The sequence below is a fragment of the Tripterygium wilfordii genome, chromosome 20 (assembly GCF_013401445.1).
Source record: "Tripterygium wilfordii isolate XIE 37 chromosome 20, ASM1340144v1, whole genome shotgun sequence".
In the NCBI taxonomy this organism is placed as follows: domain Eukaryota; kingdom Viridiplantae; phylum Streptophyta; class Magnoliopsida; order Celastrales; family Celastraceae; genus Tripterygium; species Tripterygium wilfordii.
The window spans coordinates 1,643,703-1,912,766 of record NC_052251.1 but is presented as its reverse complement, the minus strand read 5'-3'; the positions used below and the strand labels follow the sequence as shown (position 1 = coordinate 1,912,766).

The window sequence follows — 269,064 nt, the reverse complement described above, 5'->3', positions numbered from 1 at the left end:
TTCTTCGAGAAATTCTATAATTTGCACTGCATGCATGTTGATTCTACTGATAATATATAATTGATTTTAATGTGATGATTAATTTGTGAATAACTTTTGCAAAAGTTGATCAATAATAATTCTATTGAGAATCCAAACAATATTGGAATATATATATCTCGGACGTAAGTGTAATTAATGTGCAAGCATCCTAGACAACAGTGAGTATATTACCATTGTTGAATGTTGACAATTTGACATTGGGGAAGGTATATATTGATTTTTGAGATGACTAAGAATCTATCTATCTTCTCTTGAAAAGTAAAAAACTTTTAAAAGGGTCTTTATCATTTGGATAAGTGTGTTTTTTTTTTTAAAATACCAATTGTAAAATTTGCTTCTTATTTGTAATCCAACCTTGAATGCAAATATGCTTAACCCAATCGATTATCAATCGAATCACCTCTCATTGGTAATAAGTGTTTTTTTTAGTGTATGTAAAATGATGTGTCCTTTTTACAACCAATAAATAAAAAATACTTAATTAAATATAACAAATGTAATTTATAAAACGAGTTAGAATAATAAAATTACAATTTTTACTACTCATGATATATAAATATTTTTTTCCTACTTTCTTCTTGTATTTTTATTTTTTTAAAATTAAACATTTCAAACTTAATACATGGAAACTAAAAGGAATGCATGCATGTAATCAAAGCTTTTTGAGCCCCTAAAACAGTAAAACCTAGAAGACCCAGTCAAACATGAAGAATGGTCTGATCTCCCTCTTGATCACGTGCCTACTTTTTCCAGTTTTTCACCAAATTACTAGAAGAACTCTTCCCACACTCCGGATCACGTGACCATCCCCACACTGTCCACTTTCCACCGTTTATAACCAGTGCCAGCTCAGCTACCCGCTTCCACCGCCGCATGTGATTGTGAGCCCAGTCGGTGAACCCCAAGCTCACGCTAGTCGCATATGGAAATATCTCCGCTGTTCTCGGGCCCAAAATTCAAGAAACACATGCCACATACGATGTCGTTTTGGGGGAAGAGTTGAAAATTAAGGAGACAAAAAAGAGAACATGAATCCAAAGATACAAACAAAGGGTACCGGGAGTCTGCTGTGCTGTAATTTGATTCAAGAAGTGTTGTACACAATTTTTTTAGGAAAAAAAAAATCATAAATTTGTTTACGAGTGTAACGATATTTTTTTGATATCAAATAAAAATCAAACTTGACAAGGAAAAGATATAGAATGTTTCGATTTATATTGAAGTAAATTATTGTGTTTGGACTCGGTTCCGGTTTTACACTGGACAAAAATATTGTATATGGATTTAGATTTCGAACATATAATTTATATTCAAACTTGATTTATTTTAGGTCGAACAAATTCGGTTATCCAAACTAGATTGAGTACTATAGATATAGTTGGCTTTTGGGATGGTCTCAACGGAGTGTTGGATGTTGGGAGTCGTGTGTTCTTCCTCGAACAGATAGAAAAAGAAACATGGACAGTGCAAACTACAGACAATCAGCCGTCTCTCCTTCCCAAACTTTGACTCGTTTCAAATCCAGATCTTATGTGTTTATGTGATAATGAGAAAGCAAATTAAACTATATGATGTCAATGAGTTTTCTAATAATCATAGGTTTTGTTAGTTACAAATTTTGAATTATATAACTGGAAAAAAAAAAAAAAAAGTCATCAATTTGGCATTGATATGTTTGTTTGTTTTTTTTTTTATTTGTTTTCAAAAGCATGTCTGCATCGACATTGGATAATGTACGAAGGATTTGGATTTGGTAAAGAGCTATGTGGTGTGATAAAACCAGTGTTTTAAATACCAATATCGGAATCACATCGGTCAGGTCACAAATATGTGATATAGTCGATTCAACCGATTGAGTGATATATATAATGTAGATGATAAGAGTAACAAAAATCATGTTGCTTTAGTGATTAAGACTTATGATTTCCTATTTTAGTGTCCAAATTTAATATCGATAAAATCGGATGGTTCCATCTATTTTGACCGGTATTTAAAACATTGATAAAAACTGCTTAAATTAGGTGGCATAATAAATTTAGTAATTCAAAACAAGTGTCAATTAGATCGAAATGTTAATAAATTTTATTTCAAATGCAAATCGGCAAAGCTTGAGCTATGCTGAATTAAGAGTCACCTTGACTGCCGCTCCTTCCTAATCCTAATCCTAATCCTAATCCTAATCGCGCGGAATCATTCGTTAACATTTGACTCAATTTCCAATTAAAAAAATTAATTTTGACTTTTTGAATTTTAAGATATTAGAATTATGGAATTCAGACATTGATACCGGCTGGTCGGTGCATGGCACTGACACCAATCACGGGGATCTACCATTGCAAAACGATAACACAATAATGAAATCCAAAAAGCTCGTGTTCACACTCAAAGTTCTAGAAACTACAAAGTCAACTTAAGCTTGAAGTGTCGGATCACTTAATAGTCCATTTTACTGTTTAAAACTCTCCTAAAAGAGTTAAAACCTTAAGATTCTTATTAAGATGATTATCACACCGCTTGCCACGTCATGCAACTAGGGCGAAACAAACAAATTCTCTGCGACTTATAAAAATAGGGGTACTAGCGTTTTTGGGTATTGAATAATTTGACCTACTTCAACTCGAGAACCCATTTTTCAAACCTTTCAAGTTGATAATCGAAAATTCAAATTTGTTTCAAACCATTCACACTGATAACTTTATGCATTTTCGAGCAGACAATTTGATAAGCATTTTCACTGCCCAAAATGTCTTAAAACTGATGGAGTGACTAAGTTGTAACAATTCGAATTTTCGATTCCCAACTTGAAACGTTTGAAAAATGAATTCCCGAATTAAACTTGATCAAATTATTAAGTACCCAAAAGTACTATTACCCCTATCAAAATGAAACAAATTTCATCTTTAAGTTACTAACCTAAACCATTTATTCAATGACAAAAATGAAACACGATCAATCGTTTAAACGTTCGGTGATGAAAATAAAACACAACTAATCTTTCGATGATGACATGTTATGTTATGCTAACTCCAAATTCACACATGCTCTAATATTTATTTTCTAATTCCGTTGCTTTAATAATCCGCAATTGTAGGCCAAATGTTCCCACTAAATGCAATGAATTAAACACACACTCTACCAAAAGTGGGACCCAAGAGAGATTAAGTTATAGTGCGAGATGCAAGTGAACAAATCAAGTCAACCATTAATACTAATACTTTAAAAAATGGTCATGTACAAAGATGCTGTATAGAATACTTGTTTTTCATCTACCTAATCTTCTTCTGACCTTTCTCCACCAGCAACAAACCTTCATATGTAACAACCACCACCCTCCACCAAACAACTTTCAGTGTCACTTTGTTCCCCTCCCCCATCTCAAATCCCATCCTTCAAACAAAGCAATTTAAAAGAAAAAATAATGGTGGAGAGGCCCCAAACCCAGCTGTTTCTCTATCTATTCAACCCACCAAACCCACTACAGCCTACAGCTACTTGAAACCCCATGCCAACTTTTCCATATGTACACCAAACTCATACCTCAAGCAAAGAATATGCCCCCCCCATATCGAATTTGCCTTTTCAAACAATCCCATTTTCAAGAATAAGATCTGATCAATCCCAAATTGTATAGATTCTTTCTTACTAAGCTACCAAGTGATAGTAACACGGCCCCGCCGACCCCACCTGGCTGTTCTTCTCTCTCAGCCTTCTGTTGGTACATCAATGGCAATTCCTTCACTTTTAAATTACTCAATCCAATCTTCTGTCGAACAGATTCTATGATTTTCGGGTCAGCAGGGTTTCCCATAGCATCAGTTACGTAGAACACGTTTACAGCAATTTCCTCTGTTGTTGATATCTCGGACCTTGTCACATTAAGACCATTCTCCCTGAATGTGCGTGTCACATCCGCTAAAAGGCCTTGTCTGTCTCTAGTGCTTAACTCAAGCCTCACACCCTGTTGATCAAGACATGAAAAATTAGACATTAATATGTGAGATACTATAAAAGGATTAAGTCATTTGATCACATAAGGAGAAAATGCAAGAATACCTCAGATGCTCTTCTTTCAACAGCAGCTTGTAGGCATTGAATCACTCGTTGCCTCTCAGGCTCTGAGTTAATTGGGGTTCCATCCGTGTGCCTAATGTAGAATTCCTGAATAAAGAACCAAGAAAATTAAGTCAATTGCACAATTCAGATGACAAAATTCACCAAGTCAGTAAGGAAGTAACATGACTCAATAACAAGTACGTACCAGATATGCTCTATCCTCTGCTGTATTGATTGTCGCATGGAACACAAGATAATCCATATCAGTCAAAGTGCAAACAACATCAAAAAGAAGCTTTGTTCGATCTCTACACTGAACATTCACAACAGAATAACCCCTTTCTGCCCAGTTCTGCACTGAGACGACAGGCGAATAATCACCAGTAAGTTGCAAAATGGGCTTCCTCTCATAGTCACGATCAGCAAACATCATCTGATGAAGCCTTCTCTCAGTATGCATGGCAGACATTGAAACCGACATATTTGCACTTCGAATGTCATTGTCACCCTTGAGTACATTCCTTAAACGTGCTTCGATTCTATCAATTTTTTGCGAGTCCTCAATAGGGGACCCAGAATTGTAGTCCTTAACATAAATGAGTGAAGCTATTCGACCATTGTGAGTCCACACCTTGGCCTCTACCACATTACATTGCAGGTCAGCTAGTACTGCAAAAACCTCGGAGAGAAGACCAACCCGATCCGTTCCAGTAAGCTCTAATGCCGTTAAGCCGTTAAAGCCACTTGCCCTGTCATAATTAATTGTTCCGAGTGACTGCAAAATACCCAAAATAAAGACCTTTCAGTTTTCAGACGTTTTGAGACAAATTAATTGCAAGGATAAGAAATTAAAATTGGGAATTAAATTGTCTTAAATACATTAATTACCTGCTCTATATAGTTGATAACGCTCTCATCCGTCAACTTGTTTCCGTTTAGATCAGTCACATGAAAAACTGCAAATATGCAAAGAAACCACAAAAAAGGATTAATTCTCCTAGAAGTTTCATGAATCTGCTTATTATTTGTTAAAAAAAAGAAAAAAATCGTAAAATAGAAGTTTTACCATCCATGAACCACCGTCCATCCGAAGAAATATACGCCTTCTTAATCGAAAGGTTCAGATCCGTGAGAACCTGTACCGCCTCCAACAGTATTCCATGTCTTCTAGCACTATCGACCTGCAATAAAAACAAAACGCATAATATGTCAATCAATTGGCTGAGTTTACTTATTTGTTGGAATTTCTTTCGTCTTTTTCTGCTTTTCGTGAGGTTTCGCGGAAGGTTACCTTTACAACAGTCGCAGTAGGGCAAACCGCATTGTCAATAACTACTCTGCAGAAACGAAGAAGATCAAGTCAGATGGAAGGCTTCTCCATGGAACTTCAATTTCAAAGTAAAACAATGATGTGTGAAAAGAAAAAACCTAGAACCTTTGAAAAGTCTTGAAAATTTATGGAAACGGTCATAAAAAGTAAAATCTGATAGAAAAGTCAAATTAATTATGACGGATTTCGGAAAAATACCTAAATCACTCACTGGTTTTCATTAATTGAACGAAAGATACTGACTAGGTCTCCAGTTTCCATAATTGAAATTTTTTTCAAAAAATTGAGAATCAGTACCAATTCCGGGATTGTTTGAAGCATAAACGAAAAATTGTCTCATGTAAATTGTAGATCATGGATTCATGAAAATGAGTTTGAAATCGAGAATCCAAAAACGAAGCCAAAAAAAAACAAGAAGAAAGAATCATTATGAACAGAGGAACCCAAAAGATTTTGGGAAAACGAACTGAGACGAAAACAAAAACTTCAGCAATGTTGGCGTGTGGAAAACAGACCTGGGAGTGGTCATTCTGATGACAAGCTTTTGATATTCATCCAAATAAGCAGCCCACTCCATGTCTCTACTCTTCGTCTCTTCCTTCAAATTCTAACTCCAAATCAGAGAAAACAGAGCACTGAAATAGCTCCTCTCTCTCTGCACTCCCTTACGCTTCGCCTTGAAAACAAAAACAAACTCTCTCTCTGTTGACGAGAGAATCGAAGACCCAACGCAGCACGTTTAAAACAAAGACAATGCCAGATTAAAGCCAACTCTCGCTTCTATAGCTCCTATCCTTGGACCAAATCGCCGCTACTAAGCCAGACCAAGCTCTCTCTCTCTCTCTCTCTCTCTATAGAGGAGAAAATCACTCCTTCTCTCAATGGGTTTTCCCTTTCAGAGCGCAAAGTACGCCTTGTTCTCAACTTTGTTTCCCCTTGGACTAGTATTTATATTTAGCGCAATATTAATTGTTATTTCCTAATTTTGATTTTAGAATATTTTATTTCTTAATTTAAAAAATTGAAACGATATCACTCCGATACGCAAAAAAGAGGGAATAAAAATTATTAAAGGGTTTCCCTGGCATGACTAACGCCTCTGCCCGAATACACTGCCCGATCTAACCCACGCCGCATATCGTAGGATTAAAAAAAAGTTGCCAAGTGTCACTTGATCGAAGATCTTTGTTGTTGTTGAAATGTCCAGCTCGGATGCCACGCATCCCAGCTGAAGTGTCCTTTGCGTGCTCTCGACTCAACAGAGGGAAATTGATGATTCTGTAATCAACGGGAAGGGTGACTTCACGAGGGACGTGTGGGGGCCCAAATTATTGCTACTTTTATTTAGGGTTGTAAAAATTAATCGAAATAATTGAATTGAATATTTCAATGGATATTTTTAAAAAAAATTATATATATTTTTAATCGAAAATAAAAATGACTATCAATTAAAAAATCAATCAATAACTGAAATAACTGTTAATAATTAACAATTGATTCGATTAAATTTATGTCATTCAATTCGGAAAAAAATCTAACATAAACGACCGTATACATCCTTATTTTTGCTTGCTTGTATATTAAGTTGTGATTTTTATGGAATTGGAATAATTACATCTACACGTGACATCATCGATCGAATCGGCTTTTCCTCTGTCACTTTATCGGGCCGGTTTTCTTGTTATTTCTTGTGTATCCTTGATATTCCTTGCCACTATGTACATTTCATCAGGGCAGATCCGTCATTTGGAATATAGAATCCATTGAAAATAACGTATCAAACGTATAATTCCTTTAACGGAATTAGGAAAGAATCAAACCGCATTACTCATCAAGTTGTCGTAATATTCCCGCTATCTCTAGCATGGTCAGCCGGCAAAGTTCAGGAGCAATGGAGAACACGTGCCTGCATCTAATTGGTCAGAACAAATCACTGCGCCCATGACTTGGTAGCACGCATTGGGTGTGCACTTAAAACATTTTGGTTTTGAATTTTTTAAATAACCGACACGTGTCGAACATATAAGCAATCTCGACAGGATCAAACGCTGGCTAATTGAAAGATGCGTGGAGCCCATGGTCTGATTGTCACGTGCCGGAGTGTCAGAAAACGCGTTCTTCGGTTGGCCAGTTCTATTTTCGGGTAACACCTGTTCGGGTCTGACGTGGAATTTCAATATGCATTTACGGTGCACGACAGTCACCACGTTAAAGCCACGACCCAATAAATTCTTACCAAAGAACGCAAGACGTGCATTGCACTAACAGGAAACTAATTAACTGCTGTTATTTTAACCGACACATACACCGCCTTTTGTAATGGCGGGAAAGCGTTGATATTCCCGCTAAATGGGACGGCGGTGGTGGGCCATGCATCACGAGGAAATTTCCACATCGATTATTATGAGGAACCGAAAAAGCAACGGTCGGGCCCACGCGTCTTGACGTGGATTATACGTCTAGTGGGGCGAAGAATTCGAGAGATTTTAAATAACTCCCTTGGCCTTTGTAGTGTTGAAGAGGCATAGGAGGTGGCTGGAAGGGTGACACGTGGAAGACAGCTGGGAGGTTGGTCACTGGAACCGGTTCGTTACTTTATATCGTTGGAAGTACCAACACGCTTTTGGGGCGGGGTTCACTTTATACAGTTGAACTTTTTTGACCGTTAATAGTTAAAGTCGGCAGATTGTGGCGCCAAATTCGGAAATCGTATTCGCATATAGACACTAAAAGGCGGGAGATTAGGTGCGGTGAGCCGTAGATCTCTCCTCGGACAGTGGAGGCATGTTTTCATCTAACGTGTTTAAACATGTTTTGTAATTTAATCAATCTGTGAATCATAATTAATTTTTTTTAATCTTTCTTGTTGATTTAGTTTTTAATTTAAGCATATGAAAATAAAGCATCTCTTTAGTGTTTGCACGTCTTCTATGGGGTCATTTTGGGTAGGTTTGTGTAACACTGGTTATCGTTCTTTTTTTTACATAAGTTTAATCGATTGATGGATTGGTTATTGTAAATTTTTTAGTTTATTCCAGGATCATTTTTCTTGCAAAAATTGTGATGCATAGGGAAAATGCAATTTTCTCATGTTTTTCTTGTTTTCGTACGCATTTTATTGTACTTTGAAAATCCAAATGAATGTAAAAACGTGCTTCATGTGTTAATTCGTGCTCTTGTAGAATCAGACAACTTGATCCAATAAAATTGAGGTAACACCAAAAACTTAACTTGGTTTCTAAGACATTGTCCAAAAAACCAATTATAATTCATAACATGACGGTTAATTATTGACTGTTGGATTGATGTTAAGACACAGTATACCACATTGGTATGACATAATGCTTCCAAGTGGTTTATATGTGCAAAGCCCCTCCTTACATGTTAGCTAGCTAGGCCTTTTCATGTGCTTAAGTTTAGTGACTTGGGCTAAAACTCAATTGATGGACTCATGAGTAACAAACCCGTGAAGATAATCCGAAGTATCCATGGGAATCGGATGACATGTATGGGGTGCAGATTTCTAATATGTCTTACTAATGTGGTATATTGTGTCTTAACAATTGAGGATAAAAATCGGTATAACCATCTTTGTAATTTAGTTAATTAATATTAAATACGCAAAATTTGCTACCCTCTAGAATTTATGACCACTTACACATTGTCTGGGGACAAAGGTAATACACTTCTATTGAGAATTAAATGCAGACACTCCTAAATTCATATGATTTGATCACAGAGAGATCCTTACACGTTTAAACATATATAGCAATTCTAAGTTTTATCTCCTTCGAGTGTTTGAGATTTTTTTTGAAATACTACAGAGAATTACGCTTATGATTAGAATCGAACTTTGGGCAAGTGTTTGAGATTACTAGCTGGTATATGTCATATCAATTGGACACATTGGAGCACAATCCTAAGGTCTAATATATAAGGTACCATCTGGGTTTTAATCTCACGTAATTTTTTTTTAAAGTTAACTTTTGATCCTTGTTTTTTTGTTCTTTCTCTCTTATTGTTTGGAGGAAGGTTTTATCATTTTATGTGGGGGAATACCCATGCACGTCTTCTGGTAGTTAGTAAATCAAGTCAGCCAGCTGTATAGAAGGTAGTTGAGATGGGAAACCACACAATATATGATAGTACTGCATACAATAATAAGCAAAAAAAAATTGTTGGAATTTAAATTGATCCTACCTTGTACTATGTACAAAAGCATCACAATTTTCCAAATTTATACAACAATGGCTTAATTTGAGGAGTTGGTGTTAAGATTTAACAAAGTCTCACATCGGTTTGGTGTAACTCAACGATAAGATTTATAAACGTGGGTCTAATCTCATACGCTTAGTGTGTCCATTAAAGAGACAAAATCAAGCTAAGAGCCAAAGGTCGGACAATATCTCAATTTGTGAAAATGTGCCCATCACCCTTCAATTCTTGACATGCCTTTTGAAGGATGAAGTGATCACGCGGGTCTGTGGTCCCATTACAAGAGAAGGGAGCTATTGTGATGGTTTTACATATTTGTCGCTAGATTTAAAATAACTTAATTAAGCGACGATTTTGTCCAACAATTTTAGAATCGCCGTTAAAACTTAAAATAGGGTTAAGAATACATTTCTTTTCCCCTTTATTTCTTACCCTTAAGTAAACTCCCACTCCCCCTTTCTCCCACTCCCCCTCTCCCCTCTCTCTCTCTCTTGACCCTTCTCTCATTGTTATTTATTTTTTTCCTCCGTCTCTTTCCCATCTCTTCATATTTCCTGTTAAAAATACTTATCCTTCTCCATCTGGCATGGATAATACCTTAAGTAGACTGACAAAACCTTTCTCACATTGTTCTTTTCATCTCTCTCAATTTCTTTAGATTATAACAATTGGGGAAAGTAGGGGTCGATTATAATCCTAGTGTCGGACATAGTCTCAATGGTTGTGACCCGGTGTTGCATATTTGGTAAAACTAAAATTTCGATAATCATCAACTTGTAGTGTTTCAAAATCTCTAAATATTTTTTTTTCTTAAGTAAGCATAGAGTGACAGTCAAATTTGGATACTATCAAGTCGAGTATATGTCTTTACTATCTTGACTAAGAGGGGGTTATCTATTAACATATCTAACTTTTAGATTACAATTCTTCCCAACATTTCCCCTTAACAGTCCCCTCAAAATCTCTTGCCAAACACAATATAAAATTACCGTTCACAACAGGATTGATTTTGTACAGATTACTTGCATGTAGTAGATAAGAGTGAAATGAACCTCTGCATAATTATGTATACTCAAAAGCCATTTTTTGTTGGGGGTTGAATTGATTGCTTTCAATTATCAAATGTCACGCTACGTACCATATGTGTGTGGGTCGACACTCACAACTAATTGTGAACATTAGACACAATGTTTCCTCTTCTCTTTTATCACCGGCACATACGGGTGGCAAAAAAAAAAATCGGTTTTGGATTGGACAACATCACTTGTTAACAAAATATTTACATGTCCGGACCCTAACTCGGATTGGATTTCGAATGTACTTAATTGATCACACCCGGATTGGCTTAAATTCAGACAAGTAAATCGGATAATAACTTAATCCGGATTAGGGTCGGACAACTAAACTAGACAATATTTATATGTTTGGACCCGAACCCACTTTTAAACCAGGCATAAAATTTTATGTTTGGACTTAAATTTTGAACATAGAACTTATGTCCGAACTTTGTTTAATCCAAGTCAGACAAATTCGATATTCCAGACTGGACAGAGTTTTGCCACTCACATCCTTTTAAGTGTTCGCTAATGTCATAGCACCAATACTGTTGGGGCCATGCGCTTGGTATGACTCAATTCACCTAGTCGTAAGGTCAGATGAAAATTTTATATGCGCATGAGCTTGACGTCCTCAATTTAGATCTAGATCGAATGTCGAGAAGACAAAGTTATATTACGTTATTATTGATTAGAAAAAATAAATTCCAAACATGAGATCCGGTAGGTGCGGCACACGCCAAGATTTTACGTGCCCCACTTGGACTCACAATTAACAATTCTTCTTGTGAATCACTAAAAAAATTCTAATTATTTGACCACTCAGTCTCCACGTCTTAAGTCGTCACATCCTTCGTGAGTGAGAGAGCTCCCCCTCAATTTAATGCAACAAACCAGAAAAAAAAAAAGAGAAGAAAAATAAGGTAGATCTGAATCTTGCATTAATCGATGGGACCTTATCTAACTGGCCACCACTTATATGTATTAAATCTTTAAGGCAAAGACATACAAAGTGACTTTTCCTCGTGAAGATCTTTAAGAGCATTCACATTGGTATCTCTTAATAGATTCTCTATTTTATCTACAAAATGTCACTTTTCAATAGTTTACAGATTCTCTATACAACAACCACTGCATCGGTATCTCTATTCTAAATCTCTACAGTATTAAAATATTAGTTTCTTCTTATTTTATTATTCCTTATGTATATTATATCATTTCAAGTAAGAATTAAAATGTTTACGAAATATATTATAGGTTATATATTAATTTTAGACAAAATAATTAATATTAATTATAAATAAAAATATATTAGTACAAATAATTAATGTATCTCTTAATGCTTGAATATTTTAATATTTTAATGTTTTAATGAAATGATATCCGAATAAAAAATTGTTACGTAGAAAACCATCTGGGCAATTTTTTATCAAAACAGAGCCAATATAATAGTATTTTTTAATCTTACCGACTCAATAAGAGTGCGTCAGAGTTATTGACAAAAGTCGGATGTCTGAATTTTATGTATTTTGAACAGATACCAATGCAAGTGGGATTGGATGAAAATCTGTACTGATCTCTCGCTATTGTAGCAACAGACAATGTTTTAGAGTAACCAATGCAAGTGCTCTAAGTGGGGGGAGCATGTCAATTGAAGTCTTGTACTGCAAAGTTGACCTCCGATTGATGTGTATGTGTTAATTCTTAACCTAACATATTATGATCTAGTTAGGCTAGTGGCGAATTTATGTGAGATCAAATCATATAGATTTGAATGGTTCTGAGTTTAATTCTCACTTAACGTAATATTCTCGTGGCCATGCGTTAGACTTTGGCTCAACTTACCTTATTGTTATATGAGAAATTTCTATGCCTGTGAGCTTGATGACTAAAGTTTAAATCCATATCGAGGTTGTATGATGTTGTTATCGGGTTATATAAAAAGGTATCATATGGTTTAGAAATTTAAAAGCGGCTGCTCTAAACCTCTAACTAGTAGTACAATTATTTAGTTTGCAATGAAGCTTTAAGAGAGAACTGTTTTGAGGCCTGCCAAAGAGAACACCAAATAATTATGTTTAAATGTGACACTGTCAGCTACTCAAGTTTTTTTAAACTAGTGCAATAGTGCAATGCCGCGCTATGCACAGTAAATTTTGAATATTAACTTTTCGTTAATAATATAGTACTCAATAATTGAAATCTAAATTTGTTCTCTTGAAGATATGAATATTACCTTTCAAACTCGAGCTCTATTTCCTTCTTATCAACTAAATTATCATTCGGAAAATGGCATATTAATGCTCATTTTATGAAAGTTGGACATTTAGGTCAAAGAAAAAAAAACTTCGTTATATAAGTATATGCTTTCCTTATAAGTACCTTTTAAAAAATTAATAATTATATAATCTCATATTTGTCATTCCTTTTTAATACGCATGGATCTAAAAAATACCTAGATATCTAGGACACCTACTCTCCATTTCCACTATTGCCATGTTTGCCTCTATCTCCACCACTGTCACTATCCGCCTCCATCTCCACCACCGCCACCGTCGCTCCTCCACCACCATTGCACCTCCACAATCATCTTCTTCATTTTCTTATTATTCGTTTTCTCTTATTTTTATTAGTGTTCGTCTTAATCCTGTTAGATCTGAGATGTAATATGAGATTTGAGATCGTAATATGAGATTTGATATCGTAATCTAAATTCAGATATGAGATCGTATATTACTGTTTCAATGTTATTACAGATATGACATTGTATGTTATTATTTGAAACAGTAACATTACGCTAGTAAAATGGGTCAACTTCAGGTCTCCCTTTCAGATGGCCGTTTTGGACAGAATCTAGCTGGATAATGTGCGTCTCAATGAGGGGAGTCTAACGGCGGTGGTGATATATCAAACTGTCATCGGAATCGTCTGGATTTGAGACTTTTTCTTTCATGTTACTGTTTGAAATAGTAACATGAATTGATATATAGCAAGGATAGTGATGTAATTGATATTTTCATGGGTACTTATGTGTCCATGTGTTTTTTGAGTGGACCTAGATGTTCAAAAGTCTCCTTAATGGTACCGGTCTGGAACTTTCCCATTACCATTAACAGATATCTTCAAATTTGCAGCTGAGTCCATGGGCACATGGGTTGGCTTATTGAGTCCATGGGCCTATCAAATCTGCAGCTGCCTAGCCCATGGGACAGTCGAGCTCTTGAGAAGGCAATGGGCTTGCTGAGTGGCTGCCTAGGCCTTGGGCTTGCTGTGTTGGCTGTTGCCCAAATCGTGGGCCTGTTGGGCTCTTGAGAGGGCCGTGGCCGGTAGACCATTTTAAGGGGCACTTTTGGGCCTTAACGTGGAGTGTAGGATGGGCCAGCCCACAGATTGTATCATACACAAAAACAAGCGGATTAATTTGTTATGCAAATCTTGATTCCTAAACCATGGTTAATTAATAAATGGAGAGTAGTACGAATTTGTATATGATACAACTACATTGTTGCTTAAATAGTAAGTGCGATGTATGTATATATATTTTTAAATTACCTGGATTTGATTAATCTGAATAGTGTTTCAATGTGATGTATATTAATCAATCTTATCCAGTAAATTTACTCCACAAATGTTGGAGTACTTTGTCTGAAAAAAAAATCCACATTGTATGTGACAATTATTGGAAATTTTGTTCTTGCTTCATGGACAAACAACAAAAGAATATGCTAGTAATTAATATATAGCATTATCTATATAATCTTACATTTTATATCCTTTGTACATAGTTAAAATACAACGTCTAGGAGATCAAGATCTTTTTAGACCTAATTATATATTGGGTAAAATATGATCCAAAAGTTAAAATAAAAGCACTTTTACATTGTGACAAACCATAAACTAATTAACATATATAGATTAATCAAAGACAAATATATATATGTATGTTTTCTTTGTCTAAGAGTCATTACTTGTCTTCAATTGTTTGGTGTACATGTTGCCGTACAATTTTCATGATGGAATTGTATTATTATTATCTATAATTAAATTATTATTTTTTAATCTAGTACCAAGTAGTTAATTTTAATTACATTATTAATTGTTAATCTAGTACCATGTAGTTAATTATTTCTTTTGTTTTTGTATTAAAATCATGCATTTAGTCCTCACTTCATCAATCATCAGTACTGTTGTCGAGAGAAAACAGCTGCAACAAACACAACTTATAATTAATTAGATACTGAATCCTGGGATTACACTTTTGGAAACAATCCTGATCATGATCATAATCACTTTGTTGGAATATTTGTTTTATTCGTCAAATATATCTAAAGCTGTTTTCAATTTGATTAATGGAAAATTACCCTAAAACACGATTATAAATATTTAGGAAAAATGTAATCATGAACATAGAACACGAGCTAATTGATTATAATGCTTAAAATTAACTTATTTGTTGGTCGGTATGATAAACATTGGTTTGAATTTACTGTAAAGCATAGTAACTATGTGTTTGATGACGTGCAAATCTACTTCGGTTTGCTAACATACCAAATCGGTTAAGTTAGGCTTCTTCGGCTATGCTGATGCTGCAAATTGTTTTGCTGCTAGATGAACAAACGTAAGCTAAGAAGTCTCCCCAAGGTGTGTTTCTTGGGAAAGACATTTCGAAAATCAGAATATGAGGAGGTGAGGAACTAAGAACTTCGTGAGTCGGATATTTTAGGAAGAAAAGTATGAAATGAATCTTTTATCTAACCGGAGGTGCTTTTTTATAGTAGTTGAACTAGTCCTACTTCGTTATCCTTGCTTTGAGGAACTTTTATTTGAGTTAGGAGGGAGATACCTTCTCTTGTTCTTCGAATTGGGTTAGGATTCCTTTTAAAGAATCCTATCTTGTTTCGAATTACAGGATTCTATTTTGCTTGTGGGCTTAAACCGAGATGGAGCATCTCGGTGCCAAGGTAGGCAATCTGAGATAAACAAAATTTTGTGTTTGCTCATTCTGTGATATTAGTGTTACTATTGAATAGGGCCGAGTTAGAGTTTACCGAGGTATGCCTTGAATTTGTGTTTTGGGGTGTCATGTGTTTTTTTGACTGAAGGGTGAATTTTGGTATTATCAGTGTTCAATTCAAAAGTGAATGGTGTATGCAAATACTCACAAATGCAGATCAACATTACTCTTTTATGCACATACTTGTTACGCCCTAGACAAATTTTGTTGAAAATTTTAGTCCAAACACTATAAATTCTCAGGAAAACAAATCATCAACCTATGATCCATACACACATAGTTTTTTTTGACAACCAAGAACGACATTAAATAAGTTTGCCCTTGAGACATCCAATAATGTCCTAAACTCAGGCCGTCAGGTCCACGTACACAAAAATTTCTCACCTGATGACATGATAAATTAGATTAGAACTCAGTGCGTGGCCAAAAGGATATAGTTCTATGTGGATAACCCCACTTACATAGATGCTAAATCTTGGTGATATAAAATAATCAATGAATGTATGTGAGTACTGCATGTATGTGCAAAGCTAGGGGGAATATTTGACATGATTAATGCTGCCAAACTAATTAAGCTTAACAATAAAAAAAAATGGTGGATCCATGGGAAGCAGATGGCCAGAAAAGATTCCACCCAATCACGTGGACACCCTCAATTTGTGGTCGTCTGTGAAATAATCTCGATTAGCATAGTTTTAAGAGATCATTAATTAATTAATTAATCAACCAACATGTGAAGGGGGTTACTGTTTGTTTGTATGTTTGGTCGTCTTCAACAAATATGGACCAGAAAGAGAGGACTTATTAGAATGCAGAGACGTGCAATCAGTCTGCTAGATTCGAGGTGCCTTTCACATGGAAGACTGACTTAATTAATTAAATTAATCAAGTTTGTTAATTAGTATTTAATTAGCTTTTTAACTTTACTTAGCCATCCATGACCTAGCTTACCTTAATTCAAGGAGGGAGGATGGTGATGGGTTGATCTCTTTATTGGAATTTGATTTGATTTGTATAAATTAATAATAGAGGTTAAAGTATGATTTAAGTCAGTGGCATCATATGACAGCTTTGATAATTTCTATAAGCTTTTGTTGTCTTTTTCAACAACTTCTTCTCTCTCTCAAGGTAAGAGAGTTCCCACCTTGAAGAATTCAAAACCTTTCTTGTAACCAAGAGAGTCAATTGGGATGGAAAGTCTTATCTTGATGACTTGATTGTTATATTGATGAACGAATAATCTTTTTCCAATTGGACATTTAAATTCAATTCTCCACTTTCTATCTAGGTATTCAATTCTTCACTTTAGCACCTTGTAGCCGCCTAGGATGGCAACGGCATGGGGGTTAATACAACATATGGTCACTAAAACATTATTAAAATTTCAATTTCATCACTGAATGTTCAAATGTTTCAAGTTGATAACCCAAAGTCTATATTTGTTCCAAATAGGTCATTCAGACAGATTTTGGTGATTTCAGTCAGTCAACCTATTATGTGGTTGGGTACAGATCATGGCCACCCCGCACCCCTATTTTGTATGCCCATTTCTGCCCCACCCCACACATCAGGATAATTTTTACACCCTGTCGCCTGCGTCGGGTCGGGGCTCCGTTGTATCAATCTTGGCATTTACCCGATCCAATCATGACACGATCCTATCATAATCAACATCAACATTAATCTATCAAATGTATAACCAAAATAATCCAACAAACATTCAAATAGAAGGGTGATTTTTAATTTCACTCAAGGGTTTGAGTTTTAATAACATAAAGTCAATTATATGTTTAAAATAAGAAATGTGTTTCAAGTTAATTTGACTAAAGATTTAATAACATCAACTCAATAGCTGCTTATAAATATAAGTATGCCTATAGATTATAAAAATAATCTAGAAAACTTACGTATATTAAATATAAATTCAAAAATATTATTTGTCTGGACAAGTCATTTGCGAGGCGGGTTACGGGGCAAGGTGGGAAGAAGAACTGTTTCCGTTCCGCATGCGGGTTAAGTTTTTTGACCCGTCCCCATCCAGTCCCAAAGTCGGATTGGGAAAAACCCTTGTGGGTAGGGGTTTGGCCTTTGGGTTGGGACAGATCGGGTAAGAATTGCCATACATGCCTATCAAGGCATTTGATTATATTGTGTTCGAATATCGCATGATGTCTCAAGTAAATGAATTATGGATGCATGATTAAGGCCGTTATAGGTAGCTCTACCAACCTGATCTCATCATCCTTGCCTTAAATTTTATATTTCAAGTCAAATATATGTAGATGGCATGTCATTTTATTCCTTGGGTTTATTTGTTGCCTAGTGCCGATGGTTTACCCAACACTCACTATTAGAATATAATATAAATAATGTGAAATGTTTCAACTCAACAATTTAATTTATTGGGTTGAATGACAAAATAACAAATAATAAAAATGATTTTAGAACAAGAAATTTTGGGTTCAAACCTTAACTTCCACAATTTATAAACTCATATTTCTTTCTCACATATTGAGTAATCATCGAGAAGTTAGGTCATATCAACTCTATAAATTAATTGACACGAAGCCTTTAGTGTTTAGAGAATATCCTAAAACTAGCTCTATAAGTTAATTGATAAGAAGCCTTTAGTCATCAGTGGACAACACGCCCTCCGCATTAGTAACATTTTGTTTATTTTGGAACAATCTATATTGGCCCGCACGACTATGTTTTTCAAGAACCAACACCATCCATACTAGTTTGGGCCCAGGAAAGTCGTTTATTATTAGTTAACAATTTTGACCTATTATATTTTGTATTTAACTTCTTTTTCTAAACAACATGCGATTTAAAACATTAAGCCCCTTCCTCACTTGGTAGCGCGTATAACACCACCGAATTTGACATTGCAGAGCCTTTTTAGTTTCGCCCACTCCAGCTGGGTACTAAATCTAGGGTATGAGTGGGAGTGGTACTAGTTGCAAATAATAATATTGAAATTAATGAATTTGACTAGGATAAGAATGAATGAATGAGAGAGAGAGAGAGAGAGAGAGAAGCCGACAAAGAGCATCTTTTACTGCATAAAAAAATAGAAGAGATCAAGAGGAGGGTGGTAGTTCATACTTGATCATCGACCGTTACTGAGTTAAGAGTGGAGGAGAATTTGGTTAGCTTAGAGAAGCAGCAAACCCAAAACCAAAACCAGCGGCGATCGTGCAGGGCAGTTACGCATAACGCAAGCGTGGGTGTCAGCGCCTCTCACGCCGTACCTCACAGTCTCTGGATTATGCGGTCAAACCATGCTCCCACGAAGTAAGGGGGGGTTTGCAGTAGATTTATTAGTGCATACCCTAAAGTTGTGATCACCTCACTATTGATGATGAAAAGCAAGGGCTTCACATTTGTTCTTAAACGCGTGGATAGCTGTGATGACCACTTCAGGAACTACATTATTGTAGGGCCCCTCATTTATGCTCCCCCACCACTCTCTCTCAGGGGTGGATGCATGATTTTATCTCACGAGGACAAAGTCATGTGGGGTTCGGGAGTAGTGCGCACGAAATTTTTTTTAAGTAATTTATTAATTATGTATTCAAAAAGATAGAAAACCACACTAAAAATAAAAACTTTATGGAATAGTGATAAGTAATAATTAGAAGTTGATTTGGGATCTTTGTTAATTGGCACTATTTGACAGTTTGGCGCATCGCCGCTCATTACATCCTGCTTGGCGGTTTGTGAATATGCGACACATTGTGTGAAATAGAAATACGATGGACTCGCGAGAGATGGGGAGAAGAGTGAGATACTTGTTTTACCGTTCTAAGTTTTTTAAGGTTTCGTTTGTATTAAAATAAGTGAGGTTTTTTTTAGGTTTGGATATTTAATAGGTAGTCTTCTTCCTCTCTCTACCACCTCTCTACATTATACGTACTGTCTCTCTTAATTTCTATGCGCATCTTTCTACACAAATTAATTTGTTTTGAGCAGGTAATTGCATTCTACTATATCTGTTTGAGTTTGAAATCTAAATCTGTGACTATTGATTACTTGTGTCGTCTACTCTTCTCAAAATTTTTGATAAACTGTATATTAATTTCTTTTAAAACAAATGAGTGAACAATTAAGTCATCACTAACTAGGCCAACTCATGATCATTTTTCAATGTTTTTAATAAATTTATTTATTTGCTTCTTTAAGACCATGTTTTTTGTGGTCAATATCAAAATCATGAATGTGTTTTGAAAGGTACGAAAACTTTGGATCGTTAGATATAAACCGAAAATATATATTCTTATGTCTCTCTTGTCATGAATTTAATTTGTTTCGGACAAAAAATATAACGTTAAGCCAATAAATCCGATTAAAATAAATTCATATTTTTTTAAAAAAAAAATTGCTCACGGCCTGTAGTTAAATCCGATTGTATGGGGGCAAGTACTTAACATGGATGGAACAAAATGGACCCGAAAGGAGCGGGGAAAGTGACACGTGGAGACCTTTAACGTCAAGATTGAAAGCAAGAAAGATAGGATAATGCGATGCATGTCCCCACCAATCACCAATCTCCCTGTCTCTTTCTCTCCCTTATATGGGGTTTATTTAGTTATTACAATAACCCTAAATCACCCAAATTCAACTAAATATATAATCCCCATCTATATTGCTTCCATGGTATATAACCATAAAAACAGATTAAAAGATATTTATAACCGTTAACCAATCATTAGCTTTTCCTTTTCTATGATCAAAAAATCTTCCTGATTTCAGCTACCTAGTTTGATGATTTTTTTCTTCAACATTCATTATTCGAGGGGTTCCTAACTTCCTATCCAATTAACATTATACCGTATGCACATATATACGTTAAACTCATATTATGCTGATATATATATATATATATATTATGAGGCCAAAAAGTCGTCATTATTATGAAATTTTGAACCTCTTTTTCTTTTTTAACGTGGAACTCACTTACCCAGCTATCCATAGGATAATTGGTTGATAAACTCCGGGGCACATGGAAGTTCTTGTAACCTCCATGGATTAGTTGAGACATGGACGAAGGTTTAGTGCTAGAAGATAACGTAGAGTGACATTTCCACATGCTGGGTTGAGCAAGAGCTCATCTTGCAAATTGCGATAATGAAAACATTCATGACACCTGAATTCACGACCTCTTCTTGCGCTAAGAGTTATCGTGGTCAAGTTCACCATATCAGCCAACGATCCGTTGTTTGAAAATTTTAACCTAAATATATATTTGGTATTGAATAAATGAAGTGATTTAGAGAATACTCTAGCTACAACCACTTAGGTAATAACTTAGTTGGTGAATCTCTTATGGACTAAATCATATGGACTCTGAAGGTACTAAGTTCGATTTTCACTGAAAGCAATGTCCTTGTGGGCAGGCGTTAGGTTTTGGCTCAACTTGTCATGTCGTCAGGTTAGAAATTTTTGTGCATGAGAGCCTGACGACTTATCAGATATTCAAAAGGTAAAATTTGTATTTTGTTGTTCTCGATTATAAAAAAAAATAGAGTAGCATAGCTACTACGTGAATTTTCATTTTTCACATATTCAATTAAATCCAATTTAAGAACAAATTTTACACTATTACCACTAGTTTATTATAACTTGTATATGTGTCTCTTTCAATATGCATTAATAACTTCTTTTCCATAACATCTTAACGACCTAAAAACAGAACAAATGTTGAAGTTTGTGAGAAGTACCATAGACTTTGAGGAGTAACTAATAAAAATTTAACCACAAAACTAATTATTCGCATACACATATATGTGTTGTGTATATATATAGAGAGAGAAAGGGGTGGGGACCCATATTCCACCGCCCATATGCAGGCAGTCTTTCCAAAGCCAAACCCACATCTTGAATCATGAAACCCTAAAACCCAAATCCCCAATTCTCAATCCATTCTCTTCTTCTCCATCCCCATCTCCATCACCAACAAGATTTCTTAGATGCTCAAATTTAGCCGTGAATTCGGTGGCTAACACCAAAACTCCACCCATCTCACTAATTCTCTCGTCTTTCTCATGGTAGAGACCTAGCAATTAGCAAGAACATTAGAAAACCTTATCTTCTTCTTCCCACTATCACCAGTACTTTGTATCTCCATTTCTTAGTCTTGGGTTCCTTGTATATGTGATCATCACCAGATATATATAGTAATTATGGATCCAACTAGTCATGGACTGTCTCTCCCTCCTTTTCACACAAGAGATTTCCACCTCCATCACCAACAACAGCAGCTGCAGCTGCAGCAGCAGCAACAACTTCAATTCCACACCCAACAAAACTCAGAAGACGAACAAAGTGGTAGTAGCAGCGGCGTAAAACGCGAGCGTGAAGACAACAACAACAACAGAGACTCCGAAGGCGGAGGAGGAGGAGGAGGAGGAGGAGAGATTACTAGAAAGCCAAGAGGTAGACCAGCTGGATCAAAGAACAAACCAAAACCCCCAATCATAATCACCCGGGACAGCGCCAACGCTCTCCGCGCTCACGTCATCGAAATCGCTGATGGTTGTGACATTGTTGACAGTGTGGCTACATTCGCTAGGAGGAGACAGAGAGGGGTTTGTATAATGAGCGGAACTGGAACTGTAACCAATGTTACACTCAGACAACCAGCTTCACCAGGTGCTGTTGTGTCTCTACATGGAAGATTCGAGATATTATCGCTTTCCGGATCATTTCTACCTCCTCCTGCTCCGCCTGACGCGACGGGACTGACTATCTATTTAGCTGGGGGACAAGGGCAAGTTGTTGGTGGAAGCGTGGTGGGTACGTTGATTTGTTCCGGTCCGGTGGTTGTCATGGCTTCTTCGTTTAGTAATGCTGCGTATGAGAGGCTTCCATTGGAGGAGGACGAGCCTCCCCCCATTGGAATGCAAGGTGGAGGAGGAGGAGGAATTGGGTCGCCAGGAGCGATGGGGTCTCAGCAGCAGCAGCAGGTGTTGGGGGAGGGAAATCCTGCTCCTATGTTTCATGGGTTACCGCCGAATCTACTGAATTCTATTCAGTTACCAAGTGAGGCTTATTGGGCCACTGGTCGTCCTCCGTTCTAGCTAGCCAAATGTGGTTGATTTAGGCCGGTCGTGGTGATTAGAGTTGAGGTTTTTGGATGGTGGCTAGGAAATTAATTATGGCTTGCTGCGCTGCACCGTTTGATGATCTATATATCAGGTTTTGATTTCTCCTTAAATTTTAGTTCTTTTGTTTTGGATTTGATTACTATTAGAACAAATAGATGTAAAAATTTCTTTGATTCCTAGCAATGATGATGAGTTTGATTTTATGGAAATAGCTGCTTAATTTGGTGTGTTTAAATCAAGAAAGAAGTAGAAGGAGAGGTTTTGTAGGAGGAGAACTAGCTAATGAGTCATGCTTATTCCTTCACAATCAACTATGAAACAAAAGGTACTCAATTGGTTATATCTATGAGTTTAAAGCGGATATCATATCTTTGAGTTTGAGTTTAAGGTGGATGATGATAACTAGAACTTTTGAAACAGTCTTATTTCTAGTTTTGATTCCGATTACCCTAAAATTCAAAGAAATTAATTATTCACTCAAGCTTTTCTTTCTCTCCATTTTCTCAAAAGCACGAAGTTCATCAATTTATCTCTCGTTGACTTTGCTATCTCTCATAAACATAAACGGCCTACAGTTTGACCATATTTTATGTGAAACCCATATCTTCTTCTTTTCTATTGTTCTATATATGTAGCTCTTAGAGATGTATATATATATATACATGGAGTGGTATATATAATTGTCAGCTCTTGTTGCTTTCAATGAGGTCAAGATGAAGGAGGGAGTGAGTGAGGGGGGTTTGAACTTTCAATGAGGGAGGCTAACTAATTACGAGAAGCAAGGGCAAAGAGGCATGGGCGTGAATGAATGTCTATGTGTGATACTTTTTCAGAGATAGAGAGATTTAACGGGGTTTTGATATATATGTGTGTATATATATAGAGAGAGAGAGAGAGGGGGAGAGAGAGATGGAGACATGAAGATATTTGGGGACTGGTTTACACGTGCACTGTACTGAAGTTAGTTCCTTTTCGAGGCATACACATAACACGCCCACATATCACATCCATGTAAGGCAACGACCAAAGACCACAATGTGCTGGCCTCTCTCTCTCTCTCTCTCTCTCTCTCTCTCTCTCTTCTCTTCTCTCTCTGTCTCTGATTCATAGAATTCCGGATCGGGCAGCTCAGCTCTGTGTGTGTCTTCAAAGACCCAGTTCAGATACTCTGCACCTCAATAACTCCCATCTCACCTTTCATTGCTTGCTTTTAATATACTATGTCTTGTCTCCCTTAAAGCTGTTTTAAGGTTAACGAGCTTATCCATTACTCTTTTTTCAGTTATGATAGTAATCACGACAGCTCGTATTTCAATTATCCCAATAATCGATATTTCAATTATCCCTGTTACCGAATTATACGCAAAAATTTCATGTGCATCATGTGATACATGTGGAGCACACAAATTCACTTAGATCATGTACGTCCAACTCAACAGATAATTGTGATACCAATTACTGATATTTTTATCATTTTCGCTCTTCGTTTGTTTTCTTTATTTTTTGCATTAGTTTGATCTTTCTCACCTCTCTTCTTTAGCTTCATGAAGCTATTTCTTTCCATGTATATATAATCCTTTCTTGTATGGGGACTGAACAAAATTCCTTCTAAGAAATAATTAGTCAACTTTACAACTCAAGTTTGATTTATTGTTTGATCAACATTAAAACATTGATCTTGGTTTCATTGTCATGTCATGGTTGGAAGATAGATGACACCACTCCATGTTGTTCCTCTATCCTTCATCAGCTTGACTCTGAGAGTATTTTAGTTTTGTTGTCCATAACTCCATGCTTTAAGATCTTTAGATTGAGAGTGGTGTCAAAGGTGTAAATTAGAACGCATGCGCATACGGTGCACATGACTCCTCCATGATCTTAAATATTTTCCAAATAAGTTTACTTAATTGGAATGTATTATTTTTATAACCGAGAATGACACACCATACAAGTTTCTCTTTGTACATTTAATATGGGCCTAAACTAGGGCTGTCAAGCCCGCATGCACATACATAATTTCTCATTAGACATGGGGTAAATTGGAGCAAAGCCCAACACTTGGCCACAATTGAATGTACATATGTATCCATAAAGATGAATGGAAAATGCGTACATGTTCCAGCAGATGAATAGTGTTAGGTGTGTGTTTGTAATTATATTCAGTTTTCTTTCGGTTTACTTGAATAGAGCATTAGGCGGATAATACTTCTTCTAAACCTCGCTAACCACTTTGATGAGTGTTGATGTTTGTCTTTGGTTAGGGTAGCAAGACCAACCAGATAATGTAGTTTTAGGTCTTCTGTGGCCACCTGACAATTATAAAATCAAAACAATATGTCAATAAGAGAAGGCAGGCAATCCACTCAGTTTCAACTAACCCAATATAAAACTCCGTCTCACGTTCCTCCAACTCAATAATTGACCATTTGACTCAGTAATTAATCTGTGCCAACGTTAATTAACCCAACTATTGAGTTAGTTGGTTACCTCGCCAGACTTAGGGCCTATGTGTCCGAAGTCAGGGGTTCGAACCAACCAATTGTAATACTTTTTTGTGGAATCTTGGGCCTGTAAGTTTGTTCCACTTTCGATCCAGTCTTATCTGTCGCTAATTGTCACTCGAAAGAAAAGTGCACATTTGGCTCTCGAAAAAAATGGTAAAAAAGAAAGATTTTGATATCTCCAAGAACGAGGAGCATGAATATCGTCTGAATTTCTTTTACATAACAAGAAATAATTTTACTGTTAGCTATTATCATTCTAATAATTTCATTTACAAATTACATGCAAGACTAACTATGATCCCACAAATGGATTCTGTCAGTCAAGTATAAATACTATAGCTATGCAGATTACACAACAATGATCTGAAATCGGAAAAATTAAAAACAAGGTCCCAGATGCAATTAGCCATTTTGAACACAAAATACCAAACGCACTCCGATATAACTCGGTTTGAAAGTGGAAAACATAGCAGCGAGAAGCATTGCTGGCTTGCTTATGTTGAAAACTGGTCACTCCGATGAGCTGAAAAGAATATAAGCTTATGTTTGAGCACTTGTCATTATAACTCTCCCCCAGTCCACTTCAATAATTCACTTGTTCATCAACATTCTATTCGTAGCCGCCTCAATTCTGCTTGGAAAGTTGAACTGGAGGTTAAAGTTCGATAAGCAAGAGTCCTGATGTCTTCGCGTGAACAGTCTCGCGAGATGCGAACAAGTTCCCACAGGGCACCCCCACTAATCATGTCTCTTGCATTCTCTTCTGCAATGCGGTCAATTGTGGATTCTCAGACAACATACAATAAGAGATCACCATGTTCAAGGTTCAGAATGAAAAACATAGTTACCATGTTGTGCTAGGTGGCAAAGAGCAAGCTCAATATGCCGCCTGATTGGCGAGGGTTCCTTGTTAGCATTCTGCACGATCCATGGAAGTGCACCATCCTCAATGAGAAAAGACCTCCCAGTCTTAGTCCCTACACCGTTACAGAAGTGATATAATAGCATGCTTCAATGAAAGAACACGTACAATTTGAAGCTTCATGCAAAGAATAAGTTATTCCAGGACAAGAAGGGGAATAATTTGCTAGGTTCAAGTCATGCATATGAAAATTTTCAAAAGTTCTCTCTCTTTTACCTTGCGTGGATGCTCTTGACTCGCATTTTGCAAAATTAGCTATTCCACGAGCAACTTGAGCAAGAACATCTGGATGTCTGCATCTGACCATTTCTAGCAAAGCCTTTATACCACCTTCGTTTCTTAGCTTTGTTTGCAACTTATCTAGAAAATGTAAAAAAAATATAGATTAGTTGGCCTTACAGCAGTATGCCTATTAGCTGTAACTAATTTACATGTTTACATTCAATTTCACGTAATAACTAGTAAGACTTTAAAACGAGATGTATAGATTGATGGTAGCGTCACCACTTCTACTGGTTTGAAAAATGGCTTATATGCAGATGACAAGCTGAAAGGTATTTCAATTGATAATTTTACATCAGTGTTTCTGGGGGAACATGCTCAGAATAAACTCTTGCACTAAGTGCTCATACGTTGACAAGTGGGTTGATAATCAAGTACGGGAGGTGGATCAAATTGAACAAAAACCTTAAACTACTGATGTAAATTTTGTTTAGGATTGAGTGAACCACACACCATAACCCCAAGTTAATCCCGAAAATCAAAAAGCCTAGGACAGAAATTTCCCAATTCCTAAGTTTTTAAAGCTGAAGCAGAACCACCAGCAAATAAGAACCGTGGTTGATACTTTATTTTAGAGTAGTATTGCCCTTAATCTCTTAGGTAGGGTCCAATACCTCACCTTCCCCTCTGATCCTCTCACCGAGTGAGTGTCATCCATCTCTCATTGAATGTTTAAGGAATCTCTCCTATTGCAACTTTGCATCAAAACTCCCTCTTTTATGTAATTTCTGAGGCAAGCAAACCTTTAAATAGAGGCTTGCAACCATTGGTTTAAGTAAACATTAGGATTCTTAAACCTGACTGACCTAGAGAAACATAATGACTTAAAAATAGACCCAGAAGCATGCAGGCTAATTCAAAGGGAAACCTTTTCCATTAAGGATTCCTCGACTCTTAAAATAATTAGAAAAAAGAAAAATCTAATGGCTTCCTGCATCATAGGGTTTCTTGAATTGGGGCTGATTGTGGGGCTAGGGTTTCTGGTTTCCTCAATCCTAATAAAATCTATATTAGTAGCCTATAACTACATCAATAACAACAAACATCGTCAAATGACAGGTGGCTTACCATTGCCACATAGATTCGCAATGGCTCCCGCAACCATTCGAAGTGTTTGAGGATCCTCAGCATGGACTGCAGCCATAGACAACAGCCTGATTCCCCCTTGAGACATTATTATTTCCTGATTGGTTTCTGAAAGAACATAATGAAAAGTTATACATAACAAATAAAGGAAGAACATAAACTGAAAAGAAAATAAGACGAGCAAACAATCATAACAGACATATCTAAAGCGCAGCACGCTGAGTTTACCATTCATTGCAAGATTGGCAATTGCACCAGCGGCAACTCTATGTACAGTTTCATCCTTAGAGCTCCTAAGAAGCATTAGCAAGGACGCAAGACCTCCGGCTTCTACAATCTTCTGTTGATTTGCTTCTGTAACAGGTAATACTTTTTACACTATTGATTACGAGTATAAGACAAATAACAAGTGCGTAGGAAAGGATCATGATATGTAAAGTAGAATTTTGTTCCATGTGTCTCGGAGCCAAACATTAAGTCAAATATTCTCATGACAACAAAAAGCATTGCATATCACATTATGTAAATAATATATTAGTTCTTACTAAAATTATTGGTTTGTTAGATCATCATCATTATCATCGTCCATCAAAGCATTTTTCTCATATAGTTTGGGGTTGACTACATGAATCTACAAGAGAATCACTTTTAAAACACACAGTGGATTAGCTTTTTCTATTCATTCCTATCTAGCCAAATTGAAGGACACATGAAAATAAACGAAAGTTGCTATAACAATCCCTATTCAAAATAAACTCCTACGTGTTAATGAAATGTCAACCCCAGACCTACTTCTCCTTGCCTAGCTTCTTATTTCCATAAAGAAGTGTTCAATGATTATCAGCTTACCAGCTTACGTTAAAAATATCACACACTTCCATAACAAAAACCATGTCACCAAGCAACAAACCATTAGAATCATCATTGTCTAAATAAGAATACAAACAACAAAGATAAAAAATAACAAAACCACTAGTACCACACAAAACAACCAATAATATGGTGATGATTAATTGATTCCTATATGTTTTCTGGACACGCAACCCCTTGATGCCTTCTTCAATAAAAATTCAGTGTTAGCGCTTTTCAAGAAAAAAAAAAGTATGATGATGCAGCAAAAACTCTGAGGTCAAGTCCTCTAGTTGAACTCCTCTTTAAGAAAAAGGTTAAATAATAGCCCAACCAATTCTATAACTTGCAGTGACAATACTTTAGCATTTAAATTCTGTAAAACTAATTTGACAGTCGCACAATTCCGCAGCATTGGTAATGATAAACCTAGCAGCTACATCGTGCAACATTCATGACGCATTACAAAGTCACGACTCACGAGAGATGAAGAGGATATGATAATACTCTAAACCAGTAAGTCCCATTAAAATGCATATTATGATTAGAAAATTTAGATTAATAGTATGATGGTAAGATAAGGATGAAAAGGATTATGCAATATGAGCAGTAGAAACATGAGCCAAGTCACCTTCAGCGGCCAGATTGGCTACCACTTTCACAGCATGAATTCGTACATCGGCATCTTCTGCTTCAAGCAATGACAAAATCTTTTGCAATCCAACTGCAAGAATATTGGATTTTATTAGAAAAAAGAAAGAAGGGAACAACTAGGTGAAAATGCAAAGCATTGAATACTACCTTGCTCAAAGAGATTGGCTATTGAGGTTTTTTCCCCATTTTCTAGATCATTTAGCTGTGACCGACCTGGATGCATGGGAGAATCCAGAGCACCTAGAACTTTTTCAGGATCAACCCGATCAAGTCTTCTTCTTGTCTATGGAAATATGTGTCAGTCAAATTTTAAGATCTTCATATTATGTGGATGTATACACATGCATGTTCAATCCATCAGGGGAGAGAGGTGGAGAGAGAGAGAGAGAGAATTTAAGGACCATGGCCTTTCATTACATATGCCAGAACATGTCTTGCTACCTCATCAGCAAGGACACCATTAGGTGATGATCATAGAGAAACAACAAACTGGAAAACTCTATACACTGCATACCTCATCAGCATGAAAACTCAGTTGTAATAATTGACTATGTAGTCTTCCTATTTCCCCTTCAAGTTTTTGTTTCTGGAATTTCTCATCTTCCAGCATCTTGCGAAGCTTTAAGATCTCAGAATTTCCTGATGCCTAGCAGGTAAATAGACATAGCAAACAATACATCAGATACCAACAGCCCAAAGGAATGCACACAGACACACATGCATCTATCCAGACATCAAAGGAGAAAAGGAGCATATATGAAACCAGAGCACAACAGGTACCTCCGCAGTTTTCGATTGAGCCAGTTGTTTTTGAAGATTATTAACTTGCTCCTCAGCAGCTTTTCTAACGAGAGTTTCTTTCTGAAGCAAATTTTTCAATCTAGCAAATTCCTCATTTGTAGACACATCTGAGTTCTGCATAGAACATTTAACGGGTAACAAAACGAATACATCAAGTTAAAGAAAATTATTGATATGTCATACACCCAACAAAGCTAAGATTTTGTTTATAGGCTTCCAAGAACAAGATACATAATACAACAATAACCACTTATTGATTTAGAAGTGCCAAATAAAGGTTTTTAAACCAAAGTAATGCACTGCCTTTCATTCGTAATGCATTAAAATTCCTCCTCTTTTCTTTTGATTCTGATTCCTGATGGAAACTAAAAGGCCCATAATAAATAACCGCACCTTCAAATTATCTCTCCAATCTGTATTTCAATCCAAAAATGATATAGATCCAATCTGTATTTCAATTACCTTTCCCGTTTCATCACCATCTTTTCCTTGATTCATCATCCATTTCTCTTCAAGCTTCTTTAGCGATTCCATGCAGTCTTTCTGATACTTCAATCTTTCCTTCTAGAAATGAAAAATAAGTTCAGCTAGCACTTGAATTCTTGAAATAAATTTTTGTCCTATTATAACAGATATTTCATTTCCAATATAAAAGCGTACATTAAGAACAAAACATTTCTACACTGTAAAGTGAAGATCAAACGCAAGCAAAGGCATAGAATTAAATCAAGCCAAAGCTTAGAAGGGGAGCTTTTCTATTACATTTACTTAGCAAAGTTTGATAAAATTAAGAGAATCCACTTAGTGGATTCAACTTCAATTGTTTGGATTCATGTTTGAATCCAAACCTAAGTTGTTTGGGATAAAGGTTTTGATGATGATTACGATTTGCATTAAATGTTCTGAATTCTGATTATGTAAATAACATGACAATCAAAAGTTTTGTCCACAGAGAACTGAAAGCCACAGCTAGACTTGTCTGTGCATTCCAAGTGTATTATGATTTATCAATTTGCATAATTCCTTTTAAAGGAGAAAGGGAGGGATTGCACCCCTCTCTCCCAAACACACATTTGGGACATGATCAACTAAGCTTCCTTTAGGTCATTGTAAGCCTACATAGAAGCTGGGAAGTCTTGTTATTCCGTATTTAGTCAAATATTTATTAATCAAAGTTTTCTTTTGAGATGCCTTCTTTCCAGTGGATACGAAGATCTATTATCCTTGTCGTTTGTGGAGCAAGAATTCTAGGGTTTTGAGCTTACCTCCAGTGCATTTGCATAATTTCTTTCAGCCTCAGCAATCTGATTTTGAGCTTCTCTTGTTATTTTTTCAATTTCATCCTCAAATGCTTTCTGCTGCCGTTCATTATCTGAAATAAGTTTGTCTAACTGTATATCGAGCCTTCTAGACAAACTTTTGTAATCAAATTCTTCCTTCAATTTCAACATGTTCTGCACCCTCATAGCCTATGAAAAGCAAAAAAAAGTTATCAATTCTCTTTTTGAGCAGATATAGAACACACGCATATGGAATGCTGCCATCAAGAAACTATTAAGATCAATGTTCATGTGAAATATGTTACAGAAAAAGGTTTTGGGCTAGAAAGTTGAAAAAACAACTGTCAACGCCACCATTTCAAAAAGAGACAACCTAATCTATAGTACTGAGTTTAAGTATAAATAAAAAGAAATCGAATTGCAAGTTAAAACCTACTCTCTGTCCGAACATTATGGTACTTGTCGTCTCCCCTCGATGACGTGGAGATGGGCCGATAGTAATAACCAGAGAAGTCCTTGCTATGCCTGATTGAATTTTAAAATATCATAAGCAAACACAAGTCAACGTCTAAAGATTCTCAATAGAATTAACAAGCTCAAATGCTCCTCTGTTGAAAAGTTATTAAGAAAGTTACAAACAGGAAACCAAATATATAATGCACAGCAAACTGGAATTGTCTAACACCAAAAAGAAGCATGCACAGGAACTGGCCAAATTTTTTTTTCCATAATGTCAAAGGACCTGAATTAGTGAGTATGCATCTGGTATATAGGCCAGGAAATGAGAAATGACTTGCAACCCCCAAGCCTTAAATTCTACCCAAACAATTTGAAACTTTTCATTTACGGGGGAAAAAATAATGAAAGAGCTCTTTACAATCTAATGGCCTCCAAATTTAATTACTAGATATTCAATATGGTATATGTAGACTCATCACGTACAAAATACAGTCCTCTACTAAAAATTATTTTTTTGGAATATTAAACATAACAACAGAGAAACACACATACGAACATCCTCATTTACTCACATACACATATATGCACTGTTGAACGGAGGAAACATATCATTACATGTATGTATCAAAAAGGGCAGTCATATCACAACCTAAAGAAGTGATTCGTTTGTTATGTGGAAGCATCTTACCGCCAAATGAATCCCGAAGCAACCTAGTCAGCTTTGAATCACGAACTGGGACATGAGAACTATTTTCCGCAAGTGCATTGATGCACTTCCCTAATGCGCTCAAAGACAGATTGATAGATTTGGCTTCTTCCAGGGTATGCCCCTCACTCCCTGCCAAATAGGAAGGGGAAAACTAAATTTTACAAGCAATATAAACTTGAAATTCAGCTTAAATGCTTAATCTAGCATGAACTTTACGGCTTTAAGCTTATGGGAAAATAATTCCAACTTAGACATTTATTCTGTGAAAAAAAATAATAGATGCACTTAATTACTGATGAAGTGTATATTGATGTACTTTAAATGGGCAATATACAAGCTCAGAATAATCAAAAAGTAAATAGTGCTCTTTTTCTCATTAAACAATGTCAACCATTTAGACTGTCTTCCCTGATTATGAATTCTTCTTTTTAGGGACTGCCTTGTACCTATATGAGCACAGATTCTCAAGCACCAGAACAACAATCATTTCAGACTAAGATAATCACCACATTTTCAGGAAAAAAAAAATAGTACACGTGAAACTGGAAAGAGTATAAAAGAGCATGAAGGTATCCTTGGTTCACAAGGAGTTGGGTGTGACGAGGGAAATAGCACACACCTGACTTATTGATACGCTCTGAACCAGCAAGGTCTACCACAACTAGCTTTCCCCTTCGTACAACAGGTGGCTTTAAAGTTTTAACCATGTGGGAGCTATTACTTATTTCAGTTGAAAGAATTGAATCTCTTCCCTTGACAGATCTCTTTAGATGCACCTACAGCATCAAAGAAATTAAGTGATGCTTTCCAATAATCAGCACTCTAAAACTTCCAATAGTTCATTACAAATTTCAAACCTCTTTAGATGCACCTACAGCATCAAAGACATTAAGTGATGATTTCCAATAATTAGCATTCTAAAAAACTTCCAATAGTTCATTATAAAATTCAAAAGCAAAAGCTTCGTCAACGAGAAAAACAAATTAGCTTACCATCAAAATAGCATGACTACGAGAGGACTCCGTGTTTAATTTTGTATTTGCAGCAAACCGGTGCGCTTCTCCCAACCGTAGTAATTCTACGAAACTCTGATGGTCCCTTATCTCTACAAGGCTAGCCCCAGGTACGGAAACATCTCCAGTTTTTGGGTCTTCAACGAAAGGAATGTTATCATTAGAAGGGTCAAGCAGATCCTGAATGGTTTCCATATATAACTGAAACAGTTCATTAATAACACTGTTAGATAAATTATTTATTTCCTTTTCCTATATTCTATTGTCAACATCGCCGAAAATGTTAGGTGACATTTTCAATTCACATTAAGAATGCAGGAAAGGATTACATTTCTTGTTTGTGTGTGTGTACTAAGCATAAATGTTTATCAGCATTCAAGTTCATGGGGAGGACAAAGAAGCCACACCCTAGAACGGAGGATAAATTCCACAAGGTGTATATTGAAGAAAATAATAAATTAGGAACCAGAGATCCAAAATTAAAGCTGCAACCTGCAAATAGGACACTGACACAGAGTCTGTCTCTGGAGATACATCGGCTAGTATATCCTCCATAGCACGGACCATAATTCCACGATCAGCTGTGTCTTCCTCCCCAAGCCGTCCCAGAGTATATGTTTTACCGGTACCAGTCTGCCCATATGCCATGATAGTCCCATTGTAACCATCCAAAACACTCTACAGAAGTCAATGATGAATGAGTACATGAGTTGGAAAGACAGGAGACAATGAAAGATTGATTGCAAGAAAATCTAGACTAAGCAAGTCCACGAATATCATTCTTTATATAACTATTTATCGAGAAGCCATTGGCAAGATTAACAAGACAGCATTCAAAAGCTCAATATTTAATGCAAGATTTTATTCTGAGCATGTTATGATATAAACATCTGAAGTAAAAGCACCAAAAAGACAGTGTAAGAGTACAATCCAGAAGAGATTGGATTAGATTCCTGACAAATAGCTACTCTATTCACATAAAAAAATATTAACAATCAGAGTGATGCCTTGTCATGTTATATAATCGAGTGACAAAGAATCTGCCCTGGTTGGCTCAAATTCAAAGAAGTTCGAACAAAATGAAATCAGCAGCCTAGTCAAGTGAGATGAATTATCAAAGGTGGGTGTTATCAAGGCAGGGTTCCACCAAGATAGAGGTCTCTCAAATGGAATGAAGTTAGTGAATTATTAGAGGAACAAGCAACACAAAACCATTACTAGATAAACCTAGGTGTACAATAAAACCAAGAATTCTATCTTAAGAATCCATAAGTTCCACTAATTCATACACATAAAATACGGTGACAGAAGAGTTAGTATGTCATCATGTGTCCAAGAAGTCTAATTATGAAGGTTGCAACTTATACTATTATTTTTCTTTTAACTTCTTTTTCTTCTCTTTTTTTTGTTAAACTGACCTCCTCTGCCTCCTTGAAATGATCTTGCCTTAATATACAGAATATTATCTTGATTTAATCCAAAAACTCTTAGATCCTTATGTCATTGCATCATTTACCATGCTAGCATAATGAAATACTTATACCATTAGATAAATGCTGAAATTATTTGTTTAGGTATACTATTCAACCATGAGAACCCAGGTCCACGTGGAATAAATCTTGATTGGACAATCATCATTACATTACAAAAATAGTTTGTCCAAGACAAAAAGCACTATTTCTATAAAGAACCAACAATTCAACAGTGTAGAGGTGACCTTAATGCACCAGGATTTCACAAGTAAAATCCAAAAATCAATGTGAAAAAATACAAGATTCACATTAGAAGTTAATGTTAGGCAGAAATTACCTCCACGACAGGCTTTGCAACAACTTCATAAACACGCTTTTGCGAGGCAAACTCAGTTAGCACTTCATCAAACTCATAAGTATCTGAGTCCCAGTTGTTTTTCCTTAGCTTCAACCTTTGCATCTGAAAATCAAGGAAACAATTTATAAATTACCATAACAAACCCAAAAAAAATATATACATAAACGAAAAGAACATTTGAAGATGAGAAACAATTGAAAATGCATATAAGGATCCGAGAAACCTCTGGTTGTAATTCTACACAATCAGAAAAATCAGCATCTTCCACCTTCTCCTCTGCATTACGTGGTCGTAACCTTACAGCCACTCGAACTCGTCCCGCAACTATATTCAAGCAACGCAAATTCCAGTAAAACGCTTCATATATACCACAAATTAAATCTAATGCTAACAATAGATGATTGTGAAGTCGTGATAGACTCAGAACAAGTTTCCTTACTAAGTACTTCTTACTTCCATAATTATCAAAGAAACTTCATTAGCAATTCAGCTTTCACATTACAAAAATCAGAACCAAACACAGTAAAACGCACGATTTGCGATCTCAAGTCTCAACAAATGTAAAACAGAGAAAAACAAAAGGAACATAGAAGGATAACCTCCGGAGTCGTCTTTTCCAGCGCCACCGAGGGAGGCGGGGGCGCTCTTGCGGAGTGAGGGCTTTGACTTGAGAGAGGTTTTGGGGTTCGAGTTCACAGACAAGTTCTTGTCCACCTTGTTGTTGAGAGAGTTCCTGTGATTAGCGTTTCTGTAACTACCAGCACCGGCAGTAGCCATTTTTGGAATCAACGCGAAGAAGAAGCTTCAAAAGAACTGTGAGGCCATTTAGAGTAAGCTTTGTTCGTGGTTTGCTTGATTCCCCGCTCTGTTTGGTTGCCGAGAAAATAAATGTCCGTAGGCTCTCTCCAGTGAGAAACAGTGACGAAATTTAATTACAGGAAGCGGAGGAAACGTGCGAGATGTGTGTGAATCGAAGTCACGAAATACCTGTATCCGCGAAATTATTTCGCTTTCTATGAGATTACGTGAATGCCCTTTGTTTGTTTTGGAAATTACACCGTCGCCCGTATGTATGGATCGTGACACTGCCTTTTCAAACTGACTAAATCACCAATGACTAAACTGCTCCTCTCACTCTCATAACAATAATGAAAAAAATAATAAATATCACTAGTGCCTCCCGGGCCTAGTGAGGTTTTTGTCAATGTTGGTGTTGTAAATCCAAAGTCATTCATAACAATAATATTATCCGTTTTGGATCGTCTGATTCTTATGGATATATCGGGTTCGCGTAACTTTTTTCTCTTTAGACTTAAATAAGTGAGTTAAACCCAACTCACTTAAACATAGACAAAAACATTATTGTAGAGTGGAGGCATCGCCCTTAATAAAGGGGTATTAATTCTATATACACATCTTTCGATGTGGTATATTAATAGTTGGTGCGGCTTTTTTATTTTTATTTTTTATGTTTATGGTCTTTCTCGAGGCGCTGCCTACAGGGCAAGCAAGGGAAGATCAATTGAATGCAAAAACAGTGCTTGGTTTGCGGTTCGGTGTGTGGTGCAAATTTTTTATGGTAAACTAGTGGTCGCAATGGAAATGCCAATGTGTCTCTTGCATCCAGTTGAGAGCATAGAACTTTACGTCATGAGAGAAGTGAATCAATTTAGCTACCTCTTCTAATCCAGTGAATGCAACGATCATTAACGATTTGAAGGGAACAGTAGAAAATATTCAACAAGCGAATCTCTATCAGAATGAGGACAACAATGTGATTCAAGAAATTAGGAGCTCGCGAACGATTTTATATAATCTCGGATTTTTATATTCTCCTAGAACTTCTAATAATATTACCCATTGTATTGCAAAAATTGCTATCACTTGCTCTAATATGTGTATCCGGACTGAATCATACGAGTCATATTGGCTCTCATACTGCATTGATGGATTCTTTGGCCAAATGATTCAGGCATGGCAGAAGAATTTGAAATTTCAAACAAAGCTTTCCTTTATTCCCCTTATGAGATCACAAAAAAAGAAGGTTCAAATTTAAAGAGCTTTAACCTCCAAAAACACTTGAGATTTAATATTGTAATCTGTACCCATAATTAAAGTCATAGTAGCACATTTGCATTGCTTTTCTTCTTGGACATTTCCCTTCCAATAGTGAAAGTTGTTGACGACATCTTCTTTACATCTTTCATTGGACAAGTCTTTTCTCAGAGACTTGAAAATGGGGGAAAGAAGAAAAGATGGATCATGCTTTTATGTCAAAGGATGCAGTATAAAATGTGGTTGTGGGACATACAATGTCCTCCAAGTCCACACCACACCTAAAAGCATAAAGAATGATTGCCATTTGCCTACACTAGTTCTAGTACCAAACATCTCACACTACTACATATGTAGTTGTATAGTGCACATTTAATTTGAATAAGTTCAGCGGCGGATAGCGAAACCTTGGTCATCTTCTCTATCCATGAGTGGAGGAGTCCACTTTGGGCTCTTCCTCCACCCCCGAGTATATACTTCAACAAGAATCACATAAGGATAGATTGATACAATGAAAACCTCTACCCATCAGTGAACGTTCGAAAAATGGGTACTATCGGGTCGGGTGAATTCAATAAAAACATGTAATATGTGGATGATCAAGATGAAAGAACACAGGTGAGGTGCAGCATCAAGTGGTGACAGGTTGCATCAGAGATCCTCACTACCTACCAAAATAAATGTTTTGAGTGAAGAATAAGTATGATAAAAACACTTGAACCAGTTCCACTATTCCGATGGTTGATATGTCCCTGCCATGGGACCCCTCTTATTGAATGAGCTTCCTTTCTTTTTTCTAGGAATGACTAATGAGCTTCCTTAATCCAAGAGGAACTTCTTAACCAATAGTAATTTCTTACAATTGAATCAAGTCAATTATCAACGAGAGGTTATTTAGTTGACAATCGATTGAGTTAAACATGTAGATCAAAGGTTCGATTCTAATGAGAAGCAAATTTCTCAAGGATTTCTCAAGGATTTCTCAAGGGTAGGGTATTTCAAGAAAAAAAATCCAGTCAGTCAGAAGATTACGCTCAATGTTGACTCAGACAGAAATCCTTTTCCATATCTGTAACATTCCAAGTCTAAATTCTGTATATTAAATACATGCCAAACAAGCAATGTCATATTGTCATATGAGGACTACCACCACATTAACTCAGGTGGGCACCCCTTCAAATCACAACCCTCACCTAAAAAAAAAAAAAAAAAAACACTAGCAGTAGCAGTAATAAGTTTTGAAAATGTTCAAGAACACCCTAAATGGAATCATGTCTCATTCCACTTGTTCTACAATCTCTAAATCCTAAAGCTTTGTCCAACACCATTTTTTCTATGTAATTGCAGCCGTGCGGGCGTGGGTCGGAGAGAGACTGCTCCACCACACAGCACGCCTTCTCCGAATGGCCTCATTCATGAATCCATGGAAGAGGATCCACCACAGCAGGCCTTGCAGGTCGCCTTTTACTTTCTTTCCCCCGTTTCACTTTGGCCACGACAAAGACGGTTCAGTCTAGATTCAATAGCGTGTGGTCCTGAAGATGCCTCAAGGCACACTTTCCACACTGAACAAAGATTTCACTAAATGCACAATATGACTCTAACCATTCTGGTCACAGCCTCGGCAACTTGAAACGAATAAAATCAGTAACAAGCACAAGATGCAAGATAGCGAATTAGCATCTACTTTCAAAAGCGCATAATTGGGGTAGTTCAAACTGCAGCATATCATGTAAAAGAAATCCATGCCTCAATATATTAAATATTCTATAAAAGTTCATGACAAGATCGTCAAAAGCACAATAAAGTGATATTAAACAGTAATTACAAACAAAAGTTGCCGCCCCCTCACCCTGAACCATCTCAAGTTTTCAACTTTCAATCCCTAACCAATCACAAGATTCCAACCTTTTCAACTTGCATACAGGAGCAGCACATGCAGAGGCAGTACATGAATTTTAAGCCACAATCACAATACAATACAATTAAAAGCTTGTACCCATAATTCATATGCATCCATTTCATCTAGTCCACTAAACAATGGCATGTAAACAATACACTATCCACAACTTTAAAACAGTACACAGTACACAGTACACAGTACAATAGTACAATAAGAATATGGTGAAGTTCAATTGTTCAAATAACCAGAAATTCTACTAACTCTGTTTCCCTGATGGATGGTTGAACAGCAACTCTGATTCAATAGCATCAGAACTTGGACCTCAGTTATCACTAAATAATAAATAAGCTGAAAATTCTCCAACATTACATTGGAATTGCTTTGCATACAAAAGCTCATACCCTCCATGCAACATCATGATAGATCTCTCACTCCAACCCATAAATCCCACGCCAGCTCCCAGCTATTGATCCACACACAGGTCTAACTCTTGTCGGTCGTAGTGGCCGAAAATCGTCTAAGTCCTCCTCGGCAGGGTCGCAGGTATGACTGCTAGAACTACATCCTTACTACATCTTGCAACACACTTCGACTACGACCTTCAATCATTTCCACCTCAACCCTTCCATCACTTCGACATTGAGTCTCCGCTTTTAACATTTACAGATTGGCCCCACATCCGCCCTACCTCGTATATCCATCAGATCAATCTCGAGACTCGCACCAACCTCGCCTGTGACCATTTAAGAGCGATATAGAGGGATGGGCAGAAAAAGTAAAGGAAGACCACATATAAGCGAAGGTCCGTGTTTCAGCCAATACCGTACCCATAGACTCTGTGATAAAAAATGATAAGGGAAAGGATCGAAGGAGGCATTGAAAGGACTCTCAAAAAGACTACACTTCGGACTTTGGAAGAAAGAACTGAGCTGGCTTACAGTTAAAATCTATCCAAATGTAATTTTAAAACAAGGAGCTAATCTTTTCGAGAGTCATTGAAATTTAACATGCCTTAGAGTCCAGGATGAGTTAGCAGTCCTAATAGAAGAAATTTAGCAATTTTATCCTGAATAATGCCAGCGGGAACCAACCTGATTTAGTCGACACCCAAGTCTACCCTTTTGTAAGCTCATAAAATATCAGGAAAAAATGTTGACCACAAAGAAACAAAACTAAAATGAAAAGGATTAAAACCAAAAAAGAGGAAGAGCAGGGTAACAAGAGGTTCAAACACCGCTGATTTGGTTACCCTTAAAACCTAGTGCTCTAAGATGATAAAAATCAGTTATTGAGAGGAAGCACTTAAAGGACCCATAATTCCCGGGCACGGATAAAGTTGTCTTCCGGTAACAAATTATTCTTGATGCAGGGTGCATTTGATTTCAAAAGATCGTAATAGTCCATGAAGTGATTGCAGTGCTAAAATCAAGTAAATATGCTATTATTCTCCATTCAAAAAGAAAAACTGCTATAATATTCAGAAAAGAAATAATTGTTCCATGGACCATGCCCGAGGGCCCATGAAATGTTCTCTTTTTTCTTTTTGAAATGGTCAATTTTTATAGAGGCACCAAGGTGGTGCAAAGAGAGAATTACAAAGAAGCCAAAGCTCACACTAATGGACTCAAGAAGAACTTTTACAAACTAAGGAAGACCAGAATTTGACAGAAAAAAAATCTACAAACCCATCAACTGGGGGATATGCTCTAACTCCCACCCTAGACCAATCCAGACTTCAATATTCTTAAGGTAAACAAGCGCAACACAAAACTATGCTATAGTCTTTCGTCTTAAATGAAAAGGAAACTTTATTATCACAGGGCACCAAGAGGGTGCCTCACAAAGTAGTGCAAGTCCTTTATTTGGTGTGTGTTCACAGCTAATTTTTTTGGGGAAGTAGGGTACACCAGATGACTCTAATATTCCTAGCTCATGTGGCAAGTCTGGAAGAGATTAGAAAGAACTGTGGTTGAAACTATCTTCATCTCAATACCCTACTTTGCAAAATGAATAAATTAGCATTAAAGTTAGGTGGACCAGCAAGAACTAACATAAAACTAATAGCTGTAAGCAGTAAGCACACACCAAATAAAGGCAACTTCTTAGCGCTATTGAGCTAATCTAAATGATAAGCAACGCCAACATGAAAGTGACAGTGGGATGAAATCTTAAAATATCATTGGGAGCAACATGCTAGTATGAAGAGAATCAAAAGAGTTTCAGCAAGTTCCATGTAGACAAAGAACAAACCAAGTGGCCACAAGAAAAATAATCAAGCAAAGGACCAAGCGAAACATAGTGACTAACTGATGAACTGCTATTGGTATCCAACTACAGGAATATTAATTGGAACTTAGAAGTAAATATCTATATCTTCAAGCCAACAATTTGAAAGTATGGGCAACGGTAGAGTAAGTAAATAACACAACAAGAAAATTAAGAATGATAAAACGCTAACTTGGGTATAACCACGTAGCTCTCTGTGGTTGGGGAAAAAAGGGGAGATTGAATGTTTCGAATATATTAAACACTAAGGCATATATTGAAATAAAAGTAGAACTCCGGACTAGCTAAATAATGCCAGCAATAGCATATACCGGGAGAACATACGTATAGAGGAAGAAAAGATACAGAAATATTGCGAAGCTTCTTATCAAGCAGAAGAAGAAAGCCAAAGGCATTAAAAAAAAAACACAGCAACTAAAAATTAAGTCATTCGCTTTATTAAGGAATCGAAAATCCACCCCAACAATAAAAGACCCCATCCCCACCCCACAACAAAAGACCCATTGACCCACTTACTACTGACCAGATAGAAACCGAAACCAACAAAGCAAGGTCCTTAAAAAAATACCAAATTTACCCAGAAATTCAGATTCGATCAGAACCTCTCAACTTTGTCAGCCTTAACAAGAGGATTTGCCTTTGCAATTGCATCACGGCCAGAGGTCCTGTAATCAAAGGTACACTCATGCTGCTCAGGGTACCGATGCATCCCACAGTAAGTGCTGCCGCACTTGCACTTGAAACCCGTCAATCCAACCCTCTTGTTGCAACTAACACACCTGGTAGGCCCCTTGGGCGGGGCCTGATCACCGCCAGACGACGAAGATTCGGAAGAAACCACCGCCAGCGCAGTCACAGGTTCTGCCGGCTCAACATCCACCAAAGAGACAGCATCAACCACAGCCGATTCTTTCGCTTTGAAACTGAAAGATTTCTCCACGGCGGCTATCGCAGAAGCCTCCCGTTCCTCCTCGGCACGAAGATCACGATAGCACTTGGAGCAGAGATTCATGTTGGAAGGCGTGCCGAAGAAGCCGCAGCCGTTGACGCAAAGCTTTGGTTCCGCTGGTGGAAAGCTTGTGCCTTCGTTCTGCTCCGAACCCATCGTTGATTAGCTTGCTTTCTCTGCTAAAAAAAAAGAACTAGGGTTAGGGTTTTGAAAGTTTCTCGGGGTGGATCGTTGTGTATTCGAGGAATTTGATTATCCTGGGAAATCTGAGAGAACAGTTCGAAAGATCAGAGACTCCGCTATATATTGATTTCGTTTATACCGACTTCCTTAAAATCAAATTACCAAATCATTAGTTGGAAAATAATTTCTAATAATTCCCGTAGGAGACGGAAATACCCCCATCAGAAGAATCCAGATATGCCGTTTGTTTTCCATTTTTAAGCAAAAATTTAAAAATATCAATTTAATTCGATCTAAATTCTTAGAAAATATCTTAATCTCAAAAAGGCCGCTTCTTATAAGTTTTCTCTTATACATACAACTTAAACTCGAACGGATTTAAACTCAAACCATCTATACATTCGATATAGGTCTAAATTTTTAAATTGTCAATATGCATAAAATTTTCTCACACGAAAGTTCAATCGTAAGCATAAAGATATTACTTGAATGAAAATCGAATCAAGACCCTTCGAATTTATACAATTTAACCCAAAAAGATACACCATAAGATATTTTCTAAATTCTTAAAAAATATCTTAATCTCAAAACCACAATACAAGCCTTTTACCTTTTATACATCTAACTTAAATTCGAACCGTTTATGAGCTTAAACTCAGGTTCTCCATACATTCGATATAAGTATAAATTCCTAAATCAGCATGCATAGAATTTTCTCGTGCGAAAGCTTAACTCGTAGCAATAAATATATTACTCCAGTGAGAATCGAATCAAGACCATTCGAATCTATACAGTTTAGCCTTAGAAAAATATCTCTTAATCTCTCTAATAGCAATTGCAAAAGAAAAAAAAAATCATTTGAAATTCTTCGGAAAAAAAATGAAAACGAAAAAAAAAAGAAAAAAAACTAAATCGAAATTAACATCAAAAACAAATTTCTGGAATGAATAATTCAGAGGGAAGATAAATTCGACAGAACAAAACAATCCAAAATCAATTAGGGGGAGGTGAATTTACGACTCGTACCGATTTGTAATCCGATCCGATGAAAGAGAGCTCCGATTGACAGGAACAGAGGCTCCGACGTGATGTTTGAGAGAGTCGATTAATCAAAACAAAAGCCCGAACCGAATACCAACTCCCGTTGTTTATATTCTTGGTCTTTCGGCACCCACTGTATCCTAGCTGTCCAATATGACCTTATTCACATGATGTCGTCATTGTTTCCTAATCCGACGGTTGGTGCGATGCCAATTATTTTGGGTCCATTTTCGTAATTCCAATAATTTTATGTAAAGTTTGCATTTCAAAAAGTGAAGGCTCTCTCAGCCTTAATAAAGGTCCCGTCTTCAATTTCACGTCTCCTTTGGCCGCCTCTCTCATAAGTGATCCGGTCTGAGAGATGTAAACTGAACCGGGTTTTATTGGGACCCACTAGACATTGTCCACGTATGGAGGTGAACTGTATCTCTATGGATGGACAATCAATCAAGTACTTTCTAATTCGTAAATATCAAAATCATTTCTAAGGTATTGTATATTAAAATCGTTCCAAAATTGTTATGACTTACGCAGACCTCCAAATCGACCAAACAAGTTCGACTCGATGTAGGTCTGAGGAGCATATGATGATACCAAAATCACCCAACAATAAAAAACTTACGTGTGACAGCCTTCAAATAAGTATTAGATGACATACCTCGGTAAACCTTATCATGACCCAGCCCAAAAGTCCATAGAATGGAAAAATACAAAACCTTGCACACATCTCGACCCCGAGATACACACTTCGATGCCGAGATACATATCTTGGCTTAAGTCAGGGGCAAAACAGTCCCTAAAAAATGGAACAGGAATCTTTAGAAAAAACTCCTAACTCAACTCGAAAAACAAAGGTGGACGTCCTCTAATTTCCATAAAAGACCAGACTCCAATTCCAGCATGAATTAGAGTTAGGTTGCTACTATAAAAAGGCATCCCAATTAGGTAAAAGATTCATTCACAATTTTCATATTCTTTCCCTAAGAGTTCTAATTCCCAAAATTCTTAGTTTTCTCTTCTTCCTTTTCTGACTTAAGTATTAGAGTGTCTTGCCCAAAGAAAAACCCCTTGGGGAGACTCTTTAGCTTATCTTTGTTCATCTTCTAGTTCAGAAATCTTCACCAACAGCATTACAACCAACCTAGTTTGAATCAGCCAGAGACTCTACAAGCCAAGCTAGATTTGCATGTCATCACACTAAGATCACTCACAATGGTGCCATTTTGCTTGGGCATGGATGTGGTTTTTATTATTTTTGATGGGCCATGAATAAGAAAGTGGCCACAACAATGCAACTTTTATGGTCCTGGTTTTTGTTGGGCCAAATATGTAGGAATGAGACATGGTTGGCCTTCGTGTTGGCTCCAACACATGGGCCCCACCTAACCCACATTAACAACTACTCCAAAAATCAAGCCAGCAAATATAACATCAACAAAATGCTTAATCACATCAACAAAACACAGTCCCAAATACATTTTGTTGACCCTAACAAATTTACACCATTGTTCACCCAACAAATTTATGATACAAAGTCACAAGATATTGGAAAGATAAAGATTTTAGCAACATCCATCCCAAAAGCATCCCAATAATCACACACTGCTGGGATAGACGTTGCTGAGATGTGTAACAATGCTTTTACTGTAGAAAAATGTGAGTGACAAGAACGATGGATTGGGCCGATTAGAGCATAAATTGCGGCACTACCTACCAGATGCATATGGGCTGGACCGAAGAAGTATTGGCCCATATTTAATTATTTTAGGGGAAAGCTCAAATGGGCCGAGGAAATTTTTTTTTTATCTCAGACCATATTTGAAAAAAGATATTTTATTTTCTTAAATTCTCAACCCAAATGCATTGAAGATATTATCCATTATGGGTCAAACATGCCCGCACAGATTTATTTTTCAAGGTTATTGTCATTGGTTCTTAGAATCAAAGAACTTACGGGACATTTGGTTACTAATTCAACAAGTGTGAGTGTGAGTGTGAGGCGAGCTTGAGGCGAGTGTGAGGTGAACATTACCATGTTTGGTATGAAATAACGAGTGAGCATGAGTGTTAGAATTTTAATTGTACAATTTTCATACTACCCAAATTTTTGTACATAAACATAAGAATAGATTAATTTAATGATTGTGATTACTTCTTAATAAGGGTAATAATAGCCTTTTTGATTATCAAACTCATTCTCCCTTGTGAAGATTAACAAATCTCACCATTTTAGTGAGCTTGACTAATCTCCATAAGGAGGGAATGAGGATGAGATGAGTTTAAGATTCCACCCTCTCAAACTCGACCAAACGAGGGAATGAGTGATTCTCACCCTCGACTAACCTCATTCCCCCTCAAAATGCCAATCAAATGCCCCGTTATGTCAGACTGATATTGAAATTTTAATCTTGACAATTTTTGGAGTTTGAAAGTGACAGGGGAAGTAAGGAAAGAAGGGAGGAAAAAGAGATTTATTCGAATTTTGTTTATAATGACAAGAAATTATAGAACCATAATAAATTGCTGACACCACCTTCCATAACCTCATTATCATCATTTGTTTTTCTTGCTAATCCAGACCCTATTTCAGCTGACCCTAAACAAAGCCCTAATGGGGGTTACATAAGAAACCATTACATTGGTAAACGCTTTTATAGCCTCTCTTTTTTTTTTAAAAAAAAAATGTCAATTTGGTTGTATCTAATTATTACCACCTCTCCACCTTGCAATAGCACAAACCAGAATAGCCAATATCTTCAATATATCATCATTGTATCTTGAGTACTAGCATACAAATAGCAAACAAATAGGAGACAAGTGCTACTGTTTATTTGGGTAACAGAGAACAACTCAACATGTTGTCCTCTAAATACTCCACTAAGCCCAAACTCGGGCATAGTTAGACCGTGCAAACCCCCCAACAAGTTAGTTGAGCCAATACTCAGCGCAAACCATTTGAAAATAGCTACACCTGCTTAGAATCAAACTCTCAATCTCGGACAACATTCTTTATACTCTAAGTCTGAAGAGATAAGCTATCGCCAAGCAGTTAAGTAGTATATACCTCTACTGCTTTCATAATGTATATGTTGACAGTATATAAGTGACCTAATTTGTAATATCAAAACTGCCATGATGTTATGACTATGATGCTATATAATGAGGTAGAAATCATGTTCATGATGAATGTGCACACACCAAAAACAAGCAATTGATTGCAGTTATAGTACAGAAAATAGTTAGATAAGACATGTAAAATTGGAGCATAGGGAGGGACCTGGGAGCTATCATGCACAGGCATCATGAATAATCATGCATTCCAACAACGTTAAAACTTGGTGTACCGTTTTTTCAGGGCACTTGAAGGGGGAGGAGAAGAATATGTAGCAGAGTTTCATTTCTTTGTTGACTATTTCATCTTCTCAACCTCACCACGGATTTCAGAACTAACAGTAGTAAAATATGATATTATAAGAGAGGGTATGAGTGGTGGTAGTCTCCTACAAATGGATCTTCCTTCTCCGTTCAAAATGGCATGATTAGGATTAGAACTTAGAACCTAAAGTGCAAAGACACCTGGTACACATACTCCCTACACTTATTTCATACTTATGTGTATCTAATACGCGTTTTTGCATTCCTTTGTACCTGCATAATGAAAGCCAAACTCAACCCTAGCACTTGCTAACTCTTGATCGTTTTCTTTTTTCTTTTGCTGACCTAATGATCTATATATATATATATAATATGTATGTATCTTCCTTTTTTTTCACCACACCAGCTTCAGTGAAAAACCCAATTGAATAGGACCTAGGAGTCTTGCAGCAACAAAAGTAAGAATATTTTAAGTGACGACACAATGCATCATAACCATGATTAAAGAACATTAATAAGACTCACTATGGCATGACCATCATTAATCTGAAGGGGTAACAAGTAAATAAGCATGATTAAAGAACATTAATCAGACTCACTATGGCATGAACATCATTAATCTGAAGGCGTAACCAGTAAAAAATTGTCCAAGAGAGGCAATTGAATTCCATGACCATGCATCATTTTAGGCCCTCAATGTAACATTTGACTCTTAGATATCTGAGTTCAAACTGAATATAATGAGAAGAAAAAGAAGTGGGGTAGGGGTACAAATAAAGATGCCAACAATTTGCTTCTAATGGGCCACAGAGCTAGTATGCATGTGTGTGTCTGTGAGAGAGAGAGAGACAGATGGATAACCTGTCATAGTCCTTGCAATGCTCACACTTCATTAAATTGGTGGTGATGCCATGAAACCGCTTGCAACTAGCATAACCATATCAATCAGTGCTGTTCAGGGCCCTGATGCACCATGAAGAAGATATACTAAAAGGTTTAATCAGATCAATACAGTGCAACATTGTCCGATGCTAAGGCAGCTGACAAAGCTTGATGAAACCAGCGTGAAACAGCTTGATGAGTAATAGCAAAATCAAGACCACTGACATCAATAAAATAAACTCAGGGAACCATCTTTGTCCCACGATCTCCAGTAAGAAAGGCATAATCAATAAATCAAATGCTTGAATAGTTGTGTCCATCATAACCCATTATTTTATCAGAGCTATCATGTAACTTATCCCGGGGAAGGGTTAACAATTTAGTCATGTGACTTAACTCTACGATGATGATGCATGCAATAATATGCCTGTCAGTACAACAAAATGAAGAAGAAAATAAAAAAGAATATTCAATAGTCACTCAGGACTCGGGAGTTGGCGTGACATGCGTACCAGCAAGTTTTCCATGATTCTCTCCACGCGGCAACAAACAAACACCCCGAAAATGTACTTAGGTGATGATAAACCTTGTTTAGAATAAACGTTTCTGCATAATTATGTTTCCTCTTCTAAAAGGAATTATAAGTTAGCTAAGTGGGAGATAAATGGCAAGCATAGAACAATCCATTTTTTTAGGCTTTTTCTTAATTTTCGATCCATATCTGTTTACTTCTGTCTTGGCAATTACAAGTCTACCTTCCATCATTACCAAAGAAGAGGAATCTCTTTCTCTCTCTCAAGTGCAAACTGACCAGCTCCAATAGATGGATTTATACATTCATAACACAAAAACCCACTTATATTTATAGGAGCTAATGTTCTGCAAAATTCAGCTCAATAGCCGCATCCTGTTAGAAACGAACCACAGAAAAACAAAGGATGTGCAATAACGCAGCAGACAAGTTCCCATCTCCTTCTATCCGTTCTCCAGAGAGAAGTCAAGGATCAAAGAAGCCTAAAATTCAAGTATACAGGCTTACCAGGTATTTTAGCAATAAGATCCAGCATCTAAATGACAACTGTTTAATATGTTTTGACATCACCAAAACAACTTTCTTTTGAATTTGATGCTACTTATCACAGTTGTATGCATTAGGAAGGTTCTAATGCATTTTAGTCTTAAATTATGCAGGCAAAGGTGTGAAGAAAAAGCAGGGAAAGATATGAAACTCACAAACTTGAAGCTGTACCTGGAGAACAAAATCATCATAGAAGAGAATGAGAAGCTGAGGAAGAAAGCTATCCTTCTTCAACAAGAAAACATAGCATTGATATCTGAATTAGAAAAGAAGTTTCCTCGTACATATTGCTCCTCCGCCGCGCTTCTGAGTCTCCCAAAAGAACGCTGATAACATATATGCAACTCCCATCACTTCTCTCTATCTCTATCCCTCTCTTCGTTTAGTATTTTTATTTTTCAAGATATGTTGTTACTTGTTACATAATAAGAAGTGGATTTGTCTGGAATTATAACAACATATAATGGTAATAAAAAAGGATGGAATCCCATGCATCAATTAAATCTAAACGATTTTTGTACTTAGTTTTCAGTTCGGAAGAATAAAACAGAACAGGGAAGAACACGGTAAGGAGATACAGTTTGGCTTTAGGTTGAGGGTGCCCTTTGTGTACTGGTTTCTTTCAATATATATATATATCTCTGTGTGTGTGTGTGTGTGTGTGTGTATTGATAAGTGATATTACTACTACTATTATTATTATTGTTAGCAGCATGAGAGGGAGGGGAGTAGAGGGACAGCACGAGCCCTATATAGTATACTATTTCTCAATCCTCACAGAAGTTATTTCCTAAGCTGTGTCTAATACAAAATTTTAAACCATTGATACTGTTTTAAAGGAAAAAAAAACAACCTTTTTTAAGTCAAAACCTTCCAAGCATTACAAACCAAGCATAAGACAGTAAATAACTTGTCTAAACAAAGAATAATCCAGTAGTGAAATCCTCTTACTTCATAATGAAGAAACTTCCACATGCTGTGTCCAATTCGTGTAGGAGGGAGGTATATTCATCTGGAGAAGAAAAAGGAAAAACAAGTGTCATTTGGACATTTTTTTTAGCAGCAGTCCGACTATCGCTTAGAAGATGAATCGCCGCAAACTTTCCATCCTAAAATTAAATCTAGCAAGTTCAATATCCAATACTGGAATTCCATCAAAACTTTCCAAAGCCTAAATCCATTACACCAAGACTAACACTGTAACATCAGCTAACCCAGTAACCCTAATCAATTTTATCCTCCGATTTTCTAAGCAAATCACCGGAAATTTGCGATGGGTAGAAACCGATAAACAAAACGAAAATATTGGAGATAACATTAGCAATAACACAATTACTAATAATAACGAGCTAATTACTCGACACATTCGCAATTCCCAAAACCTGTAAATAAAATTAGCAGAAATCTAAAATTCTCACCACTCGACAACACTGGAGACATGTATAGCCCAAGTGGGCAAAGACAATGCATTGGCGGGCTCATTGAGCTGATCCAGCGAAGGTAAAACAACAGCTGAGGCGTTTCCCACGAACGCCACAGCCAATCCCGAACTAAGAAGACCCGCAACCCGTTTTAGATCCCGAAGAGTTCTAACACAACAATTCGCAGGTTTTCGGTTCTGGATTCCAGTTTTTGGGGCAGCGAAGCGGGGTTTTGTAGCGCACAATGAGGTTGTGGCAATGGTTGCCATGGTTGTTTAGGAGCGGGTAATTTGAAGTCCAAGCAGAGGAAAGCCTAAACAAGATTAATAACGACTCTCTCCCCCCTTTTAAATGGCAGCCTGGCAGGTCAGTAAAAGCTTGGGTATAAAGACTAAAGAGGCCATCGATAAGGAAGCCATAATAAGCATCGAGCCACGGAACAACCAAGAAATAAATGAGAAATAGTTTCCGGTGGTACGAATTTGTTCTTCATGAATCGTTGTCATTTGTACTCAAACCTAAAAAATACATTTTCAATGTGAGAGGAGTCGAATTTTGTTTAAAAATCATTCGGTTGTGTTATGTCATATTGATGTGAGATTTTTGTCTTGATACTCTTTTGTATTTGTGGGTTGGATCATGTGTATGCAAGGCTAAGATGTCTGTCATACTACGTGGTGTTGGAGTACTCGTTAAAATATCACATTGACCATTGTACGATGTGAAGTATATAATATTATAAGATAAAACCTTCAAACTAGCAATAATCGTTTTTTTAGGCTCAAACAAATATGGGCTTGTGTTGGACTTGAGATAATTGCATCGTGCAAGCTTGCGAATCTCAGTGTGGTTGGGCCTAAAGCGAACAAAATCTTGTTAGTGCAAGGTGACAAGCTATTACAATGTGAGTTTTGACCGCTAAGTCAGTTAGGTTACAATGTGATTGTTATAAAAAAATCATTTTTAATTGAATTAGTATGTGCTGAACACAAGTGTTGTAACTAATTGATGAGATCCCACATCGATAAAGAAAGGAAGGAGAGGTTAGTAGATAAAGAGTTCCCACATAAAGATCTTTATCACTCATCCCCTACACTCGTTGATGAGCTCCCATATCGGTAAAGAAAAGGAACGGCTAGTAGATAAAGAGTTCCTACATAAAGATTTTCATCACTCATCCCCTACACTCAATGGACTCATTTACCATTTCTTTTGTGACAAAAAGATACTTTTCGTCCCTCAATTATAGAGTGAGTTTCATTTTCATCCCTAAGCTTTTTTTCTCCCATTTTCGTCTCTCAATTATTGAAAAGTGTCATTTTTATCATTCAAGTTAGATTGGGGTCGAGAAATGCTTGCTTGGCACCTATATGACACGTCGAAGAAATCAAATCTGACGAACAATAGGATGTTACGTAGGATTTTTCCGTCACCGGATTTATTCGAGGGAAATACAAGGTACTTTTCATAGTTGGAGACGAAAAAGGGATAAAAAAAAAAAATTAAGGGACGAAAATGAAACCCGACCAATAATTGAGAGATGAAAAGTACAATTTTGTCATCTTTTTCGTAGATCTTTTTTTTTAATGGTAATAATAATATCCAAACAATTAGTGATGAATACCTTTTTTTTCCTTTCAAAACTCTCTCATTTTTAAATAATTTTTAAATATTTAAAAAATTTATCCAAGTGTACCATCTCTTATCCATAACCATATAGTATGCCACTTATTATAGAAAGGGAAAAAATGACTATAAGCGAACAGGAAACTTCAAAAGGTTGGCTAGCCATCATTTTCAAAAAGGATATAAGTATTCTGTATGCTTAGACCTATTAAATGAGTCTATGGTTGAATCGAATTTTCTTAGTATATGTAGTTGTTAAATTACCACATGGAATTGATGTGGGAAAATAATATTCTTTATAAGGACAAATCTTATTCTACTAAATTTCTGATGTGGGATCGGAGCAATTCGGTTCTATTGGACGTAGTCTCTACTCCACTTATTGGGTCTGACACAACTCAGAAATGCAGAAGAGTGTTATGAGTTACTCCCACATCGGTTGGGCAATGCCCCAACTAATGGGTTAATATAGCCAAAGCTCACCCTTTACTTGCAATAAGAAATTTTCCTAGGCTTAAGTGAGTTGGGCTTAATCCATTTATTAGGCCTAGGATAAACAAAGGCGTGCGGGTCCGATGTGTCTACGGGAATCGGGTAACCCAAAACTGATAATATTGTTAGTATGAATGGGATGAGATTTATAACAGTAATCATTAAATATCAAAATATGAATGTTCTTATATTTTATTATAAATTAATAAATATTTCAAAACGTTTTTTGAACAGTTTTAAATCTTTTCCTAAAAAATAAAAAAGAATATGACAGATTTGAGGCTTTTGATTTCATCATCAAATCAGGAGAAAAAAAAAGGTGGGGGGGTCAAAAATTATCAAGATTAATCGGTATTTTTAGTTTTTACCTATCATGATTCATGAAATTTAAAAAAGGAAAAGAGGGGAGAAAACAACCATTTAGCATAATGGGTATTTTTTTTTCTAAATGGGCAACTTTGGTTACGTTTCTACTTTCAGCAATAATGCTCAATATAATTTTCTTACAATATCGGTCATAAATAAATTATCAAAAATATAAATATTCTCAATAAATAGTAAATTAAGAAATATATGAAAACATTTTTGAAAAGAATTATAAATTCTCTTCCTTAAAAGAGAGAAAAAAAATCAAAAAATCAAAAAAGAAAAGAAAGTAAATTAATTGGTGATTTCAATTTTCACCCAATTGCCTTAGTTGGTTAATTAAATTCAAATCACCTTAGCCACTCAAATGAGACTAGGGATTTGTCTATAAAATACACACTGACTACTTCAGAAGTGATCAATCAATCACTCACACAGAGGAATTTGCTGTGCAGGTAAGCAACTTTCATTGCCTATCTCCTCTAATGTTGCTTAATCTAATTTTCAGTCTAATTGTTTCAAAATATATATGAGATTAATTCTCTCTCTCTCTCTCACTCTTCCTTTTTATTTTGCATGTATAGGGAATAATAGGATGGCAACATGGGTTACAATAGCATTTCTGTTTGTTTGGTCTTTTCTTGAGCTTCATATTGGAATTGAAGCACAAAAATTATCCAAAGAAGAAGATATTGAATTGGAGAAGGAACTCAAGCTTCTAAATAAGCCAGCTGTTACAACTATTGAGGTAAAAATATTTTTCTAAGACTTATTGTTTTTTTGAAGAATTGGCTTAACGACTATGAATGGTATAGTCATTTTGAGTTGCCGAGATGTAATTGTATTTGCAGACAATATATGGAGAAAAGTATGATTGTGTGGATTTTTATAAACAACCAGCATTCGATCATCCTGCATTGAAGAATCATAATTTTCATCATCAGGTGTGTTTTCGATGGTTATTTTATCAACATTATTATGGATCCTATTGCTTTTTCGTCACTACGATTCCAAATGCTGAGACGGACGCACACGATTTCATATGAATCACGTGCGTTCATCTTAGCATTTGAAATATATGAGAAAAAAAATATTGAGATCCTCAACATTTTGTTTTGATGAAGTGAATTAAAAATTTTAGTAGATGTCTTGAATTTGAGTAATTAATGTTGCAGATGAGACCGAGTTCATATCCTAAGAACTGGAAAACATTCAAAAATTCCTCAACAACTAATCGATCAAAAAACTTGTGGATAAATGGTAAAGGTTGTCATGCTGGTACTGTTCCTATCAAGAAAACAACTAAAGAAGATCTCATCAACGCCAAATTGGCTTCAAAAATATATCATACACAGTACAAGCCATTCACACAACAAGAACAGGGTACACATGTGAGTGAATTTCTATCACCATACATGATTTGTATATATCTCTTTTCTAAAACTTTATATAGATATATTTTAATTTTATCAATTGTTATCTTTAATCATTGTTTATATATATATATATATGTATCTTTTATATACACTCCGAGAAGACTAACCATTTGTAGTAGGTGCAATGTGTATTACTGTTATATAGCATCTAAAAATTTAGAGATTTTATTTTCAAATTTGTTAAATTTAGTCTAGCTCATTACCTCCTATTCGTTCCTAAATAGTATATGTCTGGCTCTATGTTGTAGTATGCTATATTGCACACAAACTATGGTACCGGAAAAGTATTCATTGGAGGTGGAATGGAATCAACCGTATACAACCCAAAACCAATCACCGGTACTCAATACAGTTCTTCTCAAGTAAAGGTCGCAAATGGTGCAGAGAGTATAGAAGTTGGATGGACGGTAAACAATTTTTTTCCCCTTTACATGGTGACGGTTTTTGACCTTTATACTAGTATTAATAATAAATCATTTGATCAAAGTTATGAGAAGTCTATAAAATATGTTATTTTACTAGCTAATTTATTTTTTGTTCTATTCCTTTAGGTTAATCCTACCCTAAACAACGATGATCGGGTTAGACTTTTTATTTACACAAATGTAAGGACTATATTGTGGGTGTAACAAATAAAATTTTCTAATATGATATTGGACCCTATTCTAAAATTCATTTCTTAATTGTAATTTTTGTTTGTTTGTTTGTTTCTGGTTTGATCTATAGACAGGTGCAGCACGGTGTTTGAACTTACACTGTGCTGGTTTTGTACTCACTCGAAATGATAATGCTATCGATCAAACGCTTGAGCCTGTGTCTGAGAGGGGAGGAACTATATTTGTTAAAAGATTTCTAATTTATCGGGTAAACAACATTCCTGTAATATACATACACACACATATATACATTTGATTTTCTTTGCTTTTCTATTATATTCAAATCTAATTCTACTAGTTTCATGCATGATAGGATTCACCTAGTGGGCATTGGTGGCTTGCACTTGGCCCAGAACGAACCAAGATTGGATTTTGGCCAAATCATATTTTCACTGAGTTGACAAAGGTGGCAACCTATATAGAATGGGGTGGAAAAGTGTACAGTCCTCCCAACGTTCCTAGTCCGCCCATGGGTACTGGTTTTGGGTTGTGTAAACATTTCCTTTGTCAACATACCTTGTTGGACGCATATTGCTGCAGGATTGGCACTGTAAATGAAAGTTATGTGATTGTTAAAGCTACAGAGACATCTTCTTATGCTGACATCCCAGACCATTATCAAGTTTTGGATGACGGCATTTATGATAATTTTGGGCACATCATCTATTTTGGGGGCCCTGGTAATTACACTGGAATCTAACTAAGATTTCTGGCAAATGTATTTGTGAGTCCAAAATGCTCTCTTTTGATAAATGTAATGAATAAAATCTATTTGGATGTTTGGACAAAACCATATACAAATTCCCTTTATTTTACATGTACTATAGCAGGCGCAGCCAACCTGCAAATGGAGAAGTCCAGTGGTGTGGACTTCAAGAGGTAGCAGCAACAGATGTTGTTCTGCCAAATTGCACTGGACCTTCCGCGTTTCCTGTGAGAGGAGGCCCCGATTATAAAGGAAGGAGAGACAGATATGTTGGGTGTATTTGGAAATGGTTTTGGTTTTTTACTTTCAAAGACTGATTTTAAGATTAGATTTTGAAAACAATTTTAAGAAATAAAACTGAAAACAAAATTTATTTGACAGATGATTTTGTGAAAAGAAAGAGGACAGAGGAAAGAGAAAACAAGAAAGGATTTTACAAAACATCAAAAAATAGTTTTGGCTTTTGGGTTTTTGAAAACCAAAAACAGTTTTCAATTTTATAAAATAATTTCTGAAAACACCCTGCCAAACGAATTTTCAAAGCCAAAATAATTTTTAGAAACAGAAAACTATTTCTAAACAGACCCGTAACATCCCAAAATTTTGAGAACAATTGTGTAGTGACACGTGTAAAGTTATAAATAATGGGTAGTGAAAGGTAAAATATTAAAGAAAACAATAATAGTAATAATTTTTAGAGTTTATGGAAGAATTAGAGTTGAAATTGGAGGCAGGAATTGGAGTCCTCTCATCCCCTTTATAACAAAGCTTTTACTTTCATCTTTTTCGTTTTCATCCGATGTAGATTATTCTCCACTCAATAAATCATTTTGGATCACTTTCCTTTTTGTGGGACAGAAATAATAAGACAAAAAGCCTTATTGGGCCTCAGCTTTTCAGTAAGAGCAAACCCAAACCTAATTGAAGGGTCCACTGCCACATGTCATTCTCTACCCAAGTAACCACATATCTCTCTCAGTTTTTCTTTTTCACTTGAGTATTTGATATTTTAATAGGTTTACTGATATTGTTTCTTTGATTTATTAACTACTTAACTAATTATGTGAATAATTATAAATCTATAATATTATTTATAATTTATACTAGTATTATTATTGTTTAGAAATAAAATAAATTATTTAAATAAAATGTGCGGTTCAACCAATTGACCATTGACCATTCAAGTCAACTGATTGAATCTTCAAAAATTATTGTCACAGATCGATGTGCAGATCAACTTAATAACATTGGACCTGATCCAACCACGGGTAAGACTTTTATATGGAGGTTATAACTTTATATGCTACAAAGCCAAGCCCTACCTGGGTTTTGGGGTCAATTTTTTAACCAAGCCACAAACTAATTTATAACTTTATATCACAAAAATATAAATTTAAATATAAGTTAAATGTTCGAAATTTAGACTCAAATACAAAATTATTGTCTAGTTTAAAATCCGGATCATGATCATGCTCTAAACATAGAAATCTTGTGGGAGCATCCCTAGTAGTGTCCCTTCTCATTGGCTGGCAAAACACACGTGGTGCATACGATTCAGCCCACACAATTTGACTTGGGTGAGCATCCCTAATTGTCTATAGTAGCAACACTACACGTCATTATAAACAGTTGTTATATCGTGGCAACTGGCAAGTGAGACTGAGAGGGTTGTTTTCTGATGCTCTCTCCTTCGCACATACAACAAGGCCTAAACATGTTGAGCCTACTAAAGTTACTAAACTATGAGAAAGATGAAATTTCCGGAGCAATTTTGGCCGTTTCAGTCCTGATTATTTCACTGTTATGGATCTTCTTGACCAAGAAATCAAGAACCAAAATCGCTCCTCTACCACCAGGTCCTCGAGGATTACCAATAATCGGGTACCTCCCCTTTCTTGGTGCCCATCTCCACCACACATTCACAAAATTGGCACAGATTCACGGCCCCATCTACAAGCTCAAGCTCGGGAACAAATTAGGCGTTGTGATTAGCTCGCCATCACTCGCAAAAGAAGTGGTTCGTGCCCAAGACTCGATCTTTGCGAACCGAGACCCACCAATCTCAGCAATAGTGGCAGTCTTTGGTGGAAACGACATTGCCTGGTTACCGAACGGTCCAGATTGGAGAAAGATGCGCAAGGTGTTTGTGGGAGAGATGTTGAGCAATACAAGTCTTGACGCTTGTTACAGTTTGAGAAAACAAGAGGTGGAGAAGAGTATCAATAATGTTCATGACAAAGCAGGTGAGTGTCTGGATTTTGGTGAATTGGCTTTTGTAACTTTAATTAATACTATGACGAAGATGCTGTGGGGAGGAGCATTACAAGGAGAGGAGTGGACTAAACTCACAGCGGAGTTTCGGGAGGCTATGGCGGAACTCATGGTGATAATGGGGAAGCCAAATGTTTCCGATTTCTTTTCGGTTCTTGCAAGATTTGATTTGCAGGGTGTAGAGAAGAAAGCGAGAAAGTTAGGGTTTTGGATTGAAGAAATTATTGATTCTATAATCAAGCAACACAGGAGCTCCAATATTGCAGTGAAAGAAGATGGATCAGGAGATAAGAAAGGAAGAGATTTCTTGCAACTGGTGCTAGAGCTTCAAGAAAGTGACGATCCTGCTAAATCAATTACCATGAACCAAGCTAAGGGCTTGCTCATAGTACGTTTTCTCCTTTAACTTAGTTTGTTCTTTTCACAATCGTTTGATCAATGAGGTGCTTTGAATTTAATTTATTAGCAATTTTTTGGGGTTTTCCACCTAAACCAGCACGTAGCCATAAGGGTATATTGTTCCTAGTGGGAATCGAAATCGGGACCTCCTGAGTCTATACGGTTTGACCCCTGAGAGACTCACCAATTAGGTTATCACCCAAGTACGTAGTTATAGGTCATAACCAATAACTATTAAGGACGTTATTGAACTTCCCAAAAACCAAATATGTTAAATCAAAATGATATTGTTGTGACCTCGTATTTGTGTGGCTCGCAGGACGTTGTGAATGGTGGAACAGACACAACATCAACCATGGTTGAGTGGGCAATGGCAGAGATAATGATGAATCCAGAGATAATGAAAAAAGTCCAGCAGGAATTGGATCAAGTCGTTGGTGTGAACAACTATGTTGAAGAGTTCCACTTGCCTAAACTGCACTATTTGGATGCTGTAGTGAAGGAAGCAAGTCGCTTGCACCCTACACTACCAATGCTAGTACCACGTTGTCCAAGCTCGTCTGCCACAATTGGTGGATTCACCATTCCAAAGGGTACTCAAGTTTTCTTGAACATTTGGGCTATCCACAGAGACCCTGAACTTTGGGACAACCCCTTAGAATTTAGGCCTGAGAGATTTCTGAATGGTGAAGACTGCAAATTAGATTTCTCTGGTAATAATTTTAAGTATCTTCCGTTCGGTTCGGGGAGGAGGATTTGTGCGGGGATTCCTTTAGCAGAGAAGATGCTGATGCATTTGCTGGCATCATTGTTGCATACTTTTGACTGGAAGTTACCGCCAGGAGAAGAGCTAGAATTATCAGAAAAATCTGGGATTGTTGTCAAGAAGGCGAAGCCTTTGATTGTTATTCCAACACCGCGGCTTCACAATCCAGAGTATTAAGTTTCCAAGACTATCATAGCTATTTTGTATGCTGCTATCCTTTATCTTTTTATCTTGTGCCCTGAAATTCTTGTTGATCCCTTATACCTGGTTTCTACAAGACTAAAACAATAAAAACATCAACAATATGCTCACACTCACATCTGGTCTCAATTTATTGCCTGCCCACCGTGTGTGCTCGCAGCTCGCGCAATCAACTCTCTGGTCTACTCGATTTCACACCGTTGGCAGCATAATTTCAAGATGTACAACGAACCAGTCAAAGAATGACATTCTCACTCAAGTTGTGAATGACAGATGAAGTTGGGAGGAAAAAAAAAACTGCAGCAAAAAAGATAACCGATTTTTGTTCATGGTTTGTTGTTGTAGTTGTTGGTTCAAAGCTTCACGATGACTGTAATGATTCTTTTGTCATGCTTGTTCAAACTCATTGATGGTTTGGTTTCAAATCACGCAAGCGTGAGAGTGGATTTGGTTTGAGTCCTTCTGCCCATACAGCGCCAATTTCATTGTCAATTACCAAGTGAAGCTCTTCGAAGATGATCTCATAACCTCCATTCTTCATGATGTTGATTTGTATCTTGTTGGTCTTGTTTGATTCGTCTTTAATTTAGGATTCAATTTGGGCTCTGGGGTTTTGATTTGGGAATCCACAAAGGCTCAATTTGAGGCTTTGCGGTTTGATTTGGGGATTCAATTTGGGGCTTTGGGTTTTGGGGTTTGATTTAAGGATTTAATTTCAGGGATTAAAAGTCTCAAATTTAAATACCTTAAGAATATATCATTGAAATTATCCGTGTAGTTTGACAAATTGAATTTCTCTTATATGTCACATAGGTGTAATATCATATTTTTCCGACCTCAAACTAACTTGAAGGATGAAATATGTACTTTTTCATAGTTAAGACATTAAATTAGAAAAAAGAGAGATTAGGACGAAATGAAACCACGCTTATAGTTAGGAGACGAAATATACCTTTTTGTCTTATATATATATATATATATTGTGTATAATTCGGATTGGATTAAATAGATTTCATTTATTAAACGCTCAAAAGAGAGCATTTTGGACTCACAAATACATCTGACATAAAAGCCCTTATCAAGAACTTGATAATGGTCTGGAATGTCAACATAAGGAGATGTCTCTGTAGCTTTAACGATCACATAATTTTCATTTACAGTACCAATCCTGCTGCAATATGCGTCCCATTCCCTTTCTCCATACACACGTTCCCCAGTACCCATGGGAGGACTAGGAATGTTGGGTGGACTGTATGCTTTTCCAACCCATTCTACATAGGTAGCTACCTTTGTCAACGTAGTGAAAATATGGTTTGGTCAAAACCTCAGTTCGGTTCGTTTTGGGCCAAGTACAAGCCACCAATTCCAGCTAGGTGAATCCTATCATGAAACTAGTAACATTAGATTTGAATAGAATATAAAAGCAAAGAAAATCGAATACATACATACATACATATATATATATATATATGTGACAGGAATATTGTTTACCCGATAAATTAGAAGTCTTTGAACGTATAAAAATCCCCCCCTCTGAGACACTGGGTTAATAACCGAATCGACAGAAATATCACAATGTAAGTTCAAACACCGTGCCGCAGCTGTCTATAGATCAAATCAAAAGCAAACAAACAAGCGCAGTTAATAAATGAATTTTAGAGAAGGGTCTAATATAACATAAAAAAATTGAAAGTTACTATTATCACCCATAATATAATCCTTACATTTGTGTAAATAAAAAGTCTAGTCCGATCATCTTTATTATATAGGGTTGGATTCACCTAAAGGAATAGAACAAAAAATAAATTAATTAGAAAATACAACAGACCTTTATTTGCTTTAATCAAGTGATTTATTATTATTACTAGCATTAATTAAGGTAAGAAACCGTCACCATGTAAAGGGGAAAAATTGTTTACCATCCATCCAACTTCTATACTTTCTGCATCATAATTGCTCACCCACCACTAAAGAAAAAACACCATAAAAAACAAGACGTCTTTTACTACAAAACTTTTTTTTCTTCATGCAGGTCCCATGCGACCCTACATGTTTTTTCTTTTTTTCTTTGACAGTTCAATCATGAGCAGTGCTTGACAGGCGCTCGATCGCCTATGGTAGCTGATCGATAGACAGGCATTCTGTCAGCAACAGCAGGTGGAATTTGCCAGACAAATTTATTTATTTTAAATTACAAGACAGGTGTATAATACATGATAAATACGATAACATCAAACTTGTAAGTTAAAAGAAAGCAAAAAAGATCACAACATCCATCACTTCTTTAACTGCCTAGCTAGTCATAAAGTTTAGGATCAGATAGCCTGGGAATTGGGACTGCAACAAGAGGATTCTTCAACTTCAAGACAATCCCAAACTTTTCAGTGAGATCCAACTTCTCTCCTTGTGGCAATTTCCAATCAAAAGAGTGTAAAAGTGTTGCAAGAGAATACACAAACATTGTCTCAGCCATTGCCACACCAGCACAAATTCTCCTTGAGGCATATATTTCTCCTTGAGGCGAAATTTCATCTCCTTGAGGCATATAATCAGTAGGCATATATCTCTCCTTGAGGCGAAATTTCATCTCAGCCAATTCAGAAATCGTTGGCCGTTCCAAACGCAAGGCTTGTTCCTCTATATTCAGCCACCAAATGCGAGCGTTGCCCTTCAATTTCATGATTGCGTAATCGACCTTGCATTTATTAGGCATTTTGTACCAACGAAAATAATCCTCAACAGTCGTGAAAGGTAGCGGGGTTGAGGTCACCCCAAAATTCTTGGACGTCCACACGAATGAGATGCTTAACATCGTCTGTGGGGTCAGTTCGACGCTGTTGGAACATGGTGTCCAGGTGGTATGAGCCAGTACAGTCGACACTGTGGTAGGAAGAGGGAGTATGCTCCTCCAGAGGTGTGAGGCGGTTGCCCCCTACAGTAGAGGTGCTGTCAGGTCCAGCATGCGAAGTGGAGGTTTGTCACTTCCGTCGACAGACAACAAATCGAGACGTTGCGAGCCCTTCTGGATTGAAGTTTGGAATTGGTTTCCCAAAGCTTGAATCTGCTGGCTAAGCTCCAGTAGAGCCTCGTCATTGACTTGAGCAGACATGGTGGAAGCCAAGTAAGGCCGACCACTCCGAGTCCACATAGAGGATCCGATTGTCTTCTATACCACTTGGTGCAGTCCCCGTAAGAACTGGACAAGTCAAAGTAGCTGAGTGAAGAGAGAAGAATAACTGAATAGCAGGCTACAAGATCATCGGAGGATAATACTGAGTCGTAAAAGATAACCTTAATGGATCTTTGCAAATAAAAGTAAACTGATTCTACTTCTAAGATCTCTCGAAAGATTTGTTACAAATTCATCAACTGCCTGGACGGCTACAAGAGAAACCCTTAAATAGATAAGAAGGTAAAGACAACAAAAGGTAAATTAAGTAATGGCTATAAACACCATTTGTCAGAGAACAAAAGGAGGAAAGCTAAAACAGAAGCAACCCTTCACGCAAAGGCAAAAAAAAGGAGGACATAAGTCTTTGATCGTCACGTGGTCCTTCCCATATTACCAGGGTCATCCTTTGGTTTAGTGTTGTCCACGTCATGAACGCCAGGGCTTAGTTGGGTGTGAGCTGCATCACAAATCTCCTAGACGGGAAGATATTAAAAAACAAAGAGGCGGTGACCTATCAATATTTGTTCTTGCGGTTCAAATTATATATGTCAAGTAAGTCAGAACCGAGGATTCCTTGCTCTGCACTAACTCCCTTCACACACAGTCGCGTATCGACCATGCGACTTCACACTCCACAAGTGTCATGCTCACATTAACTTTGCAATAAGCCAGTCAATAGCTTAGTGTTTTTTCTTTTTAGGGATAAATATGAGGGAGACCCCTGAACTATCAAAAAAAGGTCATTTGAGTCCCCAATCTTCCAGCATTGGTTCAAAGAAGCCCTTAGAGCACTTTTCCGTCATAATGGTCGTAAACTAATGTGTGTAATTTTGATTTTTTTTAATGAATTCATATGACATGCACATGATAATGGCCAATTAAATAATGACACCTATCAATTAACTTCATCTTCTTCATCTTTTCCTTCCACCTAGATCTTCTTCATGTGAACATTTTCAAAGTACCCATTATATTTAATAAGGAAAATTTACTTCATTCAGACCTATCCCAATAGTAAGAGCAGATTCTAGAGCAAGTGACATCCCTCCTTCCACAACAAAGGGATATGCAAAATAGCTAGATTCTCGAAGAACATAGTCAATAGCTCCTGATTCTGCCTTCATCAAGTCTTGGGTAATCAGGACTTGGCACCCAAAAATCCGTAGAAATTGATGACACTTCAAGGCCAAGAAGAGCATCTTATAACCTTAGATTTGATTCGTTGTTGTCATTTGCAGGGTAGTTGTTATTCACATGACTGAAACTTAAGAAATTGTAGATTTTTTTGGGTAAAAAGTTTGGGTTGGATCTGATTGAAGGAGGATGAGCAAATGAGGCAAGAGAAGAGGAAGAGGAGGAAGAGAGAGAAATGGGAGAGAGAATTAGGGTTTTTAACATTTTAATTTAGGTATTTTTTCTTTTCCTATGACATGTCATCCTTTATACATATTTTACATTTTTTTATACAAAATAAAGTAATGTGTCAGATAATGAGGTCTACGTCAGCATTTTTTGAGGGAAGGGCTAACGTGGACCATAATTGAAAGATGAGGGGCTAGTTTGACACGAAAAAAAGATTAGAGACTCAAATGACATTTTTTTTTAGTAGTTGACAGACTTTCCTGATACTTATCCCTTCTTTTTATTATTTTCTGAAGAAATAGTCATAATTGTATACTTTTCTATGTAAATCCTTGGTTTTCAAGGAATGCCTCTATCTTCAAAGATGATGGGTACTCGTACGGCTCAAGTGGGAGGGGCGGTTACTAATTGCTATATATATTTTCTGATACAATCCCCTCCCCTTCACACATGCAACGAAGTCCAAACATGTTGAGCCAGCTAAACTATGAGAAACATCAAATTCTCGGAGCAATTTTAGCCATTCCAGTCCTGATTTTTTCACTGTTATGGATATTATTGATCAAGAGACCAGGATCCAAAATCGCGCCTCTACCACCAGGTCCTCGAGGATTCCCAATAATCGGGTACCTTCCTTTTCTGGGTAGCCATCTCCATCACACATTCACAAAATTGGCACAAACTTATGGCCCCATCTACAAGCTCAAGCTCGGGAACAAACTAGGCGTTGTGATTAGCTCTCCATCACTTGCAAAAGAAGTTGTTCGTGCCAAAGACTCAATCTTTGCGAATCGAGACCCACCAATCTCAGTAAAAGTTGTCGTCTTTGGTGGAAACGACGTTGCCTGGTCACCGCACGGTCCAGATTGGATAAAGATGCGCAAGGTGTTTGTGAGAGAGATGTTGAGCAATACAAGTCTTGACGCTTGTTACAGTTTGAGAAAACAGGAGGTGGAGAAGAGTATAAAGAAAGTTCATGACAAAGCAGGTGAGTGTCTGGATTTTGGTGAATTGGCTTTTGTGACTTTAATTAATACTATCATGAACATACTGTGGGGAGGAACATTACAAGGAGAGGAGGGGACTAAACTCAGAGAGGAGTTTCGGAAGGCTGTGGCGGAACTCATGGTGATAATGGGGGAGGCAAATGTTTCGGATTATTTTCCGGTTCTTGCAAGATTTGATTTGCAGGGGTTTGCATAGAAGAAATTGTTGATTCTATAATCAAGCAACACAAGAGCTCCAATATTGCTAGGAAAGAAGATGGAGTAGGAAATAAGAAAGGAAGGGGTTTCTTACAACTTGTGCTAGATCTTCAAGAAAGTGACGATCCTACTACATCAATTACCATGAACCAAGCTAAGGGCTTGCTCATAGTACGTTTTCTCCTTTAATTAATTTTGTTTCTATTTGATTTAAAGTATATTTCGATGTACGTTGAAGTCCTCAATCATATCATCTTGAGGAGTACGTCAACTTAGTATCTCGATTATGTTACCTCCTATTTGTGTGGCTCGCAGGACGTTGTGAGTGGTGGAACAGACACAACATCAACCATGGTTGAGTGGGTAATGGCAGAGATAATGATGAATCCAGAGATAATGAAAAAAGTCCAGAAGGAATTGGATGAAGTCGTTGGTGTGAACAACTCTGTTGAAGAGTTCCACTTGCCCAAACTACACTATTTGGATGTTGTAGTGAAGGAAACATGTCGCTTGCACCCTGCAACACCGGTGGTACCACGTTGTCCAAGCTCGTCCGCCACTATTGGTGGATTCACCATTCCAAGGAGTAGTCAAGTTTTCTTGAACATTTGGGCTATCCATAGAGATCCTGAACATTGGGACAACCCCTTAGAATTTAGGCCTGAGAGGTTTCTGAATGGTGAAGACTGCAAATTGGATTTCTCTGGTAATAGTTTTAAGTATCTTCCGTTCGGCTCTGGGAGGAGAATTTGTGCTGGGATTCCTTTAGCAGAGAAGATGTTGATGTATTTGCTAGCTTCATTGTTGCATTCTTTTGACTGGAAGTTACAGCCAGGCGAAGAGCTAGAATTATCAGAAAAATCTGGGATTGTTGTCAAGAAGGCGAAGCCTCTGATTGTTATTCCAACACCCCGGCTTCCCAATCCTGAGCATTAAGTCTCCAAGACTATCATCTTGCTGGTTTCTTCTGGCTTTTTATTCTTGATATAAAAAAATTAATGTTATCCCCTGTTATGTAATTCTGCTCTTGTTTGCGATAATAGTATAAATTCAGCTTATCAAAAGAAAAAAAATGTTAGCATTACACTAGAAGTTTCTAAAGAAGTACCTTTCACTGTTGTTTTATTGTCTTCTGCATGAATTTTAATCCATCAGATATTATAATTACTAGTCTGGGACCGAGTTGTTGGTATTTCTTTCTGGCTTCCATGTGAGGCGATGCAATACCAACTTGATTTCAAAGATTTGGGACCCGTTTGTATGGCGTATGCTTAGCGTCTCGTCAGCGGGAAATGCTGGGCAACGCCCGGCTACCAAAAACAAACGCTCGTGAAATGAGAGTATTTTTATACGCTGGGCTTTTTCTCTTTGATACCCCTAGCATCCTTCCTCCACTGTTAGCCGAGTCTCACCCACAAGCATAGCCAGCCGAGTCTCACGTACAAGATGAGAGAACCCACAAGCATACGCGAGAGCTTCTCTCTGCAATTGCTTGATTACAAGATCAATGAGAGATGAGATGGAGAAAAAGAAGGGGAATGAAGAGGAAGAGGAGATTTTGTTGGGGTCTTGGAGTTCGTGTGGGTCTTGGAAGTTTAGGAGATAGACATGATTGTCAATGAAGACAAGGTTGAGTTTTTTTTGACCAAAATAGCAGTTTGGGTACAATTATAAATTTATACACTAGAATAACACTGGTATGAAAGTTATTATCAAAATAGCATTTCAGGTCAGTATGACTGACGTGACTTAGGAATAACAAAAAAAAATTGATCAGAGTACTATCCATAGGGTACTCGATCCGTTTAAAATCCGAAAACTGATCCTATAGGTTTTGAAAACGGTTTTGGTTTTCAAACCCGTCATGGCTTAGGGTCGGGTTTGAGTTTTGGTGCCGGGTTTAGGGTATCCGAACCGTTTAATAAAAAGATCCATTATAGTAATAATATTATAAATCATTTATAAAGGTATACTAAATTATAACATGATAAAGCATATTAAAACGTATATATGTATAGAAGCATATTAATAAAACTATAAGTTAGACTAATTTGAATTATAAAATCATAATTAATATAAATCATACTCAATATTAATTTATATTAATATAATCATTAAAGAAAAAAATAAAAATATTAAAAGTTAAATTGTAAATGGGTACCCGATGGTAAACGGTTATGGAATGGTTTCAGGTTTGAAAATTTAAATGGTTTTTTAAATTGGTTTGGAACGGTATTGGTATAGAGTATCTTAAATAGAAACGGTTTTGATATTTACTAATTAGAAGGGTACCCGACCCGTTGTCATCCCTAGCGTGAGTGCGTGACTAGTGCATTGTTCTTGCAATCACGTCATTCAAACTGGCGTGATTGTTTTTTGTTCAATCACAACAGCAAAAATGACGTGATTAGTGTTCTTTGTTCAATTACGCCATTGTTAACCAACAATTTTTGTAGATCACGCCAAAGGCAATGGCGTGATCTACAAAAATCAAGAACAAACAAATAAATTCAAACCTAGCTAGAGCACTGACGAATTTCACAAAAAAGAAGCACGAAACTACACCCCCGTTTGCAACCTTTTCAACACCCAATACTCTCCTCGAAGCATTGAAAAGTTATCTGCCTAACAATCTTAGTCAAATCCCAAGTTGGGTTTGGAAGAGATTGCATTATCTACCTCATATTGGGCTCTGTTCAGAAGGGGACCAATGAGTACATTCAGAGGAGCACCAAGACTACAAGATTGCATGCAGAAATCCAGGAGACGAATGAGGGCAATCAGGATAATCAACAGCAACAAGAGAAACCCAAGATTGGCTCAGAACTTGGGTGAAATTGGGTCTGGCTATGGTTGTAATCCTCATCCGCTTTAATTAGAGAAATTCACCTTATGATGTCTGACTTGTATACTAGAATGGGAGGTTTTACTGGAGGGGAGATTCGAAAACCAATCGTTGTCAGCGTCGACTTCGTATACGGACCCCAACACTCCCTGTCTGGGTTTGGGTGATGCCTGATAGGAGGGGAGAAGGAGACCATAGCAGTGAACTCAGTGGCTTCTCGAATGATTGTGTTATGAAACATTGTAATTTTTTTAATTAATTTTTTCATTTATTGTATTGTGCTAGAGTATATTCGAATATTCATAAATAAATGAATACCTATAGAATTAAGACCAAGAGATTATGGAGACGAATTCAAGAAAGGATATCATATGAGGGGAGTTTTTTTTTAAAAAAAAAAAATGAAAGTCTGTATCTTATTAAATAGACTGCTGACAAAATATCCGACATTACAGTTTCCTCAAGCTAAAAAGGCTCAAAAGGTGATTTCCACATATATACATTGCTACTATTTAAAGCAAATTGAGCAATTGCGTTAGACACATTATTTGTAGACCGCGGCCTAAACGTGAATTGAGTGTTTAACATCGTCTTCTCTAGCTCTCTTATCTCCATAATCACATTGTCATCCTTAGTGAGTATAGTCTCCTTCATATTAACCTTTGCCAAAGCTCTTTTTGAGTCGCAATGTATATTTATATTCCTCAACTGGCCTTCAGATACAACTTTTAATCCCTCCCTTATCGCGTGTAATTCAGTTCTCTCCACTAGCAAAAGAAACAAAATAATTAAAAAAAAAAAACAATCATAATTGCTCATCCACCACTAAAGAAAAAACAACATAAAAAACAAGACGTCTTTTACTACAAATTTTTTTTTCTTCATGCAGGTCCCATGCGACCCCCATGTTTTTTCTTTTTTTTCTTTGACACTTCAATCATGAGACAGTGCTTGACAGGAGCTCGATCGCCTATAGTGGCTGATCGATAGACAAGCACTTAAGTTGTAACACTAGCCATTGAAAGAAAGCAAAAAAGATCATAACTTCCATTACTTCTTTAACTGCCTAGCTAGTCATAAAGTTTAGGATCAGATAGCCTGGGAATTGGGACTGCAACAAGAGGATTCTTCAACTTCAAGACAATCCCAAACTTTTCAGTGAGATCCAACTTCTCTCCTTGTGGCAATTTCCAATCAAAAGAGTGTAAAAGTGTTGCAAGAGAATACACAAACATTCTCTCAGCCATTGCAACACCAGCACAAATTCTCCTGCCTGACCCAAATGGGAAATAACTCAAGTCATTCCCACTAAAGTCCATTTTACTATTCAAGAACCTTTCAGGCTTGAACTCCAATGGGTTTTCCCAAACTGAAGGGTCTCTGTGTATAGCCCAAACGTTAAAAAACACACGAGAACCCTTTGGCACGCTGTACCCTCCAATGGTGCATGTTTGGCTAGGGCAGTGAGGGACTAGCAGCGGTATCGGTGCGTGCAGCCGGAGATTTTCTTTCATTACTGCATTTAAGTATGGCAGTTTCTGTATGTGAGACTCTTCTACAATGTTGTCTCTGCCAACCACTGCATCCAGTTCTTGCCTGATTTTTGCCATCACCTCCGGGTTGTTTAAGATTTCTGCCATTGTGAATTCCATTGAATTGGTAGATGTATCACTCCCGCCCACGATCAGATCCTACGAAAAATTTCACATTATTCACACAATCATTATATGGCTATGTTGCGAACACTATATATGTTGAATCAAATAATGAAACAAAGTCGGGTTTGGTGGTCAAGCTCTCCCATCGGGGTCTAATTTGCTCTCCCGTTCAATTTTTCTCAGAGTCTTGAGCTCACACATGAATTTTTCATGGAATATATGCAATGACTACGGGTCCCATGTATGCAAAAAAAGTAATGAAGTAAATTAAAAAATAAACTTGGTGATGTAGAAAAATTAGTATATACCATGAACAGAGCTTTCATATGCAACATGGTGAGTGCTTCTTCCTCATCCTTGAACCGCAACAGAAAGTGCAAGAAATCCTTACCACCCTCTTTATCCATCTTTAGTCCTTGATCAATCATCATATCAAAGATCCGGTCAAAAGTTTGGGCCAAAACTTTCATCTTCTTGTCCAGGCCTTGCAAGTCGAACCGGGCGAGCCCCGGAAAAAAATCTGAAATATTGGGCTTACCAAGTAATTCGGTCATCTCGGCCACCATTTGCCTAAACTCCGCACCAAGACTGGCCCTTTGTTGTTCACCTTTCACCGTACCACCCCAAATCATACTCGTAATCACATTAAGTATCGTTAAAAATACTTGCTCCCCAAAATTGACCGGTGACCCGGACCGACTATATAGATAGCCCACGGTTTCTCGGACCTCCCTACGACGGAGTACGTAGACGGAGTCCAAAGTGGTGTTGCTAAGCATCTTGAGGACGCAGACCTTCCTCAACATCCTCCACTCAGGCCCATAGGGGGTCCAAACTATATCGGTCCCGCCATAGGTCAGAGTTCGGGCCACAATCGGCACGTCCCGATTAGCGAAAGTAATGTCGTGGTCCTTGAGCACTTCACGGGCCAGGGTTGGGGAGCTTATTACGACGCCAAGCTTGAGCCCGAGCCGGATCTTGAAAATTGGACCGTAAGAACGGGCTAGGGTGGCGAAGTATGAATGGAGCTCCGGGTCTAGAAAAGGTAAGCTTCCAACCAACGGAAGGCCGATGGGCCCTGGCGGTAATAATGGGGACTTGTTCTTGGATTTAGACCATTTGGTGGCACTGTATAATAAGAAAATTGTGAAGAAAACTATAGATAGAAGAGAAAGAATATCATTGCTGATAAGATTGTGAATGTAAGAAAAGACGGGTGCCATTGTTTTGGGACAAGAAATACAGAGTGGAAGCAGGAGTCCAATTATAATAAACTCATTTGCAGGTGAAAACAAGAAGGCATATTAGTGAAGTCGCATGGTGGAGGGGAAGGAATCTTAGGTACACCTGTGAGAATCGTCACTACATAATAATTAAATGAAGGGAGAAGGAGGAAGCATAATATGCAACTGTTTTTTTTTTTTTTTTTTATGGTGGAGAGGAAGGAATCTTGGGTATGTAGGGGTAAATTCTACAATCGTTGAATAGTTAATGTTTATCTTCGAGAGACTCGTTTACACATTTGAATCCTGCAAACGTCACATCAAGAACACCCGTGAAAGCTCCTTGACCGGATTGGGGGTACCAGTCGTAGAGGCTCCGATGATCAAGTTAGTATAGATCGAAGGTGGAAGACCGGCGATGGTCTAAGTGTTTTGTCTGAGTATCTTTAATGAGGGTTTGTAAAGTTTTGGTTTCTAGCTTGTAATGTTCTGGAATCGATCCCCTTCTCCAAGGTAGGAGAAGAGTATTTATATGAAAGTAAGGATTGACCTCATGAATTGTGTTGTCCTCTTGTATCCTATTGGATAGGACTGCATAGTGTAAGAGAACGAAAGTCAAGTATGTCGGTTGTGTCAGGGTTGGTAGACAAAAAGTAAGATAAGGATATAGAGTCATGTGAAGTGACTGTGACATGTGTCGATCGGGGTATAGATAGTATTGTGGGCAACAATTAATGAATAGATATTTGTATGGCAGAAAGTCATACCTAGGGATCTGCACTTGTTACATCCACGAATGTTGGTTGTTTAACAAGATTGGATGATGCTCCAATGAGGAATGACCATATGATGGGTTGGCATTCGGACATGCCAACGCCTTCGTCACGGCAGCGCCATCGTACGGGCGCCAATACGGTAAAGACACTTCAAAACATAGTTCATGTCTAAGGAAAAGTTACTCTGAATACAACAAAGTAAATATCCAAAGAAGATATTAGTCGTTAGTGTCAGACATGCTTTGCGTGACTGTTACATCATTTAACAATGACTCAAAGGTCGCATGTGGGCTTTAGAATGGGTCTTAGTGTGTTGGTTAGACCCATGGACTTGGGTTGTTTTGTTTTGTTTTGTCGCTACATGGCTCAATGGGGCCACACGATTTTTGGCAACTACAGGGTACACCTGTGAAAATCGTCACCAGATGATAAAGAAATGGAGGGAGAATTGTTAATGCAACTGATTATAAAAATATATTGTTAATTAGTGAAGACGAATTCAAGAAAGGACATTCTATGAAGGGAGTTGGCGTAGAGTAAGGCATCTTTAGGGCTTGCTTGGATTGAGGTTTTAGAGAGTTAAGTGAGGAGGGTTAAGGAGGGTAGAGTAAGTCCACATTGCTTGGATTATAAGGAGAGTTAATTGAAGTTAAGTAGGGGGAACTTTCCCCTTTACTTAACTCTCAAACTCTACATTTTGTAATCCCCTCCCATGACTCCCCCTCACTTAACTCTCCCTCTAGTAACTCTACTCTACTCTTCATTTTACAATCCAAGCAAAGCATTAGTTCTGACATACTTCATATATGTAAATAGAAGAGGCAATATTACCAATAAGAACACAATAAGAACAATCTAAAAAAAATTATTAACAAGGACATAATCTATTAAATTATGACTTTTTTTTCTTTTATTAAACAAACCTTTAAAAATACAGATAAATTTCAATACACACTAACTAATCACAACAAATACTACATAATAGATAGTGTAGATAAACTTAGTACAGATATCTTTATCATTTTTGTTTAGTGCAAATTAGTTGACTACATAATTGTATTTATATGATTCGCAGCTCTGATGTACAAACTTTGAGTTTCGATTTGACCTCTAAAAAGTTCAAACCTTCAATGATATATTGAACACAATTATGTGAGTCTCGTAGTTTTCTTTTGAACACCACAACCATCGTCTCAATCGGAGTTCAAATGAGTGAGTTATGACTATTCGAACACACTGACGTCATAAACACATGTTCCGATGTGCAAACTTTGAACTTCGATTGGATTCCTGAAACGTTCGAATCTCTAAAAATGTATTAAGCACAATTCTGTAGGTATTAGAGTCTTCTTTCAAATGTTACAAAAAATCGTATTAATCAGAGCTCAAATGAGTGAGTTATGACTGTCTAATGACATTAACGTTAGAAAAATGATATTTGATTGTTGAAATTTACAAATAAAACAAGAGTTTAGGATATTTTGGTCAATAAAAAAGATATTTTAAATTATTTATTGTTAATGGAATATATCCTATCTACTATGAATATTATAGGTTGAAAAAAAATAAAGAGTGGACATATTAAAATACAAGTTTGTTTTGAGTGACATATTGCTAATTAACTCAAAATCATAAGAAGTCGAAAGAAAAGGTGGATCGGGCCATCGTCAAAGTACATTAACATTTTCTGTCACTTTCCACTACCCTTTAACTTACGTTCAACTATTTATGTTAACATTTTCTGTCACTTTCCACTACCCTTTAACTTAAGTTCAACTATTTATATTAACATTTTCTGTCACTCTACAAAATACTTGAGACAATGGACGAATATTCAAATTTCAGAGTTTGCCAGGAAAAAAAACAGATAGATGATTTCTTGTCATAAAAAAAATATTAATTCAAAATAAGGAGGTAAATTCCAAATTAGTTTTGGCAAACATTCAATAGTTAAGTCGTCCACATCATCACGAGTTTATGAGAAAATCAAAAGGAATCTTGATGCCGGAAACAGGCCGCCCAAGAAGAGTTCTTAGCGTGGGCCCACAGGACATGGAGGCCCAATCCCAAGAGTCTAAGCCTAGTTCGATGCTCCTATAAATAGCACTAACTTTGGATATCATTTTTGTTCTTGTATATAGACAATATAGTGTTCCTCCTCCATTCAACCCTCATCCTACGAGTTTAAATAATTTGATTAAATAGTTTAGTGAGACATAATATACATACATCTCCTATGCATAATACATATGCACACTTTAATTGAAATTCTATCTCATCTCATGACTTTATCCACTTTCATTATCCTTAAGGCATCCCATGGTGTCTTCATTCAAAGAAAGACAGCTATCTCTTGACAACAATCCCATGCCGAATGTACCGATGTGGAATGGTTATGTTTGTATGGGAATAAAGTTGTATTTTTCGAGTACTTAGGTAGCTGGTATATAAGTGTTAAAAACCCTAACCGAATGTACTAAGGAATTTCCTATATTTAAAACAACCCTCAAACCTCGAGGACGTAGGCACATTGTCGACCATCGTAAATACTGTGTTCTTCTTCTCTCTTTCTCTTTTCGATTGCTTATCTATATTGTTTTATAATCTGTGATTATTTGTGAGGGAACCGATTTGCAACAATTCTAGTGTAATGCTAACTTTTTTTATGCTGAAAAGCTGAATTTATAGCACCACAAAGAAGAGCAGAATTACATAACAGGAGATCATATGCTTTTATACCAAGAATACAAAGCCAGACGAAACTAGCAAGATGATAATAATCGACAGAAGCTATTTGTAGCAGCATGCATAATAGCCATGATATTATTTTAAGACTATAATATGTTGTCCCCTGGGCGAAAAAGTAACCATCAAATGCCAACCTTATTTCGAGACAACAAGTCTTGGAAACTTAATGCTCTGGATTGGGAAGCCGTGGCGTTGGAATAACAATCAAAGGCTTCGCCTTCTTGACAACAAGCCCAGATTTGTCCGATAATTCTAGCTCTTCGCCTGCCGGTAACTTCCAGTCAAAAGAATGCAACAATGAAGCCAGCAAATACATCAGCGTCTTCTCTGCTAAAGGAATCCCAGCACAAACCCTCCTCCCAGAACCGAACGGAAGATACTTAAAATTATTACCAGAGAAATCTAATTTGCAATCTTCACCATTCAGAAACCTCTCCGGCCTAAATTCTAAGGGGTTGTCCCAATGTTCAGGATCTCTTTGGATAGCCCAAATGTTCAAGAAAACTTGAGTACCCCTTGGAATGGTGAATCCACCAATTGTGGCAGACGAGGTTGGACAACGAGGTACTAGCATTGGTAGTGCAGGGTGCAAGCGACTTGTTTCCTTCACTACAGCATCCAAATAGTGTAGTTTGGGCAAGTGGAACTCTTCAACAGAGTTGTTCACACCGACGACTTGATCCAATTCCTGCTGGACTTTTTTCATTATCTCTGGATTCATCATTATCTCTGCCATTGCCCACTCAACCATGGTTGATGTTGTGTCTGTTCCACCAATAACAACGTCCTGCAAGCCACAGACAATATATATATATAGGAATTCAACGTACATCACTGAATTTTTTCAAAAAAGTAAAATTAATTGAAGGAGAAAACGCACCATGAGCAAGCCCTTAGCTTGGTTCATGGTAATTGATGTAGCAGGATCGTTACTTTCTTGAAGCTCTAGCAGAAGTTGCAAGAAATCCCTTCCTTTCTTATCTCCTGATCCAGTTTCTTTCACAGCAATATTGGAGCTCTGGTGTTGCTTGATTATAGAATTAACAATTTCTTCCAAGCAAACCCCTATTTTTCTGGCTCTCCTCTCTACACCCTGCAAATCAAATCTTGCAAGAAGCGGAAAAAAATCCGAGACATTTGGCTCCCCTACTATCACCATGAATTCCGCCAGAACCTTCCGAAACTCCGCTGTGAGTTTAGTCCCATCCTCTCCTTGTAATGTTCCTCCCCACAGTATCTTCATCATAGTATTAATTAAAGTCACAAAAGCCAATTCACCAAAATCCAGACACTCACCTGCTTTGTCATGAACTTTCTTTATACTCTTCTCCACCTCTTGTTTTCTCAAACTGTAACAAGCGTCAAGACTTGTATTGCTCAACATCTCTCTCACAAACACCTTGCGCATCTTTATCCAATCTGGACCGAGCGGTGACCAGGCAACGTCGTCTCCACCAAAGGCTGTAACTAGTACAGAGATTGGTGGGTCTCGGTTCGCAAAGATTGAGTCTTTGGCACGAACCACTTCTTTTGCAAGTGATGGCGAGCTAATCACAACGCATAGTTTGTTCCCGAGCTTGAGCTTGTAGATGGGGCCATAGATTTGTGCCAATTTTGTGAATGTGTGGTGGAGATGGGCACCAAGAAAAGGGAGGTACCCGATTATTGGGAATCCTCGAGGACCTGGTGGTAGAGGAGCGATTTTGGTTCCTGGTTTCTTGATCAAGAAGATCCATGACAGTGATATAATCAGGACTGGAATGGCTAAAATTGCTCCGGAAATTTGATATTTCTCATAGTTTAGTTGGCTCAACATGTTTGGGCTTTGTTGCATGTGTGAGGGGGAGGGGATTGTATTTGTATCAGAAAATATATGATAACCTCCCCTCCCACTTGAGCCATAAGAGTACCCATTTTCTTTGAAAACAAAGGATTTACGTAGAAAAGTATACAATTATGACTATTCCTTTGGAAAATAAATAAAAAGAAAAACACTAAGCTATTGACCGACTCATTGCAAAGATAATGTGAGCATGACAGCTGTGGAATGTGAAGTCCCATGGTCGATATGCAACTGCGTGTGAAGGGAGTTGGTGTAACTGCGGTGGTGACGACTTTTCCTCTCATCAAAGAGTAGTCTCCCTCCAATCTCTAATTTGGACTTGTCTGTTATTTGTCATTGAGCCGTGTTCCATTTTTGTTTTAAACCATTCCAAGTCCAGTACCTAACTCTAACATTCAAGTTTATTCACTTTTGTTAACTGGGGCAAACTATGTTCTCATTTTTGGGTAATCAATCTACCGAAGTACCATTTGAAAGTCAAAGAATTGTTCTCTTTTTAAATGTGAATGTGATTATGTGTAATTTTGTAGGAGAAATTAAATTTTAAAAAATAATTGAAAACTACACCTCATCTTCTCCTCCATCTAAAAATAACCCTAAATTGATTGGGGAACTGAGATGCTTTTACAAAAAAAACTTTCAGAATGTTACCTTGAACAGGGGAGAGAATGCAGAGTGTTAGCCAAGGGTGGGCTCAAGCCCATCCTCAAATTTGAAAAAAAAATTACTAGTATACCATAAAAAACCCATATCTAAAGATTTGTTTGTGTGATTTTAGGTTTCTTTCTTTCTTTTCTTTGGGATATCAAGGAGTTTGAATGGTCTGGTTTGTTTATCGTAAAATATGTAAATATATTTATTGAGTTTGATGTTTGTATGTTTTCTGAGATAATTCTGAAATATTCAAGAACTCATCAGGTTCTCATTTGTGAAGGAATTTCATTTAAAAAGGCATATTGGTTCGAGTTTGTTGAACTTTTTATCCTTTTAAATAATTAAAATGGGAAGATAAGCTCATATGCAGGGTATTGTATATTTTTAATTTTATCTTCTTAAATATATGGATTTTTTTGACTACTTTTCGATGTCATATCAATAATTAACCCTAAAAATTTTAGGGGCACCCTCGTCAATTTTGTTGCCTCCCTCCTATAATTTCATGGCTCTACCACTAACCAAGCCCCCCTCCAACCCTTTTCTAGATCTGACTAGATCTGACCCTGAAGAGTACCAATCTTGGAAAAGCTACCTACAAGATACATGGTAACCACAGGAGCACCTTTCATATAGATAGTCTTGGGGATACGAGAGCTGAAAGTCCTCCTCAACACGGGATCTAATGTAATGAGTTTATAGGGTTTGAGCGTGCCAAAACTTGTTGTCGTTCCAAAGAATTGATAGGGTATTGTGCACCAATCTGACTTGATACCAGATGAATTATGTGCAATTTGAGAATACAAAACTGTTGGTTCCAAGATGTCTTCTTGAAAAGGATTTAAAATTACTAAGTGTCACACAAGAAAAGTATAAATAGAAGACAAATACAGGAATGGAAAGTTATTTTAATTGAGTTGGTGAAAACAATACAAAGTTGGAATGTATAATAGCCACAGAGACTATAGAAACGGAGGCTTGAACAAAGATAAACTTGGCTAAAAAGGATTGATTGCAGTCATGCTAAGTAAACGCAATAAAGTTTGTAGACGCGGAGTTTGTGTTTGATGTGGAGTATCTTCAATTTATGCTTCTGCCTATTCTTATAAGCCTTGATATGTAATGGTGGTCGACTTCTCCTGCCTTCTAGGTATGACCTTGACACAACAAGAAGTGATAGATCATTGGATACTGCTTGTTGATTTGCTCCTCAACTACCTGCCTAGACTCCCCTTTAATAGTAGGTGGACCACTGGTGATTGTCATCTTTGATCGCCCTTGATGGATGATCGTGGGAAAGTGACTTGTTTGTCAAAGTGCAAGAGAAGATCAATTTCCATTCTCAATTGATGTGTAGTGGCTGAAAACATGTTTGAGAAAAATCAAGAGCGTATGGGCCTCAAACTCCTTATCTTCTAGCTTGCTGCAATCTTATCCTACTAAAATTTCGTCTAGTTGCTAACAACCCACTCCTTTATAGAAGAAAACAATTCCAAAGATAAATCCTTAAATTTGGGCCTTTTTGGACAATGTATCTTCAGACATGCTGATTCCATCCGCCTAATTATGATTTCAGGCAAACACAAGATCACAGTCTCTACAAAATAAACAAATGGTTAAATATAAAATCTCTTAGGTTTGCCACGTGTCGTCTGCTAATCTGTTGAGAGCATCCAATGGTGGACCCATATTGCCACGTGTCATAACATGACTGAAAGTCATTTTTGGTACAAACAAGAGGACAAAGGAAATTCAAAGGGTAGAGAACCTACACACACACACACACACATATATATATATATATATATATCCCTTTCTGGGTTAATTATAATACCGCAAAGAGTTAACAAGGAAGATACTTCAAAATGAGCATACTACACAAAAGCTCATTTCAACAGAAAATTAATCTATGCCAAGTGGTATAAATACTATGCATCTGCTTATATAGAATGCACCGAACGGCCCTAAGACTACTCCTTCAAAGATTTTCAATGGAGAATGCTCACTTCAATCATAATAGAAAGATTGAGGACACTTTTGGCAGTGATGCGCTGAAAACATGATAGTATATAGAAAGTTGGGAAGAACAGCATGGGGAGATCGAGCAACGTAAATTGTTAAATCAGAGGGTGGAAACACAAAATCTTCCCATTAGTGCATTAAAAGATGATGTCAGAACAATGGACTCAAATCTTCATGGCAAAGGAAAGCAGGTAGCCAGGAGTAGACAATCACAATGTAGAGGAAATTTGCACCTCATTGAAGAGGAAATCAAGATGTGGTGATGGGAAACGATGGATAAATGGTAACAGTTAAGTATATTAGACTTTGTCAACTATCAATATTGACCACCCAATTAGAAATAGGTAAACTTTAGTCACACCCCAAATTTACTAAAAACACCCCGACTTAAGTTGACTTCACGTTGACCATGTATTCTTTTAGAACCTAGCTGAAAACACCCCATGGCCCATATCCATGGTAAAAATCAGTTCTTGAGCTCCTTTTGTCTTCGTCTCAGCTTCTCATGTACGCGAGCCCTAGATTCGGTGCTTGGCTGCCCCTTGTGTTTCTGGTTCGATCTAAGTTGTGGCAGCGCTATTTTCATTTCTTGATTCAGTACTGCACTGTACATAACAGTGTTGTAAGGGGTTTTGCTCCGGTGAGTTCTCCTCATAACTCCCTTCAACTTCTCAAAAAGATATCTTTCTTTTATATGCAATTGTTCGATTACTTTATTAAGTTTCCAAAATCTCGGGTTTTCTTCTACTATTGGATGAAGGTGTTTGGAATTTTTGTATGTATTTTATGACTTTATAATTTTGCATGAGTTTTTAATCTGTTCATTTGCCTTTTTCCTTATCACAGATCTTGTATCTCTTGTTGTTTGAAAATTGTTTTCCAAGTATTTATCTATTTGAGTATTTTCTGATTTTTGCTTTGCGTTGATCCTCTCGGACTTTATTTTGGATGGTCTGCCTATGTTTTCTCTTTGGAATTGATAGTGATTTCATCGATATATAGAAGACTTTGATTTCTTAAGTGCTCTGCGTATGTGATATTATATGGATGGATTGGCTCAAATTATCGGTTTTATTCTGCTTCCCTTTCATTCTTTCCTTTTGATTGCTATGGTTTTCACTAGCTTGATGTGTTTTGGCAGGTTCAATTTTGTGCTGAACTGGGACATTTGATTTCTCCTCTACCCCAATTTGTCCTCCGCTTTTATGCTCTTGGGGTGTACTTTGAAAATGTTACAGATCTAGTGTAATTTGGGCGTATTTATAAAAATGTACAATTCTGAGGAGTTCGTTTAATGAGGGATATATTTAATAAAGTTATGGATGTAACTAAAGTTTATCTTAGAAATAACATACCTATAGCCCATCCCAAGGCCCACCATAGTCTTTCCCATCACAAAACTTTGAGGCCCTTGGGCCTAAACGTTATACTAAAAAGGGGAGCACTTTTAAATCCACTCATGAGTTTATATTTTCCAATGTGGGATTTGAGTTTCCTAACACCAACTTTCCCTACTTCATGTCGATACTTTTGGGATCAATTTCTCATTCACTCGATATTGATTTTTGCAATATAAATGTAGTACGTTCCGAGATATACGTACTCGATCTTGGATATGTCCCATAGAACGTGGGTCCCACAATTAATTGTGCCCAAAGTAGGCCCATTACTAACCAACATCCAACGAGTTTTCATATTGATCAAGACAAGCTGAAAATCATACTTGATGCTGGTTTCCAATGGTGTGTTTGGTAGAGTGGATAGATTGATTTTCAATGCTAAAGGAAATGTTGTGGGAAATATGCTGAGCTTAAAACTGTGGAATATGTTGTGAGGTGTTTGGTGAACTAAAAATTGATGCTAGCGGAAATATTGTTGAATTAAAGTATTATAATATTAGATTGTATAATTTTTATATCAAATTTTGTCATTAAATTTAAAATAATAAATATAATTTTGTTAATAAAACTAATAAAATAATTATTTTTATTAAATATTAAATATAATGATTTTATAATAATTTTTTATTTTTATTATTCTTACATTTAATTTATTAAATAAAATTTACTAATAAAATTAATGTTAAGTATAAAATTTAAATATTATAATAATTATTTATGTAAAATTAATTAAGATAAATTAATGTGTTAAGTTAAAAATGTTTAAAATAAACAATAATGTTGCAAATATTAATAAAAAAAGTAAAAGAAATTAATGTTGTAATGCATGTGGGGCCCAATATTTATTAAAAAAGTAATAAAAGTGTAATCATTTGTGGGATCCACATAAAAAATTTTGAAAAAAAAAATACACAGCATTTCCGCTGTATAAGCGCTGGACCCGTTGTGCCAAACAGACAGCAATTCTGGGAAGATATTTAAAGACAGCTTATTTCCTACTTTGAAGAGACAAAAGCGTGTGAGTGATTGAAGGAGATTGGAGCTGAATCAAAGTCAAAAGTGAAGATTAACATTTCCTATTTGGAAGAGCTAAACGTGGGGTTATAGGCTGAATCAAATGGGAGTGAATTATGAAGCAAATTTTCCAAGATTGAAGAGCAGAGAATTTGAGGGTTCTATCAAACCGTAATTGTTGGACAAGTTGCTGCCCTATATAGCAGAGCCATACATCAAAGTTGTCAAAGCAAAATCAGCCATCATCTTCTACACTCTTCCCGTGTGCAAATAAAAGCTTGCTCTACCTTTGTATTCTAATCCGAGAAAGCTCTCATAAACTCTATTTTTCATCCTACCCGTGAGCTATCATTTTTGTTCTCCTAGTTTGCTGCTGTAAACATGAGAAAACCTTAGTCAAACACTTGTAAAGGCCCTTAACTGGATACACCATCCTTGTGAGGATTGTGAAGGTTTTTGGGATTACTTCAAAAACCCCAATGTAAAAGTTTGAAAATTGGCTTGAAATCTCTAGGTTGGGGCCTTGAAACCCTTGTGTAAGTTTGCGTGATGCACTTGGTAAAACGACATCCTTAGTGGATTCAAAGTCCTAAGCTGGTGAGCTTGGATAGTGAAAGGAGGAGGGCTCCGAACCACTTTAAACCGCTGTGTTTGCTCTCTCTTCCCTATACTTTTACAGTTTTCCTTGTTGCCTTGATTATTTACTTATCCTGTTGCATTTATTATTCCTGTTCATTATATACCTCTTATATTACTTGCAAGTTAAACACTTGTGCTAGACCCAGCACACATTCTTGCTCCAGACCCAGATGGCAGATAGTGGAAACTGCCAATTTATTACCTTCTTTAGGACCTTCTAGTGTAATGCTAACATTTTTTTTATTATGATAAGCTGAATTTAAGCACCACAAATAAGAGCAAAATTACATAACGGGAGATCATATGCTTTTATACCAACAATACAAAGCCAGAAGAAACCAACAAGGTGATAATAATATACAGAAGCTATTTGTAGCAGCATACAAAATAAAAATAGCCATGATATTCGAAGATTATAATATCTCGGTCCCTGGGCGAAAAAGTAACCATCAAATGCTAACCTTATTTCGAGACAACAAGTCTTGGAAACTTAATGCTCTGGATTGGGAAGCCGTGGCGTTGGAATAACAATCAAAGGCTTCGCCTTCTTGACAACAAGCCCAAATTTGTCCGATAATTCTAGCTCTTCGTCTGCCGGTAACTTCCAGTCAAAAGAATACAACAATGAAGCCAGCAAATACATCAGCGTCTTCTCTGCTAAAGGAATCCCAGCACAAACCCTCCTCCCAGAACCGAACGGAAGATACTTAAAATTATTACCAGAGAAATCTAATTTGCAATCTTCACCATTCAAAAACCTCTCAGGCCTAAATTCTAAGGGGTTGTCCCAATGTTCAGGATCTCTTTGGATAGCCCAAATGTTCAAGAAAACTTGAGTACCCCTTGGAATGGTGAATCCACCAATTGTGGCAGACGAGGTTGGACAACGTGGTACTAGCATTGGTAGTGCAGGGTGCAAGCGACTTGTTTCCTTCACTACAGCATCCAAATAGTGTAGTTTGGGCAAGTGGAACTCTTCAACAGAGTTGTTCACACCGACGACTTGATCCAATTCCTGCTGGACTTTTTTCATTATCTTTGGATTCATCATTATCTCTGCCATTGCCCACTCAACCATGGTTGATGTTGTGTCTGTTCCACCGGTAACAACGTCCTGCAAGCCAGATAATATATATAGGAATTCAACGTACATCACTGAATTTTTTTAGAAAAGTAAAATTAATTGAAGGAGAAAACGCACCATGAGCAAGCCCTTAGCTTGGTTCATGGTAATTGATGTAGCAGGATCGTCACGTTCTTGAAGCTCTAGCACAATTTGCAAGAAATCCCTCCCTTTCTTATTTCCTGCTCCATCTTCTTTCACAGCAATATTGGAGCTCCTATGTTGCTTGATTATAGAATTAACAATTTCTTCCATGCAAACCCCTATTTTTCTGGCTCTCCTCTCTACACCCTGCAAATCAAATCTCGCAAGAACCGGAAAAGAATCCGAAACATTTGGCTCACATATTATCACCATGTATTCCGCCACAGCCTTCCGAAACTCCTCTGTGAGTTTAGTCCCCTCCTCTCCTTGTAATGTTCCTCCCCACAGTATCTTCATCATAGTATTAATTAAAGTCACAAAAGCCAATTCACCAAAATCCAGACACTCACCTGCTTTGTCATGAACTTTCTTTATACTCTTCTCCACCTCTTGTTTTCTCAAACTGTAACAAGCGTCAAGACTTGTATTGCTCAACATCTCTCTCACGAACACCTTGCGCATCTTTATCCAATCTGGACCGTGCGGTAACCAGGCAACATCGTTTCCACCAAAGGCTACAACTTTTACTGAGATTGGTGGGTCTCGGTTCGCAAAGATTGAGTCTTTGTCACGAACCACTTCTTTTGCAAGTGATGGAGAGCTAATCACAACGTATAGTTTGTTCCCGAGCTTGAGCTTGTAGATGGGGCCGTAAATTTGTGCCAATTTTGTGAATGTGTGGTGGAGATGGGTACCAAGAAAAGGGAGGTACCCGATTATTGGGAATCCTCGAGGACCTGGTGGTAGAGGAGCGATTTTGGTTCCTGGTTTCTTGATCAAGAAGATCAATAACAGTACTGAAATAATCAGGATTGGAATGGCCAAAATTGCTCCGGAAATTTGACCTTTCTCATAGTTTAGTTGGCTCAACATGTTTGGGCTTTTCTTGTATGTGTGAGGGGATGGCGATTGTATCAGAAAAAATATATTAACATCCCCTCCTACTTGAGTATGGGATAGATCATCTTTGAAGATAACAGGCATTGCTTGATAAGCTATTGACTGGCTTTATTGCATAGTGATGTGAGCATGACACCTCTGAATGTGAAGTCGCCTGGTAGATGATAAGGAAAGATAACATTATTTATACCTCGTTCTTTTATTAAATACATCTCACTCATCCTTTAAAAACAAATTAGAGTATGGTACCTGTGAATGTGAAGTCGCGTGGTAGAGGATAAGGAAAGATAACATTATTTATATTTCATTTTTTATTAAATACATCTCACTCATCCTTTAAAAACAAATTAGAGTATGGTACCTGTTAATGTGAAGTCGCGTGATAGAGGATAAGGAAAGATAACATTATTTATACCTCGTTTTTTATTAAATATATCTCACTCATCCTTTAAAAACAAATTAGAGTATGGTGTATTTAGTAAAAAATAGGATGCAAATAATGTTGATAGAAGGAAATCTCAGGTTCTTGTACACCTATGAAAAATTGAAAATCGTCACTAGATAATAACGAAACCAAAGCACTACATATCCATAAAGTGTGTATTCATAACATGTCTATGACTAGGTGGCATGACAATTAGATATCATAACATGGCAATTTCAAAAAAATTTCAAAATTAAAAATTTCAAAAAGATTTGTTATCTCTCTCTTTTATAGTTTTATGTCAAAAATATTCTCTCTCCACTCATCCATAACATATCCTCTCTCTCCCTCTCCAAGAGATGTTCCTCCACGAGTCAAAATAAGGTTTTTTCCTCCGACAATCATTTTGGTCGAAGTTTGGCTGCAAATGGTAGCCCTCTGTCCGGTGACTCGTTTGGTACCAATGGTGTGACGAACCGTCATCGGAGACGATCGGATCGAGCTAATTTTTTAGCGATACCCAAAACTTCACGATGTGATTCCTGTTGACTGAGCGGTCATTGGAGGCTAAGATCGGTTGGGTTCCACTCCTTGTCGACTCAGGGTTCTTTTGGAGGTGGTGACGAAATTGCCATCTTTGATCGTGGGGGAGTTGTTGATGATGTATATCTATTATTATTCTTTTGTTGTTCCACACATGTTTCAGTATGATAGAGTAGATTCTGCAACAAATTTCTTCTAGCAATGCCTTATTAAAAGCACTATTGGCCTATTACATTGACATTGTAATTAATTACATTAACAATGTAATAAGCCACAACTGAGCTAAATAAGCCATTGGTGCACACAATGTCAATCCCAGGTCGGGCTTCAGGGCCAGGTCAATCCCAGCTAGGCTTCAATTTCTGGTATATTTTGGGATGGTCTTCGGGCCAAGGTTTGTCCCGGGACTGTCTTCGAGCCCGAGTCAGTCCTAGGATGGTCTATGGGATTGGGTCAGTTTCGGAACGGTCTTTGGGCCCAGGTTAATCCCGAGACAATCTTTAGGTTAGGGTCAGTCTTGGGGTGTGCTTTGCGATTCGATATGTCCTGGGGTTGTCTTCAGGGTCGAGGAGATTTTTGGCATTAGGGTGGGCCTTAGGGTCGGCTCCGTCCCAAGACGGACTGCAGGCCCGAGTTTGCCCCGAGACTATCTTCGGGATCGGTTCAATCCCGTCCAGGTTTTAAGGCCGGGTCGGTCTTGAGCAGGGCTACGGGTCGATCCCGGGCTCCTCTTCAAGCCTAAGTCTATCTCGAGGCGTGCTGGTTTCGTGTCGGGCTATGGGCCCAGGTCTATCCCTGGGAGGCTACGTGCCCGGGTCTATCCCATGCTGGGCTTCGGGACTGCGTCAGGCCTAGGCAGAACTTCGGGCACTGACTTTTTTTGTGAATCAAGAGCAAAGCTTTACCACATCTCGCATGACGATCTCATCTTGAATCATATTTATGTTTTCATTTTATGTTTTACATACACAACCAAACAGATAGTCAAATTTATGTTTTCATTTTCAATTTTATTTCTTTTGTTTTTGTTTTATATTTATATTTTTATAATTTTTGAAAGTGATGCTTAATAGACCTAACCTTACAATTTTTGTTTTTTAAGGTTTCAAATAGAAACTTCTCAGACTAATTTTCAACATTGTCATCATGGGGTAGAAGTGTAGAACAGAGGAGTTCTATTGCTCACCCAGCTACATCTTATATCAACAGAAGAATCCACAGGCTCCAATCAGTGGTAAGTTAACACAGCATTTCAAAATAGGCTGAAGGCATGTTCTTCAACATCAAATAACAAAGGCCATATTCAAGCTTTTGAAAGTTCGGTTGCAGAATGTTATGCCACTATGACAGCTTATACTAATGAAGTAAGACAGTTTACCCATGAAGCATAGTGAAAAATTAATCTGAGGAAAAAACTTGGACGACACGAATAGAACACAGCATGAAGTACAATAATGGTGATAACAGATACCATTTGGTTTGGTTGTGAGGAAAAAATTTCTCTCAGAAGGGTAATTTGACTTGTGCATGTATAACCCAGAATTTCCGACTTGCAAAGTCTACGATTTATCTGCTGAACTCACTTGCTGCCTAACTCTGCGAGCACAATCAGCAAAAGTTTGTATCAGAGGTGCACATTTCAATGGATTCTTAACATTCTCCTTGTAGCATGCCTTGCAAGCATCAATTTCAACAATACAAGGAATTGGCTTCTGGTATGGGAGCTTGAACTCCTTATCACGGAGATCTTTAGCTCTCTGAGTCACTTCTTTTGCCAAGGTTTCCTCCTGCGTCTGCAACTTATCCAACACCTTTTCACCTTCTTGAATGGCAGATCGAATTGTCTCTAACTCAGCATTCGCAGGGGGTGCAGGTGGGGTGACTGGCAGAAACACTGGTGGTTGAAGTGGCCATCCTGTAGAAGCAGTTCCCTTGTGCACTTCCGAAGCATCAGAAATCTGTTCGCCCTTTACCTTTGATTGGGGCTTTAGAGGTTCTCTTGGTATTTTAGGTTTGACTTTCTTAGGTTTCTTCTTGGACTTCTTACCATCATCGATGAGCTGCTCAACAAGCTTGGCACTAATGGAAACCGTGAAATCACCCATGATAGAACAACTTCGTTGAAAAGAACCTGAAAACATCGATAGAGTAAATTCACAGGATTAGAAGCACAGAATAAAAGTTACTAGTGGCGTACACACAATAAAGAAGCACAGAATGAAAGCTACTAGTAGCGTACACACAATAATTCGAATGAAATCTAAAAAAAAAAGACTTTTAGGCAAGAAGGTGACAATCATGAGACTAATGGTTGAACACTTCAATAATCAAAAACAGACAAGTGGGAAATATATGCGACACACATAAGTGAGCTTCAAACAATAACAAACATGATGCATAAAATATATGCAACACATAAAGGAAGAAAGGAAAAGAAAAATCTTGAAAGACAGCAAGAAATTGACAGGAAAACAAAAAAGAAATGACAGCAAGAGAGAAAGAAGTTTGATAATGTGACAGTTCATCATATTGCATAATTTTGGGCTCGCCCTCCAGGCAATTTGAACCTTTTTTGTGGATCTGCTTAAATTCAAATACGATTGTAAAATGATTCAGGATAGGTAACTCTTAGCAGAATAAGAATGTCCCCTATTGTCCAAACCTAAAATCCATAACGAAAACATTCTATAAGCCCACATCAACAAATGCTTATTTTGCATAAGTAAACCAATAGTCTAATTCTTTTACTAAATGCTTTGAAAATATATGGAAAATTATAGGAATGGAAATGGGTTAATTAATCCCATTCCCTGCCAAAGAACAACTTCCTATAACTTTCCCCTTAACTCACTAGGGGCTAAAAGTTTCACCCCATCCTCCGAATTTATAGACTCTCTGTCTGTCCCATTAAGATTTAAGAATCAAATAGCTAGAGAATAAAGACACCTGAACCAAGACTACCCAAACCAGAATACCAGATACTAAACAAGTGGCTAGCAATAGAGCACAAATCAAGGAAGCAAGGAATGTTAAGGAATGTCTAGAGTTTATCAACAGTCCACAGCCACAAGGTCTAAGATTTGTTGTAGAGGCATACTCAGAGGGTATCACATTGACAAAATATGTACAGAAAAACTATATGATATTTACAGTACCAAACTTTGGCTAAAAGAAACCAATAATCATCGGGAGTAAAATTTTCCCAAAAAAGTCCACAACTTTAACCATCATAGCAGTTCTCGCTGAGGCCTCAGAAGAATCTTTGTGTCTTCATTGGCAATCAGACAATGTAGGCAAACATCGGATCATCACAGGCCTCAGAAAAAGAATTTGGAAGAAAAAAAGAAGGAAAAAAAACTTGGAACCCATTTCTAAAACAAGAATCATGCTACATATGTGTGTTATGTGCTATACAGTCTTCAAGTGCTAGATACCATGCCCATGAAAAAAGGGGGTAAAAAATAAAAGAAACAATGTCTGTTAATTAGACCATGAGTGCATTTACACGAATTTGAAACCACTGTCTTCCAAACCAACATCATCAAAAATCACAGATCACCCAACATGTTTCTGAATAGATGAAATATGTGTGTTTGAGAGAGAGGCAGCAGCAATATGAAACTGATCAGCTGAGATAGGGAATGGTAGCACAATACGGAAGATGGTGCTGAAACAAACAGAAAATACCAACAAAGTAACCAATCTCAACAAGAATACTCCACAATGTCAATATGAATCACTAGATCTGGTAACTTCCTTCAACAACTGTAGATTATCAAACCAAACCAACAACTGAAGATACAACACTGTTCATATTTCACGCACAAATTTCAGTAGCTAAGGACTTCCACAAGTAGACAAGCATCCTTAAAGGTCAACAAAACAATTTAAAATCATAGCAAAGTCCATTTACATTATAACAAGTACTAGGCATCTTCAACTTCACACTCCACTGACCTAGTAACCCTTCAACTGTAATCATTAACCCACAATCGAGACTTTAATAAGCTATAATTCCACTGCCCACAAAATCAACTAATTAGAAGTAACCCAAACTCCAAACAAAAGAGCTAACTCACAACCCAAGACAAGCAACAGACCTTGATACGGAGTAAAGCTAATGAATCCAATTCTTTCCCGAGGTACATAACTTTCATTCATCAATGCATAAAATCTTGACTTGATGTTGCAACACCAAAAAGAGCAGGAGACACCTCTCTGAAGGACTCTTTTCCTATTTTATACACTTTAGCAACCCAGAAAGATGCTTCAATTATCCAATTACTTCAACTCTCTGCTGAAGGCTTTTCCTGGAATATCAACTTCATTCGTGAGGCACAAGATTGGGAAGTGTTGACTTTCACAAACTTCTGGAGCCTTGTCTATAGTGCAAAGATCAATCCTGCTTGTGAGGATAAAATTTGTTGGAAGGTAGCAAAAAACAACCATTTTTCTGTGAGTTCTTTCTATAAGGAACTTCTGAAAGATAAATTGCACAATGGACACTCTCAATTCCCTTGGCAATGGCTTTGGAAATCTAAGGCTCCCCCTAAGTGTGTTTTTTTTCTGCTGGGAGGCTGTTTGGGGTAGAATCCTAACAATGGATAACTTGCAAAGGAGAGGCATTTCGTTGGTAAACCGATGTTGCCTCTGTAAAGCAGGTTTGGAATCTATCAGTCATCTTCTCTTGCACTGCGAGTGGTCTTCTAAAATTTGGGCAAATATTCTGAGGCTGCTGGGCATTTCTTGGGTCACTAACTCTTCTGTGGACAAGGAATTATTGGCTTGGAAGGGCGTAAGCAGGGACAAAAGGCTAGGAAGTTTTATCCAATTAATTCCAATTTCTGTGATGTGGATGCTATGGCTGGAAAGGAATAACAGAGTGTTCAAAAGCAAAGATTCCTCCATAGACACTTTCTTAGTCACCTGGTTTGATTGCCTTAGGTTCTGGGGCACTTCCTTTTCTGGGAACATTTTTGATCATCTGTTTATCTCCCCCTTATAATCTGTTTGGGTTTCACCCCCTTGGTGCTAGAATAAAATTTTTTTTCATTCAAAAAAAAAACACCAAAAAGAGAACTAGCTGTGCCCTATTAAAAAAAGTAAAACAACTCCCATGCACAAGGCTCCCACACTGAACAAGTTAGGGGACAAGCAAGATGTACACAGACCTTAACCCCACATAATATGTGGAGAGGTTGTTTTCAGAAATTGAAAATATGACCTCTAGTTTGCACTCCATCAACTCCTGAATTCTGCCTAGGTTAAGACTCACCAATTGCTAAGAAAAATCCCCGAAGCAATCTCATATGTTTATAACGATTAAAAATAAGGACAACATAAACAAACATCAGTAAAGCAGTAAAATAATCAAAAAGGAAAAATGACAACTGTGTCAGAACTCCGAAGACTTCTCAAAGTAAACGAACGACAACTGAAAAAGGTAGTCCAAGGGTGCTTAGAGAAGCGAGAATGCAAGGATATAGAGTTGAAGACTCAGAGGCAAGAGGCAAAGGGAGAGGTCAGGGGCTCAAATTTGGTAAACAAAGAGAGCAAATTAAACCCTTTCTATCCATTAAAATGAAATGAAAACAAAAAAACAATTAAGGAATGGAAGTATGGAACTTGCACATCAATCAAACCTGAAAATATTGATATTCTTGGGCCAGAAGAACTGAGCAGACAGTAAAAAAAATCATTTAAATTGCAGAGTGGTAAGTCAGTGTACAAATCGGTAAATACAAAATGCATTTTGTGAAACAATGTTTATCTTTTAGTAACTAAAAAAATTAGAGCTCTAAATTAATGAACCAAACATCAGTAGATAAGATTGATTAATAAGAACACAGTCAATCTTTTCCCCAATAAAGTAGGATTAATATTTAATAGCCACTCTCACTACATTCAATTATCATGCCACTAGGCACGTCCTCTTTATATGTCCAATTGGTATTCCAATAATCTCCCCAACACAAGACAAACGTAGAAAACAGATAAACATTTGGGACAAGGCCACTTGGATATATATCCCACCATGCACCTACAGGATTTTATCATCCTAAGTTATGTGTCAATCTATATGAGGTTAATGGCAAGTATAACACTACCGTCAATAAAATTTTATTTTCTTCAGCAAATTTCCGATAGATGGTCAAAATGGTAGCCGAAAATCCCCCCTTTCTCATAGTTCAAATATTAAACAAGAATCGATTCTATCTAGATGATTCAAACCTGGATATAGGTTTGTATACATAAACAATGATACAAATAATCAAACAACAGATAATACAGCAATGCGGATTAACTGGAGGAGTTGACAGTACATGCTAAATGAGACACCAATACTTCGATATCAAAAGAGGGATAAAACCCATAAAAAATAAATTAAAAACACAGCAGAATGAACGATAATTTACACCTGAACATTATAAAAATGAGAAATCCTCTACTATTAGAATACCCAATGATGCCACAACGAAAGTGGAAAAGATAATAAGTTAATCTAATACCCAAAGTCTCGACACCGACAAATAATTTTTTTATAAAAAATCGCACAGCCCCAAAAAGAATTAATGCCAACTATTAGCCCAGAAAACGTAAAATTACAGCCCAGGTAGATTTCTCGCAGAAAACGATCCTGAGAGGCAGTTAAAATCATCGAAAAAAATTCACATTATATGTTACTTCATAATCTCAAATAATTTTGATAGGGTTTGACCACGAAAAAACCACAAAGAACCAGCCCCAATTCGTCTTTGATCCAATACTACCGTTAACTGACAAGAACATAATCGTAAAATGGATCATACCTGAACTTGATCGCTTTCGATTATATTCCACACACTTCAACGGCCCGGTTGCTTCCCATCAAACACAGGCTTTGAGAGCGAGCCAAAGCGAGAGAGGTAGAGGAAGAGAGACGCAGCGGAGGTTACGTCGTCGCGTCGTGCCCTTGGCCTGTGACTGTGAACCTGGATCGCATAGTGATTCTTGTATTGCCAATTTGAGACAAAGTCAAGCCCAACAAAAGAAAAGCCCAATCCACTACTTACATTCGAAAACGTTAATTGATTGGGCCGATACGGTTTTCTTAATTAAACCTTCAAATTAAAATGGGCCCGAACTGATTAGAAGTGAATATTTTCTCTTTGAAAGTCATGGGTTCGATTCTTACCAAAACCGTACGTGAAATTATCATGGAAATTGATAAACAAACCCCCCTATTTTAAACCCCCTCCCCCTAGGTTGTCACTATTTGTCTTGTCATGTCATGTCTTTTCATCATGTCTCATCTCATATACATATACATATATATATATAGATATATACATACACACACATATAGAGCAGAGAATATATATATACATTTATTAATTTAAATGTTTTGATTAAGATTATTTGTTTGCTTTTTTTAATTATCATAATTTTGTAAGACATAGATAATAATTTATTCAAGTACATGAATAAAAGCTTCAGATGAAGATTTGATGAATCCATATGAGTGCATGTACGCATCTAATCGTTCCGCATACGGAGTCGCCCATGCAGCTGCACAAGTATGTCTACGGTATGACCTTCGCTCACGTACATGGCTTGTTCGTGAGCACACGGTAGTCCATAGCTCCTACGAAGGTGACATCCGCATTTGTAAGCAATCTGTCCAACATCTTTTGATCGCTCAAACTCAATCAACATCAAATTCAACGCCTAGATTGAAACAAAACCACATAAATCCCGAAGGTGCGGTATATTGAATCGGTGTTGGATGATGGTTCAACTTCTCTCAATGCTAGCTTTGATAGCTATGTCCTAAGACAAGATAACCTGATGAATCCATGACATGGATCTCTCCAAGTCTGACTGTGACGAGCACAAATATCTTTTTAGCTTGGCATACTGACTCTCGACCCTATTAGTTGTGTGGTTCCCAAAATGCAGATATCTGTCTGTCCAGGCAGATACAAACATCTCTTTATATGGTGTCAGCCACACATCTTTCAGATATTTCATCACTATCGGGAACTTCTGTAAGACTACTTGAAGGCGTGCCATATTAATCATGTACGCGTTTTCATTTTCAGACTCGATCACCGTAGTCCACATGCGGTAAAATGCATTCCAAACTCTATTGTCTTGCATTGATGGCCTGCATTTGGTTAAAATACTTTGATAGATATGCCATCTACAGAGTAGTTTCGAAGCCTCTGGAAATACCCGAGCACAGGCTTTCATCAGCCCCAACTCTCTATCCGTAATGATAACTCGTGGGCTAATGCATCCATGCATTGCGGATCGCAAACATTCCAAAGCCCAAGTATAACTGGGCTCTTTTTCTGAGTGCAAATATGCGAACGCTATGCAAAAAGTCTGACTAGTTGAGGTAACACCAACAATTTCAAGGAGAGGCAACCCATACCTATTGGTTTGATATGTCGCATCCATCAACAATACGTGTGGGAATGCACGCAATCGATCTAGCGAGCCAGGATGTGCGAAGAACAAATCTTCGAGCTCATTGGTTGCATGGTTTGCTCGATAATCAAAAAAGTATTGTTGATCGCTGAGGAATGAGAACACAAATTGCATTTGTGATTGACCCGATCTCTCAGAGGTCTTGTGCTTCTTGCGTGCATTATATATGGTTCTGATGGTGCTCACGTTGATGGTTTCTTGCTCTGGTAATTGCCACCGCGATCACATTTGAATTGTAATCTGTGTTTTTTGCCGAACCCACCAATATCTGATCTATAAATGATGATGATATATCCCAATTTGTGTCCAGTTTGTTGAACTCACTCGATCATCGATTGTCGCGATTTGAACACTTGATCAGTTTCAAATTCACATCTATCGTTAACTTCGATATTATCAACCATCTCGTCCGCATGTTCGTCTTCTTGCTTTATTTCGACTGAGATAAAATCACCCTACAAACAATATAATTTACACTGAGTATTTACAAAAAAACAACAATATAATTTACATCAGTATATGTATTTACCTGTTCACTTGAACAACTTGACAAGTGGTAGTCGAAAATATCACTAAAGTAATCCATATCCACAATAGGTTCACTCTCTTTTTATCTCAACAACAGACTACTTTAAGACTCTCTCTCGTTTTTTTCTCACACACTACTGCTATCTCTTGCAGCTTCTTTAAATGCTCTGCAAACTCTTCTCAATTTATAGCCATATATGTACACATGTATAGTCAGAGAATATATTCTCTGTCCTATACAGAGAATATATATTGAGTTGGAGTCCATGAGAGAGTGGTGGATTGAATACATGAACGGTCAAAAAAAGGGACTGGCGAGTTTTACGATGCAAGGACCACTAAGCAAAAGGTGATGTTTTTTTACAATTTCAAACCATTGAAAAGTCATTCAACGGATGAGATTGGAAAAAGTCATTAAAGTAGTCTAGAGAAAGTAGGGGTTGAAAGTAGGGGTTGGGATAGTGCTTCCCAATTATCATATGCTTGCTTACCTGACACAGATTGGCACGTATTGTTTGCGGATTTTTGTGTGGACCCATTGGTTCACTCAGTGGACATCCAAAGTATAGTGATTGTGAGTTCCCATGTCATAAAATCGTTTAAATTGTGGATAACTATCCAACTTTACTTTATGTACATATTTGTATGTCCAGACACTCCAAAGAGAAGTAGGAGTAATAGTTAGTGGGCACACCCTAAGCCAGTTGAGAAATCAATGATTAAGTTCCATTAATATTGCTTTTAAGTGCAATTAAATTATAGGCGCTCTAAAATGGAATGGAATAAATGTTCATTCACATATATTAGTGGAATCTTCTCTGTTTAAACTATGGCGACATGGCCAACGGTACCAAAAGTTCATGGTAGTGCTACATGTAGCAATTTAAGAGTAGTGCATAATTAAGTTTATAATTGTTGATATCCGAATCGATGAAGGCCGCTATAACAATCCTGCAAAATATAGAGAGAAGATGATAGGCGAAAAGCTCTAAGCATCGATTAGGTATTGTCGAACGAAGAGACTCCGATCTTCAAGTCAGTGAGGTAGTAGGCCTACAAGCAATGCAAGTGGATGCAGGATGAGGGAGGTAGGACTATGACCGCGATGGAAGATTGGCGGAGAATAGTGTACGTTTTGGCTTGAGGTCCGGTGGCGGACTTTAATGGGAAAGCCTTTTGAGTGTGCGTTCAGTGTTTGAGGTATTTCCATGTGAACGAACATTACGAGGCTGACATGCATGGAGAAGAGTGATTGACAGTAGACGTGTGTCAGAAGGAATGTTCTGTCATAAGTTGGTAAGGAAGTCTAGTATCTCAGCCTGATATTAGAGAAAAGAATTAATTAAGGGTGCAAGTCTCAAGATATGTTCGAGGCGGGCGATGGGATAGATGTGTCACTTGTAACTAACAAATTTTGGTTCAACGTGTTCTTGGAGGGAAGGGATGGGCTACAATTCCGGCTCCAATTCTCCCTCAAAAATCATGATTTAACATGATTTTTATCTTTGAAATGACAGATTAGAGTTTAGGAGTTAGAAATTAATACGCCTTCAAATGAATAGTATGGTCGTCGGCCTGATAAGTCAAAACAAGCGGTTGGATTTTCGAGCACACCTAAGTTTAAGCCTGGACCATTTTTGACCACTACAAGTCTACAATAATTAATGCCTCCCATTATTTGAACACTATGGCTAGTGCAGTATTGGTGATCTTGTCATATTCTGCCTTTTCACCTTTCGTGCTTCAAATTATGTTACTTTAGTTTTCAACCTTTATGCGACTACGTACGTATATGTATTATATCTATACATGCATGCGTATCTATTTTATATTTATATGAGACTTATTGGGACTGTTGATGTGTCACTCATCATGACCCTCCACTATTAGTGAAAATTAATCAATAACTACAAAAATAATATAAAAATAACCAATATATATGTATATATATATTGCAGGCTTTCATTAGTATAGTATATATGCATCCCTAGGATGCGGCACTAAAATTATAAATATTTAAAGCATCAAATACATGTACAACCCAAATGAACGGACAAGTTCATAATTTTTTTTGTTTAACTTTCTTCTGAAAGGAATCTCAAGAATACATCACATAATATAATGACTATTTTATTATAAATTCTGAGTACATTATATTAATATATACATATATACTGGGTTTTATACTTACAACCCAATATATATATATATATATATAAAGACTTTCTGTATCTCTATCTCTAAAGATTAATTTTACATCTACAGTGATATCAAACTTTCATGATTCAATTTCTGATGATATCAGTACTGTTGGGGTTTGGTTCATGAGAAATTAAACCTCACCACAAATAGCCGGTAAAGTAACACATGCATGGTACACAAAATTAACAACCCATAGAGAAAACACAAAATGATCATGATCATATATATATATATATGTATATGTATATATACACATATATGTATATGTATATGCTAGTGCTTGTCCGTCATCTCTAATGAGTTCAGTACTGTACCAAACTCAATGTCACTGAAACAATAGTCCAGACCATAATCGTGAACCCCAAAATCTTGACAATCGAACAAAAAGGAACAATCATCCTCCAAAGACGGCAAGCTAGGCACTGTCTCGCCGTGATTTTCCGCGGCGGCCGGTGCCTGCGGCAGGTTGTCGTTGCTGTTGTTGTTGTTCCAAGAAATTGCATCAACTAGGGGAGGTTGATCATCATCCATCAAAAGACTATTCAGTAACGTCTCATCAATGCATATATTATCTATTAATTCAGAATCATCAGCAGTAGTAGTTGTTGTAGTAGTAGTTGATGAACAATTTTCAGTTGGTGATGAACTACTTGAGCTATGATTTTCCTCGGAATTGGCTTCAGGCACAATATGATGATGATTAGCAGGAGAAGAACTAATTTCCTCTGCTGGCTTAGCTTGTTGATTATTATTTTCGTGCAAGGGGTCGTGAGTAACAGGATCGATCCCCATCTTAAGAAGCTTTTTCTTGATGTGGGTGTTCCAATGGTTCTTAATCTCATTATCAGTTCTTCCTGGTAATCTTGCTGCTATCTTTGACCACCTGAAAAATCATAAAAACATATATTTACAATTATATTCAAGCACTATCCAGCTAGGGGATCGATGGGAAATCTCGAACTGAAGACCTTTATGAAATATCACATACATGAGTGTCATCCGAACTACTCGTGGTTCTCTAGTTGACGCCATTGGTACGTACTTTTTACTTTGTTGAATATATTAGTTCTAATGTAATCAAGTATTATAGCTGGCTAGCTACCAATCATATAGTTAGTAAACAAATGAGACATATTTAGGTGCACCACCTTTTTTCAAATATGTGGACCATAAATAATATACTAGTTGATTTTTATGGAAAAAGAAACCCATTATCTGCTTCAAACAATGACTAGCTTGACATAACTTGTCCCTCAAAATAAGCACCCAATTCAAAATTTGTTTTTGGTAGAACAAAATAACCATGTCCAAGGTTGATTCAAAATGCATCAGAAACCTTGTAATGCGTAATGAAACCTTGTTGAGATGGACGCACATGATCCTTGTGAAATCGTGGACGGTCCCACGTGATCCATATGAAATCGTGTGCGTCCATCTTAGCAATTGAGATAGGTAGAACAAAAAACATTGTGATCCACAAGACTGTTGTAACCGGAGTGGTAAGAATAAGAACCTATTGCCAAGACGAGCATGAAGATCGATAACCAACTGTTCTTCAGCTTCCGTAAGAAGACCTCTCTTCAAGTCAGGCCTAAGATAGTTAGTCCAGCGAAGCCGGCAACTCTTGCCGCAGCGGCGGAGTCCGGCGAGCTTAGGCACGGCACGCCAACAACACTGGCCATTTGTGAGAATAAAATTGATGAGTTTCTTGTCTTCCTCGGCTGTCCATGGACCCTTCTTCACACCAAGCTTATCGCAGCAAGGTTGTCTCCCCATCACTTAATAATAACAATATTATTGCACCACACCACCACCACCACCACTAAAACTATCCAATACACACAACTTTATACAAAAGGCTATCGTCTCCATATGCCTTTGATAAAATGTACTACACATGTATATATATAGAGAGAGAGTGATCAATTAAGAAACACCATGAGGGGAGAGAGGGGGGGAGATTCCATGGCCCACCATTGGTTTGTGAGAGTGATGTGGGAACTAAATGGGGGTGTTCCGGTGTGTGCAGATACACAAAGTGTCGTGATGGGGAATGATGGGTGACACAATGAGAGGGTTACATATATATGTACATCTTGTGATTAAATGTTTTCTTCCCATTTTCCTACACAACCCCACTCTCCCTGATTGCACTCTTACTCAACCATTCCATCACCCATTTCGTCATCACTACGTTTACGTGTCCTTGTACACCCATATATTTTATATATATATACACACACACAAACACTAGTAAGAGCACTTGCAATGGTGTTATTTTGTCTGGACCAATAAATATGTATGAGGTTTTGTGTTTTACTGATGTGGCTGTATTGGGTTTTGTGTTTTGCTGATGTGGCTATATTGGGAGATGTGTTTTATATTGAAAGATTGTGTTTTGGTGTAGTTTTATTGGGGACAACATGAAGGGCATGAGAATTTGTTGGCCACCATGTCGGGTGGGAAGGAAAATGTATAGGAATATGTGTTTTGTTGGTATGGTTATATTGGGAGATGTGTTTTGTTGGTGTGGTTGTATTGAGAAACGTGTTTGCCTTGACTTTTTATGTAATAGAAGTGGGACCCAATATAAATTTTTACTGGGCTAACAAATTTACACTACTGAAGTTGCTCTAAGCTACCATTTTTATTGCTAATAAAAATTAATGGGTTTTAATTTTTAATTAGATTTGAATTAACATGCTCAAGAAATATATATATATATATATATATATATATATATATATATATATGTAGAGTTATAAAGATCTCCTAGATGGGTTTTGCAGCACCCGGTTTGAGTGGTTGGAGCCACAAACCTCTGCAATGCAAGTATGGTGGTGTACATTGGGCGAGTTATAGAGTGATGAAAGGGCTCAGTATTCCAAATCCTGTCAGAGGAAGAAGTGAGGTGTATAATATAATACGCTAAACCTTCTAATCTATTGAATGCTTTTTCTAGGCCAAATGGACGAGGAGAACAAATTCGTGCGGGCTAGAATGGTCTGACACAAAGCAGATAATATTCACTAGACCCAGGGAGAGACGGGTTGTTACAGGTTTGGATCGTATTCGACAAAGAAAAACAAGTGAACTTTTAATTTTATGTTACAATGATTTTACTACAACCTAAAAATAACATGTTTATATAAGAAAATAGTGTGGTCTTTCTTAAATTAATATGCAAGAGATGATTAATATAAGTTAAGTTACTCATAAAAATTGTTAGCAAAAAGAATTATATTATTTTAAAGTTTTTAATTGCTTCTTCATCCAAAGTTGTTCCTTGTAGAGGGGGTATTATATTTTAAGGATTTCGTGTCAAAATAACTTAATTTTGACAAACACTAGTAAATAAACCATAATTAATTTCTTCCAAATCATTGCTTCTCTTGCTAGTTAATTAATTACCCAAACAATAGGTCAACAAGTTGCTAAATCTTGCCTTATCTTGTAAGTTGTGTCATTGTATTAACCAAAGGAACACTTCCAATTATGTTAAATTAAGTAACATAAGCTTATTGTAGGCTTATACATGCATCTTCAAGAGACTACGAGCCCTCACAAGCGTACTCATCTTAGTAAAAGTAAAGCATCATAGTTGCTTTGTTTGACACGGACCACACACAATACTAAAAATTATTCAATGGTACTGATACACTATGTCACACGTTGATGTAGTGTATCAAAATCAATAGGATAGTGCTAATTCACTAACAGTTCGTGATATATAATGAAATGGATAGTTGAAAATGGAGATAGGTAGTTGGAAATTCAAATTTTAAAAATGTACCAATCAGCTTATGAATTGATATTGTCTCATTAGTCGGTTCATGAACGCACACCACATGATCAACATATGATGTGATGCGACAGGACGACTGAATAATTTCTCCGCACAATACTTCCATACCACACGTTTCACATTGTGTGCCACGAAATATTAATTCCAGATTGTTCCAGATTGGACAAATTAAAAACTTGATCCTGGCCGTTTGGTCTTGATCGGATGGACAAAACATCATGGCATGTAATACTTTCGTAAACCCTAAAAAATTTTCATTAATTTGTAAACCAAGACAAACCAAAATGTCAGCCTCATTTAGGCAAGTCATGTCTCTCATGTCAAAGTTGAATACATCTCCCTTATACGATCTATATATATATATATATATAGTATTTTATATTTATACAAGTTTGGTGTTTTGACTTGTATCTCTGTGCGTAGGTGAGTATAGTTCAATGTGGACCCTTGTCCCTTAGTGACACATCTTTACACTTCAAAAATATATTAATAAAGACTAATAAGTTCTAATAAGCAATTCAAAAATTGTATATATGATGAAAACAATATCTATATGTCTTAATTTGCTCCATTTCTGCCAATTGTCACAAATACATTTCATGGAAAGTATAGATGACTTGCAAGGCACTATGGACAAAATTTATTTCTAAGATATTGTCTCTGGATGCGTGTATGTTTTTATGTAACATGATGTTACACACATATATATACACACACCAGTACTATTAGAGTATTAGTAGTAAATGTATCGATCATAGGAAACAATATATTAGAGTGACAGAGGAAGATACTTTCCCCGTGAGGAAAGGAAGTGATTGAATATAACCTAACTAGCACAATAATTGTGAATTCCTCTTTAATGCAAATAAAGAAATAAAAACTATATACATTATACACTCGACTTTGTGGTATCCAAGTTCGAATCCTCCCGAATCACGAGTAACTTAAATGACACTCATGTGTATGGTATCTCATAGAGGTTTCGAGTTCGAGCCTTCTCATCCCCTTCCCTTGTAGTAAAAAAAAAGTCTAAATCTCCCACCGCTTACTTACCAATATATATAATTTAAACCTCGTTCTTCTCGCATGGGCTTCGCCCCGGTCTAACCTATCTGTAGCATGGAGCGGCCTAGGTTGGCGGCCTGAGTTTAGAGCTGACCTAATTGTTTGGTAGACATATTGGATTAGAGAATTCTCAATTAATGTTAGCATAGATAAATCCAGTTCCTTACCATCAACAACACGTTTTCTTAGAGGAAAACATTTTGTGGTAACTCCGCAGTTAAACGTGCTTCTGCTAGAGCACTATCGGGATGGGTGATCACCCAGGAATGCAAATTCGTGAGGGCCCGATGTATCCACAAGAGTCGGACCACTCAAAACGGACAATATCATTGATGTGTGTTGGGCTGGAAATTCTAATAGTTAAAATATATATTTATACACACACACTTGCATGAGATCTAGCTCCAATGGCGTACAATTGGATTATTACAAGCCAAACACGTAGAAGCTAACCTAGGTAAGAAGATATTTTGCATAATAATAAATTAATCAAATAGTGTATCTGGTTAGGTATAAACGGGTAGAACAGTTTTTGTGTTGGAACTACTACGTATACTACTGATGATTAATTAGGTTTGTCTGGTTTAAGACTTTTGTAAGTCATGAAATTAATGCATATAGCAGTTATTGTTGACATCGTACATTATCAATCTGACCGACAATATACTTGGAATTCATAACTCAATTAAATGTGTTCAGATTTCGCAGTTACTTTCAGCCTTTCACATTGAAAATATTTATAGTTGTTGTTTAAAGTGTCTTATATTTAATTTACTATAGTTTACTTATTGTTGCAAGGGAGATGGGTCCGTTGGGAGATATATTGGGTAATATAAATGTGTGATAATAAGTAGAAGGAGGTGAGATAGAAGTTTGACCCAAATCACTTGAGATATTGTTCGTTTTGGGTTAAGACCCGCACGACTTTATCCTTATTAAGAAGGTCCTCAAGTGTTTGAGGTTAGACATTATCTTATAAACTATATGATCACTTGGATTTCACCAAGCACCCGCGCACTTGTGAGCTTAGTTATGCGAGACCCAACAATTGAATTATACGGGTTTGGGTCATTGTGTTACTTCTCACCTTGTGAATGGTTTATTCACAAGAACATCCGAAAGGCCCAATAGGTGACCTAAAAAGATGGAAGTCTTTTTATGATCGAGTATTAGTGAGACAGAAGTTTGGTCCGAAGTGAACATTTGAGGTATTGTTCGCTTTGGACCTAAAACCTACATGACTTTGTCCTTATTAAAAGAGTCCTCAAATGTTTGAAGTTGATCATTATCTTATAAGTCACATCACTTGACTTTCACCAAGCGAGCCGAGACTTAACATGTGAGATAAACAATGAAAATATCTTACAAGAAACCCTATATAAAAGTGAAAATAATGGAAAAATATATATTCATATAACCAAATAAAATTATTGGATATATATAGACAAATTTAATCATTTTTTAACGAAGAATTCACCCAAGAATGAGGTCACCTATGATCTATCCTTGCATGCATGTTAAATCTCAAGAGTAGTCGGCTTATGCGTGGTACGGACAACCCCTTTTATCCCTCAAACTAATTGTTACATTAGTTTCACTAAATGAATCAAACAACTAAGTTAATCCACCGACAAAAATGAATTTAGTTTCGATATTAATTTAACAAAAGTGATAGGAATCCCAATAAATGGGATCTTAGTTGTCACAACGACTGTTGTTCAATCACCACGTTTTGTGAATCCCTAAACTTATATCAATCAAGGGTCAAGATGAATTAATGGGATGATTGGGATCCCTAACATTTTTGTTAATTTAAAGAAAAATGATAATTAATACCCTTAAGGGTGAGAGAGTTCATCACACACGACATGGCTGTATTCAATCCCTACCAAGTGTCTTTAGGGCACCCGTTATCAATACCCTAATTTAAGTTAGAGTTAGGCAACAAAATGGGTGGACCAAAACCAACTACGATTGGAATTTTCAGAAGTCCATGTTTGCATGTAATAACAGATGAGTGTTGTTGGTTTTTTTTTCAAAATCAAAGACTTGTTTCTCTATTTTTCATCAGTCAATATTGAATATATTTTGTTTCAAAATCCGTACATTTTATTTTTCAACACAGCATATTTCTCTTCGAAAAATCTCCCAAACCATCAAAACTGAAGAACAAGCTCGTCCCACATTTGAGTTGAAATTGATTAGGAAACAATACTTACCACTTAAAAATAAAAAAAAATAAAAACCACAAAAGATCCCACGTGTGGATGTGAGCAAACAAACTAACAATACAATATAGCCCGTTTAGACCAACGATATCATACAAATTTGTCCTTTGGACATCTGACATAGACTTTAACTCGCTCCATCAGGCACATGCGCACAGAAGTTTTTTACCTAACGACATGATAAATTTGGAGAAAAACCTAACATGTGATCACAAGGGTATTGCTCCCGGTAAAAATCCAACTCAAGCCTGACGTCAAAAGTCTGTCAAACAATATGATCAAGAATGCACGTCCCTCCCACATTTCAGTTGAAATTGATTATGAAATAATGCTAACCACTTTGAAAAAAAGATAAAAAAAAAAAAACAAAAGATCCCACGTGTGGATATGTGAGCAAACAAGTTAAGAATACAATGCATTGCATCATATCCATTGCTTACCCATCAAAACGACTCATGAGCTACCAACCTAAAAATCAGATTCCATAAAGCCAAGGTTGATGCAACCATTCTCCGTCGAATATTTGACTATTTACAACGTTTTTTCAAGGGTTCAATTAAAAAAATTCATTAGGGTACTAACTCATTACATTACTCATGCGCAATGCAATCGTCACCAAAGAAAATAAGGCACCCTAATAACAACAACATTATTTGATGAAGCAAAAAAGGAGTGGCTGCCTACAACCCTATGAAAAGATGACATATATATATATATATATATATAGCGACATTACCATGTTTTGCATATTCAACCTCATCTCTAGTACTTTTCAGATATGCAATTGTTATATGTATGGTGTTAATGACCCACTTGAATACATCAAAGCAAGCATTCAATTAGAAAACAGACTCAAACTCCCTAATAAGTATCCTATTGACCCTAAATTAAAAGCTTCTCATGATATATAGAATTTTCTTGATCAAAATGTAACCTCCTTTTTGTCTTGCAAAGTCATATGATCACATAAGAGGTCATATAATGGTTGGTAGAGAAGTGGGAAAGAGAGTGAAATGTACTGGTTACTGAATTTTGGCTAGGACCCACTGGATTAAAGAAAGTGAGGGAAAGTTGGTGAGATTCATAAAAGTGGTTTGAGACTCTTTTTTTTCTTTTCTTTTTTCTTTGCTTATTTTGGGAACCCTATAGGCTTGTGCTTTTGTAAGCATTTGTTTTGCTTAGAATTGACACCATTGTCCATTGTTTGTGGTCAATCCTTAAAGGAGGTAGTGGATGAGGTAGATAGCTAATATATTGGAATATGAAATGAAAGGATAAGGATATGCAAGCAATTAAAATCAGTTTGACTACAGTGAAGCAAAAGATGATATGTCATTGGTCGAATGGTGGGTGAACCCTACTGGGTGATGGGTCATTTTCTTCTTTGTCCACCAAACAGTGTTCGTTGAAGGACTTTTGAGGCTGCCAAAGATTCGGGTAGCTGGGCTTTGGTTGCTTGAACACATTTCATTCAAACGATGGGTTTCCTTTTGCAGTACGGCCAAGTACATTTGCCTATCCATTCGTTGGTTATTAGGGGCATCCCAAGAACATCCAGATTGAAATATGAATTTCAAATTAAGTCCGTTTAATTTAACAAGTAACGATATAAGCAATAGAACCCAACATTAATTTTTACTGTACTTTTTTAGAGACATTCAATGGTGCAAATCATGTGAAATCGTCGAAATCATTCCAACAAATCTTTTTCCGTAAAGAAAATAAGCAACTTAAAGAAAGCAAACCGATCAGGTATTCCTCAAAGTACGAGCTTTGTTTTCAGCTTATTGAGATAGAGATGGGCAAAAGAGAGATTTTCGTCGTTTGTGGACCATGCGAATAAATACAAAACCAGTGACCAAGAAAAATGATTGATGAGCAAAATTGATTTGTCCACTTGAAATCTCATGAAATTCTGGCCATCCAATCTTGAAGAGAATTCATCAAGTTTTTTAAAACTTTTCAATCCTCAGCCTCTAATGACACATCTCACTCCCCGATAATATTACAATACATTGTGCTTGAATTATAAATTAATTACCAGAAGCATGAAGTGAATTTCGACGGGCAATCATTTTGGTCCTCCAAATTTGTTCATCATCTTGGCAATTACAGGCGCCACCTTTGGGTTTGATTGATGCTTTGCAAGATTAGCAGGGTTCTTCATTACTGCAAAGCCAAAATATTCAACATTAAAAGTCATTACAGCATATTCTAGCTGGATAAATATTGGAAAACTCTCATAAAAACTGAAGGTCCACATTTTCATTTTGGTCTATACTCGGAAACAATGCGCAATCAACAAAGATCTGGCAAACTAGGAGAATGGAACCAACTGCACCAAGCATGAATAGGATAAACAATTCCCACCTCATCAGATCCTATTACTAAAACAAAAATATGGAACCAAATTTAAATGTTATGGTGATCCTTTTACTTTTCAATCTTACAGACTAACTTCAAAATTAAACCGAAAATCAGGAACTTAAAAAGACCAATTTTTACAACTTAAAACATAGTAATCTCCTCCATCCAAATTCATGAAATAGAAAAGAAAAGAAATGGAAGCACCCCTAGTTGTCAAAAAGAAAGACCAAAATAAATATGAAACCTTCAGTTCTTCCCCCCTCAAAGACTCGGACACTGGCTGAGCAAAAACAAAGTGTTCAAAATTGGAGATTAATTATAGCAAGTTAACATCATTACACATATTCCAGTTTAAGATGCAGCAGAATATGCTCACTTTTCAATACTCCACTACATAGAAGCCCATAATTTCTGCTCGATGATATGCCAAAATATGTCAAATATGAAATATGTAAAGCAGCTGCTATGCCAACTTTGCTAAAAAAAATAGACATATCTGAAGTCCTTTTCTTATTCTACTGCTTTGCCTAGTATTTGTTGCACAACTAAATCAATACTCTTATCTTGTCTTCGAATGGTCAAATCTATCTATCATTTCTGCAATAATATAGTTAATTCTCTATAAAAGAGAGCCCGCACAACTCGCACCAAATTTAAATTGAGGTTGCATTGTGTGGATCGCTGAAAATATTGATGAAGAATTTGCTAAATAACAACGAAGAGTAAAAAGAAGATAAACAGTAAAAAGTATGCATGCATGTGTGCACAAATACTTTTTGAATTGAAGTTGTTCATTGAAAATGTGCTAAGATAGTGCCTCCTGAAGTCTAAACATACATAAACACAAAACTGGAAAGATTACCATCTTGGAGAGCAGCCATGACTTCTGGGTCACTAAAGGCAGTCATCAATTCAGGGTCCTGCTCAATATGCAAACATCGAAGTATCAGATCCGTAAATGGTATTGGCTAGACTAAGAACCGACACATGCATCTTTTAGCACAAAGAAGCAGTAGACATGAATGCATACATTTACACAAAAACATGGCCGACTGAACAAAACTAGAGCTCAGGCATTGTTACATTCCATCATGAGAGAGGAAGATATGCAAGAAGGTTGACCACATAACAGAGCAAGAATGGTAAGGATGAAATTAAGCACAAAGTAAATTGTTCATAGCACGCAAGAAAGCACACTCGTGTCAAAACCAATCATACGTACATTCAATATTTTGCTGAAATCGACATTCCCGGGCATCCCTCCTGGCATCCCTCCAGGCATCCCTCCCGGCATCCCACCTGGAAATCCACCAGGCATTCCTCCTGGGAAGCCTCCAGGCATCCCACCCGGAAATCCACCAGGCATCCCTCCTGGAAAGCCTCCAGGCATCCCACCTGGAAACCCACCAGGCATGCCCCCAGGTCTTCTGCTAGAAGATGACTCCTCTTGCTTCTTGGCCTTCTCATACTCGGCCTTCAGTCAGAGTTTTAGCAAATATTAACAGCATAACAAAATAAAAAATTATGTATGCCCATGAAAAATAAATAAATAATGGTATCAGAAGAATCACACAATTATGTATACCTGTGCTTTAGCACGGCGGCGTTGCTTCTCACGTTCCTCTCTCTCTTTACGCAGCCGGTCATACTTCCTACGATGTTCTTCAATCTTATGTACATTTGGGTCAACCTATGACAAAGGGATTATGATGCAATGCAAAAAAAAAAATTTAAAATTAAAATTATGAGCTTCAATACTTGATCCCATGAAACATGGGCCACGCCAAATCTGCTACCAAACATTCTTAAAGATAATCCCAGAGAAACATGCACATAACGCAATGCAAACACATTCAACATTTGCAGCTTATTCATCAATTAGAGTCCCACAATCCCTGATAGAGTCGCGCCCATACACGCTCAGCACCCAAGGCCCAACTGACACCCACCCATATGGGCCAGCTGTACCCAAGGCCTCCCAGCCTATACTAGAAAACCTTGGGTACTAAGGGAGGCCCATACCTCCCCCTATAAACAACACCTTAGCTCCCACATCTTTCGATGTGGGACAATCCTATCAATACCCTCCCCTTCAAGACCAACGTCCACGTTGGTGGTGCACCATGGCCGACCACTCCGGCAGGCGCACCCCCGTTGGTCGAGCACCATGGCCGGCCACTCCACAGGCGTGGCCCCAAGTTGAAGGCACAACAGGATCATGCTCCGATACCATTGATAGAGTCGCGCCAATACACGCTCAGCACCCAAGGCCCAACTGACACCCACCCATATGGGCCAGCTGTACCCAAGGCCTCCCAGGTCCCAGCCTATACTAGAAAACCTTGGGTACTAAGGGAGGCCCATACCTCCCCCTATAAACAACACCTTAGCTCCCACATCTTTCGATGTGGGACAATCCTATCAATCCCTGACCAAGAAACACTCACACGTACACAACAAGTCAATAACAGCAACAAAAAAAACAAAGAAAGTGTCAGTACTGACTGTAATTCCTCAAGAAGACAGAAACAGTTTAAATTTTCTTTAATCTTTTAAAAGCACCATGCAAGCAGAGGGAAACACTAAGGTTACAACAAAAAAATGAAATTAAAAAGGAAAGTTGATAGAGATTTGCAAGTTCAAAACATAAAGATGTAACCCAAAATGTCATCAAAATGAAGACTCCTACATAAGATTAAGTGATTAACCAATCAATTGCTTCACTTGTTTCATATTTGACCCCAATTTCCTTGGAATGAAATTCGTACTCCTACATTTCCCTTAAGGAATGAAGAAAAAGTAAAAGGAAGAAGGGTAATTATACTGCGTTTAATTCCTCAGACCAACTTCTTATCCCTTTAAAAGACAGAAGACAACCAATGAGAAATACTAATGATCAGAATTAAAAAAACAAAAGCGGATACGGAAAGCGGAATCACGAGCTTTAAATATGTATGTCATAAAAAAAGAAGACTGCTGCCTACATATAGTTCATTAATCAAATGGTTTTCGATTTTCTTACTTTCACTGTTTCACAATAAGTGTCCCCAGTATAACAATCCCTATTATACAGATCAATTGTCAGAAGTATCATTCTCGGTCTTGCATTATTTGAAATTCCATAAAAACACGAACATGATGCACCAAGATTCACGACACGACGAAGAACATTACAATGCAAAGTAAGTACTCGTATGAGAGAGAGAGAGAGAGAGAGAGAGAGAGAGAGAGAGAGAGAGAGAGAGAGAGAGAGAGAGAGAGAGAGAGAGAGAGATCACCTTCTTTAGTACAGCATTTATCTCCTCATCATAATCTAGCCTTGACGCCAAGTGAAGATCCTTTGCAGCATCTTCCCACTGACCAAGCATTGCCCTTGCCATGCCACGGGACTTGTATCCCTTTGCAGAATCTGGGTTAATCTAACACGAGCATCACGAACAGCAAAAAGTTACCTTAGAATTCCCATTACATTGCTGTCCAGTGAAATTTGACACAAACACAAAAGAACAAAAAAACAAAAAACAAAACATATGGTGTATAACAAGCATGCCACCCATTAGGAAAAACAAAACAAGAGAAGCACAAGAATAGCAGACCATGTATGTTTATAAAAGGCAGCAGCAATATCAAAGGATTTTGAGAACAATACCAAAATCATCATCTACATAAAAGCTCATTGCGGACACCTTGGTCCATTCCACAAATGAATAAGAGAATAAGTCGGAATCTCCTTCACTAAGCTAATAGTGTATATGTCCTGTTTTATTGCTTGCATCCCCATATTTTCCTGGCCTTCCTCATCTCTCAGTCTTTCTAATATCTTGCACAACAATATCCTCATGTTTTCACACTATAAAATTGCAGCTCAGTGTATCACATCTCGTCATCTCGACCAGTATTGCCCCTACCATAAATAGAATAGTAACAATGCCTATCCTATGATTCTTCTAAACTTAATTACATAGTGAAACCACCATCATACAAAGTCAATATCCATACAAACATGTGCATTCACATGTAAAATTTTGTAATACAAGAATGCAGGGTAGGATGGAAAAGAATCACCTTAACCTTACCACTGACTTGAAGAAACTGGAAAAAAGAAACTTGTCAAGATTTATTTCTTAGTTTTATTTTTGCCCCATTTGTTACGTTTTAATTTCAAAGAATTCCTAATTTCCTATTCATCAATTCTATGACAATACAAACTCCTTAGTCCCAACATCCACCACAAGTCCATAAGGCTTTCAGAAAAATATTAATTGGGATTGAGTAGAGCAAAGAAAAGAAACCAACTTCTAGAGCTGCAGTGGCATCCCGGATAGCAGCATTTGGTTTCTTCATTTTGATATAAACAGTGGCTGGAGGCAACCAAAAAAAATATGAGCATAATGATTAAAACAAAACCGAGATTTGTTGAACTCAAAATATTGTAGCATACAAAAATACTCTATCATCTTACCTCGTGTTGCATACATAATTGCAGATGCTGGGTTCAACAAAATGGAATCAGTCAGATGCTCAATTGCCTCGTCCAACTTACCTGCATTGCATGGAGCCAACAATTCTCCTTACATTTTACAGGCACACATAAAAATGCGACATTTATACAAGCAACGAGTAACCACACGTCAAATTAGACAAATTCTACCTTCAGACATAGCTTCCATGGCCTTGGCCTTTGCCTCCTGGGCAGCCTCACGGTTCTCATCCGTCACCTCGACAGACGAGTCTCCCATCTGCGAACAAAACCACATACACCGTCACAAGATAAACACCAGAAAATCACAATTCAAGTAGAGTACCGCAAACTAACAAGAAATCATGCCTTCTGTGGAGGATCATTGTCAAGCTCCACAGTGTCACCTTCAAGTTCAATATCCGATTCAATTATTTCGTCCTCTTCCTCATCAGGGGCGTCTGGTTCCGGTTCTGGTTCGTCCTCCACATCCTCGTACTCTTCATCCACCGCGGAACTCTTCTGTATTGATATACACTTACACACTCAGATGCCCTAGCATATATACATAAAATCCAAAATTCCCCCACAAAAATTTTAAAAAAAAAGATTACCGATTTGGTTTGTCCATGCTCGTAAGCAGAGGCAGGGACCTTGCCGCCGAGACTGAAACGAATAGTTGAGAGAATTTCAAAAACAAGCGAAACAAGAGACACAGAGATTTTCCAAATAGAGACAGCAATTCGCGAAGAAGTACCTTTCGAGGTAGTCGCGAAAGAAGGAGAGCGTGGGATCGGTGAGAACGGCGGGATCAGACTTGCAGAGTTCGACGAATTGCTTCAACTGGGTAAGCTTCGATGGATCCATTTTTAGGGTAGAAGAGACGCGATTTAATGCGAGGGAAGGGTTTTCAGGAAAGGTAGACGTCTAGACTTTACCTTTGGACTCTTGCTGAAAGTGTGGGACCAGTGTCTTCGACCGGATAGGGTTCGCCGAAGGCCGAACAGTATCGTCGCTTTTCCTTCTTTTTCTGTCCCTCTCTTCTGAAAAGTGAAAACCTACCCGAATTATGGCCCATAGAGCTAGCCCTAGTTTCGGGCTGACCCATTGAACACTAATTGCCGACCAATGTTTAGTAAGCCCATGGGCTTTAGGAGCCCACAACAATGTGAAGAAATTCTTGAGCAAGAAAGGCTCATCAGAGTTTTTGGAGGCAAAGAAAGTGTCTAGATCTAGGGCTGTCAAAAAAGCCATGCAAAATCGAACCGATCGTTAAAACGACTGATTGATCGGTTACTGTTATATATATGTTAGTAAGAATCGATCCAAAAACTTATCAAACTGTCAATAACCGACCGATTGATCAGTTATTTTATGTCAAAAAACTGAAAAAAAAAAAAAAAAAAAGATCATGAATACCCCTATGTAGATCTGCTAATTCTTTGCCAATTGAATTGCCATGAAGGTGAATTGGGTTTGCCTTGTGAGTTTATGTTCTTATGAACTCTAAATGCGAACTTAAAATACAAAGTACTGAATCACTGTTGTTTTTGTAAGACCTAAAATAATAATATTCCCTACTTTGTCATTTCACTTTTCAGGGCTCCGCATTTTAAGTACGTGGGAGATTTGCCAGATTAACAAAAAAAAAAAAACAAAAAAACAAAGACTACTCCCATTTTTATTTTATTTTTTTGAGATGTCCCTTTAGGTTGCAGGCAGCGAGAGCCATAAAAGATAGTCCAATAATGCAAGCAAAAATTATAATAAGTATGGTAAGTTATAATAATAACTCATTGAATTACAAATAAGACACTCTCACAACTCACAAACAATAAGATACAAACGAAGACACAACAAAAATAAATCATCTAAATGCGGAATATCCGGCGCGGCTCTCTAACATTGTGCGATCGATCTCAGCAATGTATAATGTGACAAGTCCATCTGCTCTTGACTATATCAAGAACACCATAGATAATCCTAATAAACCATCACTGAAACCCAAATGAAGAGCAAACTATATAATCCCGTCCACGCTACCCTTCCTCCATCGCTGCCAGGAACTGCAAAAGCCGTATCAATGCGGTTAGTATAGTATTAGCATTCCACTCACCACAAACTTGTAAGTAAAAAAAAACACTAATTCAATAGGGTAATGTTTAGGTTCAGGCTCAAACAAAGGTCAACACCATTTTATGCCAGGAGTGAGTGAGGAGAGAGAAAGAGAGAAAGAGTGAGGAGAGAGAAAAGAGAGAGGAGATAATAAAGTAATAAATTGTATTATTTTATGTTTAGGGGAGTGAATAGTAATTCTCTATACGTAGGAAATCACTGTACATGTTTTGTAAAATAGGGAACCTCTAGTAATATATGATGTAGAGCTAATAAATTATCTACTGTAGTTCTCTATTTTATAGATAAACACATGTTTAGGTAATATGATGTGGGCTCTAAGCATTCCTCGTTTTGGATCCAACAGTAAGTGTTCTACAATTACTAGCTTTATAATACAATTCCTTGAAAGGAAGTTTGTGCAGGTTTGATCTTTCAAAGATCAAAATAAGTAACTAAAGCCATATATATAGAAGTATTGACTCTTTTTCCCTCATGAATATTAGGTAATATAACCAAATAGAGCCAAGATGGGAATTTGTTTTGGTAGTATCAAGCCAAGATTGGGGACGGCATACTCATGAAGAGGCCGCATCACCTGTGCACTTTCACATCTATTCGGCGTTCAGGTTCAATAATGACAAATAAAAATAATTGTTAGGTATGTTCATCACTTCACCTAATCCACCTAAAGCTATTAAGGCAAAGATTTGAGATCAAAGTAAGTCAAGCCTAACCAATCTCCCAAAAACGAAAAATTATCCTTGACATAACCCCCAAATTGCAGAGATATTGTATCTAGAATTTGATCCTATGATTCCCAAAATTTCTTAATTTGACAGTTAAAAATTTCACCCAGAAAAAACAGAAATGGAATTTGATGCTAGGATTCCCAAAATTTCTTAGTTCGATTCACCCAGAAAAAAACAGAAATGGAATTTGATCCTATGATTCCCAAAATTTCCTAATTTGACAGTTACAGATTCACCCACAAAAAACAGACCATAAAAATGGTAATATAATTAAGCATCTGTAGATAAACAAATTGGAAATGGAAGAAGGGAGAATTGAAAAAGGGTACCCGGAGGCGGCGGAGTGCCGACAGGAGACGGAGCTGCTAAGACAAGAAAAACAGAGAGCACGATTATTTAATGCTACTTAAAATTAAACAAAAATAATTTCACAATTTCTTCTTCAAATTGAAATTTATACCTCCACCAGTGGCATTACAGGCACTGATATCAGTACTAACTCCGCAGGCACGGGTGAGTGCGAGGGCTTGAGCGAGTTCAACCCCCAACGATTTAAGCAGGTCAGGGTTTTGATAGAGGTTGCAGAGGCAAGGAAGGTCGTTAGTGACTGCATCCTTGATAGGGTCGCAACAACTGGAAGGAGGGCTTGTGGAGTTCAAGTATTCCGCACAGGGGACCAGCTTCGATGCACAGGATGCCACCTGTTGTGCGTCTGTTTGGCTAATTGCGGTGGCCAAGAGAAGGACCGCCGCGATCAAGGACATGTAGGCGTTGTTGAAAGCCATCTCTCCGGTATGATTCAGCTTTGATTTGGGTATGTTCGGTGACAGCGTCTCTGGTTTATATATATGTGAAGTTTGGTTTGAAGTTTCTTTCGGTCAAGAAATTTAGCAAAATGAGACACTTCTCCACGCAAGTTCGATGCGCGTTATGATGACGCTCTAATTGTTTACAACGTAGAATTTCCTGGTAATTTTGGACATACAGAATTTCATTATTAATTAGGGTTGGCAAAAAAAAAATCGTTTTCGGGTCGGACAATATCACTTGTTTATGAAATATTTAATTGTTTGGATCCTAACCCAGATTGAACTTCATACATACTTAAATAACCAAATCCGAACAAATAAATCATATAATAACTTAATCCGAGTGAGAGTCTGGACAAGTAAATAGGACAAAATTTATATGTTTGGACCTAGACTCAGTTTTAAATAAGACAAAAAAAAAACTTTGTGTTTACACTTGGATTTCAGACATATAACTTAAGTGTAAACTTAATTTAATCCACATCGAACAAATTCGATTATCCGAACTAGACAGAGTTTTGACACCCCCGATTACAATGATTTTGGGTTTATTGATTACCTACCCCATATAGGATAGCTGGAATTGGTGGTTGACGACATATGTGATCATTCAGACTTGTCAATGTTTTTCTAGATGAGTTTCTTGAGTATCAGTTTTGATTTCCCTTGCTTGAGAACTTCCCAACTAAAATGTGAGATAACCAAATAAAGAAATCGAAACAAATAAAACTATTTACCTCTTTTAAAATCCATTTATTAGTATACCCGTTTACGTGTTCAAGTCAATGATGTGAAGCCCTTCCTAAGGGTTTTTTTTTATTTTTTTTTAAACCTATAATGATATCATGCAAGTTTGCTTTTCGTACAATCGATAGGAGACTACACACATGTCATTAGATACATATACACATAAATTTTTCACCTGACGACAGGATAAGTTAGACCAAAATCTAATGCGCAACTACAATGATATTACTCTCAGTGAGAATCGAATTCAAAATCTTTCGAATCCATACAATTTAGCCCAATAAAAATTTACCACTACATTTAGGGGTGGTAAAACTCTATTCGGTTTGGATGATCGAATTTATTCGACCCTGATTAAACAAAGTTTGAATATAAGTTATATGTCTGAAATCTGGGTCCAAACACAAATCTTTTGTCCAGTTTAAAATCGGGTATGGGTCTGGGTCAAAACATATAAATCTTGTCCGATTTACTTGTCCGGACTCTAACCCAGATTATATTATTATTCGATTTACTTGTCCGATTTAAATCAATATGAGTTTGGTCAATTAAGTACGTCTGAAATCTAATCCGGGTTAGGATCCACATATGTAAAGAATTCGTAAACACATGATGTTATCTGATCCGAAATTGATCCAGAACCAAATTTTTGTCGCCTCTAACTACGCTATAACCATAGTAGTTGAATCTTTCTAAGCTTGTGAATTGTTGGTTTGGGAGCCTTTTTGTCTAATTTGAAAAGATGGAAATAAAAACAAAATATCTTATAATCACAAGACTTAAAATATTTTAATCCATAATTGATTGGAAAGACCTTTCATCAAATTGTAGTTTGAACAAACACAATAGTCAAATGAAATGCGCGTTGAAAATTGACAATTTGGTCCGCCTTGTGAGATCCCATCACTATTATTAAAAATATATACTTGCCTCTTCAAAAAAATTTTAAAAAAATGTACTTGATGTATTAATTGTAACATATTAATTAATTTAGCATAATTGATTGATTCAAATTGATTAGAAAAAAGTTTATAATAAAGTTATTCGCGGGAATTTATCTTAAAAAAAAAAGAATTTAAATCCTATCTAATTTGGTATTTGATATTTCTTTTAATTTAAAATGATTAAAAATGAAACTATTTAGTACAATAATTTTGTGCATTGCAAGTTGTGGATGCAAAAAACTGACGATTCACAAGTCAGCTGCTGAGATGGCTAACGCAAAAGCAAACTCCAGCGAATCCTGGGACACTCCGACGCTCAAGTTAGTGTCAAACTCAAGAAGTTCTAATAATCTTAGTAATTGCAATTTATAATACGTGAATCAGCGAATGTGTGTGGACCTTAGCTCAACCTCAGTCTCTTTTATATAGAGGTTTATTCTTAGCACGAGTTCTTAAAATTACAGTACGTAACTTTCTTGTTACCTATCATACTGCAGGACGTAGCATTCTTATCACTTATCATATTGTAATATGTAACTTTTTTGTCATCTATCATACTGCAATACGTAGCTTTCTTGTCACCTATTATGCTGATTTTGCATGAGTTATTTTTCTCATCCACACAATTAATGAATTTCGTGCGGACGACCATGCCAGATAAATCGATCTGTAATCATTTCAAAATCTGGACAAGACATAAATCACGTGAGAACAAATGAAAGCTCATGTCCGATTCTTGTTGGAAATTAAGGAAGAGTGGAAAGTAATTATGGAGCCCAAAGTCGCATCCCACATGTGATTATGCCATTCACACTCTCTCACGAGACTCAACCACCACCACATTCTTTGAATGCTCTCTTCGTTTATTTTGCTTTGCATGATTGGATGATACATCATTAAAATAATACTACTCTCATTCATTAAATAATTTTTTCATAATTTTTTTTAAAGTTATTTATAACAATACAAATCATTGAAATTATTTTATCAACGATGCACATTTATTTTGATATTTACTCTCATAAAGTAACACAAAAATATTAACATAAATACATATTAAATGTGATATAAAAAATATCATATACAAGATGAAATAATATTTATTGAAGTTGTGACCAAGGATACTTCAAAGAATATAACTCATATGTGCATCATGCCACCAATCATGCGATGACGGATAATGCTTACAAAATTTGAAGCTCCGAAAGTCGTATTCATCTTTGCGATGTTAGTGTACCACATAGTTTAATTTCTTGCCCTTCCTTTCTTGCTCTTGCTTTTGCTTTTGGGGGATGGATTAGGTAGGGAGAGACTCAATGGTTTATCTCGTGGCGGATGCACACAATTGAATGGGGGCTCCAGGCCCCCCAATTTTTCTTTTTTAAAAACATTAACTTAATTATTAAGTATTTATAAATATAATGTATCTATTATCAAAAAATACTTAAATTTTTTAATTATTATATAATATGTATGGTTAATATATAAATTATAATTATTGATTGATTCACACTTGTAAAAGAGAAAAATTATTGATTGGTACACACTCACACATGATGGTATATGTAATGATTTTTTTTGTTATCTCAACATTTTATGTTTTATTTGTAGATATTTAATTAATTTAATGATTATATAAATATTTACTTCATTTAATGACTATGTAGATATTGCTTATTTTTTATTACTTTTCAGTAAATATGTCTAATTTTTTTTTCCAAAGGTGATGCCCCTAAACTCCCATCAACCTTTGATCCCCTCCTATAAATTCCTAACTCTTCCATTGACCAAACCCCCCTTAATTTATTTTATAGATTCACCATTGTTTATTCGCCAATATTCAGAGAGACTCGTCGTTCACGATTCAAAATTTAGTATTTGCACATATAACTATGATTTGTTAAATGTAATTTTCGCCTATGCCTAGTGGTGAATCTCTCTAAGGTCAAACCGTCTGGAATCAAAAAGTCTTGTGTTCGATCTACCTGATGAGTTTTGACCCAGATAATCTTATCACCATATAAAAACTTACATTAGCGCGGGTCTCCCTAACACAAGAAAAAACTCTTTTTTTAAAATAACAGGAGAAGGAGAATAATAACACACCCCTAGGAGCACAACATCGTGCAAGTTTGAATCGGCAACCCTTTTCGGCTTAATGTTCGATTGGTTGCACTAACCAGGACCGATCCTAGCCCAAAGCAGCTAAAACAAATTAAGCTCAATGATAAAATTAAAAACAAAAAACAAAAAGAGAGAGAAACCGACAAACCGTAAGCCCAAAAGAAAACAACGAGCCCAATAACCCTTTTGGACTTTGACTCGAGAGGCCCGTTACTGGCCCTTCTTGATGAAAATATAGCAAATGGCACACCAGGGGAACCAGGTAAGAGCTGTTATCAAGAAATTTGTTTGATATGTTTTGTGCAGAAACAAGCTGCAGCTTTCATGGAAAAAGCAGCCGTTTTCAAATACATAACAGTTTAATTCCCAGGTGATATCTACAACAATGAAAACTCCATGTAGTGATTTCTTAGCAAATTAAGCTCCATGATTCGCCACATACTGTAGCAACTCCTTAGGCTGATTGAATTTTCTGTATAAAGAATTTGAACACAAGATGTCTCCTAATGTATAAAGATACCTTTTTTTTCTTGTTGGGGTAAGTATCGAAATGTCCCCCGTACTAAATCAAGTCTCTCTACTTTGTTTCAGGTTAAATAAGCTCATGTACTTTGAATATTCGGCTAAACAAGCTCCTATTGTTCATTTCCGTTATAACAGTACTGACATGGCCACATGAAATTTTTTTTTTTTTATCATTACTGACATGTCAATGATCAATTGTCACATAAAAGAATTCTCCACTGTGCATCTAATTAGAAAGACTTGTTTAGCCTAAACAAAGTAGATGATCCAACTTTAGTACTTACCTCTTGATTTTAATTACTTATCCTCTTTTGAAAGTACAGTAGCCATTTTAATACTTATCCTCTTGGCTTTAATTACTTGTTATCCTTTTGGTTTTGAGTTTCTTTGCAACAGCCCTCCTCCGCTCTATGTCAATAAAGTGGTCAAAATTGTCGAATTAAGAAAAGAAGTCACCACCTGCCCCTGCGCCTAGGTGACAGGTTTCCAATTTTTATATTTCTCCAATGCTCGAAGTGATGGCAAGGGCATTATTATTTCTCAGATTCACAACCTCCCAAATCCCTCCGTAAAGTGGCCCTCAATCATGTCCTTGCAAGTCAAGTAGACAAATATTAAATCATCACTGGGAACCTCATCTATAGTTACTTATGACACTTTCTTTTCTGGCTCGACACATATCATGTTTGGCACCCAAATCTTGCTTCCACAATGCTTTTTACCAAACTTCAGTTCAATTGGACCTGTGTCAGTGTGCACTGATTAAGCAGATAAATGAAGAACCAAGAGTGAGGCGAATCAATCTTTAAAACCTTTTTTTAACCGACAAACTATTCAACCCAACATGTCTTTCAAAGAACTGAATGAACGAAAAACCTCAAACTGTCAGAATAGTTCACACTATTCTAACGATAGATAAAACTAGACTGAAGTCAATACCAATGACAAAAACGAAAAAAAAAACCATAAAAAAATACTCCCAACTACCGAGCTGCGACCTTAATGTCATCCCATCGTAAGCACAGCGACATAACCAGAGGTGGGAAAAGTAAGAAAGAAGGCCGACATGTTAGATTTTTTTTTTTTCCATGAAAACACAAATATATAAAAAGAATAAACAACATTAACAAAGAGAGTGGAGAGTGGAGACAGAAAAGCAGTTAAAGGAAAGCAGCTAAAGTAAAAGTCCTCCATCAAGATGATTCCCAACTCCTCTATTTAGTCCCTCCCATGCTCTCACTCATCTCACCATCAAGATCCAATCCCCTCTCAAACATGGCAAAGTACTCTGGCCTTTATTTGCTTCTTCTCTGCTTTGCACTCTCTCTGGCTAGCAAGGCAGAGCCTGCAGTCACCAGAGATTCCAGCCCTACCGATTTCATCAAAAGTTCATGCAGGTCCACCCGCTATCCCGCTCTATGCGTTCAATGCCTGTCAGGATATGCGAACGCAATCCGTGGAAGTGAGCACCATCTTGCTCAAGTTGCCTTAACAGTGAGCCTATCGCAAGCTCGATCAGCTGCAGCATTTGTGTCCAAGCTGGTCAAGGTTAGAGGACTGAAGCCTAGAGAGTACGAAGCTGTGAAAGACTGCATAGATAACATGGGTGATAGCGTGGACCGGCTTGGTCAATCGGTTAAGGAGCTCGGCCACATGGGTGGAACCGTTGGTCAGGACTTTGTGTGGCACATGAGCAATGTCCAGACTTGGGCCAGTGCTGCTCTAACTGATGAGAACACTTGCCTTGATGGGTTCGGTGGCCGTCAAATGGAAGGAAATGTGAAGACTGTAATTAGAAATCGAATCGTCAACGTTGCTCGAGTTACTAGCAATGCACTCGCTCTGGTTAATCGCTTTGCAGCAAGACACGGAGCTGCAGCAGCCGCCACAGAGGAACCTCAGGGTTAGTGAAAACCCATGCACAAAAACATGGCATGAACTGAAATAATGATGTTCATAAGTTTTGGGCTTGAAGTAGGTTTTGTATTAAAGGTTCTTAACTTGTTTTGATGCTTGAAGAGTATATGTGATATAAAATCAAACTTGAGTTTGTACTATATATAAACTATTATGCAATATCATCCTGTTCTACTTCAATCTGACACAGCAAGTCAAACTTTCTTAATTTCTTGATCTTTTCAGTATAGCATGGCCTCTGCCTATAGAAAAGACTCTTGTGAAACAGGTTATCAAAAGACAATCACAAATTATAGGATAATATGGAGAAGCAATCGAAGATATAAAGATAGAAGAAGAAGAATATATGATTTACGAGGTTCGACAATTTGATTACGTTCTCGGGTTTGTGATTGTTTTCAATATAAGAAATTTCTTAATTCATTTGGCTCGATTGATTGATACGCTACGCTCTCCTCTTGTACAATTTCCATTTTCTTTAGAGTTTTTAGGTATTAGATAATACTTTTAATATGAGTCATTATTTAAAGATAAGAAAGAAAAATAAATTGAAATCCATTGAGTTGGGAATAACATCAGCATCACAACCATGGCATAGCTGGTGCATATTTTTGGAGAAGTATGAGCGCGATGGGAAATTGGGATGCAATGGTTATTTAAGGTAATTGTTAACGATGTCGGATTAGGCTGAAAATCGCACAATTAACTCAAAACGACCTGTTTTTGGTCAAATTTACACCACTGTTGGAAGTTGAACTCCAAAGCCACAAAATTGATTTGTTATTACTGGTTTTTTTCATCATGCTAATGACATTGGTCATTCAGCACAAGGAGAATCAATAGACAATGACCCGCAATTAGTGGCTAATGCTAATCTGTATTTTAATACAGATTTTTCTTTCCCCCAACTTTTGACTTTCTTTACCAGCACACACACCTTTAAATCAATTGGATCATCGACATCATCAACACAATCTCAAAACATTAAAATACAAGAACATATTTATCTGAAATCTTAACCCACTCGAATCAACAAATATAAACAAATATTATATGCTTTGTATTTGTCCGTTCATTGTTATTATATCAAACCCGCACGATTTTATATCTCTAGGTTATTTCACTTAATAATACTTGAGCCTAGAAAAAACTTTTGTTAACTGACAGAAATTTGAATATTATTTTTATAAATTACATCGTTTGATGTTCTCTAAACGACCTCAATTATAAGCACACTTGCAGTTGTCCCATGAAGATTTGATGTTTTGTAAATAAAGCAAGTATGAAATGCAGGGTCTAGTCTTCTAATAAAGTTAACAAGGAGGCTCCACCAGTGATAGACTTCATTATAAATGTCCATGGTGGGAAGCCGATTTTGAATTTTCTGCAAATAAAGTGTTTTTGATGGGTCATCATGCGTGTTAGGTATTCAACTGCTAACAAAAGTTGAATATGTAAACAAAGCAGAGATTCCGCAGGTGGAATTAGTGGGTGCCTCGTTTTGCTTTCTAACTAGTCACAAGTAGATATATTAAATGTTGGGTTCTTTTGTGTGGAGCCTGGTTTATTTTATTTCTACCGGGACGACCTGATTTGATGACCCGACCCGATAAAGATTGTTGCGGTTCAAAAGAAATTTATTTGGGCTGCTTCATTTTGCTTTCCAGATAGAGCCACAAGTAGATATACTAAACGTTGGGCTTTTTTTGTGTGAAGCTTGGTTTATTCTATTTGCGTGGGGTGACTCGATTTGATGATCCGACTAGATGAAGATGTGTGGCTTATATATTTACAGTGTAGGGTTTCGTAGTGGTTAGTAATCCTTAGCTGTCACATTGTACTTTTCTTGTTGAATAGTGAAAAATTTATGCAACTAAGTGGATGTAGACACAATTGGTCCAACCACACAAATTCTTGTATCGTGAATTTTTTTCTTGTTACTCTTTTTCTATTCTCTATAATTTTTCGTCCACAACGCTAAAAGCAACTTAAGCTAAGAAGCTTCACTCATTGAACTCACAAGACATATATATGGCATACAAAGCAAGACAAACTTGTATCAGTGTCTACGCAATTTTGTTACTTAATTTATAAAACTTGAATGGTAGGCATGAATCCTTCCGGTTCTTCAAATCGTCGAGCCTCCACCAGTATATAAAGAGGGAACCCCTAAAAGGAAATTCAATCTTTGTAGGTAATTATTCATTTAGGAAGGGTTTGGTATGTATGAAAAAACTAGACATCAATCATAACTATACGATCTCATATTTGTACTAAGATTACATCTCAGATCTAAGACGATGAAAACAAAGAATAATAAAAATAAGAAAATGAATAAGATGATGGTGGAGGAGCGACGATGGCGATGGAGGCGGTCGGTGGCGGTGGTGGAGATGGAGGATAGGTATCTTAGATCTAGGTATTTCTTAGATCTATGCCTATTGAAAAAGAAGGGAAAATATGTGATTATGTAATTTTTAATTTTTAAAAGAGGCATTTATGTGGAAAAGAGGTACTTATATGGAAATAAAATTTTAATTGGACCTAAGCAACTCCAGTGGACACATTTTCAAGTGCACTCTTTTATGGAGATTTTGGAGTGTTAAAGCTCTACAATGGACGAAAATTGACACTTGAAAACACATGAGAATTTTAGAGACATTTGGGATTTAGAATATCCTTTAGGTTGTGAATAGTACCCACATAAACCAATAAAATTTCACCACATGTACTTAAGAGAGAGTAAGAGAAATAAAGATGAAGGGAAAGCAGCTAATAGTTGGTGTTATGGAGTGCTTGAAAATATGTTACCATTGTAGCACAAATACTTGATATTAGTTTTTGACACTACTATCAAGTGTTACATTTTTTGCTACCGTTGGGGATGCTAAGTGTCCCACATTTGTCAAGAGAATACTTATATGACATTTTCCGAATTTTGTTTGGAATTTTTTCATTACAAATTTATGGTATGATGGGTCCAATCTAAGCAATCTACCATATTAATTAATTTTTATTGCCAATACACGTTCATCACCAGATAAGTACTTCACTAAAATGTGGGTTGATTGATTGAATAGGTCCGGCCCCAGATGGAGCTAGTGGTGGTTAATAATCATATAGCCGCCACTGTACTTGTCTTCTTAAATTAGTGAAAATTATATGTAACCATGTGAATGTAGACACAATCGACCAAACCACGTAAATTTTTATATTGTGAATTTCTATCTCGTTATTCTTTTTCTCTATAATTTTTTCGTCCACAACACTAGGAACAATTGACGCTATAAGCTTCACTCACTGAACTCACAACACATGTATACGACGTACAAAGGAAGACAAACTTGTATCAGTGTCTATACAACTTCGTTACTTAAATTAGAACAGTTGAGTTGGTTAGGCATGAATCCTTCAAGTTCTTCAAATCGCCAAGTCTTCATGAGTATATAAAGAGGGAACCCCTAAAAAAAATTCAATCTTTGAAGGTAGCTATTCAGTTAGGAAGGGTTTGGTACATATGAATCATCAATCATAATTTTGTTTGGGATTTTTTAATTACAAATTTCTGGTATGATGGGTCAATCTAAGCAATCTACAATTTGTTTTTTAAATGTCATTAAGAAATTTACTTCTCATTGAAATCGATTTTTGGACACACATATACCTAACCCAATCAATTATCAGTCGAATCACCTCTCATTAGTATCTCTCATTATTATATAGGTACTTCAACAAAATGTGGGTTGATTGATTGAATAGGTCCAGCCCCAGATAATACCTGATTCGGTCCTGATTTTTCATTTCCCTATCAATGAAAAGGATTGATTAGAAAGATAAACAAACAACTGGCAACTCTTGCCCATACATAATAATTTAATTAAAATGCATGATTTTTTGGTGGTTGATTGTGATTGAGAGTAACAACTAACAAGATACCAATTTTTCTTCCTTGTTTTTTTTTTTAATTTTTTTCTTTCTTTCAATGATTATCAAAACACACCTTGTATTTTAATTCTTGAATTTGAATTTATCCCTTGGTTGCTGATACACTTGAATTACATGTATCACATGATAAGATTATCTTTGATCTCTCTCGCTTTTTTAATAATCGATAACGATACTATACAAATTTGTTCTTTGAACATCCGATATAAATATACACTTGAATCGTTAAGTCAGCGTGCATGGATGGAGCCACCAAGGGACCAACCCCCTTGGTCTTTTTTAAAATTATATATATATCGAAAACGTCATGTAGCTCATATGTTTGGTAGCACATGGGAACCCAACAGGTTTATTTCATTTATTTAATTAATGGAATAATTTTATTTACACTCTTTTATCCCATAATTCATTGTCCAAAATTTATTGTTTTAATATAGATTTTATTTTTTTTAAAACACAGTTTAAAATTCATTGTTTTAGTTCTGAATTCATTTAAAAAAACAAAGAAATTAAGAAATTTCATTGAAAAAAACAATGGAATTAAGATTTACCCGATAAAACTCATCGATAATAGATCTTGTTAGAAAGAGTTTTATGCGTTGATTCTGAATATGTAATTTTTTTTAAAATTTAACATGTATTTTGAGAGTTAAAACATTTTAAAATTTCATTTAAGTGACTTGGGCTCCCATGAGCTACCACTATATGTGTTACCTAACACTACTGTGTATGTATATATATATATTTATTGTTTTAGTTCTGAATTCATTTGTTTTTGAAATTTCATTGAAAAAAAATAATGGAATTAAGATTTACCCGATAAAACTCATTGACAATTGATCTTGTTAGAAAGAGTTTTATGTGCTGATTCTGAATATGTAAATTTTTTAAAAAATTTAACATGTATTTTGAGAATTAAAATGTTTTAAAATTTCGTTTAAGAGACTTAGGCTCTCATGGGCTACCACTATATGAGCTACCTAGCACTACTGTGTATATATATGTGTGTGTGTGTGTATATATATATGAATATATGCTTCCCTTGGAATTTTTTGAAAATTATATTTTCCTCTCTATGAAGAATTCTCATATAAGAGTTTAATGTAAGGGTGTAAAATAAGAGTTACGTTTTAATGGTGCGGATGAATGAGATGGCAAGTGGAGTTCATTGTTTTGGGTCCCACATGTTTCAAATCAATAGTGTAAACATAAACCCTTATTTTACACCCTTACATTATACTCTTATGTGAGAATTCCTCTATAATATATACACACAAGCTACATGGTGCTTTTAACAAACAACATATATAAATAACCCTAAAAATATATTGTTACGTATCGCTAATTCATAATTGAACTAATTATAGTTAAATTACAGTTATTTACTCTATTATTTCATGATTACTCATTAATTTTTCAAACTAATAATTGTAATTTTTTGTGTTGCTTGTTATCTGTCTTCTTTTTTCAATAATATAAAATAATATATATATATATTTCAATTAAAATGGTCATATTTACTGCATTGGATGTTAATAAATGACATACAAATAGCCGAAATTTTTTTTCCCTCGGTGTTGCCCCCAAACCCCCTCAATCCCTCATTCAAAATCCTGACTACATCCCTACCTATGCGCACATAAATTTACCAGCTAATGATGGGGCCAAAACCCGGTGCATCGGTGCATGGCCTCTATTGCAAACAAATGATAATCTAAATGTGATGGAAGACCAATTGTATTTTCAATGAGCTGTTTTTTTTGTTCTTTGGGTCCCCAAAATTGGAAGGACAAAGTGCAGGCTGTCATCAAACAGTGTCCATGATTGTTCACTTACATATGGTGACTCTTCTTACATTCTCTTGTGTAAGTTTATGCAGTTACTAACCTTGTCCTTTCATCCTTAAACCGGGTTATGGGAACCACAAAATTAAGCCTTTTCTTTTCTATAAATCACACACTCTCCCCTTTCTAATTTCATCAACACCCTCCAATGGAAGGTAGTTTTGCAGTTTATGCAGTTCCTACTCTGCTTTTTCTGGCCCAATTACTCTGTTTCACCAATGGATTTCCAATCTATGAAGAACAAAACAAAGAGTACATCAAGACGTCATGTACCAACACAACTTATCCCAGATTGTGCTACAAATCTCTCTCAACCTATGCAAGCAAAATCAATGGTGACCCCAAATTACTAGCCACAACTGCTCTCAATGTGACATATATCTCCACCCAATCGACGTCGAAATTGATGAAGAGGATATCAAGAATCCACAATTTGAGACCCAGAGTGGCTGCAGCCGTGGCGGATTGTGTTGAAGTGTTGGGTGACTCTGTTGATGAGCTGCAGAGGTCAATTGAAGAGATGGGTCGTGCCGGAGGAGGACCGAGTTTTGGGATTGTAATGAACGATATAGAGACATGGGTTAGTGCGGCATTGACAGATGATGATACTTGTATGGATGGGTTTGGTGGTAAGGCCATGAAAGGAAGAGTGAAGATGTTGGTTAGGAAAAATATATTGAGAGTTTCTCGTTTGACTAGCAATGCTTTGGCTCTTGTTAACAACTATGCCTCCTCTCAAGCTGCCTTGGCTTGATTAATGAGGCAAGAGGGGTATGTATGTATGTACGTACGTAGGTACGCATGTATGTATAGTTGTATGCATGTACTGCTAAATTTAATAACACAAGAAGAAGAAGGATTCGAAGCCACTTAATTTCAAGCAATTTTATTTTAAATTTTATCTTTAGTTTAGTTATTATGTATATATACAATTGCCCTTTAGGCATCCAAGAGGCAAGAGGGGTATAAGACTGTAGGTATATGTTGAATGAAGTTTGTGTTTTTTGTTCCATGGCGGCTGAGTCACTTTTGGCTGGGCAGTGTAGACTTCAAAAAAAATGTGAAGAAGAGTTATTGAGAATGGGCTTCACATGTCAAGCAAAAGGAAAGAAGAGTTATTGAGAGATGAGCCTCACATGTCACATGTCAACAGGCACTAGGCGTGTGTCTTGTTGTGAGGTAGAACTGTTAGCAAAGCCGCTTTGCGGTTACGCTCCACCAAATAAGTGGCTCCCGCCAAAAGAAGCGCCATTTTGACGTGGGGCTCTCAAATAAATGTTAAATTCTTTTATTTGTTTTAAAATTTAAACTAACATGGACCCAACTTTTATAATAGTTTATATTTAATAAAATAATATAACAACAAAAATATTTATAATAAATAAGTGAACTATAAAAGTGTTAATATTAAGACAATCATTTTAATTTAGATATAAATTTTATTATTAATATTAATATAATATTATAATATCATTTTATTAATAATATAGTATGATTGATATAAAAATTTATAATTTATACTTAAAATTAATTTTAATAATAAATTATATTCATTAGATTAAATTTAATAACAAAATTTATTATAAAATAAAAATATAATATTATAAATTTAAGATAATACTTTTATTCATCCGCTTATAAGCTAGCGTCAACTTTTAGTTCGTCGAACACCGCACAACATATGACACAATTTTTTTTTTCTCATAGCTTTTAGATTAGCATTGAAAATCAATTCAATCGCTTTACTAAATGGAGAATAGGTCGTCTGGTGAGGCGTTGAATGCTAGTGGCCGCACAGTGGAACCGTTGGCTATAACGCCTCACCAAACAAACACTTTACCTCCATTTTAACCCTCAATCTTGTGATATGTTGGATCTTTAGTTTGTCATACATTTATATTATCGATTAATGAATCTGTGCACCGCACTTAGAGTTCGTTACATGGGATCATGATAAGTCTTCGGCATTTTATGATGTGATGTGGCTCCAAAGTATTGGGAGAGGTTTCGAACTTAGGACTCATAAATTTACATGGAATAACAGAAACCAACTCGGCCAATCCTTTGGGATTAGTTGTCATTCTCATTTGAATCCCTACAAAAATGTCAACTAAAAAAGTATTTTGGGCCTTAGACATTCGACCCTAGAAAGCCCACAATAATCTTATGATTGAAAAATGAAAACTTCAAAAGGCTCAACCCTATGTCACTCATGGGCTTAGGAAATTGGGCCACGGCCAGCCCCAGTCTTTCGGTATTGGATCTGTCTATGACTACAAGGTTTGCACTTTGCAACACAAATGAGGCCCATCACACATACATCCTGATGCATATTTGCAGTTTATTTGTGATGAATAAGTTTTTCCTCGTTATCCCCACCTTACGGTGCTCAACACTCCAGACCAGAGAGGGTAGAGAGAACGGGAGACAAAGAAAATGGCTGCTGAGACTTTCAAAGTAACTGGTTCGGGTTCTACAGTTTGCAGCTTCAATGGTTCTCAGAGGAGGCCTATCCCTCTCTGCCCTAAATTTCGTTTTCTGGGTCTTTCTCCTAGAGTCTCTACTCGTTCATCAATTTGCTCTTCTCGTTCGCATTTCTTTGGCAGCAAGGGAATTGGTTCGAAGCTTCCCGTTTTACGCCAACGGAGCCGGGGAAAATTCTCTGTATTTGCCATGGCTACTGAAGGTCTTTCCCTTCTCACGCATATTATCTTGCTTAGCTAAAATTCTGTTTTCCATGTTATATTGAATTTTATTTGGATTATTTGAATTTGAGCAACAGATAATTCTTGCTCTAATTTTCGTTTATCTTTTCGTATTTGACTATGTAGTAGTGCCTGTATGGAATTTGAGTTTTGTTAGTTTCTCAATGATGTGTAACCTTTGACATGGCATACAGTTGCCATTACGAAGTGGGTTTGATTGTTTATGTTTTTATTCAGCTAAAGTTCCAATATTTTGGGTATTAGATTGACTGCAACGCAAGTGTTAGATATATTGGTGTTCTCTTGTTATTATTGGTTGTGTAAATATATCTTTTGTGAACAAAACTAGTGTTATCTACCAACTTCTCTTTCAACCTTATATGGTTTCCAAGGCTCATACTCTGAGAATTCGAACTAACTAAATAACCTTATATTTTGCTATTCATAGTCTGCTCATGTTTACCATATGGCTATTAAAACCAGCCTCAGCGGATTCCCATGAAAAACAAGATTTATGTTGCCCATTCTGTATCTTTCAATTGATTGTTTATTTTCATGTGGAGAAATTCAAAATATTACCTTGGGGTAGTACTTCACTGTCGATATTATTTCTTCATTCATCTTGGTTTTTGATTGCATAGTTCGAGTGGATATAAGAACACTTCTATTGCGTATCATGCTGCTAGAGCTTGTATAAATTCAATGCATTAGCTAATGTGGCAGAGATGACTTCTTTTATTTTTGTCCAGAGTCAAAGCGTGCAGTGCCATTACAAGATTATCGAAATATTGGGATTATGGCTCACATTGATGCTGGAAAGACCACTACTACTGAACGAGTTCTTTATTACACTGGGAGAAACTATAAAATAGGAGAGGTACATGAGGGAACAGCTACAATGGATTGGATGGAGCAAGAGCAAGAAAGAGGGATTACCATCACTTCTGCTGCTACTACCACATTCTGGAACAAACACCGGATTAATATTATTGATACCCCTGGCCATGTCGATTTCACACTAGAAGTGGAGCGTGCACTTAGGGTTTTGGATGGCGCTATATGTTTGTTTGACAGCGTTGCCGGCGTGGAGCCACAATCTGAAACTGTATGGAGGCAAGCAGATAAATATGGGGTACCTAGAATTTGCTTTGTGAATAAGATGGATCGGCTTGGTGCAAACTTTTTTAGAACAAGAGACATGATAGTAACCAACCTAGGAGCTAAACCACTTGTAATTCAATTGCCCATTGGTTCTGAAGATAGATTTCAAGGAGTTGTTGATCTCGTCAAGATGAAAGCTGTGATTTGGTCAGGAGAAGAACTGGGTGCCAAATTTTCGTACGAGGATATTCCAGCCGACCTTGAAGAGTTGGCTCAGGATTACCATTCACAAATGATAGAAACCATAGTTGAACAAGACGATGAGGCTATGGAGAGCTACTTAGAAGGAGTCGAGCCTGATGAGCAAACCATTAAGAAATTAATTAGGAAGGGAGCCATTGGAAGCAGTTTTGTGCCTGTTTTATGTGGCTCTGCCTTTAAAAATAAGGGAGTCCAGCCGCTGCTTGATGCTGTTGTTGATTATTTGCCTTCTCCACTTGACGTCCCCGCAATGAAGGGGACTGATCCTGAGAACCCAGAAGTGACAGTTGAGAGGAGTGCAGACGATGACGAACCTTTTGCTGGACTAGCTTTTAAGATTATGAATGATCCATTTGTGGGATCTCTTACGTTTGTGAGAGTGTATGCTGGGAAGCTAAGTGCAGGATCCTATGCATTGAATGCAAACAAAGGAAAGAAAGAGAGAATTGGTAGACTTCTTGAAATGCATGCCAACAGCAGAGAAGATGTTAAGGTCGCTTTAGCTGGTGATATCGTTGCTCTTGCAGGTTTAAAAGATACAATAACAGGGGAAACATTGTGTGATCCGGAATATCCTATTGTGCTTGAGCGGATGGACTTCCCTGATCCTGTAATTAAGGTTGCGATTGAACCCAAGACTAAAGCTGATATTGATAAGATGGCAACTGGTCTGATAAAGCTTGCTCAAGAAGACCCTTCGTTCCACTTCTCTAGAGATGAAGAAGTTAACCAGACTGTAATTGAAGGAATGGGAGAACTCCATCTCGAGATTATTGTTGATCGTCTCAAGAGGGAATTTAAGGTTTGTACCTTTAATGTTTCTGTTTACGAATTTAATTTAAAAGTTCATTGTATAGGAAATGGATGCTTTTGAAACGGTCACATCAATTTTTTCTAATGTAGAATCATACAACTCAGCCACTGAGACTTCTACCTTTGTCTGTATAAATCAACCAAGTACAATCAGACATAGAAAATCATGCACATTATTCTGTCAAATCGTTACGAGCTACGCAAGATCTCTTTTCCTCATATTCTTGTACATTCATGCACTTCTAAACATGTGTATCTGCTGATATGTTACTGTATTTTTATTTGATACGCATCTTCTTCTTTAAGGTTCTTTTTTCTCCACTCTCAGCACCTGCGAAGTGACTAATGGACTAACCCCTTTCTTTTTCAAAACTTTCCATTTGAAATGTGATATTTTTTGTTTTTGAAGTCTTAAAAAGTGCAGTATCTTATAAGTTTATTGGTGTGACTTCAATTAAGTTGAGTTGCTTTTGAATTGTGATCAACAGGTCGAAGCTAACGTCGGTGCACCCCAAGTAAATTATCGTGAGAGCATTTCTAGAGTCACAGAAGTTAAGTATGTGCACAAAAAACAGTCGGGTGGACAAGGGCAGTTTGCTGACATAACAGTACGATTTGAGCCCATGGAGTCTGGTGGTGGATACGAGTTTAAAAGTGAAATCAAGGGAGGTGCAGTACCAAAAGAATATATTCCAGGGGTAATGAAAGGATTGGAGGAGTGTATGAGTAATGGTGTTCTAGCAGGATTTCCTGTTGTAGATGTGCGTGCTGTATTAGTTGATGGTTCTTACCATGATGTAGATTCAAGTGTCTTAGCATTTCAACTGGCTGCTAGAGGAGCTTTCCGGGAGGGGATCAGAAAAGCTGGACCAAAGATGCTAGAACCTATTATGAAAGTCGAAGTTGTTACTCCTGAGGAGCACTTGGGAGATGTTATTGGTGACCTAAACTCAAGGAGAGGCCAGATAAACAGCTTTGGTGACAAACCTGGTGGTCTTAAGGTGCGCCAACTAATCTGTTCCCCTTGTGACCTTTTTACTCTTGAATTTCTTGTGTTATATGATTATATTTGGAAAGGCCACTTAGGTGGTTCTGAATTTTTTAGCTTAGATGCTGATGGTATCCTATATTCCTATTCTGGAAAGCCATATCAACATACAAACAGCAATCAACACTAATAAGTCGTAGCTCGTTCCATGGCTTTGAAAGAGCCTTATCAACTCACTGCATCTTATTCAACTAGTACTTGCAATGTTGAGCGATACACAACTGGTGGTTGCGTATATTTGGCAAGCCACAGTACTAGAAATGCATTAAGTACTGAATTAACTGCACTGAATGTGTCCTATTGCAGTTATCTTCTCTTGTATTTTGACCGACTTTTACCATGAATCATCTTGTTCTATGGTTATTGACAAAATTAGATACAAAATGAAACACGGTCAACTGAAGTCTCGTGTTCTTGTGATTTCATCTCATGGAAAAGCACAATGGTTTTGCAGGTGGTGGATGCTCTTGTTCCACTAGCAGAGATGTTTCAGTATGTAAGTACGCTCCGCGGAATGACAAAAGGCCGTGCATCGTACACAATGCAATTAGCCAAGTTTGATGTTGTCCCTCAACACATCCAGAACCAGCTCGCTTCAAAAGAGCAAGAAGTTGCTGCTTGATTTTATTCACTTGATTTCAATGGATACTTTTGTGATATATATATTTTGAGAGAAGCAAATTTTGTTTCCCTTGTATGCCAGTTACAGACATGAATTGACATGAAATAGAAGGAATTGTGGAAAGGCATCATGGTATTTATGCATGTCAGGTAGATAACTTATTTGGGTACTGTACAAAGTGTTCGAAATACGGGTAAGAAATAAACTAGCAAGTTTTACATTTAAAACACTAAAGACAGACCTTCTAACGGGTTCCAACGGACGAAATTTTCACCCTTTTAGTCCATGTTCCGACAAGAACAAAAGAAAGATCCCCAATAATTAGCTCCTACATGCTCACATTGGTTGGGTTTACCCTTCCCATAGTCATTGGAAGAACCCAAGTTTCCTTCACCAAAAGCATTTTTCCAGACATTCCCAATAATGGCTACAAGTTACATGATTATAGTTCAGCATACTTGCCAGACAAAACCACAACTCAACCAAAACCACCTAAAATCAACTCGTGTACCTGCTGCTTCCTATCCGGTGCATTGCTAAGCAGAGTGATTATGAGAGGTTATTAACAACAAATTGTAACAAGATTCACCGTCTGAAAATAGCCATCACCAGTTTGCAAAATTTTTTAATAAAATAAACAGCATTCAAATCACAAGTACAAGTCATTAACAGGAAAACCTTTCGTCCTTGTAGTCTTGGAACTTTCTTCTCACATTTTATTTAATTTGGACAATTCCCGCACTCACAAGCTTCTGAATCTTACTCATCACCATTGGGTTTTTCGTATGTTCCTGTGCTGCCTTTGGATTCTCTTGGAAATCCGTCAAGACCTGCCCATGTAGCAGTTGTTAAGACACTATATACGTACAACACGAATGACTCGAGTCAGGTTCAATCTAGCATCACATTTGGAATAGCTCCTATATGCTTTTACCTGTCTCATAACTGGATCAGAAAGAATGTTCTGAACTTCTGGGTCCTGCATTCCCTTCGCCTGAAAGGTACATGGTACAATTTAAAGACTGCTATGCAAAACAGTTTCAATAATTATCAAAGAGCTTCAAAGAAACCAACCTGTCTCTCTTTCAATTCCTCTGGCGTTAAATCACCCCGGCTAGCCTTGTTAATTTGCCCAATGCATCTGAAATGCAAATTTGAAGTCACAATTACTCATGACCTCACTCACGGACAGAACTAAAACCACAAAACAACTAAAGAGAGAACAGAAACATTATGCTAACCAACGTTACATACTTTCTGACACCATCAAGCAAATCTTCATTTTGAGGATCATGTTTCAGCCCCTCCTGATAAGTTTCCAAAGCCTTGTCGTACTCCTTCATGAAAAATTGAACAGCACCTTTTCTTGTATACCCCTTGGAAAAAGTTGGATCCAGCTCAATGCACTTCTCTGCATCCTTCAATCCCTCAGGTAGTGCCCCAAGTTTTGTATAGCATGCAGCTCTGTTACTATACACCTGAAAGCAGCAAGCAACAAATTCACGGCTATCCCACAAGACAATTCTTTACGATTGGGGATTTAAATGTTTCACCGGTATTTCAACTGCACATCAGGGTCAAACAAAGAGCATTTTCTTACCTTTGGATCCTTGGGGTTCCTTCTCAAGGCTTCTGTGTAATGCTTCACAGCCTCTGGGTACTTCTGCTGCTTGAAAAATTCATTACCTGCAACAGAAGCGGCATAAGAACCACAGTTATTTGAAAGGGCTAAGTCGATTATTGGACAAAAACTAGATTTTCTGTGCATGATGCATAAGTACACACAAGGGGAGGAGAGAAGGGAGATATTGATGCAACCATATGGGGCAAAAAGCACAACAGATAGCTAAGTCATTAGATAAGAAAGCCACCTTTCTCACGCTCCTCATCAGCTAACTTTGGATCAAAATATTCTTGCTGCTCTAGTTCTTTCTTTGCTTTCTCAGCATCATTTAGTTTCTTCAACGTATCTGCGTTCCGATGTTCTGTAAGAGCTTTCTGGAATGCCTCAATAGCTGGCTCATAGTCCTTCGAGCTCTTTGCCATTTTCGCTAAAGCAGCACCCTTCCTAGTCAATGCTTTAGCTACCATCTTGTAGTCTGCTCTAAGCTCTCTTCCCCTTTCAACGGCCTTGTCGCAATCTTTGATACATTCCTCATACTGATAGCAGGTACAAAGGAATCAAGAAAATGGCATACGGAAGTGAATAGAACAATGAACAATGGGGTGAGTGGTACTCACTACCACTATACATTGATTAAAATTTAAAATCAACCTTATCTTTTATCAGGGGAAGGCAAGGAGACTAGTATGTTATAACAAAACATAAAGGGGAGTTCAGCCATGACATTAGTGCTTGTGACCAAAGCTTATAACAGAAGTAAGAAGGCTACTATTTAACCTAATCCCACAATCTCTGAAGAACAAATGAGTGTTGCCTATGCATTTTTAGAGGACATTGAAATGGTATAACATCTATATTTGAGTGAAAATTTGGCAATCATATGCTATAATAACAGAAATAAGAAGGCTACTATTTAACCAAATCCCACAATCTCTGAAGAACAAATGAGTGTTGCCTATGCATTTTTAGAGGACATTGAAATGGTATAACATCTATATTTGAGTGAAAATTTGGCAATCATATGCTATAATAACAGAAGTAAGAAGGTTACTATTTAACCGAATCCCACAATCTCTGAAGAACAAATGAGTGTTGCCTATGCATTTTTAGAGGACATTGAAATGGTATAACATCTATATTTGAGTGAAAATATGGCAATCATATGCTATATGATCTCCACGAGAAAAGAGGAAGAAAGGGTCAATACATGGCACGGATAAGTTTTGCTTATTGTTAAATACACATGTTTCTTCATTTTTTCCATTTTCTTACCATCAGTTGTTTCCTATAATGGAAGCAACTAAACTAATCCAAACTATCTTAGGCATGCAATATAAATACAACGGAAATTAAGGGAAAACAAAATCCTTTTCTTTGCCAAGGAAATCTTGCAAGAGTGCAAGACCTAGTGTACATCATCTTAATAAATACGAATTAGTCATCAAAATAAGAATACCACATTCAAAGAATTCAATCATCAGTTCATCACTAGGCAAAGGCTCATGTAGAAGACCCCATATTAACAATAAACGTCACCACATAAAGTTCCATATTACCGCAGTTTCATCACCATTAGCTCTATGCCACAAGGATTGGCTTCAGAGATGCCACTAAACCTTGGTACATGCTTTCCTTTAAAAACTATTAGCCTCAGCTAAATGAAATTAATCATCTTACCCCAATTAACATGATAACTGAAGCTAGACAGTACACAAATAAGAAACATACATACGTTCTAAGTGCAAAACAACATTAATCACCGATATACAAATATTAAGCCAAATGAGACAATGATACAATTAAAAGCAGAATAGCAGAAACTTACCTTGCCCATCTCCAGGTAAACTGCTGCTCGATTTGTTATGTAGGAGATATCCTCATCGTCAAGTTCTATGGCCCTAGTGTAGTGCGCGATAGCAGTCTCAAAATCCTTCTTCTTGTATGCCGCATTACCCGCCTCCTTCTCCTTCAAAGCCTGCTCCTTCCTCTCCTTATCTTCGTCCGTCAAGTCCATGGGTTCCGGCTCTGGCTCTTTCTTTTCCTCCTTCGCCGGCTCTGCCTTCCTCACTGATGGCTGTGGCGGTGGCGAGTCATCCTCTGGAATCTCCATATCCTCACCAGTCGGTGCCTTAAACTTCACATTCAAGAGAACCCCAAGCGCCTGCATCACTCTCTGATCCTTCAAGTAAAGATTCAAATTGTTCGGATTGTTCTGAATATCCTGCATCATCTTAACAAAATCCGGCTGCTGCAGATATGCCCTAGTACCCGGATCCGCCGTCAATTTCGCCCACATCTCGGGTCCACCAAACGCGTCGCCGAATGGACTCGGAGGCTGTCGAGTTCGGGAAGCGGCTTGGGCATCAGCCAAGCCAGATTTCAACACCTCGTTGTTTGGGTCGATCTCGAGACCCTTCTTATAGGCAGCGACGGCTTCCTGGGCCTGTTTCAAGCCAAGGTGAGCCGCGCCGAGGCGGGAGTAGCCTTTGGACCAGTCGGGCTTTAGCTCCACGGTTTTCTTGGCATCAGTTAAGGCTTCGTTGTACTTATTCTGGGATGCATAGGCAGCGGATCGGTTGGAATAGAGGACGTGGTTCGTAGGGGCGAGGTCGATAGCATCACTGAAGTGGCGAACGGAGGATTCATAGTCACCGGAGGAGAAGGCGGCGTTGCCCTTGGCTTTCGCTTCTTCCGCCATTACACCAGAGAGAGTCGCAAAATTAGCATTAGATGGGAATTTTGGGGGTTTATAAGGAGAGTCGAGCAAGCGACGAGAGTGTTCTCGTTTACTTCGGTTGTGTGGAGTGGGTTCTGGAACCTTCTCTCGGGCAAGGAAAGAGGAATGTTTGGATACGCGAATAAGAATGGCGTTTGGTTACGATTATGAAGGGGTCAATATCCGGAATTAAGAACTACGGAGTTGATGGGCCAAGTCGGGCAGGAGTTTCTTAGATAATGGGTTGTCCATTAACGGCCCACTGAGGCCCAAGAATAATTAAAGGATCCGGAGGATGCATAAGCTGGCAGCTGCCTTCAATAGGGAATCTATGGAGTATTGAGAGATTGAAGTTTTTCTGAATGACCGAAACGTTGTTCGTATTCTCTATCTTTCATTCTCCCTAGAGTGAGACTGTGTACACCGAGCATTAACGTGTCTGAAACCTTCGAATCCCGAAGAATTGTAACTATTGGCTTTCTTGAAGTTGACCGTACCATTTCCCAGGTGAGCTTGAATTTCTCTCTATCTATTTTGATTTTGATGATCTGGGCTGCTTCGATTATAAAGATCCTTCATTTTTGATACAATTATGAAAATGTGGCATTAGTTTTTTTGTAATTGTCGATAGTTTCTTCTGCTTGCAATCCGTCGGTGGAGTCTACCGGGATGCCATGGACTTGTTTGATTAAATGTCTGTGAGAGATTGTGTAGAAATAAATGAACTCTATTAGAGGTTGTTCTTCTCTATGTGATGAATTTTTCTTCCTTCTCTTGTTATGGTGGGATTTCCTCGTATTGTGGGTTTTATCCCTGATTTTATAGGGATGTGACTTAACTCTGGTGCGGCCTGTCCTGTTCTATGCTTCATTAGTAACTGAAATAATTATGTTTTTCAGCTCTATATTTATCATTTGGCTTATAATCTATTTTCCAATGCTATATTTGGTGCATTCTGTCGTACCCATATTCCTAATCTTGACCATTGTTGTTGATAATTATGGTGTCATGATCCATTTGGCTGTTCTTCAGTTATCAGAGAGTCTGCGGGCTGTTTCTGACTTTCTGTGCATTTGTGCTTACTTTAACCATATGAAACAAATTTGTATTACTAGACAAAAAATGTGAGAGGTTAGCATAAACTGTTTCAACAGTCCGAGCCTAACTAATATGGTGAGACCATATCCTGAAAGGTAGATGACAGAGGATTAAGTATGGTAGTAGATTTAACAAATTATAACAGAGTTAACATGAACTGCTTAAAATTTATGTGGATTTTTCTGTGGTAACTATGGAATTTTTGGATTCTCTTTTTGATTGAATGTTCAACATTATTTTGCTAACTCTTCCTATTATAGTGAAAAAGCTTTAGTTTTCTATCATTACAAATTAAAAGATCTATAGGCCATAGATAAAGAGCATTACAGAACTAGGCAATTGCACGAGCTTAAAATTTATGATGAGTGATTCTGGGTAGTGTATACATTGAGTTCCTTTGGCCCTATGTTTTCCTAATTTCAATGGCTCATATGCAAGTACTCCGACCTTGTCAACTTAAGATGACGATATACATTATCTGCAAGTTTCAATGAAGTTTGAAATTAATTTATAAAACTAAGAACTGTTGATCACTGTCAATGGTGAATATATAAGATCCTTTCTCACTAGCAAGCACAGGTTTGCTTTAATGTTAGAGCAGGACCCTACCGTAGCATCATTGTTGAGATTTGTCTAGTAGGTAGGCTTATGTAAGTTGTAACTAGACACTAATTTTCTATATTTCTCATAGGTGTGGACTTGATGAATGGTGCTTCTAGGAGCTTAAGGGCAGCTTTTTCCTACTGCGTGCAGCAAGTAAGAAGTTATGATTACCATCACTACCTCTGTCTCCTTGAACTACCGCCTAACATGCGGAAGGCTGCTTTTGCACTCCGTTCGTTCAATGTTGAAACTGCTAGGGCCATGGATGTTGCCTCTGATCCTAGAATTGGCCTAATGCGTCTTTTATGGTGGCAAGAGGCTATAGACAAAATTTATGCAAACAAGTTAATCGAGCATCCTACAGCTCAGGCTCTCTCCTCTATAGTATCTGAGAATAAAATTAGTAAGGCATGGTTGAAACGCTCTGTCGAAGCTCGGATCAATGATGCTAGGAGAGAAGTCACTGACATCCCGGAAAGCATTGAAGAGTTGGAGAAGTATGCCGAGGACACAGCATCAACTATTCTATATTTGACACTTCAAGCTGGCGGTATTAGATCGACTGCAGCTGATCATGCAGCCTCACATATCGGTAAGGCAAGTGGACTCCTTTTGTTGCTAAAGTCACTTCCTTACCATGCTAGCCGAAACCGCCACTTCTCCTACATTCCAACTAAAGTGGCAGCCAAACATGGATTGCTGGTTAAGGAGGGAGGTCAAACTGAAATCTTCTTGAATTCGCGAGAGGGCTTATGCAATGCTGTATTTGACATGGCATCTGCAGCTCATGTTCATCTGCTTAAGGCTCATGAATTAGCTGGAACAGTACCAGCCGAAGCACGTCCGGTGCTTCTACCAGCTGTGCCAGCCCAAGTGCTATTAGATTCCCTCAGAAAGGTACAATTTGATGTGTTTGATCCAAGGTTGGAAAGAGGGCTCCTAGGTATACCTCCTTTGTGGTTCCAATTGAAACTGAAGTGGAATGCATGGAGAGGAAAGTACTGAAGAATCTCATTTGTAGCTGAATAGGAGAATTCTTTCTCATGCAGGAAACTTGTGCTACGGCAATTTTGGTTCCTTTTTATTTTTGTTTCTCATTTGAAGTTGATGGGATTTTCTACTTTATCCTTAATAATAAGGGGATTGCCTTTTAATTGGGGCATGTGTACTAACCTTTAGCAAGTTCACAAACCTCAACCACTTGATGTTGGCCTAGTTTGTTATATCTGCAGTACAACTTGATGATAGCCTAGTTTGTTATCTCTCCGGACATAAGGTGTACGGTGCTCGAGGCTATGAGTTCGAATCAATCAATTGGTATATTTCTTTGTGGAATCTTGATTTCGTGGGTTTGTTCCACTTCCGGGATCCTACCCACATAGACTTCGGTTCAATTTTACCTGTTGTCAATGTGATTGTTTTGGTGAGAGGTTTTGCGTCCATCCAATTGTCCGAATGACATGATGGACTTAGTGATTCGTCGGTTCCCTTACCATAGTCCTACACTCGTGTACTTTCTGAACTTGAAACGGCCAACGGACAAAAAAGATACAGAAGCAAAGGAGTTGGCCTGAAAATATGTAACGTTTAACCTGGATATCTGGTCCTGCATAACTTTCATAACAGACCAATTACTTTACTTGCGATATTGGAGGAACAGTATGAACAAAGCCTCCTACCAAAGCATAAAACCCCAAAATTACTCTACTTTTCAACATTTGAAAACTACTTTCTAACAAAAATTATAAGGTAAAACCAGAGAATATGGTGGAACTCAAAACAGACACTTGTACCATCATAGGTATAATGGACCCACTTAACTCAAACCCTCCCCACGCGTCACTCTCTGCTTTTGCATGACATCTCACACCGCCAAGCAGCTCTGCTTTTGACCGACCCTTCATTCCCACTCACAGTTTTAATTTGTTGATTCTCCGCTTCTGGTTTTTCTTGAGCTGGGTTTACTTTCTCCATGGCTACCCATCTAGCCAATCTGGGTTTTGTGTACTTTACTCTGTTGTTGATACTGTTTTCCTCTGATGCTATAGGAGCTCGGTTGAACCATTTTGATCCCAGAATCCGAATGCCTACAGAGGAAGAAGATATAGCAGAGGATGATAGTGAGAAGGTTGGCACAAGGTGGGCAGTTCTCGTGGCCGGCTCGTTTGGATATGGAAATTACAGGCACCAGGTATCAATTTGCTCACTAAACTTCATTTATCTGGTTTCAAGCTTAGTTTTTGCATTAATTTTGGGGTTTTGAGTGTAGGCTGATGTTTGCCATGCATACCAAATTCTAAGAAAAGGAGGCTTGAAGGAAGAAAACATAGTAGTGTTTATGTATGATGATATAGCAAAGCATGAGCTGAATCCGAGGCCCGGAGTGATCATCAACCATCCAGAAGGAGAGGATGTGTATGCGGGGGTGCCTAAGGTTTGTTGCTTCTCACAAACACCGTGTAGAGGGAATATTCCTTAATAGTTTGTACTGTTGATTGATTAATTTATAATCAATGTTATCTTGTTCTATAGTGCTTAGTTTCTTTCTAATAATAATTGGCCTTCATGGAGTGATCTGATAGTTTTTTTTCCCTTCCTCCCTATCACGTTGTCTTGAAAGTAATTACGTACTATGTTGACAACCTTAATTGGATCCAGCTTTAATTAATTATTGTCTGCCATTGTAACTGCTGATGTAAAGCTTTGGTTTGTGTCTCCGCCTTATTGGTTAACCTAAAAAAAATTTAGAGCTCTCCTGTTGAGCTTTATATTTACTAGCAAACCATCTTGGTCCTGCTTTCTCTTGAGTTTAGTTAATAATAATTGAAAGAAACCTTGAAGCTTTAACTAAAAAACAGGAATGATTATATTAATTATCAACGGGATAGGGAATGGTTATTGATACGGGGACGGGGGAAATCATAGCAGATACTGATACTGAAGTTCCCTTCTGATGATATATGATATTAAGAGGACAAGTACTGTTCATCAGATTGAAATTATTTATGGTATTCAATTCTTCTAGATGTTAATTGAAGTAGGCTTGTTAAGAAATAAGAGTAGTGAAATGATGAGAGTTTCATTTCTCTTTTTATTGATACTCTTCAGTCAATATATATGACACAATTTGAGATTGATGGTGAATAATCATGGCAGGACTACACTGGAGAGAGTGTAACGGCTGCAAATTTGTACGCAGTGATTCTTGGCGATAAAAGTGCTGTAAAAGGCGGGAGTGGAAAGGTTGTCGATAGCAAGTCCAATGACAGGATTTTCTTGTACTACTCTGATCATGGAGGCCCTGGAGTTCTTGGTAATTTCACCATATTCTCCATATGCTGCTGTTCTTGGTTTGTTGATTCATTTGCTACATGAAAATAAAATGTTATCGATTTGTTCTGATAAGAATCAACGTTCAAGCATATTGTGAAGATTTGATTAATAATTCTTTTATGGCATGGATTGTAGGGATGCCAAACTTGCCTTTTCTGTATGCTGTGGATTTCATCAATGTTTTGAAGAAGAAACATGCATCTGGGAGCTACAAAGAGATGGTTAGGAGTTCTTGTTTCAGTTAGATATAATGTTACTCAACGGCAAACATATGACTATTGATGGAGTTTCTATTGTTGCTAATTAGGTCTTATACATCGAAGCTTGTGAGAGCGGGAGTGTTTTCGAAGGCATGATGCCCAAGGACTTAAACATATATGTAACAACAGCATCAAATGCACAAGAGAGTAGCTGGGGAACGTACTGTCCAGGGATGGATCCTCCACCACCTCCCGAATACATCACCTGCTTAGGGGATTTGTACAGCGTTGCTTGGATGGAGGACAGGTACCAATGTCGTTTCTTGTACAGCTGTCGTTAATATGAATTGCTTGGATTGACTTGGAAGTATCTTGGTTAAATCTTGGTTATCTAGTCACAATATGGGAATGGAACTAAACAATGATTTTGCCACTTCTCTGCAGTGAGACTCACAATCTGAAGAAAGAAACTGTAAAACAGCAGTATGAAACTGTATGCTCTACCATCTCCTGAACTTTCTTTGGCCAACCTGAATTGATTTTGATTAGTTTTTCCCTTCCATCTGAATAGTAAGGTATGGTTCCTCCTTGTCTATTTAGGTAAAGGAAAGAACTTCAAATCTTTTCACTTACAATGGCGGGTCTCATGTGATGGAATATGGGAATACAAGTATCAAATCAGAGAAGGTTAGTTTGTACCAAGGCTTTGATCCCAATTCTGTGAACTTGCCTCCAAATCATCTCCATTTACTGAAACAAATGGAAGTTATAAACCAGCGAGACGCAGAGATTCTCTTCCTCTGGAAAATGGTGAGTACTGCTTACATTATCTATAAATAAATATGGTTTGATCACAAGCCAAGCAACACGTTCAAGTATGTTTTGTGTCACGCAGTACAACAGGGCGGAGAATAGATCGAAGAAGAATGAAATACTGAAGCAGATTAAAGAGACAATGGGGCACAGGACACATTTGGATGGAAGCATGGAATTGATTGGAACACTTCTGTATGGACCACAAAAGGGTTCTGCAGTCCTCAGTACCGTGAGGGCGACGGGATCGCCCCTTGTCGATGACTGGGAATGCCTGAAATCAATGGTAAACAAAACCCATCTCCCACCTTTCATTAATTCATTGCCTTCTCTAGTTTCATATATAGCAATCGAGTTCCATGGAATCGTATATGTTTTGTAGGTTCGCGTATTTGAAAACCATTGCGGTTCACTGACTCAGTACGGCATGAAATACATGCGTGCTTTCGCCAATATATGCAATAGCGGTACCTCTCCAGAATCTATGGCGGCAGCTAGCGGAGCTGCATGCAGCAGTCAGAATGCAGGGCAATTGCACCCATCAAAACAAGGTTATAGTGCTTGATTTCAGTATATGAAAAACATGGTACCTTAGAACTGAAGCTGAAATGGGAGCTGTCATCTCTTTTGAGCCATCTAATATGGCTTGCTGTGTAAATTGTGTTGGTAGGTGAATACAGTTGGAAATGAATAATTTTAGCTCGTGTATAAGAAGATGAGGTGTTCTGTCTCCAAGAGATGGCAGGGTAAACAAACATACAATAAATGAGCCTTTATTTACGCTTTTTTTTTTTTATGCCAGACAGTAAAATGAGCTTAAGAAGAATGAAATATTTTGTGTGCTCAGGCTTTTCCTTGTGTGCAGTGTCTGGACTTTGGACAAAAATTATGTTACGGTTTGGAAACGGTCTTGGTTTATAGCAATTAGCAACTATGTTCGGACTCTTGTGGTCACGCGTTGTGTGGTATTGCGTATTCAGTAGGCACTCGGCATGAGTTTAGGCCGGGCCTCAACAAGTATAAATTTTCACTTGGATCAAGGAAAGGATTGGCAAGGAGTTTGGGCTTCAATCTAATTCTGAGGCCCAAGACTAATCCTAGGAAACAACCGCCTACGCGTTTCATGCGTCCATCTTTATCCTCAACAATGGAGTGGTCGAGATCTTATCCAGAGCAGCAGAGCTCTCCAAGAATTCTATGATTGGCTTTGACTTAGTAGTAAGAATCCTAATCATGTTGCACAATTTTGTCAACCATAAGAACATTCAAACATGGCAGCTACAAAATGTTGAAATAATCATCAATTATTCATTGGTTGGACTGGAATGCGCAGAGATGGAGAAGAAAGAAGACATCTGAACGAACTTAAACTAGTGGGATTGATTCAAGGGCCGCCGGCAATGGTGCCAATTAGTGGCAATTCTAGTCTTCACTTTCTCAAACTCCGAAATTCCACATGGTATCGTGATCCCACCCGATTGAGTGAACCCGTACACCCGCTCCGCTTCCTTCAACAAATCCACAAATAACGGGTGATTGCAGTACTTCACTGGCACTACCACTCTCCGCCTGTCTCCTCCTGATTCTCCGATGTACATAACAAGGTGTTCCTTCGGTACCGCCAGTACCGGGTCACGTTTTTGACCCAGTCTAAGGTAACCCGAATTGGAAAAGCAGATGCGTCGGATGTACTGAGCAAAATCACAGATTTTGGAAATTGGGTTCCGCCGGGTCGGATTATCCAAGGAGTGGTAGCGTCTTTGCTTTCTTCTTGGCCGGATAATCCATTTGAAAACAGTCACTACCTTGCGTCCCAGCCTGAAATACCTCAACTTTTTCATGATTTGTGATCAAAAGTAGAAATTAAGAAATGGGTATTACTTGAGATAAAGCTAATCAAAATGGGTTTCTGCGAAAAATCAATTTAGACTAAGAAATCAGTGAGTGACATAGCTGAAGCTCGTCTCTCTGTTTTTGTTATGCGAAGTGTTAAGAAGTGTGTCATCGGGGATGGTTTTATACGTATAGAAGGTGGTGGAGGTGCTCGGTCGGATTGTTTGGATATTACGTAGGTTCTGGTGATGGGAGGGAATTCAGAAAGAACTTAATCGGCAACTTTTTGTGGCTATTTTGGATGTTTTGCAGAGACAAACTTGCACTGAGTATACATAGTTACATACACAAGTGCTCAATGTGCTGTTTGTCCATAAAAGATAAGGAGGAAGAGCGACATTGGTAATGGTTGGCACTCGGCACACGCGGTGCGGACTTCACAATGTGGGGACACTAACACTAACAATGAACAATAATATTCTCATGGTTTCCATTGGAGACAATTATACATACATGAAAAAGATAAAGATCCCTCCCAACAACTGGGATCCTAGTTATTCTAATTGTTGAGGTGTAAACACATTAAATCTTGTGCTTACACCTCAACAATTGAAACCCAATTGTTGGGAGCCGTAACACTCTTGATTTTAAATTATTTGGAATGGTGGTATCATTAAGTTATATCGGGATGTAGATTTGAACCTAAATTCACAAAATGGTGATTACTTGGAGATAATGGTTGCGTTTGGCAAGCCATTTTGCCCAACATTTATGTTAGTCATTAACATGTATGTTAAGTGGCAACCAAACAGTCATTTCCTGACTGCAATTCCCATACAATTTTGCAAGCATTTTATTGTTAGATGGGATGCTAGAAATTGTAACAATTTTACAAGCATTTTGCTTTTCATTCCCAAGGTGATCTAATATTATTATTGTTATACGCCTAATAGGCTAATACCGTTTAATTGATTAATTAATAATTTATTTAATTAATTCGTTAATTATTTAATTATTCCCAATAATTATTTCTTTTAATTAAATTATTATTATTATTGCTTTTCATTCCCAATAATTAATTATTTAATTATTGTTTAAATTTTAAATTGGCTAACAATTTAATTATTTAAATATGTATATTTATTTTAATTAGTTACGTTTATTTACAAATTATTTGTAATTTATTTCACTATTTTTTATCTGTTAAACTAAAATCCATACTATCTTTGCATATAATTTGTCACAACAATTACAAATCATATATGTTATCAACAAAAGTCGAATCAAACGCTTTCCGTATTTCAAACAGTGCATCTGCTACCATTATTATCCAGAATATATATCTGCTAGCCACCATATATGTTACTGACAAAAGTGTCTGTCAAACGAAACCTATATAAGTAATCATATTTGATTGATTTTACCTACTAAACAAAAAATGTTGATACCATGTTAATTACCGTTTAGATTTTGGAGTAAACGAAAATGGAATGACTTTCCCTGTTTTCATCAGTGCCAAAAATTTGGTGATTGAGATACGAGGGATTAAATAAGATCATGTCTTATGTTATTTGGCTTGATTGGCAATCGACTGAGTTAGACATATGTGAGTCCAAAATTCGATTTCAACCGCAAACATAATTCTCTCTAGTATTTCAAAAAAAAAATTAAGATCATGTCACTTTTGCTTGAGATGAGATGGATCAATTATAGATGTAGAGGGATTGAGTTATAGATGTAGAGGGATTGAGATCATCAATAACGACATAAACTCTAATATACGGTGACCGAACCTTTACGTTGTGTCCGAAGGCTACAACATCGACCAATTATGTGCACTCGAAGAAACAAATTATTGAATATTTGGCTATTTATATGACATATCAGGACAATTTAATAATAATTAAGTATTAACATGTTTGTTTTATATGTTTGATCCAATCAAAGCTTCAATGGCGACAAATGGTATAAGGATATAATGTCCGAACACCCTCTATCATGACTAAATTCCACATCGTAAAGTCATAGCATTTCTCACACAAGTGACACATTTTGTGGGACTATAAGTACTAAATACAAATGGCGATGACTTACGAAGAACAAATTCGTGGAGGCTTGTGACTCAGAGCGAATAATATGCTTGATATGTTTGGGCTTCGATTTCTAGCAAATGTCTCATGATTTGTCATTCTACCGTCATGTGCAGATCATAAGACTCCAGCGCCATAATTTCAATACAAAAACCAATATATACCAAACAAAAACACATTTTGAATGAAGACTCTAATTTGATTTAATTGAGGCCTTAATTAATAATAAAAGAGGATCTAGAAACTGCCTCTTCAAGCTATCAATTTTTTTCATGGGCCTTCTCAAGAAACCATATAGTCTTACTGGGCCCATTGCCACCATGTTGTACAAGCCATGAGATTCATTGAGTGTAGCCCACAATATCAGTTTGGGCTGGAAGTAATGGGTTAGGATGACAAATTGAGATGGAGAGTCCTAAAATTAAAATCATTTAATGATGAATATTTAAATTATCTTCTATTTTTGTCACGTTTTGAAATTTATGAATTTGAATGGGAGAGCCCACAAAGAAGAGAAGCTCTTTGTATCTCTATATGTGTGAGCAAAAGATAGAGGTTACTCTCATTTTTGTGCACGAGAGTTGTTTACCAGACGAATATTAAAGACCTTTATATTTTGAGGAACCCCCACTAAAATCCCTAAGGATTGCTTCTTCATCACTTGTAACTGCTTTGTGGGACAAGACCCTACTTTCTCTAAAGAAAGTTCTCCCCCTTTCTCTTGCTCAAACACACACTACTGCCATGCCAGAACATTTCACATTGGCTCCATTAAAATGTGACCAAATTGATCCATGCACATGTTAGAGGTCCCTCACAAGCAATGCTGAACAACTTTTGACTTTTTCATTCCAGATTGTTTTGAAAGTTTGTGCTTAGATAAAATTGTGTATGATGGTAATCATTCATTTTATTTCATTCCCCATTACATTCTCCTTTTCCCCTTTATTTGTTCTGATTTCTTAATCTCACTTATCATTGCCATAATTGGTGTTATTATGTTGAACGGGACATATAAACCAAAACTCAATTATTCTCTCTTTTTTTAGGCAACTGAGAGCGCACCATATAATTTTGTATTTTGAACATTCGATAAAGGTTTAAATTCGGAAGTTTTTCAAATGACGACAGTGTAAGTTGGGTCAAAGTCTAACGTGTGACTAGCTACAAAGATATTGGTTCTAATGAAAATCGAACTTAAGATCTCCCGAGTTCATATAGTTTCATTTCATAACTTGCAATAATCAACACTCTTGAAGAGACACATCCGTTGAAAAACACACCTAATTGTAATTATTAGCCATCACGCCCTCGAGCGACAAACAGTAATCGATGACAGTACTGTGTGCATATGTTTTTGTGCAACAATAGTTGACCTCTAAAGTGAATAGTCAGCAGTCAACTTAACTAAATGGTAAGCATGAAATCAATTAAAGCCATTTCATCTATATATTTTTGTTAATATGGGTTGGGTAGGCTGTAGGTGACCACGTTTTTTGTTTTTTCTTTCAATTTTTTGACATAAATTTAACAGATCAATTGATCGGTTATTAGCGGTTTGATCGGTTTTTTTTATTATTCAATCGGTTCTCACTAATATATATTTAACAATAATCAATTAATCGATCGGTTCAATTTGACACGATTTTTTGGACAACCCTAACTGTAGGCATTATATATAACTACGCTCGGTTGGTTTGGTACTCAATCATGCTATTTGCATTATGTGTGTTTGGTACTCAAATAACATATATGCTAGTTATGGATATCATAACAATAGAATTATAATCAAGTTAATTCCGATAATTAAAAAAATCAACTGATCCATAATTAACTAGTTCTTCCACCTACAGAATGTAATTTTCCCAAGCCCAATTGCTAGTAATAATTACATGATACTTGGAATGAACTTAATTATTTTAGTTGAATTAATGTGAGAGCATTTAATTTGTTATAATTCATATTAATCATGGCCACAAATAGCATTCAGTTTGGCGATAATTAAAATGAATTATGGCTAATCAGTTAACGTGCCATAGCCTATAAATGAAGTGTAATGGGCAACATCCATCTGTCCGTCTATATTTGTAGATCTAATTAGTTCTAGATTAAAAGTTTAGTAGTTATGCCTTAGTGCCTTAGTGGTTGAGTATAATGAGTGCATTATATTTGATGAATCATAATTAAGTTATTTATACACCTTAGTTATCACTGCATGACATGCAATGTACGCAATATTTAATTTATAATTTATTGTAGAATTAATATTTTGTGGTAAATAAAATGTAAATGACATGCTCATGATACATATTGTTGGCGTTATATATTTTAAATTAGAAGAGAATAAATTATTTATGATATTGTAATCAATCATTTTATTTATTACCATATTTAACTTGTCTATTGTAACCTATCTAATTGAATGGGAAACAATAAATCTCACATTGAAAAAAATATGGGAGTAAACACCAATTAATTATAAGAGGGAGCAAGTAAATGGGTAAATGAGATGAGCATGGATATGGATCCAACCCACAAGCGCAAGTATCCCAGAGTAGTCGAGCCAAGAGAATTCTGGTGTACATGTTCTGAACCAAAGAACTGCGTAGGACTTGAATCTCCAGTCCAATACGATCAAGCTTCAATTCTTCGTATTTTTTGTATTATTTTTGTACTCCTGCACCAACACATATATATCAATTTCGGGTATTAGACATAGTAATAAGCACATGAAATGTTGGAATTCCCAGCACTGCAGTACAAATACATTAAAGATGTTGTCCATTCTGGATTACGGACTTACACATATTTGTTCTTAATGGGTCGTTGTAATTGATTCTTAGATTCAAAAAACAATTCTTCAATTTGAGAGGGGTTGAATTTTGCTTAAAAACCACTTGACTGAGTTATATTAGACTGATCTAAGGTTTTCAGTGTTTACATGAAATTATAATTTGCAACTCTTGATCGTTTTAAATATCGTTTTTTAATGAAACTCATGACCATTTTGAGTAGAAAATCTCTCTTTAAAGTCATGGAAGCAACCAGACCAGACAATAAGAGGACAAATTATTAAGCTACCAAGAAAAATATAGCTAGCTAGGAGTACATGTGGCGACGTGTTAGGGCGTGGAGGAGGTTACTTAGTCATCTCTGCAACAGAAAAGACAAGAAACAAACGTGCTTAAATTTATAGTCATCCGTAATCATTTTTTTTAGACGACAGCGATGGATTTTTAATGTCATTCCGATGAATCTTGGTCTGCCGCGTGATGTTGCGCGTGTACTACTTATGTTAGTGCATAGAGTAAAAAAAATATATATAGCAAATTGCACCAAATTACAATAGAAACTTGTTATATTGCAAATGACTAATGTAATTGGACGTTCAATTTAAGGAAATTCGAGTCGTTTGCAGTTTTTCTTTACACTAATTAGCCTAGAACCCCACAAACACACCATCTGCTTTGAGTATGCATAGTGAGAGTGTTTGAGAGAGAGAATAGAGCTATTCCGACTTGATGAGTGTAGGAGTTTGTGTTGTGACTAGCAGGATGGGGGTATATGTAGGTGGGCTAGTGATCACCAGGTTCTATGCTCGTGTGGTTACATCGTAATAGGTTGTAATGTTCATAACGGTCCAACGTAAATCTCCACGTTAATGGCCTAGGAACAATCATAACGGGTCTCCACCATTAATCCATACAGTCCATTGTAAACATAGATTTTCACAGTAGGTACATTACAACCTTGTGCTGATCCTAATAGTGTTTATGTACATCAACTATGAGATACATAAATGATAACTCATTGCATCCCTCAAGAGACACATTCGCCCCATAGATTTGTATAGATACCAAGATAGTGAACGGTCGTCTACCTTGATGTAACATATATATATATATGAAACGTATAGCCTACTTGCATATTTTGATATAGCTCGAGCTTTACTCCATAGATACATACCCTTTCAATTTCTAGGTGTATACTAGACAGAGAAAACTACTTGCAGCAGAAGTCAGTTCCAGAACAGCCACCCTACAAGACACGCTAATCATATATACATGTTTCTTTTGAATTATATAATTTAGGGTTACTTTTCAGTAACCAGGATTAATGATGCATTAACAGCTTGATTAATTATTCTTTATCTCTGTCAATTTTGTTAGGGGCTGTCATTTGTCAGAGGCCAAGTGGGTATTCGTCTTAGCATCTTCTTTTGATATTTAAAAAATAAATTTGGAGAATGTTTGAGTTTCTAAATAAGGCTAGCTGCATGCTCATTAAAGAAAATTAAAGAAAAAGAAAGGTTGGTAGCCAATAGAAACTGACCAAGATTACCAAAAGGAATTAATGGCTTCTCATGGAATGCAGGGATGGAGGAGGAGAAGAGAGACAGCAAAGACAAACCCTTTTTAGTTTTTCTTTTCTAAATTCAATTAATTAGACTTTTAGAGGAGTTGCCCGATGCCCATCCATGGTTAAACGTGGGGAACCAAGGCAATAATGGGTCTAGATCAGCAATCAATCAAATAGACCCCACAGTCGGTTGATTTAACATTCTTTTATTAACTATTGCTAATTAATCCACATCTTTAATATTCATTTATGTACTACAAAACAAAATTTCAGTTCAATGGCTTTTCTTAACGATGATATCTGCTCATGCCTTTTAAAGCCTAGTGTACCTAACCATGCTATCACCGCATTAGCTATTTGTTCATACGATCGCAAACCAAATACATACTAAAGTGTCTAAAAGAAATACACAGTATACAACGACATATGCAACATGTGATTCTCCATACCTGTGACCTCCAACTTTTGTTGTGTTTTATTACGATCATTGGATTTTAAATTCATAAATTATATATATATATTACCATTTGTAACGTAATCATATATATGGACCAACCCTAATTTCGTATTTATAGTTTGTTTGGGTGATTTGAAGAGAGTCCAAACACATGAGGAAGTTAGATACATGAAACAATATGGAATAAGCAGAGCTCGATTCTCACTAAAAATAATATGTTTGTAGTCACACGGTGACTTTTAACTCAACTTATTCTATCGTCAGGTAAAAAAATTTTGTTCACACATGTCCGACAGTCCAAGTTTAAACTTATATCGAATGTTTAAAAGACAATTTTCTATGATGTAGTTCTCGAAAAAAAATTACCACAATGTGAATGATGTTGATGCGCAATTTTAATCTTGAAGCACCTCATTGATTAATGTCATTAATAAGAGAAGCATGACTAATAGTGAATTGCCACGTGAGGCTGAGGCATATATATGTGGGGCCAAGATGACACTTGGATCGCGTGAGAGACTTTTGCTTCACTTCTATACTTGTTTAAGCAAAATCTTATTACAGATTTAATCAGCCAACTTTGTTGTACTTTGCAAGTCTTTTGCCTCCCAAGTCCCTAACCCTAGGCGAAGAACCGGCCAGAAAAAAAACAAAAAAGAAAGGTGATGGGACGAGGGTTTGCTGTAGCTTAACTTATCGGCATGCACAAGGTGTTTTTTTTTTCTCTCTAAAATTGATACACACGTGGCACGCCAGGAAGGCATCAAAAGTGCAGTGTGTGTGGGGCCAATGTATTTTTCTTTGCGTGGGGGCCGCAATAGAGCCGGGATAACGGGGATGGGGCCCACTCGCACCCGCGAGCCCTAATGATAGCGGGCTAGCCCACGCCGGACCATTAGCCGCCACGTACTGAGCCCTCTTCATTTTCATTCACATCATTCCAGTTCAGCGGGTCCCACACTCCACCACGAATGGTATTGGGCCTATTGGCTCAAATGGCTTATTAAATGACTTGAAAGCCGTGCTAGTCTATTTTTCTTTTTTTATTTTTTATTTTTTTAATAGTATTATTGTATTTGGAGAAGTGTCACTGTCAAGATGTATTTTAGTCGGTTGGCGGGGCCCATCTCAGGGAGAGGGATAAAATAGAAAATATAAAAAAAATTGCGGACCAACCAAACAGAAGCCGCGTGAAGTTGCTGGTGAGGGCCTGGGAAATATTTTAATTATGTTAAAGACCACCAACCTTAAAAAGGGTGTTTTGGAAAGTATATATATGTATATAGTATTTAAAATATTTGCACTTTTGAACTAAAACTTTATTTATTTATTTATTTTTGTATTTAAGCTGGAGAGACTCAAGCTAGCTTTCTACCAGAAGGAACAGAACGGTGTTCATTAAGATATTCTCCATGGAACTGTGGTCCTGTTGATGATAAAAGAAGAAAATGTAAGAAAAGTTCCATACATAACACCAAAGGCTTAAGAAAATTGTCGTAATGTTATCCGATTAATTTAAAATTATTTCACACCCTAATCATTAGTTGGAGTGATAAAATTGATGTGTATCATCTTAGTGATCAGGGTTCGAATCCCCTCCTCCATTTCAAAAAATTAATAATAATTCAAAATTATTTGATAAGGGAACTAACAATTCTTTTATGAATACCATGACAAATTGCAATATATTTATCAACAAAAAGATGGATGGTGAAATTTATAAGAAGCACTCAACTAATAATAATTCAATCGTTTATCAAATCAGGATGATAAATATTTATCACGAGGTGCATGTATGTAAAAACACAGTAACGATGTTGTCCTCTTTTGGTTTATTGATTCACTATAGATATATCGGGTCCACAAAGTTTAATTCTTTATGTACCATCTCACAGCAGTACTTAGACCTAGAAAATATGTTGTTAATGTGAAGGGTATGAACTTTACTTATAAATCACCCGAAGTGATTGTGCTATACCAATGTTGGATTATAGTCTTGAGAGTCTGTATAAACTAAATATGCAAGTAAATGAGATTGGAAAAAAGTTGGTTTAAAGAAAAACAGTGTGAGAGAGTGGAATATAAGATGATGACCTTAGGCTTAGGTGACCACAATGAAAAAATATCATACATATAATTGATTGATTGCACATACTGCACTACTATTCATCTTTTGTTCTTTTACTCTTTATTTTTCATAATAACACACACACACACACACACAAATATATATATATGGTCCTGTGTAAACAACTTCAATAATTAAGAAGCCAAAACTGATCCTTACCGTCCGATCAACTTTTAATAATTGAACATTCTATGGTCTCCATCAGTTGCTGGTAGAGGTTGCCGCCTCTCTCTCTTTCTCAATCTCTCTCTCTATTATGTACAATAATATAAACTCTTAATCTTTCACTGGCAAAATATATAACTTGAGCCTGCTATTATCCGTCTCCCTTTCTGGGCTCAAAGCTTTTGCAGCAATCAAGCCTCCACTCAAAAGATAAAGAAGAGAGATAGAGAGAGAGAGAATTTAAAAAAGAGAAGAGAAGATTGATTATTTAGGGCATGTGTGTGTGTGTGAGAGAGAGATAGAGAGAGAAAGAGAGGTATTGTTATATAACCCTACCACTTGTCTCTTTGATCACCCTTTCCTTTTCCCTTTCTTCCTTCCTTCCTCGGGATCTGATCGACAACAACTGGACAAGAACTTTCCTTACCAGTTGGGGTTCTTTCACTTCAATTCCCGAGGATCTCCTTTAAAACACTGATCTCTTATTTGTTTGTTTCTTTCGTTTGGTCTGGTTTGGTTTTCATTGACACATTCTTCATTCTTCAATCAATCGTATGTGAGCTAAGAGTGTCAAAAATCTACTAGCTGTCTTGTCTTGAATATCATTGGTTTGAATACGAGGCTTCCTTCTACCGGATCTGAGAAAGAAGTGATAAAAGTGGCACAGTGTTCATGTTCTCTAGCTAGCTGGAGGATTAATTAATTATCAAGGTTAGGTTTGTTGTTTAAACTATACTATTACCAGAGCTAGCTTCTTCTCTCTTATGGGTTTCTTCTTCAAAGGTAGGAGTATGCTTTTATTCCAGTTCCAGCTATATTAGATCGATCATGAAATATAAATGATCACACCTTTATTATTCAGTGTCTTATTTTTAGATTACTTTCGATTTTAATTGGTTTTGATTTGGGTGTGTTTTACGTTTGATGTTTTGATTTCAAAGTGTCTGCTTCTGTGCTTGATCAGTGAATATGCCTTTTCGCTCATATGTTTTTCTAGATCTCATTTCATGCGACCATGAATTCATATTCTAGGATCATAGCTAGGGTTACGGTATGAAGGGTATGAGGATATCTTGATTCGTATTTTTTTTATAGAAAAAATGAATGATACATATATGTTTATGTCTGTGTGTGTGTGTGTATATATATGCATATAACTATCTATTTTCTTTTCTATTTGATGATCAGTGTAATCTGTTAATTACTGTCTTTTATGCTTGTTTCACAATGTAAAGTTCTTTCCATTACATTGATTTTCTCATAAGTTAAGGATTCCCTCTTTTTTTTTTGATAAAAATCACCTTTTTTTTTATAAATAAACCATGTGTGAAATTCAAAAAAAGAGAACGAGGAAGTGATATTCATTTCTTGGTATATGTCTGGATTTGTAGGTCACTTTACTTTTCTTTTTCTTTTTTCCTTTTCTTTTCTAATAACCTCGAGCTTTTTTGGGGTTATTTGTGAATTGACAAGGAATTAATTTTAGTTCCAATTATATATATTTATATATAGCTCCAGCATTAGTTCCCTCTTCTTCTGATCATATTTGTTTTCTTCAATCGTTGTTGCTTGTCATTTATAATGGATTTTTATAAGCCCTCAACAATCATAGTAAATTATCAAAATAGAAGGAGAAAAACATTGTAAAGAGTTCTAGCTGGTTGTTAAACAATACAATACATTTCACTTTTGATTTATAAAGACATCATAATGCTTATGAGTCTTCTACATATATAATACTCCTACAACCATCTTCACTAGTTACAGTTCAGCAATGCATGTTAGTGATTTGTATGCATAAGTGTAGATACATAATAACTATTAGTTACATGCTTCAGGAAGAGTTAAATATGCATGATGAATTGGAATACTTTCCACCTGAATTGTTTTCAAAATTACATCAGTCTAGCTTAGTCATTATTAAACAAAATTGGATTGGATATATTAAATCTGCATTTGGGGGCTTCACAATTCGTTAAAATTGTATAGTCATATCACATCACATTTTTGTTTTTCAATTTTTAAAACTAGTCTGAATTTTTCTTCCCCATTAAATGTTAATTGTATACTTTAAGAAATTGTGGAACCTCCAAATCTATATAATCCTTGTGATATTTTTTTCCCCATAAACCATAATCGATATATAATGATCCTATGTTGAATGTAATCTTAATTCTCATAATAATGAATTTGGCATGGTTGTCGATGTTCTCTATTTATGAATAGGCATGATTCATGCATTATAATTTTTTCTCAAATGAGCTTTAGTCAACTAAGCATGGCAGCATGACTATTCAAATATGTTTGATTGCTTTAGTATGTGTTGGACTGCATTGATATAGGGGGACCAAAAGTAGGTGAAAATTGATTGTTTTTTACCATTAATAATGACTAACTAATTCATATGTCAAGAGACAAAACATTTTTGTTGTTATGGGGTGAGTGGCCATAAGAAACTATTTTGTGTCATCAACATGTCCGCATGATATCCGTTGTGGCCATGCTTAGGTTTTGTCTCAACTTATCCCGTTGTTAGGTGGGAAATTTTTATTTGTGCGGGACTGACAACCCGAGTTTATACTCATTTTGAATATCCAAAGAGTAAGCTTATATAGTATAATTCTCGGTTACAAAAAAAATATGCGCACGCATGACACCGGTGTGTGCATGAGTGTGTGCAAGATTTTTTACCTACAACTTTTGAAGATGTCAAGATTTTGCGATTAGTAATATCTTTCATGTAGATATAAGATTAATTTCTACGACTTTGGCAACAATTGCTTGGATTTACTTAGAACTAGACATGCAACATCATTAATTATATAATATTCTTTGATAGATATCATATATATATGAGACTGATAATTGATCGTTTCAATATTGCAGATTAAGTTCAAGTCATTGGAAGAATATGAATACATTTTCTCATGTTCCACCGGGTTTCAGGTTCCATCCCACCGACGAAGAACTTGTTGATTACTACCTAAGAAAGAAAATTGCTTCAAAACGTATCGATTTGGATGTGATCAAAGAAGTTGATCTCTATAAGATTGAGCCTTGGGATCTTCAAGGTACTATAAAATCAAACTTTATACGTACCCATAATTTGCTAATTAAATATGCTCAAAAGAAGAAGAAAAATGATTAATTTTTGGTGATTTTTGTGTAGAGCTATGCAGAATTGGGAGCGAAGAGCAGAGTGATTGGTATTTCTTTAGCCATAAAGACAAGAAGTATCCAACTGGGACTCGGACTAATAGAGCAACAAAAGCTGGGTTTTGGAAAGCAACAGGAAGAGACAAGGCTATTTATACTCGACACAGCTTGATTGGCATGAGAAAAACCCTAGTTTTCTACAAGGGACGAGCTCCAAATGGTCAGAAATCTGATTGGATCATGCATGAATATCGGCTCGAAACCAATGAAAATGGAACACCTCAGGCAAGTATATTTCTTAAATTTATTTTTCCATGTTACAATATATATATATATATATATATGTCTGTGTGTGTTCAAGAGTAATGGTATATATCTTACATACTTGTATGAATTTTTTTGAAAATATCACTTTGTTATTTACATTTCACAAGAGGAGTATGCATCAGCTAAAATGGAACCTGGATTGCATATGTGAGTACATATACTAATGAAGAAAAAAATATACAAAAGCAAGTATTATAGTTTTTACATGCATGAATAGGAATGGATAATGGTACAAAATCATGGGAGCATTTACATATAAAAATCCTGGTTCAGCTTGAGTTGGATATGAATTTCATGTAAATTTGATATGTAGATTTAAGTGTAGTTGTTTTTCATCATTAATAATGCTATTTTTGTTGCCAATATGATATCAAAGATACTAAGCATTCTAGTGTTTGTCGTGTCAGCTATCTCCAATGTTGAGACGAACGAACATGATTCATATGAAATCGTGTGCGTCTATCTCAGCATATGATTTAGCTGGGACGAAACACGTACATTGTGATATGTAAGACTGCTGTATGATAATATTGTGATGGTATTGCATGCAACAGGAAGAAGGATGGGCTGTGTGCAGGGTGTTCAAGAAGAGAATGACAACAGTTAGAAAAATGAGTGAATATGACTCCCCTTGTTGGTACGATGATCAGCTCTCATTCATGCCCACCGACGGCGAGTCTCCGCGTCGAATTTCTCAGCTCTACACCTCTCCATACAATCCTCATCCCTATCCAGGCTGCAAGCAAGAACTTGACCATCAATTGCATCATCATCATCCCCATCAGCACTACAACATCCCACCTCAACATCACCATGACCCTTTCCTTCAGCTCCCTCAGCTAGAAAGCCCCAAATTACCACAATCAGCTGCAAGTGTTAGTGTCCCATATGGAAATTCAACACTCACAAGTACTCAAGATGATCAGCAATTGCAACAAAATCTGAGCTCAATTTACAGCAACAACAACAACAACAATGGCGATCAAGCTGTGGATCAAGTCACTGATTGGCGCGTCCTCGACAAATTCGTTGCGTCACAGTTTAATCATGGAGATCATTCTGCCAAGGAAACCAATTACAGTAATTCAACAAATTTGTTCAATGTGGTTGATGATGATCAACAGATGGAGTTGCTGGCTAATGATCATGATCAATCAAAGAGACAAGAAGTTGTCGAACAGGAGTACGCGATGACATCCACGTCGAGTTGCCAAATTGATCTTTGGAAGTGAAAGTTTATATATGATATGAAATATTATTGATGAAGACTTGATGATGCAGAGGTTTCTGTATATAATAAGACTGAAAAAATATATGGTATTTGTCTTATGACTATATAAGGGGTTATATAGTTATATATATGTATTATATGGTGTCCTGTCTATTGACTAATACTAGGATAACCATGTTAGATATCGAAGACAGTGGACTTCTATGGCCGATTGAGCAATATTGTTAGTCTCGGCTTAATATTAAATATATACATATATATACTAATATGTTGAATGTAGCTTGCCATGAAGGCTTTCTATAAATTCGTAACTTCTTTTTTGTTTTACATTTGAAAGTTTTAGATTCTATGAATCTATGTACTTATTGTGGCTTCAGAATATATATCTGGCCAAAAGGTTTTTTTTTCTTTGTTTCCTAGCTTTCACCCTAAATATATATATATACCCATATGATAACTAAAAGTTATAGTTTATGATTTTTACGGAGCATTTGGTTGGTGTTTTGAGGAGGGAATGATGGTGAGATTAGTATATTATCTTTTTTGGTTGAGTTTTGGAGGATGAAATCCTAAACTCATTCAACCCTCTATTCTCCTTTATGGAGAATAGCCAAATTCACCAAAATAGTGAGAATGACTATTGTCCACAAGAGAGAATGAGTTTTGATGTCTAAATTATAAAATATTTTTTTATTTTCTAAAAAGAAAAAAAGATAATATGAAAATTGTACTATTAATATTCTCACACTCATGCTCACTCTTTATTTTATACCAAATATGACCATGCTCACCCCCCATTCTCATCTCACACTCAACTCGCACAATTATGAATCAAATGCCCCATTAGATCTAGTCTTTTCAGTTATAAACCTTCACTTTTCCTTCACTATCCATAAATTACATATGGGTTCACCCTCAACAGTTTCAGTCAGCAAGTATGTGTGATGTGTGCAAGTTTAATTTCTTATGCCCTAGTGCTCTTAGATTCCAAATGAGACAATTATACATGTTGGAATGTGCTTAAATAAACAAAATCTACACCTTCAGCCAATACATTAATATCATATCTATTTGGAATCAAATGTGTCCACGTACGATACTCAGTACATACTATTTGTATCTAAATAACGAAGAGAAAATATTCAGTGATCCTAGCGTATCGCTTTATTTGATGGTAGAACACATAGGAGATTGTCAACTACCTAAAGGATATTTCAGCATAATTTTAAAATACGAATTCGAATTCACCAACATTGGAGCACGAGAAATGAAATTTGAACTAAAAAAAATGCATAACCCAGTTAATTATGGTGGAGTATATAGGATCATATATATATAACATTCTCCATGAATGCATGCATGACAACATTCACCAACATTTCTTCGAACAACTAGTGGCCAAGAAATCGCTCTGCTCCCCACCATTTTATTCTGCTACGTTACACACCTGTGCCTGAATATGAAGATATCTGTACTACCAGCTTAATTATAAAAAGATTGAGCTTCATCAACAACCAATATTAAACCCTGCAACTTACCTGCATGACTGCATAAGAGGCCAAGAACTTAAAGACAGAGTGAGGGTGCATGATGCATGGTTGAAGAAAAAGAAGAAGAATCGGGGGATTAGTAGTGTATATTCCTCTGACTGCATGAAGTGGCTAGATTTTGTAATTTAGCTGAATTTAAATGCAGACATACATTACAGTACTCCTCTAATGATGTAAAAAACATGGTGAATCCAGCAAGAGAAGTATGTCTCTTCCTGTTCCTGTTGTTGTCTGTTATTGTAGTCCAGCACTAAGATTGCCTTTAAAGCAATGACACCATTTCTTTCCCACTCAGACACAATCATTGGGCGTGCCAACTCTCACATGGAAGAAGAAGCATGAGATATCAAGGAAAAGAAAATGTACTCGCGGCATGCATATATGGGTCTCCTTTTTTGACTAAGTTTGACCTCCATATATGTTTCCCCTTTCACATTTTAGGCTTTTTTTTTTTTTTTTTTTTTTTTTTTTTTTTTTTTAATGAAGAATTCCCAACCCAACATACCCACCGGATAGTTGGGCTAGCTCTAAACTCATGCTGTTAACCCAATCCACTTTATGCTGGTGACAGCTAAGATCGGGCCAAAGCCCAACAATTAACTCTACATAGCCTCTCATGGGCCTAAAGTTTGGCCTCATGGAAGAAAATAACATCGATCGGAATTATTAGGCGTTAGAATTAAACTTGCGACCTCCCGCATTCGTAAAGAATTATCACGATTAATTTTACCATTCCAACTAAAGTTTTTTCTGTTTAGGAGTTTTCTCACTCTTTTGATTACTCTTGTATTCCAAGGATCCTCCTTATTGCCAGAGCAAGCATAACATGCGCATTGATATGCAATGTGCACACAATGTGATTGAATAATTAGGGTTTAGTGGTTTACTCAAAATGTTGTTTTACAGACCAAGTAAAGATAAACATAATTGACCATGTGAGCTGTGTCAACATTAATTATTAGTTTGCCTCTCTTAGCACCACACTCTGAACATCTTGTTATTAAATTAGTCTTTTATATTAATAAGCTAATTTCGGATTAACAAGGAGATTTGACCTATATGCGTCATAAAAGGTCCTAACTTCAGCTTTTATTATTATTATATTCCTATTATAAGTCAACAACTAGTTTTTTAGGGTAGTATCAATCTTTTAGGAATCAATAATATTTTTTTATTAGAAAGAGTCTCGATTTAATTAGGGCTATCAAGGGTTTTGTAATTAATCTAATATAAATAGGCTGTTGAAACTCTTTATTTGAGTAGCTTTTGACGATTATAATAAAAATTAGAGAGTTTTCTCTTTTCCCTACTTTGTTCAATTCTTGATGGACGAAAGTTAATTCGTAGATGCCGTCTTTCCGACATTCTTAATTAGGAATCAACGAAATTTGTAGAAGGCCGTTGAGTTTCCCATCGCCTGTATCCACCATGCCCTGCATCACTGGGCCTTAACCCAAACTTGTGGCAAATGCAACTTTTATGTATATGTACGTGTATAATTTATTTTCATAGCCGTACACACGTATATATACTATCCACTGATTGGTGTAAATGATATTTGTTATAAGTATACACCCATGTATACATAGATACAGACAAGACACTGTAATGGAAACATTCGATACTAATTGTTCATTTACATTTCTTTTTTCTCCAAACAAAATAAAAAAATTTATCCTAAAGAGATGAAGTTGGCACGAAGTGTAAGGATTTAAGAAGGCATGATTGATGAAGAAGACAAGCAGAAAAGAAAAATTGACAGGAAAGAAGGGCACATTGCCTGATTGGTCAAGCTTTAGGGACAACCACAAAGGAGACCAACCAACCAATTCTTTGTTTATTGATTGATGTTTCTCTATTTGTTGCTCGGCTAATATATATGTTATATATATATATATATGTGTGTGTGTGTCCACTAAGAAAAAGTGAAAAAGTAAAGGCAAAGCATCTTGATTGTATATTCTTCATGCTTGACTTGGGAGTTGAGATTTGGGCTTCTCCACTACTTGTTATTAGTGTTTAGATGACACTCATTATTGAGTTCCATAACCCATTGGCATTTTTCCTTTATCTATTCATATATTCACCATGTTAGTTAGATCTGGTTTGGTTCGCAGAATTCAACTTTTAGAAATAAGAGTTTTTCTTTTGCAGTGTCAGTTATATAATATTATTGGTATCCCATGGTCTTTATATTCCCGATATTTCTGCTATCTACGATTTCCTTTCTTACTGAACAATAGCAAAAATCCAGAAGATTTAGATGAACTAGTAGGATTTTTAAATCTTTTTGTGACTTAGCTTTGAATCTTTACCCTAGTTTATGAGAAAAGAAGTAATTTTTATGTTTGGTATGTGAAATCCTTGAAATCTAGAATTTCAAAGAAAATTGGGTTCCTCTAAAGGAAGGATTCTCCTTTCCTTTCCTCCCAAAAAAGTGAGAAATATTCCTTAATGATTGTGAATCCTTATTTTTAATTAAATGCATATAACGCTATTTTGAAAAACTATTCCACAAGTATTATCAACAATTAAATCTCATGCCAATTTTTTTTTTTCATTTTTATCGTTTTTGAATATTCAAATTAAAATGTTATTTTTTAATTTAAATTAGCCATACAATATCAAATAACTAAAATTTTAGTTGGCCATGAACCAAACATAGCCAAGAAAACTAATGATGTTAGTTAAGTAGTACGATAATGTGATCAAACATTGGCAAGTATAGAAGATGCCAAGAAAATAGTTTTTCTGGCATCCCCTTCCCATTTCCATCTCCAAATCCATGAACCAAACAAACACAGTTTGTAGCAATTAGAATCTTCATATTATGCTACTTACTAATCATAACTTCACTGTCAAGGCCCTTATAGATCCTAAAATTTGCAATCAATTTGTAATCGTCGATCGAGACCTATAACAATCTTGTAAGATCAAAGAGAGGGTCGACCGTGAATCTTGGACACCAGTGTGGTGTTGGCCGAAGAAGCTCTTACGGTCAAGCCAGTCAAGGGTGGTAAATAATTTAGTGAGAAAAGTGAATAGCTTTTAGAGAGAGGGAGAAAGATACCAAGTAATTGAGAGAGTAAATGAGGAGGGGTCCTCGTCTATTAAGTGCTTCCAGATCACATGCTCAACACGTGTTGACCGTATGAACGAGCTTCTCCCTTGGGCTATGATTGGCCTGAGGCCTCAGTATGGGGTTTCCTTAGTCTCACAGGCCTTGGGCCTCTTGTATCCATTATAACGCCTATTTCAATTGTGGGTCTTGGACTTCATTTGGGCTTGGCTTGGATGTACCTTCGAGCGGACTTTTTGACCAGTTTAACCAGGGCTTTTGTGGGCCCTTCAACATGGGCTTAAGTATTTCGGGCAAACGGTTTTTTAACTCATACAACTCCAAATCTTATCCAAACAGAACCGAATAAGTATGTTCACTTTCTCCCCTGTTTCATTGGGCATTAATGATCTCATATGAAGGCCATTTTTCCGTGTGAGGCGAGTTTGGCAACATAACCAAGCACTGGTGGCAGAAAACAAGCTCATTCCAATACATTGCAATTCCCTACAGGGCCACAAGCTTTGTTGATTCAATCAGAAGGCAGGACATTGTTGAATATAATATGAATGTCGTAACGTTAGCTGTTGCGGATCCCTTTGTCAAAAAATTTAACAATCCTTCTGTTTCCTCTGGTTTCAAACTTACATAGTTCATGATAGATGCATCTCTATAAACTGATTTGTGTCGCCAATCAGTAAAATTTATGTACCTTGGACCTATTTTGCATCGCGTAGACCAGAGCATTCATCACAGTAGCCATTGCGATCAAGCATTTTCTGAGGTGGAGCACTTGGAAGAGGAGATGATGGACTACCATAAGCATTATGTGTCCTGTTTCCGCAACTCAACATTGCTCTGGTGCTAACTCCTGTAACAGGATTTGTGCCGTTTGTTGGGATTATTCTAATATCCCAGTTAATTCAAGCAAGAACAATACAAGATAATAAATAGAGAATAAACCAAAATCACAGGCAAGCAAAAACAAAAGAGCAGTAAAGAAAGAACACAAAGATTTATAGTGGTTCACCCGATCAAAGAAGATTATTCGTGAGGTTAACTAGTCCGATTATTAAATTTTTTGAAATACTAGAAACTTCTAAATGGATTATTTGCCTTCTTCTATTCAAACGTTCATTGATTACCAAGGATATAATTGAAATTTAAAACACTAGACAATAACTGGGAATCTATAAAGAAGTCTGTGAATGAATTCAGAAGCAACAAAGGTAAAATGAAAAATAATCCGTTTGGGCTGTACCTGCTCCTGGGGTAGGTCTAGGACAGCACCCCCGAGATCACGTCACGTGAGGATTTTTCTAATAAGCACGGCATTTGTGATATTAGCCTCATTAAGAACCTAGAGAAAAATCCAGAACATATCCTGACTTTAGAATTTAATAACAGTGGAAAGAGCAGAGCAGCCTAGTAAAAATGCAAGTTCTTTTCACCAGTTTCAGAGCAGATTCCAAGGGTGATATCCGCTAATAATTGCCAGTTCGACACAAGAAATTAAGCTAATTCAGCTTCCTCAAATGCAAAATGAATATACTTTTCCAAGATATATTATTATGCATGAGCATTCAATTTTTAGTACTAGGGAAACAAAAACTTAACTGATATGAATGAAATTAGAGCATTAGCCTTTGCATGGAAAAGAGCTTCTTATAAACTGAAAGTAGAAAACTTTGTCCTGTATCGCTGTTTCAAGTTTCATCTTTTTCTCTTCTTTTTGGTGCTTATAGTTGTAGACTTGGCTTATGCCACATTGCCAAAAAAAAATTATGAAATATTTTTGGCCATACCATGTGATCCATCATGTATCACTTAAATCGGCACCTGTCAAAGGGCACAAGAAAATACTGGATTACTTATTGCTCCAGACAATTCAACGAGAGCAAAATCAGCATATGCAGAACTCATAGCATCTTCTTTAACAAAAATATGATCTTTAAACATAATGCTCTGGTGTAACAGGAGTCATATATTAAAAACAATGTCCAAATGGGGATTCATTGCCCCAACTAAGCACAAATCATAGTGAGATATCTACTCCGTAGTTCATCAATCAAGACGTGAATAATCAGTCATTAGCTCATCATTAAAAAAATAAAATAAAAGCAAGCGTAGACACCAACAATGTGCAACAAAAATCTACTGGAATTGGCCTGCTAGTAATGTGTTCATCCCAACAGCTCTCAATGGTTATCCAACTCAAACTCACATACTAGTTTACTTTCTGAAAAGACCAACATATTACTTCAACTATGGTTTGGTGAAGGGCAGGGCTTCCAAAAAATCGATGGATAATCCCACCATAAAATATGTCACAAACAGCTAATAAACCATGTGATGTTTAATTAAAAAATAATTACCAGATTTTTGAAGTAATAAGTAGGTTTATTTTCAAGGTGACGGGTAGGTGTATTTTTTTGGTAATATGTGAGTTTTATATGAATAAGGTAATACGTAGGTTAAATAAGATAAAGATGTACAGGTAAATTTAAATAAATAAGGGTTCGTAAATTTACGCAGAATTGGTAAAAAAAATTCAATAAAAAGGAAAAAAATAAAAATAATTAGGAGTCCTAAACAGTCATGAAGTCCTAAACAGTCATGAATCTCATGGCAACCAAGTTGTTTCAGTATTTAAGGTAATCATGGCAGCATCACAGCAACCCTTCCAGAGTGCGACTCAGAGACAGAGACAGAGAGTTCTACACATTCAAGGTTAGTTTTTTTTTCCCCATCGTTCCGTCTCTTGATAGTATGCTCTGGCTTTGTTCAAAGGTCGTAACCCACAGATGGATCGAATATCATGTTCTCATATCTAATATCTTCTTTTTTCGCCTGAATTCTAAAGATTCCATGTTTGTTATTCTTTGAGTTATGGCTAAGGTTCTTGTAATTAGATCACTGAGTTGAATTTATCCTGATTCATGAGAATCAAACTGGCAAGTTTAAGAAATACTTTGATGTTGGATTCTAAGGGGTTGATCTAATGTGATTTCAGAACTTATCCAGTTTTTCCTTAGGTTTAATGGCAAAATAAAACTGTCCTTGGTATTTTATTAGGGAAAATCCATAAGGGTTTTTGATAAGTTGTGCAAATATATGCTTGAAGGTTGATCAATTGAGCAGACATAGCTAAATCTTGTTATATTGTTTGCTTTCTGGTACAGTACTCCTTTTTACCCCTAATTGTCAAGGAATTAAGGCGGGAACTAGAAGTCGACAATGGTCTCGAAAAGTAATGTTAGCTTTCACGAAGTGAAACTCATGACAAAGCCTCGAGGACAAGGTGAAACTGTTTATCATGATGATGCAATTCAGCATAGAAGGAGATTTGTCAGTGCCACTCGAGACTTCCCAATAGGGTGTGGTCCAGTAGGAAAATTTCCTTCCCCGGCACTGAAAGGCCTAGCTCAATCAGAGTTGCATGCCTCGGCATATGAGTTAGATTCAGATGAAGAATTGATGGTTTCTGGTAAAGGCTTGGCATATGATTCAGATTCAGACTCCGATGAGTCAGTGATTTCTGTTGATGAGAAGGCGGGGCATAAATTGACTGCAAAGGCGCAAGGCTCAGCATATGATTCAAAACCTGAGTTCGTGGTTTGTTGTGGTGAGAAGGGCGGGCTTGAATTAACTGCAAAGGTAGAATCAACTGGAGAAAATTTGCAAAAGGCCCGAAACACCTCAGAATTACAAGCAGGGTTCTTACCTAAAGTCTATCCATTGCCTAGAAAAATATCAGCAACTAGATTTTTCCCTCCCGGATGTGGAACATACACTACCAAGAGTTATTAGTTCACTGGACAGCCAGAAGTTTCATTTTCGAAGTTGTGATCATTTGAAAGAGCTATTAGCAATATTTTCATGGGAAGAATTTGTCAATTTAATGTGTATTGGTTAACAAGAGTTCGCGAGCACAGCGCAGAACAATATCCAAAATAAGAAATCCATACCAAAAACCAAGTATCTTTTGCTATTGTTTTAGAGGCCATGGCGAAGAGGGTTAAATTTTGAATTTTCCTTTTACTTTGGTTTCAAAACTATACCAGACAGCATTGCAATACCAAACACAACCATATTATACAGCCATATAAACAAACCATTTGATGAAATATTGCATGCTTAGTTTGTGAATAGTAGTTTACCTGAAAATTTTGCCTTGTATGCCACTGCTTTTTCCAGGTATTCACCATTGAATGTTGAATGTTGAATCACCGAAATCAGATTCCCTCATATCTGCAGCTGTGAAATTGGGTCAGACAATTTCTCAGTAATTATCTATGCTGGAACAAAATTGGGGAAAAAGCAACCCTATGCTTCTGAAAATGAGCTTAAAGTGCTGTTTTTGAATTGCAGGCAAGACTATTTATCAGAGACAGAGAAGTTACCTGAAAATTTTCACTCACATGAACTGCTTTCCCCCAGAGAAATCAAAACACAGAATTAAGCAAATCCAACATCAAATTCAAATGGTTGTTTTGCTCTTGATAAAAAAGATTCCCAGCAAACCTGAAATCTGCAAAACCAAATTGTGCAGCTGAGCCACTGCCACTGCAATGTTTTTCTTGTTGATGGAAAATAATGGAGAGACAGTAACTAGACTGGAAGGAACAAACAAATGATCTTCAAAATGTGATGCCACAGTGGGCCATAATTGGGCTCTTAATTGGCCAATCTTGTTTCGATTGGCTCAATGGTTTCTTCCCCCAAAACAGTATAGTAGGCCAGCCAAGAGAGACCCAGCTAAGCAATTCATGTAAGAGAATATTGATAGAATGTATTGTAATTAATTAGAGATTTCCTCACCCACACAAATACCCTAAAATCAATTAGAGATTTGATTGGTTGATTTCCTCACCCACACAACTTTATAAATAGGAATTTCTTCTATAATAGAAAGTAAGCAATAATAAGATGTGACTAGTCACAAATCGCTTTAGAGAGTGGATGTAGGCTGAGTGTCGAGTCACTATTATATTGTCTTCTCCATCCAATTCTAAATTTCTTCACCGAGATGGTGTGATTGGGCCCTTTTCACCTTATGAGGTCTTGGGTTGGGGATGCTTTAAGTCGGGGGCCTGTTGAGTCAAGCCTGGGCCATGAGCCGACTGGACTAGCGGATCTAGACTAGACCATGGGTCGACTGGACTAGCGGATGTAGCTGGAGCCATGGACCGACTCAATTGATCCATGGCCTAATACCTGTATTGGCCGTCTTCAACTACTGCTAAATGCTAATGTAGGAGTCCCTCCACACTAAAAATTGAAGAATCTGTGCTACATATTATTAATTTGCTTTCATTTAAGTAACTGAGCATCCATGGCTAAAGGCCCGAGGATGATGATCATCCATGGTTAAACAGTGTATTGAAATCTTTTGTTTAATTCTAACATGCTGAATAGAACAGTCTCATATTCAGCCTTTTTCAGAACTCAAGAGCATCTGTAAGCATATATAAAAAGCAGAGTCCATGAGAGCATCTCTTGCCAAAGACCACTTACCGTCATTTAGCTGATGATGAGGAACACATGGTGATCCATCATGGCTGGCAGCATTAAGAAAAGCAAAACTTGACCACAAAAGTCCCAGCTAGACTGTTCTGAATCTCTGATAGCATAAAAATAATATATATCTGCTAACGATGTGGACCCAAAAGTTTTTGTATCATGTAGTTTCCAAATTCACCTTTGAGCAGCATGGTATATGAAATGTTCTGGTCCCTTTGCTTATGAAACCTCAAAAGAATCTCCAGATTGACAAAGAATGCAAGCACTAGGGAAGTAGGAACAATGTTGACAAATCTTTGTGATATCTACATGTTGCAAAAGAAAATTGGTGCCTACTAAAACACAACACAAAGTACAATGGGATGTTACATGGTATTGAAAATTGAAGAATCCTCATATCAGTACAGAAATTCTAGGAATGAAAGAATGATCAACTCCCCAATAAATTAAACAAGCGAAATCAGGGACAAACCGCAACAAAAGAACGAAAATGCAATGTCAAAATCAGGTTCTTTTTATCCACAAGACTAGACTCAACAACACTCACAACCTCAAACTGCACTGCTAGGCTTCACTCCAGAATGAATTAGCGGAAAAGGGAAATCAGGGTGCATATGATCATCAGTAGCGTGGAGAACAGGTTTGATCTGTTCTTCATGATTGTTGTTGCCAAAGATATATCTTGGGCCCTGAAAAAAAAATCATGTAGATTCAGGATTTTCCTTAAGAAAAGGATTAAAAAGTGAATATTTTGTTGCAATAGTAATGGCGGCAATTACTTTTGCATTTTGCCTAGAGCACCACAAAAGAGGGCATTGTCTGGTATGGGCAACTCAGTTTTGTTGGTGGCCTCTGGATTGACAACTCTGATGTATGTTTCTTGGCCAAGATACCATGAGTCAAGGTTTTCTGTTCTAATGTTCCAGACTCCAACGTTGTCGAGGGAAATCAAGATCGCAGTCCACGCCCCAGGATAAACCTAGATCGCATATGAGAGAGGAAGAGAGAGATGTTACCATCAAAGCTTCAAGGTAACAAGGACAAAATGCTGAGCACACATGATACTCCAAATTACACATTATGAAGAAGTTATCATTTCTGATAAACTCTCTGGATTAAAATGATAATGATGACAATTGAATGGAGGCAACATATGAGAGGGCAACTCAAGCAAAAAATAATAATGTTGCCAAACATCTTCACTATTGAAATCTACAGGAACAAGAGGCTGAAGCAGAAATAGCATGCAGAATGCAGGCAAGGAATGATCGCACGCACACCTCAGGAAATGTGAAAAGCATTCAGGGGAGCCCATATCATTTGGATTTTAGAAGAACGACATAGCAGTTGAACTAATGATTTTACTTTAAAGTATTAAGAATAATGCTCTCACACTCTCTCAAAATATACAACATCCAACTCAAATAAACTCCAACAAATCGATTTCCAAGCAACTCAGTAGCCAAGCAGAAAACAATAATTTGAACACATTCTTTTTAGAATAAGCAATGTAGTTAAGGAAAAAAAAAAACAACCCAGGTTTTTATCTTACCTGAACTGTGGTGCGTGCAATACCATCCCACTTATTGTACGTGCCCCGGCTATTTTCCGTCCAGTCACCATAATCCATCCTGTGATACATTAGCCGAAGTGCACGTGTTAAAAGCACTCTGACCACATCAATAGAAAAAGACATGTTGCCACAGTGAAACGTAAAGGATAAACATTGATTCCTACCCGACGACGAAAACTGCATATCCACTCACGTGATAGCTGTGCATCCTGGTATCATTGTTTTGTAGGATGACTTCCACAAATCCCCTATATGTTCCATTAATTACAGATGTTTCCACTCGAGGCGCTCCTGTAAGTGGCCTTGATGGGAAATCAAGCTTATAAGCTCCCTTTACTTTGAATTGGTCAGCAAGCCTGATGGGAGTGGAAGGATTGACAAATGATACCCCACTAAGTGTCGCTCGCCGTTTCCCATTAATCATCTCTGGTGGTGTATTCTTCAGCACGTATACTTCAGTCACATTGATTGAGCCATATCTAAAAGAACCTTGAGGATTAGGACGTGCACCACTTGCAGATACATTCCATCTGACAAAATGGACCACAGAATCCCCAGAGTGAGTTTGAATACAAAAACAATCAAAAAGAATTTTCTATCATCTAATATTATAGAGCCAAATAGTACAAATTCTGAGTTGATGTTTTATCTAATTCTAGCTCGTCTCACGATATTAAGAATTTCAGAATCACATAAACTATAAAGACATTGTAAGATCTGAATTTTCAGCTAATACCCCCTGCCCAGTTCAATTTAAAACAAGGTGGACAAAAGATGTTTTTACTCCCTCAACTGCAATAGTCTCCAATTAGAAACCTATGTTCGCCAACAGGATTCCAAGTGCATTCGAAAAAAGATGATGAGGTTGTCAATAGAGTTCAAACTCATCTATAGTTTTTTTCTCTTGCTTGAGATGATCAAGTGTCACCATATCAAAAGTAACTTTAAAATGACAGGTCAAAATGCATTTGGACCATGATAGAAAACAACCTGATAGATCTTGCCTGGTTCATTGAGAAGGTTTTGTCATACTCATCATTTGGTGCCTCTGGGAGGGGACCAGACGCCTTGCCTTTGGAATTGGTATACTTCAAAATTGCAACACCAGTAACTCTTTGCCATCGAGATTCATTCACAAATCTAGCACTAGCTACAATATAGTAATCAGTACTTGCATTCTGATCCATGGTCACCAAAAATGAGTAAGATTGTCCTACGTGTATATCTAAGCTAGTGTAGTTCTGTTGCACCGTATATGATCCCTCTGACTCAGCTAAAAGGAGATTATGGTTCTGGATCCTGAAATTCAAACTAGTTGACACTCCCACATTATGTACACGAATGCGATAAGTTCTCCCTGCAAGCAGAATAACATTGTCATCGAAAAGCTGAAGTCTTGAGCTTGAGCAACTCCAACATAAGAGAAATTATTACAGCCTCGAGGAGTATGTTATTAATATGAAAACCAGAACATCAAAAAGTTCAATAATAATATGACAATGGAAACCCAGATAACTATTCCATTATGCTACTTCATAACCCAACGTATCATCCCTTCAATGGAAAGTTTTACATATTTTAAAGAAGTTCTCACTAAAAGCTGGATGTATATGGTAACTGCAAAAAAATATAATTGCCTGAGGTACTCGTATTTCATTTAAACAACACTGAGGAAGATACACATCATATACTTGCAAGGAAAGCCCAAGATGATCACATGTATGCCTAAAGTGGGAACGTTAGAAGCAAACCATATTCAATGCACTGCAACAGAAAAACAGCTGAAGAACCATTATGCTCGAAATATAAGTGGAAGCATGTGGATGCCAATTCAGCTTAAATTCTTAATTTAATAGAGTTTCCATATTAGGCATAAGCAACAAGACTAAAACCATGTATCCTCTGCAACTTTTGAACAATATCTTTGGCACAACAATTACCTGGGTGGACTTCAATAGTTTCATAATCAATGCCATCTGGTACAAAGGTTCTGTTATACTGGTAAGGACCTTTGCCGTTAATAAGAACTCCATCAGGCATTCCAAGATCTTTTCCTGCATCAAGTTCCTTTCTCAAAGCCTATACCCCAAGAAAAGAATCAGCATTAAATTACAATTCAAACCCATATCAGTACTTCAAGTGTAATAATTCAAAAGGCCAAGCAGCACAAACCGTATGATTTCTTGTGTACCAATCACCTATCAATATGACAAAATCCCCATCTGGAATGGCAAATGGAAGTGGAATAATGTCGCGATTAGTAATAAGGAAGCTGCCAAAACCACCGGAAGCCTTCTGCATATGCAGGGAGGGGAAGTAAAAGAAACTTCCAATCTGATCCTTGACTTGAAACTGGTAAGTCCAGTTCCACTTTGGAGGAATTGGACAATTGGTGCCAGGAAGCCCATCCTGCCAAGAACTGCGTCTTTGCTGAACCCCAGACCTACCACATCCATCAAAGTTCCCAAAAGTCAAGAACCATAGATAAACTATTTTACAAAGATTGACAACAATGTTGCAACAGTAAGCCTACCAGTGAATGAGGAGATTCTCATCCAACTTGTTCCTAACGTTGACAACCACATTGTTGTTAGTAGTCACATTTATAGTGGGACCTGGAAACTTATCATTAATAGCAATAACCTGCAAAGTAACTGAAGCTTCAGCAGCAGTTGCTATAGTCGTTAAAACACTTCAGCCTAAGAGCTCTTACACAACATGACTACAGAAGCAAAATCAACATCATAAAGATGAAAGTTCCCAAATTTAAGCACATTTATGCAGATCTGAACCCAAGAACTGAAACTCAGGGAGATTTAAAGGAAACCCATTTTCCAATAGTGGAAATTAAGTAAACCTTCTTCAAAGATCTACTCAAAGTAGTGTAAAATCAAACTAAACAGAGAGAGATCTACAAAACAGACCTGTTGAGGTACACCCAGAGGAGAGGCAGTGATGTAAGAGACTTCAAAATTATAGAACACGGTCGGATCCAAAGCAGAGCACAAGCCCACAAGCAAGACAATGTGAAGAAGTGAGAGTGTAGAAAACCCAGACAAAGCCATTTCAAGCAACTCCTTTTGGGGGGTTTATCACAATTGAGAGCCAAAATTCCACTTCTTTTTTTTCCTTGTTTTACATTATCAGATAGAAGAAGAAACGAGAACCTTTGAAAAGAGAAACACAAAGGCGAGTGAAAGGGTGTGTGAAAACGGCTCTATTTCAGTACTTCCTTTGGGCGTGTCAAGAAAAAGACTGTTAAAGAGGAGCTTTTTTTGTCGGCCACCCGTCATCATTGATTTGAGTATGAGAGAGAAAATAGAGAGAGAAAGCGGTGGCCAGTTCATCCATGTCCATGTATGCGCTGTTAAAAAAGTAAATCAAGAACAGTTGCTTGATTGCAATATTCAGTAAACGATAAATCTAATCTTATAAAAAATATATTTTTTATTTATGTATAACGAAAAGTAATTAAGAATAAAAAATAATATTTTTTCTTGGTTTTGTTTGACCAATGTCGAGACCCCAACGTTCAGACCCTGCACATGATTGCCAGCTCATGAATCTCCGCCTCAAATTAAGGAGGTTTTAGCCCTTTTTGGAAATTCACGCGCCAGAGAATCATAATATGCAGAACTATTAACACAAATTGACAAAAACCTAATCATGTAATAAACTAACTAATAACTATAAAACTATGGAATCAATGAGAGGTGACCGCGATGTCAAAAAAAAGTCGATCCAGACACTATTTATAAGGTATCCGATTCATTTAAAACTCAAAAATCAATCATATAGGATTTGAAGACAGTTTTGGTTTTGGTTTTGATTTTCAAACCCATCATGGTTTAGAGTCGGTTTTGATTTTTTATACCGGGTTCATGGCATCCGAGCCGTTTAATTAGGGGTGAGAGATTATCATCACACATGACATACTAGAATATATTGTAATCAATCTTTAACAAGTGTCCTTTGGACATCCATTATCAATATCCTATAAGTAAAACTCATATATAGTCCTATATCTTCTTCTTCTTTTTTTTTTTATAAGAGTCCTATATCTTTTTTTTTATAATTAAGATTCATTAAAAAGGAAAATTTGTGCAAAATACGAGGGGCATTCCCCAAGCAATGTCTGAAAACATCAAAAGCTATATAAGCTTACCATGGGCCAAGACCCCAACCAAAACAACCCAGACAAATCAAGACAACAAGTCAAAAGCAAAACTAATTGTGTAAGGTTAGCAGATAAACTACCCAGGAAAAAATATGCAAGCTTTGTTGCCCAGATTCTCCAAACAACATCTACGTGAATGTGGCATTGGATCCAAATCCAATAAAGAGCTTTCCCTAATATGGGAAATGGGACCATTTTCTTTGCAAAGCGCAATATTAAAAGTTGCGCTCTTTTTTCTATGACTTTAAAGTATTAGGGGACACATTTTATGTTTAGTAATTCTATCACCCTCACAAAAATGTTCCCTTATCCTAATCTTCAATTCACGTGACACGTGAGATATTTATTGATTATGAACACATATATAGAGCCCGTAAACATTCAATATTTCTATATTTTGCTAATGAAAAGGGTTTCAATTCACACCTTTTAGGATTTCATTCAACTATCGGAATGTATCAAAAAATATTTGTTCTTCATCGAGTAGGGGGGAGGAAAATCATGATTGAGATAGTGGACGATAGGATCTACAATGAAAAAAATGTCGATTGAGGCCACCAACAACTTGCAAAGATCATAGATGTCTACATGAAAAGAATTAAACCCTAGTGGAAAAATATGACTAGCATACTCTAAACCAAACACGTCCACCACTAGTATTAATATCACTTGGGTGATAGATTAATAGTTAATCTCTATGGAGGCAATGGACTTGGAAGATCTTAAGTTTTTTTAATTCTCATTGAGATAAATACCCTTGTGATTACGTGATGAGTATAATGATCAAAAATCATCGTCTTATTTAACGACGATTAAGGTTAATACCCACAGGTACAAACCTAATCAATAGTGTTTCTTCTATACACACCTATCGATGACACCCAGATGTTGACAAGAGTATCCGTAAGATATCAGTGGTAAAATAACACCTTTTACCTCTGAATGAAACTCGAGATATATACTCCCAACGTTAACTTACCAACCAATATATTATCATGTCATATCAGAAGAAATATTGGAAAACGAGTCTGTGCTTATCCATTAGAGACTTGCATAAAGTATCCACCGTTGGCTGGCAGAAAGGGGATCTCCTTCGTCTTGTCTCTCGTCAAGCAATATCTTAGTGTTATAAGAGTTTCAATGTTTGAACCAACCTTCGATTAATCTCTTATTTATATACATTCATTGTTCGTCTATATTTACATCATGTGCTTTTATTGTAATCTAGTTGATTCTTACTGATTTGATCGTCGAGGACCTTTGGCTGGCACCTCACCCAGTTCTCTGATAGTTATTTCATGTTTGCTTCCTAAATCATTAGTGGTCCTCTGAAGTTAATCTTTGATTGTAGAATAATCTCTTACAATGAGCTTTGGTCGAACTTATCATATCGTCAAGTCAAATGATAAGAAACAAGTCAGACACGCACCCAGCAGACCCATACTTCTTTCCCCAATAACAACACAGGCCCACCTGTTACCCATGCATGGGTCAGTTGTAACCAACATGCCCAATGAGATAATACTCAAAAAACCTATTGACTGATTAAATAAGAAATTTACCCTCCTTTTCAATATATCACGACTCCCATATCTAAGCAACGTGGGATGTTCATAGCATCAAAAGGCTCAAATTTAGTCTCATGTAAAGTAAACTTGTATGTTGTCGTTGTCGTTATCGTTATTAAAAAGACTAATTAAGAGGTGGGTTGGTAATCATAGCATTGCCCCAAGGCTTTGTCTAACTTCAATAAGAAGCGTTTGATCAATCTTAACAATGATCACATCCACCAATTAAGAATAGTATAATTATAGCTGTCTAGCTTTCACAACACAATAAGAACAACCTAGCAAAACATGATTGATTGCCTTACTCATCAACAAGAACAATGAATAAAGAAACTAAATTGCTTAGCATATTCGTACACACATGCAAGAGCAGCTAGCTCTGTCGTATTGATCGATTTGAACATTAAAAGGCTCGCATTCTACTCCATCTAATACCTTAATTCGCATTTACACTTATTATAAATGTTTGTTGAAACGCAATTAAGATCTAAATCTAATGTTTGCATATGAGGGCCGGGATGGGCGGAGTTCCAATTTCGGGCTCCAATTCTCTTTCAAAATTATGCTAAATCATGAATTAAAATGTGTCATTAAGTATATTGGCGTTCATAATGTTATAATATAGTTGATTTTGGGGGAAAACAATTCTAAATTCTAAATATTAAATTCTAAGCCGTAACCCTAAATCTTAAACTCTAAACCATAAATACTAAAAATTAAGTCCTAAACCTTAAATTATGAACCATATACCCTAAATTCTAAACCCTAAACACTAATTTCTAACTTCTAAACTCTAATATATCATTTTCAAAAACAAAAATCATGATTTAACATAAATTTTCGGGAGAATTGAAGCTCGAAATTGGAGCCCCTCCCATCATGAGGGCCACATTTCGTACCTAAATTAATTTGCCATGTACAATGACAATGATATGTATATAATAGTACATATTACTATTTTTTTCTTTATTGTAGGCCATCGTAAATTATATACTTAAATATATGGACTTATTATTTGTTATCTAGCAGCCTAACTAGTTAGCAAAGAGTCTTTATTTTTTTTTTCCCCTTTAGAATTTGTGGGGTCGATTCCAATTGATCCCATATTTATGTGATTGTCTGACATACGTGATTTACATGTTATTGCATGGTACCATGTATTTACCGGGTGTCGGGGTCTGTTGAATTACAGCAGACCCAACTGTAGCTCTTTTGGAGCACAAAGAATTTTTTATTTAATTTTAAAAATCATAAATGTTTAGTATTCAGTCTAACAAATTCAATGATATTTTTTTGTTTAAAAAAAAAATCAAATTCATCGCGAACGAGACATCGAATGTTTTGTGTTTATATCCGATCGTCTAAAATTGTCATGCATTTTTCATGTTTAATATGATTTTTGTTTCGAGCAAAAAATATACCGTTGGATTCGTTAGTAAAAATACTACACATTTATTATTTTTAAAAATAAAAATAAATTTTTTACTAACTTAAAATTATATTACAACGGACTTATTGTAATAAAAATATAGCAGGTCCCCACCACCCGTATTTACCCACCGAAAGGTAGGGCATGTATGCGAATTTCGATGTAAAAAAAATTAAGATCCCAATAATATATTCTCACAATATTTGTCCCTAGAGAGACAATTCTTAGATTGTGATTTTTTTAATTACCTGGCTAATTGGTTTCTTGAGACACAAGTAAACTGATTTGTTGGCTTTAAAAAGATATTACTATTGTATTATTACGTGTAGCCTTTATTCCTAGTATCATCAACTGATTCGAACTTGATTAACGCAAAGATACTACGATAATTAAGCATGAACACGTGGGGTCACCGCAATTAAGGTGGAGGAGCCACCGCAGATCCAGCTGTGACTGGCTGCGGAGAGTCGGAGACCGACCAATGGGATAAATATACTTATTAATTCCTAAATATTAATAGCTCTAAAGAAGCTAGTATCATAAAGTTACTATTGATATATGTGTTTTTTTATCGACATATATTGGTCCGTTTAAGAGTGTGTTGTGTTTTGATCTCTTGCGGTAAGGTGAGGTGAGTTCGTTCCAAAATTGTAGTGAGTTGTAGTGACAAAAGTTTTTGGCGCCTTAGTAAAAATATTTTCACAGGGCGAGGGTAAAATTGAAATTTTTTTCATTGATATCAATTAATTTTTGATGAATTTATCTTTGCAAAAATATAAATGGAATAATAAATTTGATTGAGGAAAAAATTAGAAAAAAACCTCATGTTTTGAGGTCAAAAATGCGGTCAACTGCGTTCATCGAGAGCGGAAGCAACTCTCTACAGCTTCAACTTCGAACTCACCGTGGTGCAGTGATACAGTAATGCACGGCTCAGCTAAATATTTTTTTGTCCAATTGCGGTGTGTTCAAGCCATGTGTCTCTGTCATTGCCCATCTTTCCCAAGCACCTCTTTTTTTTAATAACCGAAAACAATATCATACAAGCTTGACCTTCGGACATTTGGTATGAGCCCAAAATTGGGCCTTCAGGCCTTTCACGCATAGAAGTTTCTCATCTGACAACATAGTAAGTTGGGCCAAAGTCCTACACATAACTACAATGGTATTGTTTCTAGTGGGAATTGAGCTCAAGATCTCCCGAGTCCATACGGTTTTCCAAGTACCTCGTTCTATTGCTATATCTATTAAATTTTTGAACGAATACTCGTGAGAGTATCGTATAAATCCAACTCAAAAAACTCGAAGAGGTATTATCCGATCTGGGCCTAAGACCCGCATGGTCTTGTTCTTAAAAGGACCTTCTTGGTTGAGAGATTGAATTTTTACTTTTAAACCACATAGGTGGCTTACATCTAACCGATATGTGATACAAGTCTTAACACATCAATGCTTTGGAGGATTGGATGAATCCAGGGACAGAGCCAGAAAATGATGTTCAGGTGGACTAATATTAAAATAATATAACTTTGATATGCCCGAAAAATTTTATTGGGGTCCAGGGCAGCACACTATAAATATTTTTAAGGTTATTTACAATAGTATACATTTTGAAATATATTATTAATGCACATTTATTTTGATGTTTGGTATCGTAAAATAACCCAAAATAAACACTTAAATACATATTAAAGTTAATGAAAACTAAATACAAAATGAAATAATGTCTATTGAAACTGTGAACCTCAAGCAATATAAATAATCTATTACCGAATCTAAATTGACTTTCTCAACAAGTTCTCGTTCAAAGTAAATAATCACGTTAGAAACAAGAAAGTCATCATCTATTTTGTGGTGAAGTGTTGTTTTAATGTTTCATAGCTAAAAATGTTTGTTCTATAGTCATTGTGAAAACATGAAGAATTAACACTAGACGAATCGTTCTTTCTTATCTCTGTCATTCTAATATCAATCCAACAAGTATTATATTAAACATAGTGCAACAACCTATCATGTGGTTCTTAATCTCTTCAATTCATTGCACTGATCATACCTGGCTTCCAACATAAACAGAACTAACACATGCCAATGTCTTCCTTCTTGTACATAATTGATGCATCACAGATACACCATTTCTAGGCTCTAGCCTGCCCATAAAGCCAATGATAGATCCCTATATAAATTCACTTTTTTCCACTTCAAATCTCAACTGCTCCATTATTATCTTTTCATATTTCATTCACTAATTGACATGCTATTTATGATAGGTAGGCAAATACAAAACCACTCTATTGAATATTGATAAACCAACGGATCACATGTAATAGCTGCAAACCATATGGGCCGGTTGATCGGGGTGAAAGATCGTTGCCACCAAGCCCAATGTTGGTCCTTTGAGATCAAAAGACTAGGAAATAGCAGCAGATATTTGGACAGTTGATGAATTAAATCAAGTAATCAAATTCTTTGCACAACAGAGCCTAAAGAATAATAAAGTTACATGAATTATACAACACCAATCAAAGCAATGAAAGCAACTCATTATACAATTCTACAACAACTTAGAACTAATTTTCACTTCTCTTTGCATTTCCTACAAATGGTTACTCATATAAGGTTTCATGGGCACAGAACTCATTTCCCAAATCTTGAGTGAGGTGGTAACTTTGGTCTCTGTTGCATTATTGAATAAGAACAGTCTAGCATCACCATAGATTGCCCTTGTTGGATAAACCCTGGATGTTATGCATGTTCTCCCACCTTGAGCAAATCCTTCTACTATTGAATGATCAACCTATATATTCAACATAAAACCGACACCGAACGCGTTTTAAGAACCATTAGTACCATGATGAACAACACATTAATCCTTAAAATAACAGAAAACAAAGAGTATGATCAGCTTACCAATATCCTCAAAGATAATTTTTCACCTTCCAAAACTGGAACATAGTTGCCAAAGATTTCCTTATTGACATCAGTGGCCTTTGAAGACCTTGACTGGTCTGTGCAGAAGAAAGTCCGGAGGGTGCCATTGGTTCCTTTGGCGACGTAGAAGTAGACTGGAGTCTGCTCCATGAGGCTTTCATCTGCAAGAATCAAAAGACCAAATGGTCCAAGTGCACCACGTTCAGCCGATCCACTGCTAGCGCTGCAGCTGAACTCTATATTGGATTCAGCTGCTCTCTCCAAATCCTTCTTGTCTAACTCAAATTCGGCAACGATATCCAACTGTTACATTCGAAACAATTAGAAAGTAATTAAGATTGCAGATTTATCGTCGTTAAGTTGGCGACAGTGAAGATCAATACTTTTGATGGTAACACAAACCTGTGAGGCCATGCTGACTGGTAATGGCACAACTGACCCTGCTGTGACCTCCACTCTGTTAAACTCTTTGCTGCTCAATCTCAAACTGTCTACCTCTTCCACTGGCCATTGAAGAAGATTGGTTCCGGTTTTCTTGTCAAACACCACTGTCCTTGGAACACCCTGTAGGATATCACCATTAGAACATCAATGTAGATCACACTCAAAAACAAAATTTTAATCCTGGATTTCAGAAAGAAACTTTATGCCAACAAACCTGAAGAGACGCCCATCCCTTCTGCACATCAGCAGCTTCGCTGTCCGACTCCTTAATCCAACCCCACAAGACTCTCCTCTTCTTGTTTGGATCATAAAATGTCTTGGATGCATAGAATATACCATAATCGTACCTAATTCCGATGCCAACATCAATTCTGGGATCATCTGGAACCCATGTAACAGCCTTTTCATCATAAGTTCCGAGTGCATAGTAATCGTTCTTATCATCGTCGAGGCTAGTCTTCAACACATGCTTCACTCCAAGTCCATTAGCTGATGTGTCTAATCCATTTTCACCTGTTAAAGAAACAGGATAGAAGTCCACACACTCCCACATCCCAGTGTTAGGGACGCCATGGAGTACCTTATCCAGCTGCTTGTAACTCTTAAAATCCTCTGTTTCATAGACCAAGGATATGCCAGTTTTGTTAATCTTAGACCCCAAAATCATACGCCACTTCCCTTCCGATGTATACCAGGCAGTTGTGGGGTCCCGGAAGTCCTTGACATCGATGCCTGGCGGTGGTACTAGGACTGGATTGCCCTCGTATTTGACCCAATTGACAAGGAGAGGATCGGAGGGGTCTTTAGGATACGCGAGATTTTGCACCTGAACAGACTCATTGGTGGATCCTGTGTATAACATAATGATTTGGCCATCAGGGAGGATTGTGGCAGATCCAGTCCAGACACCATTCGAGTCGTACCATCGATCTGCAACCATTGCCAATGGAAGGTGAAACCAATGGATTAAGTCCTTGGATACTGCATGGCCCCAAACTATGTCACCCCACATGGCACCATTTGGGTTATACTGGTAGAAGAAATGGTACCATCCCTTGTAGAACAATGGACCTGTATATTTTGCAGGCGAATATTAGGAGCTAAATTAACAATCCACACATAAAGTTTGTCAAGGTTCTGCTCCAAAACCTTTGAAGAATACTGAAATCTTTATTAGGAAGAAGAACTAGTTAATTCTTCCAATACAGGGTTGGTAAGAATTCAAAAGCAAATGAAAAATGAGTTCAATAAGCTAATTCCTAAACCCAATTCCTAATGGTGATCTGTAAAACTCAGTTAGAACCAGAAACATTATAAAATGTATCAATGGACAGAAAACTAAGAATGAGGAAGAATGCCATACCGTTGGGATCTGAAGCAGAATATACAACGATTCCCCATCAGAGCAAGATTCATCCAATCATCCAACCGTCAAGAGAAAGAGACAAAGACAAGAACAATCAGATATGTTTATGTGATGATGTATCAAAAAATCAATACTGCATTGTTACAAGTTACAACAATGTATACACAATGTTGCTAGTATCAGCAAAGCCGCATATGGCCACACTGTCAAAACTTATCATCCCACATCTCGGATTGACATTACCAAATTGAGTGAAATATAAGCAAATACCAACAACAAATGTATTTTATTGGCCTAAGTATCACAGAGACAACACAGAAGAACAAAACTGTGCATACTCGTAGCCCAAGGTGCACAATATTTATTGATGTGTTGGGGCTTAGATTTCTTAACAGTTAACATCCATAATGCAAGGATTAGAAGTCCTGTATAAATTAAGGACCATTGGATTGGCTAGAAACCGATGCAACGATCTACTTTTTTGCCCCAAATTCCCCTCTCTTCACTCTAACAAATATATCTCAAAAGTTAATTCTCTCTTCTTCCTCTTCTTTCCCCAAAATTCTCAGCTTCACCGGTGATGTCTGCCCTTACCGCTGCAACCCACCACCAGAAACCACCAGATTTAGTGTTCTATGGGATATTGGAATCGACAGATTTTTCACAAGATTGTGGTCAAGCCTTCAATCACAACTTGAATGCGGTAACTTAAAGATTTGGGAAGAGAAAAAGATTTCAGATTTAAAAGAATCGTGTTCCATCAAGGAAATGCAAATTTTAAAAAAAAAAACTTAATTTTTATTTGTGATTTATGTATTATTGATATTAAACGAGTAGATGAAAGAAATCTACGTTGAAACAAAGTCCATTGATCTAGATCTAATCTACCAATTAGCCCTTCCCTGACTCAGCCTCTCTACCCTCTCCCCAGTCTCTCCACTTTTTCTTCTTCAAGATTTTCGTATCACACAAACATTCAATTGTGCGACCAACAACAAACAATCACAACAACAAGAGTACAACAATGGTCTCCAAATTCCGACCCCAAGAGCGGAGTCTAAGTTTACAAGCCCATTCGTTGTTCTTGTTGCCGCCGACGCTTCAACTTCAAATTGGAGGAGGGAGAGAGAGAGAGAGAGGAAAGAAGGGGCAGGAGAGAGAGGAAACTAGGAAAGACGTAAAATTTAGGTTAAAAAAGTGGATCGTAGGATTGGCTATATCCAATCCAACCGTCTACATGTTGTACAGGATTTTAGCCCGATAAATCCTGTACCGGACGTTCCCCCGGGTCCTAATTAATGCACAATGACATGTTCCAGAAGGAATTCCAGAAAAGTTGGCTTGATTTCTTCAATTCCCGTTGGTTTTCCAAACATTTTGTAATTAAAAAGGATTTGTGGACCTTTCAAACCCTGGAAAAGTCAAACCCAACAAAGCAGTATAGCTTTTGAACACTTTTCCCTTCACAACAGTGAATTTTTTATGAAAAAAAAACAACAACAACAATAACAAAAGTTGTCTGAAGAAGAAGATTAATTGATTACCGTTCATCCAGTTCTTCTCGGGTTGAAAATGAAAAGCTGTTCTTTGCCAAGACAACACGTTATTGTCCCACCGATACGATTCTCCGCCCAAAATCTGGTTCGCCTTCTCGGACACACCGGCCGACACGCCACGCGACGACGTTGGCGGCCTCAGGGTCTCAGTCGGCGTCGTTTTCTCCGTCGTTGAAGACGACAAAATAAACCCTTTTTCATTTGCATTGTTCTGAACATGATTTTCGTTTGATCCAACATTTGCAACAATTAATGCCACAAACAGAGCAAACATCAAAAACCCAGAAACGACCACCAGGAGTTCCTTCCTGGGTAACCGGCGGATGGGCTCGTCTCCAACGGGATGGGATCCATTCAAAAGTGGAGCCTTGGAGGAGTCATCGGGATTGGAGACTGGAAGGAATTGGTTTGTTCTTGTATTGCTAAACATTTTAATTAACAAAAAACAAGGATTTGGAAAGAAAAAAAGAATTGGGCTTGAAAATGAATGAGGGAAAGAATCAAGGTTGGTGGTGTATATAAGCAATGAATGTTCCAATTATACAGTTGTATCTACACCTATATATATATAGAAATGGGAAGTTTTTTTGTTTGGATTCTGAGAAAAACAACTGTAAATTCCTTTGTAGACATGTTACCCCATGAAATTTAGTCTCATCGAGTATAAATAAAGACATTATGGGAAAACATGATCCACGTGGATCCAGCATTTTTGTACTAGACATGTTCTTGGAACCAATCAAAATTTTGAATGATTGAGGTTAGGCTAGGGTTAAGTTTTTCTTGTCATGATTATCTGCATGACTGCATCTTATATGTTTCCTTGTTCATAATGAACATGACTTTGAAAAGTAAAATAATTGGTACTTGGAAGTTTTATTTCTTTTTTTTTTTTCCTTAATATGCCACCGCAACCATTCCTTTTCTTGTGTGCAACCTTGACGTATGATTAGTAGTTTTATGGGTCTCAATATTTTTTTATCTCAGTCATCCCTAATGTTGAAATAGATGGATACGATTACGTATGAATTATTTGAGACCCACGATCATTTACGTGGAAATTGCATGGTAAGTAGAAAAGGTGCACAAACAGAGTATCCACGCAGTCGAAGACTCAACCGCGTGAATATTTAAATCATATGAAAAAAGCAGAAAATTTATGCAGTCAAAGAAAAACTTAGGCTTTGAAAACATTTCAATTGTGGCTGGGAATGAGAAGCAAAAGTTAGAGGCAGTGATTAACTTGGGGATGGCCTACTCATCAATTATTGGTAATATTTTACTAAAATTATTAGCAAGCAAGGATTGGTGAGTCAGATTTGTACGTCATTGTTATTCTTAGGGCCACTAATTATTGTACAATTTTAATGTCAACAAGGGGTTATTTAAGGGGAGAATGTCGGGTCGGTACACGTTAACGGGCTTTTGGTCATTTAGGTCCAACGAAAAAACTAATGGACATAAAACTATTGAACACATGTATTTTACCTTATTACCCCCAACCTCTTTATTTTATTTCTTTATTCTCCGTCTCTCTTTCTTCTCCATCTCTTTCTCTTTTTCCTTCTTCGTCTCTTTCTCTCGTTTTCTCTTTCTTCTTCTTCTCCTCTCTCTCTCTATTTTTTCGCAATTTAAAGCTTAAAAAACTTTAGATCTATTGTTTCTATTCTTCTTTACTTTTATTTAGGTGTAGATGTTTGATACATGATTTTCGTTCAGGATTTCCTTGAGTTTATGAGTGCTAGATAATTAATCTGCCAAGTTCTGTAAAATCTTTTAGACATGTTCATGTTACTGTTTCATAATAAGCAAAATCATTGTCATATTTCTTACTAGAGTAAATGACCTTAAAAAAATACCCGATCTATATTATATGGTTATGCATTACAACGCCAATACATTAACATGATAATGTAGATAAATATTAGTCTAATATTAATTTTTGTAACAGTAGCATGATGAGGTTACTGTTTGAAACAGTAACATGAAAGAAAAAATCTCAAATCCAGACGATTTCGACGATGGTTCGCTACATAACCACCTCATTTAAACTCCTCTCACTGAGACACACAATGCCCAGCCATATTCCGTCCAAAACAACCACTAAAAAATGAGATCCGAAGTTGGTCCGTTTTGCTCGCGTAATGTTACTGTCAGTAGCATTGAAACAGTAACATACGATCTCAATATCTTTTATCTCAATCATCCCAAATGCTGAGATAAATGGACACGATTTCATATGAATCATGTAGGGGTCACGATCATTTACGTGGAAATGGCATGGTAAGTCGAAAAGGTGCACAAACAGAGTATCCACGTAGTCGAAGACTCAGACGGCGTGAATATTTAAATCATATGAAAAAAGCAGGAAATTTATTGCAGTCAAAGAAAAACTTAGGCTTTGAAAACATTTCAATTGTTGCTGGGAATGAGAAGCAAAAAATTAGAGGCAGCGATACTTGGGGATGGCCTACTCATCAATTATTGGTAATATTTTACTAAAATTATTAGCAATCAAGATGGTGAGTCAGATTTGTACGTCATTGCTATTCTTAGGGCCACTAATTATTGTATAATTTTAATGTCAACAAGGGGGTTATTTAAGAACATTTGGGTCAATATATGAGGGTTAATGCAACTTTCGAATACTGAAAAATTTTGATCCAGTTTAATTTAATCATCCAAAGATCAAACGTGTCAAACTATAAACCGAAAGTGTGAAAATATTTCAATATAGTCATTCGGTCAAGTTTTTTTGACCATTTTTTAGTAGGTCAACAAGCCGATGTGGTGCAGGCTTGTTTGGATCAACCTAGAATCCCATCGGCCAAAATTTATTTCACTCATGCTTTGTTTTGTCCCTGTGTTTGGAACTTGTGCTGTAACAGAAAAACGAGTCGGGTTTGTTGCGAGATGAATCGGGGCAAAATCTTCCAAACCACCAAGATGGTGTGGCGTTTAATTTTTTTTTTTTAAATAACTAATTACAGATAAATTAGTCCACACAAATCAAAAATTATTTTTATGCCACGTATGCGAGATTGATTGTCCAAATAATGAGAATATGCCCGAGTGATTGGATCAAAACAGTAACTTTAAATAATTCAGTTGACAATCTATAATTTTTATGCCACGTATGCGAGTTTGATTGTCTAAATAGTGAGAATATGCCCTAGTGATTGGATCGGAATGGCAACTTTAGATAATTAAGTTGACCCCTATAATTTTTCGGCGAACGATTTGACTAGATACCCAATCAATACTAACCCAACTTAAATTATTGCCAGAAAAAAAAAAAAAACCTTAAATTATTGGATAGACAATAATGTTATTAGTGTCCACATGCCAGCGACGATGGCTCACCAGACATGCTGTTTGTTTCCCCAAATTTGGTGGCTGATTGTAATTGGCTCCCTCTTTTTCAGTGTTGACAAAAATGCAATCAATAACTTTTGAGGGAAAAAAAAACCCTAAATAGATCAGATCATACCTAATTACCTGTCATTTAAATTATTCTCTGGCTGGATTTGATTTTGCATGTGTGGAACAGTCAGACTCATATGAATTTGCAGTTTCCACATGCTTATGCAATTCAGAAAATATTGTCCAATGACTGTCTCTAAAGTCTAAACCAAAGAGGATTAGAGGATCATATGGAAATCATATTATCAATGTTTGGTTGTTGTAAATGTGAATAGCTGGTTTAGTTCGTGGATTTAGAGAATAGAGATAGGAATGGAAAAAAGAATATCAGAAGAACTATTTTTTCCGGTATCTTTTTTTTTTTTTTTGTCGATGTTTAGATCACACTGTGATATTTTCTTGGTCATGTTTGGCTAGAGTAAAAAATTACATTTATTTCATATTGTGTGACAAATTTAATTTAATTTAAAAAATAACACTTTAATTTAAATATCCAAATTTAAAACCGTAAAAATGAAAAAAAAATAATCTTTTTCTTTTATATTTCTTATATGATCAGATTTAATCAATGAGAAAAATAATTAATAAAAATGATGTTTAAAATAGATATCGTGAAATTATGTGTTTTTTCAAAATGATATTATAAGTATTTAATTAAAAATAAGTTAGGAATCATGTTTTCCTTTAGAATCTAAAATTCCAAGCATTCCACTAACCAGAATAATTGACAAAAGAAAACTTTTTATTTTTCAAGGATTCCGCGAACCAAACGACATCTCAAATGAATAGAAGGTAGAAGAGGAGGTCATGGTACATGGGCCATGAGCCGTGTTCAAAGTGCGAAATTTCCCAGATATCGTATGGACCGTTCAACTGAAAACGCAAGCCCAGTTTTCAAAGTTTCATGGGCCGCAGGTTGTTCAGGTATTCCCAGTGACTAAAGACTTGGAAGATGCTGTGCTCAAGCAAAATCATAATTCATAATAATTGTTCACATTTCAAGGGAATGAAACAAAGGTCAGGTTGATTAACGTAGAACTAAAGTGTAAAGAACAAGTACAAACTCTGTTTTATGCAAAAAGCTTTGGAGAAACAAGAAGAGACTCAAAAAGAGGTATAAACCATTTATTCCGTGATAGACACTGGTAATCTCTGTTTAGACATTTGGGGGTGGCCAAATCTTCTCAAACAACTCTTCAACCTGACGTGCTTGATGAACGTAACCATCCAGTCCAGCAGTCAGAAGCGCAACAGATGCAGGTCCCATGGCTGATGCAAAGCTTAATTGATCCCACTTTTGAAGCTGAACATGAAGAAATCAGTAAGCAGATCTTCATTTTGGTCAGAATCTACTACGATAACCAGTTCGGCCAGTTCACACAAAAAAATTGCTGTAAAAGTTTGAAAAAGTCGTATGTTCTGTTTATGACGTCGAATCAAACACCCATTTAGCAAAATACTGCCACAAATAACGAGTCTGGCATAAAACAGAAAGCTTGTGTGCATTGTGTCTGTGAAATCATCCTAAAAGATGTGCCATATTTTGATTGAACATAATTAAGTTCAGTGACCATCAGTATCGGTTCCCTTTTGTTTCCATCTCTTCTCAAATTTTCAGCTAGGATCAACAGGAGACCCTGCATGACTTGAATTTGTTACCATGAACCTAAATACCAAAAACACATCAGAGATGAATCACATTTTTCCCCTGCAACAGAAGATTTACAGATTTTCCCCCCTGCTTGGAGCTAATACATGGGGAGGGAAAACTCTCTAGGCAGCTAGAACGAAAGTGGAAAGATACTCAAATAAATGAATTAAGATTTTTCAGCTGGTAGTTCTAGTAAGTGGTACGCAAATGAATATGGTAAACCAACGAGGCATGGCCATTATTTTAGCTAATATAGCATTGGAAACAGGGGTCAGACACGTACACACAAAAATGCTGGTGAAACATTAAATCAGTAAATTTAATATTTTAATGCATTTTGGCATTGGGTACCATGAAGGATGCAACCTGGACAATCATTTTGAAAGGAGTTCATTTCGGTAAAAAAAAAATGGTTTCCTATTTATATAAAGATCGATATATTAAGGTTTAGGGGAAATATATGGTGAGGCAAAAGCAAGCAAACCTCTTCTTCATTGAAATTGTAGTTGGCAGCAGACTCTGGGGAAAGCCTCCTTAAAAAAGAGTACTTTTCATCAGGAGCTGTGATGGATTCCTTGAGAGACTGCAATACCTTTAATGGTGCGATAATGTAGTCAATCCTGATCAAGGATGGAACAGAACAACAATGTCAAATATCACTCCCATGTCCAATTGTCAAAATCTCTAGTCAATATGATCTAAGGTCACGTACCCTAGAAGACTGAACAAATCTTGCTTGTTACGAACTGCAGCGGCCATCAACTTTGATTTATGTCCATGTTTGTGAATGTAATTATAAGCCTTTGTAGCCTTCAAAGGTTGGAAAAAAAAGAGTAAAACTAAGCCATACATAGTGCCCAGGAGCCAAATAGATTTGGCAGATTCCAACCTATGTTAATTGATTTAGATTTAAGCACTACAGTAGACAGCTATTAATATCATGAAGCTAATGAAAATTTTGGTATAACCTCTTCACGTCAAAGCATAAGTCTTTTGTCTACAGCAACATAAAAACTCTTGATCAACTTGGCTTAGGGGACATTTTGAGATTAGAAGTTTAACTTCAAAGGAGTAAGCATAAACAAATGATATCGATGTGCAAGAAATAAGTTAACAAAGCTGGTTCCGATAAAATTCATCCCAGTGCCAACAAAAAACATATAGCACATTAAGCATGTTAATCAGTCCAAAACAAGTATATAAGATGTGTGATTTACAAACCAAAGCCAAGCCAGGATCTTCTCCTCTTTGAAGAGCAGCTTCTACCTCAGGGTCACCAGAATGATTGCGAGCCCAATCCTGAAAGAAAATGCATGCACTTCAGAATAATATTTGAACATAAGGTTAAGTAAAAAAGTGATGTCAACAACATTAGTTCATAATTACCCTGACGCGGCCAACAAATATCTGTATAACAGACGCACCAGCTTGGGCCGCAGCTGCAGCTTGAGCAAAGCTGAGAAACAAGAAAAAATGAATCCCCAAGAAAACAATATGAAAATGAAATTGATCTCAGAGATCACACTAGCACTCCTTTTCCCTTCTTTCAGGAAAAAGAAGGCTTTTTACACACACTTAATGACAAAATCCCATTAGTTCATTTAGAAGAAGTTGTTTCTCAAAATAAGTATAGACACAGAAAAGCCTCTTATTTAGCTTCCTGAATCCCCGCCATACATATGCACATAACTGAAATCTTATTGCAGTATAGAACTTCCTAGTTGGAGGTCTGACAAACATTATGTAAAAATTGGTGCAAGCATAAAATTTAGGAGACGTCACTATTACTCAAACTTTCCATGGGGTAACTAACAATTAAAAATAAAACCTCTCTAGCAAGACCTCCAGAAAAATTCCAACCCGTCGTGTTTCATAACCTCGTGCAGAAGAGCATCTCGTAAGAGTAGCAAAAGCTAGTAGACGCATCTTTCCAATATTTATTTTTCATAATGCTTGGGTGCTCCCTAGGATAAACTTGGACTTTATTAAGAACCAAAAGTTTTAGAGCAAAGAAGAATCTTCTCATTATTAGAAATACATGATATCAATCCACTATTTTTTCATAACTGAGATTTTAAAGGGTTCACTCAACGTCAAATTATGTACCTATAAACAAAAGTCATATGTGTCTGTATGCCCTCAGATTCCAACAGTCTTGATGCCTCTATGCCCTGAAATAAAAACAAGTGATGGAATACAAAATGATCAAACAATTTGTTCATTATCATTAGTTGAGTCCAGGCTAAACTTTCTTAATTTTCATCAAAAAAATTCGCAATTAAACTCAGGTACTCACTTGCCAAGTCGAAGGAATCTTAAATAACAAGCGCTCAGCGGGAACATCAATTTCATAATACAACGTCAACAAGTCATGCACCTGCATAGTTTGGCATATAGCTAGTATCAAATTGCATATCTGGTTAAAAAAAAGCTGATTTTTTTTTTGATTGCACTAGATTGTCAAATTTCAATGTAATTAATTGAGTGAGCAAATTGTTGATGAAGGTTTGAAATATCAGTGGTATTTACATCATTGGTCATATCCAAGGCAGAAAAAAAAACACTTATTTCCTTGAGCAGAATTTTAGCATTAGGTCTTTCGAGCAAAGTGAGTAAAATGAATATGATATCATTCAGGGAGATTTTAAGCAGTTTATTTTGAGCTGAAGTCAAGGGACACTGTTTTATGTTGAAGAAAAGATGTGGGACCAGTCATAACACATTCAAATTAATCGATTCCAATACATTACCCATAAAGCTGACCCCTAGCAGTTTGGGAAAAGGCTTTGATGACGATGATCCGTGAAGCATCTAGTATTTTAATAATTATTAGAGAGTAAGCCAAACTGAAATGAAAAGAAGATGAACCCAGCTTCTCCAATCCTATACGGTTTTCAAATCCATATGACCAAAAAAATAAATAATAAAAATCTATGCCCTTGTTAAAGCCAATACCTTTCTAATAATTCCATGTGTGTCATAAGCAAGGCGTGCATCCACTTCAGTTGAAACTCGGCCAGGAACCAGCTTCACCAAATCCCCTCCCACATTCACTAAAGCCTACCATTCACAATGAGTGATCATTTCATAATTCTATGCACATGAAATTCCTAACAAGCAACGATCAAAGCTTTAAAAAACAACCTTGTTAACAAAACAGGACAATCTCAGTTCAGGATTATCAAGTTCAGAACAACCCGAGTCCGCCAAAGACATATCCACAGCATTCTGTACAGACCAAAAGAGCAAATTCAGAAAAGTGTCAGTATGTGAAGCATCTTTTCTAGAGCAAAATGTGCGTTCTACAGACAAAATATTCAGGAATTGCACAACTCAAATTCCTAGCAGATTAGAAAATGAAAAAAAAAAATGACATAATTAATAAAATGCACGTTCTAATAATATTAAGTTCTTAGAATTATCTTCTCTAACTAAAAGTTCTTTATTCCTTCTGAATATTAGAGTTGATGAATGCTTACTCTGAATATTGTATCAGGAAGACTGCATATGCCCAATAAAAGCGCAGAGCTGACAGTAGCAGCAGTTGGAGGAAACCTATATTACAAAAGAAGGGGGGAAGAATTAACACTTCAATTGATAGCAAAAATAATAAAGAGGACAAAAAACTTAAATTAAGTAAACTTTAGTATATCCTGTGTTGCTAAGTCACGAGTAGAAAGAAGGATTTAGTTTCCTTATTTTTTTTTACAGAAAATTCAAGCAACCAGACGGAGTTTGCAGTCAAATTCCTAATATAGCAAAAAGAACAAAGAAAAGGCAGAAAAGCTTACTTCTCGAAATCATCGAAAATGACAGTGTCTGGAACGATTTCGCTGAAGCTAGACACAGCATCCAATTCGGTTCTCAAACCTTTAAACGAATTCGGGAATTTTTTTTTAATAGAATCAAAAAGAAAGATCAAAAACTGAAAGGAACGAAAAGAAATGAAAAACTGGCATAGCAGTACCTATCGAGGAAGGGGAGCCAGTAGAAGCACGAATTTGAGGAAGCGATGATCTCTGGAACTTGAAGAGTAGATTGGAAACTCCCGATCCAGTTGTGAACCTCACTCCTCTTCTCTGTTCATCGCCGATTCAAGAAATTAAAATCCAAAGCCATCGACAGAGAGTGTGAGTATAACACTATACAGTGTTGAAATAGAGGAAGAGAGCATGTTAGGAGTGTGTGAGTGGTGACTGACCTGAAGCGAAGAGGAGGAAGAGAGAGCTGAAGAGAGCGGAGATTGCAAGTAGACTGACATTGCTCACCGAATCGAGTATTCAGAAGAGGATCAGCATTCCGGTTTTGTATAATCAGTACATTGTGCGGTGGATTTATCTTTTATTATTGGATAATATTCATTAAATATGCTTTATTTAATGTAGTAGATGTGATAAGCTTAATTTAAATACATTAAAGTCCGCAAGTGGGTCCATAAATAACTGCAAAAGCAAGCAGATTTTCCCCTCGAAGTCTCCGCCACGGAAATTAGAATATAGTGGAAGACAAGACCTCAATTCATCAAACCTGAGACCTTGTTTGTTACAAGTAAAAGGAAAGAGAACTGGCAAATAATTTTCAATAACAGATAACATTGATAGTATTCCCAACTCCCCAGCTATCAATACAAAATGGGGACAGAAATTACAAAGATTCAGCAGCATCCCACTGCCTTAAAATAATGAGGAACAAATAGACAAAAAGAACCAAGTAATCATAGCCTACCACTACCAGGAAATCACACGGCATCATGCTCCATTTCTAAATATTCATTACTCCATTAATCTTCTTCCTGCTTACTCTTCCATCTCACAAGAGACTCCAGAAATTTCATGACCTGCACACACAATTCCATCAGATTCCACAAACCAGAATACAAAACTTGATCAGTGGTCAAGGGCATGGAAGGGGGCTTTGCACCTCTGATGGGTCCTTGAGAGAGTAAAATGCATTGGTTTCTTTTGGGACTGGAGACACCAGAATTCCATAACCTCCACACTTTTCCCGCAACACCTGATAAAGCGTAACATTGTTTTTTTATACGATTAACGATCTATATAATGAACGACAGACTCGTAACAAACTTGTCATAATTTGCGATGGCAATCATCTCACAAATACCTTGAATGCATCTTCATCAGTTTTATCATCTCCAATGTAAATTGGGAGCACATCATCACTTTTACTTAACCCTGTCAATTTGGCAAAATACAGAACTGTTATTATTTGTAGTTTTATGTCATAAACTTGTATTTCAATTTAATTTACTAATAATTTCATGAATATTCGAGAATATAGAGAGAGCAAGAGAGTTACCAAGTGAGTCCAACAGAAATTCAACTGCTTTTCCCTTATTCCAGTCAATCATAGGACGAACTTCCAAAACCTAAGTAGAGAGAGAAGTAATTAACAGAAATCATTCTGTGGATAAAAGAATGGGATCCATCCGCATAAAAACATGACAAATGCAATACCTTCCGCCCATGAGTTAGTCGTAAACGAGGGTAACTTTTAAGAATATCATGAACAAGTTGGGCAATAGTTGGCCAGATCTGGAAAGAGAAGCCCAAACACAAAATATTAAACTTGTTATCCAAGTAAAAACACTCCTTTCGGGTGCCATAGTATGCTTATAGAGGCCCAGAAATATTCACCTTCTCATCTACATTACGGTAATGTACAGAGGCGCAGAACTTGTGATTCTCAACTTTTGAACCTTGGATTCCTTTGGTATTCTCGACAAGGGTTCTAAAAACCTGCATAAAGACAAATCAAGATTAGAGCAATCAATATTAGAACAGAAGAAGATCAAATAATGCCTTCCCTGCAACATATATATGCATGATCCCAGAAACAAATAGAGCACCTCATCAATCATAGGTATAAATTCTCTAGCGGGCTGGAACAGATTTACTTCCTTGCCCTGCCACAATTAGATCAGTGAAACATAAAAGAAGAATCAACAATATATTCAGCTTGGTATAGAACATTCTACTGGAGGAAATACCATTAAACAAATTTTTTTAACTAAAATGGGATTAAAAAAATGAGAACTGGAAAAGGGTTGTTGCAAATACCAGTTGGTCAGTAGATCTAATTATACAATTATTTGAATGGTCATCAGCGGCCAAGTGATTGACTGGTCCCATGATGTCCATTCCATGACTACCAGCATAATGTAGTTCTGCTAGTCCTACCAACTCATAAACCTGAAACAGGAAACACTGAATCAGGCTCAATGGCATCCTGAAGGATTACACATAATTAAATGGGAAAAAAAGAGCAGATGAAATATTGAATTCCAATTAATCTCCAACTACCTTATCACGACTTCTTCCACTAATTATTGCTGTAGGGAAATACTTTGCAACATTTCTTACTGCGGAACGCATCTGATATAAATTCCTTTTGTCTTAGTAAAAGACCAAGTGCGCAAACATATAGAAGGAAAGATTTCATAGACAATGATAAACAATGTGTAATTCTTACATCATTGGACATAAGAGCGCGATCTGGGTCATCCACTATTGGTGAAAGAGTCCCATCATAATCAAGAAACATTGCAATCTTCTTGTTTTTGGCATAATCTGTGATTTGATTAAAAGAGTGAAGTGCTGAAGGATACTTGAGCTGCAAAACAAGAAACAAGAGGGAATAGAATTATTACAAGTAAAGAAATACATGCAGAAAGAACTAGTTTAAAAAAATACTGATCATAAGCCCCCTGCATATTAAAAATATTCGAAATTACCATCCAGGAGCGATGAGCAGCATCAGTATCATCAGAAGTAATCTCCACAGTGAAATCCTTAATTAGCTTTTTCCGAGGAGGTGATGAGGATTTCATGGCATCCAACCACCCATTGGAGCGAACATCATCGAGCTTCCCTGGCTTTTTCCTTGGAATTTTTACGTACTTCCCAGAGGGGAATGCTGCTCCTGCTTGTGGATAAGGCAAGAGGCCTGAATATGTGCTTAGTCTTGAATTGTTTACTGGCGCAGGATCAGTAAGAACAGGAGATGTTTGATTTGAATTCATCTCCATGGTGTCAGGATTTCCGAAGTGTTAATGGATGAACTAAGTATATTATATCAGCCACTCAATCACAAGGAAAAGTATGTACCCTAGACAAACGCTTTCTATCCAACCCTTTTGTCTATGAAAAACCACCTCTTTAGTGTTTTCTTATCACAGCTGCTAGGCGAGTAGTCCATCAAGTGCAGGCAACCTGAAAACTGGTGATAATTGAAAACGAGAGAAATAAATTTCCGAACCGCTTTAAGTGTGAAAAATTGCACAACTGATAAAAATTAAAGTATTTGAAACCTTCTCATCTCCAAAGATACATTGCATCTATTGGAGGTGGCCAGACATTATTTGCTCAAGGATCCTTGAAAAAGAAATATTACAAGGCTTCCAAATCCTAGCAAATTCCACTTGTTTCCTGCATTATTGATGTAAAAATCACTAACTTCGGTTTGCAACTTGCAAGCATACACAAAAAGTAATATAGAACATTCCACCCACACACAAACTAGTCAACTTCAGACATACTAATTAAAATTTGCATCAGTGTGAGATCATAATGTAATGTACTAGAGATTAAAAAAAAAAGCAATGGTGAAAATTCTTAATTCAATGTGAGTATGCATCTGCTTGGCTATCCGTGACTCTAACAATACAGAGTTCAATACAGAGTTTCAATACATGAATGATCACAGTGTAAGGCATCACACGTTAGCTTTACCACTTCAATATCTAAACCCTTGTGTGCCTAATGGCCTAATTCCCAGTTTAAGTATGTTACAGGCCAGCAAGTACTTCACAAGCAATAGCTATTCACCTCAGACTTGCTGGTTCTGGATAATGGTCAAAAAAATGTTGTAATGCAGTCATATAAGATTGTAATGTCTGGAAGAGTCCTAGCTAGTAGAAACTGCAATTATCTAGACATTGAACATTTCGGCAAAGAAATAGAATGAAGTGGCATTACTAAGACAAAAAAAGAAAGAAAGGAAAAAAAATGAGAGAAAATTTTGGCCCCAAAATTTTGTTTATAGTAGCTGGATTCTGATCCTATATTATTATTGTGTGAGCAATTTAATTGGGATAATAAGCCAATTAGAATGAAGTCATCAAATACAACAACATAATGGAACTAATTTACTATATTATCCGAATATGATATAAATCTCCAGAACTGCAATATCTACTGTGGCATCCTTCTGCATACTTCATGTCTAGCTAGATAGATCTAAAGTGTTTTCGAAGTCATATGTGACATAATTAATTCATGTCAAGGTCTCACTACTTTGTCTGACCAGCTAGCAGTACTCAGTGATCATAATACAATACACATAAATCAATAAATAAAAACAAAGATATGTCTCTGTCTTTTTCAATATATGTACATGACAGCTGCTCAGGGACTACATATGGGCCTGCCCAAAGGAGATTTCGCTTGTAGATCTAGAACGTCTCTTCCAAAATCTCAACAAACAAATTCATACCAAATTAAAACAACAATTAAAAATGAATAGGAAAGGGAAACGAAAGTTTAAATCTTCCAGCAATGATAAGGCACTGCAACTACCAGAAACATCCTACAAACTTAAACCCCACCATAAACATGAAATACAAGGAAAAAAATGAAACTTTATTAAAATCCACATAATTAGCCTTTCTAGAGGCATAATATAAATAATTTTACATAAATTACACAGATTATGCCGTTGTTCATGCACCGAACTCAAATCTTTCAAGGCGTTATCACACCTAAAACTTCTAAGCACAAAAACAGCTGTAGAGTTTCCTATTCGAGGTTACATGAAAATGAAATTGATTGGGACACGTCTTTTCAAAATCTCAACATCTCTACCTTGTTCACAGCTACCGACAAAAATTTATAATTTAGGTTAATTAATGGTGAAATTATAGAAAAATGGCCGTCCAAATCAGGCTCTGTACAAGAAGATTCTCTACGATTAAAAAAAAATCATGTCATTAAATACGATAACTGCCATTAAAACAGTTCAGAACAAAAGCTTTCAATCCAGAGAAAACAATGTCTACCGCCCGTCATCATCATGTAACCGAAAAACTGACTGAAAACAACTGAATAGATTCACAAAACAAAAAATGCTTCGCTTCTACTGTTGAGCGGTGCCGTATTAGAGGTCGCAAAAATAAGCACAGACAGATGCAAACAAAAAAACCTAAAATCCCCAAATAAAACCAGAGAAAATATTATCAATGTTTACGATACCGATTCTGGCATCATTGCATTGAAGACGAGAAAACTCGGATTCTGGCTAACAAAATCATAGAAACCGAAGATATCATACCTGATTTACAAGTTAGAAACAGGAACTGATCTCTAAAATGCAGTTCTCGATTCAAAAGCCTGAAATGAGGAAATGAATGAAGAGACCGAGAAAAGAAAATCAAGGTATGTATACACAAAAATAGGGACAGAAAAAGAAAGGCAGAGAAGAAAGAATTAAACCTCAAAAGGAAATCGAAGCTTTCACATAGAAAAATAAAAACCTAGAAAACTCGAATGTAACAGAAAGAGAAAGAAAGAAACGAAAGGAAGGGAAGGATTTGTAGACGAAAACAACGGGTATTTATAGTGTTTTTCTAGACGTGTTTAACAAGGTAAGCTCTTAAACCCGGTTGTTGAATTGGGGAACACCTCCCATTTTAATTTTACTTTTTTACCCCTTCATATTCCAAATATTTACAACTCATTTTCTTTCTTCTTTAATTAAATATTTTCAATTAAAAAATAAAACTCATAGAGGTTTCGATAGCGACCACACCGATTCTTCTAATGTGATCTAAAGACGTACATCGTATATGCACAATGATGTGATTCCCAAATCTGATGAAGATCGATGTTTTTCGATAAAGAATAAGTCAAGAATCTATATTCAATTCATGTGTATTGTGTTTGTTTTATATTTATTATTTAGTTTGTCCGAGTTTATCTCGAGATAATGTTAGTCATCCCGGTGTTATACGGTGTTTGTTTGTTATTTTATTGTTCTTGAGTTATGATGTCTACTTTCTTTTGCTTCTAATTATAATTTTATAAACTGTTATTGTGAAATTAGGTGTGATTTTATTATTATGAAAAAAAAACACTCACCTCATCTTTTGCCACCTGTAAATGGAACTTTTTTGACCGGTGGTGAATGGAAGGCACGTGTATTGTGGGACCCACGAGGGACCGATCTCATGGGATAGGATGATCATCATCGTTGGAGATAATAATAACCGGACACCGCCAGTAAACGTAGAAGTTTCCTCTTCGTTGACGTTTTCTGGGTTTTGTGGGCTTTATCTTCTAAATCCAGGCACTATGACTGTTGCTGTCATGCCAATGTGGAGGACCTGGCGGTTGATGCGGCGGCTTTTGGAGGTGGTCTCACGTGGCGAAAACGGTGGGAGCCAATAATAATTATAAAGTGAAAATAGCTTTTTCAAAAATCTCGTGGTGGCAGTGAGTCACGAGAGGCACGATCCGAGCTGGCAACTTGGCCTAAAAAGGTTTTTTAATAGGAGAGAGCGTAAATTCAATTCAATGGTCAAAGAAAAAACAAGTCATCGTGGGACCCATGCAGTTCTACTGGACTACTATATTGTATATTCACTAATCAGTAATCACGATCTCTGCGGTTTCGCTCGTTACGTGCTTGAGAACTATTTTTTTTTTTATTTTTTTCCAAAAGCAAAACAATAAAAGAATTATTGGTAGGTTTGGTAAGACATCTGGTGCTTTTAGCTTGTTTGCACCTATCAAACACACCGAAATCGGCTTCAACATTTTATTTTCAAGCAAAAGATTAATTGGTTCAACGGTGTGTTACGATATCACCACATCATAGTAAATTTGAAATTGGTGTTGCTTTTCATTTCACGACGTAACGTGGTGACCGAATTTTTTGACTTTAAAACGCGGGATTTTTAAATTTTTCCCTCAATTTCATTATTCCATTTACATATCGAAAAAGATATTCGTTATGCATCAAGATTAAAGTGCATGTAATAGGCTTCACATACACTTTAAATGTTGTCCATACACCTCAGCAACTGGGATCTCAATTGTTGGGACGTGTAGCACTTCTGTTTACAGATTTACAAAAAATTAATTTTTATCAACGAAAAATATTCAATGTTACCCTCATCGCAATGCTTTTAGTGACGCATCAAACATTTTTCGTCACAGCATCTCACCTCACCTCATTATAGTTTTCGAACTCACCTCACTTCAGCTCGGCATAAGAAGTCAAAACACAACACGATTCCAAACATACCCATCATTTAACAATTCTTGCAATCCAAGGTTATATAGTAGTTAATAAGTACGTGAATGTTAATTGTCCTGAAAATGGAACACAAAAATGTAAAGTTGGGCATAATGTTCCTATTCGAGGAGGGTCATTATTTAGTTCACACATACCCTTCATGGAATGGAATAGTGGGGTTTATCTGGTGAGACTTTTGGTTAAGAGAGACAAAAATTGGTCTTGTTTCGGAGAAGAGGGGAAGGTGCATGAAATTTGGTAATCATTTCCTACTTAAAAGACTAAAACAAACACTTTTCACCAAGACTGATTGAATTCTTTGGTTTAAGTATCTTAAAGTACTTTACTACCACTTCTTTCTAGCTTCTTCTTTTCTTGTTGTCCTGGAAGTGTGAAAAGAATCTTCACATGATTTTTAAAAAGGTGATGCCCTTTGTAAATCTGTTAAGAAATCCCACCCCACTCACATATATGATATTGTCCATTTTGAGTTATTCGGTTCCTATCGATATATAGGGCTCGCACGACTTTGTTTCTCCTAAACCCAACAAGAGTGGGCTTAGCTCAACTCACTTAAGTCTAGGAAAAGGCAATTTGTATGTGGGAGGGGCTCACTCTTATAAACCCACGTCTTTTGACTTTACCAATCGATGTGGGACAATAACGAGTCGTGACATTCTCCCGCACTTGTGAGCTGAGTTATGTCAGACCCAACAAGTGAACATGAAGAGGCCCATCCAACAAGACTGAGAGAATTCTTTGAAACCATCTTAAATAAGAAATCTCACCCCACTCACATACATGACAAAATTAATTTAGGTTACATACTGCATTTTAACTATTTATATCTAAATCTAACTATCCCACCTTAATGTGTCAGTGTAATTGTATTTATATAAAATTTAAAATGTCCCACATCGGTTTAGTAAGCACCGATCATGTGGTTTATAAGATTGAGACCATCTCCAAACACTTAAAGTGCCGTCTGGAATGACAAAACCACATAGGTCTTAGGCCCATAACGTAAACAATACCTCAAAATGGATTGTACTCAAATCCGCTCTCACCTCCTTCTCCTATTTCTCACCTCTTTTTCACATCCCTATTAAGTGAAGAGCTAGCCAACTAATTACAGGCTGCATTTGTCTCTATTTTGGCTTATAAAGTGTCAAAATTTTCATGAAGAAGGAAGGGTTATAGGAAATATAATTATAGATCAAACTTTTTGAATAATATACAAGTAATTCTATAAAAAGAGAGATGCCTTGCTCCACTAAAACGTGTTACCTATTACTGTTGGTCATGTCATTCTCAAGAAGATATTGAGAAAGCTTCAATACAAAATAGTAGGTAAAGGTCGGCATTTCTTAACCCCCACCCACCCCATGCCGACCAACCATTCATTCAAGGTATATAACACCAAACACCTTAATGAAAACATGGAAATCAGTATCTATATATTACTATATTTGTTACCATTATTTGATGCTAATTGCATGATCGACGTGACTAACATGAAAAAAAAACTCAAAAAAGTCTTTGTCAAGAGAAAAAGCAAGTATTCTTTAGTTATATAATGTTTCACACTAGGGAGAGTTGTTGAAGGCCTTAACTTAGTACATAATTATTGATAAAGATTTGGTACACATGCCTTGCATGGCAATAGAATGGCTTTACTGTTACGCCGAAAGTTAAAATTTATAATAAACTATTGACCTTGCTTGAATTAAGGGCAATGTCATGCCAAATATATAACTAGGGTTTCAAAATAGCTAGTTGGTAGTGAAAATAATCTAAATTATCAAATCACCTTTAATTCAAATGCATTCGCTTTCAAGAATGATAGGCGTCCCAATAAATGGAATCTCAATCATATCAAAGGGTGATATGTCATTCTCTGGTTCAATCACCGATTTTTATGACCCTTGCACTTATCTCAATCAAGTGACAAGTGCCCATTTGAGATGACAAACACTTTTTTGTTGGGATGTTTATGATTTCTGATTCACTTTTCCTCCAAAGTTTATAAGATTTGAAATTAGTGATATCTAGGCTCTGGCTCCTTTTTACCATTAGATTAGTACTTTGTGGCTCACATCAGTCAAATAATAGCGGATCCCAGTCCTTATTTCATAGGGGTTTGGATCCCCTTAAATAGCCTCCCTAAAATACCCACATTTTAACTAATAAATTATGAGATCATATAAGAGGAATAGGTCTTGCATTCAAAATTTGGCTTTCACAATTTATAAACTCCAATTTCTTTGAATTTCTCACATATTAAATACCCATTGAGATGTTGCCCCATATGTTTGGGCGTTGCCCATTAATGGGTTTTGAATTTCATGTGTTGGGACGTCGAATTTCAACAAATTAACTTATTAGATTGAATGACAACGAAATGAATTATAATAACAAGAAGTCGGGCCATATGTTTGGGCATTGCCTCCTTAACGAGCTTTGAATTTCAACATGTTTGGTCATCGGATTGTCCAGTTCACACCTGATGGTTAATGTTAGATACGGTATAAATAATGTAAATGTTCAAACCTAACAAGTTAATTTATCTGCTTAAATGACAAAATAGCGAATTATAAGAATAATATTGCCAAATAGTACCTACAAACAAGTAGAAATGGGAAAGAGAATAATTTGTAAAAGAATATATCTTAACAATATAATCACAATGGTAACAACAAAATCAAATTATTTTATAAACGTGTTCGATAAATTCAAAGTGAGAAAATCATTGCTAGTCCCGAAAAGCAAACACCCCATGGACTCCAATTAACGCCACCTCGGCTGCACGAGGTAAATTCTTGTCTTGACCGAAGACGACAAGACACGTGTGGCCCCACACGACACTAGTACTATTGCACACGGTTGGCTCGCGCTTTATTAATCATTGGTGTTTACAAATGCCGACGTGGAACGGACGCTTCAGATGGCGACTATTGACAGAGAAAAGAAGTTGCTATGCAAAAGCTGCAGAGGGGGGTCCCACATCTGAGGTCGTAGATTACGAGGAAAAGTTGCCGGATGACGTGGCGGTGATGATACGAACAATGCCTTGACACCTGGAGCTGACGCGGACGTGTTTCGGTGGAGGCAAATTCTAAGAAAATGAGCGGTGCTTGTACCTTCAAGTGAAAGGTCGTTTTAAATATTATTTTGGAGAGGAAATAATAAATAATTAAATATGTATGAAAAAAGAATAAAATGAAGGCCGTCTTTAGAAGTTAGAACCTTCTCTCGGCCGGCGCGTTTACACCAAGCTTTAGAGGGGATTTCAACTAGGGGAGACAAAACTATGTTCGGTTCATATGACAGAATTTGTCCGATCTGGATTATATAAAATTTAGACATAAGTTATATGTCTGAAATTCGAATCCAAACACAAAATATTTGTCTGGTTTAAACCAGGGTTCGGATCCGGGTCCGAACATAGAATATTGTCTGATTTACTTGTCGGAAATTAAAACAATCTAGGTTTGATCAATTAAGTACATCCGAAATCCAATCCGGGTTAGAACTCAGAAATATAAATATAACGTAAACACATGATGTTGTCCGATCTGGAATCGATTTTTCTTTTACCTCCCCTTCTTCCAAGGTTTATATGGTGATCATTTTATTTGACATTTTGACTTTAGTTTAGTTAGTTAAATCTTGCACACTAGAGTTCCACTTTTAGAATAGGCCGGTGCCAAACCTTTCATATAGCGTACAAATTTAGGGGTGAGCCAATTGACTTCATTAAAATAAGGCTTGGTCTAAATTTATCAATCTACGACTTATAGCCTAGTTATATATAAGCAATGATTCTAACACTAAACCCCTACGACATTATTTCAACATAGCCAACAAACATGAGGAAAATTTAACGTCTAAAATGGTAGCATGTGTAGGTGTCATCGAGAGGCGTATGCATGTGGATCTATGTGAAAGTTTAACCACAAACTCAAAACACTTCTACTTTGTATACTTGTATTTGACTTCTCAAAGCACCTACGCTTGCTATAATATATTGTCCAGTTAATTTGCATAGATAAAAGCGCGAAAGTCTTATCGATCTTAGTGTTTTTTTCAATTCCAATTCTGTTAAATGTTGAGATGGACGCACACAATTTCTTATGGGACATGTGGGGCTCATGGTTTCACAGGGATCAGGTATATCATCTTAACATTTGAAATAGATGAGACAAAAATACTGAGATTCTTAACATTTCGGATAAAAGAGTGTGTGTGTATATAAGAAACTTTGACAGCTTAGTTTGTTTCTCTAGTTTTGTCGTAATTTCAACCATGTGTGAACGGATTGATTAAGTTGCTCCAACAATGAACTCTCATTCACTATCGCAATTTGTGAGATGGAAGCTTACTCAGTGAGTCTCGGTCCACGTCTCAACTAATCCATGCGAGTTGCGGGTATTTCATGTGACCGGGGGTATACCAGTTAGTTGCTTGGTGGACAGTTGATTGGGTTCCACGTTACCAAAACAAAAATTAAGTATATGGAGATGATTTGCAATTCAATTGTGAATGGGTTACATATTAAAACAAAGTTTCTGAATCCTCTTAGTTTCTCAGGGATAACAATAAATTTAATCATCAACTTGGCCGGTAAGATAACATATTCAAAAGATTGAGATTAATTTCTTAATTGATCGAAGCACCTGAACAAAGTTTCTGCAACCAACAAAAACTCATATGCATATGGTGCCCTGATATATATATATAATATTAAGCTTATAATTAAACACTTGATATTCTTAAATCATCCATCTTGTACAAAACATTATCTGTTCTTGTTGTCTCCAAATATGAATAATGCAAGTGGCCATAAGAGTTATATCAATACCATTTTGGATACTAGATGCTGCATCATATTAATGAGCTGATTGATCACACAAACTATTGACATTCTCATCCTAAACACATTGAGAATATTGTTCGCTCTGAGCCTCGGGCCTGCATAGATTTGTTTCTCATGGGCCGTCTCTAATGGTATTTAACCTCACGAAAATGCGTCTTCAATATGAGAGGAATTGAGTTTTGCTTATAATTACTCGGCTAAATTATGCCAATTAGAATGATGTGAGATTTTATTCTTGAGACAAAATTTGGTTGTTTCAATCAAACACACCATGTCTTGTTTTGTTTTGTATCATGGATCTCACATCACATTGGCCAAGGTTCACTTTTTTTTGTGGAACTTTTTTTCTTCAACATTTAGACAAGTTGAAGTCTTGAAGATAGATCAATGCATTTTGTTTATAATAATGAAAACATGAAATGACTCTTGTTGCCTGCCTCCCCATCTCATCATAAAGGGAGACTATTATTCACACCTATAAAGTGTTTTTTTTAATTTAATTTAAAAAAGATGATGTTAATTGATGGCTCCATCCACAAAGTAGCTAGGGTTAAATCAGATACAAACTAATATTGAAGATAATATATAATTCATATTCCATAATGAGTTCTGCAAATTGTACTTTCAGTATGATTGGTTTTGATGAGGAAAGCTGCACTAACATATGATCAGCAAGTGGAATTAATCTATGCCAATAATTAATCTCATTCACTTGTGAAACACGTTATAACTCTGCTGTAGAATTTCTACAACAGAACCCACCGTAAAATCAATATGAGTGTCTAAACATTCTTTTTATTTTTTAAAAATTATATTTGTATTTTGATCGGCTTTATGAATATAATGACATATTTTTTGTTTAAAACAAAAATCAAATTCAACATGAAAAATGTATATAATGTTTTCGATTTATATCCAATGGTTCAGGATTGTCATGCACATTTCATGTTGAATTTGATTTTTGTTTCAAAAAAAAATATACCGTTAGATTTGTAACACGATCATAATATCAAAATAATTTTTCAGATTTTTTTTAAAAATTTTAAGTTCCCTTATGGAACTACAGTGGGGGCTGCTGTAAAAAAAAATTTGCAGTAGCCCCCTGTCATCCTATAATTAGCTTCTTATGATAAACTAACTAATTTATTAACTAAGTAATTAATTAGCTTCTAAAGAAAAAGGTAAGTTTATTATGAATTCCATTTATTTATTGGCTTTCTCCATTCAACCTATTGGACCTAGTTAATACAATGCACTATTGTGTGTGTCTTTTCCTAGCCTATCTATCTTGAGAAGCTAGCTACTTTAATGTGGAAATTGGAAATGCAGCTCAATTAACTAAATAGTGTTGGGGCTTTTACCCCCATTGATAGTGACAGTTTGAGTGTTCACTGTTCAAGCAGGCACTAGGGATTAATTGTTTATTATTTATGCTGTGAATGTGTTTTTTGTTTCTCTTTGTATAGTAGTATATCCTAAGATAGCCTACTTTACTGGACAATTTTAAGTAACTAGATGTAGGCATGGATCAGAATTGAAACGAGTCAACATATATGGATTAAAATATGCATGGTCATTTGCGACTTTTATCAAAGTTTAGGTTAGAGTTGTCTTTTACTAGAAACTCTTTGTTTAGGCTCGAATTGCAGGAATACTTGTATTGTAAGTTTTCTAGTTTCGGATTTAAGGAAACTCCTTTTAATTAGGTTGAGTGATTGGCTCCAACTTAGGAAACTAGAATTGCAGGAGATTTGAAGTTTTAGGCAATTAGGGTTCTTGGGAAACTAACCGAAGTCAGTGCTCAAATTGAAAGTTGTTATTCTTCGAGTTTCATATTTTTATTTGTTTTGTGTGTTCGTGACTATTAGAGAAGTACCCTGGCGTGAGACAATTCTTGGTGGAGTGTGTTGCTTGTTGATGGAGTACCAGACAGTGTCTTCTCAACGTTGATACTTTGGTTGCGGCCAGAGTTTGACCAACTAACGTAATTAGTGGGTTTTAGAAAACATACATTGGATAGTTGATGTACTAAGGTAACTTAGATTAGATATTTTGTAATCATTATTCATATAGTGGATTGTTTTTAAGGTTGGTCGCTTAATAGACTCGAGGTTTTTCCCTGTTGGGTTTTTCTCGTTATTCTGGTATGTTTTGATTGCTATTTATTTATTATGAAAGTTTCATAATATTTGACCAACTGTTCTTGAACAAGAACAAACTTTCAAATAGTCCTATGTATCAACCACTAAGGACACAGACAACCACTTGGGTGATAGCATAGTTGATGATTCAAGGCATAGTTTATGCTTCTCTCTAAGTTTAAACCATATAGACTCGAGAAGTCCTGAGTTCGATTCTCACTGGGAGCAATAAACTTGTGGTCTCGCGTTAAGTCTTGGCCCAACTTACCCCATAGTCAGGTGGAAAATTTTTGTGAGCTCGGACCTGACGACTCGAGTTCAGACACATATTGGATGTCCAAATGGTAAATTTGTATAGTATCATTTTGGTTACCAAAAAAAAGGACACTGCATGGGCAAACATTTGTCTACTCGACAAAGCCCAAGGTCCAAGCTCAACAAGACCCATGAGAGTGTTGACCCACGCTCAACAAGCCCATGAGAGCCTGGGCAATCTACAAGTTCCATGAGAGCCTTAATCAACAACTAGACCCACATGAGTCTTAGTCGAGCCAAATAGCCCACGAGAGCTTGAGCAATCGACAAGACCCACAGAGTCTTGAGCTAAGCCCATAGGCCCACGAGAGTTAAGATCGAGCCCAATAGACCCACGACTTGGACTGTCTACTCCCCAATGGATCAAAGCTCACACTGCTAGGAAGCTCCCTCAAAGACCCAAGACCTAATCAAAGCCCAAGTCTTGCTAGCTCAGACGACATGTGATCCAGACTCCTATAAATATATGAGACGCCAACCTCATTAAGGCATCTCAACTACTTGGAGGCATCTTACTCTCTCTCTCTCTCTAAAACCCTTTCACTTCGCTCACTATAAATTTCAATCACTGTCAACTGACTTGATTGTCAGAGCTTTCTCGACCGGCACCATACCAGTGTCAAACTTCACGGTCTATCTAGTGAGATATTTGCAGTGTTATCGAAGGCCTCAATCGATATTTACTTGATTGCGGATCTTCGGGTCTACGGACATATCGATGCTTTTCGATTCAATTGTGAATGGATTACATATTAAAACAGACAAAGTTTCTGAATCCTTCAGTTTTTCAGGAATAACAAGAAATTTAATCATCAACTTGGCCGGTAAGATAACATATTCAAAAGATTGTGATCAATTTCTTAATTAATCGAAGCACCATGAACAAAGTTTTGACAGCCAACAAAAACTCAGATGCATATGGTGCCATGATACATATTAAGCTTATAAATGAACACTTGATATTCTTAAATCATCCATCTTATACAAAACATTATCTGTTCTTGTTGTCTCCGAATTTGAATAAAGATAGAAGCAAGTGGCCATAGAGTTATACCAATACCAACTTAGATGCCCAAACACATTAAAGATATTGTCCGCTCTGGGTCACGAGCCGTACGGATTTATTCTTTATAGGCCGTCGCTAATGGTACTTACGCTCATGAAAATGCATCTTCAATGTGAGGAGATGAATTTTGTTTATAAATCACTGTTAAGTTATGTCAAAATGATGTGAGATTTTATTCTTAAGAAAGTTTGGTTGTTTCAATACACTCATGTCTTTTTTTTTCTTTTTTCTTTTTTATGTATCATGGATATCACATTGGCGAGGATTCACTTTTTGGGGCACGTTTTTTTCAACATTTGGAAAGGTTGAAGATAGATCTATGCATTTTGTTTATAATGGAAACATGAAATGACCCTTGTTGCATGCCTCCTGTCTCATCATAAAAAGAGGATGTTAATTTATGGCTCCATCCACAAAGTGGTGTTAAATCAAATATAATTGAATGAAAATAAACTAATGTTAAATAATGGTTCATAGCAGACGAATTATTAATACCTAAAAGTTGTGTGAGAGAGGAACATAATGTACCAGTCGAGAACAACTTCCCATCGTGGTTATATCTGTTTGTTCGTTATTTTTAGTATGGGGGTATAATTGTCTTTCGAGTATCTAAGTAGCTAGCATATAAGGGTATAAAATCTAGCGGAATGTACTATTGAAATTCATATATTGAAAACTACTGCAGACTCTGTGGAAGTAGGCTTTCTTGGTAGAATCACGTAAACTTGAATTCTTCTTTTTCTTTTCTTTTTCTTCTTGTTGTACTTATTCTATGTGTTGCTCTATTATATGATTGTTTAAGAGTACCTGTTTTACAACATATAATTCATATTCCATAATGAATTCTGCAAATTGTACTTTTCAATAAGATTGGTTTTGATGAGGAAATTAATTAAAGCTTCACTGACATATGAATCACCAACTGGAATTAATCTATTCCAATAGTGGAAATGTGGAACTATGTATATATAGTTCAGTCAAACTAATAAGTTGTAACGATAGAGTATAGTCTATATCTGTGCAATGCTAGTATAGAATCTGTCAGATGAGATACAATAATATGTAATATAAGATGATTGATTAACAGCAAGTGCCATTAATATTCAATAAAGCTCCCTCCTTATCTATCTATCTATCTAGCTAGTTCAGGTGATAACACGACTAGAATATCTGACAACTCTCGCAGGTGGTTATCCATCCAATAATGCAGGAAACAAAGCCCAGGCACATGGTCCAAGACAAGACAGATCGAGCACTAACTGTTAATTTATGCACGCATTTTCAATGCAGATCAGGAAGATCTTAAGTATATTCCTTCATCAACCAAGCAGGCAAGCAATTATTGTGGAACTTGCTACACTAGTTAACCAAGAAATTTAACAATCACATTTGAACAGCGAGAATTCTAGTTATAAGCTATCTTTTTTCTTCAAATTCATCAACGAATCTGGTGGGGATCGAACCAATGATATGGCACTATTTTTCTTATGCAGGTCCTTGCTTGGCAATGGCAGCTAGGTTCAGCTGGGTTCAGCTCGGTGTTAGGTTGGGAAGGGTTTATCACCAATCTTTGTTTGGCAATTATATGTTGGGTGTTGGGCAAGGCTGAGGAAGACTCGCAATCCCTAGCTACCCAACACTCTTTTCACGAAACTCTCAAAATGAAGAGTTGGGTTATCCCTCCAAACTAGTAACATTTTGTCCGCTTTGACCTACACGCATTTGTCTTCCTAACATCGCTACACATCCCAGCAACATTCATCCCAAAAGTATTCCAGTAGTTCATTGGATGTGATTACATCATAACAGTGTCATCACACCCAATAAATGAGTGTCACACATTGTTGGGATGTTCTTGGGATGAATGTTGTTGACTGTTGGGATTTTTATCATTTTCATTGTCTTCCTACGTCGAGCAGCAATCCATACTAGTTTGAGACCAAGAAGAACGTTTGTTATTAATTTGGAAGTTTGACTTATTATATTATATAGTACTTCACATCTTGTCATGGGCAATACTTGAGCAATGTGAAACAAGAGATTTAGTCTCATCGCCACTCAATAACTCACCCATCACTACCAAACTTGACACTAAGAGACTTCTTGCCCCGTCCACTAGAGTCGCATGCTACATGAGAGATGTTCTACATTTAAAAATACATGACATGAAACACTTCACAACCCACCTTCCTCCCAAACAAGATTTCAAAATCTTAAAATTAAATCTTACCAACCCAACTCTACTCAAACCCTCTGCCAACCCACTGAACCAATCTCCGAAGCAGATAAGCCAAGGTACTATACCCTCAATCAACTTCCGGTTGGGCTGTTTTAAAATAAGCACGTTCTTTAGATGCAACAGGGCTCCTGTTTATTTACTTGGGCCTGCTACCAATGATTACTTGGGCCCTGCTACCAATGATTACTTGTTGGACAAGTAGAGTCGTCCCTGATGTTGTTCGCCGGCGGTGGTGGAGTCGCTGCGAATCCGAACATCAGGAGGAGCATCAGGGACGAATGCGAGAACAGCAGCAATGCCAATTTCATGAGTAGTAGAGGGATCCTACACGAAGATGTGCGACATTGTGGATTGCTCGAATGGGATTTGCGAGCATGACCCAATGGGATTTGCGAGCATGACCCAATAAGGTACATGAGGCCAATGTTGCAATCAACGTTTTGTCTGCAGCCCCCCGGTGATACGCCGACAAGGAGATCGACTTTTGATGCGATTGTTGCAGGTTGTATACCGGTGTTTTTCGAGCCATCTTCGGCAAAAACCCAGTACAGTTGGCACTTGCCGGAGGAGGTGTGCGAGGAGTTCTCGGTTTTTATACAAAAAGAAGATGTGGTGTTCTAGGGTTTGAGAATAATGGAGGTGTTGAGGAGAATACCAAAAGCTCGTGTGAGAAAGATGAGGGAGAAAGTTACAGAGTTGATGCCAAGAATCATTTACAGAAGACATGGAATTTCTTTGGGTTTGAGAGCAAGGATGGATGCTTTTGATATTGCCGTTGAGGGTACTCTCCAGAGGATCAGTTCCAGGATTAGCAGAGCTCTAGATTAACAGGCCTCATAGAAATCACATAAAAAATGAGAAAAAAACACCTGCAACTCCATTAAGCAATTGAGACCTACGCCGATTTTTTGTTTCCTGATGCTATTCTTTTTGTTCCTCCCAACTCATGGTTATAGAAGGAACAAACACGATTCTATCAAATCCCGGAAGACTCATATACCCTAGTTGGAGTTCAATGTAGCAAAATTAAGGAAAATAAAGTTTGTCAAGTACAAATGCAGGGTGGTTGGGGGAGGGAGGGGGGGGGGGGGGTGCAATATGTATTCATTATAACTGAAAAAAGAATTAAAGGTTACAGAACCTAAACATGCACAAGGGAGCTGTTGCAGACTCTGCAGTCGCAATGGCCCGGGTCATCTGCTGAAGACATGGAACGGAAAGCAATGATCTCGGAACTGCTATTGGTGACAAACTGTCGTCTCTCTTACAATGATGCTGGAAGGACCTGGAAGGTTTCATGATTTTATTGCCATCTAAGAATTGCGGAACCCCAAGTTAGACCAGCTCCAAAACCTGCTGCTGCAATAGTATGGCCTGGCTTCACCTTCCCGCTTCGAACTGCTTCATCCAACGCTAATGGGATGGATGCCGCACTTGTGTTACCATAGTTTGCCAAATTTGATATGACCCGCTCTGGTGGTACTTCTAAACGAGTTGCAACGGCATCGATGATTCTTTGGTTTGCCTGCATTTACGAGTCTCTGTTTTTACCAACTATCATTATACATAACGAGTATATACGCTAGACATCACAATGCTGTGAAACACAGAAGTAGCGTTCGAAAGGCGGACCTTCAAGGAATTCTCAACTATGTGCAGCAACTATAATAATATGTTCTGCATCAAACATTCAATTTTCTACATAGGCAGTCTATATGACCTGCGAGTAGATTTTGAACAGCAAACAATTTCTTGTAATATTCTTTACCATGAATCTAACCCCCCAGATTCATATTTTAGTCAAAAGTTAAGTCCATATTATATATATATTATAAAGAAAAATAAATAAATAAATTATGAATAAAGATTTGGCCAGGCTCCTCAAGAAAAGGGCAGAATCGCATATTATAATCAAAAGCGGGGTAATTGATGTGGGCAGAATGTCATTCAACAAGCGAAAGTTGATTAGAAAAATAGTGCAACCCATGAAGTTCCAAAATGCACAAGTGAGATATATCTAACGTTGCAATTAGAAAATGAAGATAAAAATGGTTCTTGTACCTGATGAAGCAGTAGCCAATCAATGCTAGAGCTTGAGAGACCGGCCTTTTCAAGGGCCGATTCAATAGAATGTGGCACACATCGCGCTGCGAAGCGGAAAACTTCCTTGCCATTCATTTGAATGCAGGAGTATGAGGAGCGTCTTGGAGGGAAGTCTACGACCGAACCATTAGATCCCAACGCATTATCCATTTCATTTTCTTTCATAGTGGCATTTAAATGTCTGTATAAGAGGAAGTTAACATCTCAATTACACTCCTAGAGGCTAGAAGATACATGAACAAAGTTCAAATCGAGTTACAAAACGTACCTTTGCCCATCGCCATCACTATGCACATCAAAACTAAATAAACCATCGTCCTCACTGTCACAGGCCTGCAGAGCTATCAAATATTATTATAGTGCTGTTTCAAGGTTGTAAACTTTCGTAAGCAGGGAAAAAAAGGGCATGCATGTCTAGTAGGCAAATTCGTCTATGGTTGGTGATACCAAATTAAAACCATGAGTGAGAACCGATATAATTCTGATTTCAATAAATTATTATTCTTGGTTTCTTAAGAAAATAAGCATGCAATTGGGCCTAGAAATGCTGCTGATTTCACTTTTGGTTGGTCTCGGAAGTGTTCGACTCTATAGGACATCCACCTGTCTACAAGTCCAAGATGGAACTAGAAGTAAGAATTTACAAGTTAAAGTTCAATAAATCCAAAAACCTTCCGAAACAAAGACAGTGGACTCAGAAAGCAACCAATCGCTACACCAGTAGTAAAAGTAACTGTAACATATTCCTTTTTATATGTTTACATCTTCCAAATATATGACATTATGGGTAAAAATATTTTGCAAGTTGCATATCCTATTTATTCTTAGGTGGTAGTATTATTCACATTGATTTATTCACTATAATTCCGCAATGAGAGAAGATAAGGAACTATGTTTCCAATACATTAACCGCAGATTAGAATCTAGAAATAGTATCAGGCAATCCTCACTACTGGGTAAAAAAAATTAATAATAGAGATTCAACTGTCTATCAATTTCAGAAACTTTAAGTTTCAAGTTTTGACTACTGAAGGTACCAGTTTCACGAACATGGGCCACACATGCTGACCTTCATTGGCTAGTCAAGTCCATATTCTTCGGCAAAAACAAAAACAATGTGTATTTTTACTTCTAATACTATCCAACCCTATAACGTCTAAAATGATAAATAAAGGTTGACCTCAAGTGTGTTCATTCAGTCATCTAAAACAACAATTCCTTTACAAGTAGAAGAAACAAATTTTGACTATCCACATCAAGGCGAAATAAAGACCATTACCTGTACCAACACAGCACCAGCAGCATCCCCAAATAGGATGCAACTCCCTCTGTCTGTCCAATCAACATACCGAGAAAGAGAATCAGCCCCAACAACCAGAACATTTTGAAACCCACCTCCTGCAGCAGGAAAAGTAAATCGATATTAACCATTGGAGATGGAACTAAAACTACAGCAAAGTACAAATGTTCATTACCCCTAATGTGACAGGCAGCTGAGACAAGACCCAGGACAAATCCACTACATGCAGCAGTGATGTCATAAGCCAAAGGGTTACTTTTGCAGCCAAGTGCTTTTTGGATCTGCAAGTTACAGTAAAAAACAGAGCAAAGGAGCACAGAAGAGTTAAAGAAAGATCATTAACCAATTTAATAATGATGCGATCAACTAAAGTATTTTGATATTATGTACGGACTTCAATATTCTGACTAATCGCTCCCAAAATTTGAAGTTCATTAATTTACAATGCTTACTGATTTTCAGACTCGTGAGACTGCAAACCCTCAATTACTGGAAAAGAATTGAAGAAATGCATGAAAAGAGTTTGCTAGAGGAACGAGTGTGCAAAAGTGGTGCAGGAAGAATAATGAAGGTCTAAAGGGGATAGAGAGAAAGAAGTAACACAGAGCTTAACTTTCTGTAGAAATAACAGTCTACATCTGAATAGGAATCACCTCATTCTCCACAAATGTGGCTACAGTACCAAGTGTAAGGATCACTCTGACACACCTTACAAGTGTGGTAAATTAAATATCTACAGCACTCAAAGAATAAATTATGTGCATCCTGAAACTTAACTATAAATTTCTACAGTACTTATATTGAGCAGCAAACAATGAATAGGGAATAACCAACTCCAATTTCCCATACATCGAAGATTTATAATGAAATGCCAACTCAAACAAGTGAATACCTGAGGAGCACTTCCAAAAAGATCCTCTGGCGTAGATGTGCACATCAAGACAAGGTCAATATCATCGGGATCAACCTCTGCCATCTGAAGAGCTTTCCTGGATGCCTCCACGGCTAAAGAAATCAAGCTTTCTTTACCTGTGAAAATGCTCATTTATAAAATAAAGATGCATTTTGTGCTTTGCATCTTGTTAACAGGCATGCCACAGGAAGAAGACTAAATGTCAAAGACTCAAAGATATATGACTGCTTCATATAGCATTTACATTTGATAACCCAAGTAACCCAAACACAACCATGAGATGGATACCTGCCATGCATTACGCCTACATACGTCAAGAGGCCCACATTCAATGATAGGAACTGGGGAAAAATAATAGGTGATGCATATGGTTCTTTATGAGGCATATCTTTTAGGAGGAAACAATAAATGATAATCATACAAGCTATGGTTACCCGAACTAGATTTGAACTCCTATGCTAAATGGCCTTCCCCTAGACTCGAGATCATAGAGCATCGTAGTTAAGAGGCTGAGCTACTGTCTAAACTGTCTAATGCTTCCAACATATGACACTACGATACAATGAAACTGTCTAGTTACCTGTCAGAACTCTTCGATTTCGAATCCCAGTGCGAACAGATATCCATTCGTCAGATGTATCAACTATTTTTGACAGATCATCATTTGAAACCTGAAGAGTCGGTACTGCTGAGCCAGATCCAACTAACTTGCAGCCTTTGCTGGTTAGCCTATAGATAATTTCATTAGAAAAAGTAAACAAGATTGAGATCAGAAGTTTATTTCAGAATCAGCCAAGATACTGACATGGGTATACCGACGAAGTACACCTCGTGGCCAGGCTGGAGCCCTTACAGATATAAATACAATTAGGCAGTGAGACAAGCCTTCTACAATGCAGTAAGCAATTGACAAAACAAAATTTTCAAAAAGACTCCAGCTTGGCTGAGTTAATGCTAATAAAGCTCTAGTGGCAACTAGAATAACCACTTATACCTGACAGAAGAAATTTCAACCTATCATTGGACGCTGTAAATAATATGTAGAAATGTATTAGCCTATTAGGTTATGGATTTAGCTATGTTCAGCTGCAAACATTTATATGTGTCAACAATAATAGATTCGTGGCCGCAAACCTCAATAGAATTTCAAAGGGGAAAGCACTTAACACCAAGACAACAAAATCCCCACCATAAGAACAACTTCAGCACCCAAAAATGAAAATAAAGACGAATAAAATGAGGCAGTTATTCAGAGAATAGATTATTCCATCCATGCCCCAAATTTTTGCTTGAGAGTGCATCAATTTTGGGTCAGTGCTTTTACTAATAACATTTCGCCCTCTACATGCGATCGGTGAATAATGCTTGGTTTCCGCTAGAATTATTTGATATTCACAACTAGACATCATGCACCTCAGCAGTGGGTGTTTTCACTAAATCAACTTTTTAATAGTGCAGGCAGTAGATGATACTGAAAATCATACACCTCGACAGTCCGTGTAAATCAACATAATTAGTTAATGACCAATCCTGATGTATCAACACATATTCTGACCAGACGAAGAACATAATCTTATGGACAAGTCCTGCAATGTCATTCACTTTTGCACTGTAAATAAATTAATCTTCAAGTGGGAATTTTTATGAGTTTCTAGTCCATTAATCTTTTCCAAGGCCCAAACAGAACTTAGGCCTAAAGTTCAGAACCACCATCCTATCCAGGGTTCCGAGTCAAACCGAAACCAAAATAATCAATTCGACAATCAGGCACACCCACTAAATAAAGATCCGGAAATTCAACAAAGCAGTTATTTCTTTCATGCAAAATCACACTTTTCGTCTTAATTCCTCAAGAATTGCACCAAAAAACCGATCTGTCAGAGGAATATACCGACCTGGGTACTCGAGATTCAGAAGGGGATACCTTCTGCGCACCTTCCATTGCACTGCAGCACCATACCTTCTTCGAGACTCCTTCAGAGCAAAATCCAGATCGATAAATCCGTATCGAAGGTTGAATCCTACTCCTCAGGCGTGGTAGTGAAGGAGTAAAGAACCCAGATGCATTTGCCATTTAAACACCAAAACTCCCAATCCCCACTAAAGAATCAATGATAATACTGATGGAGAAAGAAGAGGTACAAGCTGGAGTGAAAGAGAAGGATCTTTCAGCTTGTATATACAATTGCGGGGAGGCGAAGAGAAGAGTATATAGAACCCATGGCCATGAGATTCAAATATAAAAAAAATAAAACAAAGTATCGATGGTTACAGCAGAGACAGAGAGAGACGGGATTCTGGTTTATGTCAATCTCGAAGAAAGAAAGAGAAAGGAGGTGGCGATTATGCCAACCCAATTTGAGGAAACTCCAATGGGTCTGCTATTTGTCGCTCAAAAACTCTTCTTTCTCTCAGAGCTCAGTCACGCCATTTCCAAGATATTGATGCTCTCATACGTTCTCTCTGGTGCGGTGTGGTTGTTTGTTGCGGACAAAACTATGGGCAGATGGGTTAACTCGTGATTTCGTGTGACAGTAAACATTTTTTGCAATACGCAGCAAAATTCCATTGACCATACACGTTTGAAGTATATATATACATATAGAATATAGAATTATGGATGTTTGCCATTGAAATCAAACTTTACACACGCATTTATTTTTAGTTGAAATTGAACTTTAAACACGCATATATCTTTCCTCAATTGATTATCAAGGGAGCGAACTTTTAATTGGTAATTTGTTGTGTAAATTATTAAGATAGCGGCTATTTTTTTATTCATTATGATGCTTTGTTTTTCAACAAGAAATTTTAATAAGAGTACTGTTGGCCTGTTGGGTTTGGTAGGAATTAGGAAATAAGGACTTCACCAACTAAAATTATTATGGAATGCTGTTTTTCAACTTTTTTGCTGATAGGATGAGTCTTGTCACTTTTGTTCCAGATTTTCATTTACACGTGCAATGCATTGAAGGTGTTTTTGTCCAATAATAATAGTGGCTGGTTTTAGAGTATACTATAGCATTGCTTTTGGGCTTGAGCCTTCACTGTCCAAGAAAAGCCCTGTGGGCCTAAATTCTGAAATCTGGATTATATTCTTTTGCTTTTCTTTTTTTCTTCTGCGTCTCTAATGAAATCTGCAACAAATTTTAGGAATCTCTCTAAACCCTGTCAAGAAGGAGGCTATGTGCACACCTATATATACACCCAACAGGCTCATACATTCATTAATCAATCACACAAACCCAATTACTATCCCATATAGATTGGTTGTAACCAATAAGCTCAATAGACCAATTGGTCACTACCTAGAAAACTTATTGATTGATTGAGGAAGTCATTTGTCCTCCTTATCAATAAATCACAAGTCTCCTATCTAAGCAATGTGAGATATTCGTATCAATCCCTATACTAGGAATATCAATGAAACCGATTAGGAAATCGCTCACATACCCTTTTTTAGGGTCTAGAATCTATTTCTTAGTTCAAGATCTCTCTTACTAAACTTGAATCAAAGAATTAGTAGATCTGTTCTAAGGGGAAGGGGAATAGACTAGGGTTATGAACTTATAATTTGACGACGATTGAGCCTAATTATGTTGGGACAGGCGGTTTAGGTCAACCTATTAGACATGATATTGCACAATCATGCCATGATTATCTCACATAAATATTCACTACAATGCACTTCCACATTTCTGTTTGGCTTGAATTGGTAAAGCCTCAATTGAAGGCATAAGCAGATCCAGAATACATGTTATCAGGAAAGAATTGGTAAACAAGCTTACAAGAAGAACAAGAGTAAATACCTATGGAGTTTTGAGAAGAACAAGAGTAAATACCTATGGAGTTTTGAGAAGATCAAAAGGAAATTTATGATACCCTTCCTTGTTTGTAGGAATGGTCAAATGGGTTGTGTTTATTTGTGGTCATCAATCAAGAACTGCAACTGTGAGTTGCAGTATTCAGGTGTATTTGAGGAAGTCCTGATGGGCTTGCAAGATCAAGTCATGATCTTCCCATTCGTCGCGGTATGTCTCTGGGTGAGCGATCCTCTGCTTCAAAGATTCACAGAACATTTGTTTTCTCCATTCTTCGAAGCCTGAACAACCGCATTGAGAAGCAAGCCAGTTGACGTACTCATACTGCAAAATATTACTCAAAGCTTTAGTAATAGAAATGCATGCATGGTCAAGCTACATTGTTGTTCACGAAGCATATTATAACATTATGAGCACTGAAAATACTCAATAACACACTTTAAACCATGATTTAACACAATTTTGGGAGGAAGTGTAGCCAATTCTAGCTAAAAGAATTGTAACCCCTCTTTTATTTACACCATAGGTCATTTTTCAATTCTAACATTAATAGAGAAACAGGAATAACCTTTTATTTACAACATACATGCTAGGAAAAAAATGCATGTAGTAGAAATGCAAATGTTTCCTTGGATGTGTGGCCACATAAGAAAAGATAGGATAAAAAATAAGATTATTTGATCTAAGGTAGGAGTAGCACCAATAGAAGATAAGTTGTGAGAACCCATTCAAAATGGTATGGGCATGTACAACGTAGAGATAGCAGACTAAAAAGACATGGCTTGAAATAGTAAGAAATGACATAGATTCAATAAGAGTTGGTGAGAGTATGAATCTGAACAGAAATGACTGGCACAAGCGAATACACGTAGTGGAAATGTGGAATTGGATTCCCTTTGATTTTCTCATAAACTAGTGTTGCCACCCCAAACTTTTGGGATAAAGGCTCAGATGACTAATAAAATAAGCACAGAAATAGCCATACAGCTAAAACCTGTCCACCATACAGAAAGCTCACCTGAGAATCTGCCATGTTATGAGTGTATCGCTTTGGCACATCAGAAGCTTCAAGTTCAGAGTAGAAGGCTTTAATCTCTTCCATCATCTCTTCTTGGGATGGAAGCTTAATTCGACCAGACAAAACACCAGCAATCCACTTGCATTGAAATTCGAACAATATGAATGGAATAACCTGGCAAGCCATGGAGAGAAACAATTTCACCATTAAAAAATCAAATATACAATCAAACCAGGGGCACACTGGAGATAACTAAAGTTGAACCTTCCATGGTAATCCGATGAAGCAAAGCCATGGGGCCAAGAGTGGAGGAAAAATATGCTTGTACAAAGGTCCCACACGACTGTCATCCACTGTCACGATTCCATTGGTTTCAAGAAATAGGAAGTCATGCTTGTACCTTTAAGAGCAAGTCTATTGTAATTGTTAGTTCAGTCTCACCTTTTTCTGGATTTTACATTCCGAATCTGAAAGAAAATTCATTCCTAAAGAAAAACAAGGTTATTGGAATATACCCAGTGCAATATAGAATAATATCAGCAGAGATGACATTCCCATCCTGGAAAACCACGGTACCATCTTCATGGGTGCTTTCCATCTGCATTATTTTCACAAAATACAAGGAGTTTAGATCAAGCCATCTACTGGAACCAGGGTCAAACAAGTCCTTCTGTAAAGGCATCAGAACAAATAATACTATCATGAGTAAGTATTTTTACCATGGAATGAAGCCACATATTATCATATCCGGGGACCCTTTCACACGTTTTGTCAGCAGCTGATCTAGATGCAATGTGGACCTCTTTAGCAACCCCGGCTATCTCCCTGGATATATCAACAGCACTTGCGGCACTACCTATTAAAATTACAACCTGTCCACGGAAGAAAAGTGTTTAGATAAAGACATGCTGAATTCTCGGAAAACAAATAAAGAAGGTTCACAAACTCATGAGAGAGAGAGAGAGAGCTAATGCTTCTAGAATTCATACAGAGCATAATCCAGATGGATATATTGAAAATCTTCATATATTGATTTCCAACTGCAACTTTCCACAAGAATTATTATCTCATTAAAGTTTTGTACATGCCACACAAGTAAGCCCTCTAAGTGCAACAGTTCTATCTTCTAATCAATTCCATACTTTCACCAAGCCTCAATGACACAAATAGTGCAAATATCTCAAGTACAATCCTTTCCCCAAAGACTTAGAGAACAAACATTTCATAACATTGTGATTTCTATGAGAGATTTTCTTCTATAAAATAACTTAAGTGATAAAAGCACTGGAAAGTAGCAAAGAGGGAAAACAAAGTGGCATATAAACAAGATAATTCAGAAAAATTACGACCATTATATCATCTTATGATCTTATCACCTCTACTGTGCATCAATGACGCAAATGGTGCAACCGGTGCACCTTGTACTCGTCAGATTTGAAGATTAAGGTTCGATCCATTATGAAACATATAAGAAATTTGCAACATGAAACCAACTTGCGTAACTGTCCCCAGTAGGATGTTATGCAGCAACAGTAAGTTCTTGTAACAATTACACACAAATGACATACAGATTTATGACGAGATAAGGTAAAAGTATCAATTGAAACGCACTTGATCCTGAAAGGGCTCAGGAATACGATAGTTGTGGCTGTGAATTTGCTTTCCTGGCCATGACTTTATGCCTGAAGAAAGCGTGGTAAAAAATATAGTAAGAAACTTTGTGTAATTCTTAGTACAATCACGGTATTATTGATTAGGATGCTCAAAATTCAAAGTACCTTTAAGATCCTTAAGCTACAACATGATTACAACAAAGGCATAATTATAGTTTCTCCTCCAGAATATGAACACAAGCAATAGAAGAAGCGAAACTGACAAGCCCTCCCGTTACATGTCAAAACACACACTATACTAATTGTCATGTTTACATGTCTGCAGATAGGCTTTAAGTAGCACTAAGTTCAGGAATAGACAAATAAGACAACTCAAAGAAAGCGCAGTCGCAGGACACTAGCATTTAGTATTTAGAATGCTCAAAATTCATACCACCTTTTAGATCCTTAAGCAACCACACGAATTACAACAAAGGCATAAAGGTTCTCCTCCAGAATAAGAGGAAACAAGTAATAAAACAAGCTAAAAACTCACAAGCCTTCCAATTTCATGTCAAAACAAACACACTATAGTAATTGTCATGTTGATATTTCTGCCCATAGGCTTTAAATAACACTCTTAGTTAAGGAATAGACAGATATGACAATTCAAAGAAAGCACAATCACAGTACACTGGCATTTATAGTTTTTATCAACCAAGACTACTCAAAAATGATTTTATTACCACAGAAATCATTGTGCAACCGGATTTATGAGGTTGAGGATTCCAGCCTTCAATTCAAGCTTCTCATTTAAATTTGACACAAAACCATAAAAGGACCAGCATTCCAATTCAATTACTAATGTGACGATGAGTCCACCAGATAATTCTGTTACTTGCACTCCTGAATTTCGTAGCATTTATATGAATAAATCATAATCCCCAGAAAACTATATAATTGAAGTTAGCACCACAAATTCTAATCAATAGATGCCCTAGCAGGTTTTTTCGGAAAACTCCATTTATTCTGGTGTAGATGGCAGGCAGGTATATATTTCTTCTATACAACGATACGACTTAGTTATTATCTCACATAATTCTCCCATTAAACAAACAATAGTAGCCAATTTTCATTTATAAATACTTGGAACTTTAAAAACTCAAAAAACTTCCTTGCTATATGCACAATTCAAGTATCAAACTTCTAACAAAAAGTCAAGATAAAACGAGAAAGCAAAAGCTCAATGACTGCGAAAATAATTACCGGGAATTTCTGCAATCCGAGGCTGCGTGTAGTGTCCATTGCAGACAACGACAGCATCGAAAGTCTCATCGTTAACATCGCCCCTCTTTTTGGACTTCACCCTCCACTGTCTACCATTCTCCTCTAATTTCACATTCACCACTTCAGTCTCAAACCTCACCATCTCTTCAATCTTGAATTCACCCGCAAAATCCTTCAGATACATCAACACCTCCTTGTGACCGGGGTACCTCCTCGGATCTCTGTCTTTGCCTTCTCGGCTCACAAACGGATAATCCTGATAACCCATCGACTCTCTAGGGAGATTAGTACGAAGGGAGCTGTAGAGGCTGGAGTGGACGATGGGACGGTTCGGGTCAACGCCCAGAAGGTCAGTTTCCACTCGAGGATTGTACACCCAGGTCCCCCCAATTTGATCACCTTTCTCAAAGACAACGACCTTGTGACCCTCACGACCTAGCTCGCGAGCAGCCACAAGGCCACCAGCACCTGCTCCGATAACCGCCACGTGCCTGGAGGTGGTTATTGACGAGATTGTCATTGCAAGTTTGATCTCCACTGAACATTGAGGTTGGCCAGTTAGTGAATATATATACTCTATAATAAAGAATGGGGGTAGGGTAGGTGGAACTGTATCTAGATTTTCTAAATTTCAGCACGTGTTGAATAATAATCAATGACAGGGAAATTTCACTATTCCCTATAAAATAGAGAAATTTTATTTATCTATTATTTATATATTCTATTACTTCTCCTTCTAAAGTTGGAAGGAACGGCGTCCTATCCGCACGAGTTCGTGGGTTTTCTACAGTCGCGACTTGGAAGAATTGGGGCGATTTGGTGGCGAGTTGGGATTTTCGGCATCTGCCCTCCCTATGGCCATCGCAGTCCGCTGCTTGCCCAATTTTTGTGGTGGAAGGGATCTGAAGATTCATGCATCTGCCCGACGAGACTGGGGAGAGACAAAATCGAAAGCGAAATCGAAGATTCAATGAACCAAAAAAGTACTAGGCGATGTTGGCGAGACCTGCACAAAAGACAAATTGGAGCTGCACAAGACATGTGAACCGCACGATCAAAGCCAAGCACAACTCATCGAACGGTCGAAATTCAAAGCAAATTCTAGACTCTGAGGCAGCTTCTTCTGCTTCTGCGGTTCATGCACCTAATATATTGTTGAAAATCAAAAGATGTAGAGATTTCGGTCGGAGTTGGTATCCCCTGTTTGCAGACCGAGGATGCTGCCAAGCCCGCCGATTGCTGAGGTGGAAGGGGAGGTTTTGCCTCCCTCATTTGAAGCCCTATCCAGTGACTACACCGTTTTCCATTCGCTCCTCCCGCCGGCCGCGAGTACGCTCTTCTTCATTTTCTCTTCGGCATTCCTCTTTCATTATTTTTATTTTTATTTTTGTCACTCTTCGGAGCCGCTGATGCAACCCACAGAGCACAACCGATAGCATTTCGATTCATGATGCAGACAGTGTATCGACGTGGTCGGAGAAGATTTTGCCAGCACTTGATGCAGAGCAGCATTCCGATTCATGTACCTACATATCGAGCTTCGAAATCCACGTGGTTGGAGTACACCTCGGAAACACAACTGATCACCTATAACACATGTTGAAACTGATGCAAGAAACAACCCTGAGGCCTGAGATTTCTGTAATCGAAGGAGAAGATGAACCTTAACTCTCCTTCTTGTCTGGGCTCAACATCCTCTTGGGCTTTTCATCTTGTGGTCCAATACAGCAGTCTTAGTTTGGGTCTTTCCTTTGCCTGCCTTGGGCAACTCGGCCCATGAATTGTGTTCTTTGTCTTTGGCCCATAGCCAGTCCAGCTGTCTCTAACGGCTATATGTTTTTATGACCGTTACATCTTTTACTGTGTATACATATTTCTTTACAGACTTCTTGTATGTGATGGTTTTCTATTCAGTGAATTCAAATTGTTCTTTCAACTCTCATCTCCTTATTCTCTAACTTCTCATCTCCTTTATACAAACTGTTGTCAAAATATACCAAATTTACAACACAACCATATCTTCTGTAATATATCCAAAAGTGCATATTCGGGGAAAAAACGAACCAAAGAATTCCCAAAAAAAAAAGAACGGAGAAGGAGGAAGACTTGATTCGAACTAAAAGAGAGAGAGGGGAGTAGATGTTAGAGAGACAAAAGAGAGAAGAGAGAGGGACTTGATTCGAACTATAAAATGCTCTTTTATCAAGTGTCCTGTCTAGGGGTGTTCGTAATCGGTTTTTTTGACATGAATATAATTGACAGAATAGTCGATTTTTAGTGGATAAATTTATAAATTTTTATTAAAAAAACCGCTATACTACTTTCCCATTGTAAACTTATATAGCTTCATCAAAATACATGCTTTGAAACCAATTTTCCTCAAATTTTAACCTCACAAAGTGTCCTCTAAGATATCATCCATTTGATCTTAATAACATAAGTGATTCCATGAACATAAACCCTTCTTCAATTGACTAATAAGATTATCATCCCCAAACTGTTAACTGTTAAGATATGTAAAATAAATGTTACATTTTAATGGTGTGGATGAATGAGATGATAAATGGGGTTCACTGTTTTGGGTCCCACATGTTTCAAATCAATAATATTTTATACCCTTACATTAACCGTTATGTGAGAATTTATATATATAATGGATGAATGGATTATTAACTCGAATGAAAGAAACTTTCTCCTCTATTCTTGTCTATCTTCTGGCTACTCTTCTCCCTAACTCTCTTACATCTCCTTTCCTTTCCCACAAACACAAACACAAACACAAACACAAATTATATCACAAACTTGACATAGTAACATTCCTATTACATATCTCCATTAATTTCTCTCCCATATAGAAAATATAAATATTAGTCCATTACCTATGAATAACATCACATAGAATCATGACGCGAGCACTTATGTAGTTCTTTAATATTACAAAGGTCATTAAACGATGATTTGTCGTTCATAACACACATAAATTATGTACGGGAGATGGTGTTGCGGGCGAGAGCAGGGAGATGGCGCGAATCTGAGAGATGATGAAGAACTAGGGTTTGTGAAGAGGTGTTTTACCACCTCAGCGCCGTCAGCCACATCAGCGACTTCGTTTGCCACGTCGTCTAATTTGGCCGACTAACTAACAGTCAACCCGCCACATAAGCATATGGACTGACCCAAACCGGAAAATTATTCTGCATGAGTTATCAAAATGGAACAAATTTCAAGTTTAAGTTACTAACATAAAATGTTTAAACATTCAGTGACAAAATTGGAACACGATCAATCTTTCGGTAACGACAAGTTATAATAACAAGAGTAAACATGCTTACAAAGAAAAACCAGAGTTGATACCTTTTGAGTTTTGAGATGGTCAAATGGGTTGTTTATTTGTGGTCTTCAATCAAAGAGTGCAACTGTGAGTTGCAGTATTCAGGTGTATTTGAGGAAGTCCTGATGGGCTTGCAAGATCAGGTCATGATCTTCCCATTCATCGCGGTATGTCTCTGGTTGAGCGCGCTTCCGCTTGCTACTTTCATAGTACATTTGTTTTCTCCATTCTTCGACGCCTGAACAACCACATTGAGAAGCAAGCCAATTGTCGTACTCAAACTGCAAAACATAATCCAAAGCTTTAGTAATAGAAATGCATGCATGATCAACATACATTGTTGTTCACAGAGTAAAAGCAACATAGCAGCACTAATCACAGAACCATAACAAAATACTGTTTAACATCCAACCAGGGATGGAATTCAACTGCCCTAACCAGGAAGCCTTGCCATTCATCTGCAGAACCTAAACAATACCACTTTACAAGCACAGAAACAATAGAGCTAATGACTAATGAACTTTTATTTACAACGTACATGCCATGAAAAAATGCATGTATCAGAAATACGAATGCTTCGTTAGAGGTGTGGCCACACGACTGAAGATAAGATAAGAAATGAGATTACTATATCTAAGGTAGGAGTAGAACCAATTGCAGATAAGTTGCGAGAAAACTGTTTAAGAATGTATGGGCATGTACAATGAAGAGAGAGTGGTGCGAATGTGCGATGGTGAGGAGAATCAAAAGAACTTGTATAGGAGATAGTAGAAAGCGAGGAAAAAGACCTAAAACGTCATGGCTTGAAGTAATAAGAAAATATATGGGTTTCATAGGAGTTGATAAAAATATGATCCTAAATAGAAATGAAAAGAGGAAAAGAATACACGTAGTGGATTCCCTTTGATTTTCTCATAAATTCATGTAGCCGACCCATAACATTTGGGATAAAGGCTCAGATGATGATGGTGATGCTTCCAAGAGAAGCTAAAAAAATTAGCACAGAAATAGCCATACAGCTAATCTGTCCACCATACAGAAAGCTCACCTGATAATCCCCCATGTCATGGGTGTATCGCTTTGGCACGCCAGAAGCTTCAAGTTCAGAGTAGAAGGCTTTAATCTCTTCCGCCATCTCTTCTTGGGATGGAAGCTTAATTTGACCGGACAAAACACCAGCAATCCACTTGCATTGAAATTCAAACAATATGAATGGAACAACCTGGCAAGCCACAGAGAGAAGAACAATTTCACTATTAAAAATCAAATATCCAACCAAACCACGGACACACTGGAGATAACTAAAGCTGAACCTTCCATGGTAATCCAACAAAGCAAAGCCATGGGGCCAAGCGTGGAGGAAAAACATGCTTGTACAGCGGTCCCACACGATTGTCATCCACTGTCACGATGCCATTGGTTTCAAGAAATGGGAAGTCATAATGGTACCTTTAAGAGCAAGTCAATTGTAATTAACATTCAGTCTCACCCTTTTCTGGATTTCACATTCAGAGTGTGTAAGAAAATTCATTTGTAAAGAAAGCAAGGTTACTGGAAGATACCCAGTGCAATGTAGAATAACATCAGCAAAGATGACACTCCCATCCTGGAAAACCACAGTACCATCTTCATGGGCGTTTTCTATCTGCATTATTTTCATAAATACAAAGAGTTTAGATAAAGCCATCCACTGGAATCAGGGTCAAACAAGTCCTTCACTCCTTTTGTAAAAGCATCAAGCAAATCATACTATCATGAGTATGTATTTTTACCATGGAATGAAGCCACATATTATCATATCCAGGCAGCCTTTCACATGTTTTGTCAGCAGCGGATCTAGATGCAATATGGACCTCTTTAGCAACCCCAGCTATCTCCCTGGATATATCAGTAGCACTTGCGGCACTTCCTATCAAAATTACAACCTGACCATAAAAGGAAAGTGTTTAGATAAAGACATGCTGAATTCTCGGAAAACAAATAACGAAGGTTCACAAACTCATGACAGAGCGAGAGAGATACAAATAGCTAATGCTTCTAGAATTCATAGAGAGAATAATCCAGATCGATATATTCAAAATTTAATACGCTGATTTCCAACTGCAACTTTCCATGAGAATGATTATCTCATAAAAGTTTTGCACATGCCACAAGAGTAAAGGCACACTAAGTGCAACAGTTCTATCTTCTTATCACTACCACAGTTTCACCAAGCCTCAATGACACAAATAGTGCAAATCTTTTAAGTACAATCCTTTCCCCAAAGACTTGGAAGAACCATTTCACAACACTCTGGTTTCTACGAGAGATTTTTTTCTATAATTTAATGTTAAAAGCACTGAAAAACAGAAAAGAGGGCACACATAGTGTCATACAGACGATAATTCTGAAAAATTAAGACCATTATATCGTCTTATCACGTCGACTGTGCCACAATGACGCAGATGGTGCAACTGATGCACCTTGCACTCCTCAGAAATAAGAGTAAGTTCGATCCATTATGAAACATGAAACTAACTTGTGTAACGGTCCCAAGTAGGATGTTATGCGGCAACAGTAAGTTCTTTCAAAAATTCACGTAAATGACATACAGATTTATGACAAGACAAGGCAAAAGTACCAATTGGAACGCACTTGATCTTGAAAGGGCTCAGGAATACGATAGTTGTGGCTGTGAATTTGTTTTCCTGGCCATGACTTTATGCCTGAAGAAAGCGTGGTAACAAATATAGTAAGATATTTTGTATAAAATAATTTTTGTAATTCCTAATACAACGATGGTTTTAGTAATTAGGATGCTAAAAATTCAGACTACCTTTTAGATGCTTAAGTTACAAAATGATTACATCAAAGGCATAAAGTTTCTCCTCCAGAATATGAACAGAAGCAATACAAGAAGCTAGAAACTGACAAGCCCTCCAGTTACATGTCAAAACACATAAACTGTACTAATTGTCATGTTGACATTTCTGCCCATAGGCTTTAAATAACTCTCAGTTCAGGAATAGATAAATAAGACAACTCAAAGAAAGCACAATCACGGGACACTGGCATTTATAGTTTGAACAAAATATCTTGTGTAATTCCTAAGACAACCATAGTACTAGTATTTAGAATGCTCAAAAGTCAGACCACCTTACAGATCCTTAAACTACCACATGACTACAACAAAGGCATAAAGGTTCTCTTCCAGAGTACTAGGACACAAGCAATACAAAAAGCCAAAAACTCACAAGCCTTCCAGTTTCATGTCAAAGCAAACACACTATAGTAATTGTCATGTTCACATTTCTGCCCGTAGGCTTTAAATAGCACTCTTAGTTAAGGAATAGACAAATATGACAATTCAAAGAAAGCACAATTGCATGAAACCGGCATTTATAGTTTAAATAAAATCTCATCAACCAAGACTACTTAAACACGATTTTATTACCAACCAAACCACGGTGCAACAGGAGTTATCAGGTTGAGGAATCCGGCCTTCAATTCAAGCACCCTATTTAAATTTGACACAAAACCATAAGAGGACCAGCATTCCAATTCAATTATTAATGTGATTATGATTCCACCTTATAATCCTCTGATTTTTACTCCTGAATTTCGTAGCATTTATACGAATAAATCATGATCCCCAGAAAACTAGATGATGGAAGTTAGCACCACAAATTCTAATCAATAAATGCCCCTATAAAATCATACAACTTAAATTATTATCTCATATAATTCTCCCATCAAACACACAATAGTAGCCAATTTTCATTTATAACTACTTAGAACTTAAAAAATAAAAAAAAAATCATTGTTATATGCACTGTTCAAGTATCAAACTTCTAGTAAAAAGTCAAGATAAAATGAGAAAGCAAAAGGTCAATAACTGCGAAAATAATTACCGGGAATTTCCGCAATCCGAGGCTCAGTGTAGTGTCCATTGCAGACAACAACAGCATCAAAATTCTCATCGTCAACATCGCCCCTCCTGTTGGACTTCACCCTCCACTCTCTACCATTCTCCTCTAATTTCACGTTCACCACTTCAGACTCAAACCTCACCATCTCTTCAATCCTGAATTCACCCGCAAAATCCTTCAGATACATCAACACCTCCTTGTGACCCGGGAATCTCCTCGGATCTCTGTCTTTGCCTTCTCGGCTCAAAAACGGATAATCCTGATAACCCATCACCTCTCTAGGGAGGTTAGTACGAAGGGAGCTGTAGAGGCTGGAGTGGACGACGAGACGCTTCGGGTCAACGCCCAGAAGGTCCGGTTCCACTCGAGGATTGTACACCCAGGTACCGCCAATTTGATCACTTTTCTCGAAGACAACGACCTTGTGTCCCTCACGACGGAGCTCGCGAGCAGCCACAAGGCCACCCGCACCAGCTCCGATGACAGCCACGTGCCGGGGAATGGTTATTGACGACATTGACATTTGTGATGTCAGTAATGATCTCCCCCTGAGCATTGAGGTTGGCCAGTTGATTTTATATAAAGACGGGATAGTGGGCTGAAATGTTTTTGCTGAAATTACCCGAAATTCATTAAATGTCAGCCATACATTTCATCTGGTGGCTGAGATTTAAGCTTGAATGATTTGAGATGTATTTAGGTAATTTCAGCAAAAACATTTCAGCCCCCAGTAGAAGCAGAACTGTAAATTCAGAGTCTAATCCTACCCTATATTTCAGCCACGTGTTGACGTCGGTTTTAAGGATGCTCATTGTCTTATCAAAACCAAATTAAAGGGGAAAACAACTAATTACTAATGTGTGAAAAATCTGTAGTTGATATTTTATTTTTACAAATCTCAATATCTAATGACTAATGGCTCAAAATTATTTTAAATTTTATTCGTTTTGAAATATCAAGTTTGAAAATTTAGAAATAAACATAAATATAAATGATAAATGGTAACTTCTAGCATAAAATCTAATTTATAAACCTCAACTTACACTGTGTCAAATAAGTGATTTTTATGCACAGATCTAACGATCCAAGTTTAAACATATATCTTTATTCTAATTTTGTTCGATTCAATCAAACTTAATGATACGTTTGGTAGAATTTATAAGCTGTGAAATAAATTGTCACATGACAATGAAGGGTGTGCTTTCTTGTTCTAATTCGTCTCTGTCAAGGCACTCAATAAGTCTTTGTGAAAACCTTGACTACAAGAGTGGTGAGGATGAGAATGAACAGGTTGGGTTGAAATCAGAACTCTGAATATGTGTGGTTACAAGACAAGCATGGTGCGAGAATAGTTATGTAGAAGCTAATGAGGCATTGGGTGGTTCGCATCAAAGCCTAAATACATTTCAAGATGGAGATGGTTTGTAGCTCGTGCATGGCTAGAGTTGGACCATTTCAACCGTCGGCCCATTTACTGCCCCAGACCTGAGTCAGGATCACATAGCCTTGTCAATCCAGTGGATCAGGGTTTTTTCAGTTACTTGAACGATTTTTTTCTTTCTTTCTTTTTTATGTCTTTTTCTCTTTTCCAACCCGCCCCACAATGGATTTGGCCCAATGTCTACTAACCCAACTAGACAAGGGATGGACTTTAGGATAGGCCCACCTACGATAGTATCAGCCCATGAGCCTGCACGCAGACAAGCGCACTCTCAATGAAAGCACCAATGATGAATACCCGGCACACGGGATGGGGGTCCAAGTCTAGCATCACAAATTTGGGTTTAACTATTTATTGAAAACACAGGTTTACAATAGCAGGTTTGTCCTCCCTTATAAGCTCGACTCCAAATCCATCATCTTTCAATGTGGGATTCACATCAATCCTCCCCCTAGGAGTATGCATGTCCTCGTGCATGGCTAGGGTTGGACCATTTCGACCGTCGACCCATTTACCGCCCCAGACCTGTGAGCCATGATCACATAGCACTGTCAATCCAGTGGATCAAGGCTTTCTCAGTTACTTGAACGTTTTTTCCGCTCAAATTAGTATGAACTGATGTTGAATCTGGAAAGACAAAGTCGTACGAGTCAGTATGGACTGGCCCAAAGTGAAAAAGGTATTACTAGTGCAATGGGGCTGTTACACTTTTTCTTTTCAGTTTTATTCGTAGACAAACATGGCCGATCGCATCAGCTCTGTATATACAAACCAAACTCGGGCTTGGCCCAGGTTTTGGATAGACAAAGCCCTATTGTTTTTTTTTTTTAAGTTCAGGCCCAGTGATTGTTGTCAAAATTAAAGTGCTTTTCCATGACGGATCTTTGAAGAAGAACAAATTTCTTTTTGATTTTACTTTTAAGTCTTTGGATACTCTTAAAATGTGTTTGAAGGATCTATTATCTAGGGCTATATGTTTAGAATTCCCTTATCATCATAGTCTAAGTTTCATCATTAACTTCCTTTAAGAGAGATGATTAATTTTATGAATACTAAATCCATCCAAGGTATACATGTATATATACACATATACTTAGACACCATCATGTGTTTCTTACTTCTTAACCATTGGTGATTGCTTAATTAAGTGGTAGGTCCATTAATCATAGCGTTTGATATTTGCATTCATCTCCATGAGATTAACTACATGCTTGCTAGTAGAAAATTAAGTAACTGTCTTATGGATCTCAGTGTTTTTTTGTCTCAAATGTTGTGATGGACACACACGATTTCGTGTGGATCGTGTGATCACACAAATTTACATGAATGATGTGCGTTCATCTCAACATTTAGGATCATTAAGAAAAAAAATACTGAAATCCTTAGCATTTTCAAAAATTAATTAAGATATGTTGTAAATTAAGGTTTGTAGTAAATTAAGGTGTCTTTATCATGCGCCACTCCATCATTAACATATAATAACATTTTTTTACTACTTTACTCTCTCCTCTCTCTTCTCTCCTCATTTTTTCCCTCCTCTCTCTCTTCACTCCTCTCTTTCTCACTCCTCTCTCTCTCCTCACTCTTTCTCTCTCCTCACTCTCTCCTCACTTTTTCTCTCTCCTCACTCTTTTCTTTCCCTCTCTTCTTTCTCTCTCCTCTATTTCTCTATCCTCTCCTCACATTTTGACTCCTTTCTCTCTCCTCACTTTCTCTCTCTCTCTCTCTTCTTTCTCTCTCCTCTTTCTCTCTCTTCTTTCTCACTCCTCACTCTCTCCTCTCTCTCTCCTCACTCCTTTCTTTCTCTCTCTTCTTTCTCTCTCATCACTCATCTCTTTCTCTCTCCTCTCCTCACTTTTTCACTCTTTTCTCTCTCCTATGTCTCTCCTCACTTTTTCTCTCTCTTCTTTCTCTCTCCTCAATTTTTTTCTCTAATTTTTAATAACATTAATTTATTAGTTTAATTAATATACTGTTTTAAATGTAATTAATTTATTATTTTAAATAGAAGTAATTTATATGAATCGAATAAATAAATGAAAGAGAAATAAATATTATTTTAATGCAATAGAGAATATGATAGGTAATCTGATGCAGTGTTGATTGGATAGGGAATCTGTAAAATAGGGGAAAGTGACATTTTGTCTGTATTTTAGGGAATCTGTTAAGAGAAACTGATGCAGATGCTCTAACAACGGTCTAGTGGTTGTACAATGAAAGAATATTTAATTAATTGCTAGCATAAATATATGACCAACCCATTTGCCATTGTTTGTCATCTCTTCATATAATTAACGATGTGTGTGTTTGGTAGAGCGGTTGTGTTGATTTTCCACGCTAGCCGTTAAGATGTGAGAAAAAAACTGAGCTTAAAACTATGAAATAAACTGTGAGATGTTTGGTAGAGGATGTTAACTGTTGTTAGCAGTTAAGTTCTGTAAAATATATGTTGTTTGTATTTTTTAAATTTTATTTATTTCATTTTAATAATTAATCTATTTAATATAAATATTAATCTATTTAATATTAATATAAATATATTTAATATGTATAATATGTATCATATAAATATACAATATTTAAATATATTTAATCAAAAGTTATGGACCCACAGGGAAAAAAATTTAAAAAACATAGAAATAACATGTTTTGGCATGGGATCCATGCAAAAAGCCATGAGACCAACACTATATATATATATATATATATATAGAGGGATTCTCAAGTGCGGGATCCATCTAACACCATTTAAGCAAGGGCCCCATCACGTGTGGGGACCACATTTACACATAATGAATGGTGTTAGATGGATCCCTTATTTTAAATAAAGTGAGGGATCCCTCACTTGAGAATTTTCATATATATATCTTTTGACATGGGACCCATGCCAATCACCAAACCGCCCTAGAGAAAGCTCTATTTCGGAGGCTTTTTCCTAAGCTTTTCTGGGAGGACGGTACCGTCTTACAAAATGATGTGTTTGGTGAAGCGGGGTGAGAAAGCAGGCTCGCTAGTGAATTGCTCTGTGGCCCGCTTCACCAAGGAAGGCCCATTTCAAATTTCTTTTCTTCTATTTTATGAAAAATGATGGTTCAATAATTAATGGTCTAGCAGCAGAATGTATTGATTCTGCATTGAAATTGGGGATGCCCAAAGAAGTGCAATATCGATGGGTGTGTGGATGGGAAAAGTAGGGACAATAAGATCTTGGTGTGCTAGCTATCTTCTAAAGGATCTCCACATATTTAAGCACTAATCCAAAAGGGAAAGTATATACTCACGCCTCTAGGGCACCCTACCCTACACTCTACTACTGTTTGTAGTTTTGTACATAAATACTATCATTCTAAGACTCTATAGTCTATATTGACCCACATTGAATGTATAGGTATGAACTAGGGCAATTCGTGTGAGAGTATATGGTGTAGATGTTGTAGTGGATAAAAATCTCATCTTCGCCGAAAACAACAAAGGTCAGTGAATCCGACGATCGTGATTTGATCGCAAACACTGCTACGCTCCAATAAGTTTAGAGGTTTTTTTTTATCATCAGCCAATTTTATCCCAACAGTCAACATATATTCAAACAACAGCGGACCTCCCACGTTGGAGTTTGGACAAACGGAACAAAAACCAGGTGGATGTTTATGCGGAGTCCTTGTGATCTGCACGTGATTTTCATGTCCTACTCTCGTGTTGGATGGACAAAGTTCGTTTGTCTTGACTTGAAGCCTACTTAACTTTTACCTAGTTTTTATCTTGTCCAATCGAATCTATCACCTTGCACGTCTCCGTTTGTTTCCCGAGAAAAATTGCAAGTCGTTGATTGGGGGGATATTTCTTTTATTTTCTTCAAAAGTGCACCTGTTATCCGGGCAGCTCGATTATCTATCCGAACAGCTACACCAAGACAGGCCAAAAAAAATCCACATAAATTGATGTAGTTACCCAAAAACAAAAACAGTAAATTGAAAAACAAAAGAGCAGAGACAGTATATTTGACTTTGTCTCTTAGTCTCCACCCTATATACCTTAAAATTTTGTGATTTCCGAACCTAAAAGTGTGTTTGTAGTTTATACAAGAAGATATTTTTGGCAACTTAGAATTGTTCATGTGGCCTCATGACAAGCCAAGCTCTTTGATGTGCTTTAACAATTGAAAATAATGACACCAGGCAGAGAATACTCAAGAGTAACTAGAGTAATATCTTTCCAAGTCCAGCTAATTTATTTGGAGCTGCCCCATGAACCAAGCTCTTAAATTGCGTGGTACGTGTGGGACGGGATATTTCACATACCCGAGATTTCTCATGTAGGATGGAGTCCAATGTAACCGTGTCTTAGAAGAGTTTTTGGTTAAAAAAAATATAGTAGTATCTATCTCCTTAAAAGCTTTAAGATTAAATACGTACTAAGATTATTAGTTGTTACCTTTCTCTCATGTATATCTTTAAAAATGTGCAGTCTAAACATGATCGGTAACAAACCACACCACAGAGAGGACCAAATGTATCATTTATCCATGATTTTTATAACAAGTGGCTTTAACACTTAAACCAAATTATTAGTATAATAAGTTAAAAGTGGTTCTGAAACCTATACCCCAAATTATTGATATAATATGACTAAATAAATAATTCAATAAATTGTTGGTACACACGCATCTCAATTTTTTTTTTATCTTCTATGTCAGAGACATGGGGTGTAAATACCAATTGTGAGGGTGTCAATACCTCTTCTCATTGAGTAAATGAATACAATTAAATCTGTGACCTCACTTAAGGGTGTAAAATACTTTTTTACCTTTAAGTGATTCATTGATGAAAAAAGTGGTTCATATTTTACAATATATATATATAATGCTCTCTCTCTTACATTTTTTCTGTTCAGTTTAGGCAAAGACAAATCTTGTAGAATCTAAACATTCCAAAAGACAAATGTGTATATATATATATATAAAAGATTTTGGTACACAAAAGATACGCAATATCCAATGTTGTTTCGATAGATATTCCATGGAGAAGTTTCGTTCTTATGTGCGGATTCCACGGGCAGTGGATTGTGGAGCCCATGACCCTGAGTTGCCTACTTGCCTCTCACACTTCAACTCTCCCATTGTATATTTGGGTTTAATGTGAAAGTGATGAGCGTTGCCCACACAATATTTTGCTACAGATTTGAAAGCAACCCATCATACACTCCAACACACAAAACATGAAATGAAATGTACCCACCTAACCTAAATTCTCACTGTAAGAATAGAATGTAAAGTAAGGGCATAAAATACGGATCACCCTTTCACCATTAATTTTTAAATGAAATGATCAATGTGACTCATTACTTTAGATACATTTTCACTTAAATTAATAGTGAAAAAGGTGATCCGCATTTTATACCGTTATGTGAGAATCACTCACCTAACTAATTACCAGTTCCTTTAAAGGGTTTCAATGGTATAATTAATGTCTGAGTAGATAAAACGAGCCTTGAATCCTCAATTTGCCATGCATCCTCAACTCAAAATCTTCATTTTGTTTTTAGATGGTGGCAATGATTCTCCTTCTAATTAATGATCTTGAGCAACCCATTTGACCAATTTATCGGCCTAAGCTTTGAGATGCCTGTCAATTTGTAAGTGTTGAAACAAATATCATTACAATACAAGGATAACCAATCAGACCTGTAGAACAACTCCAAAGGGACATTTAATTGACAAATTATGTTTTGGAACTTATAAGCTAAGTTATAAGTTACAAATACCCTCCACCAAACACATTTTAATATGGATTAAATTCTAACTTAGTTGGTCATTATTCATGAGTTCTAGTTCCCGCATCCCAGTGGCGAAGTCACTTGAAAATCACTGGGGGCATGAAAAAAAAAATAGTTAGTCTTACATATAAAAAAAAGAAAATGACCCCATCGGTTATACCTTGAGGCCCTCAATGCCCATGCCCGACTTATATGAACTTGCACACGGTAGACAACATTACCTATTATTGAAGAAATGTGCATGACTCTTAAGTATCAACTAGCGATATATATTGCAAATATACGAATAAATGATAGATTTAATCATTTGAAGGGGGTTGGTGATCTTTCTATATTGTTAGTGCAAAAAAAAGAAGCATCTCTCTTTTGCTTGGTGTATTGTCTTTTGAAGTTAGCATTTGTTTTGTCTATAGTAACGGCAAGTGTAGAAAAATGCTCCTCAAGAATGAATATTATCAAGATGAATTTGTGTAATCGGATGAGTGACCATTTTCAAAATGATTGTCTGGTATGTTTCTAAATATGAAAAATTGGTAAAGAATAATTGTAAAAAATAAAGATAATTCATGCCATATAAACAATCAAAAAAAAATTCCCTACACGTGTTGCCCCTAGACCCAACTTCTTAATTGTGGCCCAATAAGTTCGAATCCCAAATCAGCAACTGATTGTCCCCCAACTTTAATGTCTACATACTATTTTTATGCTAAGCATATGATTTTAACTAGAAGCACCAAACAGTGGATACATCGTACTATGATGGATTGGATTAATCCAAATCTTGTCATGTTATGCAAAGTACTAGGAAGATGAGGACAAGTTGGGAATTATGTAAAAGGTGGTGGAGTACAGGTCAGTCCAAACTCGAGAAGGGCGGAAAAAGCAAGCTCAAGTACAAGGTGCCAACAACTGCCAAGCAGAGGCTAGTGACTGCAATAACAAAGCGAAAATTTAAAAACAGTAATTAAAAATGGAAAATGTTGTGAATGTAGAGACATATACCGATATACGGGAGGGAGGGAGGGAGATGGGGGCCTCGTGATTCCAAAGTTTTGTTCTTTTATGCCCTTTTGATCTCCTTCCTCATTTACTACTCATCGAAAAGATCTTTTTTTCCTTGTGCAGAGAGTCCCCACTCTCTCCCTCTCTCTCGTTTACTTCAAAGTTCAAACCCAGTAATTTTTACAAACACATATAAATACCCACTTTCGCTTCTCTCCCGTTTATCTTTTTTTTTTAATTTTAATAATTGTTTCTATTCTAGTGGGAAAGCCCACAAACCAGGGGGGAAACGAACGGAGGCAGACAGAGAGGGTGGTTGTTTGTCTCGGAACATAGACATATTGAGGCTCAATGTCGGCTTACACGGACAAGGATCCTCGCATTCATGGCATTAAAAACAAGATTCGGGTCGTCCCCAATTTTCCTAAACCAGGTTTCTTTTTCTTCGTCGTCTTCTTGCGAATAATTTTCTTGGGTGACTTGTTATTGTTAAAGTTTATTAATCCTGTTTGGTTGCTGACAAAATATCATCAAGAAAATTGCGAGTCTGGGAATTTTTTTTTGTGATCAGTCTAAAGTGGCTTGTGCTGGTCTCGCTTATATTCACGAAATTATAGATATCACCTAAAGATTTTAACTTTAAAAATTTCTCAAAGAAGTTGTGTATGCTACCTAGGCATTCATTCTCTATTTCTCAATTTTTTGTTTCTCTTCGTAGTTTTGCTTTTTATTTGAAGTGACTAAGAAAGATTTGATCTTTGAACCTAGTAGCAATCATTCTTGCAGGTATTATGTTCCAAGACATTACGACTCTGTTGCTGGATCCCAAAGCATTCAGGGACACGATTGATTTGTTCGTTGAGAGATACAAAGGCAAGAACATATCAGTAGTTGCAGGTAAAGAAATAAAAAAAATGAACTCTTTTTTTTCTTTTCCATAAGGGTGGTTAGGGGTTGAAGATGAAAGTGGTGATGGTGGTGGGGTCCAATCATACAAAGGAAAATGAGAGCATTGCATAAGTTTCTGGTTGTCTTTTTGAATTCTTTTGAAGGAAATCATGGAGTATGGAAGAATTTACGGTGTTGTTTGTTTTGATTTCTTGTTTGACTAATGGGTTTTGTTAGTGGGGTTTGCCATTCATTGCTCTCCCTGTTCAAGTTTTTCTTTTGAACGGCTCAGATTTGCCGCCACCCCATCTTTCTCTATTTCTTTGGATTGTGGTGGGCATCTCCTAGGATCCGATTTGGCTGTATGGTAGTTGGTGATGGATGCCCACCTTGTTAAAGGTGGACCTCAATGATTCAAGCTTGGATTCAACCCCATTTTTTGTTTTTTCTTTTGTTTTGGTTGCATTATGACGTAGTTTTCCAATTTCCATTTTTCACTGTTGGAGGGATTTAGCCTGTGGCTCATTTATACCCTATCTTGTCAATAACTCTCTCTCTCTCTCTCTACCCCTCTCTTGTTTCTTCTTCCAAATATTTCTGCTTGAAATTCTATGGCATTGGGGTTGAGATAAAATGAGTTGGTTGTGGTTTATGGTGTATTGGTGTGTAGAGTGATTTTGGTACATTGGTTCCATTTGAACTCTTGAGATAATCCTAACAAGTGTAATGAACAGTCATTGTGTTTAATGTGATTGCTGCACCTTGAATGTTGCATCTCTGTAGTCTGTACTGTCATTTGTGTGGCTTACCAGTTTATGCCTTTTATGGCCAAAACATGCTTTACCGGACATTGCATTTGTCAAAATTTTGTGTTGAGAAGTCTCCATTTTCAATCTTTTACAAATTGATGAGATGCCAACATTTTGTATTTCGTCACCACCTGGTTCCGAAAGCCTTAGTAGCCCCCAGTCCTATATGCCAAAAAAACCCCAATTAAAATACCGTTAGTGTGTATATGATTGATACCAACTTTTCAATCATATAAGGTAAATAACACTCACGCACAATGCTCCTGCAGTGGACGGGGTCAGGGACAAGCAAGATATACCTAGACTTTACCTCCACATAATATGTGTAAAGGCTGTTTCCAAGAATTTAACCTAAAAACATTTCTCCAATTTTAGTCTAGTCTGATGAGTGTGCATGCTTTTGTGCCCATGAGTACTATGTTGCCTTCCTTGGTCTCTAGAGAACTTTGTACTTGATTTGAGTTTTTCTCTTATTAATTTAATATTTTCATTTTATTCTAAGCAGTGAACCAACCAATAACTTAAGTAGTTATATGTTTCTTGTATCATGATAAATACATACATTACATCCCTCCATTTTTCTTTGTTTCTGGATGAGTACAAGGTTTATGGTTTTTTTTTTTTTTTTTTACAACAGGAATAGAGGCTCGAGGCTTTATATTTGGACCTCCTATTGCTCTTGCAATTGGGGCAAAGTTTGTACCCCTAAGAAAACCAAAGAAGTTGCCTGGTATTTCATGTCTCTATATAGTCATATTAATTGCAGTGTGATTGCATCTGTACTTCTGAGATTAAACATGTGATAATTTTGTAAAACCGAATAAGTTGCGTGGTATTTCATGTCTCTTCATGTTGCCACAGGACTAGAGGCTTTATATTTGGACCTCCCATTGCTATGGCAATTGGTGCACTGCTTTGTGTTCTTTTTATCCACATATGATTGTGATTTATGCCGCTGGCAAAGTTGGTCCTGCGGCGATCAAGCAATGCCTTGATCATTCTGGAAGGAATTTCATGAATTACATTATGGTTTTGCATTTTCTTATTCTGTATAAGTAAACCGACAAGCTTTTGAGACCTCCCTAGTTTCTGTCATATCTATGGCTTTCATTGAGCTGAAATGGATTGGTGTAATTGCACATTTCTGATGGTTGTTTTATATAAAGAGCTATAGCCTATTCAGATTTTTCTGCGAAACACCTACTGTATAATGTCAGGTGAAGTTATCTTTGAAGAGTATGTATTGGAATATGGAAGGGATTGTCTTGAAATGCATGTTGGAGCAGTTCAACCTGGTGAAAATGCTTTGGTGGTCGATGATTTGATTGCTACTGGTGGCACTCTTCGTGCAGCTATGAATTTACTGGGTAATGACTCTTAATTTTTTTTAGAAGATCTTAGTATGTGAAAATGATTTTATTTTAGTTGTTGGAAATTTAAAGTGCATGTTCTCAGTTTGATTGTTGAATGTGACATTTTTTCGGCTGTTAATGTTTGTTATTTTGTCTTGATTACCGAATTTTCTTGCACGTTAGGAAGAAAAAACTACGAATATCAGTTTTCTTGCTAGACTGTTGATATGTTGCTCTTAAATGGACCGAATATTGAACTTACTTGTTATTGGTTAATTAACTGTTTGAGTTGTAATTGCTATCACTCAACTCATTTCTGTTCAAAGTTCCGTTGATGTGCAAGCTTTAAATTTTAAAATTGCTCGTTGATGTGGAAAATCATGTTGCTTTGTTCTGACATACATTTTTTACAGAACGTGCTGGAGCGGAAGTGGTTGAATGTGCTTGTGTGATTGAATTACCAGATTTAAAGGTGTGTTCTTGCAACCCCAATTTCTTCTTTCTCTTACCCTCACTTCTCATACTCAAGATAATTAGCCAATTAGGTTGATGCGGCTTCTGCATTGCTTTGGCCTTTCGTCGCAACATTAGTGACGTAATTTGCTGCTTAATGCCTTGGTTATATTATCTGGAATGGTGCTTGGTGGTTCTATCAATAAAAAATATTTCTCCGGTGTGGCACGTCCTTCGTCTACCACCCCAAAATGTAGAAATACACACCAAGCAGCATTGTTGAAAACCTATAAAATTAGACAACATAGCTAAGGAATACACACCAGCGTATGCCTGCAGGGTTTTCATGGTTCGATCCCCAGTGGGATCTATTCCCGTCACACACACTTGTGTAGATATGCCAAATGGTCTCTATATTTTCTTATTATCATCGTCGTCAAAATTATAGTTGTTTTGTATAATCTTAGACAGTGTGAAATGCTGAAATTCTTTTTTGGCTGGGATATGCAGTTATCTAGAATACTTGAATCGTTAAACACCATGCTGTGATTGTCAAGCTTGTTTTGAGTTGAAAAGAACTGACTGTAATCCCTATTTCATCTGTCTTCGGCCAAACTAAGATCGTCAATTTCACCTCATCTTCATCTTCATCTTTTTCCTTATGTTGCCATTTCAGTTTTGCTGTTGATACCAAGATGTTTGCTTGATATTTTTGGTGGGATCGTGTTGCGCTATTCTCTGTCACTAATTTTACTTACTGTCACAGGGTCGTGAGCGATTGAACGGCAAGCCATTGTTCGTGCTTGTGGAATCCCATTAATTCTACTGCGACGACGCCTGCTGCCATAACTAGATGTACATTAAAGGGTATTGTTGGCTACATTTTTATCTGGGTTCTTACATTGACCCATCAACTGTTTCTATGATAAGTGAATTTTGATGATCCTTATCCTTGGTGGTTGATAGTGATACCACTTGTTTCTCCTGGTTACACAAAAACATTGAATTTAAAGATGCTTTGTAGGGAATCCTTGATCAATTTATCAAATCGCCTTTCATTTCATTTGGTTTGACCCTTTTGATAATTAGGGAGATATTTACTTTGCACAAAGTTGTAAGAATTTGTGCCAACTTTTGGTCTAATCTGTGCTTGTCAATTTTACACAAAGATATTTGCTTACACATTCTTGGCATATATTTTACACGTAGCAATATTCTGGTTAGTTGTACCTTCGGAATTTTAGGATGTACGGTGCCCGACGTTGGGAGTTCGACCCAATCAGTTGAGTTTTTTTTTTTTGGAATCCTAGTTTTGTGGGTTTGTCCCACTTCCTCGTCCCTACGCGCTTGGGCTTTGGCCCAATATTACTTGTCATTAGGATGGTTCGAGCTATTTTGATTGCTTAAGGTTTACGCTCATTTAGTTGTTTAAAAGGCATGTTGGGCTGGGCATATTTCCACTTAATGGATGGTCAAATTGTTCCATTAGGTTGACAATGTACGGTACGAGTTAGCACCCAAATCGGTTATAGCTTGTTGTTTGAACCTACTAAACCAAATCCTGTAGTAGTTTGGAACTTCCTTCAACCTCAAAACCTAAGTACCTAAACCAGAAAGCTCTGTATTACTTGTCATATCAAGTTTGGTTAGGTGTGTTGAGTTTGTTTTAGTACCAAAGTAGAAAGAACATGGTTGGAGATTACAGGGAGAGTATTAAATCTAAATGTCTATCCAGAACTGAATTTGCAGGCTAAATATATATATATAAGTTATGGTATATGCATATATCACAAATATGGAAAGACAATGGTAGGGCATATAAGTTTTGAAGATGCTATCAAAGATTGGTGAGCATATACCATCTTTGGTTGCCTTTAATTCTCTCTCAAGTAAGCCAACATTATTTTGCACCCGCAAGTCTTATCTTGTACTTTTTCGCACTAACCGAAAGGTTAAAATATTTTGGTAATGAAAGTGGGTTCTTCATGATCATGCCCTAAGATATGATGGTTTCCTCGACATCATTAGTGTCCAAACTAAACCAGATTGACAATATGTTAACTTCTCTATTTGTTATTTTTTTTTGATAACCGAGAACAATACCATACAAGTTTGTCATTTGGATATATGATATAGGTCACCGTCAGGCTTGCGCAAGCAGAAATTTTCCACCCGATGATAGGATAAGTTGGGCCAAAACCTTGCACGTGGCTCATAGTGGGAATCGAATTCAGGAAATTCCGAATTCATACGATAGACTATCACCCAAGTGGTTTTACTTGTTTAATCTTACATATGCTTTGGTTGGTTGGATGGCCATAAATGTTGTTTCCTTTTGACCTAATTTTGGATTACAATCCCTTTTATAGTTATGAATTATGGGGAGGTATTCATTCATCATCAAGGTTGCATAATACATACACTCCTTTGAGGGATTACAATTTCAATAAACACTTCATCTTTAGCTGGATCAATTGTTAGAATGAAAAATATTCCACATTGCTCGGGAAAGTACCAAGTGATGTGGTTTATAAGTGAAACTCAACACATCAACATTTGAGGGCCCATCAAAACGATAAAGTCTTGAGACCACATATTGGATACCCGTTGAGAAGTCGAGTCATATGTTGGACCAAAAGAAGAAAATAACTCAAATTGTTGAGTTGGTCTAAATATCCCTCACTCTTGAGGGTCCTTTTAATAATGACGAAATCTTGTGGATTTTAGACCCAAAACAAACAATACCTAAAGTGATTGCCTAACCGAGTAACCGCTAACACTCCAAAATCAATGGGATTAAGGGTTTGGACCCAGTAATCACTAATTATTATGTTTTAATGAGAGCACCATAAACGTATCAAAGTTAATTAATAAAAAAAATTAGGAAGGGCACAAATAACGGTAAATTTTGGTTAATTTCATTTTGAAAGTTACAATTGTAGAGAGCAATATTAAAAGTGGTCAATTTAGCATTTATCAACACAAATTTTATCTTAAAAAAATTAGGAATGAAAAAAAAATGAAAAAGGAAAAATTGGGTTGATAAATGCAGCCAAGAAAATAAAAATCAAATTCCAGCCAATAGAAATAGAAGAAAAATAATTTTCAGGTATTTTTACAATTTATAGATAATAAGAAAACAAGGCAACACCGCCCGAGAATCAAACACTAGTAACTCGCCGTTGTCTCCACTGACCGAATCAAACCCGACCCGCCCATTCAACAACGAATCGAGCCCGATTTGCTTCGATACCCTACCCGCAATGACCCGACAAACCAACATGGCCCTCCTACCCCTTCCACCGCCGGCGCTCTCGTGGGCTCCGCCGCTACCTGAAAACGTGCAAATAGGCGAACCCTTCCCAATAGAGAATGTCCACGCGTCTCCGCAAGCGTCGTACGGTCCGCCTGCTGGCCCCAGGCAATAAAACCGCATGACCTCATTCCCGTCAGCGACGCACCGCGCGTTCTCTTCCCACGTACTCGCTCCGTCCAGCCCGTCCGACACTGTCATGAGGCCAGATAATACGGGGAAGGTTCTGGAAGCAATAGCTGGAAATGATGACGTGGACATTCCTACAGCAGAATCAAAAGGGATCGCTGATATTGATGGAAGGAGGAGAAAGATGGTTCGTGAAAGGAATAGGCCTAACCATCTAAGGGACTACGTGTAGGGCTGTGATTAAACTAGCTATGAATAAATAGTTATCTAGGAGGTTTGGGAAAGGTGTGTAATGGTGATGTTGAGAGATAGTCTCTGTTTCTTCCCCTAATTTCTCTATTTTGGATCTGTATTGCCTTGCTCAATAGTAAAACCCTTTTCAGTTCATATCAATTGGTGCTTTCATTGAATCTCCGCCATGGCTGAAGGGACTCGTCTCAAAGCCCTGGACGACGCTATTCGCCGTCTTCAAGAAGCCTCCTCCGTTCATGAGTCGTCATTAGGGTCTCTTCAATCTGCGTTGGTGGAGCTGACTCAGGTCACGACAGATCAGAAAACTTTCGTTCACGAGTTAACCAACCGTGTTACCGCGATGGATGGCCGTTTGGAACAGGTTCTTCGTCTGGCTCAGGCTTCTCTTTCTACACTCAGCAGTCCTTCTGCTGTGACTGTTTCCACAACCACGGGTGCTCCTGCTCCTGCTCCTGCTTCTCCGATAGCCGCTCCTCCTCTAGCGGCGTATACCACCGCCTCCATGGGAGTTTTTCCACCGGGATCTGTTCGCTTAGATTTCCCTCGCTTTGACGGCACAAATCCTCTGGATTGGGTTTCGAAGGCAGAACAATTTTTTCATCTCTTTCAGACAAATGAAACTCAGAAGGTGGAAATCGCTTCTTATCACTTTGATGGTCCTGCTTGGCAGTGGTTTCAATGGGCCACCTCGGCTCACCCATTTCCTTCTTGGTCTGATTTTGCTCGTGCCATTGAGATTCGCTTTGGTCCGACAGCATTTGAAGATCATGGATCTGCTTTAGCTAAACTCACACAAACTGGTTCGTTTGAGGATTTCCAATCCCAGTTTGAGCTTCTCTCAAATCGTGTGCCTCAACTACCGGATTCCTTCCGTTTGAGCCTTTTTCTTTCTGCCCTGCATTCGGATATTCAACACGATGTTCGCATCTGTAAACCAACCACCGTTCTTGAAGCTATTGGCCTCGCTCGGCTTCATACTGCTAAGCTTTTGGCTCTCAAGAAGGCTGCGGTATCCGGTGGTACACCACGTCTGGATTTTCGACCCACCGTCCAAGTTCGTGGACCTCTGCTTCCTAACCCAATTCGACCACCAGATTCTTCGACTAAACCTAACCCTCCTGCCCCAGCTGTCAAACGAGCTTCCACCATTCCTATTCAGAGGCTTACTACTGCTGAAATGCAGCGGAAGCGTGACCTTAACCTTTGTTATCATTGTGATGCTAAGTTTACTTTTGGGCATCAGTGTCCCGCTCGTCGACAACTATTTTATTTGGATCTCGCGGATCCTGGGGAAGGGCTTGATGAGGTATCTGAGGCACAACTGACCGAAGCCCTGCACCTTGCTGAATTACCACATACGTCCGATGAGAGTACCCTTACTACGGATACGGCTATATCCTTTCACGCACTTACGGGTTCTCCTTCGTTACAGACTTTGCGATTTCAGGCGACCGTGGCGGGTTCCCAGTTACATACCTTGGTCGATGGGGGTAGTACGCACAACTTCATCCAAAGTCGGGTTGCTAAGACCTTGGGGCTGCCAATTGAAGTAGTGCAGGGTATTACAGTTGCTGTAGGAAATGGGGAAAAACTACGATGTGAAGGTTGTATTCGCCAGGTCCCAATTACTATCCAAAATCACTTATTCAAAGCTGATTTGTATGTGGTGGCTATCCAAGGTGCTGAGTTGGTTTTAGGGGTTTCTTGGTTACATACGGTTAATCCTATCTTGTATGATTATGTCCAACGGGTGATTACGGTGAACCATAATGGCGCATCTGTTCGTCTTCAGGCCATGGCTTCATCCTTGCCAACTGCCATGAACTATCATCACCTACGTCGCTTGGTTCAGTCAGGTGCAGTAGGAACTTGCTTACAACTAACCATGGAATTTCACTCAGCTCAAGGTGGGGAGGAAGTGACAGAACCCCAGTTGAGTGGATTACTGGCACGATATCAGTCTATCTTTCAGAAACCACAAGGGCTACCACCAGTTCGGTCAACTGATCATGCCATACACCTTTTACCACAAGCAAATCCAGTCAATGTAAAACCATATCGCTATCCTTATTTCCAAAAATCGGAAATTGAACGGCTGGTTCAAGAAATGCTACGGGAAGGAATTATTCGTCCAAGTACTAGCCCATTCTCCTCTCCCGTCTTACTTGTCAAAAAAAAAGATGGGGCATGGCGATTTTGTACTGATTATCGAGCTTTGAATGCCATCACGGTGCGGGATCGTTTTCCTATTCCTACTGTGGATGAATTATTGGATGAATTAAATGGTGCGGTGTTTTTTTCTAAGCTGGATTTGCTAGCCGGCTACCATCAAATTCGAGTTCGATCAGAGGATATCACAAAGACTGCTTTTCGCACTCATGAGGGGCATTATGAGTATCTTGTGATGCCGTTTGGCCTCACCAATGCTCCCTCCACCTTCCAAGCTACAATGAATTCTATATTTCGGCCCTTCCTTCGTCAATTTATCTTGGTTTTCTTTGATGACATTTTGGTGTATAGTAAGTCTTGGGCTGATCATTTACAACATTTGGCTGATACTTTTCAGGTGTTGCAAGTTAATCAATTTGTGGCTAAACGCAGTAAATGTACATTCGGTCAGACCTCAGTGGAATATCTTGGCCATATTGTGTCGGGTCAGGGAGTGCAAATGGACCCAGCAAAAGTTTCAGCGGTCGAAAAGTGGCCTCCTCCCACAACCATTAAAGCTTTACGTGGTTTTTTGGGACTTACGGGATACTATCGCCGTTTTGTTAAAGGATATGCTATGGTTGCTGCCCCTTTAACTGACCTTCTCCATAAGGATGCTTTTGTATGGACGGACAAGACGCAAGCAGCTTTTCAACTCTTGAAAACAGCCTTGACATCAGCCCCGATCTTGAAATTGCCCAATTTTAGCTTGCCATTTGTGGTGGAAAGTGACGCATCCGGCACGGGCATTGGGGCTGTATTAACCCAGGCAGGGCATCCTATTGCTTTTTATAGTGCCAAATTATCTCCTCGAATGCAGGCAGCATCTGTCTATCACCGCGAAATGTTTGCAATCACAAATGCCGTTGCCAAATGGAGACAGTATTTGTTAGGAGGACGATTTGTTATTAAGACAGATCAGAGGAGTTTGAAGGAATTACTGGACCAGACTATTCAAACCCCAGAACAACAACGGTGGATGACCAAGCTTTTGGGGTATAGTTTTGATATTCAATATCGTCCAGGTAAGGATAATATTGTTGCTGATTCTCTATCAAGACAGCAGTGGGAGGTAGCTAGTTTCTCTGCTCTATCAACTCCCCAGATTGATTTGCTACCCTTATTAGTGCAAGAAACTTCAGCGGCTGAGGATTTGGTCACACTAAGTCACAAAATCCTCATTGATCCAGGTTCGGTCCCTCATTATTTGATTCGGCAAGGTCTGATTTATTTCAAACACCGGATTGTGTTGTCTGCTACTTCACAATTGAGACAACAATTAATTGAGGAATTTCATTCAACCCCAGTGGGCGGACACGCTGGTGTTCTACGAACTTATAAAAGGCTAGCGTCTAATTTTTATTGGCCTTTAATGAAGAAAGATGTTCACAAGTTCGTCACTGAATGTTTGATTTGCCAGCAAATGAAAATTTCTCAACTATCGCCGGCCGGATTGTTGCAACCGTTGCCCATACCGGAGCAAGTGTGGGAAGATATATCCATGGACTTTGTGGTTGGGTTACCTGCTTCAGGGGGCAAAACAGCCTTGCTTGTGGTGATTGACAGATTAACCAAATACGCCCATTTTTGCCCATTACCCAGTCATTATACTAGCACTATGGTAGCCGCTGTTTTTGTTAGGGACATCATTAAACTGCATGGACTTCCACGTTCAATTGTTACTGATCGGGATCCACTATTTTTGAGTACATTTTGGCAAGAAGTTTTCAAATTACAAGGCACAAAGCTGAATATGAGCAGTGCTTATCATCCGCAAACGGATGGCCAAACAGAGGTTTTAAATCGTTGCTTAGAAATGTATCTTCGCTGTTTTGTACAAGACAACCCGGCGCATTGGCTTAAATTTCTACCATGGGCAGAGTATTCATACAACACGGCTTACCATACTGCTTCAGGTATGACGCCGTTTCAAGCCCTCTATGGTCGACTGCCACCTCTAATTCAGAAGTATTTTCCAGGTTCCACAACCTGTGACGCTGTTGATCATGAACTTATCACACGAGATGAATTGTTGCGTCTTCTAAAAACTAATTTGCAGCGCGCGCAACTTCGCATGAAAAATCAAGCTGACCAGCATCGGCGTGAGGTTCAGTTTGAAGTAGGCGATTTGGTTTTTATTCGGCTTCAACCATATCGTCAGCTGTCACTGCGGTTGCGCCGTGACCAGAAGTTGGGTCCTCGATATTTTGGTCCTTTTCCTATCATTCAAAAGGTTGGGGCAGTGGCCTATCGTTTGGAATTGCCGGTGTCAGCTAAAATCCATCCGGTCTTCCATGTTTCTGTTCTTAAACGATGTGTGGGAAACCCAGAGCAGCAGTCTATTCCACTTCCATTGTTGACAGTACCTTCGGGGCCAGTTGTGAAACCAATTGCCATACTCAGTCAGAGAGAAGTTGTACGCCAAGGACAGTTAATACCGCAGGTTTTGGTGCAGTGGGAGAATTTGCTGCAGGAAGATGCTACTTGGGAAGATTTGGCCCTTGTGTCTAAGCAATTTCCTAACTTGAACCTTGAGGACAAGGTTCTCACTGACCAGGGGAGTATTGTCATGAGGCCAGATAATACGGGGAAGGTTCTGGAAGCAATAGCTGGAAATGATGACGTGGACATTCCTACAGCAGAATCAAAAGGGATCGCTGATATTGATGGAAGGAGGAGAAAGATGGTTCGTGAAAGGAATAGGCCTAACCATCTAAGGGACTACGTGTAGGGCTGTGATTAAACTAGCTATGAATAAATAGTTATCTAGGAGGTTTGGGAAAGGTGTGTAATGGTGATGTTGAGAGATAGTCTCTGTTTCTTCCCCTAATTTCTCTATTTTGGATCTGTATTGCCTTGCTCAATAGTAAAACCCTTTTCAGTTCATATCAGACACGGCCCGGGCTTTTACCATCTCTCGGTACTCCTCGAATCGAGCCACAGTCTTAGACCCGTTCTGAATTTTGAAAACCACGTCGATCCGACCCGTGAATGCCTTGGGACTCCAACTAGTGTGGAAAATAATCTCCACCACATTCCTTGAAGGATGACCCTCGGGTAGCTCCGCCAAAGCCGGGAAAAAGGGTTCCGGATTACCGACTGTCCGAGAACGGACAATATTCCCCTCTGCGACTGGTACCTCGGGTCGTGGGTGTTTTGAAATCGGGTTCTGACGATTCGTGGGTTTTTTGGGTTTGGAAGAATGCTTGTGTTTGGTGGCGGATTCGATGACGTCTTTGACGTTTTGTGCGCTCTTTCTGCAACTAGCACTGTATCGGAGGTTCTTCGGGTTTGGGTGGTAAACATCGTCAAATGCTCTGGATTTGCATTGCAGTGACTTGACCCATCCACCCGCCATGGATTAGACGTAACCGGTCAGCTTTCCAATCGGATATTCTCTACACGGGTCCTCTGTATGTACGTCCTCTTCTTTTTCAGGTCTCAGATTCTTGGTTCTCTCTCTAAAGAAGGGATTTTATCTTCTCTCTCTAGATTGGGTTTTTGTCTGGTGGGGGCTCTCATAGCTATGGTTGCCGTAGCGCAGGACTGAAAGGACTGGAATGGAGGAGTCGTGGCGCGATATTAATTTGTCAAAAAATACATGTCGAATGACGATATTGCCCTAGGGTACGAGCCTACGTGGATGTGCCAAGGAGATGGATTTATTCTAGTCTTTATATTTATACAATATTTATTTTAGGTTTTATGTGTTAAGAGGAATTAAAAACCAAATTTTTTTTTTCAGAGTAATGCCAGGTAGCTCATATAATGAGAGCTCAAGTATCTTAAATGAAATTTTAAAATGTTTTAACTCTCAAAATACATGTCAGATTTTTAAAAAAATTATACATTGAGAATCAGCGCATAAAACTCTTTCTAATAAGATACATTGTAGATGAGTTTTATCGGATAAATCTTAATTAATTATTTTTTTCAATGAAATTTCTTAATTTCATTTTTTTTCAATGAAATTTCAAAAACAAATGAATTCAGAACTAAAACAATGAATTCTAGACTATACTTTTAAAAAACAATAAAATCTATATTAAAACAATAAATTTTGGACAATAAATTCTAAGATAAAAGAGTGGAAATAAAAATATTTCATTGATTAAATCAATAGAATAAACTTGTTGGGCTACCAAACTAATGAGCTATATGTCATTTTTGTTTTTTAAATAGGAGAGGGGAGATACAAACTTTGATCACCAAGGTAATACAAACTAATCTTTGTCACTCCAACTAATGGTTATATATAATTAAAAGCCAATTTTGAACAATAGAGAAAGAAAACTAATGATATTGGAGGGTACGATGGATGGATTTGTTGTTGCATTCAACCGACATAATCAATAATTTTGTGTGTTTTGTATCTTTCTTAATATTTGGTGGGTTACATGCACACCTTTTTGTTATTATAAGCTTGTCTATACTTTTATTGCTCTCCTAACTTAGGGGTGAGATTACGGGTGTAAAAGGATCGAGTTGGGTTAGGTTTATGCTTAACTCTCGTCAAACTCTTTTATTATGAGATGATGTTTTTTAACCTAACCCAACTCCTTCATTAAATGGATGAGGCTTGGGTCTGATAAAAATGGATTTTTTTTTAAAATCTTTTTATTTTTTATTCTAATCATCAGAAAATCAAAGACCATCAAGCATACATCCAAATTAAAATAAAGTATAGTTATTTATCGATTTCATTGAAACAACATACTAATAAATATTATATCCAATTTTTAGTTACAAAATTAGAAATTCAGGCATAATAATGATTCACCTCAATGTTTTAGAGAATAAAAGTCAATAGTATTAAATATATATTTATTTAAAATAATATCATTTCAATTAAAATTGTTGGGGTCGGGTATAAAGGGTAAAATATAACCTAAACCTTTATCCGAACCGTATTTAAAAAGGGTTACGTGTTGACAATGCTTATCCGTTTTATTATTGGTGGGATGGATCGGTTTTTCATAAATTGGGTCGGATTAAAGGTTTGGACCAGATGAAAAAGAGTTTACTGACACCCCTACATGAGCGAATGCAATGCACGAGATTATTATATCAAATGTTTTCATGTTACTTTTACATGTAATAGAAAGATCTAAATATAGATATGCCTAGGTTACCTGCCGAGGTTCATGAAATTTATGGGACAATTAAATGTGTATATATATATATATATCAATAGCCCTGGGCAACGAAACAACTTAATTTGCATTAATATCAGTTAGATATTTGGACATATTTAAAACTGGTTGCAGCAGCTCAACCAGGGAGTCAGCCTGGTCCAGTCAAGTCGTTTTTTCCCATTAAAGACTTTGGTCTGCCTATGCCATCTCCTCTTCAACTTCAATGCTCCATTTCTTTATTGGCACCAACACACCCTGATCAGCTTGAATGCCATAGGGAGTCAGGGAGGGAGGGTATTACAGTCATTGCATTAACAGTTATTTTTTAAATAATATTTAAATTCCATGACATTAAAAGTAGTGTAAATAACAAAGTATTAGTCATGGAGGAGGACCAAGAGGTGGAATCTTTTCTCTTTTTTTTTATGGGAGTTTGAAGTGGGTGGGTATAGAATAGAAGAATATAAAGAGAATGGAAACTGGCAGAAGAAGCACTGAAATTTAAACTATTAAAACGACAAATTTTTATTGGCGCATTGTGATTTGCAAACACAAAATAGAAGTGATTGTAGTTTTAATACCAGTCGTCCAGTCTGTTTATCAATGTGACGTTCATGCAATTTTTTAAATTTGGTGAACTGATTGGACATATAGGATGGTCATTGCAGTTTTAATAATAGTCGTCCAGTTTGTTTACCAATGTGGTGTTTACACATAAATTTTGTTTGGTTTATTTGTTCAGACCCTGATAAGAATTAGATTATTGTCCGATTTTCTTGTTCGGATTTAAACCCATTTGGATATGGTCAATTAACTATGTCTAAAATTCAATCCGAATTAGGGCCCGGACGTATAAATATTTCGTAAACACTTGATGTCGTCTGACTCGGAATCGATTTTTTGTCTGCTATAACTACAATGACTTCTACTACATAGGCCTCGTCCGAAACCAGTTAGTAAGTGGCTATTGACAGCAAAGTTTGGTGATTGGGTAGCCCTTTGAGGTTATATTAGGAGCCGACAACATTGATTTGTGTAAAGCTCAAACAACATGATCATCATTTCATGTACCAAACAAGTAATTCAAAATGATTCTTCTCTCTATTGTGGGATTTTTGAATAGGACACTCTTCATGTGCTTTCCTTTATGATGAGTATAGGAGATCAAATTTAAAAGAAGTGCTTGTAGTGAACGAAGCATATGTGTGTGTGTATGTGTGTAGGTGGTGGAGGCGTGGAGCCTTTGCTTTGCCAGCCTTTGTTGTCACGCCTAGCCTACACTACAGAATCTATTTCTATTTCAGCCTCCCCGGGAACTACGTTTACGTTATGGGCGTGCTTTACATTTTAACAAATGCCACTTTTTATCTCCACTATTAAAGAACAACAAAAAAACCCACCCCCACTTTCTTTTTCTTTGGCAAATCTCTTTTGTCTTAATTACAACAGTCATTTTTCTATAGTCCTTGCTTTATTTATGATGATATAAGAATCATCTTGCAATGATATGTCGACACGGGACACCAGAGTATGACATATGGCACCACATTGCCGAGGTGACGAGCAAAATATTGACGGGGTGCCAAACACCTTTCCACCGAGGTGTCGAGCATCGTACTACCGAATGCCAAACCGAGCAACGGTACCCGAGGTGTTGCTAGAAGATGCGACCAAAGTAATATGCTAAATAGTGCACCTAGTCTACCGTAAATATATGCAGATTAAATCTGCTTATATTTACAAAGGGTATTGATAACATGTGACCTAAGGATACTTGTTAATGATTCATTACAACATATCACACCATGTCATGTGTGACGAGCACTATCTCACCTAATTTTTTTTAAACTTTTTTTTTTGAAATGTGGGAGGGGGAATTCGTATTCTAGTCATCAGGGTGATACATACCATCTTTAGTCTTTATCACTCCAATCAGTGATTCAGGTGTATTTTTTTAAAACTTAAAATACATATCTCTTTCAGATTTCAATACACATTTTTCATCTTATCTAGTGCCCTTATAATGGCATGCATTATTATTTTCTATTTACAAAATTTGGTCAAAGATGAGAGGATGAATTACTAAAGTAAAGGGGTTGATGGAATAATTTTGACCAACTTCGAGCCAAGAAATAATCAATGCGCAATTTAGGATAGAAAATTAAAGTGAATTAAATGCACATATATTTTCCCTATTCTATGATCCAGTAATAAATGTATGCATCGGTATCGTCCACAAGAAGATCTACAACTTACTTATTCAAACGCCATTAATGGTCCTTGGAATTTGATACTAGGGTTCCTCCATTAAACTGTATTTAATTATCAATGTATTGCCACAAAAGATTTTACGGATGGGGATAGAATTCTTTTAGCTAGATTGTCTGTATTGCTCCCAAAACCTTCTTAAATCATGGTTTAAAATGTGATGGAGTATTTTGGATGTTCATAATATTATAATATAATAGATTTTTTAAAAACAAATCATAAACTTTTTTTTGATAAATAAACAAATCATATAAACCCTAAACACTAAATATTAACTCCTAAACCTCCATATATCATTTGTGAGAGAAAAAAAATGTGATTGAACATTTTGGGTGCTCATAATGATAGAATATAATAGATTTTGAAAATAAAAAACCTAAATACTAAATGATAATTCTTAAACCCCAATATGTCATTTGCGAGAGAGAAAAAAATATATTCTATCCTAATTTTTTTTTTGTTAAGTATGTAATTGCATTGAAAAAGAAAAAAATATTAAACCCTAAACACCAAACACTAAATCATAACTCCTAAATCCCAACATATCATTTGCGAGAGAAACAGAAGAATGATTTAACAAGATTTTGCGAGGAATTTGTAGCCAATTCTAACTAAAAGAATTATACCCTCCATGCCAACTCAGTTTTATCAAATCTCAACTTCTTCAATTATTATAGTGGGGTCATGGTACATAAGAATAATATATTGTAGAAATCCCATGTTGTAGACATTGAAGATTAATAGTTCTTTCAAAGAAAACAAAACAAATCAACAATTTTGACTAAGAATATTATATATTTGTGCTATATATATAAGCACTAGTCTTACAAACCATGATTATGCAATAATGCAAATGATGAAAGCAAACACTAACATAACATAAAATAAGTTTTTTCAACAATTAATAAGAAATATAATATAAAAGAATATATATACAGCTACAGATATGGACATTGAAGGAGCAATTAACTAGTCACAGAAAGGCAAACACAGGGGTGGGACTTGGGAGTGATTACCGGATCAATCAATAGATTGTGTTTTTGTCTTTGACTGCGTATGGAAGTAACAATAATGTGGCAAAAAGATACATGTGACTTGTAGCATATACATACATATATAGATATCTATAGAAAAATTCTTACATACGTACCAACTATATATACGCATTTAAAATCCAATGGTTATAATAAAAAACAATAAAAATAGGGATCACACATTTGCTAAGGGACTCATTGCATCTATCTATGATTGAAAAACAAACGCGTAAAATTGATGCACATATATAGATGGCGTGTGTCTAATTAAAGGTGAGAATTGTCATTGTTGTTGGTCCCATACTTGATAGTTGGGTCCATCTCGTTGTTAATGTCCATGGCATTTACCTTCTGATCCGACTGAACCTTGTCCATAGTATTGCCAAATAGTTCTGAATTACAGATAAGCCGAGGGTCCAGGTCCATGATCATTTTTTGTCATAGTCGGGGGGTGATTGCACTGTCCTTGTGGGAACTTCATGGGGGTCTATATATAAATACTGACTCATTTATGTTAGTTCAAACATGTGATGTTAGATTGTTGTATTTGTATATGCCAACTTCACCTACGACCACACACAATTGATTAACTTCCAAAGACCATTTTCAGGCACGATATATACTCTACACGATCCAACCAACCAATCAATCATCAATATCGACATGTGTTGGGTGTTGCCTCTCCTAGTCAACTATCACCATGAGCAACTAGGTCAACTTACATGCATATTAAACCGTAAACCCTAAACCCTAAAGTTACATGGTTCCGTTTGGGAGTGTGTTGTATTTTTATCTCAAGCGGTGAGGCGAGTCGAGTTTCGAAACTGTAGTGAGCTGAGGAGAGTCGAGTGTCGAAATTTTGGTGAGTTATGGTGACAATAAATATTTGGCGTGTCACTAAAAATACCGTGATGAGGTGAGGGTAAAATTGAATCTTTTTCATTAATATCAATTAATTTTTGATAAACTTATTTTTTTAAAAAAATATAAATAAAATAGTCTAATTGATTCAGGACAAAATTGAGAAAAATCTCATATTTTGACATCGAAAATGCGATCAATCGCTTTGTATCAGGGGTGGAAGCAACTCCCTACAACTCAGCTTCGAACTCATAGTGGTGCGTGATACCATAACACACTGCTCAAACAAACATTTTTTATCCGAATGCAGTGCGTTCAAATCAAAAGTGATGCGTTGGACAAGTGCGCACCGTAGGAGTGTAAAAGGGTCGGGTTGAGTCGGATTTATGTTTAATTCGGGTGAGGGTTGGGTCGGGTAGAAATGGGTAAAATTTCTTAATTTTTTTTTTTTTTATTCAAATCATCAAAAAATCAAAGACCATTAAGCATACATCCATATTAAAATAATGCATGCTTACTTATTGATTTCATAGAAGAAACATACTAATAATGTTATGTTAAGTTAAAAATTAAAAATTCAACCATAATAATGATTCACCTCAATCTGATAGAGAATAAAAGTCGGAACATTAGATTTTTTTTAAAAATTATGTCATTTCAATTAAAAGGGTTGGCTCGTGTTAAATTAATCTGAAACCCGTATCCGACCCATAAATAAAACATATCATTACATTTAAACCCCTATCCTTCATTCATTCTTTTTATGGGTTGAGTCGGATTATTGTCGGATTGGGTCGGGTCTATGGGTTGATTTGGGTTACTCGGATATTTTTACACTCCTAACTGCATCTCGCCCAAATCATGAATCAAGGCCCAACAATACACTTCAATTTCAGAGCGGGCTAAGGCCCAGATAAAGTAGTAAACTGAGCCATGACCAGAGAAATGCATGGGACGCGCCCAAATCAGGAATTTTGGCCCAACAAGATACAAGGGCCCAATAAGACACCAATTTCCCATGGCTAAGGCCCAGATAACATAGTACACCAGCCTCATTGGGCCTGTAGAGATGGACAAACACTCCACTACTCAGCCCATGAAAAAGGTCCACTTGGTTTTTCGTCAACGGAGCCTTATTGGGCCTATGGGGATGGACGATCCACTCACTACTCAGCCCATGAAAAAGGCCCACTTGGTCTTTCGTCAACCTGAATAAGGCCAAATCTGAGCTACCAACTACCAAAACGCCCGACGCCCGCCACAAATGGCCTCCCCATCACCATCACCATCACCACCACCACCACCCAAAGAACCGTCCACCACCACCGTCGTGACCAAAACCACCAATTCGCGGTTAATAGTCCTTGACAGCTTGATACGCTTAGACACTAGCCTTTCCAAATCTCTACACACTCTCTTCCATCCTTTCCTCCCTGGGCCCATCCTCCTCCTCCTCGAATACTCCGCCGACTTCCGATTGTCCTTCCCCGTTTGCCTCTCCCTTCTCTTCGTTCCATGGTCATCGAATCTGCGATTCCCCTTTCTCCTCCCCCTCATCGTTGGTCTCCTCGTTGACCTCTCCCTAATTGGTCTAATTAAGTTCGTCTTCCGCCGATCCCGCCCCCACTACAACCCTAACATGTCTGCTGTAGTCTCCGTCGACCACTTCTCTTTTCCCAGCGGGCACGCCTCCCGTGTCTTCTACCTTGCCTCCTTCATTTCTCTATCTGCCGCGACGATTCAAGAGGCCCTGACTGATTTCAGGCCACCTGGTGGGGTCTTTGGGATGTTGATTGGGGAGGACGAAGGTAAATTTGTGGCAAGTGTTGTTTTGGGGGTTTGGGCGTGGGCGGCTGTAACCTCGACGTCTAGGGTTCTGCTTGGGCGGCATTTTGTGCTGGATGTTCTCGCTGGTGTCTTTGTTGGCGTGCTTGAAGGTATCTTTGTGTTTCGGTTTGTGGCAATGAACGAAAGCTTTTCTAAATTATGTAAACTATTCTTTGTCTTTTGATTTGTTCGAATTATTGGCATTGATGATATTATACACATTATTCACAATGCATTATCCAGGATGAATACGAAAATGTTGAATTTTTTCACCCTTGATGGATATTTATCGAATGTAGGATTGTTTTGAGGGAATGAACAATGGTGTTTCTAAATTATGAAAACACTTCGTTGATTTTTGATTTGTTCAATTTACTGGAATTGCTTTTGTCATACGCATTATTTATGATGCACCATCAAGGATGAATATGAAAAATGTTGAATCTCTACACTTTTCTGGAGCAGTATTTATTGAACATAGATATGTTCTCTTTGTTATATGATTTGGTAAGATTTTTAAAACTTGTTTCGGCTATCATATTGCTTCCAACATTATGCATAAACTAATTACCAGGAGCATGTTTGTGCTTTTGTCACAACTTTACTTGCTTGGTGATTCAGATTCAATAATCTCTAAGCTAGGTAGTGTAACAATCTATCGATATTTGGTTGTGCTACTTGTGTTTATGACTTGCATTTAATGTGGTTACTTAATTTCAGAGAACTTGCCAATGATAGAAGTGGAACTCTCTCAATCTATCCACAGACAATCAAACAATTCTCTGAAACATGAAATCTGTCACATTGTTGAGTTTTGACTATTAGGATTTGATGCCTCTGTGAGGTCACCAAGGCCATGTACCCTTCTATTGAACTCTAGTTAGGGGAACAAGGGCACTCGCCATATCATCTTATAAAGGTCTTACTAACTAGGTCAATGCAATCTATAAACCCATCTATCACATGTTCGAAGCACTTGTACAAAGAAACTCCCAAAAATCCCAGTACCCATGCTCTTCAAGGAATCTAGCCATCATGCTTTACCATTTTGCAGGCTTTAACAGAGGGCGATAACCCCCCTCGACTAGTTCTTAATAACATCCTTAATAGTAAACCATTTGTTAACATTCACAAATGACATAACACAACACATAAATCGCATTATATGTATATGTGTTGTGCATAAGCAAAAACTACCCATTACATCACATATCTGGAGAACCATCACATTATTTCCCCCAAGCCCATAAATCCTCAACTAGTGGAAGAAATTTAAAGCCCATATGATGCAATCAACACTATCCAGTTGCCTCACAATCCCTTTCAATTATTTATAGTAATTTTTCAAGCTTGTAATGACCGCAACCATGTGATCAAACGCTTTATTATCCTGAAAGTAACTTGGCCTTTCAGCATACCACAAAAGTAAGTTCAAAGCAATCAAATCAGAGGGTAGAATATGGCCTTTGAAGGAGTTTAAAGGTTGGGCCTTCCATAGCAATTTGAAAGAAAGATAGCCTTTGTAGATTCCATTAGAACCAATGAGCATTTGACAGTCTTGAACTGACCATTGTTTTGTAGTTCACTTTTCTCTTTGGAACTTTGGAGATTACTGTCTTCAACTGATCATTATTCAATTACATACTTTCTGTGGTGATTTGAATATTCCAAAATGCCACCTGGTTCCCCCTGAGAAACAAGTTTTCTCTACATTTTCTTAATCTTTAGGACAACTGAGTGCTTTGATTTTAATGTGTCCTTGTCATCATTATTCTTTGTTTGATCGTAATATTTTTTCCTCTGATATAATGTTAGTTTCTCATTGGTGATACCTATTTGCTCACTTTCCCATCTGATAACATTCTTGCTCTCAAGCAGCTTTTGGAAGTCGTGTGTGCTGGCTAATAAATAAAAACAATATATTTTTCACTGTGTATTTCGATCATCCCTAAATGTGTTATGAGTTTTTTCCTCAGCGCAATTGCTCTTATGTTTCTTGGGTAAAGTTTACTCTTGTTTTGATGTCAAATATATTTTAAAGGTCATGCAACACTTGAGCAGCTCTGAAAGTGAGTTATTTTCCTGGAAAACTGGAAAGGAAAGACACAGAGATCCTTTTATCTGTATTGAACAAGTCGTGATATGAAGCACTGCCTGGCTTTTGTTAAAACTAATTAGGAAGGTAGCAGTTGGTTTTGCTGGTCTATACTTCCGATTGTTTCATAGCATACAGAGGGGCAGCTATATGATTGTTACAAATTAGAAGTGCAAATAGGATGCCATGCATCACTGCAGTTTTTGCAAATTTATTTAACCTAGAGGTGTAAACTATCCGACATATCCACATGGTAACGATTGTCGACTGATGATTCTACCAACCTGCAAGGTCAAGGAGTTGTAAATTAAACTGTAGTTTATCTCATTTGCTAGTGCTAATTGATGAGAATATTAGGGAATGCATTCATGGTAAACATGTGGTTATAGCATGGCCATGTGCGTTCTAATTTTTTATTCCTGAATGTGTTATGACTTCACTGTCCTTAACTGACACTATCCCGGGCTTTGTTTTTGCTGATTCTTCCAGCTTGAAGTTTTGTTAGTTTCCTTATTTAGGTTTTTAGCCAAAAACAAGCAGTCATTGGATCTATTTTTCTTTTCTTCCTCACACAACTTCTTTTTCTTTGTGTTTTTGCTGGTGTTGTGAGCTTTATTGACTGAGAGTAATACTGTTTCCAAGATTGAATGATTAGTAGCTTTCCTTCATTCAAAAAGACACATGTTAAATTTGTGTTGTGAGCTTTATTGACTGACAATAATACTGTTTCCAAGATTGCATGATTAGTAGCTTTCCTTCATTCAAAAAGACATGTTAAATTTGGTAGATCAGCTTTAACAATGATTGTGATGAGATGCTATTCTCATCACACTTCTGTAACTACCATTATGGAAATGTGAAACATTTTGAGGCTAGGAGAGAAATACAGTATACTCCCTCTTGTGCTTTTTAATTTCTTTCTGCATTTTCACATGTTGTCTTGTGACCAAATATTTGATCAATTTGCCAACTTGATTGCATTTGTCTATATTCTTATCAACTGAATGGAATGTGCACCTTCTCTTTTGAAGATGTTTTGAGTAGGTTGAAAGTCTTACTTGCATCTTGTCCTTTAAAATTTATTGAAGTTGTCTCCACCAGAAATGTTTGTGAGAAGTAGCTATACATCTTCTCATGAGGCTTGAATTCACCATTCCAAAGCCATGCGTTGAATTATTCTTTGTGGTCATTGAACTGTTAACTCTGTGTCTTTTTCTGGTCCCCGGCATAGCCAACTGTTTAGAGATGTTAGGTTGTGTTGGCAGTTTTCATTGGGAATGGAAATGTGGTAGGAGCTTGTAAATTAGCGAGGGTATTGTGCGGATGTGTTATGCACAACTTGGAGCTTGGCTTGCCCCAAAAAAAAGGAGCAGTCAGGCACTGTTTCTTAACCCAGCCCGCTCTATGTTGGGATAGGTAAGACCGATCAAAGCCTGTGCATGGTGTGGGAGTTGAACTTGTGACCTCTTGCATTTGTAAGGAGTTATCACAGTCAACTTCACGTTATATTGGGAATACATTTTAGTATTATGATTCAAAATCTTTGTGAGGTCTGGGGTGGTTCTGGTGGGTTTTGAGTTAGGACTGACAGTAGATCCTGCAGCATGTGAAATACTGAACAATTCAACTTCTTCTATCTACCAGACTAGTAAATTACTACATTTACTGAGGTGAGAATTAAAGTGTGGTATGGATAACTCTGACCTCAGTATAATCTCTTAGACCACAGAGATTTTGGTTATCTTTCTTAGGACCACTTGGAAAGCAATTACATGCCTTGAATTTGTACCATCTAATAACAACTGCTGCGGTGCTCCAGAGTCCAGAATAAGATGACCAGAGCAGAAGAGAAAAAAGGTGTCACTATTTGCATGAGTTTGGAGGGATAAAGACATTTCATCACCTGAAGTTTTGGCCACTTGCTTCAGCAATCAGCAGAGTAAATGATGAGAGAAAAAAAGACTATTTATTTCCTGTGTTTATGGCTGTGTACATGAGAGAGCTATTTATTTCCTGTGTTTATTTCCTTTCCATGCAAGACTTGAAAGTTGAAAGTGTGCAGCGAAGGTAAAAAGCCAAGGAAAGTAGTCATTGAATTCAACTTTCACACCATAATGAGTCAATTGGGACACTGTCTTTGAATACCTGCAACCAACCAGAAAATATTTTGACAGTACAGTTTTTAAACTTCGTTGTTCATAACAACTAGCAGATTTTGCCAACCTAGAAGGTTTTCACTCAGACTATGAAAGTGAAAATTCATTTAGTTGAATGACATTTTGACCGTCCGTACGTTTTGTCAATATCTCGAAGACTTGAATAACGAGATGAAACAAGTCCGTCTCTCTACACTAGCAACAATTTATTTGTTTTGGACGAAGTCTGTACGATTTTGTCTTCCCATACCTAGTACCAACCCATAATAACTGGTTGTCACTAGTTTTGAAGTTTGGACTCAATTATATTTTGCACTAAGTTCCCACATTTATCAATGTGGGATCGTACCGTACCAACACGATTCCAAAGTCGATGCATGCGATGGCTCTCACTCTAGAGCTCAAGACTATCCTATACTTGTCTGGGTAGCCCTTTCTGCTACACCGCTTCGCCCAGGCATGTGGGATGCATGCCACACGAGCATAGATGGGTTGTTCTGATACCAACAAGAGGTGGTTAGGTTGTCAATCGATTGAGTTAGATATATGTGTATCCAAAGTTCGATTCCAATGAGAAACATATTTCTCAACGGTATTTCAAAAAAAAAGAAGAAGAGAAGATGGGTTGCTCTACTACCAAATGGAACAAGTATTTCCTTCAACACTAGTACGATTTTATCTTTCTCAGGCCCAACATCAGTCCATAATACTTTGGACTTGAGAAAATCATTTGTTGTTAGTTAGAAAGTTTGAACACAATTATATTTTGCACTAAATTCTCATATCTAAACTATGTGGAATCATAACACGTTAATACTCCTACAAAAAGTATTCCTCTTGTGAGCATGGAAGATATCAAAAATTCCTTCAATGCTTTAATGATGGTTAACCTTGATTGCATAGATCTTTTGCTCTATGGCCTTTGGTGGATATGACTCACTTTTTGCTCCTTTGACTAGAGACATGATTGGTTGTCATGATACAATTTAATTTTAAGATTTCTGAATAGTGGGTTTAAGATTTCTGAATAGTGGGTTAATGCAGCTGTTGGACTGGCTAAAGTAAATAATCATATCCTAGTAATAGGCATAAGATTGATGCTTGTACAACTTTAGGATTGAAAATGTGATTACATATAAATTAATACAAAAGCCCGCATGCTTTGTTTTGTTTTGCTTTTTCCCCTAATAAGACATTACTTATTGTTAAGATATATGCATAATTCTAGTTCTTAAACATCACTAACGCGTTTTTCTAGAGGAAAACATCTCGTAATAACTTCGCAGTTAAGCGTGTTTCTGTGAGAACATTATTGGATTTGGTGACCTCTTGGGAAGGTAAAGCCATGTGGGCCAAATATATTCACAAGAACCGAACAATCAAAAACGAATAATATTATTGATGTGTATATAGACCGGAATATTCTAATACTTATTTAGTCAAGGACACGATAATTCAATCTACATGCATGCTATTGCTGAGACTTGATTTAGTCCATGCAATCATAGAATTTGGGATGATGCAAATAATGATGGATCAAATCAAAAGTTTTCACTTTTTTCATATGATCACATTCCATAATACTTCTTGAGAACTATTATTAGTAAATTTCTTTAATTATTCCATGTCACCAGCAGTTGAAAATAAAGCAACCCTCGATTGATTGAGGGAAATTAAATGGGACCATCCTCCTAGACGATAACCTAACTTATTATCTCTCGAAACTTAGGGTATAATGAATTTCGTCAGAGGTATTATAAATTGATGCAACTATTTTCAAGTAATTTGTATTGGATTTCGACCCAGCTAAACTATCGGACAAGTTTGTCTGTGCCTAACGCTGCTCGAGTTTGGTTCTAGTGGGTTATTCACGCCTGCTGAGTTATTCTTGATTACCTAAAAAAGAACGTATAGACATAAAAGTGTCGTTTATCTTGCAAGCTAGTATTGTATACAAAGATCCCTAAATCTTTGTGATAGATGCAAAAAAAATAAAAAAGGAAATAATGTGGCCACTTGAAAATTGTTTTCCTGGCATTATGTATGGGCAGGCACATGCCATGCTGGGTGGGACACATTATTTGCCATTGATATGGCTACTTGAGGAACAAGATTTGATTGCTTGTTACGTTCTTCCACACAATTTTCTCACTTAGCCCTCTCCCTCCCTCCCTCCCTCCCTGGCTGATCATATATGACTATGCTTGTGTTGTATCTCAAAAAAAATTGGCCTGCGTGGCTGTGTGTGTGTTTGTGTTGTGGTAGATATTGACTATGCTTACCATAGTTCAATCCCACATCGGTTGTGTGTGTCCCTCACAAGCACTTTATAAGCTCTTTCTACCTCTTGACTTTTTGCCTGCGTTCTTCGTAGGTGTCAAGTTGTAGGTTTGTTTATACTGCTTGTGTTGTATCTCAAAAAAAAATATATGATATGACTTATGAGAGATTCCTCTTCTTGTGCTTCTAATCAAGAAACAAATTAGTGGTGGGTTTGGACTATATGGTGGGTTTTTTGTGATGCTAAATTCAGCAATCAAAACACAAAGCACACCATAACTTTTTAGATTGGATAAGCTAGCTTTATATATCCATCAAGTGTCCTCATCCTTCCTTGCATGTCTCAATAATATTGGATCATGTAGTTACATCTGAATTGTATTCACCCACAACCAGGGGCGGATCTAGAAAATTGTCTGAGGGGGCTTGGTCTATAGGAGGGGACCAAAAGGTTGACAAGGATTCGAGGACAACACCCCCGAAAAAAAAGAGTAATTTATTGATATGTCAACAAAAAATAGTCAAAATATAACCATATCTTAATATGAGGATGAAGTTTTACGATATAATTTCCAACTCTAATAGACCATGTAAGTCCTCTGGCTTTAATGAAAATCAGATGGAGATGGGGCAAGTTCTCTTGATTCAAGTTTGATATCTCGTATGAGGTTTAGGGGAAAGAGGATCGGATGTGATTCATGTGAACTTGTGGAAAGATTTTAGGAGACCCAACTTTGGCTTTCTTCTTTAGAAGGGACTTGGGATTGGGACTATCTTATCTTAAGCTTAACTTAAAAGCTGGGGGTCCAATTAGAAATGTTATAATTTTGGTGTTAATGCAGAGACACATGGTTACTAGATGATTTTGGTCTCACAAAGACCTGACACATTATTTTTTGGGTGGGTTTTTTGTGATGCTAAATTCAGCAGCAATCAAAACACAAAGCATGCATGCCATAGCTTTTTAGATTGGATAAGCTAGCTTTATATATCCATCAAATCTCCTTATCCTTCCTAGCATGTCTCAATAATATTTGAACATGTAGTTACATATACTTACATCTAAATTGTGTTCCCCCACAACTCTATGGATAATGTATATATGTGCTTATGGTGGGCCGAGACATGTATTTATTGTAAATGAGCTGCTGGTGTCCGGACGGGTGGGGAATCCGTTTGGACAGATGGAGCTCTGACGTGCAATTTCAAGACACATATAAGACAATCTATCCATGAGTAGCCGTCTAGACAGATTACGGGACCTGCAATTTTTAGTATAAATATAAATGACGTTTTAGGATTATAACTTAATTCCTAGGGTTTTGTTTCTCTCTCTTGGTGAGGGAGTCAGGGGAGATTGACTAGTCTGAGTTCTTTACAGAAGTAGAGCACAGAGGAATTGTGAGAATTAATTCTCGGTTTATTGATAAAATTGATTGATTACAATTCTTTTGTACTACCGGCTTATCTAGTCAAAGCAACATAGTCCTAAAACTATGCAAACTAGAAGTTCAAACCAAAGAGAAAACTACTTAAGGAAATCTAACTCAAGGCTAACTAAAACTCCTAAACAAATTATAGAAACTAGGTTATTGAGTCCCTAGTTAAGTTGGAGACATAATGCCATTCTCGTCCGCAACTCTCCCTGAATTTCTGCCGATGTTGCTGCCCCGTCGACGTCAATCCGCATGCCAACTTGCATGGTTTGCATGGCTTCATCTACACGATTGGTTCACTAGCATCTTTCTAACACAATCAATAAATACAATATTTACGTGGAAAACTTCAAAATTAGAGAAACAAACAATTGGAATTAGGATAAAGTAAACCTAGAAACAAATCTCTTATTTATACTAAAATAATACAAAATAATGTAGCTCCGACATCCCGTTCAGACAACTCCCCGAGTTGTCCGGACACCTAGTCTATTCCGCTGTCTCTGACTTAATTTTCAACTAAGCCGTCCAGACACCTCTTCCGACTGTCCGGACAAACCTTTAAGTCAACCTGTGGTTGTTGTCTGCGCTTGCTATCCGGATGAGTTCCCCGCCTGTCCGGACAGATGCACCCTGCCCAGGTTTTGTACTTTCACCAGTTTTTGATCAAAAACTTCACACATGAGCCACCAGCTTCATAAATTAAGTTTAAGCACGTTATCGTAATGATCCCTTCCTTCAAAACTCTGTATCTTAAGAAATGATGACAAAAATAATAATAATTTGTGATCTACTTTTATGGTTGTAAACTGTAAAGTAAAGTGAGATTTTAGGAGAACCAAATTTGGCTTTCCTTTTTAAGATTGAGATGCCTATCTTAAGGTTAATTTGGGATATACTTTTAGAAGTTAGAAGCGACTTGGGATTGGAACTATATCTTATCTATCTTAAGCTTAACTTAAAAACTAGGGTCCAATTAGAAATACCGCAACGCTACATATCCCTAACAAATCCAGACATAATCAGCCATAACATATAATTAGACAGCGTAATAACGAAAATCAATATAATTAGACAACGTAATAACGAAATCAATGTAATTAGACAATTTAATTGCACAATTTAATGTAATTAGATAACGTAATACTGTTATGGTTGGGTTTAGAAGAAATTATTAGAGATACAAAGAATTTTCTTTAGAAATATTACTATATAATTTTGGTGTTAATGCAGAGACGCATGGTTACAAGATCATTTTGGGTCTCACAAAGACCTGACACCATTATTTTTGGGGGTCAGGGTCTTCTGATTTGATTTGATTTGCTTACCCTTTACCCCCACCCAATTTTGATATTTTTAAGGATTAAAAAACAATTAATTCCAACTATTGTTGCAATAAGATATGGATTCTCTGTTCCTTGGCTTTACTCCTACATCCCCTCACATTTCTATAGTCTGATATGAGAGATTCCTCTTCTTTTGCTTCTAATCAAGAAACAACGTGGTGGGCTTTTTGTGATGCTAAATTCAGCAATCAAAACATGATCCTTTCTTGGCATGTCTCATTAATATTGGATCATGTAGATGTAGTTACATCTAAATTATATGTATATCCACGCATAATGTACTTGTGTGTGTTTGTGTGTGTATATATATATTAAACATTAATATGTCAACGAAGATGGGTCGTGGAAGCAGGGGGAGGAACACAGTGGGATTAGAGCGACAATCAGAGATCATAATGGACGTGTTTTGGTGGCTGATATGATGCGGGTAAATTCTGTTAGTGGTCCAACAACGGTGGAGGTTGTGGCACTAGGTTACCACAAGAGCTTGAACTCAACAACTTTATCCTAGAGAGAGACACTCTAGACCTAAGTTAAGATTATGGAAAATGACAAAGAGTTCAAAATTTTGGTAACTCAAATCTATGTGGCATTTCAACTCAACAGTCCACATGTCATGAATTAAATTCAAAAATAATTCTCTAAAAAGTAAAAACCTAAAAAGTCTCACATCTCTCTCATAAAACCTTCTATGTCTCTGTCACCGCTCATCCTCCTTCCCTCTCTCTCTCTTTCTACCTCTCTCATGCCACCGCTACAACACTTCGACATATCGATATGGTTTACCCTTTCTCCTCCTATTTCTCTCTCTTTTACCCTTCCTCCTCCATTGATTTAATCAATAAAATATCTAATTTCACTGAAGTAAAACATTGGAATAATTATAAACCTGAGATGAAATTCAGAGTTGAACCGCAATTCCATGGGGATGAGTCATGAGGAAGTGTTGGATGTGAAGTGGGCCCTACATGTGTATTTTTAATCAATGACTATTTTAATGCTACATAGATTTGAGA

The 269,064-nt window shown here is 37.0% G+C and overlaps 35 protein-coding genes, 2 long non-coding RNA genes, 1 other non-coding gene and 1 pseudogene across 52 annotated transcripts; 16 read left to right on the top strand and 23 right to left on the bottom strand.

Annotated features, from left to right (window-relative positions):
* Positions 1-3,224: 3,224 nt before the first annotated feature.
* Positions 3,225-6,333, bottom strand: LOC119986432 (ACT domain-containing protein ACR8-like). Its single transcript, XM_038830990.1, has 7 exons — positions 5,941-6,333; positions 5,387-5,432; positions 5,162-5,276; positions 4,984-5,051; positions 4,301-4,870; positions 4,096-4,200; positions 3,225-4,000 (listed from the first exon to the last, which is right to left on the bottom strand). Exons 1-7 carry the CDS (start codon positions 6,000-6,002, stop codon positions 3,638-3,640), a joined length of 1,329 nt encoding a protein of 442 aa, XP_038686918.1. The 5' UTR covers positions 6,003-6,333; the 3' UTR covers positions 3,225-3,637.
* A 15,227-nt stretch (positions 6,334-21,560) lies between these two features.
* Positions 21,561-23,004, top strand: LOC119986787 (AT-hook motif nuclear-localized protein 26-like). Its single transcript, XM_038831469.1, has one exon. It carries the CDS (start codon positions 21,895-21,897, stop codon positions 22,789-22,791), a length of 897 nt encoding a protein of 298 aa, XP_038687397.1. The 5' UTR covers positions 21,561-21,894; the 3' UTR covers positions 22,792-23,004.
* A 2,518-nt stretch (positions 23,005-25,522) lies between these two features.
* LOC119987521 (kinesin-like protein KIN-UA) lies at positions 25,523-36,172 on the bottom strand. 2 transcript variants are annotated; one of them, XM_038832450.1, is made up of 19 exons: positions 35,807-36,172; positions 35,431-35,531; positions 35,187-35,309; positions 33,870-34,055; positions 33,357-33,578; positions 32,984-33,140; positions 32,344-32,493; positions 31,633-31,721; positions 31,182-31,385; positions 30,379-30,480; positions 29,896-30,030; positions 29,630-29,761; positions 29,263-29,398; positions 29,093-29,185; positions 27,841-27,966; positions 27,595-27,720; positions 26,461-26,604; positions 26,171-26,299; positions 25,523-26,085 (listed from the first exon to the last, which is right to left on the bottom strand). In XM_038832450.1, the coding sequence occupies exons 1-19, from the start codon at positions 35,982-35,984 to the stop codon at positions 25,925-25,927; spliced, it is 2,694 nt and encodes an 897-aa protein (XP_038688378.1). In that variant the 5' UTR covers positions 35,985-36,172; the 3' UTR covers positions 25,523-25,924. The 2 variants fall into 2 exon arrangements, with proteins under 2 accessions (XP_038688378.1, XP_038688380.1); XM_038832452.1 differs by having other exon boundaries at positions 30,379-30,477.
* A 5,495-nt stretch (positions 36,173-41,667) lies between these two features.
* On the bottom strand, positions 41,668-43,766 carry LOC119987047 (zinc finger A20 and AN1 domain-containing stress-associated protein 1-like). Its single transcript, XM_038831763.1, has 2 exons — positions 43,610-43,766; positions 41,668-42,576 (listed from the first exon to the last, which is right to left on the bottom strand). The coding sequence occupies exon 2, from the start codon at positions 42,554-42,556 to the stop codon at positions 42,047-42,049; it is 510 nt and encodes a 169-aa protein (XP_038687691.1). The 5' UTR covers positions 42,557-42,576; positions 43,610-43,766; the 3' UTR covers positions 41,668-42,046.
* A 3,810-nt stretch (positions 43,767-47,576) lies between these two features.
* Positions 47,577-50,736, bottom strand: LOC119987048. Of its 2 annotated transcripts, XR_005465357.1 has the most exons (3): positions 50,378-50,736; positions 49,911-49,971; positions 47,577-49,285 (listed from the first exon to the last, which is right to left on the bottom strand). It is a non-coding gene; the product is annotated as an uncharacterized LOC119987048 (long non-coding RNA). The 2 variants fall into 2 exon arrangements; XR_005465356.1 differs by having other exon boundaries at positions 47,577-49,971; positions 50,378-50,733.
* Positions 50,737-53,459: 2,723 nt separating this feature from the next.
* Positions 53,460-55,839, top strand: LOC119987534. Its single transcript, XM_038832466.1, has 8 exons — positions 53,460-53,612; positions 53,716-53,808; positions 54,040-54,255; positions 54,549-54,707; positions 54,852-54,881; positions 55,027-55,164; positions 55,270-55,636; positions 55,787-55,839. The coding sequence occupies exons 1-8, from the start codon at positions 53,460-53,462 to the stop codon at positions 55,837-55,839; spliced, it is 1,209 nt and encodes a 402-aa protein (XP_038688394.1).
* A 1,522-nt stretch (positions 55,840-57,361) lies between these two features.
* LOC119986500 (labd-13Z-ene-9,15,16-triol synthase, chloroplastic-like) lies at positions 57,362-59,755 on the top strand. Its single transcript, XM_038831073.1, has 2 exons — positions 57,362-58,321; positions 58,652-59,755. The coding sequence occupies exons 1-2, from the start codon at positions 57,377-57,379 to the stop codon at positions 59,273-59,275; spliced, it is 1,569 nt and encodes a 522-aa protein (XP_038687001.1). The 5' UTR covers positions 57,362-57,376; the 3' UTR covers positions 59,276-59,755.
* Positions 59,756-61,595: 1,840 nt separating this feature from the next.
* On the bottom strand, positions 61,596-62,408 carry LOC119987532. Its single transcript, XM_038832463.1, has 2 exons — positions 62,236-62,408; positions 61,596-62,133 (listed from the first exon to the last, which is right to left on the bottom strand). The coding sequence occupies exons 1-2, from the start codon at positions 62,406-62,408 to the stop codon at positions 61,596-61,598; spliced, it is 711 nt and encodes a 236-aa protein (XP_038688391.1).
* A 1,821-nt stretch (positions 62,409-64,229) lies between these two features.
* LOC119986741 lies at positions 64,230-66,211 on the top strand (annotated as a pseudogene).
* A 2,218-nt stretch (positions 66,212-68,429) lies between these two features.
* On the bottom strand, positions 68,430-70,896 carry LOC119986789 (flavonoid 3'-monooxygenase CYP75B137-like). Its single transcript, XM_038831470.1, has 2 exons — positions 69,850-70,896; positions 68,430-69,574 (listed from the first exon to the last, which is right to left on the bottom strand). Exons 1-2 carry the CDS (start codon positions 70,762-70,764, stop codon positions 68,954-68,956), a joined length of 1,536 nt encoding a protein of 511 aa, XP_038687398.1. The 5' UTR covers positions 70,765-70,896; the 3' UTR covers positions 68,430-68,953.
* Positions 70,897-74,198: 3,302 nt separating this feature from the next.
* LOC119987076 (flavonoid 3',5'-hydroxylase 1-like) lies at positions 74,199-84,126 on the bottom strand. 2 transcript variants are annotated; one of them, XM_038831812.1, is made up of 2 exons: positions 83,062-84,126; positions 74,199-75,075 (listed from the first exon to the last, which is right to left on the bottom strand). In XM_038831812.1, exons 1-2 carry the CDS (start codon positions 84,109-84,111, stop codon positions 74,452-74,454), a joined length of 1,674 nt encoding a protein of 557 aa, XP_038687740.1. In that variant the 5' UTR covers positions 84,112-84,126; the 3' UTR covers positions 74,199-74,451. The 2 variants fall into 2 exon arrangements, with proteins under 2 accessions (XP_038687740.1, XP_038687741.1); XM_038831813.1 differs by lacking the exon at positions 74,199-75,075 and adding an exon at positions 82,145-82,974.
* A 2,096-nt stretch (positions 84,127-86,222) lies between these two features.
* On the bottom strand, positions 86,223-91,962 carry LOC119986419. The gene is made up of 2 exons (XM_038830977.1): positions 91,804-91,962; positions 86,223-87,125 (listed from the first exon to the last, which is right to left on the bottom strand). The coding sequence occupies exon 2, from the start codon at positions 87,097-87,099 to the stop codon at positions 86,554-86,556; it is 546 nt and encodes a 181-aa protein (XP_038686905.1). The 5' UTR covers positions 87,100-87,125; positions 91,804-91,962; the 3' UTR covers positions 86,223-86,553.
* LOC119987598 lies at positions 88,238-88,314 on the bottom strand. Its single transcript, XR_005465486.1, has one exon. It is a non-coding gene; the product is annotated as a small nucleolar RNA SNORD34 (small nucleolar RNA).
* Positions 89,595-89,999, top strand: LOC119987530. Its single transcript, XM_038832461.1, has one exon. The coding sequence runs from the start codon at positions 89,595-89,597 to the stop codon at positions 89,997-89,999; it is 405 nt and encodes a 134-aa protein (XP_038688389.1).
* Positions 91,963-96,395: 4,433 nt separating the features above from the next.
* Positions 96,396-98,198, bottom strand: LOC119986750 (MYB-like transcription factor ODO1). Of its 2 annotated transcripts, none has more exons than XM_038831432.1 (2): positions 97,689-98,198; positions 96,396-97,079 (listed from the first exon to the last, which is right to left on the bottom strand). In XM_038831432.1, exons 1-2 carry the CDS (start codon positions 97,970-97,972, stop codon positions 96,470-96,472), a joined length of 894 nt encoding a protein of 297 aa, XP_038687360.1. In that variant the 5' UTR covers positions 97,973-98,198; the 3' UTR covers positions 96,396-96,469. The 2 variants fall into 2 exon arrangements, with proteins under 2 accessions (XP_038687360.1, XP_038687361.1); XM_038831433.1 differs by having other exon boundaries at positions 97,710-98,122.
* A 6,951-nt stretch (positions 98,199-105,149) lies between these two features.
* Positions 105,150-111,067, bottom strand: LOC119987454 (FAM10 family protein At4g22670-like). 2 transcript variants are annotated; one of them, XM_038832376.1, is made up of 11 exons: positions 110,878-111,067; positions 110,735-110,786; positions 110,490-110,639; positions 110,313-110,400; positions 110,124-110,204; positions 109,958-110,022; positions 108,940-109,080; positions 107,247-107,351; positions 106,884-107,135; positions 106,524-106,581; positions 105,150-105,463 (listed from the first exon to the last, which is right to left on the bottom strand). In XM_038832376.1, exons 1-11 carry the CDS (start codon positions 110,985-110,987, stop codon positions 105,366-105,368), a joined length of 1,200 nt encoding a protein of 399 aa, XP_038688304.1. In that variant the 5' UTR covers positions 110,988-111,067; the 3' UTR covers positions 105,150-105,365. The 2 variants fall into 2 exon arrangements, with proteins under 2 accessions (XP_038688304.1, XP_038688302.1); XM_038832374.1 differs by having other exon boundaries at positions 110,490-110,642; positions 110,878-111,065.
* An 805-nt stretch (positions 111,068-111,872) lies between these two features.
* LOC119986449 (non-specific lipid transfer protein GPI-anchored 8) lies at positions 111,873-113,821 on the bottom strand. 2 transcript variants are annotated; one of them, XM_038831006.1, is made up of 3 exons: positions 113,448-113,821; positions 113,317-113,352; positions 111,873-112,186 (listed from the first exon to the last, which is right to left on the bottom strand). In XM_038831006.1, exons 1-3 carry the CDS (start codon positions 113,770-113,772, stop codon positions 112,104-112,106), a joined length of 444 nt encoding a protein of 147 aa, XP_038686934.1. In that variant the 5' UTR covers positions 113,773-113,821; the 3' UTR covers positions 111,873-112,103. The 2 variants fall into 2 exon arrangements, with proteins under 2 accessions (XP_038686934.1, XP_038686935.1); XM_038831007.1 differs by having other exon boundaries at positions 113,317-113,349; positions 113,448-113,813.
* A 5,467-nt stretch (positions 113,822-119,288) lies between these two features.
* Positions 119,289-120,238, top strand: LOC119986448 (pectinesterase inhibitor 9-like). The gene has a single exon (XM_038831005.1). It carries the CDS (start codon positions 119,367-119,369, stop codon positions 120,042-120,044), a length of 678 nt encoding a protein of 225 aa, XP_038686933.1. The 5' UTR covers positions 119,289-119,366; the 3' UTR covers positions 120,045-120,238.
* A 5,541-nt stretch (positions 120,239-125,779) lies between these two features.
* LOC119987235 (21 kDa protein-like) lies at positions 125,780-126,716 on the top strand. The gene has a single exon (XM_038832092.1). The coding sequence runs from the start codon at positions 125,991-125,993 to the stop codon at positions 126,594-126,596; it is 606 nt and encodes a 201-aa protein (XP_038688020.1). The 5' UTR covers positions 125,780-125,990; the 3' UTR covers positions 126,597-126,716.
* Positions 126,717-128,204: 1,488 nt separating this feature from the next.
* Positions 128,205-132,561, top strand: LOC119986475 (elongation factor G-2, chloroplastic). Its single transcript, XM_038831036.1, has 4 exons — positions 128,205-128,528; positions 129,297-130,711; positions 131,211-131,723; positions 132,225-132,561. Exons 1-4 carry the CDS (start codon positions 128,279-128,281, stop codon positions 132,390-132,392), a joined length of 2,346 nt encoding a protein of 781 aa, XP_038686964.1. The 5' UTR covers positions 128,205-128,278; the 3' UTR covers positions 132,393-132,561.
* Positions 132,562-132,938: 377 nt separating this feature from the next.
* Positions 132,939-136,714, bottom strand: LOC119986476 (hsp70-Hsp90 organizing protein 3-like). The gene is made up of 7 exons (XM_038831037.1): positions 135,842-136,714; positions 134,264-134,552; positions 133,993-134,078; positions 133,647-133,870; positions 133,467-133,533; positions 133,327-133,386; positions 132,939-133,222 (listed from the first exon to the last, which is right to left on the bottom strand). The coding sequence occupies exons 1-7, from the start codon at positions 136,712-136,714 to the stop codon at positions 133,109-133,111; spliced, it is 1,713 nt and encodes a 570-aa protein (XP_038686965.1). The 3' UTR covers positions 132,939-133,108.
* A 321-nt stretch (positions 136,715-137,035) lies between these two features.
* LOC119986595 (NADH dehydrogenase (ubiquinone) complex I, assembly factor 6) lies at positions 137,036-139,605 on the top strand. The gene is made up of 2 exons (XM_038831224.1): positions 137,036-137,239; positions 138,522-139,605. Exon 2 carries the CDS (start codon positions 138,533-138,535, stop codon positions 139,436-139,438), a length of 906 nt encoding a protein of 301 aa, XP_038687152.1. The 5' UTR covers positions 137,036-137,239; positions 138,522-138,532; the 3' UTR covers positions 139,439-139,605.
* Positions 139,606-140,287: 682 nt separating this feature from the next.
* Positions 140,288-143,575, top strand: LOC119987392 (vacuolar-processing enzyme). Its single transcript, XM_038832292.1, has 9 exons — positions 140,288-140,624; positions 140,703-140,867; positions 141,590-141,746; positions 141,902-141,987; positions 142,074-142,273; positions 142,411-142,459; positions 142,567-142,776; positions 142,862-143,065; positions 143,162-143,575. Exons 1-9 carry the CDS (start codon positions 140,406-140,408, stop codon positions 143,342-143,344), a joined length of 1,473 nt encoding a protein of 490 aa, XP_038688220.1. The 5' UTR covers positions 140,288-140,405; the 3' UTR covers positions 143,345-143,575.
* A 427-nt stretch (positions 143,576-144,002) lies between these two features.
* Positions 144,003-145,024, bottom strand: LOC119987393 (auxin-responsive protein SAUR36-like). Its single transcript, XM_038832293.1, has one exon. It carries the CDS (start codon positions 144,618-144,620, stop codon positions 144,150-144,152), a length of 471 nt encoding a protein of 156 aa, XP_038688221.1. The 5' UTR covers positions 144,621-145,024; the 3' UTR covers positions 144,003-144,149.
* Positions 145,025-154,041: 9,017 nt separating this feature from the next.
* Positions 154,042-158,932, top strand: LOC119986720 (NAC domain-containing protein 7-like). The gene is made up of 4 exons (XM_038831393.1): positions 154,042-154,522; positions 156,698-156,882; positions 156,981-157,252; positions 157,849-158,932. The coding sequence occupies exons 2-4, from the start codon at positions 156,723-156,725 to the stop codon at positions 158,524-158,526; spliced, it is 1,110 nt and encodes a 369-aa protein (XP_038687321.1). The 5' UTR covers positions 154,042-154,522; positions 156,698-156,722; the 3' UTR covers positions 158,527-158,932.
* A 4,220-nt stretch (positions 158,933-163,152) lies between these two features.
* On the bottom strand, positions 163,153-167,700 carry LOC119987359. Of its 2 annotated transcripts, none has more exons than XR_005465439.1 (5): positions 167,537-167,700; positions 167,294-167,390; positions 164,585-164,972; positions 164,395-164,493; positions 163,153-164,004 (listed from the first exon to the last, which is right to left on the bottom strand). It is a non-coding gene; the product is annotated as an uncharacterized LOC119987359 (long non-coding RNA). The 2 variants fall into 2 exon arrangements; XR_005465440.1 differs by having other exon boundaries at positions 167,294-167,384.
* Positions 165,739-166,976, top strand: LOC119987358. Its single transcript, XM_038832246.1, has 2 exons — positions 165,739-165,863; positions 166,316-166,976. The coding sequence occupies exon 2, from the start codon at positions 166,371-166,373 to the stop codon at positions 166,941-166,943; it is 573 nt and encodes a 190-aa protein (XP_038688174.1). The 5' UTR covers positions 165,739-165,863; positions 166,316-166,370; the 3' UTR covers positions 166,944-166,976.
* A 1,260-nt stretch (positions 167,701-168,960) lies between the features above and the next one.
* On the bottom strand, positions 168,961-173,460 carry LOC119987317 (monocopper oxidase-like protein SKU5). Its single transcript, XM_038832193.1, has 9 exons — positions 173,154-173,460; positions 172,763-172,872; positions 172,402-172,672; positions 172,170-172,308; positions 171,220-171,586; positions 170,394-170,759; positions 170,209-170,287; positions 169,436-169,635; positions 168,961-169,345 (listed from the first exon to the last, which is right to left on the bottom strand). The coding sequence occupies exons 1-9, from the start codon at positions 173,292-173,294 to the stop codon at positions 169,243-169,245; spliced, it is 1,776 nt and encodes a 591-aa protein (XP_038688121.1). The 5' UTR covers positions 173,295-173,460; the 3' UTR covers positions 168,961-169,242.
* Positions 173,461-179,818: 6,358 nt separating this feature from the next.
* On the bottom strand, positions 179,819-184,329 carry LOC119986486 (acid beta-fructofuranosidase). The gene is made up of 6 exons (XM_038831050.1): positions 183,686-184,329; positions 182,139-182,147; positions 180,990-181,846; positions 180,734-180,895; positions 180,311-180,634; positions 179,819-180,197 (listed from the first exon to the last, which is right to left on the bottom strand). Exons 1-6 carry the CDS (start codon positions 184,125-184,127, stop codon positions 179,997-179,999), a joined length of 1,995 nt encoding a protein of 664 aa, XP_038686978.1. The 5' UTR covers positions 184,128-184,329; the 3' UTR covers positions 179,819-179,996.
* Positions 184,330-188,078: 3,749 nt separating this feature from the next.
* Positions 188,079-193,132, bottom strand: LOC119986588 (transaldolase). Of its 3 annotated transcripts, none has more exons than XM_038831210.1 (13): positions 192,973-193,132; positions 192,739-192,850; positions 192,563-192,641; positions 192,251-192,326; positions 191,916-191,999; positions 191,727-191,831; positions 191,068-191,148; positions 190,878-190,942; positions 190,158-190,227; positions 189,993-190,070; positions 189,484-189,581; positions 189,256-189,391; positions 188,079-188,423 (listed from the first exon to the last, which is right to left on the bottom strand). In XM_038831210.1, the coding sequence occupies exons 1-13, from the start codon at positions 193,030-193,032 to the stop codon at positions 188,277-188,279; spliced, it is 1,191 nt and encodes a 396-aa protein (XP_038687138.1). In that variant the 5' UTR covers positions 193,033-193,132; the 3' UTR covers positions 188,079-188,276. The 3 variants fall into 3 exon arrangements, with proteins under 3 accessions (XP_038687138.1, XP_038687139.1, XP_038687140.1); XM_038831211.1 differs by having other exon boundaries at positions 188,079-188,414; XM_038831212.1 differs by lacking the exon at positions 188,079-188,423 and adding an exon at positions 188,441-188,786.
* A 135-nt stretch (positions 193,133-193,267) lies between these two features.
* Positions 193,268-198,388, bottom strand: LOC119987463 (probable trehalose-phosphate phosphatase F). 3 transcript variants are annotated; one of them, XM_038832389.1, is made up of 15 exons: positions 198,278-198,386; positions 198,117-198,175; positions 196,099-196,216; positions 195,896-196,007; positions 195,523-195,810; positions 195,261-195,401; positions 195,092-195,163; positions 194,849-194,980; positions 194,638-194,694; positions 194,426-194,527; positions 194,246-194,323; positions 194,088-194,157; positions 193,893-193,963; positions 193,692-193,784; positions 193,268-193,608 (listed from the first exon to the last, which is right to left on the bottom strand). In XM_038832389.1, the coding sequence occupies exons 5-15, from the start codon at positions 195,808-195,810 to the stop codon at positions 193,552-193,554; spliced, it is 1,161 nt and encodes a 386-aa protein (XP_038688317.1). In that variant the 5' UTR covers positions 195,896-196,007; positions 196,099-196,216; positions 198,117-198,175; positions 198,278-198,386; the 3' UTR covers positions 193,268-193,551. The 3 variants fall into 3 exon arrangements, with proteins under 3 accessions (XP_038688317.1, XP_038688316.1, XP_038688318.1); XM_038832388.1 differs by having other exon boundaries at positions 195,523-196,007; XM_038832390.1 differs by lacking the exon at positions 195,092-195,163 and having other exon boundaries at positions 195,523-196,007; positions 198,278-198,388.
* Positions 198,389-211,689: 13,301 nt separating this feature from the next.
* LOC119986404 (3-oxoacyl-[acyl-carrier-protein] synthase 3 A, chloroplastic) lies at positions 211,690-217,139 on the bottom strand. Its single transcript, XM_038830956.1, has 8 exons — positions 216,930-217,139; positions 215,615-215,763; positions 215,014-215,150; positions 214,297-214,402; positions 214,101-214,219; positions 213,090-213,154; positions 212,780-213,002; positions 211,690-212,243 (listed from the first exon to the last, which is right to left on the bottom strand). Exons 1-8 carry the CDS (start codon positions 217,106-217,108, stop codon positions 212,022-212,024), a joined length of 1,200 nt encoding a protein of 399 aa, XP_038686884.1. The 5' UTR covers positions 217,109-217,139; the 3' UTR covers positions 211,690-212,021.
* A 1,533-nt stretch (positions 217,140-218,672) lies between these two features.
* Positions 218,673-223,309, bottom strand: LOC119986403 (flavin-containing monooxygenase FMO GS-OX-like 4). Its single transcript, XM_038830955.1, has 8 exons — positions 222,732-223,309; positions 221,485-221,555; positions 220,593-220,745; positions 220,389-220,471; positions 220,138-220,273; positions 219,874-220,047; positions 218,877-219,179; positions 218,673-218,843 (listed from the first exon to the last, which is right to left on the bottom strand). The coding sequence occupies exons 1-7, from the start codon at positions 223,270-223,272 to the stop codon at positions 219,000-219,002; spliced, it is 1,338 nt and encodes a 445-aa protein (XP_038686883.1). The 5' UTR covers positions 223,273-223,309; the 3' UTR covers positions 218,673-218,843; positions 218,877-218,999.
* Positions 223,310-223,457: 148 nt separating this feature from the next.
* On the top strand, positions 223,458-224,688 carry LOC119986407. The gene is made up of 2 exons (XM_038830958.1): positions 223,458-224,081; positions 224,209-224,688. Exons 1-2 carry the CDS (start codon positions 223,746-223,748, stop codon positions 224,353-224,355), a joined length of 483 nt encoding a protein of 160 aa, XP_038686886.1. The 5' UTR covers positions 223,458-223,745; the 3' UTR covers positions 224,356-224,688.
* An 835-nt stretch (positions 224,689-225,523) lies between these two features.
* Positions 225,524-230,571, bottom strand: LOC119986402 (flavin-containing monooxygenase FMO GS-OX-like 4). The gene is made up of 8 exons (XM_038830954.1): positions 229,974-230,571; positions 228,718-228,788; positions 227,856-228,008; positions 227,646-227,728; positions 227,397-227,532; positions 227,132-227,305; positions 226,107-226,364; positions 225,524-225,946 (listed from the first exon to the last, which is right to left on the bottom strand). Exons 1-7 carry the CDS (start codon positions 230,545-230,547, stop codon positions 226,185-226,187), a joined length of 1,371 nt encoding a protein of 456 aa, XP_038686882.1. The 5' UTR covers positions 230,548-230,571; the 3' UTR covers positions 225,524-225,946; positions 226,107-226,184.
* Positions 230,572-238,155: 7,584 nt separating this feature from the next.
* Positions 238,156-242,771, top strand: LOC119986405 (adenine phosphoribosyltransferase 3-like). The gene is made up of 6 exons (XM_038830957.1): positions 238,156-238,639; positions 238,993-239,103; positions 240,541-240,633; positions 241,121-241,270; positions 241,669-241,727; positions 242,475-242,771. The coding sequence occupies exons 1-6, from the start codon at positions 238,558-238,560 to the stop codon at positions 242,526-242,528; spliced, it is 549 nt and encodes a 182-aa protein (XP_038686885.1). The 5' UTR covers positions 238,156-238,557; the 3' UTR covers positions 242,529-242,771.
* Positions 242,772-244,755: 1,984 nt separating this feature from the next.
* LOC119986739 lies at positions 244,756-251,179 on the bottom strand. 2 transcript variants are annotated; one of them, XM_038831419.1, is made up of 2 exons: positions 250,502-251,179; positions 244,756-245,211 (listed from the first exon to the last, which is right to left on the bottom strand). In XM_038831419.1, the coding sequence occupies exons 1-2, from the start codon at positions 250,966-250,968 to the stop codon at positions 244,824-244,826; spliced, it is 855 nt and encodes a 284-aa protein (XP_038687347.1). In that variant the 5' UTR covers positions 250,969-251,179; the 3' UTR covers positions 244,756-244,823. The 2 variants fall into 2 exon arrangements, with proteins under 2 accessions (XP_038687347.1, XP_038687348.1); XM_038831420.1 differs by having other exon boundaries at positions 244,756-245,216; positions 250,507-251,179.
* Positions 245,462-250,393, top strand: LOC119986738. Its single transcript, XM_038831418.1, has 2 exons — positions 245,462-246,148; positions 249,098-250,393. Exons 1-2 carry the CDS (start codon positions 245,569-245,571, stop codon positions 250,339-250,341), a joined length of 1,824 nt encoding a protein of 607 aa, XP_038687346.1. The 5' UTR covers positions 245,462-245,568; the 3' UTR covers positions 250,342-250,393.
* A 6,968-nt stretch (positions 251,180-258,147) lies between the features above and the next one.
* LOC119986511 (probable lipid phosphate phosphatase beta) lies at positions 258,148-262,915 on the top strand. Of its 3 annotated transcripts, none has more exons than XM_038831095.1 (2): positions 258,148-258,845; positions 262,582-262,915. In XM_038831095.1, exons 1-2 carry the CDS (start codon positions 258,173-258,175, stop codon positions 262,659-262,661), a joined length of 753 nt encoding a protein of 250 aa, XP_038687023.1. In that variant the 5' UTR covers positions 258,148-258,172; the 3' UTR covers positions 262,662-262,915. The 3 variants fall into 3 exon arrangements, with proteins under 3 accessions (XP_038687023.1, XP_038687025.1, XP_038687024.1); XM_038831097.1 differs by having other exon boundaries at positions 262,650-262,911; XM_038831096.1 differs by lacking the exon at positions 262,582-262,915 and adding an exon at positions 260,777-261,191.
* The last annotated feature ends 6,149 nt before the right edge of the window (positions 262,916-269,064 follow it).

Coding starts and splice junctions, on each gene's coding strand:
- LOC119986432 (XM_038830990.1), bottom strand. CDS start 6,002: ATGGAGTGGGCTGCTTATTTGGATGAATATCAAAAGCTTGTCATCAGA. Junction 5,277..5,386: donor CTACTGCGACTGTTGTAAAG/GTAACCTTCCGC, acceptor TTTTTATTGCAG/GTCGATAGTGCTAGAAGACA. Junction 4,001..4,095: donor TTGAAAGAAGAGCATCTGAG/GTATTCTTGCAT, acceptor CTTGATCAACAG/GGTGTGAGGCTTGAGTTAAG.
- LOC119987076 (XM_038831812.1), bottom strand. CDS start 84,111: ATGCCTGTTATCTTCAAAGATGATCTATCCCATACTCAAGTAGGAGGG. Junction 75,076..83,061: donor AAGCTAAGGGCTTGCTCATG/GTGCGTTTTCTC, acceptor TGTGGCTTGCAG/GACGTTGTTATTGGTGGAAC.
- LOC119986407 (XM_038830958.1), top strand. CDS start 223,746: ATGTTGGCGAGACCTGCACAAAAGACAAATTGGAGCTGCACAAGACAT. Junction 224,082..224,208: donor GCTCCTCCCGCCGGCCGCGA/GTACGCTCTTCT, acceptor TTCATGATGCAG/ACAGTGTATCGACGTGGTCG.
- LOC119986405 (XM_038830957.1), top strand. CDS start 238,558: ATGTCGGCTTACACGGACAAGGATCCTCGCATTCATGGCATTAAAAAC. Junction 240,634..241,120: donor AAAACCAAAGAAGTTGCCTG/GTATTTCATGTC, acceptor GTATAATGTCAG/GTGAAGTTATCTTTGAAGAG. Junction 241,271..241,668: donor TGCAGCTATGAATTTACTGG/GTAATGACTCTT, acceptor CATTTTTTACAG/AACGTGCTGGAGCGGAAGTG.
- LOC119987530 (XM_038832461.1), top strand. CDS start 89,595: ATGGATAACTTGCAAAGGAGAGGCATTTCGTTGGTAAACCGATGTTGC.
- LOC119986449 (XM_038831006.1), bottom strand. CDS start 113,772: ATGGCTTTCAACAACGCCTACATGTCCTTGATCGCGGCGGTCCTTCTC. Junction 113,353..113,447: donor CTGTAATGCCACTGGTGGAG/GTATAAATTTCA, acceptor TTCTTGTCTTAG/CAGCTCCGTCTCCTGTCGGC. Junction 112,187..113,316: donor CGGCACTCCGCCGCCTCCGG/GTACCCTTTTTC, acceptor CGGCTTTTGCAG/TTCCTGGCAGCGATGGAGGA.
- LOC119986475 (XM_038831036.1), top strand. CDS start 128,279: ATGGCTGCTGAGACTTTCAAAGTAACTGGTTCGGGTTCTACAGTTTGC. Junction 130,712..131,210: donor GTCTCAAGAGGGAATTTAAG/GTTTGTACCTTT, acceptor TGTGATCAACAG/GTCGAAGCTAACGTCGGTGC. Junction 131,724..132,224: donor ACAAACCTGGTGGTCTTAAG/GTGCGCCAACTA, acceptor ATGGTTTTGCAG/GTGGTGGATGCTCTTGTTCC.
- LOC119986511 (XM_038831095.1), top strand. CDS start 258,173: ATGGCCTCCCCATCACCATCACCATCACCACCACCACCACCCAAAGAA. Junction 258,846..262,581: donor CTTTGTTGGCGTGCTTGAAG/GTATCTTTGTGT, acceptor TATCTTTCTTAG/GACCACTTGGAAAGCAATTA.
- LOC119987532 (XM_038832463.1), bottom strand. CDS start 62,408: ATGTCTGCTCAAGTCAATGACGAGGCTCTACTGGAGCTTAGCCAGCAG. Junction 62,134..62,235: donor GACCTGACAGCACCTCTACT/GTAGGGGGCAAC, acceptor ATGTTCCAACAG/CGTCGAACTGACCCCACAGA.
- LOC119986787 (XM_038831469.1), top strand. CDS start 21,895: ATGGATCCAACTAGTCATGGACTGTCTCTCCCTCCTTTTCACACAAGA.
- LOC119986739 (XM_038831419.1), bottom strand. CDS start 250,968: ATGGCGGGTGGATGGGTCAAGTCACTGCAATGCAAATCCAGAGCATTT. Junction 245,212..250,501: donor GTAAAAGCCCGGGCCGTGTC/TGATATGAACTG, acceptor CATGACAGTGTC/GGACGGGCTGGACGGAGCGA.
- LOC119986402 (XM_038830954.1), bottom strand. CDS start 230,547: ATGCTCAGGGGGAGATCATTACTGACATCACAAATGTCAATGTCGTCA. Junction 228,789..229,973: donor TCGGATTGCGGAAATTCCCG/GTAATTATTTTC, acceptor CGCTTTCTTCAG/GCATAAAGTCATGGCCAGGA. Junction 226,365..227,131: donor ATGACATGGGGGATTATCAG/GTGAGCTTTCTG, acceptor TATGTTTTGCAG/TTTGAGTACGACAATTGGCT.
- LOC119986476 (XM_038831037.1), bottom strand. CDS start 136,714: ATGGCGGAAGAAGCGAAAGCCAAGGGCAACGCCGCCTTCTCCTCCGGT. Junction 134,079..134,263: donor TGATGAGGAGCGTGAGAAAG/GTGGCTTTCTTA, acceptor CTTCTGTTGCAG/GTAATGAATTTTTCAAGCAG. Junction 133,223..133,326: donor CTGATCCAGTTATGAGACAG/GTAAAAGCATAT, acceptor CTACATGGGCAG/GTCTTGACGGATTTCCAAGA.
- LOC119986789 (XM_038831470.1), bottom strand. CDS start 70,764: ATGGCACCCGTCTTTTCTTACATTCACAATCTTATCAGCAATGATATT. Junction 69,575..69,849: donor ATATGAAAGCTCTGTTCATG/GTATATACTAAT, acceptor AATTTTTCGTAG/GATCTGATCGTGGGCGGGAG.
- LOC119987235 (XM_038832092.1), top strand. CDS start 125,991: ATGGAAGGTAGTTTTGCAGTTTATGCAGTTCCTACTCTGCTTTTTCTG.
- LOC119986403 (XM_038830955.1), bottom strand. CDS start 223,272: ATGACAATCTCGTCAATAACCACCTCCAGGCACGTGGCGGTTATCGGA. Junction 220,274..220,388: donor ATTATTCTATATTGCACTGG/GTATATTCCAAT, acceptor TTGCTCTTAAAG/GTACAAGCATGACTTCCTAT. Junction 219,180..219,873: donor ATAACATGGCAGATTCTCAG/GTGAGCTTTCTG, acceptor AATATTTTGCAG/TATGAGTACGTCAACTGGCT.
- LOC119986500 (XM_038831073.1), top strand. CDS start 57,377: ATGTTGAGCCTACTAAAGTTACTAAACTATGAGAAAGATGAAATTTCC. Junction 58,322..58,651: donor AAGCTAAGGGCTTGCTCATA/GTACGTTTTCTC, acceptor TGTGGCTCGCAG/GACGTTGTGAATGGTGGAAC.
- LOC119986486 (XM_038831050.1), bottom strand. CDS start 184,127: ATGTTTAGCAATACAAGAACAAACCAATTCCTTCCAGTCTCCAATCCC. Junction 180,896..180,989: donor AGGGATGGGCGTCTCTTCAG/GTTTGTTGGCAT, acceptor GATATCCTACAG/GGTGTTCCAAGGACAGTGGT. Junction 180,635..180,733: donor CAGTCAGCATGGCCTCACAG/GTTTGTGTTACC, acceptor CGAATGTAACAG/TTGGATATCGTTGCCGAATT.
- LOC119987392 (XM_038832292.1), top strand. CDS start 140,406: ATGGCTACCCATCTAGCCAATCTGGGTTTTGTGTACTTTACTCTGTTG. Junction 140,868..141,589: donor TGTATGCGGGGGTGCCTAAG/GTTTGTTGCTTC, acceptor TAATCATGGCAG/GACTACACTGGAGAGAGTGT. Junction 142,274..142,410: donor GTTGCTTGGATGGAGGACAG/GTACCAATGTCG, acceptor ACTTCTCTGCAG/TGAGACTCACAATCTGAAGA.
- LOC119986750 (XM_038831432.1), bottom strand. CDS start 97,972: ATGGGGAGACAACCTTGCTGCGATAAGCTTGGTGTGAAGAAGGGTCCA. Junction 97,080..97,688: donor TTCTTATTCTTACCACTCCG/GTTACAACAGTC, acceptor ATGATTTTTCAG/GTGGTCAAAGATAGCAGCAA.
- LOC119986448 (XM_038831005.1), top strand. CDS start 119,367: ATGCTCTCACTCATCTCACCATCAAGATCCAATCCCCTCTCAAACATG.
- LOC119986588 (XM_038831210.1), bottom strand. CDS start 193,032: ATGTCAGTCTACTTGCAATCTCCGCTCTCTTCAGCTCTCTCTTCCTCC. Junction 192,000..192,250: donor TTCCTGATACAATATTCAGA/GTAAGCATTCAT, acceptor TGGTCTGTACAG/AATGCTGTGGATATGTCTTT. Junction 189,582..189,992: donor AAGATCCTGGCTTGGCTTTG/GTTTGTAAATCA, acceptor CAACCTTTGAAG/GCTACAAAGGCTTATAATTA.
- LOC119986404 (XM_038830956.1), bottom strand. CDS start 217,108: ATGGCAAATGCATCTGGGTTCTTTACTCCTTCACTACCACGCCTGAGG. Junction 213,155..214,100: donor CTGGTGCTGTGTTGGTACAG/GTAATGGTCTTT, acceptor ATAGCTCTGCAG/GCCTGTGACAGTGAGGACGA. Junction 213,003..213,089: donor AGTGATGGCGATGGGCAAAG/GTACGTTTTGTA, acceptor CCTCTTATACAG/ACATTTAAATGCCACTATGA.
- LOC119986419 (XM_038830977.1), bottom strand. CDS start 87,099: ATGGGTGATTTCACGGTTTCCATTAGTGCCAAGCTTGTTGAGCAGCTC.
- LOC119987534 (XM_038832466.1), top strand. CDS start 53,460: ATGGCAACATGGGTTACAATAGCATTTCTGTTTGTTTGGTCTTTTCTT. Junction 53,613..53,715: donor CAGCTGTTACAACTATTGAG/GTAAAAATATTT, acceptor TTGTATTTGCAG/ACAATATATGGAGAAAAGTA. Junction 53,809..54,039: donor ATCATAATTTTCATCATCAG/GTGTGTTTTCGA, acceptor TTAATGTTGCAG/ATGAGACCGAGTTCATATCC.
- LOC119987317 (XM_038832193.1), bottom strand. CDS start 173,294: ATGGCTTTGTCTGGGTTTTCTACACTCTCACTTCTTCACATTGTCTTG. Junction 172,673..172,762: donor GAGAATCTCCTCATTCACTG/GTAGGCTTACTG, acceptor TGGATGTGGTAG/GTCTGGGGTTCAGCAAAGAC. Junction 170,288..170,393: donor TATGCAGTTTTCGTCGTCGG/GTAGGAATCAAT, acceptor AATGTATCACAG/GATGGATTATGGTGACTGGA.
- LOC119987521 (XM_038832450.1), bottom strand. CDS start 35,984: ATGGCTACTGCCGGTGCTGGTAGTTACAGAAACGCTAATCACAGGAAC. Junction 30,031..30,378: donor ATGGTGATGAAACGGGAAAG/GTAATTGAAATA, acceptor TGTTCTATGCAG/AACTCAGATGTGTCTACAAA. Junction 29,762..29,895: donor CTCAATCGAAAACTGCGGAG/GTACCTGTTGTG, acceptor TTTACCTGCTAG/GCATCAGGAAATTCTGAGAT.
- LOC119987454 (XM_038832374.1), bottom strand. CDS start 110,987: ATGGATCCATCGAAGCTTACCCAGTTGAAGCAATTCGTCGAACTCTGC. Junction 110,787..110,877: donor TTTCGCGACTACCTCGAAAG/GTACTTCTTCGC, acceptor TATTCGTTTCAG/TCTCGGCGGCAAGGTCCCTG. Junction 109,081..109,957: donor ATGCCACTGCAGCTCTAGAA/GTTGGTTTCTTT, acceptor TGCTCGTGTTAG/ATTAACCCAGATTCTGCAAA.
- LOC119987463 (XM_038832388.1), bottom strand. CDS start 195,816: ATGGAGATGAATTCAAATCAAACATCTCCTGTTCTTACTGATCCTGCG. Junction 194,695..194,848: donor TTAGATCTACTGACCAACTG/GTATTTGCAACA, acceptor TAATTGTGGCAG/GGCAAGGAAGTAAATCTGTT. Junction 193,964..194,087: donor ATTTCTGTTGGACTCACTTG/GTAACTCTCTTG, acceptor CCAAATTGACAG/GGTTAAGTAAAAGTGATGAT.
- LOC119987393 (XM_038832293.1), bottom strand. CDS start 144,620: ATGAAAAAGTTGAGGTATTTCAGGCTGGGACGCAAGGTAGTGACTGTT.
- LOC119986720 (XM_038831393.1), top strand. CDS start 156,723: ATGAATACATTTTCTCATGTTCCACCGGGTTTCAGGTTCCATCCCACC. Junction 156,883..156,980: donor TGAGCCTTGGGATCTTCAAG/GTACTATAAAAT, acceptor ATTTTTGTGTAG/AGCTATGCAGAATTGGGAGC. Junction 157,253..157,848: donor ATGAAAATGGAACACCTCAG/GCAAGTATATTT, acceptor TGCATGCAACAG/GAAGAAGGATGGGCTGTGTG.
- LOC119986738 (XM_038831418.1), top strand. CDS start 245,569: ATGGCTGAAGGGACTCGTCTCAAAGCCCTGGACGACGCTATTCGCCGT. Junction 246,149..249,097: donor TGCCATTGAGATTCGCTTTG/GTCCGACAGCAT, acceptor CGGAGCAAGTGT/GGGAAGATATATCCATGGAC.
- LOC119987358 (XM_038832246.1), top strand. CDS start 166,371: ATGGTCTCGAAAAGTAATGTTAGCTTTCACGAAGTGAAACTCATGACA.
- LOC119986595 (XM_038831224.1), top strand. CDS start 138,533: ATGAATGGTGCTTCTAGGAGCTTAAGGGCAGCTTTTTCCTACTGCGTG.
- LOC119987047 (XM_038831763.1), bottom strand. CDS start 42,556: ATGGGTTCGGAGCAGAACGAAGGCACAAGCTTTCCACCAGCGGAACCA.